Source organism: Tenrec ecaudatus, chromosome 4 (assembly GCF_050624435.1).
Source record: "Tenrec ecaudatus isolate mTenEca1 chromosome 4, mTenEca1.hap1, whole genome shotgun sequence".
In the NCBI taxonomy this organism is placed as follows: Eukaryota; Metazoa; Chordata; class Mammalia; order Afrosoricida; family Tenrecidae; genus Tenrec; species Tenrec ecaudatus.
In genome coordinates, this window is record NC_134533.1 from 37135852 (window position 1) to 37424209 (window position 288358).

The window sequence follows — 288358 nt, forward strand, 5'->3', positions numbered from 1 at the left end:
GCCATTTCTCCTGCTCCGCTGACCTCTCAGTGGGTGCCAACGCTGCCCCTACTAAGCCCTGCTGTGTAGAAGGGACAGGAGGGCCCAGGGAGGCCAAGAGGGGAAGAATAGATAGGTTTGGGAGTCAAGGGCAGGGAAGAGTTAGTGCAAGAATCTAGCGCCTGCCTTCTATTTCCCACGGAACCGCAGGGTTCTAACCGCGGACTTGGCGGGGTTCCGCCGAACACCGGGGCCACCGCGCCACTCGGGCTCCTTAGAGACACCTGGGACGTAAAGCTTTAGATATGACTTGGCAGTAGAGGCCAGGCGGGGTACGGCTGGACACCTTTAGGGTGCGGGACGATCCGACAGCTCGGAGGGTCGCGATGGACCGGCGAGGACAGGCGACGGAGGCCCGGCGGCAACGCGGAGCCGGGCTCAGGCGCCCGCGGGCCCAGGTGACGCGGCCGCCCGGCCCCGGCGCCGCGGGCAGAGCCTGCCCGGGACCCGCCCCCGCGGCCGGTGCGGGCGCCGAGGCGGGCCCGGCGGTTACATAACCAACCTGAGTCGGAGGCCCCGAGCGGCGGGCGGCGGGCGGCGGGCGGCGGCGCGGGGCGGGGCGGGCCGGGGCGGGGCCGGGGCGGGACCGGGCCTGCAGGGGCCAGGAAAGATGGCGGCCATGGAGACCGAGGGCGCACCGCTGACTCTGGAATCGCTGCCCACGGACCCGCTGCTGCTCATCCTCTCCTTCCTGGACTACCGCGATCTAATCAAGTAATGCAACGGCACGACGGCCGGGTGGGAACGCGGGGGGCGAAGCCGGCGAGGCTGCAGGGAAGGAGGCCCGCACTGCCCTCGGGCTCCCGACGCCTGCGGCAGCCGAAAGGTGACACCTGGGCTGGCCTGATCCTGCAGCGCCACCCGGGGCCCCGGCGAGACGGGGCTGCAAAGGGCCTCGCCGCGAGCTCTTCCTCTCGCTCGGGGCCTGCGCTTCAGGAAGCTGCGCGATCGCTCGCTACCAGGCCTCGGCGAGGCCTAGTTGCAAGGAGGGCAGTGCAGCCCCGCCACCCCGCGCCTCGCGGACCCCAGCGCCCGCCGCCCCCCCCCCCCTTCCCCGGGCCCAGCCGGGTCGTTTTGCAAGAGCCTCTGGCTGCGCCGTGCTCTGGGTTGCACGGAGGTCCCTGGCCTGCGGGAGGGTGATGCTGGCTTGGGCAGGTGGGGCTCCAGGGGAGGGGCTCGGCCGCCCCCTAATCCCCTGGCCCCTAGTCGCGACGTTCCTCCGCACGGTCATTTGCAGGCTAAGCCCGCATTCGGACTTTTGCTTACAGCCGCCCCCCCCCCCCCCCCCCGTTACATTTGGATGTTGGAGCTTATTTTTTGTTGTTGTCCACCCCCCTCCCCCAACCTCCCCGCTACTGACTTCCGGTGGTGAGACATGGCCCTTCTCTCCCGTGCATTTTGGGTTTCCCACATTGCGGACGTTTGGTCCAAAAATAAAACACCGGTTGCTAGCGAGGGTGGTGAAATACCCAATTGCTTCTGACTTTGGAATTGTCCGTGATGGATGCAGAAATGACGCCTCCCCACCCCACCCCCACCCTTGGTGTCCGGACTATTTACACCCTTGGCTGTTGGTATTACGACGCCGAGTTTCCTGTGCTACCTGCATGCTATTTGTAGCGGAGGAAAAATCTTAGGATGGGTAGGAGAGATGGAGGAGGTGGTTTTAAATGGCAATTGGTTTCTAGCCACTTGAGGATCATAGACTGTGGATTACAATTCCTTTTGGAAGCACAGGCTTCTTGGAGCTACAGGTAGCTCGGCCTAAGCAAAAACAGGAATAATCCGAGTTTCTGGTGGCTACGTGTATATTTATGTCTTGTGCAGGTTTTTCCTAAAGCAGAGAGCTAGCCTATGGTTTTTCTTTGTGAAGGGTTGCCTAAGCTGCCCAGTGTTCATCAGAAATTTTCTGTTGCTAGAGGTTTTTCACAAATCCCACCATCCCCACTTTGGATTCATGAGCTACCTTCCATCAGAGTGATTTTTCACAAAACAGGCTAGCTCATTCTCCAGTTTAAAAACCTATGTTACCTGTTTGTTTACATTACAACCCCTTTAAAAATTCTTGGGGGGCACTTGAAACCTTTGTTTCAGGCCTAATTTCTCTTCCACTGCTGTATTTATACAGTTTCCTCATGCAGGTCAGACCTGTGCCAGCATTCCACACGCTTCCAGTCATTAGTTCTGTAGTTGAAGCTCCTAACCCGGTCTGGAATTCACGCCTGCCTCTTCTCAAGCTGGCAAGACGGAATTCCTCTTAGCCCTCCTCTCCTGACTTTCCCCACCACCATCTTTCCTCTGCAGAATGTATTTGCCATGCTGGATTGATTGTGGACTTGAATGCAAGGCCTGTCCTGCTCCTGTTTATCTTTGCATCCATTATTTGTTCAATGGCTTTTCTTTCTTTTTTTGCCTGTTGCCTGGCGGCTTGTTAAATGTTAGGGAACCAAAAGTGAACAGGATAGCAAGGTCCCTTGCATGGAACTTATGGTTTAGGGAGCCAGGTGAACAAGCAAGTAAACAAGTGCATAATTATAAGAGGTAGCTGGAGGTGCTATGAAGGAAATTAATGGATTGCTCCGCTAAGAAATGGGAAAGGGAAGCACAGACAAATTGGGAGGAGGGGCCATATTGGAGCTGTCCTGGCAGGAAGTACTGTGCGCTCCGAGGCGGCTTGATAGTGGCATGGTCTTTTGGAGGAACAAGAAGTCTTGTGTGGCACAAGGTAGGGGGTGACTCACAGGCTGAGTGACTTGCAGTGAGAATGCTGGGATCATGCAGGAAGGAGCTTGTGAGCCAAGGTGAGAACAGATTTCATTTTAAATGCTTAAGGGAGGAATTAACGTTTTAAACAGAAATGGCATGATTCCTTCTCACATTTATTATGGGGTTAAATTGTTTTTCATCCATAGAAAAGTTTCCAGTTTACTGCCACTACTCTGCACCGACAGCTGGACTTTGTCAAGTGTCTAGCCTGTTGCTAATCCTGGCATTTTCACTGCATATGCCCTGAACTGGATGGGATTAGCCCATTGTGTCGCTGTATATCACACACACACACACACAATCTGCTCCACAGTTGGATTTAAAAAAAAAAAACAGTTCTATTGGCATATTCACATATCATACAGTGTAATCATTCAATCATATTAAGAAGAGTTGTGCAATCATGACCACAGGCAATTTCAGATCCACGGTTGGATTTTGAAATTGCATGATGCCTTCTCCTTGCCAGGGTGATTTATTAGCTGGCACTTTCCAGGATCACCTGTGGCACGTTCAAAATACTCATATGCCTAGATCGCATTTCAAGCCCATGGAATCAGGATCTAGAACCCTGCTCCTCATCTCTCAGTTTGTGCCTCAGAACTGCCTTGTGCATGTTCCAGGGATTCTTTTATGTTGTCTAACTGCCAGAGGCGGGGTGGGAAGTGAAATCTTGAAGAGGGGATGGAACCTGAGTTCACAAAACAGAAGCATTCCTTTTCACAAAAGGTAGTTTGGGCACCAGCAGAAAAGAATGAGGGTGCTGGGTCCCTGTAAACGGTGCAAATGGACAGTCTGCTCTGCCATCGAGTTACTTCTGACTCTACCATCCTCAGGCAGAGTAGGACTGAACCGGTGGGTCTCCAAGACTAAATCTCTACAGCAGTCGTAACCCTTACCCCCTCCTGTGAGTTTGAACTGCCGACTTTGTGGGTAGCAGCCCAGCACAGAACCCACTACACACCAGGGTTCCTTTGCCCTGCTCATAGGCTTGACAAATCCCAGGTAATTTAAGATCCTGTGAATTAATTAACTAATGAATTAGGTATTGCCCAAGTGTGATCTTTGAGGACTTTTATCTGTTAATGGGTGATTTTGAAAGCCTACGTCTTTGGATAAATTCCTAATCTTTGCTTCTTTCTTGCCAAATGAATGGGAAGGGGGTGAATAACATTTACAAGATGGAGGCACTGTTGTGTTAAGTGTGCTAAGTTTCTCTATATAGTAAGAAATTCTTTGCCTCTTAAATTCTATGCCTTTGAGCAATTTCTATTAACGGGCATAGCCCTGAGCATTGAACCCAGACTTCACGATCTAACACTTTATAGGTCGACTCTAGTAGCTGTTTAATTAAAATGTTTTGGTGACAATATTTCTTTACTTGTTTATGGAAAAATTAAGGCAAAACAAAGCACCTGTGAATGTAGTAGTCCCACAGAACTTTGAAAAACAAGTCACTTTGTTTACATTTGAATACCATTTCTTCCAAGATGTAGAAATGACTCCGTAACAATGCAGGAGCACCAGCCCCTTGAGTTCAGGTGAACCCAGAGGTTTTATGTAATGTAGACTTCCCTTCTTATTTGTCTAATTCTAATTTTATAAAGTTTCATTGGCATAAAACTCACATATACAGTTCAATGGTCATATTGAAAGGAGTTGTACAATCACCACGCCAGTTAATTTTAGAACATTGTCTTCTGTCTTGAGCTCATTGTTGCTGAACACCGTGCTCTCCAGTATAGTCTTTCCCATGAAAGCTAGTCACAGAGGTTTCAGGGCTTATTTGTGAACTCACATAGCGATGTCCTTACTCACAGAGTAACACTAGCTACCATGCTAAGCAGTTTCTTAAAAATACTGTTTGGCTATTTTAAGGGCAGAAAATGGGTAGTATAGAAAAGCGAAAACGAACCAAGTCAAGCTTTCAGTTTAATGTTTAATCTTTATTAAAGGTTTTTTCCCCCTTCTTTCATGTGCATCATCCAACCACCAGCTGCTGCTATGTCAGTCGAAGGCTTAGCCAGCTATCGAATCATGACCCGCTGTGGAGAAGACATTGCAAAAAGTACTGGCTGATATCTGAGTGAGTATGCTGGGGAGTGTGGTTTTTGGTAGTTGGCCCTTGGCATCTTAATCCTAGTCTGTCCAAATTTTCCTAACGGTAGCCCTTCCCTCTCAATCTCCTTTTTGGCTCTTCTTGAGCCTGCCAGTAAGCGTTGAATGCTTTCCTCACTCTCTGGACTCGGCTGCGGTGACTCTTGGAAACACTGGCCCTGCTATCTCTGCTGAACTTTGCTCAGGGTTTTCTGGACCTTTCCGTTGGATACCCTAAAAGGGCTCACCGAAGTCAGTAAATGTTAACAAATTGGGCAGAATAAAGAGCTGGGAGCTGGGAAAGGTTGTTTGTAGTTGCTGTTTGGTTAACTCTGCTTCCTGGTGACCCCATATGTACGGATTAGAATCGATCCATGGGAAGTCCAAGGCTGTGACCTTGCAGAAGTAGATCACCAATCCTATCTTTGGAAGCACCTCTGGGTGGGTTTAAAGTGCCAACCTTTCAGCTAGTGGCAAGTGCTTAGCTGTTTGTGCCATCTAGGGAGCCATAAGAAAGAGTTGGAATGCTCAGAATGTATTTCTCTGCTTGAGCAGAGTCAAAGTAGCGACTAGGAGCAGAGTCAAAGAGTTGGTGAAACAAGAAGTAGAGGTTTAAATATGTTACAGAACAGCCAGTAAGAGACAGAATCATGGAGTTGCCAAACAGTGGCATGATGGAAGAGCAAGGGGAGGGAATTTTAAGTATTACTATATCCACATTTTCACTTTGAGTGGCAGCAGGGGCAGATGATCCAGGAAACAAGGTAAGCATGGATTTACTAGCGCTTACTTACTGTTCACTCGTGCTTACTTACTAATGTTTACTTATGTCTACTACTACGTAGGGCACAGAATAGTTAGTAAGCACAAGTAAGTCCCTGCTTACCTTGCTTAATACTGGGTGCTCTCTTGTTGTCAGGGGATATAAATTTGAACAGAGGTTTTGATATTCTGTATGAAGGTGCTGTGGGTTTAGGGGAGAGACAGTTGCTAGCTGTGCCTGGAAGAAGAATCTTTGATGTGAAAATATTTACTACAGAACAGTAAGTAAGCAGAAGTAAGCCTGCGCTTACCTCTCTTGTTGGGTACTCTGACACTGGGTACTGTAGGTACAATTGATTTCTCATAAAATCGCTGTGAGCTCTACAGGAGTGAAACTGTATCACCTAAGGGAAATACAGAGGTCCTGCAAGCCTCTGGTCACAATGGGTTTGGTTTGTCAACTAGTCAATGGCTCTTGTTTCTCCTGATTCTCTTTAAAAGAACCTGTATTTAATATATTTTGTTGATTTATTAACATTGAATTAATCCCCATAAAGCTCATCTTAGTTACACATTTTGTCCACAGGACAAATCACAGCTTTCTTATGCTGGGGAACACTAGATACTTCTGCACATTGCTTGGGAGGTGCATTTTAAATGGCAAAACCTTCAATAAGCACAAAAATGTGGGGAAACATTTTTAATTGTTGTTTTTTCTTAATTGCCATCAAGTCAGGTCTAACTCCTGGCCACTCAGAGAACAACTGCTCCTTAGAGCTTTCAAGGCCATGACCTTTCTAAAGCAGATTCACCAGCCAGTCTCCCAAGGCTCCTCTGGTTGGATTGGAATTACCAATCTTTCACCTCATAGTCAAGCACTTAACTGTTGATGCCCCCTACAGTCTACCCTGGCAACCAGTAGAGCCTAGTAAGCCTACAAAAGGACAGTTGTTTACATACAGCATAAGAGCCCTATTCGACTTAAGCTGGAAATGCGTGCATTGATTGACTCAAAATTTTTGTTGCTCTGCAAATGTATATACATAGCTGTGAAAACAGCATGAATATTGCCTTTGTTTTGTGAGAAGGTGAATTTACAATTTTGGAATCCATAAATAATGAGAACCCATGAATGAATACCATGTAAAACTGACAAATCAAGAACTAGAGGGATAAAGCATTTAGAAGTATATGGATACATTCTTGCAAGAACGGAAGTTTCCTTTGAGGAGGTGCACGGAGAAGAGGAGACCAGTTTTTCATCATGAGTTCTTTGGTACAGTTAGGCTTTGATAACATATTTGTATATTATTTGAATTAACAATAAGGTGCTCCCCTTCCTGTGTCCCCAGACCCCAACAAAAACAACCTTGAGTTAGAGTTGTTTTCCTCATCCCTAAAACTGATCCCTCTGAATTCCGCTGGTGACAGCATCTCCTGAGACTCCCCAGCCAGGCCCTAGGGCTCCTCTTTTTCTCTTCCTACATTCTTTCAGTTAACAAGCTTTTTGGAATTTATTTTCTACGTGTTTTTTAAATCTCCCTGTTCATATCACTACAGCGATCACATTTTAAAATGATTTTTAAGCTCAGTTCATCCTCTTCCATTGGAACTACTCAAACCCCTTATTTCTAGCTCTGTATCTCTAGATATCTCAAACCATTATTGAGCTGCCATATCTCTAGGTATCTCAAACCAAAACCATCGTTGAGCTGATTCCAACTCATAGCTTCTCTACAGAACAGAGTAGAAGTGGCCCAGTCACCTTTTTTGTCCCATGGGGTGGCTGGAAGGTTCAAACCACCGACTTTTTGGTTCGCTTACAACCCTTCAGTTTACTCTTCCCAAACCGCAACTACACATCTACCCCTTTAATTCTTCTGTTAAACCCTTCTGCGGTCTTCATTTCCCACAGAATAAAGTCCCAAGTTCATCAAGTCCCAGACCCTAAGGGTTTCTGTGTCTGCTTCATTCTCTATTTCTTGAGATTCTTAGATTGGCCTCCCGGTAACACTGGAATACTTAGCAGTTGGCTGTAGACCCTTCAAAGTCCCCGAATGGTAAGAGCAGTTTGTGCTTAACTGCTATCTAAAGATTGGCACTTTGTACCCATCCAGCGGCCCAGCAGAAGAAAGGCCTGGTGATCCATATCCGTAAAGAGGACAGCCAAGAAAGCCCTCTGGGGCAACGCTGCCCTGATACTCGGGGGGCAGGAGTCGGAAAGGACTGGTCAGCAACAGCTTTGGGTTTTATTTCAACATCTGGCTTTTGCTTAGGCAGTGCCAGCCGCTTGAGCAGGAACTTACCCATCTGTGTGTTTAACTCTGTAATTCTTACTTCTTGTTTGCAACTCCAGGGAAGCCTTCTGAGTACTTTTGGCTCAGCCTTTAACATGATATTGGAGTGGTCTGTGTAACTCCCCCTGAGATGGCGATTATTTTGAAAACAATAAGATGTGCTTTAGTTTTTGTTCTCATTGGCTAAGTAGACCCTCAATATGTTTGTGGAATTGTGCCAAATATAAATGTTGCCTCCTGTAATTCCTTTGGAGCTTTATGATTCTCTGGCTAGCACTATGCAATGTAAATTCAAGTTCATGGAAAGAAATGGAATTGGAAGATAGTGAAATTGTTCCATGAACTTGTTGAAGCTGCCCTCATATATTAAATTACTATCATCTTATTAGAATCTAAGTATCCTCTAAAATGGAAAAAATACATGTACTTTATAATTGGTATATATTGTATTCTTCATATTATGTTGTATTAAGGAGTGACAAACTTCTTGAAAAATTAAGATGCTGGTAATTCTTCCGTGGCAGCTATAACTGCTTTGAATTTTTTTGATGTGTTACATTTTGCTCTAGTGTCTGCATATGTGGTTTAAATAAATGAAAGGCAAAAATCACCACAAATCCCCAAGAAAATATGCTGGTAATTGTCTCAATTATTTGCTAATGTCATATCAGAAGATATGACTTTTTACCTCTTTGTGTCTTTTAAAAATCTATTTAGGGAAGAGAGAACTCAGAAGAATCAGTGTTGGAAATCTCTGTTCATAGACACTTACTCTGACGTTGGAAGATACATTGACCATTACGCCGCAATTAAAAGGGCCTGGGATGAGCTCAAGAAATACTTGGAGCCCAGGTGCCCTCGGATGGTGTTATCCCTGAAAGGTACTGAGCATCAGAGCCTCCCTACCTCATTTTAGTGACTCATGTCAATGACTCTTGTGAATACTCTAAAGAGCTTTGGGTCTCCCGTGTCTGTGCTCATTTGTGCGTCTGTGCTAACCCAACAGTGTCAGGCATTTCAAATTCACATTTGGTCAAGGAAATAGAACCCCAATATTGCGAGAGGACTAAGGATCCTCTAGTGCTTGCCCTGTTTCTGCCTATGTGGGCCCACTGGGTTATTTATCGGAAAAGCAGACTGATGGAACGTTTTTTATCCTGCTCTTTACTTTCAGTGAAGAAACTAACAACGCGATGATTGCTTGAGGATGACAACTGTGACGTCTTGATTTTTTAATTGGGAAAACTTTGCGACTTTCTCCTGCTTTTAGACTGTGTAGGAGGAAAAGTGTTCATTTGACTGCCTAATATTGTGGAGACCCCGGGTCCTTACAGGGGCCATTGAGAGGGGAAATGTCCCTATTCTGGCATTTGTAGAGCAGGGAAACTTTAAAGCGAGGTGGATTTTAACTCCAGAATCTCTGCTCTTTTGCCTTCACTCTTACTGTCCAATTTGGGCAAGACATGTCAACAAGCTATTTTTTTATACATTGTATTTGCAAATTTACAGCTCTGAAAGTGCAGAGAGGTTTCCAAGCGTTTGTGGGAAAGTAGACTGAAAAGATAATGGAATTTTCCCTCAAATTTCTTGGAGATCCCTCCTGTTGTTGCTCACCCTTCATTAGCTCCAGTCATTTCTCATGTGTTACGGAGAGGCATGACACCTGTTTTGTTTTTGCTAAGCTGCGATTGGAGCCAGTCCCTCTCAAATGCTTGCTTTCCTTGAGATTCTGCAGTTTAGACAGTGGTTCTCAACTTTCCTAATGCCGCGACCCCTTAATACAGTTCCTCATGTTGTGGTGACCGCAACCATAAAATTATTTCGTTGCTACTTCATAACCGTAATTTTGCTACTGTTATGAATTGTAATGTAAATCAATGTGTTTTCCATGGTCTTAGGTGACGCCTGTGAAAGGGTCGTTTGACCCCCAAAGGGGTCTCGACCTACAGGTTGAGAACCGCTGGTTTAGCAGGAAGCTCTCTTTTGAAATGGCCTTCCTTCGATACTTCCCATAAGGAGTCTGATTGCATGACCAGGTGCTTAAGATTGAATTGCTAGGAGTTAGAAGAAAGAATGAGTTGGTAGTGAGTGAAAAGATTGGAAATGCCTTTGATTAAAGTTTTTAATAGCCTCTTAGAAGAAATGAACATTTTTATTCACTCAGTATGGGGTTAAATAATCTCAAGTGGGAAATAATTCTGAAGATAATTACTTGGTAGTGATGAGTGAAAATGGGGGGAGTGCTTACAGTAGGTATCATTTATTAAGCACATAGCTAAATACACAGCCAAGTATTTCAGGAATGTTAGTGCATTCAGTTTGCAAAAAATCCCATTAGGTAGGTCATTACCATTCTAATCTTAATAGGCAAACTAACTGAGGATACAAAACTGCTTACCATCATGAAGCAAAAGAAGAAGCAGGATTTGAACGTGGGGCTGAGTCCAGAGCTGTAGTCTAAACCAGCGATTCTTAACCTTCCTAATGCTGCAGCCCTTGTTGTGGTGACCCCCAGCCATAAACTTATTTTCGTTGCTACTTCATAACTGTAATTTTGCTACTGTCACGAATCGGGCAACACCCACGAAAGGGTCGTTTGACCCTCAAAGGGGTCACAACCCTCAGGTTGAGAACCGCTGGGACTCTAAACCATTGGCTGACAAGAGAACCAAGAATGTCGTTTTAAAAACTTCTGCTTGATGGACTTTGGGCCTCTACTTAAATCATGCTTCCGTACAAAAATGGCTTGTTCTAATAATATGAATACCATATGATACTCACCTTCCCAACATGATTGCTAAAGACAAAATAGATGCATTTCTTTACAAATGTGCCAAAGAAAGCTGATGGTACTCGGCTAGTAAAAGTTAGGGTCTTAAAGGCTTGAAGTTAAAACAAATGGCCATCTAGCAGGGAAGCAACAAAGCCCACATGGAAGAAGCACAGCAGCCTGTGTGATCATGCAGTATCAACTGGAAGAGGTATCAGAAGTTTAAAAACAAGTAATCAAAGTGATGTGAAGGAGCGTGGATGAAGTGGGAACCAAAACCCACTTGTAACATAATTGGACAGTCCCTCACAGAAGGGATGAGAAATCTAAGGAGTAATGTAGCTCTGACGAAACACATAACTGTCCTCTAGTTCTTTAGTATTTCCTCCCCTTACTATTATGGTCTTTGTTGTACCTCCTTAATCTTGTTAGACCTGCCTAGAGCACTGGATGCATGAAAGCCAAGCTAGATAACCCTTCTGAAGCAGTATTGGGAGCAATGATTCCCTGAGGGTATCGGTAGGGGGTGGGGTGGGAGGGGGAGCTGATAGCAATGATGAGTCTAGGGGAACAAATAACCAAATTGCAGTGAATAGATACACTGGATGGTGTAAGATACCTCCTCCACCCCACAGGGTTCCTTGGGAAGGGAGGGGAGAAAGGGAGTTGATATCAAAGAGTTCAAGAAGAAAGGTAATGTTTTGAAACTGATGGTGGTAGCAATTGTATAATTATACTTGATCTAATTGAATTATGGATTATTATATCTGTTAAGAGCTTCCAATAAAATGATTAAAAATAACCCCTCAAAATGAAGATGATCAACCCGATTTTTAAAAAATGGTCAAAGTGATCTGAACATACTTCACCCAAGAAGATTGGTGACTGGTAAGTACGCATGTGAAAGTTGGCGGAGTTCTGTGTATATGTGGTCTAGCAACTCCATTCCTAGCTATATACTCAGGATAAATGATTGGTGCTGTTTATAATAAGACATGTATGCAAATTCTTTTTTTTCTTTTAAAAATCATTTTATTGGAGGCTCGTACAACTCTTATCACAATCCATACATAGTATGAAAATTCTTATATCAGCTTTACATGTACTTGACTAAAGCTGAAAACAACCCACCTGCCCTTCAGTCAGTGAATGGGTAATTCATATAATACTACTCTGCCATAAAAATAGAGAAAATTTCACTTACAAAACAAACAAACAAACAAAAACCCTGTTTCTTGGCGACTGGACCTGTAGAACAGAGTGGAACTGTCACCATGTGGTTTCCGGGCTTTTAACAAGTCACCTGCCACAGCTTCCCCTGGAGTTGGCTGGTGAGTTCAGACACCTGTCCATTACTTCACTGCCGTCTCGTTGAATCCAACTTTTAGCAAACCTCTTGAGGGTTTTCTCTGCAGGAGAAATAGCCTCGCCTTTCCCCTGCGGAGCAGCTTGTTGCTGTGCATTACGGACCTGCAGCAGTTACAGCTCAGTGCTTATCCAGTAGCACCACAGGGGCACCTGTGAACTCTTAGCCACTGTGTTTCCAGGGCTCCTTTGAGAGCTCTTTGTTGCTGTTGTTACTGTTTGGTGCTGAGTCCACTGCAACCCCATGCACAACAGAGCAAAACACTGCACAGTCCTGTGCCATCCTCACAATGGTTCCTAGACCTGGGCCCACTGATGCAGCCACTGTGGCAGTCCATCTCATTGGGGGGCTTACTCTTTTTCACTGACCCTCTGTTTTACCACACACGATGTCCCTTTCCGAGACAGACCTCTCCTGACAGCAGGTCTAAAGCTTGAGATGAAGTCTCGCTATCCTTGCCTCTAGGGAGCATTCTGGCTGTACCTTTTTCAAGATCTGTTCTTCTGGCAGTCCATGGTACTTTATTCTTCACCAACACCACAATTCAAATGCATCCATTTTCTGTGATTCCTCCTTATTCAGGAAGGGCATGGCACCTTTAAATAGCTAATGCAGCATTAGAGTGTATAGAATATGAGACTGTAGACATGAGCCACCTGTAGCCGCCTCGGGAAGCAGAAACAAAGGAAATGGGGCAGACTTGCCTTTCTTTCTTGTCTTTGTGTTCAATTGGCATTCCAGGCTCCCTGCCCCACTGGTTTGTACCTAGAGGTTGGAGGTCAGGTTGTCAGAAAATTCCTTGACCTCCCTTTTGAAATACTCTCAAGTGTTGGAGTGTAGCATAAAGACTCTTTGTCCTACGATAATCATGGGACCTGAAGCCCCTGAAATCTTTAAGGCAGACAATAGTTTAGCTTAACTGGTTAAAAAAAAAAAAAAGAAGGGATCTGCCTGGAGCAGATCTTTTAAGAACTATCTAGATGGGACCAAACTGGCAATAGCAACTGGAAAGATTAAGTAGGAACCTGAGAGGAGAGTGCGCTTCGCTAGCGAAGGAGAGGGACAGTTCAGAAAAGTTGCGGATGAGAATGGAAATGGTAATCGTGTCACTGAGTGGTACAAGTAAAATCTGTTGAATTGGTAAGGGTTTTGCTGTATAGATTCTCAACAACAAATAAATTTTGGGGAAGGCGCACACCCAAAAGCAGTAAGCTGGCCCTAGCCTGCAGGCTGGAGTTTGCACATCCTTGATTGATACCAGAACGTTCATTTTGCAGATGGAGAAGGCACAGGCCTAGAGAGGTCCGGTGACTCCAGCAAGGCCCCATAACTAGTAAGCAGCGGGTCGAGGGGTTTGGATAGTTACTTTTTCACTGTTTCTTCTGCAAATAGATAAGGAGCAGTGAATAAAAGAACATTTATTGACTGCCACGAGAACACTTTAGTAAACACTTCTACAAATGCTGATTCTCAATGCAGCTCTTGCAGATAGGTGGCATTAACCATCGTGTTACAGATGAGGAAAGGGGTGAAATTACTCCCTAGTGAGCACAGTCATTAAGCAAGATTTGCACCCTGCCCTGAGGTGATAGCTCAGATTCTATTATATAAAGGTGCCTCTTAAACCTTTGATTTTCTTGTATTGAAAAGGTGGGTTTTCTTAGTTTTGGGTTATTTAGCATGTTTGTGGCTTTGTTATTGGCTTTAGAACTTCTTTTTTCTGTCTAATTTTCCATCTCCCTCAAGAAATTTCTTAATGTTACCTATCAGATGTCCAACAAATAGCCTCTAGCATACAAAATCTCAGCTCTTTTCCTCTTCGCACTTACTGGCAGCTGGTCAGCTGGTGTGTTAGTCGGGTTGACTAGAGAAGCAAATTCATAGGCACTCATGTGCATAAGAAAGAGCCTTATATAAAGTGTAATTACATATGAAGAAAACATCCAAGCCCAGTCCAGATCAAGTCCATAAGTCCGATATTAGCCCATATGTCCGAAACCAGTCTATATCCTCTTCAGACTCATGCAGCACATGCAATGATGCCAAATGCAGGAAGATCACAGGCCAGTGGGTAAAAAGTCTTGTGGATCCAGTGGTGGTGGAAGCATCTCTGCACCGGCGTGGGTTTCCATGTAGCTCCTCCAGCTCCAGGGCTCTGGCTTCTTCAGTGTACATGGAGATGTAGCTTGTCAACAGGAATATGAAGCAGAGAGAGTGTGTCCTGCTTCCAGGGAGGAAGAACAGGACTTTCCAGAATCCTCAGGAGAAGGCTGTGACCTGATAGACAGGCTAGATTCTCATCACATATCTGGAAGCAGGCACAAGATGGCCACTTGGCATCACTGATGATGTCAGCTAGCACACAGAAATGTACACGAATTCCAAGTATACACGTCAGTGAATTTATCGCACAGTGAACATGCCAGCTAATATCTTCCAGTTCAAAAAAGGATATCATTGTGCCCAAATTGGATCCACTCCCTTTTCCAAAAAGGTTATCATGATCTTGCCATCAAGTAGTTTTCTTTGTTTTTGAACTTAATACAATTTGCAAGATTGAGTATGTATATTGTGTGAGTTATTTCTGTGGTCTGTAAGATTCAGCCATGTTGTGTGTTTGTAGTTTTTTTTTTCTTTTTATGCAGTGTAGCACACTATTATATTAGTTGACCACCATGTCTATATTCATTTTGGCATGGATAGATATTTAAATGATTTTGGTTTGGGCTATTACGAATAATGCTATAATTTGTATTTTCTGTGTATATGTAAACCTTTCTACTGGGTAAATAAGTATCTAGGATTGTAGTGTCTGAAAAGATACTGTCAATTTTCCAAAATGGTTTTACCAATTTACATTCCTACCAGCTCTTTCCTGTTGTCATTCTGTTTTATTTTAGTCTGTCTGGTGGGTGTATAGCAGTGATTTTAATATGCATTTTCTGGAGAATGTAGAATGACAGATTTGTTTCTAGCTTTCCAGCCCTTATATAATTTTTTAAAAACTTGCTTTATTGCACTGGCTTTGTCCTTCAGATCCAGTGTTGACGAAGCATGCTGATGTGGGCATCTTTACCTTCCTGATCACGAGGAAGCTTACAACATTTCATCTTCAATACGATGCTTGCTGTGTTTGTTTAAGATAGTCTTTATTAGATTGAAAACATTCCCTTTGATTCCTCAATTGGAAAGTGGGATCTTGTTTTTTTCTAATGGAAATTAGGAGGAGAAAAATCATGAGGTAATTTATCATTTGTTTCCATTTTGACCAGAGAACATACTCTATATGAGGTTAATCATTTGATGTGAGCTTTATTATGAGGTCCAGCATATTATCTATTTTGGTAAATATTTCATCTAGACCTGAAAATAATAAATATTCTCTGTTGTGGGAGTGAGTAAAATATGCCACAATTATGTAAATTTTATTTAAGATATGCAAATCTATGTTGATTTTATCATTAATTTTTGTCTGATTATTAGTGAGAGCAGTATTAAAATCTCTCACTGTAGTTAGCAGAATTCTAAGATAGCCTCCCAAGCTCCCTGCTTGCTGGTATACATATGACCCAGCAATCCCCTCCCCTTGAGTGCGGACAGAACTGTGAATATAATGTTTACTTCCATGACTAGGTTCTGTTATGTGATGATGATGGAATATTGCAGATGTAATCAAGGTTCGAAATGAATTTAAGGTCATCAAAAGGAAGATTATTTTGAGTGGGCCTGACGTAATTGAGGTGAGTTTATAAAGGGACTGGGCCCTCCAGGAACCATGAGAGGTTTCAAGCACCAGTACATTCCCTGCCGTCTTGAAGAAACAAATCAGACCATGTGGTAGAGCAGACCCGTGGTAGGGCTTAGCCAGCTGCCATTTAGGAACCGAGGCCCTCAGTCCTATAATAGCACAGAACGAAGTTCTGCAGCCACCAGAACAAGCACATCCTAGTGGGCACGGTGACTTCAGGCTTCTGAGATCCTAGCAGAGGATCCAGTGGTCATGCCCAGACCTGCCAGTTTTACAAATGGTGGAGTAATGAATGGGTGTTGCTTGAAGTGGCTTCGACTGTGGTCATTGTTATGCAGCAGTAGAAAATGAATATGCCCACTATACTTGTGGCTTTATTTCCCCCCATTTTAGTTCTGTAGTACTTTGAAATGTACTTTGAAGATGTATTATTAGGAAAATACATTTTAGAATTACATGTCAGCCTAGTGAATTTCATCTTTTCTTCACTAAGAAAGTCTTCCATTAGCTCTAATCATATTCACTGTAAAATCTACTTTGTCTGGTCTTAGTAAAGCTATTCTGGCTCTGTTCTATGTCTACATTTTTTGGATGTATCTCTTGTAAGTAGATAATTGTGTTTTATTTTTTATCTAGTCTGTCAATCTTAATTGTTTTGTCTATTTATATTTAATATAATAACCAATGTCATTGAGTTTAAGTATACCGTGTGTCTATTTAAGTCAACTACGTGTCTGTCTTACCTTTTATTCTTTATTTTCAGTTTTCTTTCGTTTTATTCTCCCCCTCTCTTATACCTTCTTTTTGTGATTGCTCTAAAGATTGTAGCATATGTGTGATTTATTAAAATCTAATGTGAATTAGTATTTCTATTGCTTTTTGGACATTGAGAAACCTTTGAATACGTTCACTCTACTTCTCTCCTTCCTGCTGTCCCTTGTGTTAAAATTGTTTTTATTTTAATTTCTGTATATTTTAACCCCCTAAAAGTGTTATTTCATGTAGTCAGTGTGATTCAGATTTGTCTACCTCGTTGCTGCTTCTGTCATTCTTTGCTCCATCCCGCATCTTTACACTTCTCTGAGATAGTTGTCCTTCTGCCGGAACAATTCCTTTTAGTATTTCTTTTAGTTAGGGAACTGCTGTTGATGAGATTCTTAGATTTATTTACCAGAAAAATGAATTTCATCTTCCCTTTGAAAGGTGTATTCACTGGATATAAAATTCTGGTTAGCAATGATTTTTTTCTAGTGCTCTGAAAATAACATTTTCCTAGCTTCTGTTGTTTCTCTTGAGAATTTAGTTGGCAATCTTGTTTTTGCTCCTTTGAAGATAAGTCGGTGTTTTTTCCCCTCCTCTGGATTCTTTTAAGATTTCTCTTTATCTTTGATTTTCCATTTTCCAGATGATGTATCTAAATATTACTTTCTTTGTAATTGTTCTCTATGAGGTTTATAGTGCTTGAACCTGTGTCTTGATGTGTTCATCAATTTTGGGAAATCTTCTGTATTTCTGTAGTCCTGAGGTATTGTTGAGAGCTCTGCTCAGCTCCTCAGTTCGCATTTGCTTTCAGAGTGCATAGTTACCTCAGTGACAGGGACAGGAAAGTACCAGACTAGGGGCTACCTTTTCTGAGTTTTCTACTTCTAGATTGGGCCAGACACTTCAAACCGAGTTTTTTTGGTGGCTGTTATTACTGTCTAATATTTCATATTCCAAGACTACCCAGTAGGACTCCTGAGCACCGTCAATGTAGAGAACTTCTGGGAGCCATTGGTTTGTGTCAATAAACAAGATTATGTGTGTGTGGGTTAGATTTAGGAAAAGAAGACGTGGAAAGTTTTGTGTTGTGGGAGGACATGGAACTCCTTGGAGCCCATCTTCCATACTTTGCTTACTCCTGGTGTGTTCCCTGTGGAGGGGAAACTAAGGAATTTGCTTGCTCAGGACTTCCAATGGCTAAAAGATACAATGTTTATCGGAATTTCCAATTCATTGCCTTTGTTTCAGCAGTTCATTTTGGACAGAATTCACTTGACTCTAAGATTGTTACATTGTTATGAGAGAGATGGTATTTCTTCTTAGACTTAATACTTACTGTTGGTTTATACATCTTTTTAAACGTGTATTTGCAGAGGGCGCTCGCGAGGAAGATCTAGATGCTGTGGAAGCTCAGATCGGCTGCAAGCTTCCCGATGACTACCGCTGTTCCTATCGTATTCACAATGGGCAGAAGTTGGTGGTTCCTGGGTAAGCTGGCAGCCTGTGGTTATTTTAATGCTGCAAGTTCATTTCTCGAATGAAAGGAAATAAATTGTGTTTGTAGTTATCTTTAACCAATTGCAGGAATATGAGACTTCCTATTCTTTTTTATAGCCATCTATAAGACAGTATATATATATATATGTGTGTGTGTAGTTCTTCCTTGTCCTGTAGGGTCACTGTGAGTCCAATTGATTTGCTTGCAGTAAGAATTTGGGGAGAACTCGGCACTGCTCCTGACATCTTAGGAGTGGTAAGATCAGAGTTGAGTAAGTTCAGAGAATTCTAGAGGTGATCACATTGAGGCTATAAGGTAGCATTCAAAAATCAACTATTGGGCATCATTAGAACTAGAAGTTAGTTCTAGGTAGGCATTAAGTTATTCATGTTTACCCCCTAGTCTATTTTCCTGTGTAACTAAAACTAAACAAGGTTGAAGAATTATCTTTCAGGAGTAAATAGCAAACTTGTTAAAAGAGTGGCTCAGAAATAGCCTAAAAAAGAGGTTGTGAATTTCAACATGTATTTTTTTTTTAATATATATGCATAGCCCAGACAGTGAGACTTAGGATAAGAATCTTGTCAAGGGCCAGGTAGACCTTGAGACCTGTGTCACTATCATGTATTATTCCATTATCTTTTTAATTCTATTTTTTTCCACAAAGTTTTTGAAGCCGCCTTGTATGTACAGTAAAATTCATTGAAATCCCAGGCACTCCGAGTTTGTGAAAATTTGGACAAAGTTTTGACTGATTTACATACTACCTGATAGAGATCATGCAAGCCAAAGGTTGTATCAAAATAAAAGTGTCAGAGAGCGTTTATCCTTTTCAATAGTAAATCAACTTAAAAAAAACTCACTGCCATCGAGTTGATTCCGACACTTAGTGAGCCTATAAGACAGGTTAGAACTGCCCTGTGCGTTTCCAAAACGAATTCTCTGTGGCAGCAGAGAGCCTTGCCTTTCACTGGTGGAGAGGCTGGTAGTTTCGCACTGCTGACCTTGTGGTTAGCAGCCAGCCCAGTGGGTAACCCCTCCACCACCAAGGCTTCCTAGTATTAAATCAGTTACACTTACTTATTGGCATAATGGTTACAAGTCGAGCAAGTTCAGCAGTTCGAAATCACTAGCTACTCTGCAGGAGAAACATGAAACTTTCTACTCCCATAGGAGTTATAGTCTCTAAAAGCCAAAGGAGCAGTTCTGTCCTGTCCTATAGGATCGCTGGGCATCGAAATTGCCTCGATGGCAGTGAGTTCAAGTGAGTTACAACATAACCTGGCAAGCCAGATTCTGTAATATGTCGAAAGTTACATTTCTCCTTTTAAGGCTAATATCTAGACATTTAAATTTAAATCATCTTCCCTTCACTTAGCAGAGTTTGGGTTAACATCTAGACATTGTAGTATCCGTAGTGTTCCTGGTTTAGAATGGCCAGGTGGGTCCCTACCTGTAAAGCTGACCGTGTGAAATGATAGCTCGTCCAAACAATAAGGTGGTTCTTCTTCAGAAGCAGGTGTTCGGTTGGCGCTGCAGTTAAATTCAGTGTTTGAGTCTGCTTCTTTCCAGGTTGTTGGGAAGCATGGCACTGTCTAACCACTATCGTTCTGAGGATTTGTTAGACGTCGATACAGCTGCCGGAGGATTTCAGCAGAGGCAGGGCCTGAAGTATTGTCTCCCTCTCACTTTCTGCATACACACCGGTTTGAGTCAGTACATAGCCGTAGAAGCTGCAGAGGGCCGAAACAAAAATGAAGTTTTCTACCAGTGCCCAGTAAGTAGGAAGTGTGTTCAACTGTGACTCTAAGATGTGTTCCGTGAATTGGATAAAAATGGGTGTGCTAGATATTTTTTCAGGGTATAGAATGGGTGGCATAGAGAATTATGCAACTTATCACAAACCTTTCTTATTCTGACATGGCATAAACTGCCAACAGAAAGTGTTACCAATGGACAAACAATGAGAAACACACACGCAACGAAAAACTATGTTTTGTGTTGTTTAAAAAACAACAACTAAGGTTACTACTGAATTATATGATATGTGGCTTATGCTCCAATAAAGCTATTTTTTTTAAAGTGGTCCTGTCCAAATAAAATGTGTCTTTAAATTGAAAAGGAAAAATAACAATTAAGGTTAAGGAAAAATAATGAGCCTTTTGTTGACGTAATTAATTGTAATGTAGTTTTCTAATTTTTGAAAATTTAGTTTGAATATCCTTTGATTCAAGCTCTGAGTACAGTGAAAATGTTCAAAACACTCTACAAGAAGAACTTGAATTGTCTAAAACTAGTTTTTTTTAATAGGAGCTTGTTAACATTTTTAATATAATAATAGAAAATATGGTCTTTGGTTCCATCCTTTTTTCTTCAGTTGTTCTCAGTAATCCTTTAGTTATCTAACCTCTGCCTTTATTTTTGCCTATGATGCAAAGGCTTATAGGATAGAAAATGTTTTTTATAGAGATATGTGACACCATATAATTTTTAAATATTTAGAGTTCCTACATAGCTTTCCTGCCCACCCCCACCCAAGTATTTCGCATCTTTTATATCATTGTTGACTTGATAGTCCTTAAGATGGACATCGTAGTGGCCGGCTCTTTGTTTACTAGGAAATGTTGAGGTCTCTTGATTCTGAATCCCCTTCTTCCCTGATTGCTTTCATGAAGGATCTTCAGTTCATTATCATGGTCAATAACTCGTTGGGCACCTTAACTGTTATTCCAAGGGCTGTATTAGTGAGAGCTCAAATCAAGAAATCATAAGAATAAGATCTGAGAAGTGTCTGAGTGTTGGTTGGAGTCTCTTAAGCTATTGTTATTTTTGTCTCTTTTGCGTCATCTAGAGATAAGAGATAAGGTACATCGAAAAGTCCAGTGAAAGCTTTTATTAATTACACATTGTTATTCTCACCTAGGACCAGATAGCTCGGAATCCAGCAGCTATTGACATGTTTATCATAGGTAAGAGAAAGCAGTCTTCCTGTGTTTGCCTCCTGCTTAAAAAAAAAAAAAAGGAACGGTTAAAAAATGTTTCTAGTTCATTTGTAAGCCAGCACTTTAGTTCTTGTGCTCCGTAAGGCTTGTTGTTGATAAGGTAATACATCTGGGCTGTCACTAGAATAGCACTCCTATATTTGTTTGGATTTAGTTTCTTATTTGGGCAAAAACGCCATGCCCTATGCAATGTTATACTTCTTGGGGTGTAGCAGAGTGACTATGAAGGCCCACCATCAACAGGTACATATGTTCCTTTGACCATTTTCTATCGTATTTGCATAATCTAGAGCTACAGACCGGTGCAAAACAACCTTTTACTTTCTCTTCTGAGGTCAGTGGCTTCCGAAGCAGCGATGTTCAGAGACCATGCTCAGTGCTTCATGAGCACCCTGACACATCTCATTTTCTTGACCTTAAACAAGTCCTTCTTACAGGTTTTTAAGAACCCTTGAATTTGTGTGCAGTGTAACTCACTCCTTCGGTTTTCCGTCAGTCAGGTTTTCCTTAGAATTTGCTCACTTACGAGAAGCTTCCGGATGTCTCATTCTGCCTTTTAAAGACAGTGCTGGCACACACTATGCATCCCCATGTGTTGATGGTAAAGGTTCCATGAAGAAACCTTGAACAGAATATTAATTTTTCACACACAAAAAAGAATATTAATTATTCATTTGTTCTCTCCTCTGGCTTGTTCCAGCTTTGTGGTTTTCTGTAAAGAGACCTCCCCCTAGCTAGCAATTTATAAAAAGTTTTTAAGCTACCTACCTGTTCAGCTCTTGGAGCTGAACCTGGTGGTGTAGTGAGTCCGCAGGGTCAGCAGTTCTCAAACAGCAGTCACCCTCAGAAGAAAGGGGAGGCTTGGAGACACAGCGGGGCAGTTCTACCCTGTACTATAGAATTGCTGAGTGGCAATGAACTCAACAACGGTGAGCTTGGGTTTGTTTCATGGGATCTCCATCTCCTCCTCCTCCATTTCCCCTCAAGTTAATTCGCACTCATGGTGACACCGAGTGTGTCCCTGACAATGTGCTCCATCGAGATTTCAGGGCTGATTTTTCAGAAGCAGATTGCCAGGCCTTTCTTCCAGTGTACCTCAGGATGGATTCAAACCTCTAAGTTTTTGTTTAGCAGCAGACTCTCAGGGAATGATGTAGATAGAACCGACAAAGGAAATTGACCTGATAAAGGACTAGTAGGATTTAGATCCAAAATGTTTCCATGTTTGATATCACACCTTTTATTTCAAAGTGAAATATTATATTATATTGGAATGACACTGGATATTTAGATGAATAAAATTTGCTCTTTTAACAAAAGCACATTTTGTCTTCTTATTACAAGAAGAGATTTATTTTCATTTATTCAAGTTTCTTTTATATAATCAAATTAAAGTTTTTAGATTTATATATATGTAAATATACACACACACAAACTTTCACATATTATTACCCTTATCTAGGCAATTAATGTTTATTATATTCTTAAATTGAATTAACATTAATGCATCTCCTTTAATTTTTATAAATTCTAATCAATAATATTATAATTAATATGTTTCTTATAATGTATCTCCTTTCTCTAGTATCATTAAAATACACACAGTGATTTTGTGTTACTAATACTAAATTTTCATCTTTCTAATACTACACATCTTATTTACTTCTCTTCTGCAAGTGCACTGGCTAATACTTCCAGAATATTCTATAAATAGTGCAAGATTTCATTTTTGCTGGTCTTGTTCTTGGCGGTTGTGTATTGTCAGAGTTGAATTTGGAATCGTATCAACACCATGTGACAAATGAGAATTTCTCTAGGTGGCTTTCTAGACTGTTACTCGTTTTTTGGTGGGGGGTATGATATCACACCTTACGTTGAGAAAAGTTATAAATGTTTCTGGTATCTTACAATACATTTCTTGTATTTCTTTTTCCTTCCTGGTTTACCAGGTGCTACTTTTACTGACTGGTTTACCTCTTATGTCAGCAATGTTGTATCAGGCGGCTTTCCTATCATCAGAGACCAAATTTTCAGGTATTTCATTTGGGGCTTTTAAAACATGTTGAAGCTAAATGTCCAAACTCTTGAGCAGCCAGTATTTTTCTTATCTTGAGAAAAGCAAAGAAATTTTTATGCAAATGCTTATGGCTTTATAATTGACAAATAATACTTGGGCAAAGCAGGTTGTTTGGAAGTGAGTAGATTTACTGTGAGTAGCAAGTTAGGAACTACTAACTCCCGGTAAAAAATATTATCTTGAAATAGAACACTTAGGTATTATAGTCTTAAAGGTAAAATAGATTCACAGTGGCCGAGTTTTCAGGAATGATAGATAATGTATACATTTTAGTTCTCCTCGGAGCAATATGGGAGCTAGTGGTTATGGGTTGGGCTACTAACCACAAGGTTAGCAGTTCAAAATCACCAGCCGCTCCATGGGATAAAAGTGAGATTTTCTACTCCCATAAAGAGTTGCAGTCTCCAAAACCCATAGGGCAGTTCTAACCTGCCCTATAGGGTTTCTGTGAATCAGAATTGACAGTGAGTTTAAGTGGAGCAATATACTAACCCTTTTCATTTATTTCTATCATACCCATAATTTATTGGGTGTAATTGGGTTTTCAGATAACACAAAAGTTTCCCTAACTCTGAAGACTATTCTAGTTTCCAAACTACTCACTAATCCAATATTTGACAATTGCTCATTGGATCTCAGACTATACTTGTCATTAGTGATCCAGAGTTGCCAAAGTTTCTGGTTAGTTTAAAAGGGCTGGTTGGCTTCTATGCTCCATAGGACTCTACCTTAAAGGTCCCAAACATAACCAAATGTGATTTAATTTTTTTTATCATGAAGTGTAAGCTAATTTTTATTGGTCGTATCTTTAAATCTTTTATGGAATGAAAATTAATTGATTAAAAATATTTTAAAATTACCTAGGTATGTTCATGATCCAGAATGTGTAGCAACAACTGGGGACATTACAGTTTCAGTTTCCACATCGTTTCTGCCAGAACTTAGCTCTGTACATCCTCCCCACTATTTCTTCACGTACCGAATCAGGTGAGGATTCTACATGGGGTCACATTTCAAATGCTAATGGGATATAGCCTATTGGTGTGTTTATTTTGTTTCATTTCACATGATATAAGAAACATATTTTGAAAGGTAGTTTCTGGCCAAAATTTGGAGGAAAGAGGCTGAAGAATTTTTAACAGCAAGTATACCTTAAGTTTACATTCATCTCTAAGTTATTTAAGTTATCTATTGTTATTTATTATTATTTACAAATATCCTGCATACAAAGTATTGTGCCTGGTACAATATACAGGGATGGGTAAAGCCATGTATTAGAGTTTGAAAAAGCTATCAAGTTGGCTCAACATAAAACCATGCATTCAAATTTCATGCCTATTTCCAAATAAAAGTCTAATGAATATTTACTAAATGCTTCCTCTATGTTATACTAGGATTTAAGCATTGGATCTGGTTTAAAAACCAATAAATTATTTCATATTATCTTAATTAGAATTTCTCTGGGCTATGACACAAAAACAACTCAATCTAAAGGATTAAGGATACTTTTGTGTAATATATTTTATGTATATATACAAGGATGCTTTGAAAGAAATTCATCTTTTAAAATATATTTTATTCACAAACTTTTTGAAGTCCCCTCATATTATAAAATATGCATATTACACTTAACAAGAAGTATTGAAAGATTTTAGTATTAACTAAGAAGCTTCCTGCTCTTGTCAAGAGTTACAGTCTTAAAAACCCACAGTGGGCAGTTTAACTTCGTGGCACTGAGTTTGAGATAGTTATCATGAAACGGCCTAGAAATATCTTTGATCTATCATGTTCACATACATGTACAGATGCTTTTTAATTGTGTAATTGAGATCCTGCTCAAGACCGAGATCACAGTTGTAGTGACATGATGGTCATGTACTTGCCTACTAACTGAAAGGTCAGCAGTTCGAACTTACCAGCCTCTCTATGTAAAAAATTTGACAATATGCTATCATAAAGGTTACAGCCTTAAAAACCTAGTGGGGGTAATTCTTTCTTGTATGTGTTAGAATTGACTCAATGGCAATAGGCTTTAGTTTTTGTTTTATTAGTACTGATATGTTACAAATAAAATCACTTACATGTGCTTATATGTGATTATTAAAAATTCTGATTCATAATAACTTTATATAAAGTGTCTGAGAGCAGATTTATCCCATGAAGTGCTAGTAACTCTGTTTCACCGAACATGCAATTAGCAATCCAACACATACCTAATAGCACTGCCAGAGTTTCTCAAAATCCTTCTTGGGGTTCCACTGGATCCCAGGACCTTCTGCGTGTAAAAGAAATGTGAAAACTGCTGCAGTATGAAACCTTAGCCACTGGCTTTTATAGGATTCATACAGATAAGAGATCCTTAGAGGAAGGGGGAAAATAAAAATGCAGTAACCCCTTGATTAACTGCCACCCTTCATGTAGTCGAAAATCTACATAAAACTTTTCACTCCCCCAAAACTGAACTACTAATAGTATACTGTTGACTAGAAACTGTAAACTTAACATCAAACAGTTGATTAACACATATTTTGTGTAGATAGTAGATTTCCCACCTGCTGACACAGCTTCAGCAATGACCCTTACACTGGAGTCATTTACCTTGAATGTCATTTCTCAGCATCAGGCTTTAAAAAAAAATTTTTTTTTATTGGGGGCTCGTACAACTCTTATCACGATCCATACATCCATCCATTGTGTCAAGCACATTTGTACATCTATTGCCATCATCGTTCTCAAAACATTTTCCTTCCACTTGCGCCCTTAGTATCCGCTCCACATTTCCCCGCCCTCCTTGCCCCCCCATGACCCTTGATAATGTATAAATTATTATTATTTGTCATATTTTACACTGTCCGATGCAGGCATTTCTTATTCTTGTCCTGTCATGACTTCCCTGTGCTTCTTTGGAGTTCGTCCAGCATCACCAGTGGCACTTTGCATTGGTCTATGGTATGATTCAAAATATGGGATTGTACCCAACACGATAGAAACTATACAAGAATCCCAGGAAATGACCCTTTATTGGAATTTGAAATTTATTAGAGATAAACTACAACGTGATTAGCATTACCCAGTGTTTTTAAAACGCACAGTTTAAACCTGTGTTGTTCAAGGGTTACCTCTGTTAAAAACAGTCAAGGTGCAACCCCAGTAGCTAGTGCGGGCATTTTGTTCTGAACTTTCTAGAAACTAATGGAAAAATGGGAAATGGGTTACAAAGAAACCTTGCAAAGAAAGGAAGACTAACTATTCATTGTTCAGAAGGTTTTTCTAGTATTCTAGAAAAAGTTTGTCAGTGTTTGTAAATTTTTATGTGGCCCTTTCAGTTGTTGATCCTGTTGTTGAGTGTACAAAATTAAGTGAATACATTCTCTGGTGGATCAAGCTGGTTAGTCAATGACTTTGAGGCCTTCATGAGCTTTGATGGTTAACATAGGAGTCGAGTTTGTTCATTTCCTTTGGAAATGCCCCTCGTTATTCACCTGAATACCATAACGCTTAAAAAGGTCAGATACATGTTTCCATTATCCCTCTCTCCTCAGAATTGAAATGTCAAAGGATGCCCTTCCTGAGAAGGCCTGTCAGTTGGACAGTCGCTATTGGAGAATAACCAATGCTAAAGGTGATGTAGAAGAAGTTCAAGGACCCGGAGTAGTTGGTATGTAACCCTAGATTTAGTCATTTTAGAGAGTACATGGGTGACACTTGGCCTGGAGAATGTGTGATGCCGTTAATGGAAAATGGATGACTGTACCTTTTTGGTAGTTGAGTTCCACAGTGTGAAAGTTACAGACCTGGGTGTCTCCTAATTAAGATAAATACTGTTTAATAGATACCAGTGGTCATTATCCTACCAGTTTACTACCTTAACCCTATAACACCGAGCACGACGTTTACGTAACATTCAATTAAATGTATATATTAATATATATATTGATAACTATGAAAGTAAAGAATAAAAGCAAAATCTTTTCTGAAATTAAAAATTCAGGCATTACAGGGCTAAAACATTAGCTTTTCTAAAATTAGAATAGTACACGTTATTGACCACCTAGGTTTCTTGTTTTTCTTATGTACTTTATTTTCTTACTTGGTTAATTACTCAGTATCATTTTCTATAGAGTTAGAAGGCATAGGACAGAAAGAGAAAATGAATTTCATTTGGTCACCTTTATGAAGCTTGGAGTAAAATGTTAAACTCAATAGTATAGGTTTTTATTGCTTGCAGATTTTAATCTTTAGCTCTAGTTACCACGGACATTTAGTTTTTTTAAATTAAGATTGTCATAGATTCTGGAATCTTTGTATTTTTTCAGTTTTTTAATATATGCTTCAGGAAAGAAATATAATATTTAATTACATACTTGCATACACAAAATTCAATTTAATGAAAGTTTCTCTAATTCAGTGCTGCCAGTAGATACATGTTTTACATATTTACGTAGTAATTTAGTGCTAAGTAATTTTATTAAAGCTTAATTCTTTTTCTGTGATTTGGTCTGTTGGATGCCCTCTTGTAATTTTTTGTTTTGAGGTGCATGTTCAGAATGTGTCTTAATCTCTTGCTACTTTTAAAGACTTCAGAACTCAAACTTACTTCTACTAAGTCAGTGCTGACTCATAGTGACCATAGGACAGGATAGAACTGCCCAGTGAGTTTCTGAGCCCGTAAGAGAAAAAAAATGAATTTTATACTTTGGTTTAATATTACTCTTGTCTCAACAGGTGAATTTCCGATTATCAGCCCAGGTCGGGTATACGAATACACAAGTTGCACCACATTCTCTACAACATCAGGGTATATGGAAGGGTACTACACCTTCCATTTCCTTTACTTCAAAGACAAGATCTTTAATGTCGCCATTCCCCGATTCCATATGGCATGTCCAACATTCAGGGTGTCTATAGCCCGATTGGTGAGTTAAGTTTCCCTCTGGAAGCTAATTTGCATGACTGTAGGGATTGACTCTACAGAGTGTCTTTGTTGACAAGTGATTTATAAGTGATGCTCCGTGAAGCTGAAGCATCCAGCGATGCTGAGGAATTGGAGGACCCTGTGAATTTGTTCCGGGAGGTGGGAAAATATGTTTGGCTCCAAAATCTTCAATCGGAGAAACTCCATGGCTATTGACTTATTGAAAGGATTGGCTTCTTTCCCACCATTTCAAAAACTGTTCTGCGATCTAAGAACCTCACTAGATCAATTGGAATCGGATCTATTTTATTTCATTAAGAAAATAATTTCCGAGGAGCTGATACCAATGGCTCAAGCAGAAAGCAAATGTTTTGAGAATGATGATGGCAACAAATGTACAAATGTGCTTGACACAATGGATGTATGTATGGATTGTGATAAGAGTTGTATGAGCCCCCAATAAAATGACTTTTTAAAAAAAGAAAATAATTTCTTACAGTGTCTTTACTTGCTAAAACTCCCAATTTAGTTAAATAATACAAATATCCTCTTTAAAAAGGTGACTTACAAAAAAGGGTGATGTTAATTCACAGACTTGCACTTTCTGCTGTATGATTCTGAGCTCATTTCTTAAAAAGGTATACTTGAAATCCTAATTACGAGCCCATATCCACCTCTCTAACTTTGTTGGTTTAAACCAAGGTTCAATAAACGGTGTCCCATTGGCCAAATCTGGCCTCTTGGCTGCGTTTGTCAGTAAAATTGTGTTGGAGCACACCATGATCACTTGTTTCTGTGTTGCCAGTGGTTGTGACAGAGACTATAGCTGAACAGTTGTAATAGATACTGTAGTTATTCACCAAGCCAAAAGCATTTACTGTGTACTCACTCACAGAACTACTTGGCCAGCTCCTGGTTTAGATGATTGTGCTACTCCTGCAGAATAAGCATAGTCCCACTCACGTGACTGCCTTTTCATTTTTTAAGCTCAATACCAAGCATGCTGCCTCTTCCTTTCCATCCACTTCTCAGCTGCAACTAATTACCTAAGGACTTCACATGCGCCTGGACGCTAGACTTGCTTTATCTTATTATCCGTGTCCCTCTCATCCATATTGCTCAGACATGATCATGATGCCATGGATAAGGTCTGACTAGTACAGAATCCAAGGGAATGTTTTCGTTGAAATTTCTGCATGGTTTTTGTTTTTACCTTCCTATAATATGCAATTTCCAGGAGCTTTTCTGAAGACGCATGCCCCCGCCTCCAATGTTATTAGGAGGCAGAAATGAAAGCGTTGCCACTACTCGTCTACACTGAGAGGCTACCAGTAGTAGTGAAATTGAGATGAGGCACTTTAGAGTGGGTGCGCACACATCTGCCAGCCTCTTGCTGACACATTTGATAAATGTGTCCACATTTGATAAATATTTCCATGATAAATATTTACCACAAAGTGTCTGCTGTTAGCAACCCAGTGCTTATACCACCATGCCACCACATAGATTGCTGAAGAATTGGGACTTAATAGATTAATATACATTTAGTATACCTCTGTTGAATAGGAATAGTCTGATTGCTACCTCATTTGGATTATCAGCTGCTGTATAAAAAAATAAACATTAATGCAACACATTTACCATTAAGATCATGCTGGCAATTTGGTTACATAATGTATTCAAGGCTCTTACATCAATAAGCATGTACATTATGAAAATATGTTCAAGTTTATGAAAATGTGTATTTTTTGTGCATGTGTTTAAATTCTAAATAAATGTGAATTTACATGAAATACCAAGGACAGATAACTAAAATTGAAATTGTTTTTATCAAAAGATTGTTTTTTCTTCTAAGGAAATGGGTCCTGATGAGTATGAGGAGATGGAGGAGGAGGAGGAGGAGGAAGAGGAAGAAGAAGACGAGTCAGCAGATATGGATGAATCAGATGAAGAAGATGAGGAAGAGAGGCGGAGGAGAGTCTTTGACGTGCCCATCCGCCGTCGCCGCTGCTCACGCCTCTTTTAGCAAGGCTTCTGCTGATGGAAGCGCTGGGATGAATCCCGTCTGTTAAATAGATTTCTCAATAATGTAAATAAATAAATTGTTCTCAGCATCTAGCAGGAAAACCAGCATGAAATATTGTTTCAGGCCCTGAGTTCTATGCGACAGTACATTAGAAGTTGGGTTGTTTTAGTTTGCTTTGTGTTTTTGACGTATGGGAGGAAATGGAATCTTTTTTTTTTTCCTTTCTCTTTTAGCAGTCCATGGAAGAATAGTTCTCTAGCTAAGGAACAGACATTTTTTTGTTTTAAAATATTTTATACTTATGAAACTATAGAAATGGAGGAAATTGTTTTGAGTAAGGATTTAAAATATAGCAGAAATACTATACATGGGTAGAGAGAAACTATGTGACTGAATAATTCTGTGAAAAGACTTCTTGCAGTTGTGAATTATTTAGAAACGAACAAAATTTGTAATTAGGCTAATTCATTTAGTGATACCTATATATTTTGTACTCACAAGGAATTAATTGACTAAATAACTTGAATGCTAGTGGTCTGTCCTTTCTTAGACAATCTGTCCTTGAATTTAAACTCTTTATCACTAAGACCTTGAATTTAAAGTCTTCATCACTACAACCTTGACCTTGACTTTAAAGCCTTCAATGCTACCAACCTTGATCATATGCATATGCATATTTGCATATGCATCACTTTTGAAATGTAGTGTGTAAAAGTATGTAGTGCATTATTCACTAACAAAAGATTCTTCACAATGTCTCATGTAGTCTATAAAGTTGTAAATACTCTTGGTTTTGTTTCTCCTTTATAAACTACTATCTAACTTTGTGATAAGTGACATGAGTTTATGTTAAGATTACGTATGTTCCCCTGAAACATTTTTTTGTAATTATATAATTGAGAATCTGGAATGAAATCCTGTAAGTGTCAAAAGTTCACATTTTAAAAACAATTTTGGTTCTGGTGATTATTTTGTGCAATCGCCTGTGTTTCACAAACTATTACTCATTAGCCCTTACTCTTAAGACAAACGATGGATGGATGTAAAAGTACACTTTGAAAAGTTCATGGCAAATACCATCTTTTCCATTTTTCTATGAACTTTGGTCTGCTGCACAAGGGTAGCAGGCTGATGCAAAGTCATTTCTAGACATTGTTTCCTGTCATGTGTTCCATCACCTATTTTCCCTAACATTGTTATTTTTATCACTGACTTCTAACAGCACCTTCCTGGAGTTAGGCCAACCCCTTACATGTGAAGGGCAGTCTTGTGCAAGAGTCCTCTCACTTCAAAGACCATTCACTGGCTTGAGTTTCCCCAGGCCATCTTCCCTGTCTACCAGCAGGCTACAAATTAACAGATTCGTGCTACCACCTGAGATTTGATCATCAGAAGAACTCAGAGAAGGAAAGTACTGTGCTTCTAGTGAGGATTTACTATAGCACAAGGATACACATTGGAACCAGCTGAAGGGAATGACCGGGTGAAGTACAGGAGCGAAACTGAAGCTTCTGATGGCCTCTGCCTGCCATTGAGTCAAGACACCTTCCTTTGAGCATATCCATGTGTGAGAAGATGCAAAATATTGTTCCTAGAACCTTGATGTCTAAGGTTTTTATTGGAGCTGCAACACATAGGCACCACCTTGGAATTGAGCTCAGACTCCACTCCCTCTCCCTTTCCAGAGAGACTGGTATCACCTGGTTCAGAGCTCCATGCCCCTATTCATGTGTTTTTCCAATTAGGCTAGTCCTCATCCTGAATCATCTCTTTAACAAACTCAGATTTGTCTGCGACAGTGGTTCTCAACCTTCCTGATCCCGCGACCCTTTAATACAGTTCAGTACAGTTCCTCATGTTACGGTGACCCCCCCAACCATAAAATTATTTTCGTTGCTACTTCATCACTGTCATTTTGCTACTGTTAAGAATTGGGAGACCCCTGCGAAAGGGTCATTCGACCCCCAAAGGAGTCTCAGTCTCAACCCACAGGTTGAGAACCGCTGGTCGACGAAGTAATTTTTCCTGAATCCACCCATAACACCCATGGAAGCAGCAGTAAGAAAATCAAAAGGATATATATATATACACACACATACATACTTCATTGTGCAATTCTGTGGCAAAAGACCTTTTTAAAAAATGTTCAGGAAAGACCCTTAGGATCAAGTGTGCCTGACCAAAGCCATGGTAGGTCAGTCACCTTAAAAGCATGTGAAAGCTGAACAATTAATATAGCAGATTGGAAAAGGTGGATTTGAATTATGGTGTTAGCAAAAAATATTAATATAAATGAGGTGAAGCTTTATGGGTGTAATGGTTACACATGGGGCTGCAATCTGAATGGTCTGCAACTCCATGGGAGAAAGACTAGGTTTTTTACTCCTGTAAACAATTTCAGTCTCAGAAACCCACAGAGTCACTATGAGTCAGCACTGACTCATGGCAGTGAGTTTATAATAATTGAGCGAGTTTCTGGCTCAATTATTCCATTGTGATTCCCTCAGTATATCATTGTTTATCCTACTGCCTCTCCCTGTTGCCTGTTTCCATTTCTCCTTTCCTAATCCTCAGAGTTTTGTCCTTGGGTAAATGCTACCTTTTAAAGAATCTGAAATGGCAATTTTTTCTAACATGGAGGCGAGTTCAATCCCAGGCATGAAAGGTTAGGGCCATCGTCAGGGGTCCCAACAGTAAAGCATGTCCCTAATGATTTCAAATTTAGTTTACATTTTTCTCCTATTCAGTACCTTCTATAGAGCCTTCTCAGAGTAGTTGATAGTGGTCGTGGAGAACCATCAAGTTCTGGTCTGGGAAAGAATACTGACTATACCACGGACTGCCGGAAAGAAATCCGGCTTGGAAGATGTCTAGCCAAAACGCTCCTTAGACGTAAGGATAGCATGACTTCCACATTCTAAAGGACATGTTATTAGGAGGGACAAGTTCCTAGAGGAGGATATCATGTTTGGAAAAGAGGAACAGCAAAAAAGAGGAAAGCCTCTGATTGAAACAGATCGACAGCGGCTGCAATACCTTCAAAGTGGAATGATTCTGAGGATGTCACAGGACCTGACAGTCTGGCTCTGTTGTGCGTAGGGTCGCTGTTATCTGGGTTGACCAGAGAAACAAATCCGGAACACTCATATGTGTAAGAGATAATTTTATGTCAAGAAGTAATTATGACCGATTACAGGGATCTACATATAATCTCTCTGGGGGATGGACAACAGAAAAGTGGGTGAAGGGAGACGTAGGACAGTGTAAGTAAGATATGACAAAATAATTTTTAAATCATCAAGAGTTCACGAGGGAGGAAGGAGCAGGGAGGGAGGGGAAAAATGAGGAGCTGATGAGAGGGGTTTGGGTGGAGAGCAAATGTTTTGAGAATGATGAGGGCAATGAATATACAATTGTGCTTTACACATTTGATGTATGTATGGATTGTGATGAGTTGTATGAGCCCCCAAGAAAATGATTAAAAACAAACCAAAAAAGGAGTAATTATGAATCAATAAAACAGCCCAGCCCAGATCAAGTTCATAAATTCAACATTAGCCCATAAGTCTAATATTAGCCCATGCATTCCCCTTCAGACTCATGAAGCACATGAACTGATGCCAAATGTAGGAAGATCACAGGTGGCAAGTCCTGCGGGTTCAGTGGCGGTGGAAGCATCTCCAGGGCTCTGGCTGTTATCAGTGTTGCTTCATGTGGCTTGTCATTAGAAATGTCAAGCAGAAAGAGTGTGTCTCCTGCCTCCAGGGAGGAAGACAGGAGTTCCTAGAATCCTCAGGAGAAAGCCATGTCCACACAAAGGCATCATTGGCTAGGACCTAATTGACAGGCTAGACTCCACCCCTTCACCAAGTTGACAGGAGATTATGTAACTGCCACTGTCCTTTTGAGTTGTACCCAATACCCTGGGACCCACCAACAACAGATTGTAAACAAAAGTGTCAGGGTGCAACAGGGGTGAATAATCCAACAGGCAGGCAGCAGTTAAAAGTACAAAATATGTGCATACAAAAAAAGTTTTTAAATGTGTACTTTTTTAGCACAGAAGGGAAAATCCCTGTGGTTGGATTTCCTCACACTTCAGACTTGGGTTGTTATTTTTTTTAAATTTTCAATAATAAATTGGAAAAAACTCAAAACCCAACTGACTGTCATCAACCCAATTCTGACTCATAGCGAACCCGTAGGACAGGGCAGGACTGTTCCTGCTAAGCCCTGCCCAGTACTTTTGAACTATGGACCTTGCGGGTAATGGCCCAAGGACTCCACCCAAGCTCCTTCCTGCTGGTGAATTGGAAAAGACCCCTATACAAGTTTAGTCCCCTGTACCCTAAACGTCTTTTTTTTTTAAACTGGACCTTTGTCACCGTGCGCCCTGTGACTTCTGGGGTTGGTGGCGGATGACATGCGAGAGCCGGGATTCCAAGCGGGACTTGGGCCACACTTACAAATGCAAAGGGAAAGCGGCTCTAATTTCGGAGCAGGGGGGTGGCGGGGGGTGGGGGGCGGATGGCTGACGGAAGGGGGCGGGGCCTGCGGAGGCGCGCGGGTCGGAGGCGGGGCCTGGAGCGGAGGTATTTAAGCGCGCTGCTGCGTTTCCGCGCCTCCGCCAGCGGCTCAGCAGTTACCGGTGCCGTCAGGTAAGGGCTCCGGCCGAGGTCCTGAGCCAAAACGCGCTTCTGGGCAGCGACGCCCCTGGGCGGCCGAGGCCCGCGAACCGAGGCCTGCTGCCCAGATGACGACGGACGCCGGGGAGGAGAAGGGTTCGCGCTGACCCGGGAGAGACCGTGCCCTTCTCCGCGTCCCCAGTGCCCTCACGCCGCCCCCTGTCCCCCCACTCCCCGGGCAGCGTGTCGCGGTGGCGACGGGCTTTGGGGCGCCCCAGCCCGCCCGGAGCCTGCGGTCGACGCCGCTAGACGCCCCTCAGCCGCGTCGCCGGCCGGCCGCGCCGCTCCTCTTGGGGTTGCGGGGACCCCGCCTACGATGCCTTGAGCTCGTACAAAGCAAGTAACACGCCAGACGCGCCGCCGGCCAGTGGATTCGGACTCGCGGCGACCCCCTAGGACAGGGCCCCGCGGGGTTCCGAGACGGGAACGGGACCCGAAGGCCCCACCTTTCCCCGCACACCCCTGCTTCTCCCCCCGGCGACTGGGCGCCTCGGACGTGGGGCGCGTGCGCCCCGGGCCCGCTGACGGGCGCTCTGGAAAATGCGGGCAGAGCCCTGGGGCTCGGAGACACGGGGTGCGCGCTGCGGGCGTCTGCCCCGCCGACCTTCGCCCTCACCAGCCCCCAAACTCCACAGTGCAAGTGCCCACGACCGAATCTCTTCACAGAAGCAGACACCTGGGCCCCGAGGAGCCGCTGAGAATCCACCGCCAAGCCTGTGCTCGGCGGCCCGGTGCCCCACCCGCCGCTGCCAAAGAGCGCCTGCGGGCTTTGCCTTTGAAGGAGCCGGCCGAACGCTGGCGTGTTAGGTCGTGCCCTGCGTGCGAGTGCTTGGTTTGCGTAGGGCGGGGAAGTCGGGGTAGCTCATTTGGTCATCACCCTATCAACACGCAACCTGTGGACGTCGATTTATTGCTATTACTTTTCAAAACTGGGGAAGAACTTCAAGCCTGAATTGAGTGCTGTTTCGGTTCTGTTTGCTTTTTTAGTTGTGAACTAGTTTTACCAAAAGATTACCGAGATGATAAATTGCACCTAAAACGGGAACAGGTGCAATCTATGGATTCTTTTGATTCTTCTGATTATACGAATCCTGCTCAGTTAATTATAGAGTATTTGAGGAAAGGAAGTCAAAAAGTAGAGGAGAGGGAAGAAAATGAAAAAGTCATACACAGTCCCACTGTATCATATTAACTACTGTTAATAGTTTGGGGCACTTATAAAATAGCTTAAAACAATAAGCTCTTTCTTACCTCCCACTCAATATTCCATGACAGACAGCTCTTGGAAATGCAAATTGGTTCTAAACAAAAACGTCTAATTTCTAGTCAGGCAGTATGTGAAATTTCATCTCATTGCATCTTATAACAACAAGATAAGCAGGGTTGCAAGGCAAGGACATTAGGAATGTGTGGTATTACTGATAAAGCCTCCCAGCTGTTTGCCTCCATGGACTGTATTGATTAACAGCAGCAGCAAGAAACTGCTTTTTCTTGAGTTCTTGGAAATCCTTGTTGCTGCCAAACCTTGGTATCACATATGTGCCACTTCTTCCTTTTGCCATCTTTGCCTCTTTCAGCCATGTTGTTGAAGCCAAGTAAGACTTGACTCCTTATTTCAGTCTAGAAAGGTGAGGACTACCTTGGCTTTGGGGCCCCATATGTCCCCTGCTTAGAGTATTTATGTTTTTCTCAGCTAATGCTAACCCCTGTCCTTCTACCCCACCCCAAAACTCCTGCTCACGTGGTCCCTTCACCTTCACCTTGATCAATTTCTTCTTCCAGATAACCTCATTAATTCTCAATAATACGAATAGTTACTGCTTTCTGAATGCCTTCTATGTCTGGGCACTGTGCTACACAGTGCTACCCCCATGCTTACTAGATGAATGGGGACTCAGGTTGACTGACTCAGGGCAAATAAGTGACAGAACCAAAACTTGAACAAGACCTCCAGGCTGACTGGAAAGCCTGTCCGTTAAACCCATTTATTGTGTTGTCCCTTGCTGCTTTTGTAATAGATGAACTTTTCTTAGGTCAATTCTTAATAATGTACTTCATCAGAAACAATTTTCTGAAAGAGACCATGTTTGTTTTAATGGGGTTATTTGTGTCAGAAACATCTATGCTCGAAGTTCACACTGAGGTAAACTGAGGCATGCAGAAAAACAAACAGAAAAAAAGTTAAGAGGCTGTAACAGGTCTGTATCAGAAAAGAAGCTACCAGATGAGGTTCCATGGCCTAGCAAGGAGCCCAGGGAAGTCACGCCCAGTGAGGAGAGTGGTGGGTTTTTAAAGGAGGGACCGAGGAGGGTCCCTTTGAGAAGGTGTTGGGGCTGCAGCTGCTGGGGATTTTCCACTGCCGTCTTGTTTTTTCCTTAGTTTAATTGTCCAGCTATTGCAGGTGGGAAGGAAAGATGGTTATTCTTGGAGTCTGTCCTGAGAATTGTCCGTCAGCTTCCTTTCCTGGTACATGCAGGGAGAAGGGTTAAGGCTCTGGCAGCCTGTCCCTGACTCGACACATACAAGCCAGACTCCTTTCTAGCACATAACCCAGCCCACAAATCAGGAGGGTTTACCCCCCGCCCCACTTCTTTCATGGGGAAACTTGAAGCATGAGAGAGATTTGTAACTTTTAGGAAATGTCTTAAGCGTCATTGTTTGGAAACCTCAGCTCAGTAGTTTCTTTTCCATGTTTACTTGTGGGAGATAGGAAGTAGTTCTTGGCATACATGAGCCTCGTCACACGAGTTTGTGAATCACACTTCCTATCCAGAAATCCTTGAGCATAGGGACCCTGCTAGCTTGTGTGTGCTCGATCAAGGGTGGGTCGTAGGGAGAGTGAGTGAAGAGCTGCAGTGGATCTACTTGTCTCATCCGGCTCCACGCAGAGGCATTGCAGGGTAGTCAGGCGCCAGCAGGAGCTGTATGGAGCTTCTTCCTGGTCTGTTAGGGTAGATACCTCAGGGCCTCCATCGCTTAAGATCAGGGAATAATAAGTTGCCTGGAGAACCAGATGCTCACATGGAAAGGACATGCTTGTCTGATTTGTGGCAGGAAATCTGTATACAGTGGTGGTGGTAATATTGTGGTGGTGGGGTTGTTGGGTGAGAGGGAAAGAGGTAACATCTATCCAACACTGACCATACCAAGCACGTGTTATTATTTGTTCAGCTTGTATTATCTCACTTAATTTTCATAATAACTCACTGCCATCAAAATTTCATAGTGTTGGGAAACATTCAACACTGGGTTGTTATGGCAGAGCAAGGTCTTTGGCATACTAGTTCTGAACAGCTGCCCTTCGTTGTTGTTGTTGGGTGCTGTTGACTCTTAATGGCCCTAGGTGCAACGGAACAAAACACTGCTTGGTTCTGCGCCATTCTCACCCATGTTCTTATAGCTGAGCCCATTATTGCAGCCACTGTGTCAATCCATATCCTTAAGGTTCTTCCTCTTTTTGCTGACCCTCTACTAAGCATGATGTCCTTTTCCAGGGACTGGTTTCGCCTGATTACATGCCTGTGGTAGTTAGATGATTTTATGTCAACCTGAAACTGTATGAAATCATAGGGGTAGAATCCAACCTGTCAATCAGGTCACAGCCTGATGATGCCTCTTTGGGACCTTCTTATAAGTGGGAAAACTGGGAACTTCCCTTTCTTTCTCTGTCACTTCACCTTCCTGCCTGCTGGCTATTTGCCTGCCTCCAGGAGCAGCCCCAAGTAGGTTTCCCGACCCTGAGATCTGTCACAGCCCCGCCTGTCATGTTTCCTGTTGATCTTGGATCTATGTGACTCTGCACCCACTGGCCTGTGATCTTCCAGATTACCGGTTCACCTTTCTGCATTACTGGCCAGAAGCTGTGTGAGTCTGAGGAGGGAGTATGGACTAGCATCAGACTTAGGGGCATGAATCGGACTGGACTGGGATGCCTTCTTGATATATAATTCTTCTTGGTATAAAGCTCTTTCTTATACATAGATGAGTGTCAGTGGATTTGTTTCTCTAGACAACCTGGCCTAGTACAGTGTCTAAAGTATATGAGTTGAATTTTCATCATTCTTGTTTACAAGGAGCATCTGTCCTGCACTTCTTCTAAGACAGACTTGTTCTTTTGGCAGTCCATAGTATTTTTCAAAGTTCTTTGCCACCACCATAATTCAACCGCATCTCTGGCCTGCCTTATTCATTGTCCAGCTTTCACATGCATAGGAGACGAGTTTTCAATCATCTCATGGCGTGGGTCAGGCGAGGCGCACCTTAGTTCTTAAAGTGGTATCTTTCCTCATTAACACTTTAGAGAGGTCTTGTACAGCAAATTTGCCCAATGCATATGTCATTTGATTTCTTTTTAAAAATCATTTTATTAGGGGGTCATACATCTTCTATCACAATCCATACATGCATCAATTGTGTAAAGCACATTTGTACATTCATTGCCCTCATCATTCTCAAAACATTTGCTCTCCACCCAAGCCCCTGGCATCAGGTCCTCATCCCCCCCCCCTCCTGTCATTTGATTTCTTGACTACTGTTTCCATGAGTGTTGATTATGGAACCAAGTAAAATGAAATACTCGTCAACTTCAATCTTATCACCATTTATCGTGACGTCGTCTATTGGTCTAGTTGTGAGATTTTAGTTTCCTTTACATTGGGTTTTAATCCATACTGAAAACCAGAGTCTGATTTTATTCAGCAAGTGCTTCAAGTTTCACTTGCTTTTAGCAAGCAAGGTGGTGTCAGCTGCATATAAGCTTTCCTCCAATCCTGATACCTCATTCTTCTTCACATAGTGCAGCTTCTCGGATTATTTGCTCAGCATACACGTTGAATAAGGATGGTGAAAGCATAAAATCTTGACATATCTCTCCTGATTGTAAACCATGGGATATGCCATTGTTCTAGTCAAATGATTGCCTCCTGAGGTCGAAATACTGATAGTTAGGTCTCTCTCGTGGGAGAGATACCTCCGTCCTTGGCTTCCATCGAGGAAGACTTCACACCGATGCCTGCTTTGTTATTCAAGTGAGTTGATGGAGGATAGAAGCAGCACAACTGTGTGTCAGCGAGAGAAACTTCTGGCTTTTCAGCCCCCCACTCCCCCCCTTCACACCCCCTACCCCACCCCTGTTGGGAGACATGGTTAACCGTACTGGTTGATCCCATTGGCTGAATTAAGCCCACCTGGCATGGATGGGGTCCCACCCAGGTTTACCAGCTTCCTGTCTCACAGACCTGAATGGGTGCTTTAATCAGCTTTCAACTTCCTGTAATGAGGGAGGGAGGCTTTGGCATGTAGAAGAGAGACAACCCTCCTTAGTTCTGCCTTTAGCTACCTAACAATACCTCATGAGCACACAAAGTGTTCTGGAATTTCCAAATTTTGCAGTGTTTAGGCAGTTTCAGATCCTTACGGGGCAGAATTTCTGTAGGTACCTAAGCCTGAGAGGGTCATAGTGAGAGGTGTTGGCCAGCAAGTTTGACTTCAGGTTGACTGCAGGTTTTGAAGAGGCCAGAGAGAAGTACTAGGTACTCAGATTCAAACGATGAGCCAGACCCAGTTAGATTTCCTTCCTTGTTCCTTGTTCCACACACATTAGAACTTGTCCTGTCCCTCTCATAGGGATTGGTTTACTCAATATTTTTCCTTTGAACATGATTTTGTTTAGATAGTGCCAGACCCTGGCCTTTCCACTTCTAATTCTCTGGCTGCCACAAGCCAATTCCTAAGCAGCAGATGACCCTCAAACATCTGGGAGATGATGAGTGGATAGTCACAAGGTACTCTGCTTTCTGTATCTAGAAGAATATGCAGGGCTCACCCCACGGTGTACCTAATTTATCTGTCAACCTTAAGTCCTGGGCTGTGGGGCTCAGTAAAATAGAATGTTTAGCAGCTTGACTTACAGGAACTGTTGTCTCCTTATTCTGAGATGTGGCTTTAAGGAAGTATATGCCCTTTAAAGAACCAGGGAGGAAGGAGACTTCGAGACTTCTTGGATCTGACACAAAGGTTTAGATTTAAACAAGATGAAGATCTCCCCAGTTTTGCCTCCTTATTTGATGAAAGAAGAGTTTGAAGTCTTTAAAACTGCTTTTCTCTCCAGATGCTTATTGCTCCACATTTAGACATTGATGTATTGAGGACGAGTTTTCCAGGTTAACCCAGAACCCTCTTTACTTCTTCAGAATTAACAGAGTTATACCCATATCTGGGCTCCCTTGGCTTGATGACTTTACTGTTGTGAGAAGGAGAAATGTTGTTACTGGGCTGTGGCTCAGCTAGCAGCCTGGATTGGGGCCAGAAGTAGGAATTGCAGTTGCTGTAGTGAGTACTTACTTGTATTGTCATTTGACAGACCACCCTTAGAAAGAAGACTGCTATTCCTATGCAGGGAGTGAAGCCTGGAGGGGCTGATTTTATTCAGGGGTTTGTGGGTACGGAGGAGCCAAGGTCCAGGTATTCTTGACTCTGTTACCAGAGGACTGTGTCTCCCCAAAGCTGCCCCTTTCCACCAAGATTAGTCGGGTTTTCTTCTGTAAACCAAGCTCTTAGGGCAGGAGAAAGAGTAAACTGCTGCCCCGCCCAAGAGTTTGGTTCAAGAGGTCCTCATCACTCTTGGTGTTTCTCCATCTCATTTTCTGAAGTCTTGCAACTCTTAGTCTGAGACAGTTAGTAGTCATTGTTGGTTCGTGACAACTCTCGTGTTTCTTTCTTCTAGGTTCTGAAGACAGCCATAATGGGACACAGAGGGATTACCCTGCTCGGCCCCCTGCTCATCCTGGCTACCTTCTGCCATTTTGGTGAGTGTTCTGGAATCCTTGGACGTGAATCTGGACCATCCAATTTGTTTCTGTCATTGTCTTCCCTCTTCTTGGGCCTCAGGAAGACTGTGAGGAAGCCATTGGCTTCAGTTTCATCTACAATTCAGATGTTAGGCCTGACTTTGGTTCTTTTGCCCTCCATTATGACCAGTCTTGGGTTATTATGGATTACATCATGGCCTCCCAAAGTACGTGTTGTAAATCCTAATCCATATGCCTGTGGTTAGTATCCCATTTGGGAATATGTTGTTTGTATGTATGTATGTTTGTATTTATTTATTTACTTAATATGTTGTATTTATTATATCATGAAGCAGGATTAGTGTAGGGTGCATGTTGAGTTAATCCCTTTAGAATGCTATGCAAGTATACTGCTTGTCTGTCTGTCATTCTGTGGTGGCCTGTGTGTAGCTGTGATACTGGGAACTGTGCCACGGGTGTTTCAAATGCTAGCAGGGTCAGCCACAGTAAACAGGTTTCTTCAGAGCTTCTAGACTACTAACAGACTGTAAAGAAGGAGCGGACTGTCTACTTCTGAGGGAACAGTCACTGAAAACTATGAGTAGCAGTGGGACATGGTTAATTATAGTTCCAGAAGATGAGCCTTACACTCGGGAAAGTACTCAAAGTACGACGGAGGAAGAACTGCCTCTCCAAAGTAAAGTTGGCTCTCATGACATGGATGGAGTAAGCATTCGGGGCTTTCATTTGCTGGTGGGACATGACTCAAAATGACAAGAAACATTTGAAAACATCCACTAATAATCAGAGTATGGAATATACAAAGTATGAATCTAGAAAAATTAGAGTTCATTAAAAATGAAATGAAAAGCATAAATACTGACATCCTAGGCATTAGTGAGGTAAAATAAACTGGCATTGATCATTTTGAATCAGACAATTGTATGGTTTAATGTTCCAGAAATGACAACTCCAAGAGGATTAGTATCGTAACTCATCATCACAAAAAACATTTCAAGATCTATCTTGAAGTTCAGTGCTGTCATAGGATATCCATACACTCACAACGAAGTCTAGTTAATACAACTGTTATACACCACAGCTAACGCCAGTGATGTAGATATTTCAGAACTCTGCCTACTTCTTCAGTGTGAAATTGAACCAACATGTAATCAAGATGCATTCATGGATAATTATTGGCAACTGGAATGCAAAGTTGGAAATAAAGTAGAAAGAATAGCAATTGGAAAACATGGCTTTGGTGATTGAAAGGAAGTTAGAGATTACCTGATAGAATTTTTTGCAAGACCAACAACATCTTCATTACAGATACCTTTTGTTTTTGTTTGAAACAAACTTGTATGTCACTGAAGAATCCAACTCTGATTCCATTTTACTTTTCCTCCTTTGATAGTTAGAGCAATGTTTAAGAGTGGATGGTTAAGGGTTCTGGAAGATTCAAGGCTATGACCCTTCTCGCACTCTTTTTAAAAAAATCATTTTATTAGGGGCTCATACAACTCTTATCACAATCCATACATACATCCATTGTGTCAAGCACATTTGCACATTTATTGCCATCATCATTCTCAAAACATCTCTCTACTTGAGCCTCTGGTAACAGCTCATTTTTCCCCTCCCTCCCCACCCTCCTCCCTCATGAACCCTTGATAATTTATAAATTATTATTTTGTCATGTCTTACTCTGTCTGATGTCTCCCTTTACTCACTTTTCTGTTGTCCATCCCCCAGGGAGGAGGTTATATGTAGATCCTTGTGATCAGTTCCTCCTTTCTACCCCACCTTCCCTGCACCCTCCCGGTATCGCCACTCTCACCACTTGTCCTGAAGGGATTACCCATCCTGGATTCCCTGTTTCCAGTTCTTTTCTGTACCAGTGGACATCCTTTGGTCTAGCTGGATTTGTAAGACAGAAGTGGGATCATGCTAGTGGGGGGAGGAAGCATTAAAGAACTAGAGCAGGGGTGTCGAACTCAAAACGCGGGCCATTGGGTGCAACAGGCAAGATTCATGTGGGCCACATCACATTTACAAATTTTGTTAAATTTATATTTTGAAGTGAGGATTCAGGAATATGGATAAGATAATTAAAACACTATATAATTGCTTTTATTTAAACATTAATTTTATTTAATGTATTTATAAAACTAAAATTATTCTTTTTTACCCGAAACATGTCAGCGTTTTCTTCCTACTAGTTTTCCAATATCTGGATTCAAAGACTGAGAACAGACAATCTTCATTAAGGCAGATAGATGTTTCTCCTTTAATCTTGATCTATATGCCATTTTATTTAATTTCATGGACGAAAATAATTGCTCACACAATGGCTTCCCTCTAAAAATGTGAACTAGCGCTGCTGCTAGGTATAACTCATATCAGCACAACTCAGAGTGTTCTTTTTAACCTTTTTGCTATTGGGATCTGTTTGCATTAGGTGACACTGAGAGTGGCAGACTTATCACTTCCAAATGTCGCCGGAACTGGGTTATAGAGTGTCTATTCACATCCACAGGTCCCCAGGAAAGGCACTGGGCCACGTGCACACTCGTCTTCAATAGTTGAAGGGATAACGAGGGAATTATGTGTACGGTATTGCCTCGATTCCCCCTAAGCGCTATTTTCTTCATAACATTTTTTAATATTTTCATTTTATTTCAGAGCATCATGGGCCACAAAATGTTACCTTGGTGGCAGCATGGGGCCCGGGGCCGCCAGTTTGACACCCGTGAACTAGGGGAAAGTTGTATGTTTCATCGTTGCTACAACGCACCCTTACTAGCTCATCTCTTTCCCGCGACCCTTCTTTAAGGAGATGTCCAGTTGCCTACAGATGGGCTTTGGGTCCCCACTCCACACTCTCCCTAATTCACTATGATATGATTTTTTGTTCTTTGATACCTGATCCTCGTGATCATATAGGCTGGTGTGCTTCCTTCATGTGGGCCTTGTTGCTTCTCAGCGAGATGGCCGCTTGTTTACATTCAAGCCTTTAAGACCCCTGATGGTATATCTTTTCACAGCTGGATACCATTGCTTTCTTCACCACATTTGCTTATGCACCCGCTTTGTCTTCATTGATTGTGTTGGGAAGGTGGGCATCATGGAATGCCAGTTTAATAGAACAAAGTGTTCTTGTATTGAGGGAGTCCTTAAGTGGAGACCCAATGTCCATCTGCTACCTTAATACTAAACCTATAAATATATGCACATAAATCTACTTCTCCATCATCATATATAAATATATTTACATATGTACATGCCTGTATTTAGACTTTTATAAATGCCCTTTGCCTCCTAGCTCTTTCCTCTATTTCCTTTTACTTTCCTCTTGTCCCACTATCATGCTCAGCCATCATTTGGGTTTCAGTAATTCCTCTTCATTACATTACCCTTGATCAAGCCCTACCAGGCCTCTTACACCCTCCTCACCACTGATTTTGGATCACTTGTTGTTCCCTTGTCCCTGGGTTTGTTAACACCACTTCCTTTCCCCCACCGCCCCTTCTCCCATCTTCCCTTGGAACTATCAGTCCCATTGTTTTCTCCTCCAGATTGTTTATCCAGCCTATCTTATCTAGATAGACCTGCAGAGATAATAATATGCACAAAAACAAGACAGAGCAAAACAAAGCAACAAAACAATAACAACAAAAAAAAAACAAATACAAAAAAAGAAAAGCCTGTAAATAATTTAAGGTCTGTTTGTTGACCTTTAGGAGTGTTTTCCACTGGGGTCTGATGGAATGCCATGCCCTGATCCCAAAGTCTATTTTTGGTATTCCCTCAGGACTTCCTTGCCTTGCTGTTCTGTTGCACACCCTTAGTGTTTTGCCTCGGTGTGGTGGGATCAGATCGGGTGCAATTCCCACACTGTGTCTCTAGTGTTGTCCCCTGTAGGGCTATGGGTCAGTGAGGGATGTTGTGTCTCATAGTGAGGCCAGCCATATGGTACTCTCTGCATTGGCTGCTCTGAGCATAATATCGTCTTCAAGGCCTGGTGGGCCAGGGTGTGCACCACTCTCTCTTCCTCCCGCTTCATTTGCTCCATGTGCCCTGATCAGACATGTCCCTCTCCCTCAGCTGTTGCCTCAGTGCTGTCCTCTGAAGTAAATTCTTCTGTGGGGAGGGGTGGCTGTCCACGTAGTTGGGATTGGGGCTGGCCCCTCAGACCTCTTTACTGGTTCCCTGCTTCATGCCGTATGTTGCATTCACATCTTGGAGCACCAGGTTGAAGTCTGGTCCCTCTTTCCCTGTGGAGATATAAACAATACCCTCCACTTGGGTGGGTTAGTGCCTTCTTCCCTCGCTACCCACTTCTTTTTTTTTCCCCTCCTCCTTTTTAGTTAACTGCCATATGTATCCCTGGATTTGGTCTGGCCCCTGCCATACTACCTGGACCTCACCCCAGGAATGTTTGTATACAGTACCTTTTTCCCTATGCCTCTTTTGCATTTTTTTGGTAAGTTTACCTCAGCAGACTCATGTTTTACTTGTCCTTTTGTGCTTGGCTTACTTTGCTTAGCATAATTTCCTCCAGTTCTTCCCATGCGGCAATGTGCTTCCTGCATTCATCACTGCTTTTTAGCAATGCGTAGTACTGGTATGTACCAGTTTTTTAATCCCCTCGTCAGTTGATGGAAATTTGGGTTCTTTCCAACTTCTTGCAATTGTGAACTGTGCCGCAATGAACATTGGAGCACACATGTCTGGCCATGGTTTGTTTCTTGCCTCTTCTGGGTATATGCCCAGTAGGGGGATTGCTGGGTCATATGGTAGCTCAATCTCCATCTCTTTTAGATTTCACCATATTGATTTCCACAGTGGCTGTACATACCTGTAGGCCCACCAGCAGTGGATGAGAGTTCCTTTCTCCCCACAGCCCCTCCAACACTTGTTGCTTTCTGATTTTTTGACTTGGACTATCTTTGAAGCTGTTAGGTGTTGTCGTTTTAATTTAATTCTCTTGGGACTAATGATCAGGAACATTTTCTCGTATGTTTATTGGCTACTCGGATTTCTGCCCCTGTGAAACATTGGTTCAGATCCTTTGTCCACCTCCTCAGTGGGCAATTTGTTTTTTTTGTTTTTGGAAACTAGCAGAGTATTGTAGATTTTAGTAATAAGGCCGTTGTCTGATGTGTCATTGCTAAAGATGTTTTCCCAGTCCTTGGGCGCTCGTATTACTCTCTTGGTGAATTCTTTGAATGTACACAGGTGTTTTATTTTCAATATATCCCACTTGTCAATTTGTGACCCATCTGTATTTGTGTTCTTCCCTGTTTCTGATAGCCTGTATAGTCCCTGCGCCAAAGTTTTCAGGTTTGTCACAATTCCCTCATTGATGGCCCTAATAGTTTGGGGTTTTACCTTCAGGTCTGTGATCCACCTTGAGTTCATTCTTGTGCATGGAGCGAGATAAGGGTCTTACTTCATTTTTCTGCAGGTAAATATCCATTTTTTTCCAGCACCACTTGTTGAAAAGGGTATTTTTGATATTTTTTGGCTCTTATCAAAGATCGGTTATCTGTATGCTGATGATTTTATTTCTGGGTTTTCAGTTCTTTTCCATTGGTCTGAGTATCTGTCATTGTACCAATAACATGTGGTTTTGACCACTGTGGCTATATAATATGTACTAAAATCAGGTAAAGCAAGCAGCTTCTCCCACTGTGTCCTTCTTGAGGCGTTCTCTGCTAATTCTGGGCTTCTTCCCTCTCCATATGACATTGGTAATCAGATTTCCCATTTCTTTGAAGAAAGATGAGGGTAATTGTATTGGGATTGCACTAAGCTTATATAGTTCCTTGGGCAGAACTGACATTTTTACTTTATTGAGTCTTCCAATCCACGAGCCTGGGATATTCTTTCATTTGTTATGCTCACGCTTGGTTTCTTGTAATAGTGTTCTGTAGTTCTCCCCATATAGATCTTTTGTCTTTTTAGTCAGGTATATCCCTACATATTTCAATTTGTACTTGGCTATTGTGAAGAGTACCACCTTTTTGATCTCCTCTTCTGTGGTCTTATCTGATGTGGATAGCAGTCTGATAGACAGAAGTTTGTTGATCTTGTATCCTGCCATTCTGCCAAACTGCTTTATTGCTTCCAGCACTCTCCTTGTGGGGCTTTTGGGATTTTCCACATATAAAATCATATCATCTGCAAATAGCGATAGTTTCACTTCTTCCTTCCCCAGGCAAATACCTTTGATGTCTTTTCTTTGCCTTATAATGTTAGCTAAAACTTCCAGTACAATGCTAAATAAAAGTGGGGATAAGGGGTATCCTTGTCTGGTCCACTTTGTCAGTGGGATTGTGTCTGTCTTTTCTCCATTGACTACCACGTTGGCTGTTGGTTTTTCATATATAGCTTGTATTATCTTGAGGAATTTTTCTTCCATTCCTGTCTTCTCAAGTGTCTTAAACAGGAATTGGTGTTGGATGTTGTCTAATGCTTTTTCTGCATTTATCAATATTATCATGTGGTTCTTGTAGTTTTTCATGTCAATGTGGTGAATGATACTAATTGTCTTTCGTATGCTGAACCATCCCTGCATCCCTGGTATGAATCACACTTGATGGTGAATTATTTGTTTTATATACTTTTATATTCTGTTGGCAAGGATTTTGTTAAGGATTTTTTTCATCAATGTTCATTAGGGATATTGATCTGTAGTTCTTGATTCTTGTGGGATCCCTGCCCGGTTTCGGAATCAGAGTTCTATTAGCTTCATAGAAGGAGTTTGCCATCTGTTTCTATGTTCTGGAAGAGTTTGCATAGGATTTGTGTCAGTTCTTCCCTTAATGCTTGGTAGAATTCTCCTGTGACGCCATCTGATCCAGGGGATTTTTTTGTTGGTAATCCCTTGATAACTGCCTATTTCTTCTATTGTTATGGGTCTTTTGCGATTTTGACGTCCATAGGGAGGGATTGTTTTCCAAGAATTTGTCCATGCCTTCCAAGTTGTTGAATTCATTGGAATACAGTCCTTCATAGTACTGTATAATTAGCCTTTTGATTTCATTAGGGTCCGTTGTAATGTCTCCTCTTTCATCCCTCACCCTTTATTGAAATTTGTTCCCTCCTTTCTTTGGTTAGGTTTGCCAGCCATCTGTTGATTCTGTTTATCCCTTCAAAGAACCAACTTTTAGCAGCATTAATTTTTCCATAGTTTTCTTATTTTCTCTCTCCTGAATCTCAGCCCTGATTTTTATTATTTTCTTTCTTTTACTATTAGTAGAATTGTCCTGTGTACTCTGCTCTAGTTGTAAATTTTGTGCCAGCATATCAATCATGAGTCTCTCTTCCTTTTTCATGTGTGCACGTATTACTATGAAACTTCCTTTGATACCTGCCTTTGCTGTGTCCCATAGGTTTTGGTACGTCATGCTCTCATTCTCCTCGGTTCTAGAAATTTCCTAATTTCATCTCTGATCTAGGCCAGTGCGCAGCCCTTTTGCAATGCAGTTATTCATCCTCCAATTGTTTGCCACCGTGTTGAGATAAAGCCCCTGCGCTGGCTCCAAATGGTCCCGACTCTGGCCAATACAGTGGCAGGGCTAAGGTCAAACCCTAGCCAGCCTCCACTGTGGTAAGCCAGAAGCCCCCAGTTCCTCAAAACCTAGTGGGTCTGTGTCTTCTTATCTTTATGATGCTCCTCCTGCAACCTGGCAGTGTGGAATTGCCCTCTTAGGAACTCCTGCGCTGATTTCTGTGGAGTCCCTCTGGTCTGTTACTCATCGCCATCTTCCTGGAAGTTCTCTCTCACTCTTTTAAAGCTTAACTTTGACTATTTATTTTGGGTTTTATTTATATAGATACATGTTTTCCCTCTCTTGTGTGTGGAATATAGTTACAAGGAGAAGCATATTCTTTGAGCTTCACAGCCCATCTCATCAAGTCAGTAACGGAGTTCCAGTAAGTCAGCTCCATCCCCCAGTATGTGGGTCCTTTTCATTCCTGCCTTTCTCCATCGTTTCTTGCCCCTTCCTTTTCCCAGCCTTGTCCTCCTCATAGTCTTTAAAAGTTATCTTTTGGTGTGAAAAGCATTTTTCTTTTCTTTATAAGAATGGTGTCATAAAATATTTATCTTTATGAGATTAGCTGTGGTGAGCATACTATTCTAATTTTGTCCATGTCTTAAGCTGTTTAACAGATGGATCATTTTGTAATGGTTCATAATATTCCATTGTATGACTATACCGTGTTTCTCCATTCTTCTCTAATTAGAGTTTTTTATTGCTTCCATCTCTTTAGTATTATAGAAATTGCTACAATAACTGTAGGTGTCTGTTGGTGTTTTGGCTTTCTTTAGAGCATTTACCAAGTCGAGAGATTGCAGGGCCATAAGGTATTTGTATTTATGTTTGTTTATGGAAGTTCCATACTGGTTTCCATAGTGGTTTTACAGTTCTGTAAACCCACCAGCAGTGTATGAGCATTCTAATCTCTCCACACCCACTTTAGCATTTATTATTTTCTGGTTTTTTTAGGTATCTTGTTTTAGTTTATCTATTTTGCTAATGTTTATTGGCTACCCAGAGGTCATCTTAGTAAAGTATTCATGTTTTATGCCAATTTTTATTGGATTATTTGCATTGATAAGATGTTACAGTTTTCTTTTTTTAATTAATAAATCTTTTTATTGGGGCTCATACAACTCTTATCACAATCCATATATACATCAGTTGAGTAAAGCACCCTTATACATTGCCCTCGTTGCCCTCATCATGCTCAAAATTCGTCTTCCACTTGGGTTCCTGGAATTGGCTCGGTTTCCTTTTTTTTCCCCCTGCCCCTCCCTCCCTGCTTCCCCCTTCCCCCTGCTCCCTTAATAGTTTATAAATAATTTTATCTTATCTTACACTGCCCGGCATCTCCCCTCACCCACCCTCCCATTGCCCATCTCCCAGAGATGAGGTCACACATAGATCTCCAAGATCGGTTCTCCCTTTCTACACCCCCTTCCCTCCCGGTGTCGCCACTCCCACCGCTGGTGTTGAGGGGTTTGTCTGTCCTAGATTCCCTGTGTTTCCAGGTCCCCACTGCACCACTGTACATCCTCTGGTCTAACGAGGTCCGCAAGGTAGAATTGGGGTCATGATAATTGGGAGGGTGTTAGAGTTTTCTGTAGATTTTTGAAATTAGCCCTTTGTCTGATATATCATTGCAAAATATATTTTCCCAATCTTTGGGTTGACATTTAACTATTTTGATGAAGTCTCCTAATATGCATGTCATATTTTTAGGTGTCCGTCTTCTCTGTTGCATGGATTGCTCATCATGTTCTCCAGTGTGTTTACGCCTGTGTATTAGAGCCCATAAGTTGGCCCTATTTCCCATCGGTGGTCTTCATGGTTCTGGGACTTACATGTAGCAGGTCTTTAATCCATTGTGAGTTCATTTTTGTACATGGTGAGAGGTATGGGTCTGATTTTCTACCATCATTTGTTGAAAGGCGATCTCTTCCCTACTTGATGTGTTTTAGTCCTTTATCAAAGGTATCTGTAGGTACTTTGGTTGTGTTACTGGGTTCTCGATTCTAATACATTGAACTTTATATCTGTTATTGTACCAGTATGTTTGATTAACATGGCTGTATAATAGGTTTTAAAGTCTTGGAGTAAAAGACTTTCTACTTTTTCACTTTTTAATAGTGTTTTATTTACCTTAATTTTCTTTTTGTTCTCTATAAAGTTTGTGATTCGTTTTTCCAATTCTCCATTTCTTTTAAGAATTGTGCAGGATTTTGGATTAAAATTGCACTGAATTTATGAAGTGTTTTTGGTAATATGGACATTTTCACTATATTTAGTCTTCCTCGCCAGGAGCACAAGGACATTGTTCCATTTGTGTATGTCTCTATGGTTTCTGATAGAAGAGTGATATAGTTTTCTTTGTATAAATCTGTTACTGTTTCTCTGTTAGGATGTATTCTTTGATATATTACCTTTTGGGTTATTGTAAATGATAGTCTTTTAATTTCCTTTGCAGTCTCATCAACTTTAATGTACAAGACTCTAACTGATTTCTCTATGTTGGTCTTAAGCCTGCTATTTTACCAAATTTTTCAATTGGTGCCAGCAATTTTTTAATTGGATCTTTTGGTTTTTCTATATATAGGATTGTATCCTCTGCAAATAGAGTTTTGTTTCTTTTGTGTCAATGTGGATGCCTTTACTATATTTTTTGATGTTTTATAGTTCTTACTAAAATCACTAGAACTTATTAAATAAGAGTGGTAATAAAGGGCAACCCTGCCTACTTCCTGTTTGAAGTGGGGAATGTTTTCAGTTTCTCTCCATTAAGTGAGATGCCGTTGGTTTTGCATATCTGACCTTAATTATATTGTGAATTATTTTTCAATTCCTATTTTACTGAGTGTTTTTTTCTAGAATGGATGTTGAATTTTATAAAATGCCTTGTCTACATTGATTGATATAATCATATGGTTTTTATTCTTTATTTTGCTTATGTGGTGAATTACATTGATTATTGTCCTAATATCAAACCATCCTTGTACATTGGATATTAATCTCACTTGATTTGATTGTAATGTCTTTTTTTGAAGTTTCATTTAATTTTTTTGGCTAGAATTTTGTTGAAAATTTTGATAACTATATTCATCAGAGATAGTGGTCTATAATTTCAATGTCTCATGATGCCTGTGTCTGGCTTAGGTATCAGGGTTATACTTGCTTGAATAAAATGAGTTTGGTAATATAATATCATCTGTATATTGTGAAATAATTCATGTAGGATTGGTGTTAACTCTTCTCTAAATGCTTGGTAGAATTCTCTGGTAAAACCATCTGGTCTTGGGCTTGATGTTGGAGTTTTTTATGACCAGATCTATTTATTCTCTTGTTTTAGGCTTGTTGAGATTTTTTACATCAATCTGTGGAATTAAGGTAGATAATGCATTTCTAGATTGGATCCATTTTTCTTGGATGTTCAAACCTCTGGAGTGTGGTTTTTTATAGTGTGTATTTTTAAATATCTCAGTTCTCTTCTAATGTCATCTGTTTCATTTCTTATTTGTAATATTTGCCTTTTTCTTTTCCTTTGTTAGATTTTCTAGTGGTGTATTAATTTTGCTAATCTTTCAAAGAGCTAACTTCTGGTCTTGTTAATTTTTTCTATAGTTCTTTTATTTTCTAATTTATTTATCTCTAATCTTTATTATTTCTTCTTTTCTAGTGTTTGAGATCTTATTTTGTTTGTCATTTTTCAATTGATTCAGTTGAGTGGTCAGGTGTTTATTTTAATTCTTCTTGCCTTTTTAATATGTGTGCTTATTGGTTTAAAGTGCCCTCTGAATACGGCTTTTGCTGTGCACCAGAAATTTTGATATGTTATATTTTGTTTTCATTTGTTTCAAGGGACTTTTATTGTGTTTATTATTACTTCAATTACCCAGTGATTTTTTTTCCTTCAAACCGTTTTATTAGGACATAGTCTAGACAGCATACCATTCAGTAGTTCAGTTATTATCAAGCAGTGCTGTACAATTGCTACCACAGTCAGTTTCAAAACATTTTATTTTCTTATACTCCTTGATATCAGCTCCCTATTACCCACTCCTTATCCTCCCTTACCTGTAATGTCCAGGAACTCTTATTCTGGTTATGATCCCTATAGATTTATCCATCCTGGGTTTCCTGTACTGAAAAAGGTAGAAAAATACATATCAGAGAGTCAAGAAGGCTACCAACAATCACAAAACACAACAGAGATTAGCCCCAATTTGAGGGGAAAAAAGTCAACAACACAGGAAATAGTGAATAAACAGATCAATCTCAAAGTGTATCAAAAGGGAGACCAATGTGGGGAAGAGATGAGCCAGTCAGGGTGCAGTGTAGCACCAGTGAAACATACAACTTTCCTCTAGTTCCTAAAAGCTTCCTTCCCCCCACTATCCTGATCCCATTTCTACCTTACAAATCCAGCTGGACCAGAGGATGTACACTGGTACAGATAGGAACTGGAAACACAGGGACTCTAGGACAGATGAACCCCTCAGGCACAGTGATGAGAGTGGCGATACTGGGAGGGTGGAGCGAAGGTGGGGTAGAAAGGAGGAACTGATCACAAGGATCTACATTTAACCCCCTCCCTGGGAGATGGACAACAGAAAAGTGGGTGAAGGGAGACATTGGACAGTGTAAGACATGACAAAATAATAATAATTTATAAATTATCATGAGTTCATGGGTGGGTGGGGAGGGAGGGGGAAAATGAGGAGCTGCTACCAGGGGCTCAAGTAGAAAGCAAATGTTTTGAGATTGATGATGGCAACACATGTACAAATGTGCTTGGTTGTGATCAAAGTTGTATGAGACTCCAATAAACTGATTTTTTAAAAATGGAGACCAAATGACAATGTTTTAACCGTTTATGTCATATTTGTCATTTTCATCTAAAACCATCTCTATAATACTCTTTGTCTGGTAACCAGGTTATTCCCATTCCTCAGTTATGGTCAGAGGGAAATCACTGAAGGCTTATTCCATGTGTAGCTCCTGTTCATGGTCATTTGGGCTTCCACTCTTATCCATAGCCTTCTGCAAATCAGAGTTTCACAATGTATGTTCTGATCCAAACCCCTCCTTCGGACAGCTGCGTACCATCTAATTTCTTCACCACACTTTACTATAGCACCCATATCTCCTGTGTTTTCTTCATGAGGGTGAGTATCAAGCAGGGCCATGTTGTTAGAACTAATTGTGCTTAGGTTAGAGCTAGGATTAAGTGCGAGCCCCAAATTCATTCCTGAATCTATGTTTCCTATCTGTCTCTGCTTCCCCTTTAGAGACATATTTGTTATTTTATGGTAGACAGTTATCTTCCAGGAACACAAGCACTTTCTGTTTATAATGTCATTGATTTAGCCCATGGTAAAAAGATCAAAGGATATGTTGCATTAGGTAAGTGTGCTTCACAAGACCTCTGTAGAGTATTAAAAAGCATCAATGTTATTTCTAGGACTAAGGTGTGCCTGACCCATGCCATGGTAATTTCCATTGCCTCATATGCATGTGCAATAAGGAAGACTGAAGTTGAATCAGTGCATTTGAATTCTGGTGTAGGCAAAATATAAGGAAAACATCATGGACTGCTAAAAGGACAAACTGCTAAAAGGACAGGCTGGCAAGGCTTCTTGTTACATGCTTTGGACATGTTTCAGGAGAGACTAGTCCCTGGAGAAGGACCTCATGCTTGGTAAAGCAGAAGAGCAGCCAAAAAGATGTAGGCCCTCAAGGAGATAAATTGGCACAGTGGCTGCAACCATGGGCTCAGGCATAGGAACAATTGTGAGGCTGGTACAGGAACAGGCAGTGTTTAGTTCTGTTGTGCACAGGGTCGCTGTGGGTCAGAACTAATTCGATGACACTACAAACAAATATAAGTTGATAATTTTGTATGGCCCATGAGTGATGCTATAAATTAACAAATGGTCCTTGGCAGGAAAAAAGGTTCGCCACCCCTGTCCTAACAGGTCCTAACAGCTTTCCTCTTGATTCTAGGTTCTAGTCTGGAGTGCTTCAGCTGTATTTCAGTAGGTTCTACCTGCAGTGAACGCACCAACTGTTCATTTCCTTTTAATGCATGTCTCTATGCCAAAGCTGGTAAGCACCTCCTCTTCTCACCTTCCCCGAGTTTATTGGGATTATAAGAGCGTGTGTGTGTGTGTGTGTGTGTGTGTGTGTAATTTTGTTAAGTTAATTCTCATTAAACTTATACTCAACAATTGATAGCAATCATTTATTAACATTGTGTCGTGGGCACTGTGCATTCCCTATGCATGTTTTCTTTCATTATTTCCACCGTCCTCTCTGTGATCTGATCTTTTATTTCCGTTTTATAAAGAAACTGTGGCTCAGATTACGTGAGAGGCATAGGTCAAGTCATCAAACCGGTATCTCAATTTGGAAGTTCATGTGGCTGTAAAGTTTGTGCTCTTAACTACTACATTATGCTGCTTCACAAATTTTTGGTACCTTACTGTGTTCCAGAATGTGAGCTAAGTGTTAAGTATGTAAAGATGAAAGAGACAAATGGACAATTACAGTTATGACAGAGCCTATTCACCTGTCCCAAATTACTGTAGATCTCTGGACTGGACACTGCAGTGTATCAAGTGTCTACAGAGTCCCGAGGGCACTCCAGCTGAGCTCATTTAGTGTATAAGATAAAACCCTCAGACTTAAATTTCTAAGAGGTCAAAGTAAAAACATCTCACAAAAGCTATTTTTACTCCTACATTCTCTACTCCAAACCCTATCTAATACCAACATCAATGAGTGGTACACAGAGAAGGAGACCTGACAGAAGACTTAGAGCCACAAGTTAAGCAAACGTAATTGAAGATTAAATTCCCCAGAAAGGGGAAATCTTTCAATAAGTAAGGACAAATTAGAATCCCCCTTAGTGACCTGCTCCCATAAATATCACACCTTAGAAAACCCTATGGACCAGTTATAATCTCTCACCTGGGGTTTCTCTGAGCCCCAAATTGCCTCGATGTCACCTAACAAGAAAAATATCACCAGAAATATCTGACAATTTTGATATAAATTCTTGGAATGGAACTAAAATTCCAAGTCCTCTATTTGAGGTACTTGGTTCTGAAGGAGGACAGTCTGCTGCCTCAGTTGGAGGACAGTTAATTTCTTTTAAAAATACGAAGCAGAGAAAAGCTGTAGATCTAAGAGAAGATAGTCATTCATTTCACAAATATTTGGACACCAAATATTATGTACCAGCATAGACCACCTGGTTCTTGAGCTTGGCCTGTTTCTCTTGAACCCCTACTAGAGAAAATATTATGTCTAAATGAGAGGCTATAGACAATATTATGTGTTCATAGTATAATGGATTCGAGGTTAGGATTTCTCACCTCTGTCTTGCCACCAGCTCCTTCTCTGCATCCTGGCCAGGCTTTGCAAGCGTATTTAATGTTCTGAAAGTCTGGTGGAGCCCTTTGATGACAGTGCCAATTGATTAGTGCTGTCATGCTATTCTGAGTAAAGGGAACACAGGACTGCCAAAGAGAACTGAGGATTCCCATTCGCTGAAGGTGGGCTGGAGCTGGCTCTTCAAAGAGAGTGAGAAGGACATTCCAAGCGAAGAAAAGCTCAACACTCCAGCATCTCACAGAATCCTTTTTCTTCATGTATTACTCCTATTTTGATAGAGTTTGCAGTTGTTTGTTTATTTGGGTGATTTCCACTGCTGTCTTTGGTGAGGTGATACCATCATGCATTCCCCTTTCTCATTGTCTCATAAGGGTATTATGCATCATAATACATGTAAAGTGCTTGATATACTGCAGAACATATAATAAATTATAACTGATAGCAATTCTTTTAAAAAAAATCATTTTATTGGGCGCTCTTACAGCTCTTCTCACAGTGCATACATACATCTATTTTGTCAAGCACATTTGTACATGTTATTCATTTTCTTACTGTCACTAAGAATATAATGATTTGGAAACCATTATTGTTTAGTGAACTTTAATGAATTAATGGCTTCATTACCAGATAACTGGCAGTCATAAGTTCATACTGCATCATTGATTTTTCTGTCCATGGGTTTAGGATTCTGAATCAAAAATGAGTTCGGTGTGCTCCTGTACAGTAGTTTAGAAATAACTTAAGCTAATAAGAGACAGTTATCAGATATTTTTTATTATCATAGAAGATCAAGCAAAGTGTATGAAATAACAATAACAATATGTAATTGAGCAAGAGAGGGTGGGGGAATGAGGGGAAAAAAGAGCTTATACCAAGGGCTCAAGTAGAAAATGTTTTGGAAATGATGATGGCAACATATGTTTTAAGAGCTGTAAGAGCCCCCAGTAAAATGAATTTCTTAAAAAAGAACACTAGGAAAGGAATACTAAGCTATAAGTACCAAGAAGTTGTATAGATTGGGGAAAAGGGAAGATTTCCTTGAAGTTACAAATTTTGTTACTTTGGTGGCAATTACTGATAAAATATTAATACCTCTTCCAAGACCGTCAGGCTTCCTTTAGTTAAAATTCTGGTAGCTGCAATGCTTTACAAATTCCAATACTTACTGTATATACTCAAGTATCAGCCCACCTGAAATTTTCAAACTAAAATTTTGAAATTTTTAGTTTGAAAATTTCGAGTTGGTGTATAGTCAAATATATTATTATTTAAAGCAGTAACTTGTCCCGTTCAATAGCAGTCTCTAGTACAGTATTAGAAGCTTTCACTTAAATATTTAAACATTAGATAATGCCATTTCTGAAACTATCGGGACTCTACCACTTGTGCAAACTTTAACTAAAACATAATACAAAAACTCATTCCTCCGATGGAATATGATGGGACAGTAATACTTGGACTTACAGACTTAGAACTGTTTTGTTTTGAATTAGAATGGATTTGAGTAAGTTTGTTACTATCGTTAACCTAGGCAATAAGCATCTATACATATTTTCCTTCTGGCATAGAGATATAAGAAAATGATTCTAGGACAAGGACCATACCTTTTTTAATGCTATATTCCTAGCATCTAAAACACATATTTTTTGTGGAAATGTCTGTTCAAATCCTCTGCCTAGTTTTTAACGGAGTTGATAGTATAGTGTATTATGAGTTGGGCTGTAACTGCAAGCTCAGCAATTCAAGTTCACCAGGAGAAGGGTGAGCAGTCTGCTCACATACAGATTGAGAGCCTGGTCCTATAGAGTCACTATAAGTTAGAATCAACTCAATGCTTTTTTTTGTTTGTATTGTTGAGTGGTAAGAATTCTTTACATATTCTGCATAGACGTCTGTGCATATATATGATTCCCAAGTATTTTCTCCCATCTGATGTGGGTGTTTAACTTTCCTTTCTTAGTGTCTTTTCAAGCACAAACATTTTAAAATTTAATGAAGTTCAACTTACCTGTTACAGCTGCATTTTTTAAAAGCAAAATTTCTCAAAGTTCTTTCCAGTCAGACACTGCAGCATGTGCCGGTCTTTATCTGTGGAGAACTTTGAAAAATGACTCGAGGCCAAGGATCCTGCTTTCTGTATCTCTGGAGCCCTAGCATCTAGCACAGATTTTTTAAAATAATTTTACTGGGGGCTGTACAACTCTTATCACAAACACACCCACCCACACACATCCATTGTGTCAAGCCACATCTGTACATTTTAGCACAGAATATTTTAGAAATGTCTGTTCAGATCCTTTGGCTATTTTTAAATTGGGTGGATGGTGTAGAGTCGGGTGGGAGTGGGGCTGCTGACTGCATGACCTGGAATTCTATCATTTCTTTAAACTGGTTTTAAAAATCAAGGGCTGGTTTTCCAATTTCTTTCTGTTACAGATAGCACCACAATGATCATTTTACCTCCTTCACAAGTAACTTCATAGGGTAAATTCTTTTGTTTTATTTTGATTTTATTTTTTATTAATCATTTTATTGAGGGACTTTTACAAATCTTATGACAACCCATCATTCAATGATACCATCAACATTTCCAAAACATTTTCTTTTTAATCATTTTATTGGGGGCTCATACAATTCTTATCACAATCCATATACACATCCATTGTGTCAAGCACATTTGTTCATTTGTTGCCACCATCATTCTCAAAACATTTGCTTTCTACTTGAGCCCTTGGTATCAGCTCCTCTTTTTTTCCCTTCCCTCCCACACCCTCACACCCTTGTGAATCCATGATCAAGTATATATTGTTATTTTGTATCTTACACTGTCCTTTGTCTCCCTTCACCCACATTTCTGTTATTTGTCCCTTCTCCCCCGCTCCCCACCTCCACCATCCACCTGCCCGCATGATATTGCTATTCCCACTACTGTGCCTGAGTATTTTATCTGTCCTGAATTCCATGTGTCTTGAGCTTTTATCTGTATCAATGTACATACTCCAGTCTAGCCAGATATGTAAGGTAGAGCTGGGTCATGGTAGTGGAGGGGAGGAAACATTCAGGATCTAGAGGAATGTTGTGTGTTTTGTCAGTGCTAGACTGCACCCTGGTTGAATCATCCCTTCCTTTGAACCCCTCTGTGTGGTGATGTCCAATTTTCTACAGATAAGCTTTGAGTCTCCACTCCAACACTGCCTGTCTTTATAATTGCTTGTTTTTGGATCATTTGATACCTGATCTCATCAACATCTCATGATCACACAGGTTGGTGTGTTGCTTACACATGAGCTTATTTGCTTCCCTGTTAGATGGCTCCTTATTTAACATCAAGCCTTTAAGACCCCAGGTGCTATCTTTTGGTAGCCAGGCACCATTCACTCTTAACCACATTTGCTTATGTACCCATTTTGTCTTCAGTGATCTTGTTGGAAAGGTGAGTATCACAGAGTGCCAGGTTATTAGAACAAAGTGTTCTTGTGTTTAGGGAGGCCTTGAGTTGAGGCCTAAAGTCTGGCTGCTATCTTAATACTTAACATATCAATATATGTACATTGGCCTCTATCACTTTCATTATAAATGAACATATTCACATTAGCTTTTGCTTCCTACTTCTTTCCTCTATTTCCTTTCCCCTTTCTTCTGTCCCACCATAGGGTAAGCTCTTGAATGGAATTGTTGGATCAAAATGTGTGTATATGTATAAAATCTTTGTAGGTAATTACCAACTTCCCCCTAAAACAGCAGTATAAATGGCTCGGGCTTCTCACACCCTGACTGTGATCAGACTGTGGTTTTAGAGCTGTCTCATCACCATTTAGCATAAACTTTTACTTTTACAACCAATCAGGACCAACATTCTTGTGTAGAAGTCTCTACTTCCATTGGTTAAATTCTAAGAAATAGAACTGAATTTGGTTCAAAGACCGCTATAGAATGTTACTTATTTTTTAAACCTTGTTTGTGTGTCTCCTCACAGATTCAAGAAACTATTACCATTGCTGGAAGATGACAGATTGCACATACCAGTTCATCTCAGTAGCCTTAGGGGAGCCAAATTTAACGTACAACTGCTGCCAGAAACATCTGTGCAATGGCCATCCTGGGCCAGCGCTCCTAGGCAAACCAGTTCTGCTAGTGGCCGCATTGCTGGTGACTGCCTGGCATCTCTGTCTCTAACCCCACACCAGAAGGACTTCTCCCAAGTGCTTTACTTTGGCATATTCCCCATTTCCTTGCCACTGTGTTTTAAAGGCTTTAGTCTTTCCAAGCAGATCCTAATGAAGAATAAAATTCGCTCGAGAGCATTTGGCAAAGAAAGAGGGCCCTGAGAGAGTGACATTGGAGAACCAGCACTGTTCAGAAGGGGAGGCCCTGTCTGGAGAAAGTCGTTTAGGCATGAAGTACTTGTGACAGAGGGAGTGAGGGTACCAGCTTCTTCCTCTGCTCTTTGGAGGATTAACTTAGGAAGCTCCTCTACCATCCTCCATCCTCAGTTCCCTCTGGTTCCTTGGATGTAGTCAAACGGTATGACCCTATGACCAGAGCTCTTTGGGGAAGAGGGAGGGACCTATTTTAGCATTCTCTTTCAAATGGAATGCCTCAATGCTTTTGCTTCATGGCCTCTGTGTTGCCAGGTAGGTGTCTTGAATGTTCCTATGATGGGCTGTCACAGGGCAGGCAGATTCTTAATTCAGATTGATTGGGGTGGCTGTATTTCAACCAGAAGGTGTCTGGTAGTAAGAGGGGAGCTTAGGCTTTCCAGATGGAAGGAATTGGAAACACAGGGTTTGTCTTTTAAAAGGTAGCTGTGGCTGAACTGAGCTATGGCTGAAAAACGTTCTCATTAATTTTTATATGGGCTTTGCTATTTTTCATAAAAAAACTATTACTATGAATTAACAGTGTTTAAGATACTTTCCTCCCTACCCCATCCCTGCCCCCAGAATGCTGTGATATCTTGGCTTTGATTCAGTTGAATAATAAACATTTTGTGGCATGTGTTGAGTGTGCTTATATTAAATGTTACCGGTAGGAAGACTCATGGTTTGTATGTATATACTATACAAGCAACAGAACAGCCGTTGAGGTTGCAGTTTGGAACCTCAAAATGTCACCATCAACAGCCCCAGATCTGCCTTTTCCCTGCCCATTCAGGCTGTGGGCTTTTAACTGGCTTAGCATACATTGTAAGGGATTCTAGCATAATCTCAAATGTTGAGACTTTCTAGAAAGCTTTACTGGTTTCTTGCAAAATGATACATCTTTTTAAACAGTGAAAGTGTCCCCTTTTCTGTGAGTACTGGTAACAACAACAACAATAACAAACAAGCCTCAAAATGGTCCACTGAGAGTTTTAAGTTGTCTTAAACTGGGTTGAACCTGCTCTATCTTTTCATTGCTGATGGGCTTCCTGGAATCTTCAGGAATAGTCTGGAGGCTTTGGTTTTTGGTTACCTACTACCATAGTTTGTCATTACCACAACTGGACTTGCCTCCCGTGTTCATCGTAGCGCCGGAGTTTTCTCATTATGTAGTGTCAGGGTAACACGACCTACGTAAGCAGAATCCACTCAGCGAACCATGTGCTCTGAGGAGTTACAAGTGTGGAAAGGGGAATAAGACTGACTCCAGACTTAAATTTTACCAAAAGAGATTTTTAGTTAAATGAACAAAGAATCATTTCAGAGTCTCATCAGCCTGCACATGCCATTAGCAGAACCCTGAGATCACAGGTGGAAACACAGAAGGCAGTGAAGTTGAGAAAAATTCTGATTGGTTATTCAGTGATACATCATTGTCAAAGACAGTGTAACTTAAGTAGGGAAGGGACCGTGATGGGGATAGGTACATACAGGTTTAAAAAGGTTATAGGATTGGTTGTAGGGTATTAATTACCTGAGTCCAGGTTGGCTAGAGTCAACTCATGATTACGGCCCAGAGTCATAGTAACAAAGTGGTTATAAAATAATACCGGGACCCCAACTTTTAACTTAAATCAGGTAACATGCATCGCAGAACATTGCCTCCTTTGCTTTCCCTAGGTACACTTACATTACACGTATTTGCATAACTAGGACTTTATCCTAGCGTTCTCTAAGGCCAAGCACCTATATAAATCGGACAGGTGGGAGGGCCCTTCATAGTAAGAGAATAACAAGGTAGATGGGTAAGTGGGCACACTACTGTCAGAAAAGTCAGCTTTAAAACTCAACATGGATTTCAGACTTACCTAAGACTTCAATGGAACTAAGGCTGCTTTTTAAAATCATTTTATTGGGGCTCATATAGCTCTTATCATCATCCATCCATCCATTGTGTCAAGGATATTTGTACATTTGTTGCCATCATTTTCAAAAACATTTTCTACTTGAGCCCTTGGTATCAGCTTTTTTTCACCTCCCAACCCCACTCTCCCTCACAAACCCTTAATAATTTATACATTATTTTTCATGTCTTGCACTGATCAATGTCCCCCTTCACCCACTTGTCTGTTGTCCGTTCCCTAGGGAGGGGGCTATATGTTGATCATTGTGATTGGTTCCCCCTTTCATCCCTCTTCCTTCTCTTTACTCTCCTGGCATCATTACTCTCATTGGACCCAAGGGGTTTATCTTTCCTGGATTCCCTGTATTTCCAGCTCTTATCTGTACCCATGTGTGTACATGCTCTGGTCTAGCCCGATTTGTAATGTAGAATTGGGATCATGATAGTGTGGGGGAGGAAGCATTAAAGAATTAGAGGAAAGTTGTATATTTCATTGATGCTATACTGCACCCTAACTGGCTGGTCTCCTGTGACCCTTCTGTAAGGGGATGTCCAATTGTCTACAGATGGGCTTTGGGTCTCCACATTCCCCCTCATTCACATTGATACGATTTTTTGTTCTGGGTTTTTGATTCCTGATCCCATTGACACCTCGTGATCACACAGGCTGGTGTGCTTCTTCCATGTGGACTTTGCCTCTCAACTAGATGGCCGCTTGTTTATCTTTTAGCCTTTAAGACCCCAGATGCTTTATCTTTTGATAGCCGGGCACCATTAGTTTTCTTCACCACATTTGCTTATTGTGCCCATTTTGTCTTCAGCAATCCTGTAGGGAAGGTGAGCATCATGGAATGCCAGGTTATTAGAGCAAAGTATTCTTGTGTTGAGGGAGTGCTTGAGTAGAGGCCCAATAAGACTGCTTTCAAGCTGTTCTATTTGCATCCACCCTGTGCCACAGATTTTAGATTCTCCTATCATAGATGTTAACCAAAAATCAACTCCCTGCTGTCACCTTAATTCTGCCTCAGGCAACTCCGTGTATTATAGAGAACTCCTCCCTGGGGTTTTCCTGGCTATAATCTTTAAAGCAGCCCACTGCCAGGCCTTTCTTCTGTAGCACTGCTGGGCAAGTTTGCACTGCCAACCTTTAGGCTAATAAAGGAGTATACATTATTTGTGCTACTCAGGGATTTATGGTTAACAAACCAAAAACCAAACTCGCTGCCATTGAGTCAATACTGATTCATAGCGACCCTGTACGACAGGATAGAACTACCCCTATGAGTTTCTTACACTGTACTGGTTTATGGGACTATTTTTATCCCCCATTATATGTGGATAGTACGAGAAAATCCATAGAGCAGTTCTATGACCTATAGGGTTGATCTGAATTGATATCAACTTGCTGGCAGCAAGCGTTTGGTGTACTAGGTCAGCTCACCATTTGACACTTTGCTGTACTGTGATGGATGGCGCGTGTTGCCCTGATGCTGGAAGCTGTGCTGCCTGCACCACAAGCAGTAGGAGAGCCAGCCATGGTGGACAAGCCTTGGCAGAACTTCTAGACCAGGGGGGGAACCATTTTTTTCTGCCATTTGGATATAACATCATTTGTAGGCCATACTGGTCAAACATTTGATGGCTGGAACTGCTTCTCTTTGGAGAGATGAGTGGTGTCAGCTGTTCTTGATGATTTTGTGGGCTTTATATGCCCCACAGGCCAGAAGATCCCCACTATGTTAGAGCTCTCTAGAGAAACAGAACCCGGACACTTATGATTTTATATGCTTATACACACACATGAAATAAACAGCTAATTAGTCGATAGAGCAGTACAAATGGCTCAGTGCAACTCACTTCCATGAGACAGCTAGTACACTGGCAGTCCTTCAAGTCTTGATGGCCACCAGGTGCAAGTCAAGGAAGCAACAGCTGAGTCCTCTGTAGAGCAATTCAGGCAATCCAGCCACAGGCAGCAAACAGCAAGGTAGGTCACCAACAGTCAGCCAGATGACAGGGTCCAACAGCCCACAGCTCAAGCAATGTGTATTTCAGTAGCGTGGGGAAGCAGGTCTGGAAGGACCCTCAAACTACAGCGACACAGTCCATGGGTTGGGTGTCCCACAGGGAGTGTAGGTTGCAAGTTGAGGCAGAGAACCAGCTAAGGCAGCCGCACACAGGTCCGATCATCAAAGAGCAAGAGACAAGAAATGCGCCCTTCAATTAATCCCACATGTGTTCATTGGCCAGATTGGCACAATAAACCTATCACACCCATCAATGTTCTAGACTAAGACAGACTAAAAGAAAGGTATAACTCTGAAAGTGAGTGAATGAAACCCCTAGGGAAGACAACAGAATATTGTCCAAGGCTTTACTTCCTGACTGCATGCATTGTCAGGAGGGACTAATTGTGGAGAAGGCCAGCATGTTTGGGAACGGGAAGGGCCAGCAGGGAGGAAGAAAATCCTCAGTGAAATAGATGGACCCAACCGATGCCGCAATGACCTCAAAACATACCAACCACCGTCAAGATAATGCAGGACCAAGCAGCATTTCCTCCTCTTTGCATAAGGTTGCCATGTGTTAGAACTGACCCCGTGGCTCCTCACAACACCATGTGGTGAGCGTACCAGAATCCTGTGGTTGGATCCCACCTTTGAGGATCTAGCCATGTGGGAAGAGAAGCGTCCAGCTTCAGATAAGCCACTGGCAATGGCAGCCCCCTAGTTTTGGATGGATCTGCTAAGTTTACAGAGTGCTTCAGACACACCCATCCTCTGTGTGCATCACAAACAGCTCTCCAAGGCAACCTGGTTCCTCACTTCTGTTCCATAGAAAATCTCCCTAGAGGTCCGACAATTTATCCAGGGTTACTCAGCTTGTACAGCCAACTCTGATTTGCTGCTTGTGTACATACATACATAAACACCCATGGCTTTAGAACGCTCGTGGGAAATTACCTTTATAATCCATTTCTCCACAAACTTTGAATTCCTCTCGTATAACATTCCATTCTGCAGTCGGTACGGACTCCATTCTTAAATGGCCACAGCCCACTCCCCCGGCCCCCCATTCTTATTTGTTTCCACCAAGGATTTAGGTAGGCTGAGCTTCATGGAAATGTACTTCTGTCTGTCTGGGGCAGAAAGGCCAGGCTAATGTCGAATTTAAATATGGAGCCCTGGGTGGTATCCTGGAGAGAACACTTGGTTGTTAACTGAAAAGTTGTCTGTTGCAAGAGAAAGAGGCAGCAGCTTGCTTTTGTAGACGACAGCTTTGGAACCCAGTGGGGCAGTTCTACTCTGTCCTCTAGGATGGAGAGGAGTGTTGACTGCAGGGCAGTGGATGTGGCTTGGTTTGGAATTGTATCATGAGCTGGACATGTTCTTTGGATAGAACATTCCGGTGGCATTAACAATGTTCAAGCTAACTCAGCTAGGTCCCATGGGATTTCCTTGTGCTTTTTAGTGTGTGGCTTGTGAACTTATGACAACGTCTTGCTTGAAAAAAACTAAATGGCATTTCATTGAAAATACTCTCCTTCTGAGCTATTAGAAATCCAGGGATGGTCCTGTTTCCTGGAATCTGCCACAGTGCTAGTAACATTGGCAGAAACATGGATGACTCTGTCATCTCCACTCAACTCCCCTCTCTTTTGCCAGCCTTAGACTGCAAAGAACCCTCATTTCCCGAGGCTTCTTTGCAGTGAGGGGGTTCAAGGTGATAGAAATCTGCTGTGGGATGGTGGAGGTGGATGGGAAGGTTTCTAGAAAATGTTTTCTCTCCTTGATTAAAAAGAGAGGGAACTTGAAGAAAGCTTTCATTCTCTGTGCTGAGCACTGTGGCTCTGGATAAGGTTAGACTGGAATGTGAGGATAGAGCTCTGGCAGCTGTCTGTGCCACAGGGAGGTAAATCCTAGAGACCCCAAGCCCTGCCCTAAATCTGTGGGCCCACTGGATGCACAATGAGACTTCTTTCTCTAATCATCTAACCATTTGGTATACGTCCAGAGCCCCGATGGCATGATGGCAATAGCATAAGATAACTACAAGGTCAGCAGTGGGAAGCCTCGGGCCTTTCTTCTCCCATCGTCTCAGAAACACACAGGGACAGTTCCACCCTGTCCTATTTGTCCTGTGAGTTAGCATACTCTTAATGGCAGTGAGTTATTTTATTTTATAGTATAATCCAGGCACCAACAAGCCTTTTAAAAAAAATCATTTTACTGGGGGAGAATACCACATTTATCACAATCCATTCATTCATCCATGTGTCAGGCACATTTGTATATAAGTTGCCATCATCATTTTCAAAACATTTTCTTTCTACTTGAGCCCTTGCTATCAGCTCATTTTTCCTTCCCTCCCTCATGAACCCTTGATAATTTATAAATTATTATTTTTTCATGTCTTACACTGACCAATGTCTCCCTTCACCCACTTTTCTGTTGTCCACCCCCCTGGGAGGAGGTTATAGGTAAGTCATTGTGATCAGTTCCCCTTTCTCCCCCTACCTTCCCTTTACCCTCCTGGTATCACTACTCTCATTATTGGACCTGAGGGGTTTATCAATCCTGGATTCCCTGTGTTTCCAGCTCTTATCTGTACCCATGTACATGCTCTGGTCTAGACAGATTTGTAAGGTAGATTTGGGATCATGATAGTGGGGGAGGAAGTATTAAAGAATTAGAAGAAAATTGTATATTTCATTGTAGTATATGCTATACCGCACCCTAACTGGCTGGTCTCCTCCTGTGGCCCTTCTGTAAGGGGATGTCCAATTGTCTACAGATGGGCTTTGGGTCTCCACACTCCCCCTCATTCACATTGATATGATTTTTTTTGTTCTGGGTTTTTGATACCTGATCCCATTGACACCTCATGATCACTCAGGCTGGTGTGCTTCTTCCATGTGGTCTTTGCCTCTCAGCTAGATGGCCGCTTGTTTATCTTTTAGCATTTAAGACCCCAGATGCTTTATCTTTTGATAGTCGGGCACCATCAGCTTTCTTTACCAAAATTGCTTAAGCACCTATTTGTCTTCAGTGATCATATTGGGGAGCACACAATTATATGATTTTTTGTTCTTTGATGCCTAATAACCGATCCCTTCGGCACCTCGTGATCACGCAGGCTGAAGTGCTTCTTCCATGTGGGCTTTGTTGCTTCTGAGCTCGATGGCCACTTGTTTCTTCACAATTATTATGTGGAGCCCATTGTTACAGCTACTGTGTCACTCTATCTTGTCCAGGGTCGTCGTCTTTTTTGCTGCCTTTCTGCTTTGTGATATTTTTCTCTAGGGACCAGCCTCTCCTGACAACACAGCCAAAGGAAGCGAGACAAAGTCTTCCTTGCCTCTAAGGAACACTCTGGTTGTACTTCCTCCAGAACAGCTGTTTGTTCTTTTGGCAGTCCATGGTACTTTCAGTATTCTTCACCAACACTATAATTCAAATGCATCCATTCTTTGGTCTTCTTTACTCAATGTCCAATTTTCACATGCATATGAGGTGATGGAAAAGATCTTGGATTGGGTCAGGTGGATTTTAGCCTTCAAAGTAATATCCTGGCTTTTCAACACTCTAAAGAGGTCTGTGCACAGAGCTACCTAATGCACTGTATCCTTTGATCTCTGCTGCTTTCATGAACATTGATTGTGGATCCAAGCAAGATGAAATCTTTGACAACTTCAATCTTTTCTCCATTTAAAAAGGATATTTCAAGATCTCTAAGTACAATGCTGTGTTAGAATATCTATCCACATGCAAAGAAATCCTGTGAATATAACTATTATTCAAATTTATGCACCAACCACTCAAGCTAGTGATGCAGAAGTTGAAGGATTTACCAATGTCTTCAGCCAGTCTATTAGGGTACCTTTTATGTTATTTTCCCAGCCCGCATCTTGTACTTCTAAAAATCTCTCCCCATGTTTGTGGTGCATTAACACTCCCATGGGCATTAATATTGCAGCCGGATCCAGGTTAGCTGTATTAGCGCATGTTATGGATTGCAATCACCTCGATGGCAGTGAGCTTGGTTTTTTGGTTTGAGTTGCTCTAATAACCCCAGAACTGAATGGCTAAACCCAAAGTGTTTATTGCCCACACCACAGTCCAAATTATTGTTAAAAAGCATCAAAACTCACCAGATTTTGAACAAAAGGTTTATTCTTATAGGGAGACCATTTTCATTCCTGAAAAAGCAAAGTTTGCAGAAGCTACATGTAATACCCTCTACTGTCTGTGAGTCTCTTCTGTCTCATTGTGACCCCATAGAATAGAGTAGAACTTCTCCATAAGGTTTCTGAGATTAAATCCTTATAGGAGCAAGCAGCCTTATCTATTTTCCTTGGAGCAGCTCTTTGGCTTTGAACCACCAAATTTGTGGTCAGCAGCCAAATGTTTAACACATCACACTACCAGGGTTTCTGAGGTACAAAAAGGCACAGAAGAAGAAAAAGAGGAAGTATCATAGATGCACCATTGGCTGGTCTTAACCTGATTGAACCGTGCCTGCCACCTTACACTAAGAAAAAGGACTATCGGCTCACCGGAGAGAGATGCCTCCACCCAGCCATCTCTCTCGAGAGTCAAAGATCATCAGAAAACACATAAATATTTCACAATATATGGTTACATACTGTTTTGTGATTAATCACTATGCTTTAATTATGTTTAATTATTTTCAATTTGTAACAATGAAAATACATCCTGCATATCAGATATTTACATCACGATTCATTATAGTAGCAAAATGACAATTATGAAGTAGCAACGAAAATAATGTTATGGTTGGGGATCACCATAACACGAGGAACTGTATTAAAGGGTTGTGGCATTAGGGAGGTTGAGAACCACTGCTTTAAAGGAACCTTTTTAACTGCAGCAAGAGTGAAACAAAATATAAAGGTAAAAATGCAAAGGATTTTATGGTGTCAAAAACCTAAATTTCTTTTATGGTGTCAAAAACCAAAATTTCTTAGAGAAACACCCTAAATTAATGTTACAGACTATGCTGTTTCATCAAGCCTTGCTGAATGTTGCTCACTTTGGTTCTCAGCCTCGTGATCCTGTTGGAATTTATGATAGGTGAGCATGCCTTTCCTGTTTCCCTGTAGAAGTTAGAGATTAACCAAGCTCCCTCTTCAGGAATCTGTTAAAACACAACTCACTAACGATACTGGCAGCTGAAATGTGGACAAGCCTCTCCAATCTGAGAAAACAGCCTGAGAACGAGACAACCCACAACTCGTGAGTTTGACCACGCCAACACACCACGCCAACACACCACCTTGCTCACCGTCCAAGAACAGCCCTCTCTCTTGATCCTGCAGGAGGATAAAGTCATGATTTTGGGGCCATGTCCTTGGATACTGATATACAATCCAGCTCTCTCCTCTTTCCATGGCACCTGTCTTGTGATTTGGTAGGTAGCTCAAACTGTCAAGTTGGTGAACTTGATTGTGAGTAGATACGATTTGAATTGGACACCACCACCTGAACTTGTCAGGCAACCACTCCTAGAATGTGGGTTATAACTGCCATTATTATGTTAATTTTAGAAGATGCTCTCAAAAGCAGGGTTTCAGGGTTTCTTTACTCCTGTAGAGAGTTACCATCTTAGAAAGACACGGGGCAATTCTACTCTGCTATGAGTCATAGGGTTTCTGTGAGTCCTGACTGACTCAATGGCAGTGAGTTCATTTTTTCAGTTTGGCGATGGAAATAGGATCAAGGGCACAACATGCATCCTAGAACACAGCTCCTAGTCAGACCCTGGAGTTTCTGCTTCTGGAAGCTGGCTGTAAATAGGCAATGTTCCAAAAGAATCCAATGCCACAGGCAAAACACTCCCAATACCAAGCTATTGTGTGACTTGCAGGTGACTCCAGGGGAGAAGTTCCTATATATAAGGTTCCAAAGGACACTTCGAGGTAGATAGCCTGGTCTGTGTGGGTACCCCAATTCCACGAACCTGTAGGCAAGGAAAATCACAATGATATTTGCTAACAGGCCTGCAAGTGGTCACATTACATTGACCAGAAGGCAGTCACAACACATAACTGAATAGCAAGGAGAGTATTAGGAATGCAGTCTTCCTGGGTGTCAGGTAAGAAAGCGCTTCCATGAGTACCTAGCAGGCATGGTCTCTGCACCAAACAGCGACAAAAGGCTCAAGAATAATGTCTGAACACAGGAAGCTGAATTTTATTAATAGATGAGAAGTTAAAAACCTTTGGGGTCAGGGATGGTACCTCTAGTCCCACAATTAATTGTGTTTTAGGATTTTGTGGGTTGTTTTTTTTAATTAAGCTAGTTTAGAGAATATTTCAATTACTCAGAGAAAGAGTGGTTGAGGGAAGCTTGTGTAGGACATTTACACATTTCTGGTCCTGTAGTTCCTCATGGCCTTGTTCTCAGAGATGAGGGTGGGCAAAAGACTAGAGAGTTGAAATTGCTTATAGCATTTATTAACAAATAAAGACCTACAGGGAAGACATGTCATACACAACTGTGTCTCTGAGCTTGTAAATTGATGAGTTTTGGGAGAGTTATTAGACAAGGTTTTTTGTTTGAGCAGTTTGTGTGCAGTCCTGCAGTTTTACAAGCTCTTTCTTGGTCCCCGTTCCTGATGGCTGTGTGCGTAGAGCTGGACCAAGAAGAATCCCCAAAGTCAAAATAGAGTCTGTGGCTAGGGTGTCTGGGAGACTTAGCACAACTAGTTGGGCATGCACACAACTGCTGTATTCTTAGTTCAAATCCGGGGTTAGTGCTGGAACCACCATTTTAGGTCACCTCGCTGTTGGAGACAGTCTACAGAGACAGCGGCTGAAAAGAATGACTGAAACTCAATTCACCAACAAAGGCAAGCACAGATGGCGGAACTGCAGGCTGCAGGGACAGTGCCTGGAGGGAGCATGAGCGACATCCCAAGACCAAGCTCCCTGCCCTTGAGTCAATGCTGACTCAGCAGCCCTGGAACTGTTGATAGGAGTAGAAAGCTCAGTCCTCCCTCAGAGCTGCAGATGGCTTCAAACTGTCGAACATGCGGATGGCAGCCCCACCATCACCACTACACCACCAGGGCTCCTAGTGAGAGACAAGATGACACTGTAAAATAACTTAAGAAATATATAAAGCCTAGACTTCAGTTTTTCTTCAGATCACAAGCTTCCTTCTGAAAGACCAGGTCAACTGACTTCAGAAACATGCACAGCCAGGATAAGCGGGACTCGGAGGTGACCCAAGCAGCAGTTCCTGCACTAACCTGGGATTCGAACCAAGAAGAAAGGGTGTGTGTGCCTGCCCAACTAGTTGTGCTCAGTCTCCCAGACACCCTTGCCATAGACTCCATTTTGAATTTTTGTATGCCATCTTGGCCCACTGCTGCATGAACACCCACTGCACAAAGGAACCAAGAAAGAGCTTGCGACACTGCCTGACTGCACAAATTGCTTAAGCAAGAAGCCTTGCCCCAAGAAGCACATCCTGATTCTTGACTAAGTTACCAGCCCTATACAAACCCTTTCGTTTGTAAGCTTGGAGAGAGACCGTTGTCTCCCCAGTAGATGTCTCCTGCAGGGTCGTATTCTCTAATAAATGCCTTAATACCAACTTGGATGTTCTAATCTTTGTTGAGCACAAAGGGGTCACAGATGACCTTGCTGTGCGTGTCTCTTGAGTCAGTCCAACCAAGCCTTTCAGAAGAAGGAAGTTTGTGATCTGAAAAAGCAACTGAGGCATTTCACCATGTCACACGGTCACGTTGCTGCTAGTGTTCCCAATTCCCTCCTCTAGACCTGGTTTCTGCAACCTGTGGTTAGCCTATATATGGCTTGCTTCCTTGGTTAATTTCACGGCCATTATTTTCAGCTGGAGTCCTCCATGCACTACTTTCAAGAGCCATTTCTGAGCTTTTTGGGTGATTTGGGATCTGAGCACCAAAGAACTCTGAAATTCATCCCGGAGGAGTGATATTCATTTCTGACGTGAGTCCCAACGGTGTTGTGAGCACTGTTCTTCACTATATTCCCAGCCCCTACCTCCATCAGCCCAGGTCACATGCAGATGTTGGGTTCTAAAAGGGGATGGGGAAATTCCATGATCTTTTCATCTGATTTTCCCAGGAAGTTAAGAGTCAGGGTTTCAAAGAGTTTACAGTCTGTTGGAGACTGGAAGGCAAATGACCTACTCTGATAGCAGGAGAGATTGCAGCGAGGGAGGTTTCCCCAGAGGGAGTGGGAAAGCAAGAAGTGAGGCTGAGTGTTTGAGGTTGGGATGGGGAGAGGTGAGGAGAGAGGGCTGCGACGGCATTCCTGCCAAGGGACTAGGCTGACACACACAGTCCTGGCTTGTCAGAATTAAGACCTACCTCTGACAATACCTGAGGTCCATAGGAGCAATTGTACAGCGGTAATATATAAATTTAGTAAAGTCATAGAAAATAGGAGCGATAGAAAAGAGGATAAAATAAAGGAGTCAGACACATTTCATAGTAGCATGCTCACCTCCTGGATGGCCATGATCCTAGCAGCCAGGTCCATACAGAGAGCGGGAGGAGGAGAGGGCAGGGGGTGGGGGGCAGGGGGGGGCATCTTTAGTGTTTTGGGGGTTTTATAGGTAGCCAGTAGTCGTGCGTATTCAGGAGTTACATATGTCACAAGGTGGGTGGTAATCACAGTATAGTCCCTGAGCTCACAGGTGAGGAAACCTAATACCTGCATTGGGGAAAGGCATGAGGGGAGGATGGGGTGCCTTGGCCAGAGTTGATAATCAAAGAAAGTCTGCTTCTACAGGGAGACAGAATCAACCATGTGCTCAATTTAAGACAGCATAGCTGTTAGGGGAGAGTCTGTGGAAATGACATTTAAAGCAGGATAATGTGCTTGGACTTTATCTCTAATTTAGCTTTCCAAATTCCCTCTGTTAGGGACTGTAGTCCTGGTCATATTTCCCTCAGTGTTAGTTTACTGCACTGGCTGGGATGTTTCACCTCCGTAACCCATGGCTTTCCTCCAGCTCCGGGGGTAGGGAGTGGGGTGGGGGTGGGTGTTTGCAAGGCTCCCAGGCAGAGAACCTGTCTGTCCAGAACTGAGAACTCTGGTCGCCTACAGGGCCTCAGTGCCCAGGGCCAGGACAACACAGGGAGGTGGTTTGTGGGATTTAGAGACAGAAGGGGAAGCAAATAGCGAGACAAGGCTGGGAGCCTGCCGCTTCGGACTCATGGCGAGCCTATAGGGCAGGGAGTAGGAAGCCTCATCTTTCTCGCACGGAGCAGCTGGTGGTTTGGAACTGCCGACCTGTGGTTAGCAGCCAAACGTGTAACCCACTATAGCACGGCTCCTGACAGGTAGTGTGCAAATTCACTACCCCATGTGCCCTCCGGGCGGTCAGAGAGGAAACTCAAGGCCTGGAATCACTGCAGCTGTCCGAATCCTGCCACTGGCCTGGGGTCCCGGCCTTTCGCCAATGGGCGGGGCCACATTCTGGGGCGGGGCTTGCCCGCCTAGAATGCTGTTCAGGGCGGGGCCGGCGCTAAAGGGCGGGGCCGGGCTCCCTTTGGGCGTGGCTTGTGGAACCTCAGAACCCCGCCGACTCGGGGCCCCAGCGCGAGTCTCCCGGCGCGGGGTTCCTCCCACGCAGCCTCCCATTCAAACGATGCCGAAGGGGCGGCGCGGCAGCCAGAGCCCCACGATGAGCCAGCGGCCGGCCCCGCCCCTCTACTTCCCGTCCCTCTACGACCGGGGCATCTCCTCGTCCCCGCTCAGCGACTTCAACATCTGGAAGAAGCTCTTCGTGCCGCTGAAGGCGGGCGGGACGCCGGCTGGTGGGGCGGTGGGGGGCCGGCCCCTGCCCCAGACGGTCCCGGCGCCCCCGCCCCCGCCGCCGCCCGGCTTGGGGCCCCGCTGTGAGCGCCCCTGTCCCCCTCCCTGGCCCTCTGGCCTGGCCCCCATCCCCTATGAGCCTCTGCGCTTCTTCTACTCGCCGCCGCCGGGGCCCGAGGCAGCCGCCTCACCCCTGGTGCCTGACCCCCCGACCCCCCGGCTCGCCTCTGCCTCTCACCCCGAGGAGCTGTGCGAGCTGGAGATCCGGATCAAGGAGCTGGAGCTGCTCACCATCACGGGGGACGGCTTCGACTCCCAGCGCTGTGGGTGACCTCCGGGCCCCGCCCCGCCACCCTCGGCTCCACCCCCTGGCTCCCTGCCCCGCCCCAGAATGTGGCCCGGGGCTCAGAGTCCAGCCCCTAAGAGTCCCAGATGTCAAATCCAGCCCCCAGAAACCAGCCTCCTCCAGTCTAGATTTCAACCGACCCCTCCCCAGCCATAGATCGGGACCTCGGAAACCCTCGGTCTCTAGGGACTCTTTCCCCCCACACTCTCAGTAAATCAGGACCCGGCGCCCCTACACCTGGAATTCCAGCCACCACCACCCCATCCTGAACTGTCAGCCTCCAGCCCTGTAGTCCCCCCACCTCAGTGGGCTGGAGTATGTCCCACACACCACCAGCCGCCCCTGTGGCCAGAGGCTAGAGCTTTGCCATCTTAATCTGGGGCCCTTAGTAGAGGATATGGACGCAGATGAGGTCAGTTTGAGGGTCCTGTAGGGGAAAGTAGGGACAGTACAAAGCCCACGGGCACTCACTGTCTCCCTATGGGACGCCGGCTTTGGAGCTAGAGGCTGGCTTCCTGTGACCCTGAGAGCTTGGCCCTGGAAGACCGCTGGCTGGGGTCTTGGATGCCACCATCTGACCATAGGCCTAAAGTCTTAGGGCTCTGGCGCAGGGCAGACTGTGGCGTAGGGACGTGGGCAGGACTTCTTTGACACAGGGTGACGGGTCCCTTCATATTGGAAGGCAAAGTTGTTAAATCCACTTCTGGCTCCAGAAGGACCAAGCTGCACAGTACCCAGAGGCTGCCTAGCAGGCTTTGTCATTCCATCAGCTCCCTGGAAAACACTTGTTTTTACTTGACCACTGGAGAAGTGTGGATGGTTCTAGAAAGACCACTCTCACGATTGTATAAAACAGTTGGTCCCCTTGCCACCAGAGGTGTCCCTAAGCTACAGCAAGTATGACATGTCTTCTGGGCACCACTAGAGGTGGACACCAGTGAACAGTTTCTATTGGCCATCAATTGCAGTTTGGTGAGAGAGCGCTCATTCAGCAATGTAAAACTCATTGCCATAGGCTGCCTGCTACACTGTGGGGTGGGACTGGACTGTCCCACAAGCTTCCCTCCGCGTGGCTCTTCATTCCTTATCTACGCAGCCATGGAAAGAAATCAGTCCCTAGAAATCTTTCCTAAGGCCTGGATTTCTTAATTCTGTATTCTCCAACTGAATGTATTTGGCTGTTTTGTTTTTGTTTTTCCTTCTTCCAACTTGACTACACATGGGTTTGGGCCTCACATAGCGATCACAGTCAAATCTCACAAGTCTTGCTTTGGACGTATAAGGAAAAAGGCTCAACAGCTGGCTTTGTTTTGCTCTCCTGCAGATAAATTCTTGAAGGCGCTAAAAGATGAGAAGTTACAAGGACTGAAGACCAGGCAGCCTGGGAAGAAGTCGGCCTCTCTCTCCTGAGGAGCTGCCCAAAAGAGCCTGGGCAGCGGCCTCCTTAGGTGTTAGTGCTTTAGATAATGTGTCCCGTTTGTTGTCATTTCAAAGCTCATTATTTTTTGTTCTGTATTTACTGCGGTTCCTGTTGCTCCCAGCACCTCCTGCACCTGCATACAGTGCTCATCAGTGCGTGGTAAACCTCCTGGTCTCCTGTCTGTGCTGCTGCGGCTCGGCTGGTGGGGTCGCCTACTCCTGCGGTCTGGAAGTCCGGCCCTCAGAGGCTCCTGAGCCACGGGGAGAAATCTGTGGGCCCTCCTGGGAGGTGGCCCCAACACTGCCACCATCAGGCTGAAGCAGAAGGATGGGTAGGGCCAGTGGGAACTGAAAGAAGCCAAGGGCAAATGCATTTGGTTCTGTTACTGTGTGTCTGCCCAGAAAGACTCTCTGAAGCCTGAAACAGTGGGGTTTTCAATGAAATTTCACCCTTGGAAATTTTCTTTCTTTTTCTGATGGTTTTGGGACCACACAACTCTGTAAAAACGGATCATAGCCATGGCTTTCCCTAGACTTTTCTATACTCAAGACATCTGAGTGTTTCTAGAAATTTAGGGGGAGAGAGATCATAAATAGAAATCAGTAAAGTGGTATTCTTAGAAACATTCTTAGTATTAAAAAATAGAAATAAGTAGGATATTCTGAGCAGGCGATATGCTGAAGGAGGAAACAGGAGGGTGGGCCGGAGGAAGACAGGGTAGGCTTTCTGGAATAGACTTTCTTGAAGAAAGAACATTGAAATCACCGCTTGAAGTAGGTGGAGAGTGACAGCTATGTGGCTCCTTAGGAATACTCCAGGCAGAAGGGCCTGAACCGAGGCCTCAAGATGGGAGCGTGGTTGAGCTTCTGCACAAAGCCCAGCAGGAGTGAGGGCAGGGATGAGTGAGGGGAGAGTGGAGGGATGAGGGCAGAGACAGGCAGCCACGGTCAGGACTGCAGTGTTCACACCTGACTGCAGGGGGTGCTGATACCCAGTTCTAGTTGCTTGTTACCAAAGCAAGGCATCAGGTGAAAGCTCCTGGTTTACGAAGCTCAGCATCTAATTAAACTGCGCCCCAACATGTTGCAGGTTTAGTAGTCTTGGTGGCGCAACAGTCAGGTGCTCAGCTGGAGGTTCAGGTCCACCCAGTGGCTCTGAAGGAAAACAACTTAGCATTCTGCTCTGGTAAAGAAGATAGCCCAGAAAACCCTGAGGACCGTACTACTGGGCTACATGGAGTCCCTATGGGCCCACATTGACTCCCGGGCACCTCACAACAACGGCAGGGGTGCCAACAGCTGCAAAAATGGACTCGAATATCCCAGCTTCATGAAGATGGCATGTTTTGTTCCACGGGGCATGAAGTGGTATGTGTCGGGGTGCACTGGAAGGGAACTGACACAGGGGCCAGACAAGCCCTTGGAATATGCACGCTCTGTTCGACCTGAGGGAGCCCTCACGCACAGGACAGGAGTTCTCAGCGGTCTCCCTCCCCCAGCAAGGAGCCAGCTTCCCGCTGCCCCAGGCCAGCTGTCTCTAGTGCCCCACCTTTTGTTCTCCCAGGAAACCGCAGTGAGGGGGCCTGGGGAATCTTCTGAGGGATTACAAGGAGCCAGGCACCAGGAAAACTCCATGCAGGGCTCAGGGTGGAGGCAGCTGGGCTTCCAATCTGCGTTCAGAGTTCCAACAGCCCTTTCCAGGCCTCACAGAAGGCCTCCTGAGAGCCGGCCGCTCAGTGGGCAGTGCACCCGGCGGGTCTGCCTAAGGGAGCCACAGACCCATGTCACATACTCTTACACCATCACCTTGTGGAGTAGGTACAATGAAGGGTGTGTTTGGACGGATAGAAGTGGAAGCTCACAGAGGTCAAGTAACGTCCCCCCACACACAGAGTCAGGTTTGGAACTCTGTTCTTGTAAGTCATCTTCCTACTCTGCTTCCCCAATGAGGCACAGATCCAGGAGGGGCCTGGGTGAGCGCTCAGTCCTCGCAGCCCTGGCAGAGTCAGACTGCCAAGGTCAGGGACACTGGCACTTTCTCTGTCCTGACCCTTTGGCACCCACCCACAGAACCACAGTGGCCCTTGAAGTAGAAGGGCTCCCCGTTTTAGATTCCATGTGGCGCTCTTGAACCCATTGCTCCCCAATGGCGGTGTCAGGCAGTCACCAGGAGAGGAGTTGGAGCATTTGAAGTGGGGATAAAGGTTAAAGGAAGCTCCGCAGTCCCCTGGTTTGATCTATCCACCCAGTTTCAGGGTGGAAGAGGTAGGAAGGATGAACCAGGTGGGTGGCCTGCCCTACAAAAGCAGGTTCTTTTTCTCAGGTATCAGGCACCAAAAAACAACAAAAAAAAATCATATCATTGTGAGCTCACCTTCCCGATACGATTGCTGAAGACAAATGGGTACATAAGCAAATGTGGTAAAGAAAGCGGATGGTGCCCAGTTATCAAAAGATATAACATCTGGGGTCTTAAATGCTTGAATGCAAACAAGCGGCCATCTACCTCAGAAACAACAAAGCCCACATGGAAGATGCACACCAGCCTATGTGATCCAGATGTTGAAGGGATCAGGTATCAGGCACCAAAGAACAAAAAATCAAATCACTGAATGACGGGGAGTGCAGATTGGGGACCCAAGACCCATCTGTAGGCAACTGGACATGCCCATACAGAAGGGTCACAGGGAGAAGAGGAGCCAATCAGGGTGCAGTGTAGCAACAATGAAACATACAACTTTCCTCTAGTTCCTAAATGCTTCCTCCCCCCACCCCCTATCATGATCCCAATTCTACTTTATAAATCTGGCTAGACCAGAGGATGTATACTGGTACAGATAGAAACTGGAAACACAGGGAATCCAGGGTGGTGACCCCTTCAGGACTAGTGGTGATACTGGGAGGGTGGGGTGGAAAGGGGGAACCGATTACAAGGATCCACATGTGACTTCCTCCCTGGGTAATGGACAACAGAAAAGTGGGTGAAGGGAGACGTCGGACAGTGTAAGATATGACAAAATAATAATTTTTAAATTGTCAAGGTTTCATGAGGGAGGGGGAAGTGAGGAGGGAGGGGGAAAGTGAGAAGCTGATACCAAGGGCTCAGGTAGAGGGCGAATGTTTTGAGAATGATGATGACAACAAATGTACAACTGTGCTTGACACAATGGATGGATACATGGACTGTTGTGATAAGAGTTGTCTGCACCCTCAATAAAATGATTTTTAAAAAAGCAGGTTCTTTCTTGATCTGCCTGTGACATCAGCTCAGAGAGCAGAAGTAAAGCATACTACATCTGCCGAAAGGCGTGTTTTTATTGTGATAAAAATACCTACTACAAAAGTTGGCCTGCCTTGTTCTAAGAGTTTTGTGGTTTGGGGCGCTAGTATTTAGGTCACTGATCTCTCTTGAGGTAGTTTTGTCTAGGATGAGATGTGGGGTCCAGTTTGATTCTCTGGCATATGGAAAGCCAGTTTTCCTAGTTTCCTCCATTGAATCTGGGCTTACTACACTGGCCCGACTTTAAAGATATAGTGAACCTCACATGCATGTGAAAGTTGAACATCGAATAAGGAAGAGAGAAGTCTGATCAATGCATTTGAATTCTAGTGCAGGACCACCAACTGCCAAAAGAACAAACAGATCTGTTTGGGAGGCAGTACAACCAGAGTGCTCCTTCGAGGCAACGATGGCCAGACTTGGTCTCAGGAACTTTGGTTATGTTGTCAGGAGAGGCCAGTCCCTGGAGCAGGACAGCATAAAGTAGAGGGCAGCAAAGGGAGGAAGAGCCTGGACGAGATGGACGGACGCAGCAGCTGCCACAATGGGCTCACACAGCAGAACAGTTGTGAGGACGACGCGGGACCAGCATTTCATTCTGTTGTGCACAGCATCGCTGTGTGAGTCCAGGCTGACTAGAGAAACAAATTCATCGACCCTCATATGTGTATAGAAAGAGCTTTATAAAAAATAACAGTTCGATATCGAGAAACCATCGCAGTCCAGATCAAGTCCACGAGTCCGATATTAGCCCATATGTCCAATACCAAGCTATAACGTCCTCTTCAGACTCCTGAAACACATGCAGTGACGCCGAATGCAGGAAGACCACAGGCCAGTGGGTGGAAAGGCTTGTGGATCCAGTGGCGGTGGAAGCATCTCAGCACTGGCAGGGGTGTCTACGTGGCTTCTCCAGTGTCATGAGCCGCGTGATCAATAATTACTTAACGCTCTTAGACATTTTCGAATGCTTGGTTTATTCACTGCAAACACATCAAACAATCTAAAAATAACTCAGACTACTAAGGATAAAGGTATTGAAGCAAATATGAGCTTGGGAGTCTATGACAGCACTCTTCACACACATCATTCCAGCATCCAAGTCCCAACAAGCATTGCCTTCATCCGTGTGCTCACCCCGGGCAGAGTGGGAGGGAGCAGGAGTTGATGTCCTTGGTTCCTCGTTCTCTGAAAAGTCAGGGTCTTTACCCAGGTTCAAATGGACAGCTTGGCTGGCTCTCTGATGTCTTCACTGTCCCGGTCAAGTCTTACCGGGTTTCTCCACACTTTAGCTGACCTGGCTGGCTTTTAGGCATTAGTCAGGTCTCAGGCAAGCCTTATCAGTGTTCCCACACTTCTGCATTGGCTCCTTGGACAAGCTGTTGATTCTTGGTGATGGTCCAACTTCTTGGCTGGGCCCTAAACTCACACTTTATTTCTTCTCTAAAGTGGAGTTTCTGTGTTTGTTTCTTTAGAGGGGGATCAAGGTTTTGCACAGTAGTTCAATGTCTTGCCAGGAAGTTCTGTGGGGCTCTGATCATTCAGCTCCAGGGCTCTAGGGTAGCTCCATGTGTCTTGTCAGCAGGAATGTCTCCCAGGGTGTGTGTGTGTGTGTGTGTCCTGCCTCCAGTGAGCTACTTATCTCCTTAGTACCTCCAAATGAGGTCATCAAGCTGTGACCTGATTGACAGGCTAAACTCCACCCCTTCACTCTTAAGAGTTTCAAATTGACAACAGATCCTGTAACAACCACAGTCTTTATGAGTCAACTGATTCAATGGCCCCCAAGAGTAACAAGACACTAGCCCAATGTTAAGCGAAGCCTAAGGAATGGCCTGGCCTTGATCAATTAATCCGCTTAGCAATTTGTCGTCCTGCACTAGAGTAGAAGGAGAGTAGATGGAAGGTGGGGCTGAAGCCCCCCTCTTCTGCAGGTTAACTATTCTGAGTGAGACAAGGCAGGGAGCCTCAGAGAACATGAGACCAATTAAGTCATGGTTCTGTTCATCACAGGTCTATCTAGAGAGAAAGACAGATTTCAACAGTGCTACAGAGTAAAGATGTCACTTTGAGACTAAGGTGTGCCCGTCTCACCAGGTATTTTTCAATCACCTCATCTACATGTGAAATCTGGACAGTAAATAAGGAGGGCCAAAGGACTAGCATCTTTGAATTATGGTGTTGACAAATAATATTGACTATACCACGGACTATCGGAGGAGTGAACAACCCTGTCTCAAAAGTACAGGCAAACACACCGGCTTCTCAGACTGACAGTGACCCCCGAGGGCAGAGCAGCGTTGCCCCACAGGGTCTCCAAACCTGCTTCGGTGTGGAAGCTGACTGCCACTTCGTCCAGCTTCGTGAGCTCAAACGGCAGACTTTTTCTTTTTAGTTAGTCTAGCACTGTAACCACTGTGCCTGCTTTTTCAACCCAAGCTCCCCTTGCTGGTGACCACCACTAGGTGTCAGCCTGGGACTTAGAAGTGGGCTGAAGCAGCCTTCCAAGGAATGGTCCCTTGATTATTGTCTAAAAGAGAACCAGCTTGGGCATCTTTTGAGGAAGGAGAAGACAGCGCAGTCCTGAAGGCATTCCCTACCCCATGAAGCACCAGTGCGGCCCAGAGCTGCGTTTCCCTTGCACAGGGAGGATTTTCCAGAACTGGTTTCAAGTGGAAAAGTGCAGTTCTCAGCGCCGCTAGCACCTCACCTGGAGCTTTGGTGGCATCCTGGGACCTACGTGGGGTAGCTAACTAACTGCAAGGTCAGCGTCCCAAGTCAACCGCTCTGCGGGAGGAAGATGATGTTTTCTACTCTTGTAAAGATTTACAGTCTTCAGTTTTCCCCTGCGATGTAGCAACGGTTAAAAATACAATTTTCCCCTAGTTCCTAAATGTCCAACCCCATCCTCCCCCGCCCCCATCCTCATCCCAATTCTACCTTGCAAGTCTGGCTAGACCAGAGCATGTACACTGGTACAGATAGGAACTGGAAACACAGGGAATCCAGGGCGGATGATCCCTTCAGAACCAGTGGTGTGAGTGGCGATACTGGGAGCGTAGAGGGAGAGTGGGTTGGAAAGGGGGAACTGATTATAAGGATCTACATGTGACCTCCTCCCTGGGGGACAGTCAACTGAAAAGTCGGTGAAGGGAGACGTCGGACATGGCAAGATATGACAAAATAATAATTTATAAATTATCAATGGTTCATGAGGGAGGGGGGAGGGGCAGAGGGGAAAAATGAGGAGCTGATGCCAGGGGCTTCAGTGGAGAGCAAATGTTTTGAGAATGATGAGGGCAATGAATGTACAAATGTGCTTTACACAATTGATGTATGTATTGATTGTGATAAGAGTTGTATGAGTCTCTAATAAAACAATTTTTTTAAAAAAGAAAATGATTTACAGTCTTGAAAACTCACCAGGGCAGTTCTATGTTGTCCTGTAGGACCAGATAGGAATCAGAACTGGCTGGATGGCAGTGAGGTTTTGTTTTTTTTGGGGGGGGGGCGGTGATGCGGGGTGGGGTGGGTTGAAGGTAGGGAGAGAGGGGGCTGATTGAATCCTTCAGCACTTATCTACAGTGTATTAAATAGTTAAGCTCTCAGCTAGTTACTGAAAAGGCAGTTGTTTAAATCCGCCCAGTGACTCAGCAGGAGAAAGACTGGGTGTCTACCCCCATCGGCATCCTTCTCTGGGGTCAAATGCCTGCCCAGTGGTGGCATCCATTCTCTCCTATTGCTTGATTTCTGTCCAGTGTCCCTGACCTTTTTTGCTCAGTCCATCGAAGGTCGGTCCATCAATACCATTCTTTTGGATTCTCTATCAGGTAGTCCGAATGCCATCTCTTCCTTACCCCGGTTTCTTGGTTCTGCCTTTGGGTCCCTTGTGCGAGCCCCTCTAGGTTGCTTCTTTGTGAAAACTGAGGTTTTCTGGTGTCTCTGAGACAGTCTAGGCTTTTAAAATGATTTAATTGATGACTGTTTATTGGCGTATATTTAGGTGCTCACCACGGAGCTCCTGGGGGTATGATAAGAGGACGAGAAACTGTGCTGTTCATATAGTGAAGTAGAGGGTGGATTTGGCTGGTATTGCCGCTTTTCATCATTGATCAGATGGTACAGGCGTGGCTTGTGGCTCTCACCCAGTGGGTGGGGGCTTCAGGAGGCATGGGTGTGGCTGGGCTGTGTGAGTATGCCTGCTGTCTCCTACTGGGGGGGACAAGGAGGAAAGAAAAAAAAGAAAGCAAAATCACCAGAAAAACAAAATTAGGGAGGGGAGGAAATAAAGAGTGAAAAGGAAGTAGCAAAGGAAAAACTCAGAGAAAGAAACAGAAGAAAGAAAAAGAAAGCAGAGGAAGCACAAAGGAAGAGATCAAAAAGAAAAGGCAAACTCAAACAGAGGGAAGCAGGGGAAGGAGTCAGAGAGCAGAGAACTGTAGAGGACTTGGCGCCCTCTGCCAGCCCAGGAGCTGGGCCGGTGGACGGGTGGGACACATGGTCCTACAAGGAGCTTCTGCCAGCTGAGGGACGGGGTGCCTGGGGCCAGGGTACCTGATCTGGGGGTGGTGTCAGTGGCAGCTGGCTATGCAAGAGTTAGTTGTTGCCCACCCGGAGTGGCCGAGGGCCGGCTGCCCATCCAGCACTGCATATCCTACTGGTCAATGACGTGGAATTGAGGAGACTCTGAATGTGGAGGTGGGGCACTTGGTTCCCCGAACCAGATCCATAAACACCTCCTTCCATTTCAGGTGGAGCAGGGCTTGTGCAGCAGGGGCTGTCACCAGCCAGTGGGTGAGAGTCGGGGCTGGCCATGCTTCTATTCAGGAGGGTGAGGGGAGCTTGGGGGGGGGGGGCGAATCCCACCTTTCTGGTCACCAGCTCCTGGTGCAGGCCCTGGTGCTATCAGGCCGCTGTCTCCATTGAGCACCGCTTGCAATTGTCCAAAGTGGCTGCGCAGTGCTGGGTCAGTTGGCAATCGGCCTGTCTTCCCTGGCTTCCCCGGCTTCCCCGGCTTCCCTGGCTTCCCTGGCTTCCCTGGCTTCCCTGGCTTCCCTGGCTTCCCTGGCTCAGCTCCTTCTGCTGGCCGATATTCCTTTACTCACGTCTCTCTCCGTCCCTCTGGAACGCAGGGTTCCAGGATTATCACACCAACTTCCTTGGGTCCCCTTTGTCTTTGCTGCAGAGTCTGGGTAGCATATCTGCCCAGTCTACCATTTTCCAGAAGTTTATACATGCAAATGTTAGCACCAGGGTGTTGTTAAGCAAAATGCCCCATTGTGCAAAGCAGAATCCGCCATAACCACATCTCAAAGAGGTCCTAGAGAGATTCAAAGCCACGTGCTTCCTTCGAGTGCTCTGTGAACACGTCAACATCGCTGTCTCGAATGTTTCATTAGGGCTCCTGGTGGCACAACAGGAAACCCCTTGGTTGTAAACCCCAAGGCTGGCGGTTTGAACCCGTCCAGTGGCGGTGTGGAAGAAAGGCCTGGCGATCTACTCTGTAAAGAGTTCAGCCAAGAGAACCCCGTGGAGTAGTTCTACTCTGTCACACGGGCTTGCTGTGAATTCCCTCCTTGGCACGCCCAAACAACAATGTCCCTGTACCTTGACCAGCAAAGCACATAAGATGGAGGCAAGATGGGAAATCAAGAGTCTTGGGTAAGCTGTGTCTCCCGCTTGTGACGTGGACTGAGTTTGTGTGCCGCTACCCCTGCTCCCTGGCTCTGTCTCTGCCTGTCATCCCCGAGCTTGAAGTGAGCACCCCTTCTTCCCCCTTGCTTCTTTCGTTTGTCCTGAAAGCTAAGAGCAGCCCAGCTCCAAGAGGAGTGGGAGCCACTTCATGTCCTGGGACCACAAGTTTGTTCTCTGCACTGGCCTCCACTCCACGGTGAGCCCACACTGGCTCCGGGTGTTTCTTCATCACCGAAGCAGTTTCTGTGCACAGGTGAGCCCCGATGAGAGAGGCGCCGAGGCACAAGGCACACATCCCTCCCAGGCTCTCTGTGCCCTCACAGTGTAGGCAGAGAACTTGAGCACGTTAGGCCCCAGCGACAAGCACCCTGCCTTGCGGCCCCAGCCTTGCCCCGCCCCCCAGAGCCCCAGGACTCCTCAGAAGAGTCAGAGTGCATTTTTGTTGCAGGCCACAGGCTTTCTCTCCTCAGCTCTAAACGCACCCCCTCTCCCCCCCCCCCCACCTCAAAGCTCCTCCTCTCTCAGTATCTTGCTTTCTCAGGCTTTGCACTGAACACAGGCCATCATGGCCGCACTACGGTCACCATCACCATCCTCAACATCCACTGCTAACAGAACCTGTTGCGTGGGATTCTCTAGAGAGAGAATCCAATGGGCCCCACCCACGGGCTGAGCCACATCCTAGTGGCTAGTAAGTCACCCCCCACTATGACTCCTGGGCTGGATGCCTCTGCAGGAACAGCCTAGGCCAGAGGGCCGAGCAGGCACAGTGGCACGCAGGGACAGGCAATGTGGTTGCCAGGACTAGCACAGGGCAGCTGCTCACCTACAAGGGCTTTGTTCCTGAAGAGGTGTTGGATAGGTACTGGCTTCTTCTGCCCTGGGCACTGCCAGGCCCAGGGATTCTTCTTCCTAGAGGACTTGTCAAGTCCCGGATAGTGTGGCCCTGCTTAGTCAGGTGCCTGGGAAAGGCCGGGGAGTGAGTTGTTGTTTTGTTGTTGTTGTTAATGAATGAACTCATGCCCCAGGTGGGGCTGGCTTCTGGGCCCACACTAGGCCGACCAGGCTTGTGACCCTGTGCCGGTTCTGTCACAACCCCCAGCAGGACCCGCTACACCACTGGGTCACCAGCGGGCCTGCATCTCACCCTTGAGAGGAGGTACAATGAGAACCAGGCAGGTTTGGGGGTATGAACGCCTTTGTCATTTTTATTTTACAATAAAAGATGCTAACAGCATACGAATGCTCACTCGGTTCCCGGCAGAGGTTAAGGGCGCACGACGTTAATTAGAAAGCAAAACATTACAATGACAACAGCTACATTCAAAGCTCCCGTTCAGGACTGGGCTGCGCTCCACGTGTCTCACGTGGGCTCTTTCTCCCCAGGTGAAAGCACGTCCCAAGGACTTACACGCCCGCCGAACCACAGGCAACAGCAGTCACCGGGGAATGCCACTCTGATGGGGCTGGCCTCGGCCGGCCCTTCCTCGTTATTTCTCTGCACCAGAGAGCTGTGTCATGGGCCTCATGAACATGCAAGATAATTCTGCGGAGGGGAGGAGCTGGAAGATTTTGGACTGCGAAGCACATCATTTAGTAGGCGGACCTTCGACACACGCGTTAAAGCATTTCTTTCTGCTGCCTTCTGCAGGAGCTGTGCACGCCAACCATGGGAAGTGGGTTGGTGACAGCCACCTGACACACGAGCAATCTGAGACTGGCTCGAGGCCTAGACTACAGAACACCCATTCCAGACACCTCTAGTCCAGGGATGCTCCTCGGGTTTGATTCACTACCAACCTATTTGGTTTGTGTGGAGGGTGGGTGTAGGAATCTATAGAGGAATGCAAGACAAAGTCACGGCCATCGAGCCGATTCCAACTCACAGTGACCCTACGGGATGGGGTAGAGCTGCCCCTGTGGGTTTCTGAGCCGGTAACACTTGTTTTACGGCGAGGGCAGCCTCAGCTAGCTCCAGGATGGAAGACAAGGCCGCTGTTCATATCTGTAAAACTCTCTCACGGCCTCACTTCATAATTTACCAAAGTCTCTTCAAGGTCAGAGGATGAGACCCAGCACTGGCGATTTCACTGTGTAATAGGCCTCACTAAAATATGGGCTTGACTTATGATCCGTTCTGCCCCGTCACACACTTCCCTATTTTTCAAACCCGCAGCATCAAAGCCACGTTCTGTCTTTGCAAAGACTCTGGCTCCGGCACCGTTCAATCTATTTCCTAAAGAGCCCTCTTCTGAAACACCCTACATTTTAGCACGCGTGACAGTCCCCCTCAATCCAGAGTGTGCTCAAGTCTCAGGACACAGACTTATTATATTTGCAAGGCCAGAGTCACAATACCATTTTACTTGAAACCAGTTCTTTTGAAAAGACCTCACTACGAGCCTCCTGGGTTTTCTCACCCCTGCAACTTGGGGGCCATGCGCCACACGAACAGCGCCCGAACTAAGATCATGCGATTCCATTGATACATATTTATTGTCTACTGAGCAAGGCACTGTGCCAACTGGGCTGCGTTCAGGACTCCCTTCCTGGACCCAACAGCAGTACTGATAGGGTGCTGGGGCTGAAGGGCGAGGGGGCGGTCAGGAGAAGGTGGTGAGTGGTCGGGGCAGCTCCAGACTAGCCAGGGCCCGAAAGCACGCATTCTCACCTTGGGCTCCCCTGCAGGACGCGCGGCCTCCCTGGGGCAGGACCCTTGTGTCGAATCACGCAGTCCTCGCTACTGGCCTGCATCCTAGTTCTGCTCAGTTCAGACTGTAGGGGGTTCCTTTTGAAGGCCCTGCAGAGCGCATGCTCCCTCCTTGGCTTATTGGACTCCTCTCTAAAGCCTCTGAAGGGCCAGTCCAGGTGGTCACGCTCATATTACATGACCCCGCCTAGGCATGGAGAGCTCTTTCAGGTGCTTTTGGCTGGGCACCTGACTTAAGAGTGGCGCACCTGAAGCAGATGAAGCAGATTAGCCAAGTCCTTCAGAATCTGTCCTCGGGGCTGGAGACGGTAGTCAGAGCGGTGGGAACGGAAAAGGAAACAAGATCTGGAGTGGGTCCGAGGGTGGACTTTTCAGCTACAGACCTCCAGTGAGAAAGCAGAAAAAGCTGGCTGGCCGGGGAAGCAGGAGAATGAGTGGATGTGCGGAGAAAACTAGTCACGACACCGTGTGGAGAGAGCATGAGTGTGGGGTGGCCTGGGGGTGGTCGTGCTGACTCAGTCCCTTTCCTGTGATGCGAGCGGTGTCTGTTTCTACGAAATGTCCCTGGATTCTTTCAGTCAACCTGTATGCGTGCGCAAGTTCCTGGCTAGGAGAACATCTTCAAGGTGGGACTAGATGGCAGAATTTAATCTCCAGCACTTAGACCGGAGGTAGTCGCTGCCCCAGGCTTGGTCTCCTTTCTGACGGGCCCTTGGATGCGGTTACCAGGGAGTCCAGGTTACTTCCTGGTGTGTCGTGCAGGATACAAGGAATGAGTTATGTTCACATCCTGTCCTCAAACTTTCAAAATAACATCTGTGGGTTGATTTATTAAACATGGAGGCAAGCGTAGCTCATGTATATGTAATTAATATTTAATTCTTTGGATCCATTATGCTCATTGAGAGAAACATTGCTTTTTACCAGGTCTTTGAATTCCTCACCTCCTCCTATCAGCATCCTCACAGGAGGGTTTTTTGTTTTTGAAATCATTGATCTAATAATTACTCACCTGCATGTTTAAAAAAAAACCCCAAAAAACAAACAACACTCACTGCCACTGAGTGGATTCCGGCTCATAGGAACCCTCTAGGACAGGGTCGAACTGTTCCTGTGGGCACAGTTTCAGAGACTGTAACTCTGGGGGTAACCAACTGGTGGTTTCTAACTGTTCACCTTTGGAACACAGCCCAACTCGTAATCCACTATGCAGTCAGGTTCTACAGCCTGAGGCAGAAGGACTAAACAGGCTGTCCACTTGAGAGGAGCTAGCCATGGGAAACCCTATGGCTAGCATCAACACACTGCCAGTTACTGAAAGCCTCACGGGCAGAAGCATTGTCAGAGAGCACGCTGCAAAAGGAGCCGCTCGGGTCTCGCAAGGCACTCAACATACGACGGAGGAAGAGCTGCCTCTGAGGAGAGGCAACCGGTGACGTGGACGGAGGGAAGCCTCTGGGACCTGCATGGGCTGTTGGGGCAAGATTCAAAATGAGAAGAAACGGCTATAAACATCAATTAATAATCAGAATTTGGAATGTATAAAGTATGGATCTAGGAAAATTACAAGCCATTAAAATGAAGTGGAACTCATAAAGAAGAATGTTCTTGGTGTTAGTGAACAGAAATGGACAGGTATTGGCCATTTTGAATCAGAAAATCATATGATTTACTATGCTGGGAATGACACAATCAAGAGGAACAGTGTTGCATTCATCATCAAAAAGGTATTTCAAAATCTACCTTGAAGTATCATGCTGTCTGTGATAGGATAATATCTATCCCCAATCAATACCATCAAATCCAATCAATACAACTATTATTCAAATTTATGCACCAACCACTAAAGCTAGTGATGATGCCCCTGAAGAATTCTACCAACATCTTCAGTCGGAAATGGATTCAACACGCAGTGAGGATGCATTGATAATTTGCCACTGGAATGCAAAAGTTGGAAACAAAGAGGACTAGGAACAGTAGTTGGAAAATATGGTCTTGGTGAGAGAAATGAAACTGGCAACCGAATGATAGAATTTTGGAAGGCCAATGACTTCATCACAACTATCCTTTTTAAAACAACACAAAAGGTGATTATACACAGAGACTTCTTCAAATAGAACAACAGAAATCAAATAGACTACATTGGGCTTCTAATCTCAAGGTCAGATGTTCAAAACCGCCAGGGGCTCCAAGGGAGAAAGACAAAGCTTTTGACTTGAATGGAGTTGTAGTCTTGGAAACCCACAGAGGCTGTTTCACCCTGTCCTACAGGGTTGCTACGAGCCAGCATAGACTCGATGGTAGTGAGTTTGATTTTTGGTTTGGTGGGAAGAGATGATGGAGAAGGTCGCTATCAGCAGCTAACATAAGGCCAACGGCTGACTGTGGACCAGACCATCAATTACTCATACGTAAATTCAGGTTGAAGCTGCAGAAGACTTAAACAGGTCCACAAGAGCCAAATCACAACCTTGAGTATGTCCCACCTGAATTCTGAGAATATCTGAAGAACATATTTGATTAAAAAGTAATGACAGAAAGTCTTACGAGATCAAGAGCATCATATGTGAAGAATGCAAAAAAGGTCTTTAAAAAGACAGGAAAGAAAAGATCAAAATGGATGTCAGAAGAGACTCTAAAAGCGGCTCTTAATCATAGAGTGCTAAAGCAAATGGAAGCAACCATGACGTCAAAGAGCTGAATAGAACATTTAGAGGGCGGCTGGAGAAAACAGCAAAATATTACAATAAAATATGAAAAGGCTTAGAGTTAGAAAACCACAAGGGAAAACATACTCAGCATATCTTATTCTGAAAGAACTCAAGACAAATTCAAACCTTGAGCTATAATATTGGAAGAGTCTAAGGGCAAAATATTGACTGCTGCAGGAAGCATCCAAAGAAGATAGATAGAGCACAGTCATTGAACCAAAAGAACTAGTGGCCAGCCCATCAATTCACGAGGTAGCAGATGAGCAAGAACCAGTGGTGCTGACTGAAGGCCTCCAAGCTACACTGAAAGCATTTGCCCAAAACAAGGCTCCAGGAATCGATGGAATTCCAAATGAAATGCTTCCACAAGCTGATAAAGCACCGGAAGCACTGCAGGTATTGTATTTTCAATCACTTCCTATGTATGTGAAAGCCTATGTAGTGAATAAAGAAGACAGAAAAAAAATCAATTATTTTAACTATGGTGTTGGTGAAGAATATGGCCCAAAGGACACACAAATCTATCTTCGAAGAAGTCCAACCAGAATGCTCCTTAGAGGCAAGGATGGTGAGACTTGGTCTCCTGAACCAGTCCCCTGAGAAGGACATCGTGTTTGGTAGCATGGCCGGGCAGTGAGCAAAGAGGAAGGCCGTGGACAGGACAGATTGCCACTGTGGCTGCAACAATGGGCTCCGGCGGAAGAACAATTGGGAGGATGGCACGGGACTGGGCAGTGTTTCATTCTGTTGTACACAGTGTCACTATGACTCGGAACCGACTCGGCAGCGCCTAGCAACAACGTGCCGGAGGTTATAAGCCTATTTAGGAATGGGATGTCTCTGTTATGTTAGTGAGGCAGGGTTAGTGTGGGGACATGTCTGGAGTTGATTTCTTTTGAGATATAAGAGTTTAAACAGACAAGGGTACTAGCAGAGATGGAGGCTCATAGGAACCTCCCCATATGACGATCACCCAGGAGCAGAAGCTCAAAAGGGACAAGGCCCGTCCTTCGGAGCTGACAGAGAGAAAGTCTGCTCCCAGCGCCAGCACCCTGACTTGGACTTCCAGCCTCTTCCCCTGTTTGCGGAAGATGCCCACTAGTAGTATCTGGGCTCTAGCAACACCAGAGAAAGAAGATCCCATTTGCCCATCAAGGGTGCTCAGAAATGATGGGTCCCTCTGCTCTGTCAGCCAACCAGCAAACACACGGTCTAATGTGTCCGGGGAACAGAGACTTGGTTCTTCTTACAGTGCTTCTCAACCTGTGGGTCTCGACCCCTTTGGGGTTCCAATGACCCTTTCACAGGGGTCATCCAATTCGTAACAGTAGTAAAATAACAGTTACGAAGTATCATTGAAAATAATGTTATGGTTGGGGGTCACCACAACATGAGGAACTGGATGGAAGGGTCGTGGCATGAGAAGGTTGAGACCCGCTGTTCCATAACCATCCGAAGGAGGTAACTCCCTCCTAGGGCAACCATTTCCCTCTCATTGTTGCACAAGTCTCAGATCATACTACCAGGGCACGAGACAGACCTTGGCACTCTTGCCCCCACGGGCACTGCTCCCCGCTCCCCCTCCCCCCACTCCCCACCTCCGATGCAGAGCATGGCGACTGCTACCTCACTGTTACAGGCTGTTATAACCTCCTTGTTTGTCAGGCTCCATGGCTCCGACAAGAGACAGCAACCCACGCCCATGTCATGCGGAGCAGTTGAGAACACCATTTCTTTGATGGTCCTCTGGGGAAGAAATCACTTTTGTAGAATGCATTTCTTTTCCATTGATGCAGAAAAATCATATCCAGACCACTGCCAACAAGTGTTTATTATGCCACACATTATTTGTACGCTACACACTTTCTCGGAAGTCCCTTACATAGTCAATCATCTAGTCTCTTCTCATGAACATAGGAGTCCCTTGTATACATTAAAAAAAGAAAAAGATAACCCAGTGAAAGAAGTGTACCACCGAGCAGCGTGGAGGCAGCATGGTGAAATGGCAAGCAAGTTGGATGAACAATCAGCAGGCTGGGGCTGCAGGCCGAGGGCAGCTCACAGCACGTCTCTGAGCATCAGCTTTTCCCTCGAGGTGGTCACGGCTCTTCCTCTATGGCTTCCTTGACCGTGGGAAGTCGTGTCAGGGAGTTACTGCCTCCGTTAGGCTCTGAGAACTCCATTATCACGAGGCACCTTTTATTGATTTATTTTTAACCATGTACCTTTCTCCGAGTAAGCGGTCCAGGTATCTACCACCTCCAGGAGGCTAGGCGATGCTTCACAGAATGGCCACATCTCAGTCAGTGACACCAAACGGCGGCTGACTGACTCCCCATTAGCAGGAAAATAGACACACGGATATCTTTGCTGCTTACGGTTTTCTTCCCATAGACCTGTCCTACACTTGCGGATTTCACGTGTTCCACATTTAGTCATCTCAGTTGACCAACTCAATGATTTCCTTGAGTCCTGTGATTGGTGGCTCCACATTCTTGGCAAGCTGGAGCGGAACCCCTGGGGACCGTGGACTCGCTCTCTGGGAGTCACTGCAACATCTGAGCCGACACGTGCTTGTGAAGCCCATGCACGGTATTTCTATTATCCTAAGTTCTCACCACTTCACTATCCCATACAGTACCTCCAGGCGTTTACCAAGCAGACAAAGTCCTGGACGGGCATCATTGCTCTGATGAAATCTCATATTCCTGGTAAATGGGACGATGTCATTGACTCTGTCAGACGCCTATCACTTGCGTGAAAAGGCTGAGTTTCTGTGGCTCTTTGTTCATTCAAGTGCATGGCATGCCTGCTTGGATAGACTTAGGCATTGGGTTCATCTGTCAATCACATCTTGCACTGTCCACAGTGTTTTGCAAGCTGATTTGAGTTTTGGACTAAAACAATTGGTCATTGGTAGAAATATACCATATGTACACATGGAAATTACAAAAATACATTTTATTTATAGCTGATTTTTTTTTAAGTAACAAAAACTAACACTATGAAAGATCAACCAGCATACCAAAAGGACACTACCTAATATCATCTGAACAAGAGACTCGGTTGGGATTTTCATGACACATCATCGCCAGTACTTTCCAAAAGGGGCAGTTTGCCACCGGAAAAGACGAAAGAGCTCAGAAGTCTGGGCGTTGACAGTTCGAGTCTCCCATTCAAATCAGTTCCATCTCTACTCTTCTCTCTGTGTGAAGTTCCCACCTTCTTCTCTCAGTAAAGACCAAAGTAACTCAGGAGGAGAGTGGAGAGATGAGCGCAGAAGGTGATGGGCCCAGCAGAAGCTAAAATGGATTATGGGGTGAAGGTAGGGCAGGACCTTATTCTCCAGCAGACACCAAGGAAGCCCCAACACAGTCCACGGCCCCCAAACTTCCTTCTCTCTCTGCCACCAAAGCGGCTGGTGGTTTGCTTTGCCTTGCTGGGTGGTGAACCATGTTCCATGGCTAACTCCGCTGCCTGGTGCTCTGGAAGCCCATTCCTAGGCCAGGGAGGATGGCTTTCAAGCTCCTGGTTGCAAGGTTGGCTACCCGCTTATCTCAGCAAGTGTCTTCCGCACCCAGTTACTATGGAGTCTGGCTAGATCCATAGACTGGAAAATGCTATTTACATTTAGACCGAAGCCAAGAGACTTTTCTAGCTTCCTAACCTCTGTGCACACTGGCTTCCGCCTGGGGAGAAGCAGACCCCATCCCACTGCGGTCGCCAACCAGCCTCACTGCTTCCTTCCAGAGCACCTGGCAGCACAGAGCTGGGCAGTCCTGCTGAAGAGAGCAATTTCCTTGTCCAAGTTGATGTGTCCATCGTTCCAGAGAAGAGCGCTGCGCGGATCCCAGGCCACCTTCAATGCAGGGCAAAGACGGGCGTCCACACTCGGCTGCTCTTTCTTTTGTCGGAACCTAAAAGCTCTTAGCACCGATTCCCTTTCCAAAATGACACCTTTCAAGAGCCCGTCCACACAAAGCCACTAGCCCTCCTCGTCTTCTCTCTTCCTTGGCCTTTGCTCAAGAAGGGGGGGGGGGCTATGTGTAGGCACAGCCCCCGAGAGCACTGGTTTTCATCCAATTCATTTGACTTTGAGGCTGAACTTTTAAAAGAAAAAGACTCGGGTGTCCTTGGCTGCAGTCAGCGCCTCTCTCACCGACTGGGGATGGTCGTGGCGGAGCGATAAAGTAGCCAGGTGCTTAGTCCACGCTCCCACATTGGCTCTGACACAGACACAGAATTAACATGCACAGGTCACCGAAGAGAGAGCCAGCGCCTCCCCCGCCCCCACCGGTGACTTATTAAAATGTGGCTTTGGGCAGGAAGCCGCAGACGAGGGCCTCTGGAGACCAAGGCTCCATAGGGAAACTCGGTTCCTGCATTTAACGTAACAGAATGTCATACACACGGCCCCACGCAGGGACCTCTGACCCACCATCAGCTGCGGGAGCCAAGGATCAACCCATCAAGAGTTTTGTCTCCCAGAGGTCCCACCGTTCACCTTCTCAGAGACAGCGGATGAGAAGGCCCATTGTCCACGCCTCCTTGAAAAGTCCCTCCGTGTTAGACTTGCGACCTCTCAGGGCTGCTTCCACGGAGGGTGGAGTCCAGAGTCCCCCGGGGGCAAGGCGCTAGACTTGGAACTCAAACATGTCTGTCTGCTTCTTGGCCAGCTTGGCCACCTCTTCCCGGATGGCCTTGACCAGGGCCGCTGTAGAGATGTTGGTCAAGGGCGTGTCGGACGGGTCGTTCTCGGCGAGGCTCTGCTGCGACGCTGCCGTCGAGGGCACTGGGGCCTGTTCCAGGCTCGGGTGCAGGTTGGATGGCTGGCTGTACTGGCGAGGCAGCCTTGAGGGCGAGTTCTGCTGATAGCGGGACCGGGGGTAAGCTTCGATGTATCCTGGGAGGGGAACCTGCAGAGGACATTGGGGGAGAAGGGCCTGGCGTTAGGTAGGTGTTCAAGTCTCAGGATGTGCTCGCCGAGTCTGGAATTGGGACAGAACCGGGGGCAAGGAAAGACACTTAGAAGCTGATGGAAGAGCCCAGTACCATCCATTACCCAGATCAGCACTCGTAATGAGTCTGTCGAGAAAATAGATATTTGGGATTCACTGGATATACTGGTTGAATGAATTAACTAGGTGTTTTCAACCCTTGCCGAGAAAAACAACAACAACAACGTTAAAGCAGTGGTTCTCAACCTGTGAGTCACGACCCCTTTGGGTCACAGGGGTCATCAGAGTAGCAACATGACAGTGATGAAGTAGCAATGAAAATACTCTTATGGTTGGGGGGTCACCACCACATGAGGAACTGCATTAAAGGGTCACAGCATTAGGAAGGTTGAGAAACACTGCTTTCTAAGATATCGGAGTTTATCTGTGTATCTTATTAAGAAGCATGATTCAGCCAACAGAACTAGCAGTTACAGGCCACGAAGGAACTCCGGGATGTATTATTAAGCACAATAGCGAACAGGCCTAGTGCTAAGGTCTTCGTCCCTATTGCTTCATTTAATTCTCAAAGCAACGGCCTATGAAGTAGGTATTGTTATCCTTACTTGACAGATGAAGGAACTGAAGAGAGGGTGACATCATGTCACAGTCCAAGGGACACTGGTCTGGCGACCTCCCGTGGGTCCCAGGAGAAGCCCTCCAGGGGGTTTTCAGTGGATGACTTTTGGAAGATCATCAGGTCTTTTTCTGAGGCATCTCTTGGACTCGAACTCCCAATCTTTTGGCAGCTTTTCCACTCTACCGTTGGCACCATTCATGGAGCCACCATGAGTCAGGGTCACTTGACTGCCTTTGGTACTAAGAAGCCCATGTAGCACCTGGCAGGTTCGCACTACTGACCTTGTACTTGGCAGTCTACGGCAGTGACTAACTCAACTGTTTAATTTTCAGGGCTCCTGGTTATCAGGTGCCATCAAGTCCATTTTGACTCATAGCAACCACCTGTGACAGACAGAACTGCCTCCTACGGCCTTCTGGGCTGTGATCTCTCTCCAGACCGCCAGGTCTGAGTCCTTCTGAGCCACTGGGTGGGCTTAAAAACCCAACCTGTGGCTCGCTTCGAGGGGCTTCACTGTGATCCCACCCAGGCTCCTTCCTCCTGAGGACACCCTGCCTCATCTCTTTGAAGACGCCTGACCTTAACCACCAGGTTAGTAGTAGGAGGTGGGGTCCAACCACACTTCCCCCCAGCCTCTCACCCCATTTCTTCCCTCAAGTATGAGAAGCAAGGGCCTCACCGAGTCGGCCCACTGGCCCGGGAGCTCGTTCTCCGCGGCATAGGACATCCAGGCCTGACTCCTGTAGGACGAGGGTGGCGTTGGGATGAAGTAGCCTGTGAAGCCGGGTCTGTTGGCAGCCGGGATGGCAAACACTGCCGGCACCGTATTACCTGGCATGGTGGAGAGGAGGGGGCAGTTTAGGAGAGGTGCGCCTCTGGGACCCAGCACTCAGAGGCTCCCAAATGTCTGCAGCATATAGTTGAAATCTTGTAAAACTGAGTCTGAGTGGAGAGGGACTTTGTTTGGGTTGAGGTCTGCGCTTATCCTTTAAAAGGGGAGCCTTTTCTCATTTCACAAAAATGGACTGGTACTATCAGGACTTCCCCCATCCTCCCACCCCCCTAAAGAGGAAGCTATTGGCTCAGCTAGCACCCCACCCACTGGGCCTACATCTCTATAAGGTGAAGCCAGGGAGAAAGGGGACGGGGGAGGAGGAGCAGCACGGGCCCCAGTTGGGGGGTGAGAGGGCAAAGATCTTGGGGTGGGCAGAGCTTTAGATGTGGCCCTCTGCCTGGAGCCCTGCCCTGCTCACCTGCCATTGGGTGGAGATGGCATCTGCAGTGGCTCAGGCCAGACTTGGGTTATCTAAGTCTGGCTTTCTAGAGAAGTGATGGCTCAGCTGCCTGAATCCCCCCAGCCCCTCACCCCAACATCCCTGACTTGCTGGGTGGAGGGAGTGGGGCGCTGCCCCAAGAGAACTAGGGAAAGAAAACGCCAAAGGAATGAACGCGAAGTCACGGTGGGCCTTCTGGACCTGGGGAATGCTTTCATCAGGTGGCCTGCTGGTGCTTGTCTGGACGGGATTGTGGTAGTTACATAATCTGGTGTCAATTTGGGACTTGAGAGGATTAAGGGTAAAGGGGTGGAGTCTAGTCTGTCAATTGGATCATAGCCAATGAGGCCTCTGTGTGGGCATGGCCTTCTCCTGACGATTCTGGCAATTCCTGTATTTCCTCCTTGGAGGAGAGACTTATCTCTCTCTGCTCACTTCCTGTGAGACATCCCTGAGGAGAAGCCACGTGGACCTAAACTGAAGCAGCCCTGGGTGCTGGAGAAACCACGTGGAGACCCCTGCCAGAGCTGAGATGCTTATAATGCCACTGGATCCAAAGACTTTGTACCCTTTATATATAAAACTCTCTCTTGTACACATGTGAGTTTCTATGGGTTTGTTTCTCTCGTCCACCCAGACACTCAAAAGCGAAGTAGGTCATCCAGACAAGGGAATCGAGTTTGAGTCAAAGAGGAAGGAGAGGTACTGACACATGCCGAGGCCCACAGGCTGTGAGAAAATGATGCTAAGTGAAAGCAGTCGGACATCCTAAGTCACAGATTGCACGTTTCTCTGGCTACGAAGCATTCAAAATGGAGCTATCCACAGAGACAGAGCAGGTGAGTGGTTACCATAGGGCGGGTGGGGGAGGGGTCAGGCAGGGGGCTGTGACTGGAGTGGGGAGCGACGGCTTAGTGGTGATGGGGTTTCTTTTTCTCACTCAACTCCCTGCCATCGCCAATTCTGACTCATAGCAACCCTGGAGGGCAGAGGAGAACTGCCCCTGTGGGTGTCTGAGGTTGTACGTCTTTCTGGGAGCAGAAAGCCTCATCTTTCTCGTTCAGAGTGGCTAATGCCCTTGTGGCTAGCAGTCCACCGTGTAATCCACCATCCCTGAATGCACTGCCTTTCATTAACTCTAACCAGGGTGCTGTCAAAGAGCCCTAGTGGCGCAGAGATTATGCGCTGGACTGCGATCTTCAAGGTCAACGGTGTGAAACCACCAACAGCTCTGTGGGCGAAAGACAGGGTCTTCTAGTCCTGTAGAGTTACTGTGTTGGACACTCACAGGGGCAGTTCCACCCTTTCCTGTGGAGTCACTTTGAGTCAGAATTGACTCGATGGCAGTGGGAAGGGGCCGTTGGTTGTAAAGCGCACTGACATGGGATAGATACTAAGAAAGACACGGCCAGCTGAACCCAGGACTCCCGGCTGGATGCTATGGATTAGACAGAGTATCGCAATGGCTGTGATAACTGATGAACTGGAATGAGTTAGGCTCGATTACAGATTTAACATTGTGTTAGCTTTCAAATCTTTTTAGAGAAATGACACCAGTAGCTTACTGGTCTCCGGGAGAGTGGGGGTTGTGGGGTGGAGTGTGGCATGTGTGGGGTGTCCTGGGGGTGGAAGGCAGGAGGGGCCCTCTGCAGAGTGGATTTGGGAGTAGGGGCCAGGCGGCAGGGCGCCTGGGGCCCTCTCAGGTTTGCCCAGCTTGAGTTTACCCACCTGAGTAATTTAAAGCCGACTGATCCAACTGCGCCACGGACACGGGGCCTCGGGACACGTGGGTGAAGGAGGCGCTGTCATGCAGGGGGGCCTGCTCAGGCCCGGCCGACTCGGCCATTCTGGTCTTGCTGCCGATGTCCGAGGTGGATCTGAGCAGGGCACAGGTACTGTGTCAGGCTCTTCCCAAAGCCCACCCTGTGGGGTGGCCGGGGAAGAAGCAGCAGGCTGGAAGCTCCTGCCAGTCCAAGAACAGCACCCCCTCCCAGCCCCACAGCCTTGGTGGGGGTCCTCACGGTTGGATTTGTCCCAAGTCACCAAAGCGCGGCAGGAGGCGCCCCAGACATTAGCAGCCCTCCTGGTGGCCCAGGGTGGAGTCATTTTTAGATATTCAAGGTCAGTCCTCCCCTCAGGGTGGCTCCAGTGTCTCTGAGTCGCAGAACATTTAATTTCCACATAAAAATAAGCAAAGCAATTAGTGCTGGGTATTAACTGGGGATGGGCGACTGAGGAGGTGATGACATCATCGGAAGCCAATGAGAAGAAAGCTGGCTCTGCCCCCATATTGGAATGAAAGACCCCGGGAAGCTGGGATCATAGGCCCTGCTTCTAGGGGCAGGAGGCATGAAGGCCAAGGCTCTGGGAACTTCAGACAGCTCCCGGGACCAGCTTTCTGGACCTCCAGAACCAGCATTCCCCCTCCTCACAGGCCGAGAACCAGGCCCAGTCAACACCTGGTGTTCGGTGCAGTGGATCTCTGGGAGAAAGTGGACGCGAAGCTTGGATGGCGGACCTCCGCAGTTCCGCACCTCCCAAATGGGAGCCGCAGGCTCTGTCTTCCCAGGCGGAACTCACCCTTTCCCTGACCGGATCTCACAGAGGGAGCTCAGGCTCCCCTAAAATTAAAATGGGAGGGAGGCAAAGGCTACGGAACTGGTGGGGCCGGCTGCCAGCCCTCAGGGCTACCCTCTGAGTGGAGAGTCGATTGCCTATGTTCCCAGACTCATCTGGCCTGTCACCCCCTTTTCAGAAGAAAAGCCTACTCAGTGCTCTTGGCAATGTAAAATGCTGGCGCTGTAGCCACACTGCGGGACAAGAGCAGGCATCTGTGTTTGCAGCCCTCCTGGATCAGTCTAGTGTCCCCCAGCGGGCGGCATCGCCCACTTTGGGAAACACTGGGCCTTGACTAGTCAGAGCCCCGTAGAGCCCCAGCTCGGGAGGCGGGTGGGAAGCAGGGGCTGGGTTCCAGTGACCTGCTCTCTTGGAGCCTTGTCTTATTTCCTAGACAAGGAAGTAGCGAGTGAGCCCCTCTCTAAGGGTGTCCTTGGTCTGATTCTCTGGGTTTCCAGGGAGGGCTGACTTGGGTGTGTGTTATGCTGCAAGCCGAGAGGTCAGTGGTTTGAAACCACCAGCTGCTTCTCAGAGAAAGACATGGCTTTCTATTCCCGTCAAGAGTGGCAGTCTCAGAAACTCACAGGGGCAGCTCTACCCTGTCCTATAGGGTTGCTATGAGTCGGCATCGACTCGAGGGCAGTGAGTGTGAAGCTTGGAACCCCAACCAGAAGCCAAAGCCACTGCCCTCATCCGGTCCCAGCTGACAGGGAGCCTCTCCAGGGTTCCAAGACTGTACATCGTGACGGGGTAGGCAGCCTCGTCTTGCTAGTGTCTAGCAGCTGGTGGGTTTGAACTGCAGGCTTCTTGTTGAACAGGACAATTCTTAACCCACAGTGTCACCAGGGATCCTTTAAACTGCGACCCGAGAGCCAGGCAGTGAGAAGCTATGTAAAGAGGGGGGTGGGGGGTGGGAGGTGGACAGCGGAAACACCATGCATGGCTGGTGTAAAGCTTTGGCATGGGCCCCCTTTCCTTTCTCCCTCCCTCCCTCTGCAGCCTGCCCGCTCCAGGAGCCCTGGCCTCGCCTATTCTGGTTCAGAAAAGCACTTCCAGAGGAATCCTGGGTTCTGGCTCTATACACTCGCTCCCCGCACCCCGCACCTCCGAGAAGTCCCAGAGCCTCTGTGATCGCCTTGTTTTCACAGATGAGAAAACCTGAAGTCCCACCGCAAGCTGCTGCCAGAGTGGGGACGGGAGGCCTGGTGGGCCGCAACAGTGGATGGCGTCTGCACGCAGTTCCGCAGCCTCAGCTGCTGGGGAGGAGGGCAGGCGCTTTTCTGTGAGGAACCCGCACGTTCCTCAATGGTCTCATAAAGTCCAGACCACGATGCCCATTGACTGGGACTCGGTACTGGAGGTGTTGCGGGGAGGCCGGGGTGGGCCGGTGGGCCTTGGCCCCTACAGGCTGCAGCGCACGGTTCTTCCTTCCCGCACCCTGCACACGACGACCATGACTCCAACCAGTGTCCGTGGCTTTTGGCATTTCTTTTCTAGTTTCAGAGAATGTGCGGCTTCCGTCCTGGGACAGAGCTAAGCATATGCTTCGTAATGGGCAGACCTGTGTCCTCTCAGCCTCGGGGGTCATGAGTTGGGGTGGGTGCGCAGACATGCTTCTCCCAGACCCCCTGGACACCACCCTGAAAGAACACAGTGGCCCATGACAGAGTCATTGCTTAGATGTCTAATGTCAGCATGTATGGTAATTGACCTTGGGCTTCATTCACTGTGGACCCTAAAGGGCTCTCTGTTTAAAAAGACGAGAAGGTGGTCACCCCTCTGTGACTCCCAGCCTCCTCGGCGTGCCCTGCATGGGGCTGTCTGGACAGCTGATGAGTCTGTGGCAGAAGGGCAGGAAGGAGCCTGGCTGGTGCCACGTCCAAAGGCTCCGAACCTTTCCAAATAGCCCAAAGGAAGCAAAGAAAGGACAGTGTTACCTACCGCCTGAGAGAAGCGACAGCCACAGGGCCGGTCCGGGGAGGGACGGGCGGAGGGGGAGAGCCCATGACCATTTCGGGCAGCTGGGAGAATCTGTAGGCCTGTCAGAGAAGAGCAGATGGTAGGGGACGTTACAACCCGGCTCCTGGTCACACGGGGGTTCCACTTTAAGGGGCAGCAGGCACCAGGGATCAGAGTTCCAGCCCCTCTTCAGCCGTTTCCTCCATGTGCTCTCCTGGGACTTCTTCATATCATCCCACACCACTCTCCCCTTTGTTCATGCACGAGGGTCCCCGGGGACAGCAGTCCCAAGCTCAAAGTCACAAAGCCCTTGCGCTGTGCTGGGCACGGGCTCGGTTCTCTGCTGCACGCAGATGCTTGCTCCCTCTCCTAGCTCCTCAGGCGGCTTCCTCCCTCCTTCCATCCGCCCAGTCACACAGTCCCCCGGCCCCTATTTTATTTATCTTCCATCATCACAACTGTCCCTCAAACATTATATTTCATTTATTACCTGCCTGCCGCCAACTACACTGTAATGAGGGCAGACGCTGGAGCAGATGCTCAATAAATATTAGATGACTGACTGACTGAGCCTTTGATTAGCAGGACGAGCAGAGAAAGAAATAGATTTGGAATGGAGATGTATGGGCTGAGGCCTCGGTCTACTGATGGACAGGCTGAAAGTGACCACGCTGGACCTCAGGGTCCTCTTTGGAGTTGGGGACATCACTACCTTCCTCAGGGAGGTGCTCAGAGACCAGGCAGTCAGTGAACATGTCAAGCATGCTGCAATCTCTAAAACTCTGTTCATAGGTAAGGGATAGGAACCACCACAAAAGTAAAGACTTTTTTATCAGCCTGCGAGGAAATGAAAGGAAATGGACAGAGATGGCAGGAGTAGAGAGCCAGGCCACAGCGCTGGTAGCAAGACAACATCTCGAAACACTCTCTGGGGGTGACAGAACTTTACTTGTGCTTCTCGTGGGTTTCTGTCTCCAGGCATCGTGCTGGCCAGATCTCTCATGGAGCAAGAGGGACTTCACGCAAGGGCTTTCAGCCCCATGGCAACAGAACAAAAAACAGCAGCACCAGGAATCCAAACATGGGATTTCTTAAACTGAAACTGGGTCTTTCCTTGAGCATTATGGCCAACCCACTGAATAACCAATGGATCCTGCCAAGAACACAGCCTTTAAATGCACCATGGGAAACACAAGATGGAAGGGCCTGCGCCAAGGAGCTTCTCCAGCCTCCCGCACAGACCTCAGCAACTGCAAACAAAACGATGAGCTGATGCCAGACGTGAGAGCAGGGAGTGGCAGGCGAATGTGAAAGGTGGGGCTGTCCGCATGCCAAATGCCATGTGGGCACCCAGTAGGTCAGGGCAAGGTGGGGAAGTTGAACGTTGGTTCCTGGTTGGTAGCATTCCCAGGCTCAGGCAGCCCCCATTGGAAGTCCCTTTGGAGGAGGGCACTTGAAACTAGGCTCTCTGGCTTCCCACAGATTAAGATGGAGCAAATTGGAGCTCATCATCCAAGACGTGTATGAGAGTCAGAAGAAAAAAAATGAACACGACCCAAAGCAGGAAAGTAGCCATGTAAGAAATGTTTGTAGAAACGAGAGAGGAACGATGGAACTGAGGAGCTACACTCAGGGATGGTCCTGCAGATTTGAAAAGAGATCCAATGGAACCTTCAGAAGTGAAATGTCACTACAGTAAAATACTCACTCTAAGGGAGATGAGCAATAGATCGGACTCAGATGAAGAGAGAGTCAATAAACTGCAGAGTGAAACTGAAGAAATCACCATGCAGGCGCTACTAACGGAACAAGGAGATCGGAAATAAGAAGAGCAGTCACAGATAGGAGCACAGGATTTGCACTTCTTAATCCTCCCGGCCCAAACCCAAACTCACGGCCATCGAGCCAGTGTTGACTCTCATGACCCCTGTGGGTATCTGACACTGTAACTGTTCACAGGCGTGGAAAGTCCAGCCTTTCTCCCAAGGAGCTGCTGGGAGTTTCAAACTGCCGACCACTCAGATTGGAGTTCCATGTGTAACCACGACCCCGCCAGGGCTCCAAATCCTCCCAGCATTGTGCAAACCCGTGAACTAGCCAGAGAGACTCAAGCTCTCATCTTGGTCCAACCATTCATTTTTGGTGGACAAGTCACTCAGCCCCTCCGAGTCTGTATCTTTCCTGTTCAAACAAGACACCAGACTAGCTCAAGTGTTTCCAGACATTTCTTTGGCCATGGAATAATTCTGATAGAACCCATATGTTGACAGAATACAGGGTACAGCAGAGCGCCCAGGTTGGAGTTTGTAGGGGTGACCTGGGTGAAGTTGGTCCTTCATTTACCATTGGCACGGCCCCCTGAGGCCCCATCACACCTGTGAACCATAGATTTTGCAGACTACTTAAAAAGTATTGTGTTAGGTGTCCTGGCCACATTGCCGTCCATGGTTGGCTTTAAGCACCTGTTCCTCAAAGAGAAAGGGGTTTACAGCGCCTCCGCTCTCTTCTGGCCTTTTTCGATATTCTGCAGAGGAGGCAGACAAGCTGTTTTATCACTGGTTCTTGGAAGGTTTACTCCTTGTCAACACGGTCTCCTCACCAAGAGAAGGTTTTCTATGTCCAGGCCTGTCCTGCAGCAGCTCAGCCAAAGAACTGATTAAAGCTCCGAGCTTCTGACAGGCGCCGGGGAGAATTCCCTTCTCTGGAGGGCTTTCCCAGATACAAAGTAAGACTGCAAAAGGCAGCAGGCAGTCCCCTTCAGGCTTTTTCCTTGGGTCCCCAGGCAGCCACAGAGGTCACATAGACCCAGAGACAGCCTGTGTCCTGTGCTTGCAGGCTGTGACTCTGGTCTGCAGGCTCCTGTGGGTCTCATGTCTGGGCAGCCTTTGCATTTTGGTGTCTTTCTTATATATTAAGGACCCCTGGTGGCACAATCTGGTAACTGTTGGACTGTGAGAGCAGTGGTTCAAGCCTACCAGCTGCTCTGTGGGAGAAAGATGAGGCTGTCTGGTTCCATGACGATTTTTCTAAGTCTCAGAAACCCTTTACTGGGTCGCTGCGGATCTATATTTGGAACCTGGCCCTTTGTTGGCTGCCTTTGCGACAGGGATCCTACAGGAAGCTAGTGCTTCCAACTTTTCCCAGGTTCCCAGAGACAGAGAAACACAGAAAGAGCAAGAGAGCTCTAGAGAATGGGGGCAGGGGAGGAAAAGAGGGCCCAGAGGGGACTTAGTGGCACCCTGGTGGAGGAGTGGTTACCATTGGGCTGCAATCTGCAAGATCTGCAGTTCAAAACCACTCGCTGCTCCTTGGGAGCAAGGCTTGGATTTCTACTCACGAAAACAGTCAGTCTGGGGCTTGTCCTGTAAGTTTGCTATGAGTCAGCATCAACTCCATGGCAGGGAGTTGTGTTTGTTTTTGTTTAGGGAGGACTTGCAACTTGCAAGTAGAAGGAAGATACGGCTGAGTTGTGTCAGGACGAACAGCTGGCGACTAACTGGGAACAAGGGCTTCTCAGGGAAAGCCGCTGGAGTGGTAGACGAGGTCAGATATGGACACATCCCCCCGCCGCCCCCCATCAAGCTTTGTGACAGAAAACAAACCTTACAGGGAGGGAGACCCTGAATTGACAGAAATAGAGGCTGAACTGGAGGAGAATACAGAGAAAAAATTTTTTTAAAAACAGGGACAATGTTTACCCCCTAGAGTTTGTAGTCCTCCTCTCTGTTTGTCTGCACACCCTGTCATTTTCACATACTGATGATTGGTGTCAGCTTAGAGGGGAAGTGTGGGCCGGACGCCAGACACTCGGCTGATTTCCAAAGGTAAGTAGCCTGCACTCTGTCTGGCCCAGCTCTGGTGGGGGGAGCTCCCTTCAAGGACCCCCGAGAATTGGGCACTGCACAGAGGAGCAGTGACTGGCGTGGACCATCTCCCGATGTTCTAAACTTCATCACTGCCAGGGACTGCTGTCCAACCGGAAGTGGCGGACACGCACTGGTGACTGACAGTGGATGTCTCACCCAGCTGGCCAGAGAGGAGTGCAGAACACACCCAGATTTGGCTTGGTGCAACAGGACAACAGAAGCGTTTTCTGGAGCCATGCGTTATGGAGAACGCACACTCAAGCTTGACACGCCCGCGTGTGTTCTCACTAGCAAACGTTTAGGGAAGGGCCTCTCTTTTAGCTTTGCTTGTGAGGAGGAAGCCTGCAAAGCCCTCAACTTCACCTGGAGGAGGGGCAATGCTAGGAACAGTCAGAATCCCCTCAAATTGGGTAAGTTTCTTAGGAGAGGGCCACACTCCAGGGTTTTGGAGACTCGACTTCCCATCAGAGGTGGAGGATGTCCCTCTGGCTCCCCTTGACCAGGTGACCAGTTTGGTACAAAGAGTGTGGCCTTTGAGTCAGGTGGCTAAGGTCCAATCCCATGTCTGTCACTCAACAGCACACACATGGCTTCTCTATGCGTACGTTTCCTCCCGCAGACAAGCCCAGAGCAGCCCACTCAGTTGCTGTGAGTCAATTTGGACTCCCAGTGACCTCATGGGCTTCAGAGTAGAACCACACTCCGTGGGATTTTCAATTGCTGCGCTCTGTCGGCAGTAGACTGCCAGATTTTTCTTGGGAAGTGCCTCTCAGTGGATTCGAACTGCCAACCTGTTGGTTAGTAGCTAAGTGCTTAAAAGTTTGTGCCACTCAGGGATGCCCCAATGAATACATGGAGCTAACATTATTGAGTTCCTCAGTGTGGCTGGTAGATCAGAAGAGCTATGGTCTACACAGCACTTAGCTCAGTGTCCAACTCGACAGTGGGCGGCGGCTGTTACTGTCATTATTACTTTACTCCCATCTGGGAAGCCTCAAACCGGGGCAGACGTTTCAGCCCTGCCGCCTTGGCCATCGACAGGAGGGCGGGGATGCCTTACTTCACTTGGCACAGACCCATGAGAGCTGATCGCAACACTGGATTGGTCATTAGGTGCCAATTATCCTCCCGCAGAGTGTGAGGCACTTCCTTTTGGGAAGACAGAAAGTGATCACGGCGATCATTCTAAACGGCCATGCTTCCGTTGATCTCCACATGACTGGAGTCAGACGAGCAAGGGCCCGAGCTGGGGTTCAGACTCATTCCTATGGTGAATGGTTGGCTATTTGCTCCTTCCCAGAAAGGAGAGACTACACGCATTGTTTGCACAAGAAGAAACCTTCTGAACAAAGGGACGGACTGTCTTGCAAGTTGTCCTGGTTTGACAACCCATCTCTTTCTTGTGCTTTTCCCAGTTTGGGTGGGCTCATTAAAACAAAAAAACAAACAAACAAACAATGATGCTCATGTTTGGCCTTGGACCTAAGTGTGCTAGGCATGGGAAAGGAAAGGGCACCGGGTCATGGGTGGAGGACATGATGACAGCCTAGCACAAGTTATCTCCAAAGCCCAGGGTGGCTTATCACTAGCTGTCTGCTGGGAGATCCCATCAGGAGGCTGGGGAGGGGCTGGCAGGAGGTGGGATGTGACTTACAGGTCGGGGGAGGCTGTACTGGTACATTTCCGGCCGGTAAGTTGGCACCCACTGCACCCCTGTCCTGGGTCGTGTCATGGTGCCGGGAGCGCTGGTCACCACCTCGGAGTAGGGCAGGTGCTGTGCAGAGCCGTAGGTCTCCTGGTGCCGGCTCTGGCCCCCGTGGCCAGCAGATGCCAGGCTGAAGGCCTCCTCCAGCAGCATGTGCATCTGCTGCCTGACCTCGTCGATGGAGGGCTGGGAGCTCAGCGTAGAGGTCTCCGAGTGACCTTTCACTTGCCGGGCGCGGCTGTAGCCCCGGGGCTCGTTAACCCTGTCAATATTGGTTTCCTCTATGATTTCTGGCTCCGTCTGTGGGATTGAACAGAAGCCCAGAGATTGGTTCATTCACTTTCCTTACCGTTAACGCCATTTGTAACACAGTCCGCACCGTTTGGCACACACTGGGTGATCTTTTTTTTAAAATTGCTTTAGTAACTTTATTTTTTAAAAAAATCCTTTTATTGGGGGCTCATATAACTCTGATCACAATCCATACATCCATCTATTGTGTCGAGCACATTTGTTGCCATCATCATTCTCAAAACATTTGCTTTCTAGTTGAGCCTTTGGTATCAGCTCTTCATTTTTCCCCTCCCTCCCTACTCCCCCTCCCTCATGATACCTTGATAATTTATAAATTATTATTTTTTCATATTTTACACTGTCCAACATCTCCCTTCACCCACTTTTTTTGTTGTTCATTCCCCAGGGAGGAGGTTATATGTAGATCCTTGTAATCGGTTCTCCCTTTCCATCCCACCCTCCTTCTACCCTCCCGGTATCACCACTCTCACCACTGGTCCTGAGGGGTTCATCTGTCCTGGATTCCCTGTGTTTCTAGTTCCTATCTGTACCAGTGTACATCCTCTGGACTAGCTGAATTTGTAAGGTAGAATTGGGATTATGATAGTGGGAGAGGAGGAAGCATTTAGAAACTCGAGGAAAGGTGTATGTTTCATCGTAGCTACACTGCCGTGACTGGTTCATCTCCTCCCCACGACCCTTCTTCCGGTCCTGGGGCAAGTTCTGCAGCCTCAGGACTTCATAAACAATCTAGCTTTTATCAGACAGCAAATGAAGGGGCAAGCCACTGAGCAGGAGAAAATGGTAGGATTTGTATCCAGAATTTATTAGGAATTCCTATAAATCATTAGTTCTCAACCTTCCTAATGCCGCGACCCTTTCATACAGTTCCTCACGTTGTGGTGACCCCACAGCCATAAAATTATTTTTGTTGCTACTTCATAACTGCAATTTTACTATTGTTATGAATCGGGCGACCCCTGTGAAAGGGTCGTTTGACCCCCAAAGGGGGTCGCAGTCCACAGGTTGAGAACTGCTGCTACAAATGAACAATAAACAGAAAGACATAACTGGAAAAAAATCTGGCTTGGACAGAAACCACAATAAAATAAGTTACATTAATTTTAATTTTTAATAAACAAATGAAGAGCTACTTAGCATTGTTAGTAATTAGAGAAATTACATCTCAATGGAGTAGCTAAAATTTAAAAAAGGATTAATAATAACAAGTGTTGATGAGGTTGAGCAACGGAGCTATTATTGTTGTTGTCGCTATTGTGAGATGCCATTCAGTTGGTTCCCACTCATAGCGACCCGAGGTTCACTGGCCAGTCCTGCTCCATCCTCATATTGTGCTTATATCTGAGCAGCCACTGTGTCACTCCATCAGGTCAACGCCCTTCCCCCTTTTCTCTGCCCACTATTTGACCAAGTGTGATGTCCTTCTCCAGGGAATGACCTCTCCTGATAACATTTTCAAAGTCAGTGAGAAGTTTCACCACCCTTGTGTCTATGGAACATCTTGGCTGTACTTCTTCCAAGACAGATTAGTTTGTTCTTTTGGCTGTCCATGGTATTTTCAATATTCTTCACCAACACCATAATTCAAATGCACCGACTCTTCTTCGGTCTACTTCATTCAATGTCCAACTCTCACGTGTATAAGAGCCAACAGAAAACATCATGGCCTGGGTCAGGAACACTTAGCCCTCAAAGTAACATCTTTGCTTTTCAAAACGTTAAAAATGACTCGCACGCAGAATTACCCGATGCAATGTGTTGCTTGAGCTCTTGGCAGTTGTGTCCATGAGCAGTGATTGTGCATCCAAGCACGATGAAATCCTTGACAGCTTCCATCTTTTCTCCTTTTATCATGATGTTACCTCTTGGTCCAGTTGTGAGGATTTGGCTTTCTTTATATTGAGCCGTCAACCATATTGAAGGCTGAAATCCTTCATCTTCACCAGTAAGTGCTCCAGGTCCTCCTCACTTCCAACATGCCAGCTGGTGTCATCTGGCTTCCTCCAATCCGAACTGCGCAAAGACATTCGACTGTGTGGATCATAACAAGCTACGAGTGACCTGGAGAAGACTGGAAATTCCAGAGCACGTAGTTGTGCTCCTACAGACCCTGTACACGGGTCAAGAAGCTGTCATGGGACTAGGATAAGGGAACACTGCATTATTTAAAATCAAGAAAGGTATGTATCAGGGTTGTAGCCTCTCACGATACTTATTCAATCTGTATGCTGAGCAAATCACTAAAGAAGCTGGGCTACAAGGAGAGAAAAACGTGACGTCAAGAATAGAACTCGAACTGTCAGGGACTGGTGGGAGTGAAAACAACTCACACAGCATTCAAAGCCATTTGCTGCTTCTTAAAAGTTTACGACACACCTACCCTCTGGCCCAGACAGTCTACACCAAGATGCTGGTTCAGGATAAATGAAAACACACGTCCAGAAAGATTTACATAAAAGTGTGCATACTAGTTTTATTCGCAATAGCTTCAAACTTTAAAAGCCGAAATGCCCAACAATATGGTTAGTTAGTAGTCTACGCACAACATAGGTGAATCTTGAAAACATGTTGACTGCAAGAGGTCAGACACGTGGAAAGATTCCATTTACAGGGAGCTCAAGAATTCCTAAAGCAATATGCAGATATCAGAAAAGCGATTGGCTTGATGAGGGTAAGAGCCGTGGTGCTGCAGTGTTTAATGTTGGCCTGTGAACCGCGACGTTGGCAGTTTGAAACCACCAGCAGCTGAGGGAGAAAGGCAAGGATTTCTACTCTTGTAAACAGTTACAGGCTCGGACGCTCACAGGAGCAGTTCTACCCTGTCCTATATGGTCACTATGAGCCCGTGTTGGCTTGAAGTGAGGGAGTTTGAGTTTGTTTATTTTCAGGATGAGTGTGGTTGAAGCCTGAAAGGAGGAATGAGGAACTTCTGGGGGTGATGAAAGTGTTGTATATATTTTTACTGGGCTAGATGTTACAAGGTTATTTACTGGTATATACATTTGCCAAAACTCATCGAAATGCACACTGAAGGTCGGTATGTCAGTGTTACCTTGAAAAAACAACTGGGTTGGTCAACATATCTGACTATATGGGTATGATCAGAGAAGGCCTGGCGTGTTTTCAAAGGACGATGGGAAACTCTTGAAGAATGTTAAACAGGATTGAAATGTAATTGGAATTTATGTTTCCAAAAGAATTCGCTTGCCCAGACCTGGCTTTAAAATGCCATTCTCCATGAAAGGGACCAGGGGCCCTTGAAGGAATGGCTAGTGCCAGGGCTGGGCCACGGAAAGTACAAAATGATCCTGGCCCATCTTGCTGGGCCAGAAAGAAAAGGAAATGATAACAACTGCTGGGGACAGATCAAACGCCAGAGCCTGCTTGAAGGGATTTCCACTTAGCTGAACTTGAGCCGCATGGGAAATAATAATAGTCACGGTAGCCTACAGAAGACAATAAAAGCACATGCATCTACATAGTAAATAAAAACAGATCAATAGATGATGGGTCTCACTCTCATTGTCATTGAGCTGACGGTGCCTCATACTGACCCTGGAGGAGCCTGAGTGGCGTAGTGGTTACGAGTTGGGCTGCAAACCGCAAGGTCAGCAGTTTGAAACCACCAGCTGTTCCGCAGGAGAAAGATGAAGCTTTCTACTCTCAGAAGCTCACAGGAGCAGTTCTACCCTGTCCGCAAGGGTCTCTTGGAGAAGATGGAGATAGACAGATGTATGATAGCGAGATGGATGGACAGGAACTGCTCTTCACAGGTGCCGGTGGGAGTGGAAACAGCTCACACGACCCACAAAGCCATTTGCTGGATTTGTGGGGCGATGGAATAAGAAAGCCACCACTCTGTAACCACGGTGGTAAAAATCAACTCAGGCAAGAATCCTCAATGGGTGTTAAAACTAGTGGATGAATGTTTGGGAGGGAGCTGAATAAACATAGTCATCTCCCCACAGACTGCTTACAATTATAGAGGGGAAACCATACTCCCTACAGCGGAGAAGCCTGGCCTTTCTCACCGTAACTGCATTTCTTAGTGGCCTGGGGCTGCTACGACAGGAATTCTACCAAGGAGGGCTTAACAAGCAGAGCAGGAGCTCTGGCGGCGTGGTGGTGATGTACTGGACTGCTAACCACAAGGTCAGCAGTTTGAAACCACTGGCCAATTCCTGGGAGAAAGATGAGGCTTTCCACCTCCGTAAAGAGTTAGTCTTGGAAACCCACACGATCGCTAGGAATTGAAATCAACTTGATGGCAGTGCGAACAGACAGAAATGTATTTTCTCAAGTTTAGGAGATTAGACAGATAGAAATGCAATTTCTCAAGTTTTAGGAGACCAGACAGACAGAAATGTAATTTCTCAAGTTTAGGAGACTAGAAGTATGAATTCTTTGCTGGCTCCGGGGAAAGGTCCTTGGTAAGGAGTCACCATGTCAGAAACCCCCAAGGGAAGTTCTACTTTGTTCTGTAGGGTGGCCATAAGTCAGAATTGACTCAATGGCAGTGAGGTATTTTTTAATATTGAAAAAGAAATTGAAAAAAAGAAAATTAATTGATTTCAAACACACCCTAAACTGACACTGTTGCATTAATAAAACGAAGACAACTCAGCCTCAGAAGTATAGGTATAGGAGGTAGGATTTACAACATGTAGTTTATAACACACAATTCAAACCATAACACAAAGTGATCAAAGTTAACGTAACCAGTAAGGGGACAGGTTAACTTCCTGCGCCCCCTGAGGAGAAGCCCTGAGTAGGGCCTCCCAGCACAACTGCAGTATTTGTATCAAATGCTTGTCTGTGTCAGGAGACATCAGACCAACCCAAACAAGACATTCTGTAACATACGTGGCCTGCACACGTCAATGGTATCAATGCCACAAGAGACGAAGAAAATTAGAGAAATGATGCCAGATTAAAGAGGTACAAAAATGAAAGGCAGTGCACGATCCCGGATTGTATCCTGAGACCAAAAGGGGGAAAAATCTTTTGGGGAAATGTGCAAAATTTAAATAAAGTACCAATGCTAGCTTTGGTGATGATATGTTTTTGTGCTTATACTGTGCCCTCCCTCTAAGGAAAGGCATGCAGGGGCATGGAAGAGCAACGGCCACGAGGTCTGGAACGTACCCTAAAGAATGTTTCAGAGAAGTAATACAGCCAGAGAGGATCATCATTTAAGGGGGCATAATTCGACCAAGAACACCAACTACAATTTCCTCGGGATCCTAATCTTTACACTTTCTTACACCCTGAATAGTGTCCTCAGACAGGTCTACTCTGGTCAACCTACTGAGAGCAGGTCCTGTTACTCTGTTATTCTCTGTCCCCCCATCCGACTACATTTCCTCCAGTGTACTTCCGACATGCTGTTGCCTCCCAATGTGCTTAGGGGCTCACTGCCTGTTCCTAGAATTTAAGCTCCGCGAGGCCAGGAATTTCATCACGCATCTTGCTGCGTCCTAGACTGACACATGGTTGTTCAGCTAGTTGAATGAAAGCGTGAATGGACATCCGTCTTTGAAGAGAGGCTGGAGAACTTCTGCTCAGAAAACTTCAAGGGCAAAACGCGTTTCCAGGTGTCATCACCCCCCGGTTGCAGAACAGAACCCCTCCAGATGTCTTCAGGACGGTGATCTTTTGAGAAGAGATCACTTGGCCTTTCTTCTGAAGGCCCAGCTTGGTGGGCTCAAACCACCAACCTTTAAGTTAGTAGTTGAGTGTGTAACTGTTTGCACCCTCCAGGGACACTGGAAGGATCCCCCAAACCAACCAAACTCACTCGCAAAGAGTCACCGCCGACTCATGGCGACCCCGTAGGACAGAGCCGAACTCCCCTGTGGGGCATCTGAAACTCTCTATGGGAGTGGACAACTGCCTCTTTCCTCCCAGGGAGCTAGCTGGTGGTTTCTAACTGCTGACCTTGCAGTTAGCAGCCCAATGCATAAGGACACTGTGTGATAGTGAGAAACCAAACCGCCGTCCCATCAAACCAGGCCTGGATTTAGTGACCTAATGCCTTCCCGTATTTTTGAGTTGGGGGATACTTTTAGCCACAGCATCTCAACTGACCCCTGTCACTCAGGCTGAGAGAAGCTTGGTGGTGCCGTGGTTCAGCCGCTCGCTACGACTGGACAGGTCAGCTGGGAGAAGGAGGAGACAATCTACTCCGTAAAGATCATGGCTTTAGAAATCTACAGGGCAGTTCTGTTCTGTCTTACAGGGTCTCCGTGGGGTGCCATGTGCTTGCTGACAATGTGTTTTATTCAGGCTGAACCCCAAGCAGTAAAGTACATCTGTCTATAATTTTGACAATCAAATTAAATGTGGCTCCTGCGTTTTCAAGTCTCAACTCAGAAGTCACTTTTTCTTATCGGCACATTTGGCTGTTCCCTTGCCCATGCATTGCATTTACTGTGTGCCAGTTGCTATTTCGAGTGCTGAGGTTTCGGGTGGGGCGGGGGAGGGCTATAATGTGATGTCTGTCTTTCAGAGTCCAATGGGGAAAGAGTACAAGTAAACTGACAGATGGAAGATGGGAAAGGGGATTAGGTGGGTACCAGGTACTGATATAACTACAACACCAGATGTCTAAGTCAGCCACATAGGTATGGAGTTTAGGGAAATTACTAGTTATCAACGGAGGCAGCGTTCTTCCAGGAACACCTGGCAATGTCTGGAGACATCTGGGGTGGTCACCGTTGGGGTGGGGGCGATGTTGACATCTAGTGAGTAGAGGCCAGAGAAGTGGCAAGACGCGGTTGGTGCACAGGAAAACCCTGCAGCTGTCCATGGTGCTTGTGCTGACAGCCGGGGTGCAGACGGAGCAGGTGAGAAGGGGTGTTCTGAGCTGAGGAATGAATCCATGCAAAGGAATGGCGCTGTGGACCACAAGACAGGTCTGAGAAGAGGCTGTAGGGCTGGAGCCCAGGAATGGGGTAAGGCGTAGCAAGCATCAGTTAGAAGGGCATGTCAGGGCCAGCCACAGCAGTTGCGTCATGAGCTTAAAGCTTCGGGTTTGAGTGTTTTCCCCAAAGCCGTGGAGAGCTGCCGAAGGTGTGTTTGAGGAGGAGGTCCCCAGCAGCTGTTGAGCACTCCAGCAGTGGAGAGTAACCGGGACTGGAAAGGCAGAGGCTGGAGACAGACAGGAAGGACAAGACCTTCTGCAGGACTAAGACTCCTGTCTCAGGCCGCCACCCTGTTCTCTCCCCTGCCACCACATGATGTGCATGACTATGCTACACTCACAGTCTCTTCCCCTTCTCGTGTCTGTAGAGACCGACGGGCAGGCTCTCTGCTCCATAGATCTCACACAGATAGGCCCAGCGGGAGCAGGGGAAAACCATGTATATTAAAACCCTGGAAAATCCCTCAAGTCATCCATGTACTACAGGATATGTGTGTGCACGGCCTCCCAGAATCAGCTCAGCAGATGAATAGATTAAGCATCGTGATGGGATACAACCCTGACACACACTTTTCCTGGTTGGAAGCCACACTATATTGAGAAGCACCCCTTGATTTATTGGGCAGGTTCTGCACAAGTACAACAAAGTGTTCTGGAATTCCCATTCTTGTACGGATCGTAATTCATTATGATCCAAAGAGATGAATGTCTTTGCATAGTCATTAAAATGCAAGAAAACATCTTGCTGGTCTTTGCTTTCAGCCAAGATCTTTCTGACAGTAACAATGGCATCCCTGTTCCATGTCCTCTTCTGAATCTGGCTTGAGTTTCTGGCAGCTCCCTGTTGATGGACTGCTGTAACCTTTTTATAATTATCTCCAGCCTGCGATATTAATGATACCAACACAACCCTACCCATTGCCAGTGAACCACTTCCAAGTTACAATAGTCCTACACAGTGTCTCAAAGCCTATCTCGTTACTGCAGCGCACAGCTTCCTTTTTCTCCCACGGAGTGGCTGGTAGATCTGACCTGGTAGCTGGCAGTGCAACCTGTTCTCAACAGCACTTCCAGGGATCCTGCTTTTAACGATACACCCAAGCTCGCTGCCCCCGAGTCAGCGTTGACTCACAGAGACCCTACGGAACAGAGTGTAATTGCTTCTGTGGGGTTCTGAGACGGTCATTCTTTATGGGAGTAGAAAGCCTTCGCTTTCTCTTGCTGAGCAGCTTGTGGTTTTAGACTGCTATCCTAGCAGCCCACTGCTCCTGTGTTATTCATGATAAAAAATACATTAATTTAAAAATCCCAACTCACTCTAAACTCCCAGTCATTAAGCAGATACTGTCTCATAGCAACCCTATAGAACAAGCTAGAACTGCCACTGTGGGGTTCTGAAACTGTCATTCTTTATGGAGGTACGGAAGTCTCATCTTTCTAACCCCAGGTCTTTTCACATCTTATTATAATGCCTTGCGCTCTTTGAAACCTTTTGTTCAGCTTTAACTTCATCATTTCTTCCCTTGGCTTTGGCGACTCTGTGGTCAAGAGGAAGCTTCCGCGTGTCTGCTGACGTCCAACTGGGTCTTTTCTGTCTTTTGATTTAATTGTCTATGAGAGCTTAGATATTGCCCAGCTACTCTTCTGAGCTTCTCCATGAGTGGTCAGTGCATCAATCTCTTCTTGAGATGGTTTCCAAATTCTGGTGGGAGATACGGAAGCTTGTATTTTGACTCTCAGGGCTTGTTTTCAATTTCATATGGTCTGTCCCACCTCGAGTCCCCAGGCTAATGATTCTGAGCTTCTCAAGTGTCTTTTTCCACAGACGAGAGTTTATTTGATTACTGTGCATTCCGTTTGGCAAGGCCCACGTGTATAGGCATATTTGCTGCTGTTGAAAAAGGAATTTCCAATCAACAGGTTGCTGTCTTGCAAAATTCTATCACGTGGCCTCTGGTAAAATATCTATCACCACGGCGATCGTGTCCAGCAGCTGCTCTTTCTTTGTTTCCAACTATCACATTCCAATCTCTAGTAATCGTCGATGAATCTTTACTTCATGTTTGAACGATCTCAGCCTGTAGAAGCTGGTAAACATCTTCACTTCATCATTTTTCGCACCAGTGTTTGGCACCGTTTAGGGGGGCATTTTAATGATAGTTGCATTAACTTGTCTTCCTTGTTGTTGTTAGGTAGCAGTGAGTTGGTTCTGACTCACAGTGACCTAACATACAATAGAACAAAACACTGACTAGTCCTTCCCCCAACCCCGTAATACCTGTAGATACAAGCATGCTGGTCTACCGCTGACAACCCTGAACTTCAGGATGGATCTTGCCATGTGCTTTCTGATGATGACTTTGATGTCAATCCTCTTCAATGTTTTATTCCTGGCAGAGTCGACCATATGTTTTAAAAAGCGTCTACATGTGCTCTGAAAACCGGCCTTTTTGGTGTTGAACAACGAGGTGGGTCTCTTTTCCGGCCCCCCTGACACACACACATGCGGATGCCAGGAGCTGCAGCCCATTCAGTGGTGACTGATAGGCTTCCGTCACAGGGGGGAATTAAATTCAGTGGTGAAGTTAGTGAACGATGATATCATCTAGCCTTAATGGTGAAGTTAGTGAATGATGATATCATCTAGCCTTTAAGGAGAGGTCAGTTCTGGGCATCTTTGCCATGTGCCGTGTTAGAGGGGGTGGCTCTTCCTTGAAAAGTACTAGCCAGCAGAGCCCCAGCTCTCCGGGAGGGTGCCGCCCCCCTCAGCTGTTAGGGTAGCCAAGCGGCTGAGAACGATTGCTATGCAACAGAGCGGTCCCCAGATCCCTTGGAACTAAGCGTCTCTCCATGCAGATCTATTAGGCAAACATGAAAAATTTATCACAAAATCCAGGCTGCTGTCCAGTCCTGGGGCCCAGGCTTTCCAGCATTGTGTGTGTGTTTGTCAAGTAATTAGTTTACTTACTTATTCTCATATAGAAGCTTTCCCCTTGTGCTAACTTTAGAAACATTCAAAATCAAACCATTTTCTAACCCCTTTGTCTCGATTGTATTCTGGGACAGGCCATCCTGGCAGAAGGGACTGCATATTTGGGCCCGGCACCAAGATCCCCAGACCCAGTAGGAAGAATAACATGTTTCCCACTGAATCCCAACCTGTTCTCTGCTGGGCTGCCGGATTCCTTTGCCAGGAGTGATTTGACAACTTTGGAAAATGACGGGATCAGAACATGAATGCATTGCTGAGAACTAGGAGTCTTCTCTCCCTTTCCACTCACTTCCTCTGCGGTTTGATTGTATTATTATTATTATTATTATTATGTGCCTGTGTGCTACCTGCGAAAGAGTCCTTGTGAAAGGTGATGTGTAACCTCCTTCAGAGGTGCAGAAGTGAATGATGCGCATGAAGGGACCCTGTAGTTCCTGACGGTATCGTGGCTACACGTTGGGCAGCTAAGCGCAAGGTCAGCCGGTTCAGCTGCTCCAGGGAGAAAGACGAAACTTCCGACTCCGCTCAAGAGCTACAGTCTCGGAAATCCATCGGGGGCAATGCTGCCCTGTCCTACAGGGTCACGGTGAGTCACAACTGACTCGATGGCAGTGAGTTAGTTTGGGTTGTAAGAGACTTCAAAACGCTCATGGAAAACATTCCATCATCTTTCAATTCCTCCTCCCCCATAGGCCCTTTGGCGCCCCCAGGGACTGAGGTGTGTGGGTACACACATCAAGCGAGGGGCTGCGCAGGGAAAGCTGTGCTGCAGGATGGCTGTGGAGCGGGCTCTCGAGCTCGGTGGACGAATGACCTAACTGCTTCCAGCCTCTGTTTCCTCGTCTCTACAGTGGGAATCACCATAGTTCCTACCTGACAGGTGATGGTACAAAGAAGTGGGTTGATCAATGTAAACAGACTAGAACAGGGCCTGGTCTAGAGCGAGCAGTCAGTACCGGTAACTTACTTTACATATGGTCACCGTGAGGAGACTGAGGGCTAATTTCATTTTTATCGTCAACAGTCGAAATTCCTAAAATTATTCCCTGGATGATTAGTTTCTCTCAAGGAGGCTGATATTTTTGAGATTATATGTGTTTCTGGTAGAAATCTGTATTTTTTTTAGAATGAAGTAATCCTCCTTTAAAATAAACTGTAACTGGGATGTTTTTATGTATTTATGAGGTGTCAGCATCTTCCCTTTAAAGTGTCAGTACTGACCTTTCTCCTATCGTTCTAGGCAATTATTACAGATTGAACTGTGTCCCCAGAAGAGACACCTTGCAAAAAATGTGACCTTGACTGAGGACATAGGGTCTTTGCTGATACTATCTGCTAACTATTACTGAAGAAGGGTGGGTCCTGGTTCTGATCTCTTCTCCGTGGTGTCTACAGTAGAGCTGAGGCACACACAGGGGACGATGCCATGAGAAGCCATGTCTCCAAGAAACAACTGCAATAAAAATGTCCAGAATGTCTCCCTCAGAGCTCCTTGAAAGAATAGACATGGCAGATACCAACGGGGACTTCTAGCTTGTGAGACAATCAAGGTCTGCTCGTTAAGGTCCACCACTCTGTGATGTCTTGGTATGGCAGACCTGAGCCATGATGAGGGCAGTCACTGACTGTCACACAGGACATTCCAAAATTGCCGAGTGAGAGCAGCAAGTTGTGGCACTGGGGTTCCAAAAAAAGTGATTTTCTGTTTTACCATTAATTGGAAAACTCCTCAGCTTTTCCTTTACAGCGACAAAAGTGTCTGCCTAGAGCAGTGGTTCCCAACCTTCCTCATGCCGTGGCCCTTTCACACAGTTCCTCATGTGGTGGTGACCCCCCAACCATAACATTATTTTCGTTGCTACCTCATCACTGTCATTTTGCTGCTGTTATGAATCGGGCGACCCTGTGAAAGGGTTGTTTGACCCCCCAAAGGGGTCACGACCCACAGGTTGAGGACCGCTGGCGTAGAGTTTCACATGAAATCTATGAATACCAGTCTGAAAATAAATGAAGAAGTCTCTCCTAGCTCAGGAGTCTTCAGAGAGGGACAATGGTCTCCAAACCGGCCAACCATCCCCGACAGGCACGATGTTCACTGTCTGGCAGCCACAAGCGCCCATTTTTAATTCTAGACTGATTATCAACTTAATAATTAACTTTGGAATAAGAAATATTTTTATGAGAAAATGTAACATTTAATAATTCAACCACGGGGTTGGGGAGGGTTTGATTTGCCAAGGTAGCTGGATTCCTATAAAATTAAACTTATTAAATGATTTTATATGAAAAGGAAAAAGAAAAATAGATAAGCGTTCTGCTACCAACACAATTACCAATTTGAGTGCAAAGTGATTAAATGTTCAAATCAGGTAAGAGAGTTGTTTATAATTGAACTATTTTTAAAAATGCCATTTTGAGCCGTTGTGGTAAAACAGTGATCCAACCTGAGGAGGAAAAGAAATCCTCTGTTTTATTCACATCATGATGTATTTAAGGAACAAGGTTGATTTTCAAATGATCACAACTATCATCGAGATGTATTTGAATTTTAACTTTTTTTAAAGAGGAGACATTTTATTCCTAAGTAGAGGAATGTTTTAGGAGAATGAATAAGAAACGGTTTTCACAAAATCTGAGTATACTGGGGACTATTTGGGATTGGGGGCAGGGTGACGCCTCTCTGACTATCTGTGTGCACCTGTGTTCACAGGAGCTCAGGTGTCAGGACACCACGGGAGGCACCGCCGTCTAACTATTCACCTGGGAGCACCTGGTGGGAGTAGAAGATCGTGGGCAGTTTGGAGACATTCCTGACCACAAGCACACGCTTCCCCATATGAAACCGCCTAACCGTCGAGGCACATCCCACTGCTCCCGTGGCGTATCGGGAGCGATGGGAGAAGGCCCGGAGGCTGGGCTCACATGGGTTCTACCCCACAGCCACGCTTCCTGCTGAGTTTCTAAACACAGACGGGAAGAAAGCGAAGGGCATCGAGATTATTTGTTGTGTTCCGCAGTCGACAATGTCCTGATCATAAAAGAGCAGAAGTTAGAGATGGAGAAGAGACCCCGTCAGCAGTCATTTGTTACTTGAATGCATCTCAAGCAGCCTGACTTTGCAAATTCCCAAATCTGCTGCCAACTACAGTGCCCAGAACCCCGGGACACACAGGACTATCTCCGAGGGCTCCCAAGGCTTCATCTCTGGGAGATCAGATGGCCTCTCCTTTCTCCCCCAAACAGTTAGCACAGGGTCGGTTCTCAGCCTGGGGGTCACAAGCCCTTTGGGGGGTCAAATGACCCTTTCACAGGGGCCACCGGATTCATCACAGTAGAAAAATGACAGTGGTGAAGTAGCAACGAGAACAATGTTATGGTTGGGGTCACCACCACATGAGGGACTGTATGAAACGGTTGCGGCGTGAGGGAGGTGGAGAAGCACTGAGTTCTTGGATTGGCTTTAAACCACTGACTGGCCTTGTTGGTGAGCAGTTGAGGGTTCAACCACTGGGCCCCCACGTCTGCTGACTGCCAAATAGGTAATAAAATGGGCAGTATGTCCATGCATTTACAAATTCCACAGAGAGATAAGAAACCGGACCAAACCCCCCCCCCCACACACAAAACCCCCTCCCCTGATAGAGTGATGTAAGAGAAAAGCAAAGGCTTTCCTTTCACCACAGTCCCCCACAAGACTCACGTCATAGCCGCTGTTGCGGATCCCACGCCGGGGTCGCTCCCGTGTCACCAGCAGGTCCATCTCGGTTTCCCCTGGGCTCGGGCTGTTCAGAGACTGCCGGCTTCGGTAGACTGAGCTCTTCGTCTGTTGCCTGAAGGAAATGCAGCCAGTTATGATGCGGCAAATGCCCTGACAGATGGGATTCTCCACTGGTCCCAGCAACCGGGAACCAAGGAAGGGCTTCGATTTGCCTCCCAAATCTCAGTCTGGGTGGTCTCTGTTCCCAGCCATAAGGGGCTGGAGAAAGAGGAGAACACCGATTTCACTCCCCTCCTGACCCCCACACCCCCCATCCTTCTAGATTCCGTAAACATTTGGCTGAACTGTAAATGGTGTGTTTTCTCCTGGAAACTAGGCAACCACAGGTGATTGCAACACTGCAAAGGGATCTCAGATTCTGCTGGTGAACAGAGGAGGCATCTCCCTTCACCTAGGAGCGCAGCACTGGAAGAACAAGCTGACCTTGGTGGGCTCTCCAGCCTCCGGCCCCTTTGAATTCATCACCTTCACTGGCAGGGCTCTTGGATGTGTTAATAAACCCTGCGGCTAATGGCAGCTTAATATGGCCACTATTGATAGACTTTCTCCTTACAGAGGTGTCCCTTCTGAGCTAAGGACCCAGAAACCACGTGAGGCTCCTGCCTTCCTCCCTCTAATATTTACTGAGTGCCCACTTCAAGGCCGCACTGTGGAAGACTGAGAATCACCATCGAACAAGACAGCAATGGTCCTGCCCTACTTGAGCTTACATTCTACTGGCGGAAGGCCATTAACACAGTAATTTTGGAGAGATAGAGTGTTACTAAGAACATTTAAAGACAACTAAAACCCAAACCAGCTGCCTTAGAGTTAATTTTGACTCATAACAACCGTATGGAATGGAGCAGAAGTGCCCGCAAAGGATTTCCCAGGCTGTAAACTTTACTGAACCAGGCTGTCACATCTATCTTCTTCGGGGCAGCTGGGGGTTTAAACAAGGGACCTTTTGATCAGCAGTACATAAGCTCTACGACACAGGACAAACGACCCACCCACATCATCGAGTGGATTCTGACTCATCGTGACTCCATGTAGGGTTTCTAAGACTGTAAATCTTTAGAAGAGTATCTTCAGAGGAGCAGACAGCCTCAACTTTCTCCTGAGGAGAGCTTGGTGGGTTTGAACCGCCAACCTTGCAATTAACAGACCAGTGCTTATTCTACAGTGCCACCAGGGCTTAAGGACACACTCAGTGGTCTAAAAAGAGAGCAAGAACTTGAAAAGATGTGTCTCCAAAGAAGATAACAAATAACCAATAACAGCATGGAAAAATGCTCAACATCATCAGTGACTCAAACCCAGAAAACCAAACTCACTACCACGAAGTCGATGCTGACTCACAGTGACTCTAAAGGACAGGGGAGACAGGGTTTCCTAGACTGGAATCCCTGATAGCAGTCAAAAGCCTCATTTTTCTCCAACAGTGCAGATGGTGGTTTAGAACTTCCGACTTCATGGTTAGCAGCCAACGCTTAACCACTACACCATCAGGGGTAGGGCAATGCTACAATGAGACTCCACTTTACATTCTCTGGGATGGCTATTATTCAAACAGAAAAAAATGGAAAACAACAAGTGTTGGTAATGATATAGAGAGACTGGAGCCTTTGTCCATGGCTGGAGAAAACGTAGAATGGTGTAGCATGATGGAAAACCCACTGGTGAGGCCTCCCAAAGTCAAACATTACATCACCATATATATATGTCCCAGATGAATGGATAGGGAAAATATGCTATGGAATAAACTGAAATATTATTTAGCCATGAAGAGAAGTGAAGTTCTGATACATACATCCTTGACACAGATGAACCTTGAAGCCGTTATGCTGAGTGACATACGTCAGACACAAAAGGTCAGATTTGTATGGCCTTGTTCCTATGGAATGTCTGGAACAGACACATGCATAGTGACAGAAAGCAGGCGATTGGGTCTCCTGAGCTGTGGAGGACAGAGAGTTAACGCTTACTGGGAACTGAGCTGCTCTGGGACGATGGCAACATCTTGGAAACAATTAGTGGTTACAATGGCATAGCACGCTGCGTGTGGCTCATTCTACTGGTTCATATATTCGAAAAATAGTTTACATGATAGATGTTGTGTACATTTTACTATAATTTAAAACAGGACAAACAAACACCCAGCCCCCATAAAAGCTAAGGCAGTTTGACAGAGGCTAACTAGGATGACTAAGATCTTCACAACTGGACCAACAGGTAACATCATGACAAAGGGAGGAAAGATTGAAGTTGTCAAGGATTTGGTCTTGCTTGGATATACAATGAATGTTCATGGAGCAGCAGTCAAGAGATCAAAGGATACATTGTGTTAGGTAAACCTGCTGCACAAGATCTCTTTCAAGTATGGAAAAGCAAGGCTATTACTCTGAGGACAAAGGTGCACCTGAGCTAAGCCTTGGTACTTTCAATGCATGTGAAAGAAGAATAAAGAAGACAGAAGAAGAATGGATGCATTTGAGCTGTGCTGCTGGAGAAGGCTATTGAAAGTACCATTGCTGGGAGGGGAAAAAAAGGAAAATGAGCTGATTCCAGGAACCCAAGTGGAAGGAGAATTTTGAGAATGATGAGGGCAATGAATGTATAAGGGTGCTTTACTCAACTGATGTATGTATGGATTGTGGTAAGAGTTGTATGAGCCCCAATAAAAAGATTTATTAAATTTAAAAAAAAAGAGAAAGAAAGTACTATTGCTAAAAGGCCAATCTGATCTGACTCAGAAGTACAGCCAGAGTGCTTCTTAGAGGCAAGGATGCTGAGACTTCCTCTTACATACTTTGGACACGCTGTCAGGAGAGACTAGTCCCGGTGAAGAAAAGTGTGTGGGGGGGGGCAGTGAAAACAAGGAGGGCTCTCTACAAGATGGGCTGGCACTGCAGTTACAACAACGGACTCAAGTAGAACGGTGTGAGGATGGTGCAGGACTGATACTTTGTTCTTCTGTGCAGAGGGTCGCTATGAGTCGGGGCTGACTAGATGACACCCAGCAACAACTAGGATGAGGAATGGCTTTAGATCGTGCGGTCAGAGAAGGTCTCTTGGGGAAGGTGATGTTTACATCCAGAATGCAATGAAGCTGGCCATGTCTGATGCAGACACAGCGCATTTCGGCTCCAGGGAGCGGTCCGTCCAGAGGCTCCACTCGGCTACGCTAGAAAAGTCATGTATTTGCACGGTTGTCTTCTTTTCACTTGTCATTAAAGCCAGTGACTCTGGAGTCCATGCCAACTCATGGTGATACCACACGTGTCAGGACAGAACTGTGCTCTTGGCTCAACTCTCGAGGGCTGCTTTGGGGAGAAGTCGATTGCTAGGCTTTCTTTTAAGGCCCTTTTGGGTGGTCTTGAACTTCCCACCTTAGCAGCTGAATGTGGTAACCATATGCTCCGTTAGGAACGCTATTTGTCATGAAACAAAGCAAAACAAAATAAAAACCAAACCCACTGTCCTTGAATTGATTCCAACTCATGGGAACGCTACTGATTTAGGGTTTCTGAGATGGTAAGTCTTTAGAGGATTTGAACTGCCAACCTTGAGGTTACCAACCCAATGTCTAGCCCATAGCACCACCAGGGCTTCTCCACTTATCTTCAGAGGGACCCTCTTAATGAGGGGGAAAGAAACAGGGCTATTGTGAGGGTTGTGACTCTTCTTCCACAAGAAGCACCAGGGATTGGTCTCTGTGCTTTCACCAGTGAGAAGCGAGGCCTAACTGGGACAGGTGATGTTCACATGATTCTGCAGAGTGACAAAGTCGAGAAGAAATCACTGGATCCTTGCCTCTCATCAACAATAAGTCTTCCTCTGTAAAGAAACAACTTGCATTTTCAGAGCAGCTCTCTTCAGAGAACTCGCCAGACACCACCTTTATTTTATGTCTTGGCTCTAAGACGCCACCCGTTCATGAGTCGAAGATATCAAGATATTTCCAGTGACTCCCTAGGAGCTTGGCAAGTGTGTATACCTTTGATGGTCACACCACAGATTAGACACAGCATCAAGAACAGACACTAGCACTCCCGAAGCAAAGGACTACCCTGGTGATTCATCTTAGGAATAAAACAGAAACCGGTAGATCAATTCCTTCCACGCAAAGCGCTTACCTACTTAGAGAATATCTGTGCTCTTTGCTTGCCTGGCATCCCTGACAAAGTTCTTTAGGTACGAGCATCCAGATGAACACCGAGGCCTAACCCTTCTTCCCAGGCTGGCAGGTGACTAACGCCGGGCCCATCACAGACAGCGGCACATGCCCTTGACCACAGGGATTGCGTGGGGGTGAGCACAGGGCCCCAAACGATCCAATGAGACCTGGTCTCCAGGCGTTTGGTAGGGCAGCCAAGAAAGAAATGTCCTCTTGCGTGTGGAGTTTATCTCAGATAGGATATAAGCCTGGGACTGTGCTGACAGCCAGTTTGCCACGGAGAGGCAAGAGCCTCTCCAAATCTACGGGGAAGCAAAGTGTGAAGAGAGGGCAAGGACAATAATGGGAGACATCGTTTGACCCCTAGATCCATCTACACCTTCAGACTTGGCGTCTCCACGATGTGCAACAAGAAACAACCCATCTGGGCTGGAAGCCCCTCAGCAGGAGAATCCTGACGACTGCAGAAGTTGTAAGTGACAGGCTATGTTTCCCTGCATCATGCTCAGGTCAGCAAAGGGGCAGTGAGAAGGCAAAGGCCTTCAATGAGATGGATTCACGCAGTGGCAGCTACAGTGGGTTCAAGTGTAAGAACAGCTGTGAAGACGGAGCAGACCGGGCAGAGCTTTGTTCTGTTGTGCACGGGGTCGCTATGGGTTGGAACCAACTCGATGGCAGGGAAAAGCAACGTGTTCACTTGCACCCAGCGGCTTTCATCAGCAAAGGCGCACCCCTCGGGCGTCTGTAGGAGAGGTGCGTCTGTTCTGATTAAATCATACTTTAAGGCAAACCCCCAAGAAGTCCCATCCTTGACTTGATTACATTCATTTAAAAAATAAGAACCAACTTCACAACAGGGTTGAGGGGGCCAATTAGCCCATTTAGAGAAGCTTTACTGATAAGGGAGGTGGAGAAATCAATACTAGGATTACCAAAGGACTTCGAATCAGTTATTTTGGAAATATTAGCAAGACAACAGTGAGGCTGGTGAAAGCCAAGCTCCTGGAGCTCACAGGGGTCCACTTTCCCTCAGCCCATGCTGTGCCACGGCCACAGGCAGACACAACTCTGGGGGCTCCCCACAGCTGAGAGAAACAGGAAAGGATCATCCCCTAGAGCCTTCTGGCCCTTTGACACCCGAATCCAGACAGCTAGCCTCCCAGAAAGAAGCCGTGGCAGCATGGGGCTACACCCGGGCTGCTAACCACAAGGTCTGCAGGCCGCGCAGGAGGAAGACGAGGCTTTCTCCTTCACCGAGATTTACAGACTCAGACACCCACACAGGGTAGTTCGATCAGGTCACTATGAGCCCAAACAGACTTGATGGCAGAGGGGGCCTCCACGTCATCTGAGATCTTCCACTGGGACTCCTCAGCCTGCCAGGTCCTGGCCGGGCTCCAAGCTCTCAGCGTTGTGGGGCTGGCATTAAATTCGCGTTGTTTAAGCTGCCCAGTTGTTCAGGCCCTTTGTTCAGGCAGCCCCAGGAAGCCAGGAAAGGGCATGGTAGGCGGTGCCTAGTGCTTGGAGAACAGGCGTTCAAACTCACTGGGGAAGGCTGCGAGGCAGTACAGCTCAGGGCTGAGGGCCTCCGCCCAGGGTGTTTCTCCACCGGTTCCCATCTGTCAGAGACGGGGCACACTGGAGCTCCTAGGCCCTTGTGGTCAGTGGATGCCAGGCAAAATCTTCAAAGTCATGATTCCAAGTGTCTCCACTGAGTAAGAAGCTGCTAACCGTTTGGGAGCAGGGACACAGGATGGAGGTGGGGGAGGGTGCTGACAATGTGTGGCTCGGTTCTAGCACATACCTTGTGCCTCTGGGTAAGTGTGTTCAGCACAATAACGACAGTAGCCTTCTGATTAAAACAAAGTTGGGAAAACTATTAAGAATGTTTAGTGATGAGTTGGAATTTGGAACTTTAACTATGATCTGCTTTGATTTGGCTCTAAGGGTCAAAGTCTGCTTCATCGTGCTACCTCTAGGGAACCCTGTGATGCAGTGGGTTACATGTTGGGTGACGAACAAGGTCACCAGTTTGAAACTACCAGTCGCCTCCTGGGAGAAAGGCGAGGCCTTCTACTCCTGTAAAGAGCTACAATCTTTGGAATCCACGGTGGCCCTTCTACCCTGTTCTAGGAGTCATTATGTGTCGGAATCAATTCGATGGCAGCAAGTTATTATTATTTTTTTAATGCTCCCCTACAACACCACCTGGCTTGCTGAAAGTGAGGAGTACTGAGGCACTTGCCGATGAAGATCAAGGATCACAGGCCTCAGTATGGACTTCAACTCAATGTAAAGAAGACCCAAATCCTCCCAAGTGGCCCAAGAGGTAATAGGAAGATAAATGGTGAAAAGATTGAAGTTGTCAAGGATTTCATCTTGTTTGGATGCACAATCAGTGCTCATGGAAGAAGCAGTCAGGTCAAACAACTCATAATATCGGGCAAATCTACGGCACAAGACCTCTTTCAAGTGTTGTACAGCAAGAATGCTGTTTTGAGAACTAAGGTGTGCCTGACCCAAGCCATGGTGTTTCCCATTGTCTAGATGCATGAGAAAGTTGAACGCTGAGTAAGGCAGACTGAAGAACACTCGATGTATTCATGGTGCTGGTGAAGAATACTCAAAGTGCCATGAACTACTAAAAGAACAGAAATATATGTCTTGGAAGAAGTACACCCAGAACGTTCCGTAGAGGCAAGGATGGTGAAACTTTGTCTCACATACTTTGGACATGTTGTCTGGAGAGACCAGTCACCGGAGAAGGACATCGTGCTTGGAAAAGTAGAGGGTCAGTGAAAGGAGGACCCCGGACAAGATGGATTGACACAGGGGCTGCGGCCACGGGCTCAAGCATAAGGACAATTGTGAGGATGGTGCAGGACTGGGTAGTATTTCATTCTGTTGTACATAGGGTTGCTATGGGTTGGAACCAGCTGGATGGCACCTAACAAGGGGCCTTGGTGATGCTGTTAGGTAAGCATTGGCCTGCTAGCTGCCAGGTTGGCAGTTCAAACTCACTAGCTGCCCTAGGAGAAGGTTGAAGGTGTCTGCTCCCAAAAAGCTTTGGAAACCCTATAGAGGGTCGCTGAGAGTTGAAATCAACTCAGGGGCAGTGGGCTTGGGTAGTGCTATTTCTAGACAAGAGAATAATTTGTTCACCTGAGCATAACCTTTAGATATTTGAACTGTGAACGTCAATGAACAAGTAGCTCATCTGTGATAAGCAACTGTTGGCGGTATGGCAAAAGCACGAAGTATATCATGAAAAACACCCGCGAGTTAACTGGTTCTGTCACTCTGTCTTCTTCTGTCCGTCTGTCTTTCCCTCTCTGTCCCCATTTCATGCTGATCCTTCCCACATATCAGTCCGATGGTGACGATCTACGATCTTCCTGCAAGTGGTCAAAACGGTTTCTTTCACATTGTTCTTAGTGTTTCAGAAACATTCCATTCTATTTTTACAGCAGATATTTACTGAGAAATAAGGTGACATTGGTTCCATGGTGAAATTCTGACCTTCTAAATGGAAGGCTTTGGCTCAGTTCATGAGGTGGGGATAAGACTTCTTCAATATAGTACCCCATGGGTGGCCACCACCCATTTGTCACTGTGTTGCTGTAATGCCCAACAGGTGGCAGTGTAGCTTCAAGACTAAGATGGGCTAGGAAGAGAGGCCAGGTGATGTACCATTGAACATCAACTGAGGCAAACCCAAGGGCAATACGAAGGGCCCTACAATCTGGCCTGACCCTCTGCAGTGGGGAGACACCACTACTGAAGACAGCGTGTTCGTCATTCTTTATAGGAAAGTCAAGTTCAATTTAGTCCTCAAAGAACTTCCAAATAAAGTCCCTCTTATTGGTACATCAGCTCTGATTTTCTTCCCCAAGTGCCAGGAGGAAGCCCACAGAAAACAACTCCTCACCGAAGTCTACCAAGGAAGTAAAAACTCCCACAATGCAAAGTAAAAGTGAACGAAGCCGCCCGCTTCCCTCAGAACCCCTCGCGTTTCTTTAACGCGTGGACCCAAGCATTCTGAACCCTGGCACTGTGCAATGGTATCTCAATGGCTTCTCGTGTGGCCGGGCCTAATCAGAAGCAGGGTGAATGGAGCACGGCCTGAGATGGTTCTCCTTTCTTTCTTAACAAAAATAAAGTGATGTGGATTCCATTCCTAAAACATAGCCTCAGCAGCGGTGTCGCGAGATTTGATGTCACCCAGTGTGGTAACTCACGGTGACACACACAAACACGCACATACATACACACACACATACATGCACACACACACACCTTGGGTGAAGGGGCTTGGCCCTTGCTCAACCCCTGTGACTCCTCCCAGTTGCCCTCTTCTTCTATTGGCCAAGACAGAGACCCTTCTGCCTGGCAAGTGATGGGGGCGGCGGTAACAAGTTACCACACTTGGTGACAGGGGACACCAACCCTAGTGATGCCCCTGCCTGAGTGGCCCCTCCTCCAGTAGCACTGGCCTAACTGCCACCACCACTGGTACCACAGACCCTGGGGCCATTCTGGTGCTGTCCCCTCTGGCAGCGTACGGTCTACTTCCCTCCCACCCCCCACTCTCTTCCCCAACGCTGCCCCCGTCTCCCAGCATGATATTGTGCCTGCTATCCAAGCTCGCCACATGGCCATTTTTGGCTTTCATAAACACAGGAACTAGCCTGCTGCCCCCGGACTGTGTAGGATGCGCCTGCCAAGGCTGCGTGCCAGGATGGAGCTGCTCAAAGCAGAGAGGCTGTCGCCAAGGAGGGGGTGTGTTTGAAAGAGGTGGTCTCCAACCATGAGAAAGCGTCTCAGGATGTGCTCCAGGTGGGGGAGCTCCAGGAAGAAAGGTGGGCACATTGGACTCTGTAAACCTACACCCTTCCCCTCACGAGGTCTCCCTCAGCTTAGTCAACAGCGAAGCCTGGAAGGAGGCCAACCGAACCACCTGGCCTAACCCTTCCTCATGAGACTAGCCCCCACTTCAAAAATATTATTGGGATAAGACATATATAACAAAGTATTTACCATTTTAAACTATTTTTAAATGTATAATTCAGTGACGCCAATTACATTCTCTGTGATGAGAGTCATCACTACTATTTCCACCTGGTTTTCATCACCCTCCAGGGAAAGTCAGTGCCCGTCCAGCAATACCGTCATTCCTTCCGCTCCTCAGCCCCGGGAACCACTAAGAAACTGTTGTGTCTGTGCACGAGCCTCTTCTAGTGTTCCACGTACGTAAGAGCATATGTGTCCTTTTGTGTCTCTGCACGTTGCTGAGGCTCAGTGATCCACAACATGCACTCAAACTTAATTTCTCTTTACGGCTAGGAAATACTCCTCTGTATGGGTAGACCACGATTTGTTTATGCATGCAACTGTTAGTAGACAGGTTTATGTCTTAATAAATCGTTCGGTTTATTGGGAATAGTGCTTTCAAACCTTTGGAGTTTTGGAACTGTTGAATCAATTGGTCATTCTAAGGAGCCCTGGTGGGTTACCCGTTAGACTGCTAACCATAAGGTTGGTAGTTCAAACCCACCAGACACTCCAAGGGAGAAAGATGAGGCTTTGTGCTCCAGCAAAGACTGATAGGCTTGGAAATGGAATTGTTTTGAGTCAGAATCAACTCAGTAGCAGAGGTTGGTGGGGGCCTGGTAATTTAGGGGGTCCCAGGGTGATATAAATGGTTAATTGCTTGACTGGCATACAAAAGATGGGCAGTATGAACTCCCCCGGAGGCGCTTCAGAAGACAAGCCTGGCAATCTGCTTCAGAGAGTTCGCAGCCTTGAACAGTTCCACGCTGCGCACTTGGGACGCCAGGAATCAGAAGTGAATCGATTTTCCGCCACTAACTACTACCAGCACAGCCTTCTATGTTTAACTTTTTGACGAACAGGTCTCCCGTTCAAGCTGTCATAGAAGGGCACACTTTCCATTAAACATCCACGGCCCTTGACATGAACAAACCCCGGGACTAATGATGATCCTTCTCTTCCACCGGACCGTACGCTCCACGGAGCACGTATGCTCCACGGGGCTGGCCTGCCCACAGTAACTGTGGAATGAACAAATGAACGAATGCATGGGAAAAGGCCCACGTGGCCATGACAGATTCAGCCCCTTGCGCGGTGCCTGATACACACCTGGTGGCAATGCCGAGGAAATGCCCAAATCTGTGAATAAAAGCAACGACCACGCATGGAGCTCTGAGTAGCTGCGCAGGAACTACTTAACCGAGGCTGCGTGGAAACTTTAAGCATAAGTTTGCTTTTCCTCTGTAAAGAGCCATGGAGACGAAAACAAAAACACCCCACAATGCCCTTCGACCTGGAATTTGAAAATAAGACAACTGACCCATCAAATAAACAAAACACAGGGTAAGTGATCATTACAGCTTCTCTAGGCTTAAACAGCGACTGGGCTTAAAAACAAAACCTAAAAACTCCGTGAAGCTGAACTACAATGATGGCTATTTGCAGGAGTATTTTTTCCCAATGGCTTCAGTGTGTTTCTCCCTGGTCTCGTGATGAGCACCTGCTTCCACAGAGAGGCAGCCTGCCAGGATCACTGCCCTTGAGAATCAACGGATCAAGGACCAGGCTGCCCTCGCCCAAGTCTTCCGCCCGCCTCCCACCAGCCACACACCACACCACACAGCGAGTCTCTTGGATACCCCACCTGTTTTTAGCCTCAGTGAACGGGGCGCAGAGTTCCGCATCTGGATCTACAACGTGGTCGGTTTCCTTCGGGGCTTTTTCATACATCGTTTTCCTTTCGGTCAGACCCTTGTTGGTCTCCACGGGCGGGAAGTCATAATACCCCTTCCGCTTAGCTTTGAGCCGCAGCTTGTTCCGATAGTGCTCGATGTCCGACTTCTGCTTCAGGGCTTTGTTCACCTGCAGAGAGAGACTGTCTCAAGTGCATAGCCCAGACCATGAACATCTTATTATTTGGGATCATTACGTGTGCACACCTCGCTCGGCAGGGCTGCCAGGTGTGAGGCTTTCCTCAGAGGGTTGCAGCCCGGGAAAAGCCATCTTAGCCTCTGGTCCTCTGAGTCCATCCAAGCCAACCCAGGAGACTGGTGCTCCCCAAGATACCGGGGATCTTCTATCTGGGCCCCTTTCTCCTCAGTCTGCCTGACCCTGCAAGGGCTAGACATGGCTCCAAGCCCTTAGCTTAGTGGCTGCCGTTGGCCTTAACCTTGCCTACGTCCTTTGGGTCCCTGCTTCTGTCCCTGTTTGGAAACCTCTGGTTTGCCATCTCAGCAAGCTCCTGATGCCCCTACTCTAAAGAACCCCAGGACCCTCCCTGGCCATTTAGCTGGTGCCTGGCTCGATAAAACAGCCTGCTCCCAAAAGGGTTGGGTAAGATGAATGGGGCCAGAGGGATAGCAGGCACTTGACCTGGAGGCCTCCCCTGACTATCCGCCTGCACTTGAGAGCTTCTTTGGTCCATTCAAGCCTCTATTGGGAGACAGGCCAGTTTAAACTCTTGCATGACCATCAACACCCTTCAGGTCCTGCTCAACAGGGCAAAGCTGGGTCTGGCCTTTCAGAGGAATATGGAAACGTACGCTACATGTCAAAGCTATACGTAGATTATTATGCCATTCCAATAGCAGATGATGAGAAAATTGCTCCCACAAATGGAACTGTGTGGCGAAATTTACCTGGTACCTACAGATGGCAGGGAGAACCGCTAGTGCTCTGTGCCTTCAGGCCCAACTTTGTTTGAACAAAATCATATACAGAGTAGAGAGCCTACACAGGGTGGACATCACTGAACAGTGTCAGGGTAAGGGGAAATCATCAAAAGTCTGGGAAGCATGGAAATTACTTCTACCTAACAGGTGAAGAAATGGAGCCCCCCAAAGGTTAGGCTAGTAAAAGGCAGGGTGGGCCACCCCCAGTTATCTGATGAAGACTACTAGGATATAGCAGTGTGCCAGGCACCATGTGCTTAATGTGTACAAACTCTCCTTAATCTTCACAACAACTCCAGCCACTAGTCACCAAAGTAAGACACAGAGCATTGTCTCCATGGACTGTCATGTCAACTGATGTCCAAGCATGAGGTAGTTAGTTTATTGTGCCAATCTGGCTGATAAACACATGTGGGGTTAATTGAAGGGCAGAGGGATAAATGGCTCGGTGAGCCTCGCCTTTCTAGTTCTCAGGTCTCTTGCTTTCTGATGGTCGGACCAGGGTGCAGCTGCCTTAGCCAGTTCCCTGCTTCAACTGCAAGGCTCACTTCCTGCAAGACATCTCTGAGGAGAAACCACATGGACCTACCCTGATGCAGCCCTGGGTGCTGGAGCAGCCAGGTGGAGACCCCTGTCAACGATGAGATGCTTACACATTCACTGATTCAGCTTTCCTCCTGAAGCTGGTCTCGAGTGTGTTTTGTGAGATGGAGGAGGACTTTGTGGATTGGTGTCGGACAGTATGGCAGTGAATTTGAGCAGACTGGAGAGGTGGCAAAAACACACATGCCCAGGCTTTATTGTGGACCTGCTGAATCACAATCTTCAGGCCTGGAGCCTGGGCATCTGTATTTCTAGAAAGTCCCAGAGCTGATTCTGACCCGCCACCTGGGTGAGGCGCCTGGTGGCATGCATGCATGACTCCACTCCCATAAAGCACCACACACTCACTATAATTTCTTGGCCCGCATCTGGTTCTCAAAAGTCCCCCAGCGTGGGTATACTCTTACCCTTCTGGTGGATGGGTGCCCTGCGCCTCCCTTTCTCTTCACGAAGCCAGACCGAGAAAGAAGGAAATTGGAATAATGCTTACAGGTGACAAGAAGGAACAGGGACAGTCTGAGACAACAGTCTTCAGTGCAGCCTGCTGCCTGTCCAGTTCCTTTGTGTGCCCTGCCCTGCCCTGTCCCACTCGCTGGGGCCCCTCCAGGGCTCTGCGCAGAGCTTCCCCATGGTGCCTCTCTCACGTCCCAAACCCTTCACGCTCTACGGGCTCACCCTGCTTGCTTTTCTTATCCTGGCAATCCACCTATCCTTTTGTTTTAACAGAAAAAACTCTGTCTTCTAGGCTATGGGGCCTCACTACTAGAAGGACTTTCATGTCCAATATATAAAGGTTAAGCCAACTGTATGTTCCTATTCCCAGCTCTGGGGGTCTTACACAGCTTCTTTTCTCCCATCACTGGCCTCAGAAGGGACCCCTCATCACCCCCTGTATGTCCCAGGCCCATAGTCCTGTCTCTGTTGCCTCCCACAGCTCAGTGTTGACTAACACTGGGCCCCGTGTGTCTGGTTCCCTAGAGCAGCGGACCTGACTCCTTCTCTCCCCCTTGTCTCTCCATCAAACAAGTCGTTTATGGAAGGCCCATGTGGACCATGGACGGGGCAGGGGCTGCTCAGGTTGCTGGGAGCCGGGGGCCGGCAGTGTGGCCTTATCTTCTTGCTGACCCCACATATCTGACTGCTGAGAAATCTCTTGGGCACGAGTTCTGAACCCAGATCCCGGGAGCGGCTAAAGGTGTATGGAAATTGTTGTGTATTGGCTTATGGGCTCAGGAGCAGCGATCTTCGTGAATCTGTAGGACACAGTTTGAAAACCAACGTGGCATTGTTCTTAAAGGTTCATGACCACTTTCAGCTTTCTGGCCACTCTGCTGGTGGAGGAAGAGCTGACCAGTTTTACCCACTTGGTCTCCCTCCAAATTCCTTACATGCTATCTATCTCTCTATCCGCCTACCTACTATATTTTCATGGATAGAATCATCACTCTGGTATATGCTATACATTTTCCCTAACTTGATTATCACCGTGCTATACAATCAAGTCCAGGAAGCAGGCAGTAGGTCATTTCACGTCTATTCCCAGGGGTGCAGGTTGTTTCTGTGCTTCTCCCTTGGGCCACACCCCAGACTGGATGACATTCTCTTCTCCAGCACCCTCTCAAGTCAAGCCTCTGCCATCCTCATGAGGAGACAGGGCTTTCTGTGTGAGGACGGTAGGGTCAATGGCAAATGTACCCACTTCCGAGTCACCGAAAGAGCAGAGTGGAGACAAACACACCCTCTGGGGAAGACAGAGACCACGTGAGGCTCCACAAGCCGAGGAAGGTCCAGGCCTGATCGACTCGCAACCCTGGAGGAATCGACACAACCTAGACCCGAGTGGGACTTGTGACCTCCAGAACTGTGAGAAAACAAAATTCCCGTTCTTTAATGTCACCTGTTTGCGTGATTACAGCACCAGGTACCTAGGATGGCAGCCCCAGCTTCCTGACTGTGGTAGAGGATATGCGGGCAAGCTCCAGTTCACACCACGCGGGCTGGCTGCAAAGGGAAGGTGTGAAAACCCGTCCCTGTGATCAGCACACTGCTGCAGACCAGTTCTCCGTCAAATGCGGGATATAGTGACTTGGGAGGGGATCTGCAGGGCCCATGAGATGTAAGGTTCAGGAGGGTGTGGCGACTGTTTTGTGAGATTCCCCAAGGTGTTGTCTTGATCTGTTTTCCTCAAAGGACAGAGGGACTTCATGGGTGCTTGTTAGGAAGAAAGTTTTAGAAAACTGCGAACGGCATTGGCGAGAAAAAGGCCAATGGTGCTGAGGCATGTTTTCATCACGGCAGTGAACTTGCTCCTGCATGGAGGCCAACAAGGGCTGTCCCCCAACAATTTCACTGGGAAGCCTCTCCCATCTACCAGGCAGCCCCGATATTCCCCCTCAGACTCCTTTCTGGTCGTGAAACACAACAAACATGGAGAAGAAACGTGATTCGAGGCCCTCCGGGATGCCCACACTATCGAGGAGCTCAGAATTCTTTAGGGAAGGTTTAGAGCAGGGGTTCTCGACCTGTGGGTCTCGACCCCTTTGGGGGGCAAACAACCTTTTCACAGGGCTCGCCCAATACATCCTGCAGATCAGATATTTATATGATGATTCATAACAGTAGCAAAATTACAGCAACAAAAATCATTTCGTGGTTGGGGCTCATAACATGAGGACCTGTATTAAAGGGTGGTGGCACGAGGGAGGTTGAGAGCCACTAAGGTTTAGAGAGACAGAAACACTGCTTCCAGGCCTGCAGCCACCTAGATGGAAAATACATCAAGAAACAGTGACTTCACATGTTGATGTATGTGTTTAAACCAAAGTTTCGTGGATATGTATGTAGCAGAATGCCTTCTGACTTACCCTCATACTCTGAAAACAACACCCAGCAAACATCTTGTAGGTGATCTGTGCCCTGGTCCATTCCCTGGAGGCCCAGAACCCACAAGGATGGATCCAATAGACGCTCTCCACCCAGCGACTCTGAGGTCTGGCTCCAAGGTCATCATCCCTGAGACGCTGCTGGACTCTGGGTGCCCTGGTCCTTACCTCGCCGTTGAGCACTGCTGGCTCCTGACTCCTGTCCGAGGCTGGCTGCACCACAGGGAGAGCAGTGCGCTTTATTGCAATGAGCTGCACGGAGCCAGAAGACGAGTCAAAGGGGTCGGCGGGCCCCTTGCCAGCACTGTCGAAAAGCGCGGCTCCCTCCTCTTCATCACTCGCTGTCACTGAAGCACAACACAGACACGTGGATTTTTAGGATTTCAGGGAGCTGCACGGTTGGGTGAAGAATTTGTGTGGCACTCACAGCTTAGGGCGTCACTCAAAGACGACCTCAGAACAACACGGGACCTGGGTCAATGTCAAGGGATCACACCGCCCATGCATTTCTTATAAATGTGAGACCAGGAGCCCTGAAGGCACAAAAGGCTCTGCTCTTGGCACAGGACAGCAGCTCGGAGCCACTCAGGGACTGTGTGAGGCAAGGGCGAGGTGATCTGCATCTATCAAGGTGACAGCCAAGGAACCCCCTGGGTTTACTGTGATGGGTGTCACAGTGAATTGAAATGGACGTGATAGCGCCCAACAAGAGACTATCTATTGTCTTGGAAGGAATGCTAAGCGTAGAAACCATTCTTTCAAAATGTCAGCAGTGTGCATAACAAAAAGGAAAGAGGAAGGGGAGGAAGGAAGGCAGGGAGCTTGGGAGAAAAAAAAGGTAAGGAAGAGCAGGAAGTTCTCTACGTTTGAGTCCGAGGAAGGAAACGTGCAGCTTGGTCCCATCAACCAATTAATTTCAAACAGGACAATCAGCACAGTATGACAGTCGGATCCCCTCTGCCACCAAAGCGACCGCTTCTAATGACATTAAGGCCGGAAGCGTGCCTTTGTTGGCCCACTGGTCACAGTGCTCGCTCAGGACACATGCTTCTCTTTCTAAAAGCCTAGTCTCCAGGGATTTGGTTTTGGTCCCTTTCATTTGTCTAAGACAAGAGAGCCAAGAAATAACCACCAGAGAAACGAATTTAAAGTTACAGACAACTCCCCTAATTAAGTAGATTTCTGCCTACGCTCTGTTAAATTAGTCCTCCCTTAGATACGTGTTGGGATTGCGGGCACGCCAGTCAGCCTTGCGCTCCAGTCGTCCCGCTGACAGGAGACGTTCCAGGCCCGTGGTATCTTGCTGGTTTCCTGTTCCCCAAGCGTAGGCCCATGGAGTGACTAAGAAAGACAGCTTACTGAGAATGGCTTGGGCAGAGAGAAATTAAGCCCACTCAAACAACTAAATGAGTAAACCATTTAGGAGCAAAATAGGTGCTATAGAAAACATGAATGCACTAGAAATGTATTTATCTTTCTTCCTGTCTGCTCAAGAGATTGGAATGTTATTTAAATTATTGAGAAATGCTTAGTTATATCATTTTGTCACTTACTATAATCACAGAAGATTTGTCAAATTACGTCAAGTAAATTGTTACTGGGGAATGTGAAAAAAACACCTCCCTGAGTCTAACAACGTGTTATACATGAAACATCTTTTTTTTTTTTTTGGTGGGGGTGGGCTTACTTGCAAATAGCAGGCCACCAAGTAGCCAACTGCACAGGAAAATCTCTATTCATACGTGTTGCCAGTGGCATCGATGTGTTTGGTACGTAGTTTTTCTGGGCCTCTTTTGCCTGGCCACCATCATCTCCCTCCTGGAAAGATGTTGTAGAAACTATCTTTGACAGCCTCCACAATGGCTTCTGCCTCCCGAGAGTCACCCCCACCCACAGTGAGTAGGAAAGACCCGTGTCCACGTGCAAAATGGCAGACGTGGCAATATGCTGCTTCAGAGCTAGGCAACACAAGATACTGTGGCTTCGATCGTGTTCTCTCTTGGATCATTTACTTGGGGGGAAAGCCAGCTGCCATGTGGCGTGGGCACGTGCACAGTTCTGTGCAGACGTCCGTGTGGAAAGGACTCGAGGCCTCCTGCCAACTGCCGATGTGAATGAGCCATTTTGGACGTGGCCCACCAAGCCCACCCTTTGGTGACTACAGTCCCCTGCAAAACATCTTAACTGAGACCTCATGAGAGACCCTGAGTCAGAACCACCTGGCTAAGCCATTTGTGAATCTCTGATCCACAGAGACTATGTGCAACAACATACATCTTGGCCTTAAAACAAAAGGTTGGTGGTTCAAACCTATCCACAGGCCAGCAGAAGAAAGACCTGGAGATCTGCTTCCAGGAAGATTACAACCCAGCAAACCTATGGGGCAGTTCCACCCGATCCCATGGGCCAAGAGGAGTTGGAATTGGCTCAGGGGCTCCTACAACATCAACATCCGTTAGGGTAACTTGTTGTACAGCAGTAGCTAACACTCCTGAGGAGCCTCCAATCCTGTCTCCTACTCACACAATAGTCCACCAGCAGCCAGCGTGGATCAGATTTTCCCAAAGTAGTCATGCCATGCTACTTTTCTGCCTCATAACCTTTTGAGGTTTCATCTCCCTCCAACAACCCCCCAGTGTCTTTACTCTGGCCTGCAAGGCATAGGGCTGGCTGCATCTCTCCCCTTTCCCCCAGTCACTCTCTTCCAGCCACGATGGTCTCCCTTCTTATTTCCAACATGGACCTTTTATGTCAACTGCTCTCTCGGCCTGGGATGCTCTCTCCCTCAAGCCTTCTATGTCCGACTCCAAAAAGAAGCCCCCAGGACCTTCCATCTACAGGAGCCCCTTTGGGAGATATAAAAAGACTGTTCCCAGCTTGTCTCCCCCAAATATAGGTCAGTCCTAGGACAATGCTAATGGTAAATGATTGGCAAGCTATTCTCCCTGAAGGCATTCAGCCATCCAGAGCAATCAGAGGATTGTCTGGTCCACGGTAGGTGGGGCTCACACCCTTTGCAAGGGATAGTGATTGTTTCCCTGGAGAGCTTACAGCAGCTCAAACCTGCTCAGTGACATCCAAAGTTAGGCTGCCATCCCAAATCTAGGATCCGCCCATCTTGTCACACCCCCAACCCCTTCCCTTCCTGTTGTGTGGATACCCCTAGATCAGTGGTTCCTAATGCTGTGGCCCTCTAACACAGTTCCTCACGTTGCGGTGACCCCCTCCCAACCATGAAATTATTTTCATTGCTACTTCATAACTGTAATTTTGCTACTGTTATGAATTGGGCAACCCCAGTGAAAGGGTTGTTCGACTCCACAAGGGGTGGCGACCCACAGGTTGAGAATCGCTGCCCTAGATCATTCCCCCTCCCATTACTGTATTACCTATAGTATAACCCCTTCCTGTGACATATGCCTTCACCTGTAATCACGGGGCTTGCACACACCCCAAATATACATAAGTCTTGGCTAGAAATAAATCCCTCTCTCTTCAACCCTCTCCTCCGCCCACACTGTGCGCAAACCTGGCTGGTGATATCATGCGATCCAGGAGGTGAGCATGCTACCATGAAATGTGTCTGACTCCTTCATTTTACTTTCTCTTCTATCTCTCTTATTCTCTATGACTTTACTATAATCTTTATATATCATAACCGTACAATTACGCCCACCGGACCCGTGATAGTGTGAGGGGCTGGTTTCCCCCACACCCTCTCACCACCCTGTTCTTTCTTCATAGCAGTTACCACTACTGATTTATTGTTATGATTTACAGCCTCCCTCCATCTCTGCTACTAGACTGGAAGCTCCATGCTTGCCCATCTTTTTAAAAGGCGGATGCCCACTGCTTGTAATAATAGCTCACACGTAGCTGACTTTCAACAAGAATTTGTTGACTGACTGAACGAGTCCACTTTCCTACACTGGAAAAGAAGACATTGCTAGAACCTGCAGATCAGGTAAAACATGTAGAAGTTGAAGTCATGCGATCGCTAAACTGTTTGAAGTGACATGTGCTTACTGCTCCGGGTCGCGGCTGCTGCATGAGCAGGGGTACAGTGGGCAGTAAAACAATGCACCGCCGGGAACGAGCCAAACTACAGCTCTTTTCTGTGCTCTCTTGCAAAAGTGCCATGAGCAGATTGGCACAACTCCTCTAGGCTATCCTCCCGCAGATAAAAAGGGTCTTAGAGTATGCTATATGGCAAACGCACATGAAAGGACATTACATTATCATTAATACATTCATATATAAAACATTGTGTGTGGACAGAAGGTTTGGGGTAATTTTAGTGCGTCATTAGCCTTGAAAGGCAAGGGCACTGGAGAACGCTGAAGGAAGCATCCTGGTTAAATGGAGGAAACATTCTACAACACCATCCATCAGCACAGCAAATGCAACCCAACCACCATCTCAGATCCAGTTATGCTCTCTGGGCATGGCTGGCTTTCACCAGTAAAGCAGGCTGAGAAGGTCAACTTCATTTCTTCCTGTCTGAATTGGCATGGACGGAGGCTTCCCACTTAAGACAGAAGGGTCTTAAACAACCCATGGTCTTTATTTCTGAATTTTTCATCCAAGCTCAAATATACATAATCTGGCACTGCTGACCGGGTAATAAGTGAGTCTGCACTTCTCTGGGGAAAAGGAAGAGGAGGAGGTGGAGGAGGTGGAGGAGGAGGAGGAGGAGGAGGAGGAGGAGGAGAAAAGAATAAACACTGGAATTGTTTTTGAGTTAAAATCTTTCACAAATCTTTCTTTCCCCCCCTACATTCTTGAGCTCCCTGAGGTCCCTGCAGAGAGAGTGGTACTCTGTCGTGTATTCTCGGTAACCCTTGTCGACCATCCCCTTGCTCTGTGTGAATCACGAGAAAGAGAAAGCAAGGCCTGGCTAGGTTCTGAGGGCGGCACTGGAGTCTCTCTGTAATGCAAGGACTGTTTGCTTCTAAATGACTGGAGATGCAAGTACAAGTTCCATGCCACACTCATGAATGCACTGTCCATTTTCTCTTGGAGAATAAGCCATGCTTTGATCTGTTGCATGTGTACATATATAGCGTTGCTAGGAGGCTGACATGACTGGACCACACGCACCAGCAACACCACCTCGAGAGGGGTTTCAGCTCCGAAGTTGCAGTGTCTTCTTTTGAATTGTTTTGCTTCCAAAAATTCCAACTCTCGGGCATCCTTCCCAGTTATAGTTAAACACCACCATGAAAAAAACTTTATAATGATAAGTTCTGATAGGCTTGAAGCTATGAGGACATTGAGTTTCTGGAAGGGATCATGCCCACGACGCGGCCAGCAGCATAGTGTCTTTTCACTTCAAAGTGCTGATTTTAATAAAAGGAGATCGGAGGCCACAGATAATCTTTTGGAAAATAGAACCAAGTTTAAAATGATGGCCTGGTAGATTAACACTAACCATAGGTATTAATGCTAAGAACGGATACTGTAACGGATAGAGCACCATAAGAAAACAACACCGAACATTCCAGAGTAATCTCTTCTTAGAAGCTGTAACACATAATAAAGTCTCCAGTACTTGTTGGAAGCCAACTGGGATAGTTAGGTTTTTGGTGCCAACATGGCACCTCTAAGAAGAAATGGGTGGAATCTAGATTGTCAATCAGGTCCAAACTTGATGACCTCATTTGAGAGTCATTGGTTCTCTGGAGGTGGGCCACTCTCCAGCCTTCACTTTCCTGTTGATGAGTCACCCTGAGACCTCTAAGAGCCCTGTGATGTGGCCACTGCCATTGGATCCACAAGACTTCACCCACTGGCCCGTGATCTCCCTTCATTTTGCATCATTGCTTGTGGCTGCATGAGTCTGAAGAGGGATTTATGGGCTAGTATCAGACTTATGGACTTGATATGGACTGGAAAACTGGGATATTTTCCTGACATATAACTCCTTGTTAGAAAGCTCTCTCTTACATATATATGAATGTCTCTGGACATTTGTTTTTCTAGTTAACCCAGCCTAACACACTAGGATACCTTGGGAGTGGGGTAATAGAGAAACAAATCATAGAGATGGAGAGCGGAGGCTGGTCCGACCTCAGTCTTGTCACAGAGTTTCTTCTTTGGCTAGCCGGAGGTCAGATATGGCTGTGCAGTTTACTGGGTTGTTTTCCAGAAAGGACAAGGGACGTGAAGGTTTTGATTCCAAGTAGTTGTTTTTGGTTAGTCCTGTCTAACCAAAACTAATGTGACAAAGGTGAATTTTGAGCTCTGAAATCGCCCTTTGAACTCCTCTGAGACCATACTGCTCAGTCCACATGGCTGACAGAAGGCCTGGCCCTGGCTTGATGCAGCCTGAGGCAAAAGGCAATGTTGCATATGAATGGGATAGTTTAGATAAGGAAGAATTAAATCTGTCAGTTTTAAGAATTGTGTTTAAGGATCTGGCTGTACTAGAATTATATTGATCTTTTCTTCTACTTATTGTTATTGATATTATGTGTAGTAGAGATGATTATTGGGAAATATGAAATAGTGAGTTTGTAAGTCTACTGGCTTCAGCCATTAAATTGGATCTTTAATAGGTATAGGACATGCCTGCTTAGAAAAGGCAAGCCCCGCCCAGTGCCTTGAGTGCTCAGGACATTTGCAGTTGAACAGACTTGCTAAAAAAGCTGTTGGCAGACTGAAGAAACAAAGAAGTCATTTTTTGACCATTTTGAATTTTGAACTGGAAGTTTGATCCTGATGTGTGAAAAATTTGGAGACATGGAAAAACTCTCCTCTCTAGGACTGAAAGTTAAAGGTAGTCTATAGGCAGCCCGAAATGCTTGACAGGTGATCACCTGGATCCATTTGTTGAAAAGGAGTGGGAGAAAAGCAACAACAGAGAGACAGGTTGAGTCTGGCCACTGACAGCCATGGAGCTGGTTCACAGGGACTAGAGAAGACGAGAGCGGGTTGGTTGGTCTGAAGTTTAAAGAGTTATGCTGAACCTGAGCCTATGGCATGACCTACCCCAAAGGGGCTAGGGTTGTTGAGAATTTGTGAAAGGTCCATGGTTGAAAGGCGAGGCAGCCAATGGGTACCCTGGTGAGGCTAAGTGAGGCCGCCCACACTGAGTTGACCAGAACCTGACCAGATGAAGACAAGATTTTTGAGCCTGTGAACTCACAAGGATGTGGGCTCACAAGGTTCCAACAGGAATGAAGGTTCTTCACATCAAAAACACACTTGTCTCCTCAGAGCACTGGGCTGATATAAGTGGGCAGTATAGAAATTGGATATCCAAAATGCAGGGGATAAAGGCAAGAAGTGGCTGGCTTACACATTTTCATGGGTTGGGGAATATTTTGATAGGACTACGGTGTAGGTGTTCACATAACTGCAATCGTTAGGCACATAATAGTTTCGCTGTGTTCACTTATAGAAAAGCATGTTTAAGTGGGGCTGGCACAGTTTTAGTTGAATGCATTTTAGTTTTATCCTCTTAGGCACATATGATTTTACTACTGTCTTGTTTTTAAAATTATATATGGCTAAAGAATTGTGTACAAGTTCCAAGTTGGCAAAGGGTGGACCGTGATAGTTTTTTTGTGTTCCAACATGGCACCTGTAAGAAGACCTGTATGGGTGGAGTTTAGACTGTCAATCAGGTCGCAACTTGGCCTCCTTTGGAAGTACCAACCGAGATAAATGGCTCTCTGGTGGCAGGCCACTCTCTCCCTGCCTTCACTTTCCTGTTGATGAGTCATGCTGAGACCTGTGGGAACCCAGAGATGCTTCCACTGCCATTGGATCCACAAGACTTTTCACTCACCAGCTGTGATCGTCCTGCATTTTGCATCATTGCTTGTGGCTGTGTGAGTCTGAAGAGGGATTTATGAACTAATATCAGACTTACGGACTAGAGTCAGACTTATGGACCTGACCTGGACTGGACTGGGATGTTTTCCTGATGGATTTGTTTTCCTAGTTAACCCAGCCTAACACACCAACAACATGATTTTAAAAAGAGCCTTCCTGTTTCCTCCAATGTTGGTTTTTTTCCTCCTTTCTTCCCTCCTTCCTCTGGTTCATCTTCCCATGCAATAAAAACCCACTGCCATTGGGTCAATTCTGACCCTACGGAGGGTGTCTGAGCCTGTCAATCTTTCTGGTAGCAGATGCGTCATCTTTCTCCCATGGAGTGGTTGGTGGGTTTGAACTATAACCTCATGTTCACAGCCCCATGCTTAAATCCAATAAAATACCTCACTAGTTCTCTTGGTTAGAGTCTAACCTCGTAGAAGGGAGCCCTTTGCTAAAATGGGCAGGTGCAGCCTCCCCTGAAAGCCTAGCCTCAAATTCAACACACGTCAGCAACCATCGTGTGGTACATTCAATGTCATTTCTGTTGGAAAATTCCAAAGCTCAAGTTCAGTGAATGGAAACCTGTGGTGAAACGGAAGCACCCGACTCTGATAATGCAGCAGTGTTCAATTTATGGCAAACATAAAATGCAACCAAGTACTCTCTACCCGGAGAAACGGGGGCTTTTAAACAAAACAAACACATAAAATCCTCCACGGGGGGAAGTATCAGCAATTTAGCTATCTACTCATCTGTTGTGATATCTGACTCTGATCCTTAAGTAAGCCAAGTGACCCCAGCAGAGGAAGGAGGCAGGCAGGAGGGGTGGACAACCAAGAAGGCAGCAGTCAGCACGCACACGGGGTGCTGAAGAGTGAGCAGTGAGCCAGGGGTGGGGAGCACTAGTGCCCACAACGGGCTCCGTGTCTGCTCCTCTGTGGGTGAGGCGCAGGGGCAGAGAGAGGCATCAGTGATGTGAACTGACTGGCAGAGGAGTCTGTCCATAGTGCATTTTTTAAGCACGGAGAAAGGGCAGGGAACAATACGCACAGTGACTGCATTTTAGAAAATCCAACAAAGCCACACAGCACGAGACAAAGAGACGCACGTGTTGTCAAACGCATAGAAGGCTGAGAGAGATACATCCTGAGTTATTCAAGGTCACTATCAGACTAGCCTTGGGTGAGGGGGGGCATCTGGGAAACAGTGCGTTTTGGCTTTATTTAGCTCTAAAATAAAAATCCATTGTCGTGCAGCAGATTTCAAATCATGGAGGCCGTATGTACCAGAGGAGGACTGAGCTTCTGCGGGTTCTCGACGGCTTATTTCTGGAAAGTTGATCACCACACCTTTCTTCCGAGGTGTTTGTCAATGGGTGGGCTTGCACCGCCAGCAGAGGGCGTTCACCACACGCACCCCTCGGGGACTTCTTTAACACTTTAATACTAGACAGCTATGAAGGAAGGGACGGAGGGATGGCGAGGGGATCCGAGGACAGTGGGTGGCAGGCACTAGCTAGGGAGGGTGACAACGGCAACAGGGAAAACTACAAACTACCCCCCACCCCCCGAGGCCTCAGTCACTTCTCATACTACCTGATCGTAGATAAAGGACTCATCCCCTCTCCACAAGCTCCAGGGCTCCTCTGACTGTGCCGCATGGCCAGAGAGGGTGGGGCAGGATCTCAAGTGATCCTCGGTAGGGCAGAGAGCCCAGGAAAACCCCCATGTTGTACCCTCATTCTGATGAGGGAAGCCCAGTGTCTCAGTCACAGGACACAAAGAATTGGGGCATAAAAAAATAAGAACTGAATCCACAAGACAGCTTAACTAAGCTCTTTAAATAGTAGCTGGAAGTGGGAACAGGGCACACGTTTCCCCTGCAGAATAGAAGACACTGTGCTATTCCCTCTTTTCTGTTGATTTCTTTCTTTCTCTGTCAGAAAAGGGGGTATTTAAAAACAAAACGCTCCCAATCGCTTCAAGAGAGAGTCCCTGAAGCACTCTTGCTCAAGTCCATTTTAAAAGGGAAGTACAGATCAACCCTGCTTTCAAAGGGTGCCGAGAGCTGGAAAGCAGGAAAAGAGGAAACAGGAATGACGGAGTGCAGTCACATGGGGAGGACTGTAGCCGAGGCCAGGTAACAGAGGCTGCATAAATGAATGAGTGGGAACATGATTTCCTCTGTAAGCTTTCACCCAGCACACAATTAAAGGAAAAACACAAACATACTAGTAAAGGTAAACAAAAAGAAAACAAAGCGTTGGTAACTGAGGGCCAGCTTCCTTGGCTTTTCACCCGGCATTTTTGAAAGTTCATCCACAACCTTTTGAAATCCTAAAGGAATGTGTCTGCTTTGAGTGGCAGACACTCACTCACTGACATTCAGTCAAATCTGACATTCAGTGACCCTAAGGGACAGGGTAGAATGGCCCCTGTGGGTTTCCGAGACTAATAATCCTTGGCAGGAGTAGAAAGCCCCACTTTTCTCCAGAGGAGTGGTTAGTGGCTTTGAACTGCTGACCTTGTGGTTAGCAGCCAGATGTGTAACCAATACACCACCAGGGCTCCTTGAGTGCCAGTCTTATGTACTTTAAAACGTGGGCTTCCATAGCCTCCTCATCTGGGATTCAGCATCACACACAGGAGACGGGCATGGGGAGGGGTCAGAACAAAGATGGGGCTTGGATGGAGGGGAAAGCCACACAGTGAGGCCCCAGTCACCCAGCCTTCAGAGGTCGTGAAAACGCATCTGTGATGACATGAGAGAACTGGAGCAAACAGGCAGAAGCATGGGACTGGTTTTTAGGGTGACAGACAGATTCCTTTGTGGTTCTGGTGGGGAGAGATGGATTTGCCACATCTGGGTTCACTGATGGCTACTGAACCCCTGAAACTGACCAGGGGAGAGACACAAACGAGGGGCGCCTCAGGGACAAGCAGTGCTCCAAAGACCTGCCACCTTAGTGCACCTGATGCTAGAAATGAAGAAAAATCTCTCTGCGATAACCAAGTTGTTTGGTATAGTTTTCCTCCCTCCCCTGGGGCATGGACAATTCTGTAAGAGCACACGGGGACGGGGGTGGGGGGTGGTGTGTGTGAGACAGAACAACCGGAGGAGGAGGAGAAGGAGGGGGGGGAGGAGGAGGAGATCAGAGGGAGGGATCATGTGTGTGCGTGTGTGCACGCGTGTGGCGTGGGTGGGATGGCGCCGGGGTGGTGCTTGGCAGGGCCGGCGTCTCAGGTCTCACCGTTTCTCTTCCTGGCCTCCTCCTTTGTCACTTTCTGCTGTGCCATTACATTCTGGGGCGAGTGCCTCCCGGAGCTGGCCTTCCCTGATTCGTTGCTGAGGACAGAGCCATTCTCACTGGGAGACCTGCTGGAGGTAACCATAGCAACAGGGGAGACAGTAAGTTTTGACTGGAGCAGCCTCCTCTCAAGGTTATTTTCTTTGCCCAGTTTACATCTATCTGTAGCCTTGCATTCCAGGTCCTATCCACAAAGAAGTGGCACTGAGGAAGAGGGTGGGGGTGGGGAGACAACCCCTCCGGGACCGCAGGGGTTAACGTCCTGGTTGTTCCCAAGCCAGTGTGCTGGTGTGGTCAGCTCTGCGGAGAAGTTCTGCGGCCACCTCTTTTTCCTTAACCCCGGTGACCATGGCAACGGTGGAGGGGGGCTGTTTGTGGAGCATTCCTTGCTTTGAAGGCACGGGACTCTGGATCGTGTTGCAGGACACGTGAAGAACCTGGGTGTCTTCATGCACAACGCATGGCTCTCTCTGCAGAACAGACACCGGGACTGACTGCCAACGCTCAGGTGCCCCCGGGCCGTTACTTCTCGCCTCTATCTCACCCACGAGCGCGGGCGCCCGCGCAGGCGCACCTACACCGTAGTGTGGCAGGCAGCGGTGCGTGGCCGCCGATATTTTGAGAGCACCCATGCGAACCAGCCATGGTCGGGAAATATGGTTTATGCGCCTACTCTCTCCCAGGCACAGCGCTGGGCACGCGGAGACAGAGCGATACTGACACCTCCTCAGCTCCCCGAATTCCCCTCAGGAACATTGATGCGTACCCAGGATCATGCGGAGAGCTTTCAAACCTGTGAATGAATCGTCAAGATCCTCCGGTTTGGGAATCTTCACCTTTGTTCAGCACGGGGGAAATCCCAAGCTGGAGATGGCAAAGTGGTTCGGCCAAGGTCAAACCAAGCCACACTCACTGCCATCGAGTCAATGCCGCTCACAGTGATCCCCTGTGGGTTTCCAAGATTGTGCTTCCGGGAGTAGAAAGCCCAGTTGTCTCCCACCTAGCTGCTGGTGGTTTCGAACTGCCGACCGTGCAGATCGCAGCCCAACGTGTAACCACCAAAGCAGTGCTGGGAAAATGGCAAGTTGAGCCTTTTCAGCATAGCCAGAGTGGCCGCCCTGCCAGTTTCCTACCATCTGATGAGGGAGGCCTTCCCTCACGGCAGGACATCACTTCCAGAACTTCTCTCTACTGACCTTCCTGTCAGCCCGTGGGTGGAAAATCAACCACCTTCCTCTCTGGAGAGGTCAGCAGGAGGCAGACATTAAGAGCCTTATCAAGCCTTTGGGAGCTCTAGTGGTATAGGAGATTAAACACTGGGCTACAAACCACAGGGTCATTAGTTCAAAACCATCACCCACGAAAGACAGATGCGGCTTCCCGTTCCCATAAACAGTTGTAGCCTTGGAAAACCACAGGGCGAGTAGTTCTACCCTGTCCTACAGGGTTGCTGTAACTTGGATTTAACTCAATGGCTGTGAGTTTTAGTGAGTTTTGAACAAACTTCTTGCTTTTCTATTGTCAACTGCCCAGATTCAGAAAATAAAGGCACATGGTCCCTAGCATGGAAAACTGCCTGGAATAAAATGTACTTGACTGGACAGTAAGCCGCTTCTTGTTCACAGCTCTTCCTTCTGTCCACTCCCTCCTCACACTCTGGGAATTTAGAAGTGTCGGTTCTATGCCCCTGAGTGCACGTGAGAGTGCTAAAGACCACAGACAATGAGAATTCACACCCACAACTTTGGATAAGGCCCCATCTTCCAAGATGATTCCATGGAATACTGGGGCCAAGTGAGAAATGCATCAGTCCACCCCAAAGCTCCACAGGTAAATTGATTCATATATTCCTTCATTGGAGACTATGAATGGCCATTCAAATGGCAAAGGCTCTTATCAATTCTCCAAAAGAGACCTATTTAATTTTGATTCATCCAGCATTTCCCAATCGATTAAGCTACAAACCTGGCTCTCTATAAAGCCCTTTTTGGAGTCCCTGAGCAGTACAAATAATTAATGTACTGGGTTGTTAACCGAAAGGGTGCTGGTTTGAATCCACCCAAAGGTGCCTTTGAGGAGAGTCCTGGTTATTTACCTCTTAAAAGTCAGCCCCTGAGAACCTTCTGGGCCAGTTCTACCCTGACACACCTGAGGTCGCCATGAGTCAGCACTGATTCATTTGAAACTGGCTTGGGCAGCACCCTAAAAAAAATCATTTCCTGAGGTGCTCTGATGTTTCTACTTAGTCTCTTTACCATCTATTTCCACATAGCAGCCAGAGTGCGGCTTTAAAACCACAAACCAGGCTCTGTGGGGCGCCTAGGGTAGACTTCTCTACACTACACGCCGGCAGACACGGCCTACGAGAAGAATGTCCAGTGACGTCTCATTGCCTGAAAAGTAAAGGTCAAGCCCCGGAGCCTTGCAGTTGAGACCCTCCACAATCATAACCTTCCCTAGATCCCCACCACTATGAACTCTCCAACCCAGGGCTGTTCGCCAGTTAGGTGGACGGGCCTCTCCCTGCCCTCCCCCAGCCGTCTCAGCTGGGCCTGCTTTTCTCCCTCCCCAGCTTCTGACAGGCCATCATCTTTCCTTCTCAAAGCCTGCTCTGAGCAGAAGGAAATTCTACCCGCTCACTTTCCCACCCAGCGCTTGGCTCATGCTTGGCTCATGCTTGGCTCATGCTGCAGGGGACCCCATCCTACCTCTTTCGGGTTTCTGTGGACTTGGCGGTCTTGATGGTGCTCCCGTCCGGAACGACATCTCTTTCCTGAGAGGCGGGGGTGTCTCTGATGGGGAGTGGGAGGACCACAGTTTCCTGAGTCACAGGGATGACCTCCTCATCGGCCCCTTGCTGGCCCAGGTGCTGCTTGGCATAATCAAAGCCTTGCACTGGCTGTAGGGAGGAAACCGATATGAACCAGATGTCTAGCAAGGTGACGGTACGGCAGGAAAGTGCATGCAATGGGGCCAGATCTGGTTCTCCAATAAATGAGAGTTAGCGCAAGACCCCGAGGTGAGTTCTGCCTTTTGGTATCAGAATGGCAATAGATAAACGTTGCTGGGAAATTACGAATCTTAAGAAAGTCGAGGAGCCCTGCTGGTGTAGTGGTTACACATTGGGCTGAGATCTGCAAGGTCAGCAAATACATGAGCAAGAGCAAACATATTTCAAGGATTTTAGAACATTTACTTTACGTCCACGGAGACTGCTAATTGGGAACCCTCTTCATGGATGTGCTAACGCAGGCCCTGTAGAATCTCCTGTCTAGAAGTACTGCAAGGTCCCTAAATTCAGCTCTCAGGGACCTGACAGGTGTGTGGTTTTCTCAAGACCCCGAAATGACTGTAAACGTCAATGTTCTCATCTGGGAAATGAGGATACATTTTTTCTGCTTTATCTCCTGATAATAAAAGGGGATTGCAGATCTGAAAACAGAGATGTGCTGCAAGATGTGAGGCAGCACAATCATTAATAATAAAATGGATGGAATTACTCTGTAATCCAGACTTCTCCCTTCAGCAGGCTGGCTCTCCAGTAACTCATTATAAAAAATTAGCAAGGCTTTTATGACACAGTGTTTAAAACCCCAAGTGAACAGGGCAGCTGTGAATAAAACCCAAGAGGCATCTATTAATGGGGTAATAAACCCAAGAGGCATGTTTGAGCAACTCCTGGCATGCCTCAGCTCCACTTTATATCCGAAGGAAGCACAAGAGAAAAACTGAGGAGGGGCAGTGCGGTGATTAAGAGCCACAGCTCCCCGAACCAGACTGCCTGGATTCAAATCCCGGCTCTCCATTTCCAAGCGGTGTGATTCTAAGTTACTGACATCCTCTGAGCTTCTGCTTCCCCATTTGTCAAATGGAGGGAGCAGCCGAGTGAACTCCATGAACCGTGCGTGTACGTGAGCGTGAGGTTCACCCACCCTCGGGGCTCCTTGGAGGATTCAACAAGTAAATTCATGCTCCATATTTCGCTCAGAGGAACGAAGTGAGAGTTCAATCAATAGCAGTTATTACTGCCATTCATACTACCACCAGTTCACAGTCTAGGTGACACGGACACGGGCGATTCTCTCCAAGGAAATGTAGGGATGAAACGCCACCAATCGAATTCGATCAGAACTGGTTGTGATCAGAAGCGCCTCCTTCCACAGCAAATGCAAGCGGGCTGCAGGTTTATGGAAGCTGGGGCCGCCCCATCACATCTTACCACTGTGCCTCAGGACTGGATGGAATTACGAAACCCGACAAAGTTGTCTCATTTTTTTAAAAAACAGTTTTATTGGGGTATATTTTTTATCCTGCTTGGATCCACAATCAATGGTCATGGCGGCAGCAGTCAGGAGATCAACAGCAGTCAGGAGATCAAGACAAGCTGTATTAGGTAAATCTGCTGCACAAGACCTCCTCAGAGTATTGAATTCAGAGCAAGAATGTTACTCTGAGGACTAAGGTGCGCCTGCCCTGAGCCATGGCATTCTCCATCTGCCTTGTATGGAGATGAAAATTGGACACTGAATGAGGAAGACTGAAGAAGAATCCCTGTAAGTGAAGTGTGGTGCTGGGGCAGAATATTGAAAGTACCATGGACTGCTAGAAAGACAGACTGATCTGTCTTGGAAAGAAATGCGCCTGGAGCTCTTCTTAGCGGCGGGTGGTGAGACTTCTTACATACTTCGCACATGCTTTCAGGAAAGAACTGTCCCTGGAGAAGGACATCGGCTTGGTCCACTGGAGGGGCAGTTAAAAAGAGGGGGGCCCTCAAGGAGGTGGGCTGACAATGCCTGCACCAATGGGCTCAAGCGGGAGAGCAACTGTGCTTTGTTCTGTTGCCCACAGAGGTGCTACGGGTTGAAGCTGGACTCAATGACACCTGACAACAACGTTGGCACACGATTCACGTATCACACAACTCAATAGTTCAGTCGCACCGATGCGTGTGCCAACAGCTCCTCAATCAATATTAGAACGTCTTCTTCATTCTTGTGCTCATCCTTAGTAGCTCCCCATTTCCCTCCGGACCTGCCCTGTCTCAGCCCCAAGGAACCATTCATCCAGTTCTGTCTCTACAGACTTAGCTATTCGGGATTTCTTGTACAGGAAACCATAAAATCAACACCAACAAGCACCTCACAACAACAACAATCCTCCACTTTCCAACTCATTCTGCATGAGAGCAAGGCTAGTCACATCCCTGGTCAACAGTCAGGGGGGCTCTGCGTGGGTCTTTGGGGGTTGCACATGATTACTGCTGCTAAGCTAAAGGTTGAGGCTCATTTCTACGCAGAAGTGCCTCGGAAGAAAGCTTGAAGACCTCCTTCCCCAAAATATCACTGTGGCCCACCCTGTGGAGCACAGTTCTTCTCTGCTCTGAAACCTTTGGGATTGCCAATAAGTTTGAACCAACCGGATGGTACCTGGTTTGGCACTTTGGTTTTATCTTGTTTTATTTTTGGTAGCTTTTCCATGGTGGATTCCTCCCATTCCCTAGGGAAACGTCCTCTGGGAAGCGTGATCACACTTAGAGAAATCCTATACAACAGACGTGCTATTATCCATGTGGAATGACTGGCATTCTCGGATGTTTCAGAAATAGTGCCTTGGGAACAGAAACCAAGATCTCTTCTTTTGTCTCCCCTATGTTGGTGCCTTTCAATGACTTGACAATGCTCCTAGAACACAGACTTGTCTGTTCTTCCCACACCAAGAGGTCACCGATTGATTCAACGTTAGAAATGTTTCTAGAAGTTGATTTTGTTCTCTTCAGCTTCACCTTTCCATTGGTTCCTGCCCTGGGGCGATGCTTCTAATTCATCTTTCCAGATCTGTGCTTGACAGGCCTCGCAAGGTATCAGCCTTACAACCATGTCTACTCCTGTTGCTCCCTCGTGAATCGTGTTTGACAGCACCCAACTGCATCTAGAAAGACATCTGAGGTCCTTCACAATCTGGCTGTGCCCACTTTCCCAGCCTCATCTCCTGTTGGCTTCTTTTCCGCTGTAGCCCCACACATTTTCTCATTCACTTCAGCTCCAACAACCATGATTGCGCCTTATATGTATTGCTGGAGATATAAAACTGAATAACAATGAATAACCAATGATTTCCTCAAGGGGCTCACAGTTTGGGCCTTGTTTGATATTACCAGTACAACCCTGAACATGGCATGGCGCATGCCAGTTAATCTTCACCATCGTTCCAGGAGGCTGGTATTGTGGCATTATTTCCACCTCAGCCGCACTTTTTACAACCCTGGTCTCACCACACCCTTGCCAGTAGTCAGTCAGTCTATCTATCTATCTATCTATCTATCTATCTATCTATCTATCTATCGAATGAATCCTTGTATTGTCAATAAAGAAACAGGTTTCTAGAGGCTGAGCAACTTATTTAGGCGTACACAGCTCCTCTGCTATGGAACTGGGTTTCAAACCCAGCTCTATATGATCCAGAGCTTGAACATCGAAACACAAAATTCTTCCCATGACCCCTCCCTCCTTTCCTTCTGCAGTCTGCCATCTTGGGCGGGCATCTCCTACGGAGACTGCTGGCTGGCAGCAAGGCGATGAACACCTCAAATGTCAGTAAGGCTTTCCAGGATGCAAGCTGGCTCTGGTCCTCCCTCCCCGTCACTCCCCATTCTCTCTGGATGGAGCCCCTCGCCCGTCACGCTGGGTTGAGGTTGTCTGCTTAGCGTACACTGCAGGTGTTGATGGGTAAGCAGCAAGTGAAATGCTGAGAAAGGGCCAGCCGAAAAGGCGGCTACTGTCATTAGGCTCATAATAACCAGCAATCACTGCCTGTCTTTGGTACTAAAAGCCTACAGAGCACTTACACCTTATTTCATCCTCACAAACCCCACGCCCCGCTTGCCCCGAGGTCAAACACCACCGCCTTCCTTGTGCAGATAAGACAACAGACACTCAGAGCGGTTCCGTGACTTGCCAGAGATCCCACAGCTAAGTGGGAACTAAAACCCTCTCAGTGTCCGGAGAGGTCACTAACTGTCAATGCTCAACTTGAAACTCACTGGAGATGAACCGGCGACGCAGCAACAGTCAAAAGTCACCATGAGGTCTGAATAACCACTTCAGTGGGATCTTACAAAACTAGCACATCAAAAATAATCTCCAATAATTGCCAGGGCAGACATGCCACCCCGACCTTTTACGGAAAAAAATGCATGTGCGCCGCGGTATGTGAATTCAGCACGTGCAGCCGGTTTTAAACAATGTCCAGTCACTAGCTCGATTGCACGGCAGCCTATATAAGTGAGTGCCGTGATCACGCCCATGGTACAGATGGGAAACCCGAGGCACAAAGAGGCTATATGACTTGCCCAAGGTCATCCAGAGACTGTTCCAGAGAGAAGGGACAGTTGGCTCTCCTGGGGTGGAGGGGCAGTGATTGTCCCAAGTGGGTTTTCATGCCAAACCTGGGGGGCTCTTCAAGCGCCATCCTAAGTCAGGCGGTGGTCCCACCGACGTTCTCCAAAGGCCGCCTGCTCCAGGTGCCACGTTCTTTAGTTATAGGAAGGACACGACTAGAGGCAGTCCGTCCAATGATAAAGAGCGCAGACACGTGAATGAGAAAGACAGGAGGCGGGCAAGGCATGAGCCCTGGTCCTCCAGCCTGTCTCCACATTCTCCCTGTAGAAGCCCAGCTGACAACCATGGGAACAGGGGTGGGTCTGTAGTACCTGGTCTCTGAAGAGGGTGCAGGCAGGCATCCACGCCCTGGCCTCAGCTCCCAGCAGGCACACTCACCGCCTCTGCTGAGCATGTTCAATTAATTACTGAGCCTCAGCGACAGCCCCAGGACCATCCTCTGTCACTGCCGCCTGCATTCTAAAGACGCAGTGATGTCCCTGGGATTCTTCGCCTAGCCTATGGATTGGGGGTGAAGGCTAACTTTCCCATTCAGCCTCGTCGCCCCCTGGCATTAATTGAATTCTGCTCACACACACGGATTGTGAGAAGTGATTGCCGGCAGCTCGCTCTCCTCCCTTCAACGCTGCAGTGTCCCTGGGTTCCAACAGCAGACGGACTGCGGTAAGAAAGAGGCAGTTCCACTCTGCTGCTTTCCCGGGGTAAAAGGGCTTTGGAAATCAGAGTGCGTAGCCCAGTTTCATTGAGGAAAAACACCAAGCACCGTCACCATGGCACTGCCTCCCCCCTGCTTCCCCCCCCCCCCCCCGCCCATCATCAACAGCAGAACACACAAGAGAAGGTTAAATATTCTGGCGGAATATAAATATGCTTGATGTCAACATCAGCCAGGAACCTCACAAAGCACAATGCACCGGAGAGGAACATCAAAGGACCCCTGACTCCAGTAGACAGAAACTGTTTTGGAAATGTTGATGGCAACTTATGTACCAGTGTGCTAGATACTATGAACTGATGGAATGTTCTAAGATTTCTAAAAGGCCCCTCAATAAAGTGATTAATGAAAAGACAAAACCAAACCAAAACAAGGCAGGAACCTTTATGCTAATGACAACACGCACGGCCCATCCCCCAAATTCATCTCCACCTCGAATCGTACCATCAGACCAATCACTAGGATAACGTCTCAATGATGTACCACGGCAACTGCTTTATAACTATTATCAGCAAGATTTTACCTACATGTGACATTAATGATACTGTTTGATAATCTATGCATTATATTGGGTTACCTTTCTTTGGAATGGGAAAAAAATAGAGATTTATTATTTATTATTAAGTAGGGGCGTTGCTGAGAGCCCCAGCCATGCCTGGGCTCCAGCCTCAGACAGCTCTCCCGCCGTTAGGTATGCTGCCACCGTGTGCTGTCCAACAGAGCTCGGCAAATTCAGAAAACCCCAGTTTCATCTGTGACCCAACAAGGCCATTGACAACCTCAGTGTGACGTGTTTTGCATTTCAAGATTCAGCTGCAATTAGATTCTGGTAATGACTGTCACGTCTGAAAGGCACACACTATAACTAAGCTCAGGGGGAAATAAAATGCCCCTTCTTGGAAAAACTTCCATTTCCCCCTGCCTGGGTCATCTCCAGCACACCCTCCTTACCAGCATCGTTCTGTACCTGAGACGCGGGTGCCTCGGTGGCGACAGGAACAGAGCTACGTTCCTTGGGGGTTGGCTATTTGGGGCACAGTGTCTGCTCGAGCCACAGCTTCAAAACCCTTTAGTTCCTGGAGTGAGCGATGAGCACCCAGAAAGAACGAGACACGGAGCGGAACCCCTTGCAGGAGCCACGTCCATGGCTGCTGTGCATGTCAAGGTGTGTGAAATGTGAAGTGCAGCCCCCTGTCTCAGTCCTGCACAGGTAGACCAAACTCTGAAGTTCAGAGCACAAGGGGGGTTCCCACCTGCCAAGCACACGGTTCTGGCAGGTGTGTGATGTAGCAAGAGTCCAGCTACTCAGATATGTGCCTGTCAGTCCCCTCTGTTGCTCATGCTATGACTCTGGACGAGACTGGTTCGTATTCGCTCTCTCTCTCTCTCATTGCTCGGCAGTAAAATGAGAACCATAAAAATTGCCCTGACAACGACCTACCTCACAGGCAGCTGTGATGAGCAAATGAGTGGATGAACCTGGAAAGGCCCAGTGAGTTGTAAGGCATTATTTAAAGATGGAGCACCACAGGCTATTATCGTTCCCTCAGGAGGTATCATGGAGGGAGAGGCGTGACTGGGAAATCAGCCTTCAGCGTCTCCTCAGCCCATTCCCCTCCCTCCTAGTTGTCAGGGGTGGACGGTACAGAGAGTGGGCTGCAGTGGGGAAGGCCAGGCTCCGGTCAGGCCACAGACCTGAAGTGTGATGGCTACTTGGCCACGGCTCTGCAGCTTGTCCACCATGACAGCCCTTGAAGGCAAGTCATTTCTGTCAATGGAAGGACTCTTCTGAGGCTCTAACAGCCCCAGAAAAAGCCTGCACTGGGAACCATGAGTCAGTGCTGCTACCCACTAACTGTGCAACCTTGAAGGAGTCACGTCTCCACGTCTGTAAGAGGAGGAGATGAGATTACATGCCTTAAGGGCCCTGTCAGAGGATATGGTGGTTCAGTGATAGAAAGCCCCCTTCCAGACAGGAGACCCTCTGTCACACCACCCTCTGTCAATATGGGCTTGCGCACTGCCAGGATGCTGAAGAGATTTCTACAGAGCTTCCCGGCGAAGATGGCCTAAGGAAGACAGGCTTGGAGGTCTATTTCTGAAAATCAGCTGATGAAAGCCAGGTGGGATCACAGTGATCTGCAAGTGATGAAAGAGGAGGGGCAGGACCAGGTGGTGTTTGGTTCCATTGTGTGGGGGGCCACCACGCATCTGGGGTGGGCTCAATTGCAGCCAAGAAAGACAACAGTAGCAACGCCTTTTCCCATGCTATCAAGTTCCTACATGTCTGTGCCTCAGTTTCCTCATCTGTAAAATCATGAGGCTTCCTCCGAGGGTTGCTTTGGAAATGGAGTTGCTACATGTCAAGCGCGTTAGCTATCATGTCCTGATTATGAAAGCAACGAGGGCTTGCAGCCCTTCCTCTTTCCGGGGCCCCACAACGGCATGCAGGACCGTCCTGGCGGATGCACTCAGGATAATCAGTAATGCCGAGAACAGAGGCAAATGCCCGGTTCCTATCAGGCTGTGCTCGAAAGCCATTATCTGGTTTCTGAGTGTGGCGACGAAGCATGGCTACATTTGATGTCTGATATCGTGGATGCTCACGGAGCTGGGAACATGGTTGTGAACCTCACGGGCAGCTTCAACAAGCGTGCAGTGACCAGCCCTAGATCCGATGTGCAGCTCCACGGTCTAGAAAAGTGGCGGAACAATCTGCTCCCATCCGCCAGTATGGTTTCACTGTGCTGAAGATCTCAGCGGACTTCATGGACCGCGAGGAAGCAAGGCGGAAGAAAACACACAGGAGAGCCAGCCCTGGGCTTCTTTTTCTAGGGCATGAGGTGTACAGACACCCACTGCCTGGAATCCGTTCTGAGTCACAGCCACTGGGTGGAACTGCCCCTGTGGGGTTCCAAGACCAGAACTCTTTAAGGGAGTCGAAAGCCTCACTGTGAGCCCTCGGAGCAGTCAGTGGATTCAAACTGCTGACCTTCCAGTGAGAAATCCAACATGTCCCTAACCACTACACCGCAGGGCTGCAACAATGGGCTCAGACGTGACAGCCACTGTGAGGACGGTGCTCGACTGGGCTGTGTTTCGTTCTACTGCACACGGGGTCACGGTGAGTCGGAACCAACCTATGGTACCTAACACCAACAACGCACAAAAACAAATAAATGTCGAATGGACAAATGGGTGGGGTGTGCTTGTAAGGATGCCTTTGAGGGCGCATGCAGTGGCCTCGGGAATCAGGGAAAATCCAGATATGGCTGTGCAGCCTGGGGTCCCTGTTCGTCTTCCCTCCCCACTCCCATACCTTTGCTCTCTGGGGCAGGTTCATCATGGTGTCTGGCTTGAAGTCGTTCTTGTTCTTCCTGCAGAGCACGGCAGTGATGATGATGATGATGACGGTAACCACGGCGATGGGCGCCAGCACCGCGGCAATGATCCACAGGTTGTTGGGTGGGTTCTTCACCACAGCTGCGGACGAAAGCAAGCAAGACCAGGTGATGAGGAGCTGAGAAAAAGAGGAGGAAGAAAGTGACCCAAGGATAAATCGCTCCCCCCCCCCCACCTCTTAGCTGAAATGAGAGGGCATGGAAGGTAAGAGGGATTGGGGTCAGGAAGACTCTGCTCGGACCTTGGCAGGCTACTCGAGCTCTCGAATGCCCAGTCTCCTCCTCTGGAAAAGAGGGTTATCACTTTGTACGCGTAAGTGAATCAGTGAGACACAGCTCATGAGGTACTTCAGCACAGGATGAGGGCCCTAGTGGGTGCTCAATACAGGCTAGTCTTCATTACTGGTAAGAGGAAGAGGAGAATGGGGGGCTCTATAGGTGAGGCCCAGAAGCTGAAGGAGGAGAGGAGACGTCTGAGGATTAGAAGTAGGTGATCGAGGCAGGCAGCAAAGGCAACAGAGAGAGAACCCTCAGAGTGAGCGACGGATGGGTCGCCCCCAGACTGGCTGGCAAGGATGGCAGAGGGATGTCTCAGTCTCATCAACAGAACCAGGCGGTCCTCAGAAGCAGCGTAAAGAACAGTGTAAGCAAAGTGAGCGTCAGCAGACAGGATGTGCCTTTAGGACAGTCGGTGCCTCTGGTCAGGGCACCGGGGTGGTACCTTATCTATTATTCCCACTCCTCTCCCTCACCATTAGAATGGATGTGCCAAGAAGGCAGAGGATTTTTGCCTCTTTTTCCTGCTGCGTCCCTAACACTTAGAACAGAGTAGCTACTCACTGGGTGCTATCAGGTGACTCATAGCGACCCTGTGGGTCGGATGGAGAATTGCCCCATGGAGTTTTCTTGACTGTAATATCCACTTAAGCAAATAGCTAGGTCTTTCTCCCGTGGGGGAGGGGGTTCCAAGGACCAACTGTTACTTGGGTTGGCAACCAAGCAGCCCTTAGAGACTCATTCTAACAATCCAAACTCACTGTCATGGAGTCACTTCTGACACACAGCCACCCTGTAAGAGAGAGTTGAAGTGCTCCTTTGGGTTTCTGAGACTTTAAATCTTTACGGAGGCAGGCAGACAGCCTCATCTTTTCCCACAGTGCGACCGCTAGGTTTGGACTAATGACCTTCTGGTTAGCAGCTCAAGGTGTAAACCACTCCACCCCCAGGGCTCCTGAGCTGCTCCTAGAACCTGCTCCAGGAAGCAGGAATAAAGCCATTGGAGAACTAGTTTTCCCTGGCGCAGCTTGGCTCCCCACACAGGCCGTCTTACAGGACAGACGGAGTTCTCTTCTCTCCTGGCAGCATTTGGGATTGAAGTCCTATTAGTACAAAACGACTTCTTTCCCACAGTTTTTTTTATCAATTGGTGATTAATCACATGATTATCTTCTGAAAACAGCTCATTAGAGAATGTGCTTCTGTTGACATTAGCACTTAATTGCCAGTCTTTTCAGTAATTCAGTATTTATACGGGGTTTTATACCATTAACATTTTTTTAAAGCTCAGAGTGAAAAGTACCAATGTGTGTCTATTTGGCTATGTGATTCTATCCTGACGGAGAGAAATGTATAGCATGTCAGAGCCAGATCCCTTGAGCATATACATTTTTCATTAGCCAGCAAGAAATATTTACATGCGGCTGACTCTGACTCAGCTGTATTGTTTTGGCAGCTGTATTTCATCTTGGTGCAGTATGTCACACCCTTCACCTCTATGGAGAGGGCGAGAGGACAGATTGATCTTATGCACGTTCATAAATTCATTTAGAACCCAAAATGCGAGCAAAGTTAGGTCAACAAAAGCCTTCCAAACCCGATATATTCATTGGCTTAATGACATCAAAGTGCAGCACCATGTGGGGAGGTGAAAGGGAACAAATGGTCATTTCAGGTGCAAGGACTGCAGGAGAGGAAGAGACAAAAAGGAGCAATAACAGTGCTCAGCCCTTGGCCCACAGCTGAGCCTGGGGAGGGCAGTGATTAGCCGTTTGGGGAGTCATTTCTCGGAAACACGCCACTTGCGCACAGGGAAGTACTTGACAGAGGAAGGAAGGCTAATCCAAACTCAGGGTGAATTGTTCTCCCACAGAGCACATGCTCAATGGACAAAGCACTCATTCGGAAAGGTTTCCAGCCTGCCCTTGGGCTGCCTGAGCTGCCTCCAATCTGAGCTCATGAACTTGGGGTGAGTCAGAGCCTGGTGTGTCTAGCCTGGCACCTGGTAGCCAAAGAGTGCTCTGTCCACTAACCCTTCCGGGGTTCCCCAGATCACTCTTCATCCTGCTTGGGGCACGGCCCACAAGCCCCAGTGGTTTGGGCCCCTGATCTGAACCCTGAACTCATCTCTCCTCGCTCAGTGCCCCTTGGCCGGGCCTCAAACCTTCCAGCCTCCAGCCCTGGCTCTTCCTCTGCCTGGAAGCTTGTGCCCAAGTATCCTCAGAAATGGTTCCTGTACTCCGCTCATTCCGAAGTTCACACAGAGGTCACTGCCTCAGCGAGTCCCTCGCTGACCTCCTGCCACTTGAAATGCAGCCATTACCTCTCTGCGGTCCCCTAGCTCTTTCCCTGCTGATGTCTTCTTTCTAGGACTCATCAGCACCATCTTTTTACCGAAATAATGCTGGCGCCATAAAACCCCCTTGCACATCTGTTTCCTGTGTGTGGTCTGTACGTATACACATCATTTAAGTGGGCGCACCAGATGTGGGGAAGCGTGCCTCTCATTTGTTTTGTTTATTTAATTTGCACACTCAGGAAGGTCCACTCCAAGAGGGCAAGGTTTTGTTGTACCCCCCATGCCTAGAGTAAGGTAGCACCCAGTGGTGGTGTTATTGTTAGGGGCTGACCCTATGCACAATAGAGCAAAACATTCTCACACTTGTTCTCATGTCTGAACCCATGTGGCAGCCATTGTGTCATGGTATCTTGCTGAAAGGACCCTTCCTTTTCACTGCCCCTCTGCTTTATTAAGCATGATGTCCTTTCTGGGGGACTAGTCCCTCCAGCACACAGTAGGTGCTCAAAAATACTCGATGAAAGGAAAGAATGGATGAGTTTGAGTTCCTTTTCCAAGGGGTGGCAGTCTACTGCTTTCTTTTAGCGAGTTAACAATTTTTTTTTTTGAGCTAAGTATCTGATGGTCACTTGAGGGAAAGCACTTCTGGTTTTTGTTGATCTTCCCTGGGGAGACTTCCTCCCACAAGCAGTTGGGTGACCACCCTGAAGGCTCTCCCACACAAGCCCCCACAAATAGAGCCCATGAAAACCTCCCTCGGAAACAGGTCGCTTCAAAGGAATCAAATCCTGCATCGCCACCTGGAGGTGGAAAGGCCAGCTGCCCACCCCCCTCCACTGTCGAACGAGCAAGTTAGAAGGCGCTGGAACACTGAATGATAACAATCTCCGTTCACAGGGACCAGTTGTTCATTCCACACTGTGGTTCTCTGTTCAAAGTGCTGACCTCAAAACTATTTGGATAAAATGGGATTGAAAAAAACTCTCCATTCCTCCTCTTTCTCATTCACTTGTCTCTTCTCATCTGCATCTGAAGACTGGGAACCCATGAAAAGAAGTTGCTGCAAAGCGGATTAAAACAAGAGTCGGCTGGGGAGGAGGGCAGAGGCCAAAGGTAGGGAAGGAGAAAACGCAAAACAAGAGAATCCTGATTTTAAAGAAATCACTTCAAAAATCAAGAATGCAGCGGGCAAATATTCCTAGGCTAACAAGGGAAAGCCACCCCCATATGTGGTCTGGGGCATCACCCAGAAAGAAGACCAGGATGGAAGGAAAACAGTGAACCGGATGCCAGGTTAGCAAAACTCACGCCAGGTTGGCAAAACTCACTCTCACCGCCATCATCTCATGGCGACCCTCTAAGATAGAGTAGAATGGCCCCTGTGGGATTCAGAGGCTGTAACTCTTTATGGGAGCAGAAAGCTACCTCTTTCTCCCATGGGACCAATTGGCTGATTTGAACCACTGACCTTGTGATTAGAAGTCCAATGCATAAGCTACACCACCACCTTGGTTCTCCTTCCAGGTTTTCAAGGAATGAGAAAAACAACTTGGAAACCTATTCAAGATGGTCTCCCATACTCTTTATGCTAAATTTGTTGCCAAGTATTAAAATTTCTATCACATAATTTCCCTACCCCTCTCCCTACTTACTGCCCACCTTGCGACTCCCAATCCTTGCGCCCTCATAGGGACCTTCCTTAATGGTTCCACCATCTCCTGTCTCCTTCCATCCTGACCCTTTCTAGACACTGCTACCAGATTACCTCCCTCGATAAGGGGTGGTTCCAATGATACTGCTCCGTTGTTCACAAATTTCCAACCGCGCCAGTCATACTGTGTTCACACTTGTTCCGTGGACATCCCAGGTCTGAGTGGCCCCACCAGGACACCTTTCTAATGCCATCTGCTCCGCCACGTGTGTCCCGCCCCAGGCAACCTGAACACCTTGTTTCCAAGCACCCTTAGTGCTTTTCACCTCCACTCTTTGGCTCATGCTATTTCCCCCTTCCAGAAAAGACAGCCCTGCTTGCTCTCTCTCTGCTGAGATCCCATAGTGTAACACAGCACAAGGTCAATCTACATGCACACCCTGGCTCCCGAAGTACCGGCAAATTACTTAACTTTATGGTGACTTGGGTTTCCACATTTGTGATTTAGAGCTGAATAAATCCTGTTCTAGTAAGAGTAGAAAACGAGATCATCTATATAAAGCGACCGGCAGAGTTTCTGCCACCAGGGAGGGTATTCAAACTGCCCCACTCAGTGCAGACTCTGTTGATTCCTGTTTCACCTTGCCTCCTGGCAGCATTGTCCCGCCTTACTTTCCTTCCAACTCCCCTTCCTCCTCCAGGTCCTGCTCCCTGATGCACATCTTCCAGCACCAGTGCAGCTCAGGTAGGACGCTATCTGCTTTTTAAGTCAAACAACCTTCCATTCCCCTGGTATACAAATATAATCTCAGCTAGAGATTTTCCCTAGCCGTGCACTAGATTATATTGAGGGGAGCGGATAGGACTTGGGGACAAAGCAGTATCACTACCATCATGCTAATATCCAAACTATCCCTTGCTTCAAACCAACAGTTTCAAACTACACAGCAAACACAGCAGGATGATGATAGAGTCTTCTGGAACAGAGTTCTGGTTTGGTGTAGGTCCATTAATCTGGCATTCAGGAACCACATTTAACAGTAGTGTTCCAGGGATAAATGAAAGGCTGTCCCCTTACGGTCAGCTTGCAGAAGGACAACGTGATGCAGGGTCAAAGCCATCCTCTGGGAGTCAATGGTGCTCAGGATCTTGGCTGCTGCGGTCCCCAGCAAAGGCTTCCCATTGTACAGGGTGTAGTAAGTCAGCTCCGCTGGGTCCTTCGGCCCTGGTACACGCTGCATCTTTACCATCTTTTGGAAAGAAAAGAAGCCACATTTACAGGACATCTGGCATCAACCTTGCATTTGACCCAGAACTCACCCCTGCCATCAGCGGGTCCTCTCTCCCAGGACCTGAAGTCACCAGTGACTACCTGGACCCAAACAGGTACTGGCGATGGAGGGAGAGACTGGGGGAGAAAAAAGGTGTTGAAATAGGAACATCTGGGAAGATAAGTTCAGTTTTGAGAAAAATCACTGGGAGGCTGATATTTTCCAACTTCCACACAGGTCTCTGCCCTCAATTAAAAATAGGCCATTACATTAAATCAGGACATGTACGGTTAGTCTCAACCATGATTTTTACTTTCAAATTCCTCTGACTGCCAGAAAGGAAAAAAAATTCATGTACATGTCTGAAATTCAAAAGATGTCTGATAAATGCAGTACTGGGGAACATGATGTCCTTTTTCTAAGTTGACATTTGTTATCTTTTCTCACCTTAGAAGTTGTACATATTTACGTCAGATAATTTTAAAATCCAGAAAGGTATAAAGAAATAAAATTTAAATAATCTGAAACCTCCCATCACAAACTAATTACCATTATCATTTTGGAGTATTTGCTTCTATTCATAGTTTTATCCCACTAAAATATTTTTTATTGCTTTATCGCAGGTTATCTAAGATCACATCTTGCTATTCTCACTTGCATCCTTAAATGACCTTAAATGTAATAAAAGCTGGTCTCTAAATGATGTTCTGATGTGGACCTCGTAAGCTTTTGTAACAAGTTCCTTTGGTGAATCTCTCCAATGGTCATTGAGTTCTACCCTGTCCTATACATGGGTCTGTGAGTTGGCATGGACTCTATGGCTTTGCTATTGAACTTAGATAATCAACTTTCCACTTTTATTATTATCAATTGATAAACATTATGGTGTAGCCTTTTCCAAAATATGTGCAACAGAATACAAGTAAGTGTGTCATGGATAGTCACACAATGCAATACAGAATAGCGATAATAAATGAGCTACTTTATTAATATCAACATGTGCAAACAAAAGTCTGATTGGAGCAAGAGATAAATTATAGAATATAAAACTCAAAAAGAAAAAACAGGGAAAACTGAATTATATACTATTTAGGGCTATACATGGGGATGTCAAAATCTACACAGTAAATACAGAAAATCTAATAAGAAATTCGGATTCACATGACAGTGTGGGCAGGGAAAGGGGTGCAGTTGGAGAAGGTACCCAAGAGGGTGCTTCGGGGGAAAATCAGGTAAGGGTGATGTCTTTACCCTTTCGGTTATTTACTTATTTGTAGATTAGTGCTCTTTAAGCTCACGCTTGCTTATACATGCTTCTGTGTGTGCTATATGTAACAATTAAAAATAGATATTACTACAACCCTATAAAAATTTGCGCAGTAGCTGGCCATAAATTCACACAGAAGATCTCATAATGGTCAACAAACACAGAAAAATGCTCAAAATCATCACTTTTCAAGAGCATTAAAATGAAAACCATGGTGAGACAACCCTCACCAGTGTGGCCACCAGTGCGACAGCAGCAAGTGTTGACAAGCATAGGGAGCAGCTGGAACCTCACAGCCAGCTGGGGATAGTGATCAATGGTGCGGCCACTGGGGAAAAGGGTCTGGCAGATTCTCACGGAATGCACTGGCAATGACTTTATGAATTAGCAATGCACTCCTATTTATGCAAGAGAAATGAAAACACATGGCCACAGAGAGACTTGCAGGAGAACATTCACAGCAACTTTATTTATAATAGCTAAAAGTTTGAGAAAGCCCAGGTGCTATTCAATAGAAGAGTGGATACACAAACCATAACGTCCTCATATAAGGAAAGGTTATCCAGCAATGTAAAGGAAATACTGAACCATGCAAAAGACCTATAATGAATCAAACAGATGTACATATGGTATGATTCCACTTATATGAAGCTCTAGAACAATCAAAACTAAGTTACAGTATGGAAACCATATAGGTTATCCCATATAAATTAGTAAAATACTATACAGGTATACCTTAGAGAGGTTGCAGGTTCAGTTCCAGACCAACACAAGAAAGTAAATGTTGCCAAAAAAGTGAGTCACACAAATTTTTAGGTGCCAACAAAAGTGATGTCTACACTATCCGGTAGTCTAGTAAGTGTGCCGACATTAGAAAAATTTGAAATCTTATGAGAGTTACCAAAATGTGCCACAGAGACTGTGGCATAAGAGGGCCTTCCAGGGAAAATCAGGTAGGGGGGATGTTTTTACCCTGGGGTTATATTTTTGGTTGTTTCCACAAACCTTCTATTTGTAAAAACAAAACAAAACATTGTCTGTAAAGTACGATGAGACACAGACGGCTGTGGTATTAAACATAAAGGCTAGATAGTCTATGGGTCACTGTATATCTACTTAAAAAAATTTTTTTTCTGTATGATTGAAAAAATTTTGAAAATGTTGAAAGTAGAATGTTGCTGTAAAAAAGAATCGTTGGCGCCATTACATTCATGAAGCAACATACTGAGTACAGTTAAGGCGCTTTCTTTTTGGAGTTTTGGGGCCGCAAATATGCTTTGGGATCTTGGAGAAAGGGATAGGTGGGCAGACATGCCTGGATCGATTTTCCCGGAGAACCCCTTGCTTCAGGGCTCCTCCTAAACCATCTGAGAAACGCCTTTGTTCATGTGTAGCTCCAGGAGATGAACCCCTAGCAGTAAGCTAGAGTAAGTATGACTCCAGTTTACCATGGAACCCTGCTCCATTTCCAGCTTCATCCAACCCTTCACCAGCCCTGTAGGAGGCTTTGCCCCCAGGCCATGTGTTTGACCTTGGATTGCTACAACTCCCTTAACCACCGAAGGCAGGGGCGCCTCACCCTCAGGGACTTGCCTGGATGAGCCCTAAGGGGAACTGGGGTGTCTGCACAAATCTGGTCAGAGAACCCCCAGGGCCCATCCTGTCAGCCCTTGTAATCTGCAGTACTATACACATCCCAATCTCCGTCCTTATCCCGTAGTCTGGCCTGTGACAGTAAAGAACGGATCTGCTATCCATCATGATTTTGTGACTAATTGATTTTCTGTCTTTAAATTTGGGCTCCTTTTTTGCCTAGAACCTCTCTCAAAGGCCCTTGAAGTCTAACTTACCCATTTCCCCCCGACCCCCCAGACAGTTGCATCAATGTACTGTATTTGGAAGTGCCTGCTTCACTGTACCCCTGCCAACGCCGGACCGTGCCATTTTACTCAGCTTTGGTAGGTGAAACTGACACTGTGTTTTCAAAATCAGCATTCCTTTGATTACAATTGGAGTTAATACTCCAGAATGTTCACTAGCCATGATTTTCTTCTCATTTCCTCTTCCCCTGAGTCGTCTTCACTGGAGACGCTAAACGCACTTCTCTCGGGTTGGTGCTGACTCCGTGTGGCCCTGCAGGGCAGAGTAGAACTGCCTCTTTGGGTTCCCAAACTGTAAATCTTTACATCTACATATTCCTGAAGATGACTCAGCTCTTAAAATTATCCGGAGTCAGAAGAAATGCTTCTGGGCAGAAGGAGGCTGAAAGCTAGGTCAAATGAACTCTATTTGGGAAGTCTGGGCATGCTCTTCCTTCTCCTGCCTCAGTGGTCCTCAGCCTTCCTCATGCCCAGGCCCTTTCATGCAGTTCATGTTGCAGTGGCCCCTCCCCACAACCATAAAATTATTTTCGTTGCTACTTCAGAGCTGTCATTTTGCTACTGTTGCGCAAGAGGCACCCCCTGTGAAAGGGTCGGTGGACCCCTAAAGGGGTCGCGACCCACAGGTTGAGAACGGCTGCTGGGAAAGGCGGTGGGAAGAGTTTGAAAACAACCAGGGAGAAAGTGAATGAGTTCAAATATCAAAGACGTCTGCTCTATCTTGATTTAGTAGCAAATGATTTGTACCACGATTTCTCCCAGGAGCACGTTCGAAGGTGTTTGTCAGCCTCTGTGAAGTAGGGATTTGTAGAATCCTCAGGTGGCGACAGGGACCAAGTGCAGGGAGTAAGCCGGCGAGGTGAGGGAAGGGATGTCCCTCTGGGTCTTTTACACAAAGAATGGGTGAGGCCTCTTAAGTTTACAGATAACGCCAGGATCGAAGGCGGTTCTTGTGCTCCCCCAGTGAGGCAAATCCCATGTCACGGTCCCCTGGGTGCTAACGACTCACTTTCTGCCATGTGCGAAATATAAGGTCACGTGTAGCCAGAGAGAAAACCACACGCCTGATATGCAAAATTAGCCATCTCATGACTTTACCTTAGAGAGGAGCCCTGGTGGCAGAGTGGTTATACATTGGGACGCTAACCACCAGCCCCTCCAAGGGAGAAAGATGAGGCTGTCTACTCCTATAAACAGTTAGTCTTGAAAATGCACAGAGGCAGATCTATCCTGTCTTGTACAGTCACCGTGAGTTGGAAATGACTGGATGGCAATGAGTTCGGGACAGTGCAGTGGGCTGCTAATTGCAAGGTCAGTGGTTCACACCCACCAGTCACTCCTCAGGTGCAAGCTCATGCTATCTGCCTGCGTAAAAAGAAGACAGCCTCAGAAAGACGTAACAGAAACACAGAACATTCTACTGTGTCCTCCAGGGTCACTGTGAGTCAGAATCATGTGGATGGCAGTGGGTTGGTTTGGGTCACCACAGCCCACTGGAAAATTTTAGATCCACAGCATCATCCAAGACGGCCAGGAGCCAAATCTTCCTACTGTGGACGAAGGGGCCTGGAGTCTCAGGCACATGGTGCTGACACACAGACAGAACTGGATTCAAGAAGTCCCCCTGCCCTGCCCCCCAAAGATTGCCGTAGGACATGACCTACCGGCCAATGGTGCTGATGTCTTTCATTTCCTTTACAATGATTCCTCACAGATAGAGTGAGACAATGCACACACTTCCGTTCTACCATAGATGTGCTCCGTTTTCAGTAAAGAGTTGACACCCCCAGGCTGGTCCTCTAGATAATAACTGGAAAACCCACACTCCAGAGGCAGCTATCAGGGAATTTTTCTTTTCTTTTTTTAACAATCATTTTATTGGGGGCTCATACAACTCTTATCACAATCCATACATACTTCCACTGTGTCAAGCACATTTTTACATGTATTGCCCTCATCATTCTCAGTATATTTGCTTTCTATTTGAGCCCTTGGTATCAGTTCCTCATTTTCCCCCTCCATCCCCACCCCCCTCCCTCATGAGCCCTTGATAATTTATAAATTATTATTATTTTGTCATGTCTTACACCGTCCTATGTCTTCTTTCATCCACTCTTCTGTTGTTCGTCCCCCAGGGAGGGGTTTATATGTAGATCCTTGTAATCAGTTCCCCCTTTCTAGCCCACCTTCCCTCCACCCTCCCAGGATTGCCACTCTCACCACTGGTTCTGAAGGGTTCTTCTGTCCTGGATTCCCTGTGTTTCCGGTTCCTATCTGTACCAGTGTACATCCTCCGGTCTAGCTGGATTTGTAAGGTAGAATTGGGATCATGATAGTGGGGGAGGGAACATTTAAGATCTAGGGCAAAGTTGTATGTTTCATCGTTGCTACACTGCACCCTGACTGGCTGTCTCCTCCCTGCGACCCTTCTGTAAGGGGGTGTCCAGTTGCCTACAGATGGGCTTTGGGTCCCCACTCTGCACTCCTCCCCATTCGCAAGGAACTTTTCTAATGAACATAGCACATGTTAGAAATGGGATCTCTCAAAAAATTAGTGGTATTCAAGATCTGTGGCTAGGTTAGAATATTCTAAAGATACCCTCGCGTTTGGATGAACTGCACGCAAGAAGCTAGAGAGCTTTGACACCCCCTCCTTGGAGACTAACTCTCTTGGTTGGGTTCCTTCCCAAGCAGACCGTGAGATGAGCTGCATGCTTGTAGCTTATTGGGGAGACTCGGGGAACTGACAAGCCAGTGAGGACGTGATATGTGGAAGGGAGCCCCCAAAGGTATGTTATTAAGCCAACTACCATAGCAGGTGCCTTGTTAGGTGCCGTCAAGTTGACTTCAACTCACAGAGACTCTTAAATGAGAAAAGCAGGTGGCTGAGGTCATCTCAATTCGCTGAGACTAATCCTGGTCCACTTAACATGTGCAGAAGTGCTAAGCGTGTCCTCGACCTAACCCTTTGAAACCAGCAGGCAAAACCACAACACCATCATAGGCTCAGACATGGCCAAGATGCTATCTTGGTGACACGAGACCCAGCACACTCATTCTGCTTGGCTAAGAAAGGATTCCCCCACAACCCCCCAAAAAAACTTTGACAGAGTTTAGTTTCTTGTTCTGAATCCTGCATCTGGTTTGCCTCCACCTGACCTCTGGTTCCTGAGATGGGACCCGGCAGCCTATCATCTGACACATTCACGTTCCACTGCAGCCTGTGAACCAACAGCTTGATTTGGTGCGAGGGAGGAGAATCCTCCAGACGGACGTCTGAGCTACAGGGTTGGGACTTGCCGAATTCCACAATGATGTGAGCCGTTTCCATGTCAGTCTGTGAGTTCTTGGGGACATCACAGTGAGTGGCAAACCCTGGGATATGAGTGCGTCCCAAGAGGAGGGGTGCTGGCTGGGGTTAGGGATGAAGGGGTGGTAAAGTAATTTGGAAAAGTTGGACATTTGGGATCTCTTTAACCTACATCTCATTTGGACCAGCCTTGAACTGATACTTCTCGAATCATTTTTTTTAAACAGAGTTCATTGAGCCTATGGAACAGATTGATTTGCTTTATATTTTTTTCTTCTGTAATTCATGTTTGCTTAGTAATAGCTTTTTGCTTGATGAACAATTGCATGTGCACAGACTCCGTTCTGAGACCTACTTTTCTGACCAGTTCTTGGTGAGGGGGTGGGATGAGGGCTAAAATCTCACCCTCCTTTATATTTCTGATGATCATGACCATCAACACTCCCACCCCTACCCCCCAACCGAAAAGCACCATGGACCAGAGGACGTGATTAGTTTGCAGCCCCAGTGCTCGCTGCACACTGCATGATTTCACCTCCTGAGAAAACCCACTCACCTGCACGGTGTAGCTTCCCAGGGTGGTAGCCCGTCTAAAACGCCGGCCCTGTTGCTGGGACATCATGAACAGCTGGGCCAGGCGCTGCTCCATGACGCGGGCAAAGCTCTGGTTGTGCAGGCCCACCAGGGAGTTCTCCACGCCCTGCAGCACTGTGGAGGCAGAAGGCAGAGGGGAGGCTCAGAGCGCTGACTGCCTGCTGTCTCAGGAGCCACCACCATCACCGGCTCTGGACTGGCCACTAAAGCCACTGTGTCCTGCCCCATGCTCGGACATGCCCATCCTTATCTCATGTTGACCCTCCAAACAACCCCAGCAGTTAGAAATCATTATCCAGGTGCCAACGATGTAGGAGAAAGCTCAGTGGCTTGTCTAAGGCCACACGGCCAGTAGCAGAGGCAGCATTCAAGCCCAAGTCCCGACTCTTCCTTCATGAGCTGTGTTAGCCGCCATGCTGCTGAATGAAGCTCACATTTTATATAAGACAGTGTGGGTTGCTGAGGGTCCACATGAGAAGCAACATGGCAGATCTGGCTAACTGGCCTCTGGTCCTCACTCATAAGGCTTGACTCAAGGCTACTGTTGGTCTATTTTCCTCCTCCACAGCTTTGCCAAGAATAGGAGTCCTTTCCTACCACGGAGCCACTCCCACCTGGGCAGACCACTCCATCGGTGTGCTCAGCCCTTCCTCCCCTCTAGAGTGTTTGTTGGTGCTGTGGTGAAGTGAAAGCTCTTCTATGGCTCTTCTCTCCAGTTCTCCCACCAAATGATTGGGTGGGACCATGCAAATAAGGGGTAGAGGATTCAGTTTTTCTCTTTCTTTCTTTTTTAAAGAGTGTTGTTGCCACAAAATCCACATATCACACATGAGTTCAATAATATCAAGGAGAGTTGTTCATTGATGGCCACAGTCAATTTTAGAACATTTCCTTCTATTTTTTCTTTCTTTTTCTTTAACATTTTATTAGGGGCTCATACAACTCTTATCACAATCCATACATATACACACATCAATTGTATAAAGTACATCTGTACATTCTTTGCCCTAATTGTTTCAAAGCATTTGCTCTCCACTTAAGCCCTTTGCATCAAGTCCTCTTTTTTTCCCCTCCCTCCCCGCTCCCCCCTCCCTCATGAGCCCTTGATAATTTATAGATTGTTATTTTGTCATATCTTTCCCAATCTGGCATCTCCCTTCACCCCCTTCTCTGTTATCAATCCCCCAGGGAGGAGGTCACACGTAGATCCTTGTAATCAGTTCCCCCTTTCCAACCCACTCACCCTCCACTCTCCCAGCATCGCCCCTCATACCCCTGGTCCTGAAGGTATCATCTGCCCTGGATTCCCTGTGCCTCCAGCTCCTATCTGCACCAGTGTACATCCTCTGCTCTATCCAGTCTTGCGAGGTAGAATTAGGATCATGGTAGTTGGGGGGGGAGGGGGGGAGGAAGCATCCAAGATCTGGGATGCTTCTTTTTTAATGCTCATTTCTGCCCACTTACCCGCCCCAAGAAAGCATTCATCCAGTTACTGTCTCTGCAGAGTTGCCTATGGTAGATTTCCTATATGGAAAAACATGCCAAAACAACAACCCCAACCAATCACAACAAAATAGAGAAACCCTCAGTTGACAAGAAAAGAGAGAATATGAAAAACTAGAACAAATTTGACGGGGGTCAAAGGGGGCGATTAAATGGCAAAGTGCTCACTTGTGACCTAGCTGCAAGAACCTGCTTGCCAGAGCGCCCTGCACGGTAGCACGGCTGTTCACATCCCTGGGGTATGGTAGGGGGTTCACGGCAGCTTAGAGGGTTCACGTTCCCACTTCCCTGGCTATAAGAATGAGGTCCAGAATCCAGAAGAGACAGAGTTCTCGGGACCATCAAGGAAGACGAGTCACTAGCATGTTGAAATCCTGGCGTCGGGCAGGCAGGAGGGGTGAGTTAGTTTATTGTGCCAACCTGGCCAACAAACACATATGGGGTTAATTGAAGGGCGGAGGGATAAATGGCTCAGTGAGCCTCCCCTTTCGAGTTCTTGGGTCTCTTGCTTTGTGATGGTTAGACCAGGGTGCAGCTGACTTCTCCAGTTCCCTGCTTCAGCTGGCAAGGCTGACTTCCTGCAAGACATCCCCAAGGAGAAGCCACATGGACCTACCCTGATGCAGCCCTGGGTGCTGGAGCACCCGTGTGGAGACCCCTGCCAACGCTGAGATATTTACACGTTCACTTACTCGGTTTTCCTCCTGTAGTGGGCATCGTTGTGTCTGTTTTGTGAGATGGAGGAGGACTTTGTGGACTGGTGTTGGACATATGGGTTAATGCGGGACTTGTGGGCTTGGGCAGCACTGGGTTGGGATGTTCTCTTGATGCATGCTTAACCTTTATATAAAACTCTCTCGTATACATGAGTTTCTGTGGATTTGTTTCACTAAAGTACTCAGACTACTACAAGGGGCCACACCACACTGAGACCAGAGGCCATATGACAGAGCAGAAGGGCACTGCTGAGATTCTGGGACTGTGAGGCAGAGAGACGTGTGGGCTTCCTGACCCACAGACTGAGGCCGAGGCTGAGAGGCTGAGGACCAGAGAGAGAGAGAGACTTGGTTGCGGGATAAGGGGGGGCCCTGCCGTGAACCAAAGGCTGTATCCTTAATGTTTTCTGACCTTGGCTTTTCATTCTCATCTCAGCCCTTCATTTTCCTTATAAACTTCCATGATTGTGAGGAGAGTCTATAAGCTCCGTGAAACCAGTGCAGATTAGGGAACCCAGCAGAGAGGCAGTGTCGTGGAGGGAGAGTTGGTGTGAGACCACAGTAAAAGAAGGAAAGAGGATGGATGCCTGTCTAACCTCTGCCTTGTGGCAACTGGCGTTGGGCTGGTGTGGAGACAGACAGCTTCTCCTTTGTGTGGCCCGAGGAGCTCATATGTGATAGCCACGTCCCAAAGATACCCAGAACCCCCTCTGAGAAGCAGGGTGGCCTCCCGGACAGACTGGGCTCGCTCTTACTTTGATCCCTTGCTAACACTGGAGCCACTAGAACTTCTCGGTAAAGGGGGCACTGGAACGCCTGCATCACCGAGAACACAGTCCTGCTAGGCTTGGCGGGGTCAGTGAGACGGGGTGCAGAGAGGTGCTCCGCATACAGAAGGTTGGGTGCACACAAGACAAATGGCAGTCTTTTCTTTCCCATCCTTCCTCCCATCCCACTCAGTCCCCACAAAATCCGCTACAGTGCATCATCGATTCCCAGAGGTATCCGTACTCAACAGGCAAGGCCCTAATGATGAAATTCCAGGGAATGGCAAGTGGGAGTACCAGTAACCAGCTGCCACGGTGGATTCCGACTCTTGGGGACCCCATTTCTGTCAGAGTACACTGTGCTCCGCAGGGCTTTCAGTGGTCAAAGGAAAGGGTGAAGAAGAAGGGATGCTTTTGAATTGTCTTAGAATACATCCATCCACCGGGTTCCTCAGAACTGAGAGTGGTGAGGCTTTCTCTCCTGGGCTTTGGGCACAATAACGGGAGGGACCAGTCCTGGAGCAAGGCATCAGGCTTGAGAAGGTAGAGGGTCAATGGAAAGAGGAAGACCTTCTATGCGATGGGCTGGCACTGGCTACTACGATGGGTTAAAACAAGTGTGAGGATGATGTAGGACAAGACAGTGCTTTGCTCTGTCTGTCCCTGGGGTCACTGTGAGTCCGAACTGACTGCACCGCACTTAGTAACAACAAAAACTTGAAGGTGATAACAAGGACTTTCTTCCTAGTGGCCTGTGGGTAGACTCGAGACCAATCCCTTACTGAGTCGCCTTTAATGAATACGAAAGCCTTCCCAGGATTGCTGGGGCTCCTTACTTTTTCCCACCTGTCCTGCAAGTCCAGCCATCACGCCATGTCCCCTGAGAAGCATACGACACAGATGCACACACATTGCCTCCAAGGACAATCATCCTGCAATCACAGATGCTAACCACAATTCCCATCCCTCTAAAGAGAGCATGCTTAGTCTGGGAACAAAATACAAAGATTCGTCACGTAAGGGAATTTGTTCGACGACAGGCCAGCAGAGAAGCATGACTGCCACCCGTCCGCTGGCTGTCAAGAAGGTGCTCTTGTTCTGGCATCCTGGGCAATGAGGTGCCACCAGGAGCCTCCACTAAGGATCGCACTTTCTACAGGCCCACACTAAGCCCCGGTGACAAGGGACTCCAGAGAAGGATGCTTAAAATCAACCAGGAGAGAAATCAAACCCGCAGCAGGGTCTCGGAAACGGCTTCTTTGCCAAATGCCCAATAATCCCACGGAGGGCCTAAAGCAGCCCTCTTTCTGGGGCCCTGTGAGGGACTCCCGGTTCATTGGTCAACGGAATCCCTGCAAACGAAGAGAAAACACTCCTGCTGTGTCGGGTCCCAGGGAGGCTCCTCCGGAGGTCTCCTCAGAGTTATCAGCTCCAGGAAGAGCCAGGCTATCTCCTGGCACCCAAGAGGAAGCCTGTGTGCATACTGGTTCACAGACTCCCCGCCAAGTCAGAACAGATTGCTCAAGGACTGCTACTGAGTTCGCACCGCCATTCCTGACCACCGGGTGGGAGCCAGAGAGGTACGACAGGGCTGTGAAGACGCACCATCCCGGCTTATATTAAGGGAAAGTCGCCCTGCAGACTGAAGGCACAGTCACAACAAAAAGACTCTAGTCTAGAGAATGTCACTAGGGGAAGGTAAACCCAAATCACAAAGAGGTACCACTTTACCCCCCGTAAACCCAAACCAATCCCAATGCAAGCAAGTCGCCTCTGACTCACAGTGACCCTATAGGATTGCGCATAATGCTGCAAATCTTGCACACGCCACATTTGTCTTCCAGAGCAGCCACGTGGGTCTGAGCTACCAACCTTTTGACTAGTAGCTGAGCACTTACCTACTGTACCAGGGATCCTTCATACCCACTGCAACCCAACCCACTGCCAATGAATCGGTCCTGAATCACAGCGACCCACAGGACAGAATAGAATTGCCCCTGTGGATTTCTACGGCTACTAAACTCTATGGGAGCAAAAGGCCTGCTGACTCAATGTGTAAGCCACGAGGCCACTAGGAGGGCCAGAATCCAAAGACAAAAGCACTAATCAGCCGTCTGGAAAGGGCATGAGGCTGTGGGTGCCTCCCACGTGGAACCAACACATCTCATTGTCCCTCTTTGCAAAAAAGAATGTGTGCATCCTAGGAGGCGTCTGGAGAAGAGGGCCTCAAGTTCAAGTCCTGACACCTCCTTACTGTGTGTTCCTGGGGGGAGGAAATCGTGACATCTCGCAGGGCCTCAGTCCCTCATCCAACCTCAATCTCCTCCTGATTGTGTCATGTGAAGGGGAGATCACTCGTGTAGAATGCTTATGACACAGTGCTAGGGCCCAGATCCCCGGGGGCTGCTGCTGTTAAAGCATGCCCACATCTTTGTTAGACTCCTCTTGATAGAGGAGAAACGCCTGTAAAGAACGGGAAGGTGTTCCAGGATGGGGCTCCTCTCTCCTCAGCAAAGGCTTGCTGGCCTCGGGCTCCCTGTCCCTCTTGGCCTGCAGAGAAGGGAGCAGGGACCCAGCAGCTGCAGGCCAGCTGGAGGCCTGGGCTGGTCTCTCAGGAAGACAGCAGGCTTTCCCCACTATGGGCTGAGGTTGGAGCGGGGGCAAGGCTTCTGGTGTGTTCGGAGGAACTTTGTCGGGAAGATTCATGGACTCTCACCCCACGAGTCAACAGCAATGTTGCTGTTAGCTGCCGCAGGGTCTGTTCCGACTCACAGTGACCTGATGGATAACCCCACCCAGCCCTGTGCCATTCCCATCACTGTGCTGGTGCTTGAGCCCATGGGTGCAGTCGTTGTGTCAACCCCTCTCATTAAGGGGCGTCCTCTTTTCTTGCCTGCCCTTCTACTTTGCCAAGCAGAAGCGAGTCCAGAAGAAATCCTTCCGTTCCTGGGAATGAGCTATTTTGACTCCCACGAGGAAGATAAGGCCAGTTGATCAACCTAAAATGGGCTCTCGCCTCTGCCAGGTAGCAACATGAACCCTGATACCTTTCCATCTTGCCTCTGTCATATCCCACCAGGAGCCCTGGCAATCAAGCTGCTAACCACAAGTTCGGCAGTTCAAATCAGCCAGCCGTACTGTGGGAGAGAGCACGAGGTCGGCCACGTAAAGGTTCACAGCCTCAGAAATGCCGGCCAGGAGCACTAGACGTGAGGGTGTTAGGCTGGGGTGTGGGTTGGCAGGAGTAGTCACTATAAAGAGGGGGGTGCAGGATGCACCCCAAAGCAATCATTTTGAACCAAAGGGGGGCCCACACTCTAGGAGGGAAATGTATAGTGTGGAAATCAGAGTTAGTGGAAGCTTGGTTGCTAAACAAAGTGTTTTATGAGAGTGGATTTGGACTGGCCAACCCTGTAGGACCTCCTGTGGACGTAATTGATGACAGACATCTTCAAAGGCCCTATTTCCACACAAGATCACATTGACAGGAACCAGGGGGTAAGGTTTCAGCACATCTTTTGAGGGGACACCATTCGATCCATATATTATTCAACTAAATCTAAGTCTGGAAATAAACTACAGGAAGTTACTCCTAACCACTTTAACATAAGTTACCAATGAGAGGACAGACTGGACGCAGTGACGGTCAGGTTGTGCAGGGCTGCAGGTCTGACTAGGTCCAACAACACAGCTCACGGCTGTCTTCATCTCTCAGTCCCTCCCAAACTCTCTCACTTGGTGTATGAGTCGTGCGGCGGGTTAGAAATGCTGCCCACAGGTTCCGAAAGCAGTCGCAGGCCTAAGGGACAGCAGGTGAGTCATCCTAAGATGTGGTGACAGCCACTGCACTCCCCTCCTGGGCACCAAGTAACCAACCAACTGATCCAACTAGACCCAAACAAGGCAATGAAAATCCTGGTGTCAACAGTGAAGGTTACATGAGGGAGTGGGCAAGGGCTAAGGCCCAGAAGAACCCTGAAAACAAGACCGTGTGTGGGGGCTTCTTATGAAGACACGTCATCAGTAGAGAGACGGGAGAAGGCAGGGGCAGGGGTGGTTGTGGTGGTGGGAAAGGTTGTCCAGGACACGCATCCTACATGGAGGTGGAGGCGTTATTTAGCGGCAGCATTTCCCTAAAGCGAATAGAAGGTGTGTGTCGGGGAGTCTCTGCAGGTTAGAAAGCGCACACCTTGCACAGGAACTGTGATTTTGTAAATGTTACATAATCTGCTGGCTTCCAAACGTGATGCTGGGTTAGCACTGTCTCTCTCTTGGGCATACCCTCCTTTTTTAATTTCCCCCTTAACACATGTACTTGGAGTCTGCCTTCTCGGCAGGTAGAATAATCTCCCTGTGTCTACGGCTCTCGCTGCAGGGAGGAGAGCAATGCGATGCTCTGCGCTCAGGACGAGGTCCTGAGCCAGCTTCATCAAGCACAAGAGCTTGTCTGGGGCTTCAAATGAGGGGGAAGACGGAGCCTTCCTTCCATGACACACGGATTGTTCTCCTTCCTCTGGCTGCTGTTTGCTTCTGAGGCTGCTCTCTTTTGCCTCCTACACACGTCTTCCCTCTCCCTCGTGTTCCCAATGCTTGTTTGTCCAATTTTTTTCCCAGAGGTACTGTCTGGCTTTTGACAACAAGCAGAAAACTTGCTTGCTGTATCATAAAGCAAAATGTCAAGGGGAAAGAAAAAACAAGAAAATGCCACCAAATACTGCATCACCCTGCACTGTCCGGGCACGCCTGGGCTCCACCAGAGTTCCTGTGGGAGTGGGACTGGTGCCAGGGCCAGGGAGAAAAGTGCCCGCCCAGCAGTGTTCTTAATGGAGGGCGAGTTGTTCAGGACAGCGCAGAAAGTCTTGACATCTTTAAAGATTGGTATGGATTGATGGATGTCTCCATTACATAGTGACTATACATTGTCTCTCATATATGTTGAATTCCTAGTCTCCGGAATCTGTACATGTGTTTAGAAATAGGGTCTCTGAGCATATTAACATGAGGTTCACACAAGGTCATACTGAAACGTGGCAGATTCTGACCCAATCTTATAAAAGATACAGAGATACAAACAGGAGGAAGAAGGTTAAGCCAAAGACCACCAAGATGTCTGGTGCTACCAGATGTGAGCCAGATACAGGAAAGGGTCTTTTAAGGTGAGTAACAAGATCAACACCAACAACATTCTGAATTTGGGCTCTCAGCCTCTAGAACTCTGAGATAATAAGGCATCTTGTCATGGCAGCCCCGACAAACTTACACCCCAGCAGCCATTTATATAGACGATTCCTAGACATCTGCAGGTTAATGATGTAAGAGGAGGCCACTTGATGGGGTTTAAAAGTAGCTGTTTTGAAATTGTTGATCTTATATGCATGCTCTGTGTGATGTCTTCGTAAAAAGACCTCTCTCAGCTTACCCCTTCTTGCTTTCGGTCCCACGGAATGTTAAGGCTTTGTGTCAACTTGGCTGGGCCAGGATTCTCAATGGTGTGACAGTTAAGACCTACTGAGATTTCCCATGAGGATTTTTCCTCAAGGGGGTGGCCTGCTTCTAACATAAGAAAATGCCATGGAAAAGCTGGCTTGCTTTTTCGCTGGGTCTGGGTTTGTATCTGGTATGTCAATCTCTAGTTCTGTGGACTCAAGCCAATGGCTTACTGTAATCCCTGCCAATTTTGGGCATCCTCAGTGGCCTTCCCTCTGACTTGCTGACCTTGGATTCATTTGCCTCTGCAACCACACGCGTCAGCTCCCTGCCATTCTGAGTTCATCAGCCCCCACAGCTATGAGTCTGGAGAAGCCTCCGGCTTAATATTTGCTACAAGTTAGTTATATATGCAACTAATAATGTGACCATCTGGATGCATGAATGTAGACATGTGTGTATACCTATATACAGATAGAGGTATATATACATATACATATATACATACATATACATATACACATGTGTATACACCCACACATATATAAGCTTCACTGCTTTTGCTTCTCTTGCGAACCTACCTAAGACACTCCCTGACTTATAAGACATGACCAAAGAAAAGATGCCCATCCTATCACTTGATGGTGTGCATTCTTGATTTTGAATTTTATTGTGGTACAAACAGATAACAGAGTATTTGCATAAGTATATTATGCACCGACATTTATGACCTTCACCATGGAGTACAGGTATCAGCATGCTCTATTTACAACAGAATCCTAACAGAAACTCCCTGCCCTTACACAGTAACACCTTCTTTTTCCCTCCTCCTTAGCAACCCTGCTGCTGGTAACCAGTAACAAGCTTGGGTCTCCTATCACTTGCCTAGATATACTACTTGTGCTTTTGTGTCTCACTTATTTCTCGCAGAGTAACATTTTCAAAGTTTATCCCTGTCATAGCATGTATCAAAAGTTCATTTCTCTTTAAAGCTGAATAATATTCCATTATGAGCTAACCACGTTTTGTTTTCCACTCATCTGCCGATGGACACTTGGGTTGTTGCCACCTGTTGTGATTAAGACTGCAGTGAACTAAGTGTTTAGCATGTAGTTTTAAAAAATAAACCAACCCGAGAGCATGAAGTGGGGCGTGGGGAGGGAATAGTGCAAGAGATTACCTGTAATCACCCAATAGTCTCTGGTTGTTTCTGATATATCAAGGTTGGGGTATTCCAGAGCTAGAAAAAACAAGAAAGGCATCACATGTGAACATTCTCAAATAGGCACAGGAGTCAAAATATCAAGTAGCTAAACACGATTTTACCATTTTTGGAAACTTTCGGATATGCAGGCCAAAAATATCCTGCTGTAAAGAAGGGGGTGGGGGGAGCATACACACCAACAAACCAGACTGAAACTTTCAGACAAAGACTTTACCAAAGTTTGTTGACTGTTATTTCATGTATTTTGATCCAAACCTTCTTAAATCATGAGCCTTCATTAGCTCTGGCTTGACCTTGAAATGTCTCCAACCATAACTAACATTTTTAGGAATTATTATCCTTTGCCTAGACTTATCCAATGCCAAGAACTAAGTTCAGTAGTCAAAAAATAAATATTCTCACATTAAAAAAAACAAGTTTAGTGGCAATTAGATCTAAAACTTGTAAAGGGCTTCACCCAGTCCAGAACCTAAGACAGTAAATGTGCAACAAATATTCGTTATTATTTTCAAAGAATCAAGGTCTTTAAACCAAATAACTTCTTCCCTTGCTGGCAGGCGACACAATGGTGTGTTTTATGACATGATCATTTCACTAAAACTCAGGGGTATCTTTCCTTACTCTATGGAAGTTCACAAATGCTTATCATTAAACCAGAGCTTCCCAAACGTATTTGGCTTACCACCCCCTTTCGCAAAAGATATAAAATAAAATGGCTCAGCATCCCCTTGGCAATTTAGAAACCTTTGTCCGATAGCCCATAACCTAGGAAAAGTGTAGGTATCTGCATTTATGGCTCCGGATAGTTGTAGTGAGCCCCAGAGGGTGGGAAATGCTGCATCATGCAAACACTCACACGCATGCAAAAAGAAAAAAATCAGAGAAGCTGCTAGGTGCTAATCAGTCCATTGACACATGAGCTCACTTATTTATCATATGAAAAACAACCGCAGAAGGAAACGATGATGGTGGTATGATATTTTTGAACAAGTATTCTTTAAAAAAAAAACCCCAAAAAACCTTGCCCAATGACCTTGAGCAATGTACCGATGATGACAATGAAGAGCAATCCTTTTTCTTCTTTGGCTACCAAGTGAGTGTTTGGGTACAAAATGTAGGTTGCATCGTCTTCGAAGCCTATGCCGGCTGCATGGTAATGAGGTTTATGTAACTGAAGCATTAGAGGAAGACAAGGCCACAAGACGATGGGGACTTCATCAAGGGAAGTCACGACGCTAATTGCAAATGAGCTGCTCTGGATCTCCGCCAGGGCAGGGGCGAAAGGCCCCCTGAAAATCTGCTGAGGACAGAAGTGCGGCAAACCAAAGCAGCCCCAATTGCAGTGAGGACAGAGGCCCTGCCAGGCAGGGCTGTGAACTCAGCCGACACTGGGCTGGGTTCAAACCGCAGGCTCCACCGCTCACTCGCCCTGTGAGAGTGGGTGCCCTGCTCACCCTCTGGGGGTTTTCATGTTGTCGTCTGCTCAATGGGGCGAATGTTGCACCGGGAAGTGTTTGTGAGGACAGCACGATGTAACAGCTGCGTGAAGGGGAAGGCACCCAGGGAGCACTCAGGAAATCTTCTTATGTTTCAGCGTGTGCTGAACTTTGTATCCATCCAATCCCAAGTCGCCATCTACTCCAGTGGTGGCTTTGTGACAAGACGGCAAACATCTGGCACACAGTAGGATTTCAACAGATGTTTGTTTGCCGGACAGAGACAAGTCCCCCCCCCCGCCCCCCGCTATGGAATCCATACTGATTCTGGCCCCCCATCCGCAGGGGGACCTGCGCTCCACGGGGTTTCTTGGCTGTAATCTTGATAGAGGCAGGTGGGGTAGAACTGCCCCTCTGGGTTTACAAGACGGTAACTCTTTCTGGCAGTAGAAATCCCTGTCTCTCACCCGAGGAGCGGCTGGTGGTTTCAAACTGCTGACCTTGTGGTTAGCAGCCCCACCCATGGCCACTGTGCCACCCTGGGAGTCCTCCAATGGAGGCAGAGCCCAAGAAACAAAGAAGAGTCCATGTCGGACAAGGATGCGGCATACTCACGTTCGGCAATGGTGAGCGGCGGGTAGGTGAGGTAGAATCCCACCAGCTCAGCTGAGAGCTGGCCGAGGAGGCTGCTGGCCACGGTGCCGTTGAGGAGTGTGCTCTGATTGCCCACCACGTACACCAAGGAGACTGTCTGGGAGGCGCTGGACGTGCTCACAATCTGAATGGATACAGGAGGAAGGGGGAGGGAGACATGCCAAATCAGATGAGGGTCTGCTCCATGGAGGCAGTCCAGCCGAAGTTGAGGGTGGGAATGAAGGGGGAGGGGAAAGAGACAAGAATCACCACGGCCATCATTCACAACACGCCGGCTTGCTGCAAAGGGAGGGCACATTCAACCCGCACCCCAGCCTGAGGAGGTGTGTACAAGTTGTCACCCCCGCCCTTCGGATAGAGGAGGAAACTGTGGCCCCGGCTGCAGAAGGGGCTTGCCCCAGGGCTTGCTATTAATAAGGGGCTGAATTGTCTCAGGTTACATTTAGGAGTCTAACATGCCCACGAGGGTCCAAACTGACAGGGGCTAGAAAGGAGATTCCCAGGTATGGCGGCCCCTGTGTGTGAGAGAAAAACTGTGCTCTGCAGCGTTTTCCATGGCTGATTCCTCTGAAGCAGATCTCCAGACCTTTCTTTCAAGGGGCCTCTGGATGGACGTGAACCTTCCACCCTTTGCCTTGCAGTCAAGCATGGCAATCATTGTACTCAAACCCATTGCCATCGGGTTGATTCTCACAGAGACCCTATGCCGGGGTCTCAGAGCCTACCCGTCTTTCCAGGAGCAAACGGTCTTCTCTTGCTCCTGCAGAGCAGCTGGCGAGTTTGAACTGCAAACCTAGTGGTTAATAGCCCAGCACCTAGGCCACAACGCCACCAGGGGTCCCTGACAACCACTGTGGAAACAGGACATTTAAGAAGGGCTCAAACTGCTCCGACTCAAACTTGCAGGAAATTGAAATGTTGAAAAAATCAGGAGTGGCTGGTCACTCACAAAAGTGACTAAGATGACTGGCCCTGATGAGGACAGGAAGCCAGAAGCCCCAAACAGAAAACTGCCACGTCCCCTTGCAGCCTAGGAATTCCGCACGTCGTCACTGCTGCTGTCAGGTCGATTTTCAGCTCATAGGGACCCCCTATGTGCAGAGCAGAGCTGCTCCACCACCTGGGGTTCAAGCTCTGTCCAGTTTCCAGAAACAGATGGCCCACGTGTCTTTTGAGATGCCTCTGGGTGGGGGGTTCCAAGCACCAGCTTTTCAGCCAGTGGTCGAGCGCTTAACCATTTGCGCCTTTCAGAAACTCTGTGGACTCCTCCTACTGGTGCTGCGGTGGGCCATCAAGACGCTTGCTCACTGCCATCGAGTCGATTCCGATAGGGCAGAGCAGAACTGCCCCTGTGGGTTGCTGAAAGTGTAAATCCTTCCGGGAGTAGCTAGTCTCATCTTTCTCCCTCAGAGTGGCTGGAGGTTTTGAACTGCTGACCTTGGAGTTGGTAGTCTGACCCGTTACCCATCACACTACCAGGGCTCCACCATCCACAAAGAGCACACAAATATAACAATGAGACGGCATGGTTTCCCTCTCTCCGTTATTCAGTTGTTGGGAAACGAATTTTCTGGGTCAAAGCATGGACAGAAATAGCCCCTGGATGAGATCTGAAAAACAGATGCAGTAGGAAGTCATCCAACTTCTGGAGACGTCCCCTGCTCAGGGTCTACGCCCTTGCAGGCCTTCGCCACCCTGCTCTGTGACACCTTTGTTCTCTGGCTACAGTCAAAGGGAGCTGCAGAGGACAAGAAGGACAAGGAGGATCCGAGATCAGGGCACAGATATCTGGACCTGCTCCTTCAGGGCCATGGTTCTACCAGACAGCCCTGGTCTCTTGGTCTCAAGCTTCCAGTAACTGCTTCCTCCTCTCACCAGCCCCCCTCCTGGGTATGCACTGTCCTTTGTGGTTTCCCTAGAGCCTGCCCACACTCTGTAAATGGCCCCTTCTATCGAGCTTTCCTCAAATGACCTGAATTTCAATGTGCCATCTACTTCCTGCTGGGATCCTGACTGAGATCTATAGATTCATCTTTCCCATACCTCTGTGGGCTCGCACACAAATAGCCTGGCCACATTGCTTTAAAAACTCACTTTGAAGAAGACGGTCAGAAATAGCTTTGCGCTGGTATGCACCTTCACCACCAGTGACATTCTTTCAGCATTCTCTAACCCGGGGCCTGCATTTCCAGGGTTAGGGATAATGCCCAGTTAACATCTCCGGTCAATGCGCACTCTCCCCCCTGGAAGTACTTTGGAACCCAGTGTAGCCACAGGTTCAAGCGTCTTTCCTGGGGTACCAAAGAAGAGGGGGCACTTTGCTGAGCAATTCTAAGGACCCCACCATCTAAAACCAACTCAAACCAAACCCACTGCCGCCAAATCCACTCCCACTCATAGTGACCCTACAGGACAGAGTAGACCCGCTCCATGGGGCTATGACTCTTTGCAAAGTAGGTTGTCTCTCTGCGCCTCAGGGCTCAGGGCCATCATTTCAGGAGAAAAACTAGGTCAGCTGGCATAACACAAACCACAAAGACAGTGCTCTACATTAGCGGTTCTCAACCTGTGGGTTGCCACCCCTTTGGGGGTCAGACGACCCTTTCATAGGGGTTGCCCGATGCATAACAGTAGCAAAATTACAGTTATGAAGTAGCAACGAAAATACTTTTATGATTGACGGGGTGGGGTGGGGGGTGTCACCACAACATGAGGTGCTGTATTAAAGGGTCGCGGCATCAGGAAGGTTGAGAACCACTGCTCTTCATCCATTTGTGAGCTCTCCCTGTCTGGAGGAAAGAAAAGTGATGGAAAGTTAAGGCACAGGGAAGCAAAGAGTGAAATGGACTTATGGACCACATCAGTCTTCACAACCCAGAGACCAGTAGAACTAGATGGTGCCTGGCGACCACGGCCAACCGCCCTGAAAGAACACACTGGAAGGCCCTGAATAGAGTGGGAGAAACACAAGGCACACGACTCATAATCATATGAGAGACCAGAATGGCTATGGCCGTTAGTCACCTGGCTGGTCTGTTATTGAAACTTACTTTTGCAGAAGACGTCACAAGTCCTATAGAGGGCTGCTATGAGTCAGAATCAAGCCAATGGCAGTAGAATTGGTTTTTGGTTGGCTAGTACAAGAAAGGAACCCTAGTGGCACAGTGGATTAAAAATTGGACTATAAACCAAAAGGTTGGTGGTTTGAGCCCACTGGCTGATATCTAGGAGAGATACAGTCGTGGAAACCCAAGGGAACAGTTCTACTCTTAGAAATCACCCTGAGTTTGAATTGATTGATGGCAGTGGGTGTTTGGTTTGCTGCCAGAAAGCAGCCCTGGTGGTGCAGTCATTAAGCACTTGGCTGGTAACCAAAAGGTTGGCGGTTTGAAGCCACCAGCCACTCTGCGGGAGAAAGATGTGGCAACGTGCTTCCATACAGATTCCAGGCTTTGAAACCCTGTGGGGCAGTGCAAATCAGTCCGATACCCTTGCTGAGAGTCAGGATGGACTCCATGCTCGTGAGTCTGAACATAAGAAAAGGCTTGAGGCCGTTTTAAAATATATATTTAAAAGTCACCCGTGCAGCAAGTGAAGGTGATTGTGATGAGGAATTTGTTGCAAGCAGAGGCTAGGCTCAAAGTGAGGGAACCTTTAGACAACAATCAAGGGCAAGTAGGAGTTGTGGTAGCATAATAGGTTAGGCATTGTACTGTTAACCACAAGGCCAGGAGTTCAATCCCATCAGCTGCTCCTTGGGAGAAAGATGAGGCTTTCTGTTCCCATAAAGATTTACAGCCCCATAAATCTACAGGGCAATCAACTTTGTCCTATAAGGTCACCGGGAGTGAAAACGGGCTGATGGCAGGAAGCTGGGCTCTTTTGAGAAGAGTTGTTCGTGCATCAGATGTTGGAAACCTGGAGAGCCCGTACATTCACTCAGAGACCCAAATCTCTGCCATTGAGTCGATTCTGCCTCATAGCGACTCTCCACAGGGTTTCTGAGACTGTCGATCTTCATGAGAGCACACAGTCTCCCCCCAGGCAGCAAGTCGGTGGGTGCGGACCACTGCAGTTAGCAGTAAGTGGTACTTACTTCTTTCTGGCTGTTAGGTGCTTTATAAACGAAGACTAGGTCCACAGACCAAGGTCACATTCCCTGTTCTCTGAAAGTCATTCCTCTAGCCCCTAAGAGTAACACCTTGTTGGGGGAAGGGGTTCAGGGGTCACTTTCCCACCACCTGCTTACTCTCAGACTACAGACACTTCTGAGCTCCCTCTTGTCCTCCCACGCTTTCCCGCCAGGAGTCAGCAAGGCAACGTCTGAGGCTGATGGAGAGAAAGCTGTGGTATTTCCAACCCAGTGTCCATCACCCCTTCTTCCACCTCAGCACTACTCTTCCTCCTGCTGGCCTCTGCCCACGTGGTTTGGAGGGGGTGTCCCTCCCAAAGACCCAGGAGCAGGCGTGCAGCTAGCTGGCTGCATCCCAAGATTTTCACTCAAATGACATGAGACATGTTGCTTCCATGGGACTCTGAGCAAGCCTGGAGTTGCCAAGGGCCAGCCCATGGGACCTGAGGAGGACGCCACTCAAGAGTAGCCCCACAAACCAAACTCACTGCCACTGAGTCTATGAAGACTCAGAGGGACCCTAAGGGATGTGGTGGAACGGTCTCTGCGAGTTTCCGAGATGGTAACCCTTTACAGGAGTAGAAAGTCCTCCCTCCCCGCGACAGCAAAGCAAGATGAAAGAAAAGAAAACGAACTACACAAAGACCTCATTTAATCGCCAGCATCCAATTGTACCTGAAGAAAATGGACCATTTCGTTTCAGCCACACGAAACCAATAACTCCCTCTTGTTGGATTCCATTAGCTTTCCACCAAGAAAGTCCTAACTGACGACAGTCTGCTATGCCTGGGCTGCTAACCACAAGGCCAGCAGTTCAAGCCTTCCGGTCAATCTGCAGAAGAAAGACGGGGCTTTCTGCTGCTGTCGGGATTCACATCTTCAACAGGGAGAGTTCTGCTTTGTCCTCTGGGGCCACTAGGAGTCGGAATCTGCTTGATGGCAGTGGGTTGTTGTTGTTTGTACTCTAAAATGAATGCCATTCAACTTAAAAAATAAACCAAAAAACGTACACGAATCTTTTTTAACAAAGGCCGCAAGGTGTCTCATGAATTATATTTGATGCAATCGAAAGGAACGTTATTAATAACAAAACCTGATCCTGAAAAAAACCCTAAAACTAAAATGAAAGGCAACTGGAGGGCTTGCTACCATAGTGTTATCTACGTGTGATACACGGACCTGGAAGGTTATTAAATCCAGGCAACAAACTTGACCCTGGGCTTCCTGGCAGCCAAAGCAGAAAGCCAAAGCGAGGTTAGTAAAACCATCCACACATCTACCCATGCATTTCCAGAGGTGTCTGAATGGGCATAATAAAATAATCCATTTAGTTAGGTGCAAATGTTGACTCTCCGAGCTGCTCTTTTCCAGGGAGGCCCTGCTCCTTACTTTTCCACGTTTCATCTAACGGCCTGGGACTATGACACAGCAACACTAGAGCTTCTCGCGGCCCGGTGTAGGTTTATTTATCTTCCTGTCGCTCTCGGTGCCTGATAAACAGCAGGTGATGAACAAGACTGTGCTTCCTGAATGCTATGAGAGGGCGTGCGCTGCTGCCAAGCTCTACCGAGGCTCCAGACTGGTGCCGATCACAAATCCCATCAGGAAGAACAGCCCTCGCCGAGAGCTGAGTCATACGCCTTACATAAATCTTAAGTCTGTGGCACATTTTTAGATCTTAGTCTCACATGAACTGAACCATAAGGGGAAACTTCCGTCCCGAAAAGGACAACTGCACATTCAGAATAAGTCGCACTCTTTCTCCCTCACAACAGCTTTTCTGGCCAGTCACTCATGCTAAAGGTCCATTTCAGAACTCTTGGGTTTAATGGCAAGGGCTTGAGATCTAGAGTCAATCCAGATGCACCGATGGTTCCATTCATCAGAAGAACTAGGGTCTGGGTGAAGTTCATCCATTAGCCTGTATCTTTGGCGGGATAATGACACAATTGCAAAACCAAACAAAAATCAAGCCTGAGAATAGCTTTTGGTGGTGTGTACACTGTCAACCAGGAAGCAGAAATACGGAACGAGAGTTCGCTGGGAGTGGAATTTCCCTGGCAGAAAGTTTCTATGTCTGCCAAAAGTGCCATCAATTCGCTCAGTTCTACATCGCTCTGGTGGAGCGGAACAGCAAAGACTGCAGGGTGGGGCTTTTTCCATCGTTCCAAGCCCAAGCCAACTTCCAGTATTCCAAATACTTCCTCCATTCTTTATCAAGTACGTGATCTTTTGGAGGCTTCTTAACCTCTGCCTTGAGTCCCCTTTTGGAAAGATGTCGAGTATTCTGAGGCATAGCATTTGTAAAACACTTAGCACCCACACAAATAAGCCTTCAATATAAACAGAGAAAGTGTGTGTGTGTGTGTGTGTGTTTGTTTCCACTGAAGCGATCGTTCACATAGGGACTGGACTAGAACCCAATGCAAATCAGAGTCAAGGAAAATCTGAGTGCTCAAGTAGTTAAGAACCGATTCATTTTATATTAGATATTATATTCATTATATTATATTCATTTTATATTAGATATTACTCAGCATATGCCTTAAATATTATTTTTAAAATAGCATTCTTTTCAAAAATGATGATGGAAAAGAAGATCAACAGGAGTGGGAGAGAGGAGGCACCAGAGAAGGAAATGCATATAAAGCCCTGAAGTCACAGAGTCGCCCAGCACCCTAGCTGTGATGGCTACATCCCAGACATCCTCGTCCTCATCAGTGCCGTGATCAGCGCCATTCAGCGACATTAAAGTGGTACCCAATCCTGTCTACGTCACCGCCCCCCCTCCAGTACAAAGCTACATTCACAAAGGCAGCTTGGGAATGGGTGGGCTCAAGTCACTTCTCGCCAGCTGGGTCTTGGCACTGGCATATGTCACCCACTTCCTCACCTGAACTGCCAAATTACTTCTGGAATTCAGGACCTTCCGCTCAGCATCCTGGAAGGCCTTCTGCAGCCTCTGTTCCATTGTCTGGGCAAACTTGCAGGACTGAATGTTGTCCAGCTGACTCACAAACTGCAGAACTAGAAAGAGAGGAATAAATCATTAGACACGACAGCAAAGCCCCAGTCGCAGCCCCTTGGATTGAATGGTGGTCATGATATAAACAGTGGGCTTTTTGATGAGGAATATTAGAAAAATAAACATTCTGGGCAGGCCAGGTCTGGTTATAGTTTTGAAAGTGGCTCTTGAAATGATTGATAACATATAAGAATGGAAAAGGGGAACCGATGACAAGGATCTACATGTGACCTCCTCCCTGGGGGATGGATAACAGAAGAGTGGGTGAAGGGAGACAATGGACAGGGCAAGATATGACAAAATAATAATTTACAAATTATTAAGGGTTCGTGAGGGAGGGGGAGCGGGGAGGGAAGGGAAAATGAGGAGCTGATGCCAGGCGCTTAGGTAGAGAGCAAATATTTTGAGAATGATGAGGGCAATGAATGTACAAATGTGCTTTACGCAATTGATGTGTGTATGGATTATGATAAGCATTGTATGAACCCCTAATAAAATGATTTAAAAACAAAGCAACACCAAAAAAATGAATTAAAAGCATGACTGAATCTGAGACTCCCTCCAATGCAAGTGATTGGACTATGTAGACATCTTTTCAAAGTCTGAAAAAAAAAAAGTAACCCAAGAGGTTATGCCTTGTATTTCTTTGGAGGAGGGAAAAATCAATTGACCTCCATTACTAAATTGCTTGAGTCTTTCAATTTCAATGGTTCCCCACTCTTGTGGTTTACAAACTTTGCAGATCAAAATCACAAGGGAGCTTAAACAAAATTTATTCCAAGGCCTTAACCACATTAGAGATTCTGATCCAGTGTTATGTGGAACCCACGGCTGCAAACCACAGATTAGTATGGACACTCAACCCTTATCAATGCCCCCTGGGAATGCAATGGGAAAAGATGACACTTGATAGTCACAAATACTAATTACATAATTTGGAAAGAAAAGGTCCAGTGATGAGATATTTCTGATAAATACAGGGTTGGAAATGTTTCGACCGATGTGGAAGGAACTGGGACATTCGATGAGCAGGGAGCTCTGAGGAAGGTACACGGGAACTTTAACCATGGGATTTAAAACCGGAGTCCTCTTGGCACCTCTTTGAGCCTAGGATGATGGGAACCCTTTCTTTAGGAGGTCATCAGTTACCATCCAGTTTAACTGAACACCTGGAACCCCACATGTATAAGAGCAAAATCTATGTCGGAATTTTTCTGAAGTTGACCACTAGGCCTGTGGGTGGACTCAAGTCTTCGAGCTTCAGGTGAACAATGGGGCATGTTCCCCAGGGACTCCTTCCTTCCGAGTTACTTGCCTGTTTTTAGCTGGAAGTAGCCTGCAGGCTCCGGATTCCACGGGGAGGCAAGTACTGCCACAGACTGCAAGTTTGGGGTGTGTTGCTTCAGATCGGCAGTGACGTTGCTGATGCCATAAACCCCCAGCATTTCGACAACCACTGCAGGTAGGTACACCAGCCTCCCCTTGGTAACATAATAACCAACGGTGATGTTGTGAGAATGTTCCAGAATGTCCACCTACAAAGCAAATGCACCCATAGGACCCAGTGTTTATTCTCAAGATATTTCATGTTCCTTTCAGAGTTGCTCCGAATCACAACTGTTACTTAGTGTGGCTGGGGAATAGGGTGTTCTTAATCACCAAACACTCTAACAGTCCTATGAAGCATTCAGAGTATCAGGGAGCAACAAAATATTTCCTATATGGACTAGAATGCAATCTAGCGCAGCAAGACAGTCCTGTAAGCATCAGTTACCAAGAAAAAGGCAAGGCCTGGAAGGGATAGACAAAACATCATTCCAGAAAGTGGAATTCAGGTGTGCGGGGGGGAACTTTGTTTTGTTTCCCATCATTTATGAAGTGACCAGGCAGAAATGATGGATTCAATGGGGCACCCTCACGCCTGGGTCAGGAAGTTGTTGGCAGCGGTCCTTGAGTCAGTAACAACTCATGCCAACCTCATGAGCCAGAGTGGAAGTGCCTCTTAGGTTTTTCTAGACTGTATTTTTTGCAGAAGGGGCGCTGGTGTGTCTTGGTTGAGGGCTCAGCTGCCAACTGAAAGAGAGGTTGATGGTTCAAAGCCACCAGCTGGTTCGGGAGAAAACAATGTGACTCTGCTTCAGTAAAGATTATGGGGCAGTTCTACTCTGTCTACAGGGTCACAAAGAGGCGGAATCAACAGCTGAGGGTCCTAGAGGATCCTCACCATGTGAGCTCTTTTCTGGCTCCATGAAAAGATTTGTGGGTGTTGGGTTTTATTTTGATCTTATTCTGCTTCCTTTGTGTTTTCTATGAACACTTTATGGGGTTTGGAACAGCTGCCTTCCCCACTTAGTAGTGACATGGATCTTGCAGAGAAGCTAAGACAACAGATTCTGCGACCCAGGACAGGTGGGTCTCTGGTTCTTTGACGTTGTATGTCCCTCATCGGTTTATTCCTAAGATGGCTTCTGAGATGATTTTAGGTGGGACAAGAGAAACTTCTGGATGGTGCATGAACATGGTATGGGATCACACTAGATCACCTCCCCAAGCTAATTACTCCCTTCCTCACCATTCTAATTACCTCAAGGAGCAGGTCGCAGTTGGGCTTACTGCCCTTTAACCCACTCTACCAGTAAAGTCCACCCATAGCCATCCAGATGGCCCTTGCTTAGGGTGACCCTGTGTGTGTCAGAGAAAAGCTGGGCACCACCTGACTGGAAAACAAAATCAGCTTTTCACTGTGATTTGAAGAAAGTTTACAGGGAAAACTGGCTTTCCACAGGGTAGTTCATACACATTTTGTTCTGTGACATGACCTGTGATCCCCACGATGTAACAGCGCTCTCCCACGTCTCACTGTGTTTACGGTTGCCCTTCATCTTTCTTTCCCTTCCCTTCTTGCTTCCTGAGCTGTACCCCTGGGCCAGTGCTGCCCTTCTGCTCCTGCGCGGTTGCTTGTTCTCAGGAGCGTGGGCCAGGCCCATCTAGCATCACTGTGCACCTTATAGGCTGTCTATTGCTTGGCTGCCGGTTGATGCCTGGGGGTGAGTTCAGTCCCAGCTTCTAGAGGGGGAAAGGCCACAGTCTCCAGGGTTCTACTAGTCTATTCGATCAGTAATCAATATGATGTCGATCAGTAATCAATATGATGTTTAGAGTAGATTGTTTTAGAGTAGATTGCCAGACCTTTCTTCAAGGGGTTTTTGGCTGGACTCAAACCTCCAATCTTGGGACCAGCAGTCTAGTGATTGATCATTTTTGCCACTCAGAGACTCCTTAACACTACAGCGCTTGCTAATCCTTTTTTAAAAATTCATGAAACAAATTAGAAATGAAGAGCACTAGGCTTAGAGACTTCAGCATCAGCAGGCAACAATGTCTAGTTTGAATTTTTGCCTCCATTATTTTCATTTCTGTGGTAACCTTTTATTTGTGGCAAGTGATCGTGGTTTCCATTTATGGTGGTAATAGCAAATGCCCTTTCAAAAGACACGTGTTTGTTTCAAAATAGGTCTATTAAAAATTAGAAATGCATTTTGACCCACTTAAAAGTTGTTGCAGTTAAAACAAAATAAAGCGAAGGTGAAATAGATGTGGATTAAGCTTCGGGGATCCCCTCTGACCATAGAGCAGGGAGGGGAGTAGCCTGGCTTGCACACAGAGTGCCCGGGAATGTGGGTTATTGTAGGTGTAGCTAGTACCTTTTCAGTTGATCTCCCTTTTGACCCACTTTAAAGGTATTCTACTTTTTAAGAGTTTCTCTCTCCTTTTTTTTTTTTTGATTGAGGTCTTTCTCTGTTTTACTTTGTTATTGTTGTTTTTTTGTTGTTATTTTTGGATGTTTTTCTGTATATGCGATCTGGGATAGGTACATGTATAGAGACAGTGACTAGATTTGTGGTTTCTTGGGGGGCGGTGCCAATGGTTTCTTGGGGGAACCTGGGGAGAAATGAGGGGCTAATAATGAAAACAAGAAATAAGACAGAAGAAAATGTTCTAACATTGCTTGTGGTGATGACTGTACAACTCTTCTTGATATGATTGAACCATTGCATTGTGTGATATGTGGCCTAAGTGCCAATAAAACGGTTTATAAAAAATTATGAATGCCTATGAATCCTCGCAGTAGTCTGTGATGTGATGTAGCAGGGACCAAAATCTTTGAACGGAGTTTGTAAATGACTACAGCTTAGAGGAAATGGTTTCAGGCAACCCAACGATTTCATCTTTCCGACTTTCGAGTACAACTTCTGGTGTAGAAATCTTTCAGGGAGATGCATTTCATTTTTCTAGAATTCTATCAAAGAGACTGAGCATGATCCATAGACTAGTCCTTTGGGCTGGGGAGGACCACAGAACTGCCTGCAGCTGTGGACTGGGGCAGCTGAGGAGGACGCCTGAGCAATCACTTTAAGTGATGCAGAAGGGAGCCCTTGGACTGCCCGTGACTTTGACAGCTCTGAAGGCTGGACAACCCAAAGCGCACAAAGCATGGTTTCCATCACCTGGATGAGCCAACAAAACCAGCCAGCAGTTAGTGGTTAAACAACAGTTGGGATTAAAAGGAAACACAATGAAACAGAAACACAAAACCCTGTTTACTTCCCAGTCTGCTTCTGGCAATTTAAGCAAACTCAGCCACGATGTACAAGTCAGGATGATTTTTAAGTGCCCAGAAATAAACCACTGTTTGCAATGATGGGGAAAGCCATGAACTGGTTTCTGGAGAATTACACTCACAATATGAAATTCTTTCTCCAAACAACAAGGAGAATGAAATTATTTAACACAGAATTTAGAAAACAAAAACAGCCCGTTATCATCAGTTCTGACTCATACCCCCATACTCCCCCTCTGCCCCCTCCCCGCAAAAGGGGTTGCAGACCAGAGCTGAGTCCCACAGAGCTGCCAGGATTTGGAAACCTCTCACCAGAACTTTCTTCTAGGGCACCTCTGGGCGGGTCGAATCCCCAGCCTCGAAGTTTGCTGTCGAGTGTTTAACGGCTTGGGACACACACACACACACACACACACACACACACACACATATCTAGGTTTAAAGGGAAAAATCTAGACCAAAGTAGCCTCCCTTTTCCATCTTGAAATTGGACCTCTGTCACTTTTTCTGGCAAGCGTGGCTGTAGCACTCTGGGCCAAAGGGGGCAGGCACAGGGGGGCAGCGGGGGGGGGGGGGTTAGTTAACCTGACGCCAAAAGGCAGGGCTTACGTGAGCAGAGACGTCGCTCCGGTGGAAAGCCTTTCGCAAGGCCTGTGTGAGCCCTCTGGCCACACTGAGCTTCAGGAATTCACTGCTCTGCACTCTCCTTTGGGTCAGAAAGAGAACTGTGGGCAAAACAGAAGCATGGTCAGCTGGGTGAGGCAGTGGATGCCATCCTTACCGAGCCCTTCTCTCCTCCCCAGACACCACCTTCGGCCAGTTCTTAGCAAAGATGGAGCACAGGTCCAGCCCAAGAGAGGGTGGATCTGATCCCGTTTAGTCGATTCCAACTCATCGTGACCTTCTAGGACAGAGAAGCGGCCCCATCGTTATGGAAGTAGACTGCCACATCGGCCTGCTGCGGTCAGTAGGTTTGAACCCCTGCCGTTTGGTTAGTAGCCAAGCACTGAATCTGGTCAGCAGGGCTCCATGAGGGTAGGATGGATGGGGCCCCACTTTAGTCCTAAGGACAGGAGTCCCCGGCCATTGACATTGGACCGCATCAGCAGCGGCACTTCAGGAGGAAAATGAGGCTTTCTGCTTCGAGTAAAGATCTGCGGAGGAAAGGGAGCGCTAGAACTGATGGTGATTACACAACTCACTTTAAAAGTGATTTAACCAGTGGGGGCGGGGGGGGGGAAAGTGTTTCCCAATTGATTGTACAACTCTTCTTGATATGATTGAACTACTGAATTGTGTGATATGAGGATTAAGTACCAATAAAACGGTTTGAAAAATATTTTTAAACCTATGTAAGCCTTAGAAACCCGCAGGGGCAGTACTAACTAGTCTTTCTTACAGGGTTGCTCTGAATCAGATGTGATTCAATGGCTGTTGAGTTTGGTCTAGAGAAAGCAGCGCCACCAGGTAGTGCAGTCTCCAGCTTACAAGTGGGGATGAGCCGAGGGCATACGGGGGGTTGAGGTGCAGATGCCAAAGGAAAGGAAGGCCAGGTGCGGCCAGAGCTCCTGGGAGGAGCATCCAGCCCTGTGTTGGGAAGGGGCTTGGGATGCAGGAAGGTTTCCTGGGAGGAGTAACTGCTTCAGGAATAGCTGGGGTGTTCTAGGCCAAGAGTCTAGAGTGGGCCCTTCACTCACTCCTCCCAGAGAGGGCAGCGGGTGCAAAGGCGCAGTGGAGAGAGGTAGCCTTATTCCAGTATGGATGTTTCTAGGCTTTGTCCTGGGAGCAATGGGCGTAAAGGCGTTAAGTGAGGGAGTGCCTTTTAGATGGGTCTCCCAACTGCAGAGTGAGCAGACTGGAGAGGAGAGAAGTGTGGAGGCAGAGAGAGAAATCTAGCAGTCATCTTAGAAATTCAGATGAGTGAGGAGGACTGACTGAACCAGGGAAACGACAGTGGGACATGACTTCAGAGGCCGACCTGAAAGGACCTAGTGACTGAATGGAAGCGGTTGGGGTGCTGAGAGGCTGTGAAGGAGAGGAAGGGAGGGTGTTTGGGCTTCTGTATCGCAGTGGCTAGGGCCACCTGTCACTCAGAGGCGGTGGCCCAGGAGGGGAGGGGCATGAGAAACCAGATGGCATCAGCGTGAGAAGCAAAGCTTTGCCCTAGGCCTAGTTTCACAATTTCTCTTTTAGAATTGGACGCATTTCAAGCTAGAATGGTGCTGAATTCTTTGTAGGGTGAGGAGAAAGGCGGGACGTGAGCATTCAGCATTGGCAATGCTCTTCCGAATAATTTGTCTAATGCTTTTTTATAGCAAACACTACCACACTATTAAAAACACTCCATGCATTCTAGCTTTGCTGCAATTGACTGAGACGGGGGTGGGGGGGTGGGCGGGACAGTGTGTGTGTGTGTGTGTGTTGAGGGTAGCAGAAACACAGCATTCAAGCTCTGCTTGCAGATGCTACCCACCACATTTCTTCCAAGAAGATCTCCTTTTAACATCAAAAGAAATGCCAGGCTCCCAAAAGTCTACTGAAAAAGTACATGTCCCCAAAGACACCCCCCCCGAATTCTTTTGCCAATTGCATCATGCATTCATGGGGATCGCATGTATTCACTCTTCAGGAAAACCATGGTGCCTGCTTGCCTTGTGAGACCCGCTGGCTGAACTGTGGTTCCCAGGGAGCCTGATCCCTGGCCTGGGACCACAACTGCAGTCCATCTGCAGCACGTGACACCCCTCCTCTCCTCAGTCGCTTCGCTTGAAGAAAACAACTGTTCCTCAACCGTGGCACGATTGGCATTATTGGCTGGAGGAATCTCTGCTCTGGGGAAATGCCCTGTGCATTGTGGGACATGTAGTAGCATCTTTAACTTCTACCCACTAGATGCCAATAGGAAGTGCCCACCCCCACTACCACCAGCAAGCTGTGGCAATCGCAAAGGACTTGAGATATGGCTAAATGCCCCGTCAGTGTCAAAGTCATTCGTGGTTGGGAACCATCGAACTACAAGAAAAGGGCAGGGAGTTACCACTTCTGAGGCCGGAAGGCGCTCGCTGCTGCCGTGGAGGCTTACCTGACTTCACCAGGAGCTTACTAGACATCTGACACTCCAGGTTGGACACCACTTTACCAATTGTGACCACTTCAGTGGACCCCGCGGGAAAGACAGCGTCTGTGTTTCCTGCCGGCAGAGGTGGGAGCCGGGTTGCCTTTACTGAAGCAGTGACGGATGCCAAGGCTGCGGTGATTGTCAGCGGGCGAAGGGTGGACGTTCTGGGCATCTCTGGGTTGGTGGCGTTTGGAAGTTCCGTGTGCATGGCTTGTGGTTTCCTGGGGAGGTGCGTTGTGGACAACAGGCCATCGGCAGTGCCTGTGTTCCCGTGCATGGCTGTATGTGTGCTCGTGGCGTGTGCTGTCCTTGCAAACATGTAGGTCGGCGTGAAGGGGAAGGCCGTGTGGATGGCTCCTGGGGTCGCCCTTGGGCCAGATGCCGCCTTACTTGTGACATTTTTTGCTAGAGGAGTGGTCAAACTGCCCTTGACCAATCCTGCGGCCACGGCCGAAGGGCTGTTCCTGGTGCTCTTAGCAACCAGGGCTGCAGACAGAGCCGATGGGCTGGATTTCCTCAGAAACACTGTGGCTGCTGATGTTGCTATTGGTTCTGCCTCGGATGCCACCGAGAAACCCCCTGAAATGAGAGACAGAGCAAAGCTTGTTACCAACCTGCTGTGCACATGTCACTTATTCTGGTGACGAATGGTGTAACTTACGGGTTTCCTAGAGTGAAAGTCTCTGAGCGCTGACCTTGTGGTGGGTGTCTTTAGGCAAAACAGCTCTGTGTTCATTAAGGAGATTAACCATCATGAGAATGCCATGTATGGCAAAGCTATGTTTGATCATAAAGACACTTAAATTCTGAAAACTTTCTGGAAATCAAATAGGCAAAGGATCAATGACAGGACTAGTTGGAGCATTCCCTCATTGCTCAAAAGGGGTGTGTGCTCCTTCAGAGTCAAGCTAGTCCTTCGTGGTGACCTTGAAGATGCTTTGGCCATGGAAGGAATCATACCTGTTGGCGGGGTACCGGGAAAGAAACTACCTGCATTAATGACTGCACCTGTCCACTTCTTGGGGCGCTGAGAAGCCAGCAGCACTTTGGAGGGTGTCCGAGATAAGGCACTGGTTGAAACAGGAGTAGACTGAGCCGTCGAGCGATATCTCAGGATGCTCCGGTGTGATGTGAAAGTATTCATCTCAGGTGATGGAGCAATGCCACTGGAAGCGGGGGAGTTTCCATCTATTCCATCTGAAAGCACTTCCTGCAGATTTGCTGGAGAAGTTAGACTTAGTGGAACTGGGAAAAGAGGAAGCGTTGGATGGACGGACAGCTGTAAGTGGGGATGAAGTCCAGCACGCGGGCTTGTAGATGGGTAATCTTCAAGCTCAGTTGTTTCAAAGTCTCTGGTACGGTTGTTACTATGGGTGGACCAGAAATGTGTGTCATTTCCCACCATGGTCATGTTTGGCGGGTGTACAGGCTGGTTTATGCTTGTACCAAGGTCTGACTCCTGAACACTGAAGCCTTCTGCAGTCGCTGAGTGCCCAGCAGCATCCTGGACATCCTGAGAGTTCAGTGCACCAGCAGCTGACTTCAAACCACGGGGCGTTGCAGTTGAGGATGAGCGAGTTCCCCAGCTCGTGGAGTTCATTGTGTGTCCACTGAAATCATCATTTGCTTGTTGCAGCAAGCCAGATACCATTGGTTCCGTGGCAGGGGATCCGATTTCTGCTGAAAACGAACTCCAGGAAACATCTGCGCCAGCAGGCTTTTTCATGCGGCCCATGGTGGAAGAGTCATAAAGGCCGGCGGAAGAGGCCAATGTTGCCACCTGCTTGGAGGCTGAAGCTGGGAATCCAGAAGCATCTACAGCAGCTGCGGAAGCCTCTGACTTGGTGTTGGAGATGTGAGCAGATGGGGACCGGGCGCGGGTGGTTCGTATGGGTGGGACGGAAGGTGGAAGTGATTCTAAAGGAGTGCGATTCGTTCTTGGGGTTGAGATGGCAGTAGATGAAATGGGGCCAGTGCCTGCAATGGAAGGGAATCTGTTGAGAGGTGGAGGACTGGAGATCTCGTTACTTGGAAGGGCCGGGAGAAGAGCCATCGTCTCTGCCTGTTCATTCCCCTTGACAGCAGCTGTCCCACTGTCCTCTCTCTGCAAGGGCGATGCCCACGTCATGGAGGGAAGATTAGGAGCATCGCGGGAGGGGAGGGAGTCCGTCGCTGCAGTGGGAGCCGACCCACCCTCACCCTCTTCTTGAAGAGCTGGCGTTGGGGGCACGCTGGATGGAGAGGCCTGACTGTGTGCTGGATGGCTGCGAGCGAACGTGGAGGGAGAGTCGGCCGGGCATTTGGATGGCGAGGCAGGAGCGAAAGGGCTGGCTTTCTCGTGACTGGTGGTGGAAGGCAGAGATAGCACCAGAGAGGAAGAGGCGCTCTCAGTTGAACGGGCTGGCTCTCCAAAATGCTCTGGAGCTGCTGACAAATGCGCCGGATGAGCAGAGTCATTGACAGGGGCAGGGGCAAGCTTTCTGCTGGCCCTTTCTACTGTCACTGAATCTGTGGTCTGGAAAAGCGATGGCTCAGCCACAAGGGCCGCTGCTGTGCTCTTAAAAGTCGGCAAAGGCACCTCACTGCGCGCTCCTTTAGCCACTCCAGCTTGGACCGACTGCGTGGATGCAGGACTCGAAGCTACTTCCAACTTTGCCAAAGAGGGGCTCCCGCCTGGATGCCAGAGAGGACTTCCACCAGGTGCGAGGGCAGAGGAAGACCGATGGGCCAGTTCTGCCGTGGGGCTCCCAAACCCAGGGATGGGTGAGCCTGCTGGGGGCGCACTCTCAGTTGGGGAGGACTCAGAATATTGCTCTGTTGAGGATTCAAAAACACCTAAAGGAGGGAGGCCTATCAAAGCCGGCGTGTGTCCGGATGGAGCATGCTTCCTTTCCTGAGCAGGCGGGCTAAGGGTGCTAGCTACACTCTGACTTGAGTGAGAGTCGGCTAGAGCTCTCTGGGGGGATAAAGGCACTTGGGTGGGTGGCTCTGCCGTCTTAGAAACAATGATGGAATGAGATGTGTCAGGAGCCAATGAAGAGGATGAGGGTGGGGGGAGAGATGGAATCATGCCTGGCTTTGCCATGGAGGAAGCCCCTACTGGTGCGGGCTGAGATGGAAGGATGGCACTCCAGGATGTCACAGATGGGACTATGGACAATGGGGAGAGCATGCTGGTGTGAGGCAAACCTGACTCCTCGGCTGCTTCTCTCCTCCCTTGAGGTCTTGGGTGGACCAGGGACTTGGTGAAATCCTTGGAAGGCTCGAAGGAGGCGCTATGTCCGCTCCCTGGGTACAGAGAAGAAGAGACATCCAGGGGAGCCCTAGTTCTGCGGGGAGCCTTGGGCAGAGGTGATTGGGCAAACTGGAACAAGCTTGTGTTGTCAGGGCTGGGTCCCAGTTCATCCTTGGTCCTGTCCACTGCCGAGGAAGACTTGACTTCTGAGAAAGGCCATGTTGGTGAAATCGATAACAACTTCGGGTGAGGCAATGGCTGTGGGGTTGGGGTGACATGTCTCTGGAGATCGTCGGTTGCTGTGAGACAAAACAGCAGGTCGTCAGAAACAAAGCATCAGGTGGTCATCAAGTGACCCCGATGGCCAGGAGCTGGAGGTCAGAAGTGGATAAGGCAGGTATAGACTGGACCTCACAGAACTTCTGCTCCAGCCCGGAAGACTCATCAACCCAATTCAAACGGTGGAGTCAGGACCCGCAAACATGCAAGTTGTCACAGGCTCCCTCACAGGGAGCATGGAGGAGGCGTGGCCGCTGATGTAGGCATACTCAAACAAAGGCTTGCAAGACAGTCACCGACTTGTTCCTTAAACTCCTGAAAGGGTAGGGTTGCGAAAAATCACCACCAAACAAATCAAAGCCACACGTGGCTGCCTCCTCCAAGGGCCCAAATGCCATGGGAAAGGAAATCGGTACCAGAGTGTGGAATGCTGCCCAAAGATCCTCGGGCATTTAAAGTAAAATGTTGCAGTTTGCTTATGCTTGGCAAGATTACATCCATGAGATAGCACTATCCTGGTAGACTTAGCTGCAGTATGCTTTTCCTGAAGCGAGTATTCATGTTCATGCCCAATAGGCAAGGGGGCTTCTTTCAGATGAGGCCCTCAAAGAGACACTATTTACAACCAACCAGTGACACCTCCCACTGGGTCTGGTGTCACTACACGCACCTGCAGAGACCAGAATTATCAGCACACACATGTCGTGTGAAAACACAGGCAGAAAGGCAAGGAAACACGCAGGGCACACAGCAGTGACAAGAATCTCAGAGTTGGGAATGTCACACCCTTGGGAAGAGAACTAACGGGCTTTCTCTGGTGCTCTTTTCCAGGATGCTGACCACTCCAGAAAGGATTACATGTTCTTCAATAATTAAAAAAAATTTTTAATGATGTGTTTTGTTGTTGCAGAGATCATACAGAGCAAAACATACACCCATCCAGCAGTTTCCACCCTATTATTCACACGTGCTATTTGGTGACACTCACGACACTCTGAGCTGTGCAAACCTGCTCACCCTCCTGTTCTTCATTAACCCCTCCCCCCCCATTAACATAAACTCACCGCTGCCTTTGGTTTCTACTAATCTTTTGAGTTGCTGCCGTCAACAGCTCCCCACGTCAACCCCAAACCCATCCACTGCCATTGAGTTGATTCCGACTCATTGTGAGCCCATATAAAGTTTTTGAGGTCACAAATTTTTATGGGAGCGGACAGCCTCATCTTTCTCCTTAAGAGCGTTGGGGGGGTTTGAATCACCAACCTTAGAGTTAGCCCTCCAACACTTACCGGACAGCGCCACTGCTCGTCCTTCCAAACCAAACCCAAACTCACAGGCATCAAGTTGATTCTGACTTCTAGAGACCCTCTCAAAGTACAATGGCTCCCGTGGGTTTCCAAGACCGCAGCTGTTTATGGGAGTCGAGAGCGTGGCCTTTCTCCGTGGGAGTGGCTGGTGGTTTCAAACTGCTAACCTTGTGGTTAGCAGCCCAACAAAGAACTGCTATGGCACCAGGGCTCCTTAGATAGTCCTTAAAAAGGCATAATCCCCCAAACAGATTTTTTTAAACTAGTTAAGCTAAACTATTGCATGGTTTTAAAAAGATTTCAAGGGATATTTTTGGTTTAAAGTCTAAAGATTACCTAAAAGCAATGGTTTCAGGAATTCATCCTGTCTTCATGGTTATAGAAAAGCCTGGAGTTCATGGGGATTTCACATTCTATTCTGCATTTCCTTGCCTTTGACAGTAACACTCTGTGGAATCCTTGATCAAAAGGCTCAGCAAGAGTACATCAGAACCAGTCAGTGCTTCTGGTCTCCAGAGAAAGGTTCATGGAGACGATGAGCCACACATTCAAGATCCTCCTTCTATTCCCGACTCTCCTGCTGCTTCTGCTGTTCCGGGCAAATACGGAGCAACTGCTGTCACTTGGTTGGCTGGCTGCTTGGAAGCTCGGAAGCTCCCAGGAACTATATAATCAACTAGAAGGTAGAACAGATGTGCGAGACACGGCATTAGCACATCAGCTGCGGTGTTCCAGGAAACCATGAGCCCGAGGTCTCCAAACAAAGTCCCAAGTTTCCCATTAGCTGGTCTTTTTTTCCCCCAGGGTGTGTGTGTGTGGGGGGTGTCATTGTTGCAATATATTTAAATAGTTCATTAAATTAAAAGTAAAAAGCTATATTTCTATGCTACTTGCTAAAAACATCAGCTCCACATAAGAGAAAAAAACACCCAAGGTCGGAAGTCAACAGATTTGTGTCTGCGTGCTTCCTCAACCAGTCCCTCTGAGCTGAGTGCCACCGGATCCCTGCTGGGTAAAGCAGAGGTAGTGAGCGCACCTGAACTGCCACGTGGAGACCCAGGGTCAAGTCCTGACCAATGAAACTCACGTACAGCCCCCACCTCTCTGTCAGCGGAGGCTTGCATGTTGCTAAACATGCTGCACAAGGTTTTCAGCTGGGCTCTGAGATGCAGACAGACCAGGACAAGAGGCCCGGCAAGTCCGCTAATGAAAATACTGTGGCGATCGCATGGATCACAACAGGTGCTTCTGCAGCGGGCCGTGGAGATGGTGCCGGTGCGGGCAGCTTTCCCTGCACTGTGCATCGGGTCACCAACTGCCCTGGATGCTGCGAAGAGTGAATGGGAGTAAAAATAAGGGAGTTGAAACAAATGTTAGCTGCCACTTTTGTTTTTAGTGTCTTTGTTTGTTTAACCACTGATGACATTTTGGCTCAGGGAGGGAACACCTATTTTCAGAAAAGCCACCGAACTGATGGCGGGGCAGAGGCAGGTCTTCAGAAGGGCTTGTTCCTCACAATGCAGGGCTTTCCCCACTGCCCCCCGACCCCTTTCTCTTCCTGCTGCCTTCCTTAACATGGCTCCTCCTCTTCACTGCCCCCCTCCCCACACCTCCCCACCCACTGGGTTCTGCGACACAACCACAACGACACAACCAACAAAAGACTCAGCCGAACATTGAAAAAGGTTGAAGTTTTAGAAGACTGAATCATGAGAGTCTGCTTCAGAGCGCTGTAGCCACAGAAGCTGCACCGTGATGATTTTCTGGAGTATTATTTCCCATTTCATTTTTCAAGAGTTGATGAGGGAGAGGGCCACAATCTCTTACACCCTGATGTAAGTCACACAAAAACATTTCCTATCTGACCCTTTGTTTTCTATTGTTTAAAATTTCTCATTCTTGAGGGAATCACGGGTCTGCCCAAGAAGTTGGCAGTAAACCATATTTAGAACCTGACAGGGTGTGGAAAATCCTTTTCCAAAGACTTAGCCAAAGACCTCCGGCCTGGGCCAGCACTCCTGGTCCAGGTACTCGTGTGTCCCCCAAAGCATTGGCAGCAGGAATGAAAGCAGAAACATCAAGGGTCACTGTGATCTTATTCACAAGAGCTAAAGGGTCCAAGCAACTGAAGTAGCTGTCAAGAAATAAACGGATCAACAAAGGTGGTGTAGCTCGTCAATGGAGTATTATTCAGCCATAAAGAGGAATGTCTGCCAGAAAGTCCTGATACAGGCGACAGCCTGCATGAAGCCTGAAGCGGGGATGCAGAGTAAAATATGTTAGTAAAGGGAGGACACATACGGCAAAATTCCATTGGTATAGAGCAGCGGTTCTCAGCCTGTGGGTCGCATCCCCTTTGGGGATCGAACGACCCTTTCACGGGGTTGCCCGATTCATAACAGTAGCAAAATGAGGATTATGAAGTAGCAACGAAAATAATGTTATGGTTGGGGGGTTACCACAACATGAGGAACTGTATGAAAGGGCCGCAGCATGAGGAAGGCGTAAAACCACTGGTCTAGAGTTTCCAGAACGGACCGACAGGGAGAGATCAAAGGTTGTCTGTGGTCATCAGCATGGGATCAAGGGTGGGGAAAGAGAAGTCATAGACGGATAGAGGTGACAGTTGCGCAACGTGATTGGCACAAGATTTTTTAATCAGTCTTCTAATTAATTAATTAATGTATTTTTAAAAATCATTTCTTGGGGTTGTACAATTCTTATCACTACCCATACATCCATCCATTGTGGCACATGTTCTCTTATAAGCGTATATTTTCACGGCAGTTGAAAACACACCTCTGCTTTGCTAGCAGACTCCTTCTAGAGGCGCTCCTTTCTGGCCTGACGAATTAAGTGACCACGCGGGGAAAACCCATGTGTCAGAGAACTTCAGGTGGCCTCTAGGAACTCAGGTGACTTCCAGGCAGCAGCCAGCAGGAAGCTGAGCCCACCCCCACCCCCCACCTCGGTTACAACTGCAAGGACATGAATTCTGCTAACAACCTGCATGCCTTGGAAATGGATGTTCCCCACCCCGTTTGCCTGCAGATGGAAACAGACCAGCTGACCTCTGGAGTACCCTGTGAGATCTTGTGCAGAGGACGCCCCTGTGCCCAACCGAATGCCCAACCCCTGGCCCTGAAAATCCTCCTGACAACAGATATGTGTGGTTTCACCCTTCAAAGCTTGCGCTACTCGTGTTTCATACCGATAGCAAACAAATACACACAAGATGTCAAGTGTTATAGAGTGTTGTATGGTGAAGCAGGGACAGAGTACAGGGTACCGGGACTGAGGAGTCGCAGAAAAGAAAGTAAGAACTTATGACCAAGGCGAAGCAATTCACGTTTCCTTGGAGGATCATGACGAATGAGTTGTGGAATGAAAATTCTCACCTAGGACCTAGACCTCTGAAAAACATGTTCACCAAGCACACCGAGCTCCCAGAGTAGAAACAAAGCCACGGGGGCCACGTCAAGGAGTTGGTAGGAAGCAGGCTATATCGTCTGGGTGTGGCAGCACGCCTCTGTGGGGTTTCCTCAGCAAACATTACTGAGCACAGCTCTGAATCACTGATCAGGCTTCGATTTTCAGAAGGTCAAAGATGGATGGAGAGTCGCCATTATGCTAAAGCAGTGGTTCTCAATCTTCCTAATGCCGCGACCCTTTAATACAGTTCCTCATGTTGTGCTGACACCCCCAAACATAAAATGATTTTTGTTGCTACTTTAGAACTGTAATTTTGTTACTGTTATGAATAGGGTGACCCTTGTGAAAGGGTCGTTCGGCTCCCAAAGGGGTCGGGACCCACAGGTTGAGAACCACTGTGCTAAAGCATCCACCACCACCCAAAACCCACCTATGATCCAAACGTGGACATGGTGCATACTGTCTGAAGTGCGGGACCTTTTGGGTTTTTTAAATTTTTTTTATTTTTATGAACACATATAATCCTTTTTCATTTTATTGGGGGCTCGAACAACTCTTGTCACAATCCATACATACATCCATTGTGTCAAGCACATTTGTACATTTGTTGCCATCATTCTCAAAACATTTTCTTTCTACTTGAGCCCTTGGTATCAGCTCCTCATTTCCCCCCTCCTTCTCCCTATAATCCTTGTTTTTTTTTTTTAATTTATTGGGGCTGATACAATTCTTTTCACAGTTCATACATATACATACATCAATTGTATAAAGCACATCTGTACAGTCTTTGCCCTAATCATTTTTTTTCTCTTTTCTTCTTTTACATTTTATTAGGGACTCATACAACTCTTACCACAATCCATACATATACATACATCAATTGTATAAAGCACATCCATACATTCCCTGCCCCAATCATTCTCAAGGCATTTGCTCTCCACTTAAGCCCCTTGCATCAGGTGCTCTTTTTTTCCCCCCTCCCTCCCCATTCCCCCCTCCCTCATATGCCCTTGGTAATTTATACATCGTTATTTTGTCATATCTTGCCCTATCCGGAGTCTCCCTTCCCCCCTTCTCTGCTGTCCCTCTCCCAGGGAAGAGGTCACATGTGGATCCTTGTAATCAGTTCCCCCCTTCCAACCCACTTACCCTCCACTCTCCCAGCATCGTCCCTCACACCCTTGGTCCTGAAGGTATCATCCACCCTGGATTCCCTGTACCTCCAGCCCTCATATGTACCAGTGTACAGCCTCTGTCCTATCCAGCCCTGCAAGGTAGAATTCGGATCATGGTAGTTGGGGGGAGGAAGCATCCAGGATCTGGGGGAAAGCTGTGTTCTTCATCGATACTACCTCACACCCTAATTAACCCATCTCCTCTCCTAAACCCCTCTATGAGGGGATCTCCATTGGCCGACACTTGGGCCTTGGGTCTCCACTCTGCACTTCCGCCTTCATTTGATATGATATATATACATATATACACGTACATATATACATATACACATACATACACACACTTATATCTTTTTTTTTTTTTTTGCATGATGCCTTATACCTGGTCCCTTGGGCACCTCGTGATCGCACTGGCCGGTGTGCTTCTTCCATGTGGGCTTATTTGGTTCTGAGCTAGATGGCCGCTTGTTCACCTTCAAGCCTTTAAGACCCCAGACACTATCTCTTTTGATAGCCGGGCACCATCAGCTTTCTTCACCACATTTGCTTATGCACCCATTTGTCTTCAGCGATCCTATCATGGAGGTGTGCAGTCAATGATATGATTTTTTGTTCTTTGATGCCTGGTAACTGATCCCTTTGGGACCACTCGATCACACAGGCTGGTGTGTTCTTCCATGTGGACTTTGTTGCTTCTGAGCTAGATGGCCGCTTGTTTATCTTCAAGCCTTTAAGACCCCAGTCACTATCTCTTTTGATAGCCGGGCACCATCAGCTTTCTTGGGTTTTTTTTAATAGAATAAAATTGCCATTCCTTGAAGTGAGGTCTGCAAATAGGAGATTCTGTTTACTGCATCAACAGAAATATTTTAACTTTCAAAACTGTTTCACAACTATTTAAAAAATATATATATATCGCAGTCAAATCCTTTGTGGAACAAGTTTAAACCTAAAGCTAATTTCCTCCCCATTAGTACATTAATGTAATTTCATTTCTATCTTAACATTTAACCTTAGTTTATATGATCATTACAGAAATTTTGGAAAAGTAAAAAAGAAAGAGAGAAAGAAAGAAATAGTACGCTCCTGCCTTCAATTTCACCACTCGTATGCCCAACTCTTCTGCAGAAAACCACGGCTTTGTTCCTGGGAAAACTCGTGCATGTTTGTTTTGCGGACAATGCATGTCCAACTTTGTACCTGCTTTTTCTCTTTTAATATTATTAGTACACTACATAATTTCCCATATTGTTATGAAGCCTGTATATTATTTCCACTGAGACCTGATACTATAACTTGCTTATCCCTCCCCTGACAGTTAACACACAAGTTGTTTCTAGACACCCATCTCTTCTCCAAGGCTGCCATCACAGCCTCTATGTGCCAGCGAGAGTAGATACAGGATCCTCATTTCAGGACTAGGGCATCGTGCACCCAGAAGCCCGCCCTTTTTCTGGAAGAGAAATCAGTCACACACATTGGTGTGTTTTCATTTGTTGTCCTCTCCCCCCTCGTATTTTTCCAGTAGGATCCTTCATAAGTTTGAAATATGCCACCATTCCATGGTCAGTGAAAAACAAGATCACACAGTTGCTGGCATCCAAAACTAGGACACTGCTATTAGCAAACCTATCTGAAGTTTCATATTAATTTTTCCTATTTCATTCTAATGGCCCTAAGGGGAGCTGAGGCTACTTAAATCCATTAGGCAAGAATGGCTTGGAGACTCTAGGAAATTCTATACCCAAAGAAAAGCAGTAAAAAAGTGCTCAGGGAATTGGGCAAAAGGACACAATATGTTACTGGGCTTTACATCATGCTGTAAAGATGTAAATGTAAACCTTGCCTGAGTGATAGTCCCATAGTGAAGAAGTCATTGCCCCCACGTCTCTTTATCGATAGTTCTATTATAGTACGTGTTGGGTGGCTAAGTACAGGGTCAGCAATTCAAAAACATCAGCAGTTCTGAGGGAGGAAGACTAGGCTTCTGGTTCCTGTAGTTACAGTCTCAAACTCACAGGGACAGTTCTACCCTGTCCCATAGGGCCACCAAGTAGGTTTAACCCGATGAAAGTGAATTTTTTTGGGTTGTTTCTATTATAATTTCCCCATTCTGCTTGGTATTATTGTCAGTTATCGTCCTCATTTCTCAAGCACTTAATCATGTATTCCACAAATATTACTGAATCCTTTCTATGATGCCATTCAGTTGCAGAGATTAACAGACATCTCCCTAACTGTATAGGTTGCCAAGTGTGACCCTTCAGGATGAAAGATCTGAACTGGAACTGACTGAGTTTGTAAGCCACCTGCCTTGTGCCAACTCTGCAAACATAGGTAAGTTATGGAACCTCTCTTGAACTGTCTCCTCCATTCTGAAATGAGGATAATGCTACCTATCTCACAAGGTTGTTTTGAGACTTAAAGGCATTGATCCATGCAAAATATTTGGAATACATCAGTGCTCAGTAATTAATGTCCATGAGTGTGATTATGATCAAGGTAACTGAAATCTAATCAAGAGGTTTCAGAATTTTACCATCCTCCTAAACTATGATGTCTCTACGAGTTGGAAGCAACTTAGTGGCAGTGAGAGAAACTATGACAGAAATAAAGGCTAATTCTTACATCCACATATATCCATATATATCCATATAAACCAAAATATACATATAAACCAAAGTATAACATTTTGGTTTAAAGGATTATTGCTAACACTCTCCCAAAATAGTTGGAACAGAAAAAATTTAAATCTCAAATGTCTGCCTTTTAAAAATGCTGAAAGAAGGAAGGAAGGAATTTACTTGATGGTTTTTGAACATTTAGAAAATAGATTTCATTTTCATTGGATCCATAATCAATGCCCATGGAAGCAGGAGTCAAGAGATCAAATGGAAGATTGCATTAGCCAACTCTGCTGCAAAATACCTCTTGAAAATGTTAAGAAGTCAGGTGTCACTCTGAGACTTAAGTATACTTGACCCAAGCCATGAGATTTTCTATTGCTTCATAGACGTGTAGAAGCTGAAAAGTGCATAAAGATGGCTGAAGAACAATTGATGACTGAATGACGGTGTTGGTGAAGAATACTGAGTATACAATAAACTGTGAGACTCAACAAATCTCTCTTAGAAGAAGTACAGCTATCATGCTCCTTAGAAGCAAGGATGGCAAGACTTAGCCTTACTTTGGACATATTATCAGGAAGGGAGAAGGGCATCTTAGATAGTGAAACAGAGGGTCAGTGAAAAACGGAGGTGGACTGACACAGAAGCTACAACATTGGGCTTCAACAGAGGGAAGACTGTGAGCAGGATGGATGTTTCCTTCTATTGAACGGAGGGATCTGAAGAGTCGATAACTTTGATGACCTAACAACAATAAATAAATAATAGAAGCAGGATAAAAAAGAAGCCATCCCACTTCTCTTGTTTTTGCAAAATAAACCAATACAGAAACCTAAACCAACCAACCAAACAAAAAAACCCCCTAGAAACAATAAGGGTGGGTGTTGCTGTATTAAATACAAGCAAATACAGAAAGGATACATTCATAAAGTTGGTTTTTTAAATCTCTGAAGAAAGAAAAAAAGGAGTAAAATAAATTAATCCTTCAACAACCTGATTGAAGGAGAAGAGAAAACAAAAAGGTTAAGAATAAGAGAGGAGACAAATCATATAAGAAGAAATTAAAATAGTTAATTTTAAGAGCCATTTTGTATGCCACTCTATGGCAAAATATTAAAAAACCTAGAGAAAATGAATAACCTTAATTTAATCACCAGAATTAATCAAGAAGAACATCCTAAAAAGACAAATTAACAAAAAGAAGAACCACTATTTTTAAAAGGCATCAGAACTAGATCTATTTAAGTGGGCTCTATTAACTTTAATATATGTATATATATTTGCAATGTTATTAAACTAATTCAAGTCTTGGAACTATATGGAAACATCCTTAATTTATTTTATGAAACCAAAATGGTTTTAATACCAAAATCCAATAAAGATGCATTAAAATGATAAAAAAGACTATACATTTAATGAATATAAGGCAGCCACGAAAAAAAACTACAATAAAATAGAGACCTATGTGTGCTGTTGGATCACATTTGTGCAATTATATAAAATTAAGTATGCATATGTGTAAGTAGGAAATTATTTAACAACATGAAGGTAAGTAAAAAGTATCACCGCAAAATCATTGAAAGCCTTATTAAGCAAAATATAAAAATGTGAACAACTGTTTCTTGTCATATCCTCCAACTAGGTCTACACAGTTCTAATGAGCACCCTTCCACCTCCTGGCCTTTCCCTTCAGAATTGTGCACTCTGCAATACACACCACGTCAAAGGGACCATTTGGCGTTCCCAATGGACTCGAATGGTGTTCCTTTGAAATATTCTTTGTTTGGGGAACAAAAGTGAGCCTGAAGGGGAGCTATCAGGGTTGGAGAGTGGATGGAATAGTTTCCCAACAAAATCCTCTTAGGACAGCCCGTCTTACTCTCCAGGCAGGTGCACCTTCATGATGCGGTGGGGGAGAGGGTTCTCAGCACAACTGTCCTGGTCTTCTTCTCACCAATGCAGTTTTCAATTTTCTTACAGCCTCTTCCTAATAAGCCCCTGTGACCTTTCTGTGTCCTACTAGAAAATGTATCAACAATATTCCTTTGACATCCCCCAGTCACTACAGCCTCTGAGCTGACAACCCCTTTGCCTTGAATTTAACTACCTCTATAGATGCCCTTGGAAGCCAGTTCAATTGGACCTTTCTGAAGGCACCCAAACAAGCCTGGGACAGTGCGTTCCTGAGAGAGCGTGCGTGCAACCTCCACTGATCAGAGAGACATGCTTTCCCGTGTTTTGTTTGAAATAAACCCACGCTTGTGAACAGGAACCATAGCAGCAACCCTTTTTTACTTACCTTTATGTATAAATTAATGATCAATTTAAATAAAACTGTCATGGAGTTCCTGGCAGTCAACATAAGCGCACACACATATGCATGCACAAACACAAAAGGACTTGCTTTTTTGAGTTCCGAGTTAAATAATATTATTTATTTATTTAAAATCATTTTATTGGGGGCTCATACAACTCTTATCACAATCCATCCATCCATCCATCCATTGTGTCGAGCATATTTGTACATTTCTTGCCAGCATCCTTCTTAAAACATTTTCTTTCTACTGGAGCCCTTGGTATCAGCTCCTCATTGCCCCCCTTCCTCCCCCCTCCTTCCCTCATGAATTCTTGATAATTCATAAATTATGATCATTTTTTTCATGTCTTAAACTGACTGATGTCTCCCTCACCCACTTTTCTGTTGTCTGTCCCCCAGGGAGGGTGTTATACATGGATAATTGTGATTGGTTCCCCTACAAAAGGACTCTTCACAGCATTTTTTACTCTATAAATAGGAATTATCTAAAGACTAAATAGTGTAAACCTAGCTTAAACCTGAGATTCTGAAGGTGTTCCATAAGTTATAATTCCCAACCCCAGCCTCACACCATTCGGCACTCCTGGATCATGACAGGTAGAAACCTCCTCATTCATGTTGTACTTCATACTGTATTGTTAGATTAGAAAGAAAAATACCCTTCCATAGTTTAGATATGCAAAGATAACCAGGTCTAAATATCTAATCCAGTAAGTGCTGGTCCTATGAGTTGAATTGAGAGATAACGGGGGTTCTGTAATCAAAATAGTTTCTCAGATTGTGGTAGCTTGCATGGTGTTATGTTGCTGGAGGTTGTGCCACTAGTATTTCCAATATCAGCAGGCTCACCCACGACGGACAGGGCTCAGTAGAGTTTCTAGATTAAGGTATACTAGGAAGAAAGGTCTGCAGATGTACTTATGAAATCCAGATGCTATAAACCCATAGATCACAAGAGAATGTTTTCAGACACAGTATGGTATGAAGGGCCCTGGAGGTTGGAAAACATTCAGAACGCACAACGGCTGCAACAATTGAAGGCAGCACCCAGTGATGGTGAAGATGGCCAGGACCCATCCAGTTCTGTGTGTTGGACGTGGGGCTGCCTTGAGGAGTCGCTGACTTGATGGAAGCTAACCCGACATTTTGGGTGAGGCCCCCCCCCCTTGGTCCTCAGGAGGATGTGCTTGGTTAATTTGGTTTGGTTTGTTTTTAACATTTTAACAAAGGTCTTTTACAACAGATTTTTTCCAGTGTAATACACTATTTGATTTCTTGACTGTTTACATGGGCATTGGTTGTGGATCCAAGTAAAAAAAAAAGTCCTTGACAAACTTCAGTACAAGGCAGAATATACACTGTCTATAATCCCTGTGGATACAACTTAATGATAATGAATGCTTCATGCCACTTGAGACAACATACGAGTAAGAACCAGGAAACTCGTAAAGCAGCAAAGGTAAGGTCCAGCATCACCAAATTGATTGGATCTATTGCCTTCTTGGACCACTAAGTCAATTTAGGTAAGTTGATAATATCAATAACATCCATTTCACCTCTGACTGGAGACCCGGAAGGAAAATGCTCAACTCCAAGGGGCTGTGTGATGACCCATGGGTATTGGTGGTTTTCTTCACAGCTAGATACAAATCTTCAGGCATCTAGTTTGGGGTCAAAGAAGCAGAATACGCAGCCAAGCAATAACAATTATTATTATTAGCTCTTAATTAATATTCATTGATGACTGATTTAAACTTCAGTTTTACTACAGAGGTTCAATTTCATTAATATGAATATTACTATTTCAATTTTTTCACTCTAATGTTTATAACAGTAAGAAATTATAGCCCGATTCTATAAAGACTGAATAATGATTGGACTGATTGATTTTAAGATAAAAAAGAAAACACTTATTTCAAGTAAATGAATCTGAAGCTGTTTAGAAGCACTTAAACTCAACGCAATAGCCAGTATACCCATATCCAATAATATGCGTGCTTGTTTATTCACCTTTTGAAGAGTTTACATAGTCATATCAAAATAGATTTTATTTTAAAATTCTACAATTTAGACATAAGTGAGCCTATAGTTTCTTGATTGATATAAAGCAGTAAGATCGCTCTATCTTACATTTGAGTTCACTATCTCACTCCTGTCGCCAGTGGCCTGCCCCACCCAGGCTATAAAATACCTAAGAAGCACACCTCTTTCTCAGAGGAGGTTTGGACAGTTCTGTGCAGAGCTCAGCATTGCATTGTTTTCAGTTTTTGCCTGTAGGATTTTCTCCACAAGAATACAAAGGGGAGCAAAAGGTTTAACTCTCCGCTTAAAACACTGCCCTACCCAGATTCCCTCACCGGCCTTTATTCGGTAAGTATGTCTGTCTTCTGACCCATTGTGGACTGATATTTCTACATCTGACTGGCAGCAGATTCCAGATCTTATCACACAATGTTGACTTTGTATGGCATCGGATTTGCTACTTTCGACTCTGTCTCGTATTATTTCTCTTCAGACCACTTCAGCTCACCGAGATTACGTGAATCCCCTTGTTCATGTATAGGGCAAACAATTTCAGCAATAGCTATTTGACTATCTATATTTCATCGGTACGCCTTTAACCCAAAGCAGAATGTTCTCTGTGGCTTCCAGTTTGCCTCAGAACTGATGATGACGGTCCATGGTGAGTGGAGATGGAGGCCCTACCAAGTTCACCACTGTCATCAACAGCATCATCGTCATCACCATCGCACCAGCCATACCAGTTGCCAATGAGCACTTTCAGGTTCACGGTCGTCCGTGTGTGTTGGAGTTGAACTGTGCTCTGTAGGGGAGGTGTGGAGAAGGAGGGCAGAAGATGCACTGTGATTTGCACTTGGTATTTCAAAATAGTGGGTGGTTCTTATGTTTATTGGCAAAGTGCTTTGATAGGAGTTTTAGAACCCACTTAACTCCTTGGAGTAGAAACCACCTGTGTCCACCCCCATTCTATGCTACTCTAGGCTCAATCTCTGGGGTTGTTGTTGTCAGGTGCCATCGAATTGACCCTGACTCACAGTGACCACAGGTACAGCAGAAGGAAACACTGCCAGTCCCGGGTCAGGCTCCCGACTGTTCTTATGTGTGAGCACATTGCTGCAGCCGCAGTGTCGAGCCATCTGGTCAAAGACCTTCTTTTCCGCTGTCCCTCTACTTCACCAAGCACGCTGTCCTTCCCCAGGGACTGGCCTCTCCCGAGAACATGTCGAAAGTACATGAGACAAAGTCTCACCACCCTTGTTCCTAAGGAGTATTCTGACTATACTTCTTCCAAGACAGATTTGTTTGTTCTTTTGGCTGTCCACAGCCCGTTCAACATTCTTCATCAGCACCGTAATCCAAACGCATTGAGTCTTCAGTCTTCCTTCTTCAATATCCATGTGCACGAGGTGATTGAAAATACCATGGCTAGGTCAAGGACGCCTTAGTCTTCGAAGTAACCTTGACTTTCAACCCTTTAAAGAGGTCCCGTGCAGCACATTTACCCAGCGCAATGCATCGTTTGATCCCTGGACTATGGCTTCCACTCACGTTGATTGTGGTTTCCAGCAAGGCGGACCCTTGGGATGGAACGGAATCGTATGAACCATGGGAACAACAAAAGTGAGGTTTCCCATGAGGCCCACCTTTTGAGGAAGAGAACAAGGACAAACGAAGTGGGTAACAGTGATGGTGGAACAGAATAAACGTAACGAATGCCACGGGATTGTATATGCAAAGGGTGTTAAAATGGCAAGTGTTTTGTTACCTTTACCACAATAAAACGAGAGTCCATCTTTTAGAGATACTAATTTTCTTATCGCTGACCTATGGACTACCAAATGCCATTCCCAATGGCAACCCAAGGCGACGTTTTCACTCACAACCAAGCAAGAGGAGCGATAATTGCGTGTTTTCATCAACTGCCTTTCTAGGCTTGAAGGGCGCTGCTCAGTTTCAGGGTCAAAATCCCCTTCTTTTCTGCTTGTAACCACTGTTTGCTTTTTCACGCCCATAACCGACAAGGTAAAAGTTGGCAAGTCTACACTGGGTGTTTTGCTGGTCGCTGAGCTCGCCATGTCTCAAATTTTATGGTCTATCTTCTCTGAAGATCTGCCATTTTCCTCTCTCAAGGTCAGTGCTTGCCTACAACTAACAGCACTGCCACCAGGTTGAGGAGGGAGGGAGAACATGTGGGGGGGGCGGGGGGGCTGACGCTGAAGCAGCATCCTTGATGGGACCGAGTGAAGGGCTGTAAAGGGTCACACGGGATGGCCAAGGAGAAACGGCAACCCTACAGAAGCTTTAGCAAACAGAAAACGATCTCTCCTTCGTGGGAGCCCCTGAAGAAAACCGAGTTCACTGGGGGTTAAGATTTTTCCTAGCTTGTAGTCTTCCACACCTCTAGCTTCCTCATCGTTGTACGTGCACTGCTTCTTGAAGCTAAAAACATAGACTGTTGCCCTGAAGATAAATAACATGCAATTCTGTCCTCTATCCTGAATTGCTAACACTGTTATTTTCACAGTAAATAATTGTTAGAGCCACTTACTGGTGAAATGGTGGCACGTTTTGTTGACTTCTTACAAATACCAAGAGAAATTATGTGTTTCTTATGGTGCACTGGTTGAGCCATTAATTACTTGTAATTAAATCTGAATCCTGACTTAAAAATTAGAAATAACGAATAACAAACATATGTCACTGTAGCATACAAAAATCAACATTTGAGGCTACTTTAAAAATCCACTTTTATTCCTCCTGGATTGAAATATTGGAAGGGCAGTAAAGGAGAGGAAGGTCCCTAGCGAGATGGGCTCACTCGGGCTGCACCGACGGGCTCCGGCGTAGGAACAATTGTGAGGATGACTGTCGGGAGCCATGAGGCCCGGCCATACCCTTGCCTGTCCGCAGCCATGAGGCCCGGCCATTATATTGATCGTTATTGCCTGAGCTCTGTAACTTTCCACAGGAACGCACAGTTGCTGTTTTTACTGCGGTCACTGTTCTCAGGGAAACACCTGCGGCTTGCTTCCCCCATTTATTCTCAGGGAAACTCCTGCGGCTTGTTTCCCTTTCCCTGGCCTATATAAGCTGTAGCCTTTTATTCAATAAACGAGACTTGATCAGGCTATTGTCTTGTCTCCATTTCTCGTGTCTCTTGTCCCCTCAATTCCCACTCCCTCCTCCAGGGTTCGCGTTGAAGTTCCCACGGGACGGGACAGATGACGGCACAGGACCTGGCAGTGTTGTTGTTCTGTTGCGCATAGGGCCCCTGTGGGTCAGAGGCAATTAGATGGCACCTAACAACAAGAACGTGTTTATTCTGGGGCCCTGGTGACACCATGGTTAAGTATCAGCTGCTAATCACAAGGTCCCCTGTTCAAGCCCACCAGCTGCTCCATCGGGGAAAGATGTGGCGGTCTGTTCCCAGAGAGGTTGCCTCAGAAACTTTCACTATGAATCAGAATTGACTTGGCAGCAACGAGTTTGCTTTGGTTTGGGGGCTGTTTGTATTTTCATCAAATGAACTTGCTTGCGGAGTCGAGATATGCACTTCTTTATGCAGAGGTTCAAGAATTTAACTGATTATTTATCATGCCAACTGACATTAAATACTGCACATTTTTCAAGAAGTCCAGTCAGTGTCATGGATTCCCCTCGGACAAAAACAGTGTTAAGTAATTTTAAAAAATAAAGAATTTTTTAAAGTTGTATTTTGAATTAGGTGAAGGTTTACAGAGAAACTCCATTTCCCATTCAATCATTCAAACACATTTTGTCTCGTGCAATCACCACAAGGTAACATCTCTCGTCCTGCTTCTCCTCTGTGTTCTGGGGTCTCCCCTGGGGGCCCCATTTTCATTCCTCCTTCTTTCCCAAACCCTGCTGGCCCTCTGGGTTTTGTTCTCGGCTCAGTGCCGCCCTTTGGACATGGCTGATTCGTCTAAGGAGGGTCTCTCTAACTGGAGTTCATTTTACCTGACAGGCTATTTGTCTAACAGAAAATGTAGCGGGGCGATGGAGGGAGAATTCGTTCCAGTTCCCGAAGGATGGCTCAGGGCCAAAGTCTTGGGAGCCCTCCCGGTGGTCTCTATAACATCCGTCAGCTGGGCTAGTTTTTGCTGACCTCCCCCTATTGCATATTGCCTCCCCTCAGCCAACTTAATATGTGCCTACTCTCTATTAGTGTTTAATGACAAAAGAATTACTGAGAAAAATGAAATTCCACAACAAAGGCAAAGATTCTATTAGAGTTTTAATTACATCTTTAGAGCATCTTAATAGTGCTGATTCATGAAACTGGCTGTACACTACTGAACACGTAGAAAGCAAAAGTCGAGGGTGTGATCTCAATCCCAGGGCTCACTGTCACTATAAATAGGTTGAAGCCAAGTTTGCTTGAAAAACAGAATGAATCAACACCAAGTAGTCTCCAAAATGTAGTCATCAGATCTGTAATTTTATTTGAGTCAGTGAGCTCAAAGCCAAAGTTGAATGTAGAAATAGGATCATAAAGGTAAGAAATGGTAAAAAAAAAAAAAAAAAAGTCACCTGGGGATCTGGATTCTGACCAGGATTCCCCACCTGCTCCCTTTGAGGCATGAAACAAATCCCTTTAGCTCAGCGGTTCTCAACCTGTGGGTCTCGACCCCTTTGGGGGTTGAATGACCCTTTCACAGTGTTTGCCTGGTTCATAACAGTAGCAAAATGACAGCTATGAAGTAGCCACGAAAATAATGTTATGGTTGGGGGGTCACCACCACATGAGAAACTGTCTTACAGGGTCGTGGCATTAGGAAGGTTGAGAAACCACTGCCCTAAGCATTGAGTTTCTCTTTATGTTACCTTTCTGCCTACCACCCACTCACACATTGCCATCAAGTCAATTCTGACTCATAGAGGCCCACAGAATAAAGTAGAAATGTCTCTTTGGGTATCTGGAGCTGTAACGCTTAATGGTAGCAGAATGCCCCATTTGTCTCCAGGTGGTTTTGAACTGCTGACCTTCTGGTTGGCAGTCCAGCTCTTAACTCACCACCATCAAGGCTCCTTCCACATACCTCTAGTAACCACTAGTAATCTTTAGTCTCTAAATACTTGCCGATTCTCTATATTCCATCTAAGGGAATCATGCAAGATCTGTCCTTTTGTGATTGGCTTCTTTCACTCTGAATAATGTCAAGGTCTGCCTATGAGAAAGAATATTTTTCAAAAGTTTTTGCCATTTTGGGTTCTTGGATGCTGTTCAGTTCATTCCAACTCACAATGTGGTATTAACCATATCTATCTCACTCCTCCTCATTCACCTACCACACTATACCCTTTACAAGGCAGATTATGATGTTATGGCCACATTTTCTACCAACACCAAGACACTGAGAATCAATTCTACCTTACAATTCTGGCTGGACCAGAGGACGTACACTGGTACAGATAGGAACTGGAAACACAGGGAATCCTGGTCAGATGAACCCCTTAGGACCAGTGGTGATACCAGGGGGGTGGAGGGAAGGTGGGATAGAAAGGGGGAACAGATTACAAGGATCTACATATAACCTTCTCCCTGGGGGACAGACAGTGGAGAAGTGGGTGAAGGGAGATGTCAGATGGTGTAAGATATGACAAAATAATAATAATTTATAAATTATCAAGGGTTCATGGTGGGGGTCAGTGGGGAAGGAGGGGGAAAAAGGAGGAGCTGATACCAAGGGCTCAAGTAGAAAGCAAATGTTTTGAGAATGATGATGGCATATGCTTGACACAATGGATGGATGGATGGATGGATGGATGGATGGATGGATGGATGGATGGATGGATTGTGGTAAGCTGTATGAGCCCCCAATAAAATGATTTTAAAAATTAAAATGTCAATCTGTGCTCTTGTGCATCAGGAATATAGACTTTATCCTGTCTAGTGCAGATGCTTCCTTTCATCTTTCTAGCTGCATCAGTCTCCTTCCTTCCCAGACTTTTCTAGATGCACAGTTCCCCAGCCCACAGTTACTCCTCCACACAGCCTGGCCACAACAAGGCTGCCATCTGCATCTATCCAGGAGGCAGTCTCATAGCAGGAACAATACAAGTGTGCATTCACCCCCCAAAACAAAACAAACCGACTGCCATCGAGTCAATTCCAACTCATAGCAACCCTGTAGGACGGGGTAGAACTGCCCTGGTGAGGTTCTGAGACTCTAGAAAGTCTGGCTCCATCCCTCACAGCGGCTGGGAGTTGCACACCGCTCACCTTTCGATTAGCAGCCCACTGTGGAACCACTGCACCACCAGGACTCCCTAAGCTGCCGTAGACATGTAAGTCCATTTCCTCCAGGGGAGGGAGATGGACGCTGGAAGGCTTTGTGGGAAACCGCATCCCACGGAAAAGTCAGAGAGATGCTTGCTAGCCTCGTTGACGTCGAGGAAACTCTTCTGCCACCAGCCGCGACAGCTGCCTTGTCTGCAGAAATGAGTATGTCGTAGGCGCAGCAGATGTTCCAGAGCAGTGTCATTTGTAAATATAGATGACAAATGGGAATTGGAGATGCGAACCTCACTCAATATCATATTTGGGGGTGACAGCAATTAAGTACATTGAGTATAATTTGAGCTGAGATGCAAGGATCTTTCTTCAGTCTAAATATAACTGCAAAAAAAACCCCAACATTTTCCAGAAAGCGACATAATCCTCCCGGATGCCTGCTGCCACACAATTGCAACGGGAGCCACTCAAACATCACAGGGGCTCCGACAAATGACAAACATGGTGGCAGATGCCACACCTTTGCTAAAAGAAGGGCCACCTCTCCAGTCAACAAGAGAAAGCTGACACTGCGCTGGCTGCAAGTCAGGAAGGAAGCAGGGAATGGGAGCAGGGGGAAGGGAGTGGAGCAGGGGAGCAAGGGGGAACTGATCGCAATGATTGACATGGAGTCACACACACCCTCCCTCAGGGGGATGAGCAACAGAAACCGCAGGGGAAGGGAGACAGCGGTCAGTGTAAGATATGAAAATAATAGTAATTCATAATTTATCAAGGGATCACGAGGAGGGGAAAGAGAGGTAAAAAGAGGAGCTGATACCAAGGGATCAACAGAAAGTAAATGTTTTGAAAACCATGAGGGCAACACATGCACAAATATGCTAGATACCATTTGTGGCAGTTACATAATCTCCTGTCAACCTATGAAGGGGCGGAGTCTAGCCTGTCAGTCAGGTCGCAGCTTGATGACCTCCTTTGGGAGGCACAAATGGAGATGAATAGCTGACGGGAGGCCAGCTGCATGCTTACTCTCTGCTTGACATTCCTGTTGACAAGCCACATGGAGCCCAAGAGCTGGAGGAGCCATGTGGAGACCGGCACCAGGCCTGAGATGCTTCCACCGCCACTGGATCCATAAGACTTTTCACCCACTGGCCGGTGATCTTTCTGCTTTCGGCATCATTGCATGTGCTGCGTGAGGCTCAAGAGGAATTCATGGGCTAATATTGGACTTAAGGGCCTATACTGAACTCATGGACCTGATCTGGACTGGGCTGGCCTGTTTTCTTTATGTATAATTGCTCTTTGATACAAAGCTCTTTCTTATAGCCATATGAGTGTCTATGAATTTGTTTCTCTAGTCTACCCTGACTAACACACAATTGATGTATGGATTGTTATAAGAGCTATAAGAGCCCCCAGTAAAAAGACACCTTAAAAATAAATAAATAAGAATGATCAGGAGTAAAGGGCAGAGGTTTTTTTCTCCTTTAAAATTTCATAGAATTAGGCATTAGAAAAGAGGCTCCGTATAGCCTTTCTCTCTGAAGGAGGCAAGAAGAAGTGAAGCTTGTAGATACCAGGCCTTTCCAGCTCAAGGCTATCTAATTAACCAAATCTCTAGGAGAAACTTCAAGAGATTGGTCGTGGTTGCCTAGGCTGTGGTGAAGAATTCTAAACACACTGGGGAGTGCTGGGATTGATCAGCAATGCCTACTCTGGACCGTGTTCCAAGTGGCGGCAGGAGTGGACACAGACTGAGCATCCCTTGGCAAGGTCATCTCTAGAGCGTCTCGGTGCATCCAATCCAGCACCGTTCCCTTTTATTGCTGGAGTGCAGGCTAAGGATGGCACCGTGACTTGCCCGCGGCCTCCCACCGGAACTTAGGGGCCAGGTGCCTGGCTCCCTATGACAAAGATCTTTCCATCCCCAGCTCTGTCCTATTTCTTCAATGTCGCATCCACTGAGTGAGTGGGGAGAACAATGAACTGAGAAGGAAGCCTAGGGAGGAGGTTCACGAATTAGGGAGCGACAAAAGGAAAAATGAGAGCAACACTAAAGCCAGGGAGAGATCCATTGGAGTCGCAGAGATGAGTTAGGAAGCGGACTTGAATTCCAAGCTGTAATTGCTGAGCCAAGAAGCTGCTTTCACACCTGTAGAACCAGGGATGGTGCTAGGTCCTCTACCAAAGATTCCATCCTCATCACCCACCCACCACTTACAGTCCCTTCCCAGCCCTCCACCGCCACTGCTTAGAGCCTTCTCTCACAGCCTCTACTGGCATGCAGGAGGCACAGAGCTATGGCCTCCTGGTCACAGATGCTTGAATCAGGCAGGAATACCAGGTCAAGATGAGCTAATTGGATCCCCCCTCGCTCCCCGACCCGGGGCTTGAAACTGGGACCTAGAGAGAAAATTGCTTTATAGCGGCTGCTTAACTAGGGAAATGACATAAAACAGGGTGTGACAAGTGTTCCTGTGCAGGCCCAAAGGTGGTTTGAAGAGAAGGGGGAAGCGCACTGGTTTAACGAGGAAGGGCTACAGAGGAAAGAGACCATTTCCTATCTCCCCTTGTGGCAGAATTTGGAGAAGATGGAGATCACCCCCAGGCTCTGTTAGGGAAATCCGCAGCATACAACACACAGGCCTCTGCCGACAGACGGGCAGTAGCTATGCACGAGATGCACAGGCCAGGAAGCAAACTCGGCTTCCATGTGGAAGGAGAGAATTCTAACGCAGAGCCACCAACTCTCCTAGGCATACGTGACTTTTGGTTGCATCAGCAGGGCCCCAGGTGGTTTCCATCGTCTCTAAATAGTGACACAGAGGGAGATTAAAACAGTGGCCCGTGGAAAGTCATATCCATGGCTAACTTCTTGCAATAGTGCCCTGCATTCCTTCTACTACATACGGCACTACAGGAGTCGATCAAACCAAAGTATCAGGCTGTGTAGGATCGAGTTTGATGATTCTCTTCGTAAACGATGGTGAGACAAGTTCGTGCTGTTACCATGCGTTTCATGCACAGCCACCCTATATTTTGGTCTGCGAGATCCTGAGAACACAGTATCCATTTGCTTTTCACAAGTTACTAAAAATCCCAGATGGCAAAGCCTTTAAAATCGACTGCAGGAAACATCAGTGTCTGTCTCCTGAGCAAGATTCTGAGGCTGTAAAATTGGCTGGTTGGTGTCTGAAGAGATCATAAAGCTGTGATTAAATAAAGACACTAGGAAGGGCTCAGGCAAAGGCTGATCAAAGACTGCTGCGTAGCCTTTTTGTATGAAAGCAGAATATAGGAAGTCGAGGCATGAACTCTTTCAAAGACGAATTGCTTTTGTCGGGATTGGCTTTTCAATGAAATCCTCTGCATCGGACACAGAATAAGAGGACCTTAGGAAAAGGCCTGTTGAGATGTCTCCCCGGTCACCACTGGGCAGTGGAGACTGCGAAAGTCACACGGCTAGCCAAGGGGTAACTGGTCTCATGGCTCCCACCGCACATCCTAGGAAATTAATTCCCTGTATTCTATATATCTTTTCACGGTTTCAGAGCTTTCCAAGGATTTTCATCATTGAGTGTCATTCTAGTTGGGTGCATTTAGTGTTCGTCCAGAACAAACACCTCTGTCTTGGAAGAACAAGTCACAGAGATCCTTAGCAGGAAGGGTGGTTCTGGGAACTGCCCCTCCTAGCCTGAAATCTATTTTGGGGGCTCCTCCGGGGCTTTCTGGCTTTTCTCTGCTCCTGTTGCTGATCTGTTATGTTCCCCTCTTGGTTCGCCCCACTGTGGGGGGAGTGGGGGAGTGAGTGGGGGAGGGTGTCCAGACTGTGTCCAGACTGGGCTTGCTTGCCACCATGTCTCCAGTATTGTCCCTTGTCACGGTGTGCTCCAGTGAGGGGACACCATATCTTGAGCGATTGTCAGTCCTACAGCCCTCTCTCTGCCTTAGCAGCTCCTTGCAGAGACATTGTCCTGAAGGCTTGATGTGCCAACATGGGGCCCAGACCCTCGCTCTCTCTTTTTCCTTCTTGTTTTGCTTCCCTGTGGGCCTGGCAGGCCAGTCCAGGCTGTAAACCTTTAAGTAGACCAAAAAGCCACAAAAGAGAGATCTGAAGTATAAATGCTTACACTGCCATGTGGGTCAACCTTTCTAAGCAAGATGTCCTTGCAACGAGCATCTTCTTTAGTCTGTTACCTGTCCAAATAGCAGAGATTGGAGCTATGAGCAATGTGATTTGCAGTAGTCCATGTAGTCCCATTTTAGATGGCCAGCAAACAGTCGCCATAGATTCAGCTGTACTATGAAAACACCATTTGGAGCATCTGCTCAGCACAGCACGTGGTCAACGGAAAGGCAACAAAAATCCTCACAACTGGAACAAGACAACATCATGATGAAAGGAGAAAAGATCTAAAGATTTCATTGTATTTTGATCCATATGTAATGTTTATGGAAGCAGCAGCTAAGAAATCAAACATCAACATTGCACTGGGTAGATCTTCACAAGACCTCTTTGACTTGTCCAAAGGCAAAGATGCCACTTTGAGGACTAAAGTATGTCTTCAATATGCATTTGACTCATTACCTTATATGCAGTTGAAAGCTGACAACAGAAGAACTTTGAATGCCTTTGAATTATGGTGTTTGTAAAGAATATGGAATATACCATGCACTATTAGAAGAACAAACAAATTTGTCTTGGAAGAAGTATAATCAAAAAGCTCCTTAGAAGCAATGATGGTAAGCCTTTATCTCACAAACTCTGGGCATGTTCTCAGACAAGCCTCTGCAGAAAGATTCATGCTTGGTGAAGTAGAGGGTCAGCAAAAAAGAAAAAAGAGGAAGACCCTCGGTGAGATACCGGGATGGTGAAGGTGGGAGTGGGCAGTGTTTTATTCTGTTGCACATAGGATTGTTATGAATCAGAACAGACTCGATGGCACCTAACAGAAAAATGTTTAAACTACAAATCTGAGCATTGTTAATAAAAATTTCTCATACATTAAGTGTCTATATAATGATCTACATAACATATAAACTGGTCACTAGAAGTTTACCTACCCATCTGCAGACCTACAATTTGAATAATCTGATATATATATGTATATATGTATAACAAGAGTCTTCAAGAGAAATACTTAACTATCTTTTCAAAAAGGGCGATTCCTCAAAAGACCTCTCGATAAATGATCATTCTCAACCTCATGAGCAAAAAAGAATAAAAGCTGCAGCCTTCCAGTTGATTCCCACTCCTGGAACCCCCAGGTGTGTCACAGCAGCACTGTGCTCCAAATCACTGATGTTTCAGACGGAGGTTGCCTGGTTTTTCTTCCAAGGCACCACTCAAGCATATGCAAACCTCCAACCTTTCAGTCTGCAGCCACGTGTGTTAACCATTAGTACTACCCTGGGACTCCCTAACCTAATCATAAGTAGTGTTTATCACAGAGGTGAAATATGCCATACTGGACTGAACCTTTCAGAGGTGTTACCGTAGTTAATCCTCAGAGGAATGTTCTAAGATGTGTACTCTTAAATATGCCTATTTCACAGGTAGAAAAGCTAAATCTCAGAGAGGTGAGCACACGAACCTAAATATGGTCGGATTGTAGAACCTATGTCCAGATACAATACCTTCTGTGCAGCAGCTGTACAGAGCCCTCCAACACCAGTGTGAAATTGGGGTTTTGATTTTATAGCCATCCAGCCTGGTGCCAGGGCTTTGCAGTCCATGGTATATCTGACTAGGGTGCTCAGCTTCATCCAAATAGCCGATCATTTCCATCTCCAGATGGACATGTGTACAGGTGTTCAGTATCGCTGTGTGACCAATATCCTGATTCACAGGAAATTCCCCCAAGGGCTCCCCTAATGTCTTCTAGTTGGAAATGTTTTTCCTCTGAAGAAATGTGAAAGAATATTGAAAGTAGCGTGGACCGCCAAAAGAACCAACAAATACGTCTTGGAGGAAGTGTAGCCAGAACGTTGCTTAGAGGCAAGGATGGAAAGACTTCGTTTCGTGTACTTTGGACATGTTGTCAGGAGAGACCAGTCCGTGGAGAAGGACATCATGCTTGGTAAAGTAGAGGGGCAGCAAAAAAGAGTAAGGTCCTGGGTGAGATGGATTGACACAATGGCTGCAGCCACGGGCCCAAACATAAAAATAATTATGGGGACGGCGCAGGACCAGGTGTGTGTCCTCCTGTTGACCATAAGGTCATCGTGAGTGGGCATCGACTCCCTGGCACCAATGTCAACAACAAATAAAATCTACTGAAGGCTACTATTTACAGATATGTGACATGTGATATGTTAATTTCCCTAATCATACTTTGAGCAAGACATCATGTCTGCCAGGATTCCACTGCAGAGAAGCCAGTATAAGTAAGAAGGGATTTATTAGGAATAATAAGTGGTTTGAAGAATTCATTAGGAGGCCCAAAGAAACAGACTCTAGAGGATTGGATGTCTAGAAGTACACCCAAGGTCACGGCAAAGAATCAGGTTACTGCACAAAAGAGGCAACACTGCTGTGCAGGAGGACAAGGGTGGCCGCTGGCTCCAGGCCATCATAAAAAAGCATCTGAACCGGGCAGGCCTGACTTGAATCCAGGATTCTAGCTGTACCAGAGCCAGGTCATGTTTAGCTCTCCGGTTTCTAAGGCCTAGGATCACTACCCACTTGTCAAGTCTGTTGTCCTGTGTTGCTGTGGTGCTGGGTGCTGGGTGCTATGCCACTGGGTCACCCAGCAAGGACATGTTTCTGTGGAGCTTCCTGAATATGGCAAAAAAGAAAGGCCGGGTGACCTATCTCTGAAAACTCGCCAATGGAAATCTTGCGGATCACAATAGAACATTGTTTGGCTTGTTGCTTCAGACACATCACCAGGAAGAATCTGTTGGAGGATAGCATCGTGTTTGCTGAACTAGAAGGCCAGTGTGGGGGCGGGGCAAGGGAGGCCTTCAGGGAAATGGACAGACACAATAACCACAGTGATGGACTCTCACAAGCTGGTGATTGTGAGGATGTTGCTGGACCAGGCAACATTTTGTTCTGTTGGACACGAGGACACTATTAGTTGAAGTTGACTCGATGGCAGTTTATCTATCTATCTATCTATCTATGGTCTAGGAAAGTGCACCTGGGAAGAGCACACTGGGTCTCCACTGGCGCCTTGCCTAATTGGAATTTGCATTCCGTCTGTGTGACTCCCAATCCCAAGCTCCTTCCACAGCCCCCTGCTGCTCACTTGTTGACCTGTCACTTTCTCAGTCTTGATGGTCGGAAACCTGGCTTCAAGTCAGGCCACAACCAAGCCCATTCTTCCTGAGTCAGACTCTTTAGGGCTTGAGATATCCATACTTGAGATAGCCAGTCTGGGGACCCCTGCATGGACTTCCTCCCCCTTCATCTTGCTTACCTTATACCAGGAGAGCTCACCATGGCCCTTCACCCTTGCACGTGCTAGGTGACTTCCATTAGTGTTTCACTAACCTTTCCTCCCTGCCTATGTCCACCTTTCTCCAGCCTCTGAACACCTTTGCTTTAGAGATGCCTGCCCCAGGTCTACGAACCCTCGGCTTTCTAGCAAGAAAAGGCTTGAATTCAGTGTTGGAAAGTCGGAACCCCGACAACCTGGTTGCTTTTGAGCCAAACAGTCCTGGGGTTCTAGAAGTAATCGCTATCTATTTCTGTACTATCTCGGGGCCAGTACCTACAGCACACACAACGAAGGCCCAGTCTGCAATTACTTGGCCCAAATGTGATCAATTTATTGTAAGTAGCCTATTTCTAAACCCTCCCTCAATATCCATCCCGGTTTAGGTGGATAGCCTTGGGCCACGCTGAACGCCTTGGAAAGTGGACTGCTGCAGACGCAGGTAGGTTAAAACGTAGCTCCTGTCATTTGAACTCTACAATGACCCATTTAAACTTGTTCTACTTTTTAATATTTGGGGGGTTTTCCATCTGTTTTACTTCGTTATTCTTGTGAGTTTTTCTGTATATGAAATCCAGGAGAGGCAAAGCTAAAGAGACAGTAACTGGATTAATGGTTCCTTGGGGGCATAGCAAGGAGGTTTGGGAGATAGGAGGAGCTAATAACTATGAGTGTAAGAATGAAGAACACATTCCCAGACTGATTGTACAACTCTTCGTGATGTGACTGAACTACTGAATTGTATGATATGTGAATTATATGCCAAGAAAATGGTTGAAACAAAAATCCACCCTGGTCTGAGGCTGCTTATAGCCCTCCCCCTCATATAGACATGGCAACAGCTGAGCAAGTCCTGGAGCAAAGAAACAAGTCCCCAAAGGTGCTAGGAGAAGACTAGGGCACGTGGCGGGGAGTCATTTCTCCTTGCCTCCGGTACGGGGCCGTTCTAGGTGACATTACTGAGGGCAGCCCAGACAGCAGAGGTGGCTACATTCATCCCCAGCACAAATCACACCGTGTCCACACTATAAATTCCATCAGCAGCAGCAGGTGTGTGCTCTGAAGGAATCGCTTTCTGCAATTAAAAAAGTGACATTTTAATGGATTATGCAGATCAACTAAGATTCTAAATCATAAACCCATCGCCTGCGATGGAATTGAGAACACAGGCCACGCTAGCGGAGGCAGCATAAACACTATGACAATTTTATGGCTCCCTGTGACCTGTTTATGCTTCACCGTGAAACCGAGCATTAACTTTCACGTTCAGAGCAGCTCCTTGCTGCTGCCGAGCACTAGCGATAGTTCATCCTTGTAACGGTGCATGAGCCGGCGTGACTCTGTGCTTCTTCAAGATCACAAAGGTGATCTGATGGGGTCCCCTTACCACAGAAAGCCAAATAAGCTGTTCTTTGGGATCATGGAGCAAGGAACGCAGAGGTGGCAGATGCATGGTTCTGCGGAGGTAGCATGCACAAGTAGAAACTAAAGCGGGCCTCCATGATGTCCCTAGTACTCTCAGTTTGCAAATCATGGGCTTTCCTTCCAGGCTTAACTCTAAATTGATAAGAAAGGAGTCCTTGCTTTTAAAGAATGTGGGAGAGGAGGATGTGCTAGCCAGCCAATCCTTACAAATATAATATGTTGAGTGCCCTACGTGGGAGGTGAGCCATGGAGCTCAAGTAGGTGAGGACTCAGTGATAGGGGGTGTGAGGCCAGGTTAGGGGACGTGGATTAGCCCAATGGTCTCAACTCAGAAAAAAAGGCATCCAGTTGATTGTCCTCCAGGAAGTGAAGTCTCCACCACCTGTCTGACATTATATTGCACTGTGGTTGTTTGTGTGTTGCTGTGATGTGGGAAACGATGTCACTGGTATTTAAAATACCAGAAGGGTCACTCAAAGTGAACAGGTTTCAGCAGACCTTCCAGATTAAGAATAACAATGAGGAATGGATAGGCTGTCCACTACGGAGGAATTAGCCACTGAAAACCTTATGGATAATATCAAACAGCATCAGATGATGAAGGTGTAATGAATGAACGCCTCATCAGAGACAGTGCCAGAAGATTAGTCTCTCATCTCAGAAGGCACTCAAAATATGACTGAGAAGGAGCTCCCTTCTCAAAGCAGAGTTGACTCCAACAATGTAAATGGAGGAAAGCATTTCAGAGGAAAGCCTTCCGGACCTTCATTTGCTGGTGGGGCAGAACTCAAATGAGAAGACACAGCTTCAAAACCTACCGATGATCGGAACTTGAAAAAGTATGAACCTAGGAAAATTGGAAGGCATCAAAAAGGAAATGGAAGCCATAAAGATCAATATCCTATATGTTTGTGAGCTGAAATGGACCGGCACTGGCCATTTTGAAACAGAAAATCATATGGTTTAGTACACTTGCTATGACATTATCAAGAGGAAAGGTCTTGCATTCATTAACAAGAAGAGCATTTCAAGATCTATATTGAAGTACAATGCTATCTATGATAGGATTCTATCTACCATTATTCAAGAAATCCAATTAATATAAATATTCAAATTTATGCACCAGTCACCTAGAGATGAAGAAATTTAAGAATTCTATCAATCTCTGCAGTCTGAAATTGATCAAACATGGATTCAGAATGCATGGATAATTATTGACAACTGGAATGCAAAAGTTGGAAAGAATAATATTGGGAAAAATGTGGTTTTGGTGATAGAAATGAAGCTGGCAACCACATGATAGAATTTTGCAAGTCCCATGACCTATTCACCGAAAATACCTTTATTGAACAACACAAACTATGACTATACACATCCACCCTTCCATATAGAACACAAAAACATCAAATCGACTACATATGTGGGAAGAGATGATGGAGAAGCTCAATGTCAGCAGCTAGAACCAAGTCAGAGGTTCACGGAGGGACAGACCACCAATTACTCATGTGTTGGTTCAGGTTGAAACTGAAGAAATCTAAAACAAGTCCACAAGAGCTAAACTATGACCGTGGGTTTATCCACTTAAATTTAGAGAACATCTCAGGAACAGATTTGACACATTGGACCTTAGTGGTAGAACTGATAGTGCTGAGCTGCGAGGTGACATCAAGAACATCATTCATGAAGAAAGCAAAAGGTCATTTAAAAAACAGGAAATAAAGAGAAGATCAGTGTGGATGTCAGAAGAGACTCTGAAATGTACTCTTAATCATAGATTAACTAAGGTACATGGAAGAAATGATGAAATAAAAGTGCTGAATAGAACATTTCAAAGGGCAGCTCAAGAAGGCAAAGCAAAACACCAGAATGAAATGTGCATGAGGAAGCCAAAGAGGAAGAACATGGTCAGCAAATCCTACACTGAAAGAACTGAAGAAAGACTTCAAGCCTTGAGTTTCAATATTGAAAGGTTCTATGGGGAAAACAGTGCCTAATGCAAGAAACATCAAAAGAGGATGGAAAGAATATGAAGAGTCACTGTACCAAAAAGAACTAATTGACATTCAACTCTTTGCAGAGGTAGCAATGTCAGGAACAAATGATACTAAAGGAAGAAGTCGAAGCTTCACTGAAAGCAGTAGCCCTCAAGAAGGCGCTACAAATTGATGGAATACCAACTGAAATGTTTCTACCAGCTGATGGACCACTGCAAGCACTCGCTCGTCTGTGCCAGAAAGATTGGAAGAACGCTACTGGTCAACTGACTGGAAGGGATCCCTTTTTGCACCCATTCCGAAGAAAGATGACCCAACAGAATGCACAAATTACAGAACAATGGCATTAATGTCACATGCAATTAAAATTTTGCTGAAGATCATGCAACAATGGCTGCAGCAGTACATTTTCAGGGAGCTGCCAGAGGTTCAGGTCAGATTCAGAAGAGGACATGGAACAAACAAGGCAGGGTAATGTCAGATGGCTCTTACCTGAAAGACGAGAATACAAAAGGATGCTTACTTGTGCTTTATCGACTCCCACAAGGCAGTCAACGGTGTGAATCATAACAACCTACAGATGACTTTGAGAAGAACGGGAAGTCCAGGACACTTCACTGTGCTCATCCAGAACTTGAACATGGGCCAAGAGGCAGATGTGCAAATAGATCAAGGGAATGCTGCATGGTCTAAAATCAAGAAAGGTGTGTGTGGGGATTACATCCCCTCATCATGCGTATTCCATCTGTATGCCGAGCAAATAGAAGCTGGTGATATGAAGGAGAATGTGGAAACAGGATCGGAAGAGGTTTGTTTGTTTTTTAAACCACCTTTGATATGCAGATGAGACAACCTTGCTTGCTGAAAGTGAAGAATTTAAGCACTTGATGAAGTTTAAGTATTGTAGCCTTCAGTATATATTACAACTCAAAGCAAAGAAGACCAAACCTCATAAGTGACCCAGTCGGTGACATCATGATATAAATGGAGAAAAGATTGAGCTTGTCAAGGTTTTCGCCTTGCTTGGATCCACGATCAATGTTAACGGGGGAGAAAATGAGAACTTATCACAAGGTTGGATATATAGCCCCCCCAAGGGGATGAATAACAGACATGTGGGTGAAGGGAGACAACAGACAGCATAATATATGAAATAATAATCACAATATATTATTGATCAAGGATTCATGAGAGTAGGAGGGTGGGAGAGGGAGGGGAAAAAAGAGGAGCTTATACCAAGGGCTGAAGCAGAAAGAAAATGTTTTAGAAATGATGATGGCAACATATGTACAAATATGTTTGATACAATTGATGTATGGAATGTTATAAGATCTGTAAGAGCCCCAATAAAATTGTTATTATTTTTATCCTTTTATTAGGGGCTCATACAACTCTTATCACAATCCATACATACATCAATTGTATAAAGCACATTTGTACACTCATTGCCCTCATCATTCTCAAAACATTTGCTCTCCACTTAAGCCCCTGGCATCAGGTCCTATTTTCCCCCTTCCTCCCTACTCCCCCTCCCTCATGAGCCCTTGATAATTTATAAATTATTATGTTGTCATATCTTACCCTGTCCGACGTCTCCCTTCACCCACTTTTCTGTTGTCCAGGGGAGAAGGTCACATGTAGATCTTTGTAATCGGGTCCCTCTTTCCAAACCACCCTCCATGTTCTCAGTATTGCCACTCACACCACTGGTCCTGAAGGGATCATTCACCCTGGATTCCCTGTGTTTCTGGTTCCTATCTGCACCCGTGTACATCTTCTGGTCTAGCCAGACTTGCACGGTAGAATTCAGATCATGATAGTGGGGGTGGGGTGGGGTGAGGAAGCATTTAGGAACTAGAGTAAAGTTGTATTTTTCATCATTGCTACATCACACCCTCTCTGGATCATCTCCTCCCCGAGACCCCTTTGCAAGGGGATCTCCAGTGGCCTACAAATGGGCTTTGGGTCTTCACTCTGCAACCCCCCCCCCCCTTTTACTATGGTAAGATTTTTTTGTTCTTTGATACCTGATCCCTTCAACACCTCGTGATTGCACAGGGTGGTGTGCTTTTTCCATGTGGGCTTTGTTGCTTCTGAGCTAGGTGACCGCGTGTTTGCCTTCAAGCCTTTAAGACCCCAGACGCTATATCTTTTGACAGCCTGGCACCATCAGCTTTCTTCACCACATTTGCTTATGCACCCATGTCTTTAGCAATCGTACCATGGAGGTGAGCACACAAGATATGATTTTTTTTGTTCTTTGATGCCTGATAACTGATCCCTTCGGCACCTCATGATCACGCAGGCTGGTGTGCTTTTTCCATGTGGGCTTTGTTGCTTCTGAGCTAGATGACCGCTTGTTTACCTTCAAGCCCTTAAGACCCCAGATGCTATACCTTTTGATAGCCGGGCACCATCAGCTTTCCTCACCACATTTGCTTATTTACCTGCTTTGTCTTCAGCGGTTGTGTCGGGAAGGTGAGCATCACAGAATGCCAATTTAATAGAAGAAAGTATTCTTGCATTGAGGGAGTACTTGAGTGGAGGCCCAGTGTCCTTCTGCTACCTTAATACTAAACCTATAAATATGTGAACATAGATCTATTTCCCCATCCTCATATATAAGTATATTTGCATATGTACATGTCTTTATCTAGACCTCTATAAATGCCCTTTACCTCCCAGCTCGTTCCTCTATTTCCCTTGACTTTTCTCCTGTCCCACTATCATGCTCAGTCCCCACTTGGGTTTCAACAATTCCTCTGGGTTACATTACTCTTGATCATGCCCTACCAGGCCTCCCACACCTACCTCACCACCAATTTGGATCACTTGTTGTTCCTTGTCCCTGGATTTGTTAACACCACGTCCATTCCCCCCACCTCCCCCATCCTATGTCCCGACGAAACTGTTGGTCCCATTGTTTTCTCCTCCAGGTTGTTCATCCAGCCTATCTTATTTAGACAGACCTGCGGAGATAATAACATGCACAAAAACAAGACAGAGAAAAACCAAGCAACAATATACAACAAAACAACAAACCACTGACAAAGAACAAAACAAAACACAACAAGAAAGAAAAGCTTGTAGCTAGTTCAAGGATCGTTTGTTGGCCTTTAGGAGTGTTTTCCAGTCCATTCGGTTGGAGCACCACGCCCTGGCCCCAAAGTCCACCTTCAGCATTCCTTGGGGACCTTACTGCTCCATTCCCTTGCTGTTCTGTTGCACCCCCTTAGTGTTTTGCCTCGGTGTGGCGGGATCGGGTGCAATTCCCACACTGTGTCTCTGGTGCTATCCTCTGTACAGCTATGGGTCAATGAGGGGCATCATGTTTCATAGTGGGGCTGGCCATGTAGTCCTCTCTGTGGACTGGCTGCTCTAATTGGGGTCATTGTCCTCAATGCTGGTGAGCCAGGATGTGCTCTACTCTCTCCTCTTCCCCCTTCATCTGCCCCCGTGTGCTCCGATCAGTTATGTCCCTCTCCCAGATCTGTAGATTCAATGCCGTCCTTTGAAATAAATTTTTCTGGGGGGAGGGGCATTATTTTAAAAATAAATAAATAACAAAAAGGAAGTGAAGCTGGAGGACAAATGCCTTGTCCAAGATTGCACAGCAAGGCTGGCCTCTGGCAAAACCCCGAGCACCTGCATTCCCCGAACACCACCCTTATCCTTCCTCTTGTAGAGATGGGTCTCAAAGGATTTACTGGGTGGCGGCAGTGGGAAATGCTTTATGTCCACTATAGATGTGCCCACTTCTTATGGCACTGTATGGCATGGCATGATTAATGAAGGATTAAGAGAAGGGGAGATGGGCACAGGTGTCGTGGAGGGGGAAGGGGCAAGGATGTGAGCCATATCTGGTCTATGGGAACAAGTGCTTGCCCAAAACCTGGGGGTGGGCAGAATGAGGACAGTGCACCTGACGAGACACTCAGTTGTGACCCTTCAACTCTGGCGCACTTTATGCATGATACTGGTAGCCATTAATCATGACCGTTTCTCTCTTATCTGCAAAGAACAAAGTAGGGCAATTGGTTTCTCCCGGCCTCCCTGCTTCTGCACCCGTTGAAAGTAAGCGTGTAGCGGGCAGTGAGACGATAAAGAAAGACAAGAGCAGAGGCAAGTGCCTGAGGCTCCTCACCTCCTGAGCCAGGAACCTTGGCAGTAAATTGTGGGGGACACGCGGTGGGTGGTGTCAGCTGGCTTGCTCCATACCCATTACAATGTGGAGGATGGAATACACCAAGGCAGACCTCCCAGATTCCCTGAAACTGGGGTTTGAGTGTGAATTGGGTTCCATTAGAAGGATGCATTACCCGAGAGTTTGCTCGGAGCTAAGTCACATTTGGAGAACGACAGGTTGCAGCACTTTGTGGCTGTGGGTCATGGTCATGGCACTGTGATTCCTGAGATGGGAGCAGCTTCATGACAGCACGGAGGCTGTCACTCCCTCAGTGGTCTAGCCCTTCAAGGTGGATTTTGGAAGTGATGATTTTTAGAAGACTCATGAAGAACATGAGTCTGTTCTCCAGCTACCCCAGTGATTTATTAAGCTAATTTTGTACTAACGCCGGCAATAAATCCCATTTCTGCATAAACCAGTTGTAGTGGATGCAATCGTTTGCCACTGAACCCTAATGGAGTAACTAATCAATCAACTGCACGTTGTTTGTGATGAGCCCTGGTGTATGCTAACAGGTGAAGAATAGGAGCTAACAGTTCAGTGTTTATTCTGTTCAAGCTATTTCCCACATATCCTACGGTGCAATCCTAAAAATATCGTGTACGGTAGGTATGGTTCTCTCCATTTTACACATAAGGACTGAGGTCATAAAGGTGGTAAGTTCGAGATCAGACTGAGGACTGGTCAGTACACCCACACTGCTTACTCACGTGACTCATTAGCTGACTTCACTAGCAGGACTTTACTATTCCATGGTCTCCAGCAACACGACTCTGTCTGTCCACAAAGCGCATGACCAGGAGGACTGAAGTTACAGATCACTGTATCATTCACTTCAGGAATGCCCCAAAAGCCTACACGAGGGCTCGAAGAGGTATGCGGGACATGGAATTAAAAGATAATGGGATTTTCCATGAACTTTTGAAACCTCCCATGTATTTCAATTAAGGCGCTCTGGTGGCGCCGTGGGATGACCTGTGAGGTCATCAGTTCAAACCTACCAGTCGCTCCTGGGGAGAACAATGAGGCTGTGTGCTCCCATAAAGATCTACAGTCTAGGACCCCTACTTGGGGTTACTATGAGTCAGGATCAACTGGATGGCAATGGAGTTTCTGTTAGTTTGGTTTTTTTGTTTTGCATTACTTAGCTCAACTGAAAGTCCTGATTTCCTGTGTCTGCTAATCCTAAACTATTATATCATGATCCTCACCTCACCATCATCAGAACCTTCTAAAGGTGCCAACCTTGCCCTCCGAGCTGAGACACAACAGCTCCAGCAAGGCAGCGCTCGCCCTGGCTGGGACCAGGCACCCACCCGATTCTCTTGGCAGTGGGTTATTTTGGTGGTACCTTGGTGAACCAGCATTGAACCAGAGTCAGATTTCCCTGTGTTCTTTCCATTACCCCAGGCTGCTTCTCATTTAAGGGGCTGTCACACCAGCAACCAGGTATTTTCCCAGGAAATCAAGTGGTTCTGGAGAATGGTACAAAAAAGTGGTTTGGGGAGGGAGAGGGGGCTCCTGCAACAGCCTGGATGTGGACAATGGTTTGTTTCAATGTCTTGATGAAAGCAGAACTCCAATATCCAGTGAGGTCTAATTCCCGAAAGCACTCAAGTACTTTTATGTTCTTCCAGAGTGCTACAATGTCAGTGTGCTCATATTTTGGGTACAGAGAAAAGTGCGAAGAAATAGCCTATCACGGCACAAAGTACCAGATGATCCCCCCCCCCCCACCTCACCCAGATTCCTGCAGCCCCTCAAGTGTTCAGGGCTTGATGCTCTGAGAGCTTATGTATACACACAGCTCACCAGAGGATCTTGTTCAAATGTAGAATCTGAGTTCATCTATCTAGGGTGAACTGAGAGAACGGATCGGAATACTCATGCAGCTCTCTCTAGCCGGTGCCAGTGTTTGATTGCCCAATAAGGAAAGTAAGCACAGGCTTTCCTGAGCTTACTCACCTGCAGTGAACAATGTTTTACCACATCAAAGATCCTGTTTGGCTGGCATCTGTTTCTCTTCCAACCTTCCTCCAGAATCAAAACCTATTTTAAATTTACAGTCACCGACAGGGGGCGGAGTACTCAGTAAGCAAGAGAAGCACCATTTACCACATCAAATAAATCCGGTGACACTATTTACTACAGATGAGTAAGTAAGCATACATATGCCCATGCTTACTTTAGAACACAAACCAAACTCACTCACTACCATAGAGTCAATGCCAACTTTATTGGACAGGGTAGAACTGCCCCTGTGAGTTTCCTAGATTATAACTCTTTATAGGAGTAGAAAGCCTCATCTTTCTCTGGAGGAGCAGCTGGTGGTTTCAAACTGCCGACTTTGCAGTTAGCAGACCAATGAGTAACCACTGCACTACCAGGCTTCTTACTCATTAATTAATCTGCTTCTGCTGGTGCTTTATGGCTAACAGACAACTTTAAAAATATCATTTTATTGGGAGCTCATACAACTCTTATTGCAATCCATACATACATCCATTGTGTCAAGCACATTGGTACATTTGTTGCCATCCTCCTCAAAATTTGCTTTCTACTTGAGTCCTTGGTATCAGTGCTTCATTTTCCCCTCCCCCCCAAAGTCCCTCCCTCATGAACCTTGATAATTTGTAAATTATTATTTTTTTCATGTCTTACACTGTCTGATGTCTCCCTTTACCTACTTTTCTGTTGTCCATTCCCCAGAGAGTAGGTTATATGTCGCTCCTTATAATCGGTCCCCCCTTTCTACTCCTTCTTCCCTCCACCCTCCAGATATCGCCACTATCACCACTGGTCCTCAAGGGATCATCTGTCCTGGATTCCTTGGGTTTCCAGTTCCTATCTGTACCAGTGTACATCCTATGGTCTAGCCAGATTTGTAAGGTAGAATTGGGATCATGATAGTGGGGAGGGGGGTGGTAGGGAGGAAGAAGCATTTAGGAACTAGAGGAAAATTGTATATTTCATCGTTGCTACAGTGCATCCTGACTAGCTCATCTTCCCCACCCCCTAACCCCCAATCCTTCTGTAATGGGATATCTGTAGGATTGCCTACAGATGGGCTTTGGGTCCCTAATCTGCACTCCCCCTCATTCACAATCATATGATTTTTTTTTTTGTTCTTTGATGCCTGATACCTTTAATACCTCCTGATCACACAGGCTAGTGTTCTTCTTCCATGTGGACTTTGTTGCTTCTCAGCTAGATGGCTGCTTGTTTATCTTAAAGCCTTTAAGACTGCAGATGCTATATCTTTTGATAGACGGGCACCATCAGATTTCTTCACCACATTCACTTATGCACCCATTTTGTCTTCAGCAATTGTGTCGGGAAGGTGAGCATCATGGAATGCCAATACAGAACAAAGTGTTCTTCCGTTAAGGGAGTACATGAGTGGAGGCCCAATGTCCATCTGCTACCTTAATACTAAACCTATAAATATATGCACACAGATCTATTTCCCCATCATCATATAAATATATTTACATATGTACATGCCTTTATTTAGACCTCTAGAAGTGCCCTTTGCCTCCTAGTTCTTTCCTCTATTTCCTTTTACTTTCCTCTTGTCCCACTATCATGCTCAACCTTCATTTGGGTTTCAGTAATTCCTCTCAGTTACATTGCCCTTGATCAATCCCTACCAGGCCTCTTATATCCTCCTCACTACTGATTTTGGATCACTTGTTGTTCCCTTGTCCCTGGGGTTGTTAACACCACATCCCTTCCCCCCTCTCCCATGCCCCCCACTAAACTGTCGATCTCATTGTTTTCTCCTTTGGATTGTTTATCCAGCCAATCTTATCTAGATAGACCTGTAGAGATAATAATATGCACAAAAACAAGACAGAGCAAAACAAAGCAACAAAATAAAACAACAATAACCTCACTCCACCCCCCAAAAAGAGACCAAAAAACATAAGAAAAGCCTGTAAATAGTTCAAGGTCTCTTTGTTGACCTTTAGGAGTGTTTTCCACTCAAGTGTGATGGGGTGTCGTGCCCTGGCTCCAAAGTCTATATTTGGTATTCCCTCAGGACTTCCTTGCTCTGCTCCCCTTGCTGTTCTCTTGCATGTCCTTAGTGGTTTCCTCAGTGTGGTGGGGTCAGATCAGGTGCAATTCCCACACTGGGTCTCCACTGTTGTCCCCTGTAGGGTTATGGGTCAGTGAGGGATGTTGTGTCTCATAGTGGGACCAGCCATATGGTCCTCTTTTTGCATTGGCTGCTCTGAGCAGGGAAATCATCCTCCAGGCCTGATGGACCAGGATGTGTTCCACTCTCTCTTCCTCCCCCTTCATTTGCTCCTGTGTGCTCTGATCAGACATGTCCCTCTCCCAGAGCTGCAGATTCAGTGCTGTCCTCTGAACTGAATTCTTCGGTGGGGGCACAGGGGAGGCGGTCCATGTAGTTAGGATTGGGGCCGGTCCCTCAGACCTCTCTACTGGTTCCTTGCTTCATGCCGGTATATTGCATTCACATCTTGGAGCAACAGATCACTTTGACATGCAAGAACTTTATTTGGTGTCATATCAGCCCAGATAGAACCCACATCACAAGGAAACCGAGCATCCCTCTCTCCATCTTAAATGGCCAACGAGTAAAGAGCAGAACCACGACCCATCTCACTTCATGCTTCAGAGCCTGCGCTGTATCCAGAAGCCAACACATTCGCCCAGTGTGTAAGGCAGCATAATGAGTACATGGGTTCCTTGAATTAGATGACCTGGGTTCAAGTCCTGCCTGCCCACTTGCTAGTTGACCCAAACCTACTTCCTTGGGCTGATTCTGACTCCTGGCGACCCTATGTCGGATTTCCCAGGCTGTAAATCTTTATGGAAGCAGCCTATCTTCTCTCTCCTCTATGCCTCAATGGCCTGCTCTGTGGAAAGGGGATCATAACAGAATCCAGGGTACAGTGGTGTTGATTAAATAATATCAGAGGGCTTCAAAGGGCTCATGGGAAAATGAAACTACAAGATGATGGAATCATGCAATGAACTTCTGAATATTGTGTTAACACATGGTAAGTACTCAATCAACATACACTAGTGTGGCTGTAGAATTAATTCACCTTGTTCCCGAAATATCCTGTGATCCTGGAATCATACTCCCAGATGCCAAAAATAAATAAATAAATCTGGCCATGCAAAAACAAGCCCAGAATTGGAGCCACAGGTAGGGAAAACCCGAAGTAAGGACTCTGTTGTCATTAATTGTTACACATATTGCTACATTAGCCTCCCAGAGAGCACAGATGGTGTGAGCAAAGAACTGTCTCCATGGCCTTGTTCTGGCCTGAAATAACAGAGCAGGCAGGCATAATAGGTGAAGGCTCAAATGCTCTCAGGATATGATACTCAGTGAGAAATGGGGGTGGGGACGCAGGCAGGAGGTGGGAATAGCTTGGGTTTCTCACACACAGAAAAGTTCCAATCGATTTGAAATCCAATGTGAATCAGGCATGGGGGTATCACGTAGCAGGGGCACAGGAGAAAGGTTGGGTTGGCGGCAGCATATGGAGCCGGTTGGCAAGGAGAGGCAGGGGCTCAGTGTTGGTGGTTTCTAGCAATCATTGACTAAAAGCACCGATAGCCGCCATCCACTGGAGATTCTCCTGACAACCAACTAATGGCCTTCAGTGAATAGAACATTCATATGTTAAGAGTCCCTTCAGAAAGTTTTGCACAGGGGTGTTGGGCTCTTGGTAATTGAAGTCCTTCTGCAAGAAGGCTTCAGAGATGTGAGAGTGTATGTTGGAGAGAAAACATCTCTGATTTCACAGTGCTGCAGGAGGCTGGGGCAGTGTACCCTGTTAACATAGCAGCAAGTGTACCTAAAGGCACCTTGGAAGAAAGGCTTGGCAATCTACTTTCCTAAAGTGTCAGCCCTTAAAAATCCTAGGGAGCACAGTTCTACTCTGACACGCAAGGGGACACCCTAAGTTGTAAGAAAATCAATGGCGACCACTTTGTGTGTTTGGGGCTTCAGAGTCAGGCCTGGTGGGAGTGAGAACCCCTGGCAAGGGCTGTGCCCTTGGGCAACCTGTTTAACTTCTCTGGGCTCGGCTCCCACCGTGCCTCCGTACAAGTGCCAGCTTGACTGGCTTGCTGTGGAAATGAACGTGCATAGATAGAGTGATTCTAGCAGTGTGCTCCGTCTGCAGGTCAGAGGTGACAGCGATAATGAAGATAGAGAAATAGCATAAAACTTCTCCAATCAGGGGCTGGCCCCAGTCCCAAATACTAAGTGAACACCTGCCCTTCCCCCCAGAAGAATTTATTTCAAAGGAAGGCATTGAATCTGCAGCTCCGGGTGAGGGACATATCTGATCGGAGCACATGGGGGCAGATGAAGGGGGAAGAGGAGAGAGTGGAGCACAGCCTGGCCCACTTGGCCTTGAGGATGGTGACCCCAATTAGAGCAGCCAGTCCACAGAGAGGACCACAAGGCCAGACCCACTATGAGACAAGATGCCCCTTACTGAACCATAGCTCTGCAGAGGACACCAGAGACAGTGTGGGAATTGCGACTGATCTGATCCCACCACACCGAGGCAAAGCACTGGGGGAGTGCAGCAGAACAGCAAGGGAATGGAGTGGCGAAGTCCACAAGGAATGCTGAAGGTGGACTTTGGGGCCAGGGTGTGGTGCCCCAACCTACTGGACTGGAAAACACTCCTAAAGGCCAACAAACGATCCTTGAACTAGCTACAAGCTTTTCTTTCTTGTTGTGTTTTGTTTTGTTCTTTGTCAGTGGTTTGTTGTTTTGTTGTATATTGTTGTTTGGTTTTGCTCTGTCTTGTTTTTGTGCATGTTATTATCTCCGCAGTTCTATCTAAATAAGATAGGCTAGATGAACAATCTGGAGGAGAAAATAGAACCGACAGTTCTGGGGGACATGGGAGAGGGGGAGGTGGGGGAAAGGAAGGGTTTTAACCAACCCAGGGACAAGGGAACATCAAGTGATCCAAATTGGTGGTGAGGTGAGTGTGGGAGGCCTGGTAGGGCATAATCAAGAGTAATATAACCCAGAGGAATTGTTGAAACCTTGGTGGGGACTGAGCATGATAGTGGGACAGGAGGAAAGTCAAGGGAAATAGAGGAAAAAACTGGGAGGCAAAGGGCATTCATAGAGGTCTAGATAAAGGCATGTACATATGCAAATATATTTTTATATGAGGATGGGGAAATAGATTTATGTCCCTATATTTATAGGTTTAGTATTAAGATAGCAGAAGGACAATGGGCCTCCACTCAAATATTCTCTCAATGCAAGAATACTTTCTTCTATTAAATTGGCATTCTATGATGCTCACCTTCCCAACACAACCACTGAAGACAAGGCGGGTGGATAAGCAAATGTGGTGAAGAAAGCTGATGGTGCCTGGCTATCAAAAGATATAGCATCTGGGGTCTTAAAAGCTTGAGGGTAAACAAACAGCCATCTAACTCAGAAGCAATAAAGCCTACATGGAAGAACACACCAGCCTGTGTGATCATGAGGTGCCAAAGGGATCACTTATCAGGCATCAAAGAACAAAAAATCATATCATTGGGTGCACACCTACATGATATGATCGCTGAAGACAAATGGGTGCATAAGCAAATATGGTGAAGAAAGCTGATGGTTCCCGGCTATCAAAAGGTATACTGTCTGGGGTCTTAAAGGCTTGAGGGTAAACAAGCAGCCATCTAGCTCAGAAGCAACAAAGCCCACATGGAAGAAGTACACCAGCCTGTGCGATCACGAGGTGTTGAAGGGATCAGGTATAAGGCATCATCAGAACAAAAATATCTTACCATAGTGAATGAGGTGGGGAGTGCGGAGTGGAGACCCAAAGACCATTTGTCGGCCACTGGACATCCCCTTACAGAAGGGCCTGGGGAGGAGACGAGCCAGTCAAGGTGCGATGTAGCATTGATGAAAAATACGTCTTTCCTCTAGTTCCTAAATGCTTCCTCCCACCACACTATCATGATCTGAATTCTACCTTGCAAGTCTGGCTAGATCAGAGGATGTACACTGGTACAGATAGGAACTGGAAACACACGGAATCCAGGGCGGATAACTCCTTCAGGACCAGTGGTGTGAGTGGCAATACTGGGAGGGTAGAGGGAGAGTGGGTTGGAAAGAGGGAACCGATTACAAGGATCTGCATGTGACCTTCTCCCCCAGACAATAGAAAAGTGGGTGAAGGGAGACATCGGACAGGGCAAGATATGACAACATAATAATTTATAAATTATCAAGGACTCAGGAGGGAGATGGAGTTTGGAGGAAGGGAGGGAAATGAGGACCTGATGACAGGGGCTTAAGTAGAGAGCAAATGTTTTTAGAATGATGAGGGCAATGAATGTACAGATGTGCTTTACACAATTGATGTATGCATGGATTATTGTAAGAGTTGTATGAGCCCCTAATTAAAAAACATTCTATTCTTATAAAAAACAAAAAAAATTTCCATTCTAAAAGGGAAAAGATGTATGGGGAGTGAGATTCCAAAAGAACATTTCTCAGGCCGCTCTGAAGGCAGACTTTTGGGAGTTTTGACTGAGTAGAATAATGGAAAGAGGGTGGACCCTGATGACTGCCCCATTGCACATTCACACCTCTCAAGACAGCCAAGACTCCATGAGAGCAAGTGGCTAATTGAAGGGTTACGTTCACAGAATTGGGAGGTGAGAAAATTTGCAATAAACACTGAAACCATAATTGGAAATGAGTCAGTGTGAGCCACACTGAAGCTGTCAAATGATTTTTGGTTTTTTGATAGCCAAGGGAGAGAAATTCCCAGGAAATGTAACTCTGAGGAAGACAGTTACAACACATTTCACTTGATATGATGGGAACAGTGCTGAAGGCGTGGGGATCCATAAAGCTTTGGCAAACAGACACATGATAAATGCATTAGCTGACTCACTTTAAAAACTCCTCCAGGTAACTCCTGTTAAAGGTCCCCCCCCCAAAAAAAATGGGGGTAGAGAGCATTTAGAAAACTTCTCAGTGGTGCCTGTGTAAGCTGATCCCACGTGCATTCAAGACGAGTTGATAATAACATGATGGAAATGTGAAAGTTGGGAACAAAGAGGAAGGATTAGAAGTGTGAAAACCTGGATGGCCTTGGTGATAGAAATAAGGCTGCTGATCCCGTAATAGAATGTTGTAGGGCCAGAGACTTATTCCTGAAAATACAATTTTTCGGCAACAATGTAAGCAGCTATACACGTGGGCCTAGTCAGAGGACTGTGCAGGAATCAAAGGAATTACATCTGTGGAAAGAGATGATGGGCAAGCTCAGTATCATCCATCAGAACAAGGTCAGGGGCCGACTGTGGAACAGACCATCAACGGCTCAGACGCAAGTTCACGAAGCAGCTGAGAAAAATGAAAACAAGTCCATGAGAGTCAAAGCATGACCTTGAGAGTATCCCAGCTGAACTTAGAGACCATATAAGGAGTCCATTTGACACAATGAACACTAATGATTCAAAACCAGATTAGTTTCAGGATGGAATCAAGAATGTCTTGTATGAATGAGATGAAAGTTAACTAAAATGACAAAAAAGGGGAGGGAGGCAAAAATTGGTGCCAGAATAAAAGAAAATCTGCTCTTGAACATGGAAAAGGTAAAGCAAATGAAAGTAATGATAGAGTAAAAGAGCTGAACAGAAAAAAATTTAAAGCAACTTGAGAAGACAAAGTAAAATATTACAGCAAAGGGTGCAAAGCCTGGGGTTTGAAAGCCAAAAAGGAAGGACACACCCAGTGTTTCTCAAGCTGAAAGAACCAGAGAAAAAAACTGAAGCCTCAAGTTAAAATATGAAAGGAGTCTTGACTGATGCATGAGGCATTAAAGAAAATATAAGGATCACCCCCAGCCAGGGGGACGAACAACAGAAACCAGAGGGGAAGGGAGACAGCAATCGGAGTGAGATTTAAAAATAATTAATAATCTACAATCTATTAGGGGCCATGAGGGTTGGGGAGGGTGAGAGAGGGAAAAAAAGAGGAGGTGATCCCATGGGCTCAATGGAAAGTAAATGCCTAGATGGAATAAATGTATGACTATGTCAGATACAAGTGATGTATGGTTTGTAACAAGAGTTGAAAGAGCCCCCGATAAAGTGATTTAAAAAACAAACAAACACCAAGGACAAGAGAACAACGAGTGATCCAAATCGGTGGTCAGGAGGGCATAGGAGGCCTGGTAAGGCATAATCAAGGGTAATGCAACCAAAATAAATTACTGAAACCCAAATGAAGATTGATCATGATAGTGGGACAAGAGGAAAGTCAAAGGAAATAGAGGAAAGAGCTAGGAGGCAAAGGGTATTTATAGAGGTCTAAATAAAGGCATGTACATATGAGGATGGGGAAATAGATCTATGTGCATATATTTATAGGTTAGTATTAAGGTAGCAGAAGGACATTGGACCTCCACTCAAGTACTCCTCAATGCAAGAATACTTTCTTCTATTAAATTGCATTCTATGATGATCACCTTCCTGTGTGATCACGAGGTGTCGAAGGGATCAGGTGAATGAGGGGGGAGTACAGACCCAAAGCCCATTTGTAGGCCACTGAACATCCCCTTACAAAAGGGTCTCAGGGAGGAGATGAGCCAGTCAGGGTGCGACATAGCAATGATGAAACATACAACTTTCCTCTAGTTCCTAAATGTTTCCTCCTACCCCACTATCATGATCCCAATTCTACCTTACAAATTTGGCAAGACCAGAGGATGTACACTGGTACAGATAGGAACTAGAAACGCAGGGAATCCAGGGCAGATGATCCCTTGAGGACCAGTGGTGTGAGTGGTGATAATGGGAGGCTGGAGTGGAAAGGGGGAACTGATTACAAGGATCTACATGTGACCTCCTCCCTGGGGGACGGACAAAAGAGAAGCGGATGAAGGGAGAAGTCGGACAGGGAAAGATATGACAAAACAATAATTTATAATTATCAAGGGTTCATGAGAGAGGGGGGAACGGGAAGGGAGGGGAAATATGAGGAGCTGATGCCAGGGGCTTAGGTGTAGAGCAAATGTTTTTAGAATGATGAGGGCAATGAATATACAAATATGTTTTACACAATTGATGCATGTATGGATTGTGATAAGAGTTGTACAAGCCCCTAACAAAACGATTAAAGAAAGAAAGAAAATATTAAAAAAAAACACACAAAGAGTCTCTTCACCAAAAAGGATTGCTTGGCATCCAACCACTTCAGGAGGAAGGCATGTAATCAAGAATCATTAAAAGAAGAAAAGACACGGGGTGGGAGGAAATGGGGAGGAGCAGGGCACTATGCCACCAAAGGGAGGGTATTGTTTATATCTCCACAGGGAAGGCTTCAACAGGATGCACCAAGACATGAAGAGTCATTATGGGGGTGAGGAAGCCTCAAAGAACCAGAAAAATACCGTGTGCTTCATCAATGCTACACTGCACCCTGGTTGACTCATTCCTTCCTTGTGACCCTTCTGTAAGGGGATGTCCTATTGTCTACAGATGGGTTTTTGGTCTCTGCTCCAAGCACCTTCGTTCTCAACAATATGGCTTTTATTTTTGGTTTTGGGTCTTCTGATGCCTGTTAACTGATCCCATTGACACCTCATGATCACACAGGCTGGAGTGCTTCTTCCATGTGGGTTTGTTGCTTTTCTGCTAGGTGGCCGCTTGTTTAACTTCAAACCTTTAAGACCACAGACATTATATCTTTTGATAGCCAGGCACCATCCGCTTTCTTCACCACCTTTGCTTAAGGGCCCATTTTGTCTTCAGTGATTGTGCTGGGAGGGTGAGCATCACAGATGTACATAGACCAATACCTCTATTTTTATGAATTAATATATTTACATATATACACACATATGTTTATACTTATATCCATAGCTTTGCTTCTTAGATCTTTCCTCTATTTCCTTTAACCCTCCTGCCTTACCATCACACTCGCCCTTCTTCCGCCTCTTACTAATTCCTCTCAGCTAGATTGCTGTTGCTCCAACACCATCAGGACCTCACCTCCCACTATCATGACCCCAGTCCTGTCTTTCAGTTCTCCCTAGATCAGAGCATGTACACTGTATAGGTAAGAGCTCATGACACACGGAATCCAGGTCCGATAAACCCCACAGGAACAGAATGGGAGTAGCGATCCTAGAAAGGTAGGGGAATGTAGGGGGAGGAGAGGAGGAAAGGGGCACTGATTGCAATGATCTATGCATACCACCCCTAGGGGGATAAACAACAGAAACACGGGTGAGGGGAGACTGGTTGGTGTACGAGATGAAAATAATAATTTATAGTTTATCAAGGGGTTATGAGAGTGGGAATGGGGCAGGGAGGGAAGGGGAAAGAGGAGTTGATACCAAGGGCTCAAATGGAAAGTAAATGTGTAGAAAATGATGATGGTCATATATGTACAAATATGCTTGCTACAATTGATGTACATATTGTTATAAGGGCTGTAAGAGCCCCCAGTAAAATGATCTTTAAAAAAAGAATCAATGATATTGAAGGTATAAGTCCAAGCTGCACTAAAGGCATTAGTGGGGGTGGGGCAGTGGGGTGGCACTCCAGGAATTGATGGGATACCACCAACTGTGGTGTTTGAACAAATGAACGCAATACTGGAAAATCTCACTTCTTTATGCAAAAACACTTGGAAGACAGGTACCTGGTCAACTGACTGAAACAGATCCAGATCTGTATCCAATCCAAAGAAAGATGCTGCAATCGAATGAGGAAAATATTGGACAGAACTGTTAATATCACAAATAATATTTGGGTGAAGATGATTCCAAACAGGTGCCGAAGTATAAAGAAATGGCCACAAATTCAAGTCAGACTCAGAGAAAGATGTAGAACAAGAGATACCATTGAGGATGTCAGATAGATTTTGGCTGAAAGTAGAGAACTCCAGAAAGATGTTTACTTCTGTTTTATTGACTACGCACAGACATTTGAGTGTGGATCATAACAAATTCTGAATACCACTTTTTTCACTGCTATCAAGTTGATCCCAACTCATAGTGACCCGACAGGGCACAGAAGAACTTCACCTGTGGGTTTCCAAGACTGTAAAGCCTCGTGGGAGTAGAAAGCCTCTTATTTCTCTCATGGAGCAGCCGGTGGTTTTAAACTGCTGACCTTGGGGTTAGCAGCCCAGCATATAACCCACTACACCACCAGGGCTCCCTAACATATTGAAGAATGGGAATTCCAGAACACTTCATTGTGTTCATTCAGAACCTGGACATAGAGCAAGAGGCGGCTGTTTGAACAGAACAAGAGGATACCGCACCGTTTAAAATCAGGAAAGGTGTGTGTCTAAATTGTACTCTTTCAGCATACTTATTCAATCTGTTTGCTGAGCAAATAATCAAAGAAACTGGACTACGTGGGAAAAAACGTGTCACCAGAAATGGAAGAGTACTGATAGGAAGATGAAACACCTTTGCTTAAATTGAAGAGGACTTGAAGCATTTATTGATGAAACTCAAAGAGGTATAGCCTTTAATAGGGATTATTACAACATAAAGAAAACAAAAATCACCATGACTGAATTAATAAGCAACATCATGATAAACAGAGAAACCTTGGAAGTTATCAAGGATTTCATTTTTCTTGGATCTACAATCAATAGCCATATAAGCTGCAGTCAAGAAATTAAACAACACGTTGCAATGGGAAAATGTGCTGCAAAAGACCTCTTTCAGGTTAGCAAACAAAAGATGTCACTTTGAGGACTAAGGTGTGGCTGACTTATGTGCTTGCAAAGGCTGGACAATGCCAAAGAAGAATTGATGCCTTTGTGTTATGGTGTCAGCGGAGAATGCTGACTACATCATGGGCTGCCATTAAAACAAACCAATCGATCTAGGAAGAAGTATTCCAGAATGCTCCTTCGCATGAAAATGGTGAAACTCGGAATCACTTTGGACTTGCTACCAGGAGGGTTCAGTCCTTGGAAAGGGCATGATATTTGGTGGAAGGTCAGTGAAAAAGAAGAGCCTTAGCAAGATGGCTTGATACAGGGGCCACAACAATGGGTTCAAACAGCAACAACTGTGAGTCGGGGCAGGGGCAGACAGTGTTCTTGCTGTTGCACAGAGAAGTGACACCAGACAGAACCAATTCACAGAACCTAACTCAAGCTCAACATACCCTTTTTATTAGTGCTACAATTTGTAACAACCTTGTATATAATAGAACGAAACATTTCCCAGTCCTGAACCATCTTGATAATCATGTTGGAGCCCAATCCATCTCACTGATGGTCTTTCTCTTCTTCGTTGACCTTCTGCTTTGAAGAAGCATGATATCCTTCTTTAGGGATTGGTCCCTCCTTAGCAAGGCTCTATGATGATGTTACTTAGCAATATGCCCAATAGAAATGAATTCATATACAATAGAAATGCCTACATAAGTTCATCAAAGGACACGTGTTAAAATGATAATTTGTAGCAAAATTCATAATATCCCCAAATGAAGCCACCGGTCCATTAAAGGTGGAACATATAAGTAGTGATATATTCAAACCATGGATGAGTATACAGAAATGAGGGATAATAAATCCCAAGTGCCCAAACCCGCATGGATAAGTCTCACAAACACGAAGTTGAGCCAGACACAAAAGAGAACATACGCTGTAATTCCATTTATATAAAAAATATCCCAACTTTATCTAAAATACGATGGGGCACTGATTGAAAGGAGGTGAGGGCATTTTTAGGCAAGTTGGTACGTGCTGTTTCTTGATCTAGGTACAAGTTTCACAGGTGCATTCATTTGCAAAAACTGATCAACTTGTACATTTATGGTTTGTGTGCTCTTGTATATTACACGTCATATCAACTTGACCTTAACCAAGGAGAGGTTGAAAAGCATGCACTATGCACAGTCGCTTATCTATGTAATCTCATTGGACTCTGACAGAAAACTACATGAAGCAAACATCATCCCCATCTCAAGACACAGGTGACAACAGCTCTAAGATGATGTGACTTTTTCCAGGTCACACATCTCACAAGGGGTGCATCTGGGGCTTAGGCCCAGAGCCCACAGTTTTGCAAGCTCATGCTCTTCCCACGAGGCCATCTTACATGTCATGAAGCATCTCTGGGTAATAAAAATAACTGTTTCTTTGACATATCAGCATGTAGGCTTTGCTCATTAAGTTTCTCTAACAGTTAAAGTGGGAGATCTCAGATTCTCATTAGATGCCATCTTGAATAAAATATTAAACCTCAATGGCAAATGGCACCCTTCCAAACAAGCTCCAGAGTCAACCCAAGAAACTAAGGCATGTGCCTGGGGAGAGACCAGGGAAAGTCTGCTTCAGGCCACAGTTTCTTCCACCCAGAGGCAAAAGGTACAAGCTAGAGAAGAAAACTGTTAAAAGCTCACGCAAGACTTTCCATGGGCCAAACTGGCACTCAGTCTTTTTTCCTTGTCGCTCTCATTTCTCTCCAAGAAGGAAAGTAGTGACATAAGATTCCCCGATGAAACCAGACTTCCCTTGAGGGCGGTGTGCTGCACGATCTGAAAGCTGGTGGAGCAGAGCCTCATTAGAAAGTCGGCCCCAGCAGTGGAATCACTGCTGTAGCAAGAGAGGAAAATGAAGATGGATTCGTGAAGGCGACGTTCTGCACAAGCGCGATGCAAAGTTCTGCATGAGTGTCTTTGAAGGCCTTTCCCCTGCAGAGGTTGCAAATGCCTGCGTGGTGTGTGCGCCGGGGAAGCGCTTTTTCTTTTTTACCTGATCATCGTCCGACTCACTCACCGCTGGCTTCTGGGGGTCTGTGATTATGGAGTGGGCTCTGAAGCCAGACTGTCTGGGCTGAAACCTCAGCTCGACTAATGGTTTACTATGTCACCTTGCATAAGGACTTAACCTTCTGGTGCCTCAGCCACCTCATATATAAAATGAGGTCAATAATAGCGGGCACCTCATTGGATTACTGTAATTATTAGTTAATACAGTTAAAATGCTCAGAATTGTGCCTGGAACATAACACTAAGTAAATGCTAGTCATGGTCAATATTATTTATTATTGACAATATTCTCCACATTAGCAATTAGTAAGAAGAAATATTGATTTTTCTTGGCAATTATTATTTTCTTCATAGTTTTTAAGACTAACTAAAATTATATATAATACTTACTCTCTCAAATTATGCATATATAGGAGCCCTGGTGGTAGAGAGGCTGCCAGCTAGGCTGCTAATCACAAAGTCAGCCGTTTGAAACCCCGTCACTCCACGGGAGAAAGACAAGGCTTTTTACTCCCGTGGTGGCACAGTGGTTCCCAGTTGAGATGCAATCCTCATGGTCAGCAATTCAAAACCACTATCAGGTCCATGGGAGAAATGCAGTGCTTTCTACTCCTGTAAACAGTTATCTTCTCAGAAACCCACAAGTGGTCACTGTGAGTCAGCATTGACTTGCTGGCAGTGAGTTTGATATTTTTGGTTACACACACATACACACACACAGAGGAAAGGGTCTATGGTAGCACAGTGGATTAAGCATTGGGCTGATAACCACAAGGTAAGTGTTTTGAACTCACCAGCTGCTTCATGGGTAAAAAATGAGGCTGTCTGCTCCCATAAAGTTTAGCAAGTCTCAGAAACCCAAAGCGGCAGTTCTCTTCTGTCCTAAAGTGTCAGTATGAGTTTAAATTTATTTGAGGACAGTGGGTAAATGAGAATGCTTCCAAAAGTTCAGGGAAAAAATAGAATGAATGGATAACAACAATGTGCCAGGAATTAACCCATAGCGCTATGGGGAACAACACTGGAGCTGCAGTGCGGGGATTGCACCCAATCTGACCCCACCACACTGAAGCCAAACACTAAGGGCGTGCAACAGAACAGTAAGGGGAACAGAGCAATGAAGTCCCCAGAGAATACCAAAAATAGATTTGGGGGCCAGCGCGTAGCACCCCATCAGACTTGACCAGAAAATACTCCTAAAGGTCAACAAATGGATCTTGAACTATTTACAGACGCTTTTTTTTGTCATTAGTTTTTGTTGTTTTATTTTCTTTTGTTCCTTTGTTTTTCTCTGTCTTTTTTGTGTGTATATTATTATCTCTGCATGTCTATCAAGATAAGATAGGTGGGATAAAAAATCTGGAGGAGTAAACAACAGGATGGACTGTTCCAGGGGGATATAGGAGATGGGGAGGTGGGGGAAAGGAAGTGGGTGGTAACAAACCCAGGGATAAGGAAACAAGTGATCCAAAATTGATGGCGAGGAGGGTGTAGGAGGCCTGCTAGGGTTTGATCAAGGGCAAAGTAACTGAGAGGAATTACTGAAAGCCAATTGAAGGCTGAACATGATAGTGGGATGAGAGGAAAGTAAAAGGAAACAGAGGAAAGAACTAGGAGGCAAAGATTATTCATAGAGGCCTAAATACAGGCATGCACATATGTAAATATATTTATATATGATGATGGGGAAATAGATCTATGTGCATATATTTATAGGTTTAGTATTAAGGTAGCAGATAGACATTGGGCCTCAACTCAAGTACTCCCTCAATGCAAGAACACTTTGTTCTATTAAACTAGCATTCCATGATGCTCACCTTCCCCACATAATCACTGAAGACAAATGGGTGCATAAGCAAATGTGGTGAAGAAAGCTGATGGTGCCCGACTATCAAAAGATATAGCATCTGCAGTCTTAAAGGCTTTAAGATAAATAAGCAGCCATCTAGCTGAGAAGCACCAAAGTCCACATGGAAGAAGCACACCAGCCTGTATGATCAGGAGGTGTTGAAGGGATCAGGTGTCAGGTATCAAAGAACAAAAAATCATATCATTGTGAATGAGGTGGAGCGCAGCGTGGGGACTCAGAGCCCACCTGTAGGCAACTGAACATCCCCTTACAGAAGGGTTGTGGGGAGGAGACAAGCCCAGTCAGGGTGCAGTATAGCACCGAGGAAACATACAACTTTCCTCTAGTTCTTTAATGCTTCCTCCCCACCACTATCATGATCCCGTTGCTACCTAACAAATCTGGCTAAATCAGAGGATGTACACTGGGACAGACAAGAGTGGGAAACACAGGGAATCCAGGACAGATAAACCCCTCAGGACAATAATGAGAGTAGTAATACCAGAAGGGGAAGGGAAGGTGGGGTAGAAAGGGGGAACTGATCACAATGACCTACATATAACCCCCTCCCTGGGGGATGAACAAAAGAAAAGTGGGTGATGGTAGAAATTGGACAGTATACGACATGAACAAATAACATTTTATAAATTATCAAGGGTGAGGGAGGGAGTGGGAAAATGAGGAGCTGATACCAAGGACTAAAGTAGAAAGCATATGTTTTGAGAATGATGATGGCAACAAATGTACAAATGTGCTTGACACAATGTATGGATGGATGGATTATGATAAGAGTTGTACAAGACCCAATAAAATGATTTTTAAAAGAGCAAAGAACCCAAATCGGAAAGGTTGAAAAATACTACTTAACAATGAAGAATCAAATAAAAATTAGGCTAACCGCATTATAATATTCTTGTACTGTATGTTTCATTGATGCTACACTGCACCCTGACTGGGCTTGTCTCCTCCCCACAACCCTTCTGTAAAGGATTTCCAGTTGCCTACAGATGGGCTTTGGGTCCTCAATCTGCACTCCACCTCATTCACAATGATATGATTTTTTGTTCTTTGATGCCTGATACCTGATCCCATTGACACCTTTTGATTCACGGGCCGTTGTGCTTCTTCCATGTGGGCTTTGTTGCTTCTCAGCTAGACGGCCGCTTGTTTATCTTCAAATCTTTAAGACCCCAGATGCTTTATTATGGCATGTATTAATCTGGTAGGTGTGAGTCTGCCACTGTCAATAAATATTATTGGAAGTTTTGCCCTATCACCAACCCTCATTCTTTCTGTAAATAGTGTTCTATTTAATCTGTACAAGTCAACAATTCATGTATCGCAGTTTGTAGTCAGTCTATACGTTCCTTTTATCAACTGTGTTTTAAATAATGAATCATTGGCTAAATTAATGACACTCTCAATGGAAATTACCTTATGCCACAGGTAAATGATTGATAATGTTCCCTAACAAAATAACAACATCTCTAAAGTGAACCAGAGATATACATAAACCATAGTCCTATGAATTGATTTTGGACTCACACTTAATTCTAGTCCCAACCGAAGAACAATTAGTTCTTATGACATGGCCCTATTTGATGAGGGATCGACCTAAGTGTGGTGAAGAAACTAGATGGTGCCCAGCTATCGAAAGGAATGGTGTTGGGGATCTGAAAGTCTTATCTTCAAATAAGCAGCCATGTGAAAGAGTTGTCAACTAAGTTCACGTGGAAAAAACATACCAACCTGTGTGATCCAAGAATAGTAAATCATATAATCCAAATCTGAATGAAGGAATGGTATCAGAGCTTAAATTGTGAATACCCGATTTGTAGAAGGCTATGGGTGACAGTGGAAGCTCAATGTCCATGTGCAGGGTCCATACATACATTATGCCTCCTATGAATCCCCTCTGACTGTAGTAGAGAAATGTAAATAGCCTTTTTATCAGAGTGAGAGCATTGTAAAGTCAATTATGGTAGGTCAAAATATAATATCTTAACATTCAAGTCCTCTTTTTACTCATTTAAATGTTGCTTCATTTTTCTTTTTTTTAAAGTGATGGGAAAATACATGTGGATGAAGCCTCTGGTGACTCCCCTGTGGCCAGAGACCAGCGATGTGAATAGTCTTGCAGAATGCCCGGGGAAAAGGATGACCGCAAACACAGTTAGGTTAAAATTTAACACCTTATCATTTGATCTCCCTTTTAACAAATTTTAAATTTGTTCTGGTTTTTAATATTTTCCTGCTTTTGTTTCTGTTGCGGTTTCTCTCCCTTTTACTTTGTTGTTGTTGTATTTGTATGTTAAATCTAGGATAGATAAATCTAGAGAGACAGTAACTGGATTAGTGGTTTCTTGGGGGCACAGCAGGGGAGGTTGGGGGAAGATGGGGAGCTGATAACAATGGGTACAAGAAAGAAGAAAATGTTCTAAAATTAATTGTGGTGTTTACTGTACAGCTCTTCTTAATATGACTGAACTATTGAATTGTATGTTACATGAATTATGTGGCAATAAAACGGTTTTGTTTTTAAAGAACAGCAAAAAAAAAAAAAGGACTCTGGAAGTTTCTGTAAGCAAGTAAGTCTTTCCAGTGCTTCAATCCACATGTCTCTGTTTCTGATCCGCTTTGGTATTTTGTGTTTGTGTTTGTTTTGTTTCAGTTTTTGCCTCTACTCCTTTTCCTGGCACTCTGGTCGGAATTGCCGGGAAAGACTGGACAGGAGCCATGCATATTTCAGAGTGGTTTCAGCACCAGGGACAGCGACACACCGCCCGCGGTGATTTCATTGACACTCTTGAGCCTAAAGAACCCATGTTAAAGGCAAGAATACAAGGAAAGAAGATTTTCAGAATTAAAGAAGACCCTATGTAAATTCTCTGCCCCCTTTTTCTTGCTATGGACGCACTGAGTTATACATAAGAAGAATTCATAGGTTTATTTTCCTTTTTTTATTAATTAGGAATGAACGTGACTACTCTATAAGGTAACAAATAATCTTGAGTGCGTTCCTATGCTGGGAATTGTGTTGGATGGGGACTTCACATACCTTTGATCTCCTTTAATTCTCAGTGAAACTCTGTCCGAGCGCTGGATTTAAAGTCAGACAGACCTAGATCAAAATCCCAACTCACCTAGTGTGTATCCTTGGGAACTAAACCCATCTGAGCATTGTTCCTAATCTAAAACGGAGAGGGTATCTCTTATCGACGTAGACTATCCACTCTCAAGCTCTTCGTTGTAAAAAATCCTTCTCTGTATTCTCTGTAAAACTGGGACAACAGCATCGTGCTGTCGGCTGAATGGCAGGTGGGAAGCAACATAGTGATAAGGTAAAGATGAATGTGCCAATTCTCTCAGGGAGGAAGAAGGTGAAACCCCACCCCTGTGAAGAGGCAGGGTGGGCTGCGGAAGGTGGACCAGGTGGATGGAGAGACCAAGAGGCAAATTACAGAAGGCCCCGAAAGCCTAAAGAATTTTAAATATTAAATTCAAATATATTAAATGCCTTGAAGGACTACTATCATAGCCAAAATCAAATTTTCCACTTATTTCTTTTCACCCACAAGAACTGCCATAGGGATGGCATCAAAACACACTTATCAAATGAATGGTTTACATAAAATTCAGAGAGCAGCTAATGCACAAGGCGGCATCCATCAAGATTTCAACCCGCTGCAAAGAAGATCTAGATCTCTTGAGAGAACGAGAATGGCGCTCATTCTGCCCTCCTATAAGCTGCTGTGAAAGCACTCCACAAAACCAAGAGGGGGCGAGGGGAGGTTCGCCTGGTTTGGGGGAAGAATAAGCCTCTGCATATACTACCCTCTTCGTTCACCCAATCAGTAAGCATTCCATGAGCACACATTGTCTGGCAGACTTTGTGCTAAGCTATGGAAGACACACACCCTGCCTTCAATAACGCTGCATCCCTGCATTGGATACAGATCCTCCCCACCTTACTTTCCCCACCCCAAGAACAATGCTCAGCGAAATAAATACACGATGTGCATCAATTACTACTGAAACCTACTCAATTCCTGAGTGTAGACACTAAGACTTTGGATATGAACCTGGGTAGTGAGGGGCACCATCATGTTCAAGCTTTTGAGTAAAGTGAGTTCAGGTTCATTATAAAAATAGCTATCTATGCACTTCCTGAATTTGGAAAAAGAGCCTGCCTGCTGAAATATGAACTGGGTGAGAATGATAGTCAAGAGGCTGGTAGGGGTCAGGGGGTGAGGAGGGAAAAAATGATTTCTTTTTATTCAGTAGAATATTAAAGATAATTTGGCTTTTTAATTGTCTGGTACAGTGGCCCAGGATGAAACACAAACATAAAACAGCACAAAAGGCTCGGTGGACTCATATTTCAGTTCAAAGAGCTAAGAGCTTTGGGGAAACCCACCTGCATTTCCTCCCAGGGCTCTCCAAGCCATCAAGGTGAAGCATCAGCCCCAATTCCTCACCCACCGTTGGTTAATGTAAGAATATGGGAGGTTGGTAGGAAATACACACTTTTGGGGAGCAATCTGTTCCCTCCATTCTCCCCACAGCAGGAAATGAATGGGTCCTTCTCACTGAGCTAGGCCATCTCCCAAAAGGGCTGTTAACAATTACGCTCCCCTTCTGGAATGCCCAACTTCCATCAGGACACGGAGTCTTTTCCCATCCTTTTGTGATCAGGTTGGCATTGAAACTGTTTAGACTGATAGAAAGTGGTGGAAGAAATGTTCCAGAATTTTTGAACCAGATTTTTAAAAGTCTTGGAAGCTTCTATTTTTCTCACCAGGAGGCAGCTAGTTTCTGTCTGAGAAGTCCAGCTACCCAAGGCCACTATGCTATGAGGAAGTGTATGCTAGTGATATAGAGACACCATGTAGAGGGGAACTGAAGAAGCCAGGTATATGATCCTCGTTGCCCTGTCCAAGGTGGTTCCAAGCTATTTAAGCCATCCCAGACAGGATGAAGCACGCACTAGCCATTTCCACTATGTCCCGAGAAATGGTACACAGCAGAAGTCTGGAAAGGACCCAGCCAGATTACGAGTCAGGCAAACTAAATGCTGTGTTCCAACTACAGCATAAGCTGCCATCGTCTGTGCAGATCAGTGCAATCATGAAGTTCAAAGTGTCTGATTGGAAAGAGGAAGGCGGGCAGCGTGTGTCTGATGTGGGCCCTGGGAAATGGTAGCAGAGACGGAGGCTGGAGGAAAGCTGTATGAAGTCCCTGGTTAATATCAATATGCTTATCAAAAAAACCAATTTCAATTACAATGACTCTTTATTGAGGACTTCCCAGAAGTCCAGAAAGGTGTGTAAAGATCTTTACATATACTATCTCAAAGAATCCTCTCATAGTAACTCTGTCTCATCAATGAAGAAAGCAAAGCTCCAAGAAATTCACGTTACTGATCCAAGATCAGACCGACAGCAAGCGACGTCTCTGAGATTTGCATCCAGGGCAGTCTGGCTCCATAGCGCTCACAAACATCAAAATATGCCCATGGCAATAGAACAGCAAGTACTAAAACTGTGTATTGCAATTTTAATGGACTTCTATTTTGTGTATATATAGCTATTCAATACAAGTTTCACTGGAATTTTAAAGAAAGGTTAAGTAATGATAATATGTTTGTGCAGATAGAATATGGCCTTGTTAGAGTGTCTTGTATATTATTTTTTTGGCAACATAAATGGAGAAAAAGGAAAGCAAAAATTAGTAGGTCACAATCCTCCAGCCTTGGAGATACTAAGAATAAGATGGAGAAATTAGACATTTAAAAGTTTTAACAGGGCTCTTGGATTTTTACTTCAGACTACAATAGAGATTCTACCTCTGTCTTCACTGTTTTCGGGGACAGAGTCAGGTGCCCTTGAAGTTAAATCATACTCAAATTGGCCCACAAGCCAATTGAGCTTTGTAGGGGCTACAATAGTGACTTTGTACTTTTCTCAAAGAGAATTCATTTGCTAATTTTAACAAGTTACATATTGAGGCATGGCACTCAATGTTAAATGTTGGCTTTACTTGTGAACCAATTGTCACCCACTCTGTGCTGGGCACTATTTTAAGCACTGGAGGCACATGATGAATCATCTTCTTTTAGAAAATCCTTTCATGGCATTAAGATTCTACTGGGGAGAGACATTTGAATAGAACACAAGTGTGATAAGTTGTATGAAGAAGAGAAAATAGAATGATGTGCTGGGTTCAGAGGTCAGGAAAAGTTCTCAGAAGAGGTAATGTTAGAGCTAAGAACTGAGGTAACAAGTAGTCATGGATGGCTTGGGGAAGAGATTCTAAGCAGAGGCAATGCCAATTACAAAGGCTTTGATGTAGGCGTGAGATCAAGAAACCTAGTGTGGTTGGAATCTGATGAGAAAAGGGAATTAGTAAATGAGGTGAACAAGAGTAGGGAGATCATTAGATCCTAGAGGCCCTGAAGGTCTCCAGAAGGAGTTGGGCTTCCATTTATAGGGAATGGGAAGCTTTCAAGAGATATTTAAATGAGTTGGCATCGAGTCAATTCTGGCTCATAATGACCTTGGTTACAACAGAACAAAACACTGCCCAGTCCTGTGCCATCCTCACAATTATTGTGATGTTTAAGTCCATTGTGACAGCCACTCTGTCAATGCATCTTCCCGAGTGCCTTTCTCTTTTCCATAGATCTTGTACATCACCAAAAATTATGTCCTTTGCCAAGGACTAGTCTCTCCCGATAACATGTCCCAAGTACTTGAGACAAAGTTTCAAAATCCTGACTTATAATAAGCCACTCTGATTTACTTCTTCCAAGACAGACTTACTCATTCTTCAGAATCCACAGTACTTTCAATATTTTTGGCCAGCACTTTGAAAGGCATCCATTCTTCTTCCTCATTGTCCCATTGGTAAGGGACAGTGTCCAAATTCCACATGCACACGAGGCAACTGAAAATACTAAAGCTTGAGTCAGGCGCATCTGAGTCCTCAAAGTGCCATCCTTGCTCTTCAACACTTTCAAGAGGTCTTGTGCAGTAGATTTGCACAATGCAGTATGCCCTTTGATTTCTTGCCTGCTGCTGGAAGGACATTTCTTAATATGGCTCTTCTACCCAAGTCTCTATAGCTCCCAACAAATGGCTGGGTGGTACTATGTCAGAAAGATGTGTATAATACTAGTAGAGGGGATTGGTCAGTGTTCATTCCCATACCCCTGGCTATAAGAATGAGCCAACTTTGAAGCAGCGGCAGAGAGAGAAAAACCCCAAGGTCCCTGGACGAGCACATCCAACCAAGATCTCTGTCTGAAGTGATGGTGGCTACCAGGACCAGACACACTGTGGCATGGAGACCTAGAGGAGCAGTACAGAGACTATGAGGTACCTTCTGCTCATCTGGCCTAAGACAGTGGGACTGTGAGACAGAGCGACAGGGGGCTGACCAATGGAAGCAAAGCCCAGGGGACCATGTGGCTGAGAAACTGAGGACCAGAGAGAGAGTTAGCTGCTGGCTGTGCTGCTGTTTACAAAGGACAGTATCCTTACTGTTTGCTGATCTTGACTTGTGGTAACCTTTTAATTTCCCTGATAACCCCTTTTAGTCAAGAGTACTGCCTGTGAATTCAGAGTGTCCACTGCAATGAATGATTGGGCCCAACATAGAAGCAGAGTGCTGTGGGAAGAGCAGGTGTCTGAATAGGTAAAGAAGGACGGAGCGTTAGGCATTTCTAATCCCTGACTTGTGACAATAAGGAAGCCAGCAGAGGTCAGATATTCTACCTCTATTGCTTTTTATCACAGCTTCCCTGGGCATTGATTGTCTGTCCAAGCAAAATGAAATACTTGAAAGCTTCAATCTTTCCTCCATATCATGTTATCTATTAGTCCAGTTGTTAGGATTTTTGCTTTCTTTCCAGTGAGCTGTAATTCATAGACTGTAGTCTTTGATTTTCATCAGCAAGTCTTCCTCACTTTAAGCAAGCATAGTAGAGTCAAATACATATCACAAGTTGTTAATAGGCCTTCCTCCAATTCTGATATCATATTCTCTAGCCTCTTGGATTATCTGCTCAGCATACAAATTTAATAAATACGGGGGAAAGATATAACCCTGATACACACCTTTCCTGATTTTAAAACATGCAATATTCCCTTGTTCTGTTAGGACAACTACCTCAGTTCTTGTACAGGTCCCACATGAGCCTTTGCAGAGTCAATAAAACACAAGTAAACATATTCTCTGCTTTCAGCCAAGATCCATCTAATATCAGCAAAGATATCCCTTGTTCCATGTCCTCTTCTGAATCTGGCTTACCTTTCTGGCAGCTCCCCCCCCCCCCCCATCGATATGTGGCTGCAACGGTTTTTGTTATCTCTGGTGTCCTTTCGATCACCAATGCCCAATTTTCCAATTTCCGGTCCTTTTTATGTTTCCAACTTTCCCATCCCAGACACCAATTATCATCAGGGCAAGGCCAACAACCTATTCATTATCAATATTGCTTACAACAAAATAAATGGTGACTATATTTGATTACCTCATGAGTTAGAGTACACAGGAATTAAATCCTCTACATTGGAAAGAGGTAACGGACAAGCTCAACATCATCATTCATAATAAGACCAGGGGTCAACTTCGAATAGACTATCAACTGCTCAAAAACAAGTTCAAGATGAATCTGAAGAAAATTAAACCAAGTCCACGAGAGGTACAACCTTGAGTATATCCCACCTGACTTTAGAGATCATCTCAATAATGGATTTGACATAATGAACGTTATTGACCGAAGACCAGATGAGTTGTGTAAAGACATCAAAAACATCCCACATGAAGAAATCAAAAGGTTAGAGGAGTCTCCAGGTAGTGCAATGGGTAAAATGTAAACTGTTAACACATTTTGCTGCTAACAAAAAGGTTGTAGGTTTGAGTTCACCAAGCAGTGCTCAGAAGAAAGGCTTGCCAACATTTTTCTGAAAATGCAGTCACTGAAAACTCTGCTAAGCACCATTCTACTCTGGTAAACGTGGGGTCTGCATGAGTCGGAATCAACACAATGGCGGCTGGTTTTACGGGGGGTTTTAAAAAGTCATTCCAGCTGTCTTGTGGGGAATAAATTGTAGTGTTCCAAGAAAAAGGCAGGAGTAGAAGCAAGAGAGCAACTTTGGAAGTTACTTATTACCTGGGCAAACAAGGACTGTACTGGATTGGACCTAAGACATGGTAGTGGTGAAGACACGGAGAAGATGATTTATTTGGAACCTATCCATCCTCAGATGGGAAGAGCAGGTCTCAGACAGAACTCAGGAGATGGCTTTTGCTCATGTTCGGCTTGAGGGGTGTACTGGGAAGAAAGGGCTGCAGGTGTCTTCCAGCACGATGCTCCCTCGTGTACTTCCAATGAAGAGATCCTCACTTTCCTCTCATTCTTTAATGTTTCCTCCCTCCCCCACTCACCAGCCCCACCCCCACTATCATGATCCCAATTCTACCTTACAAATCCGCCTAAACCAGAGTATGTACACTGGTACAGATAAGAGCTGGAAACATGGGGAATCCAGGACAGATAAACCCCTCAGGTCCAATAATGAGATAATAATGAGTGATACCTGGAGGGGAAGGGGAAGGTGGGAGAGAAAGGGGGAACTGATCACAATTATCTACATGTAACACCTTCCCAGGGGGACAGATAACAGAAAGTGGGTGAAGGGAGACAGCAGTCGGTATGAGACGTGAAAAAAAGAGAGTTATTTATAAATTATCAAGGGTTCGTGAAGGAGGGAGGGGAAATGAGGAGCTGATACCAAGGGTTCAAGTAGAAAGCAAATGTTTTGAGAATGATGATGGCAGCAAATGTGCTTGACATAATGGATGGATTGTGATAAGAGTTGTACGAGCCCCCAATAAAATGATTTTTTTAAAAGAACAAGAAAAGGAGACCCTGGGGTTTTACATCTCTAAGTCATAGACACCAGCAGGAAGTCTGGTGACCGCAGGGCTATGTGTCTGTGGTTGGACAGACACCTGACAGTTTTCAAGTGGCAATTGCCTTGCTCACTTCTGATCAACTTCTCAAAGTGGCCAACGGAGGCAACAATCCACTCGGCAGTCATCTCCCAGGACTGGATGCACAGGAACCTTCTTACCGCCAGGGTTAGTTCTCCTAACTTAGTGCTTAATAAAGGATGCAGTTGTTTCCTATCAAGATCACGCAGCTTCAATACCTGACAAGGATGAAACGCAAGACCGTGTGCATGTAAATCGATGATTCACAGGAAGGCGCGCCGAATTACAAATTCTTCCTTCTCCCATGAAAGTTACATGGGCGCCTCCACACCTCTCTTCGGAAACCCGACACTTAGTGGTGCCCCCTGTGGAGAAGCATCCAGCCAAAGGGACTCTTCTCTGGATCTGCCACACAACCAAAAAGAAGTCTGGCGTTTTGGAAATTGTCCGTTTTCACTGGCCACCTCTGGCCCTCATTCTCTGAAATACGGCTTCCTCTCCTACAAAACCAATTGGAAAATCCAGGGTACTCAGACATTCTTTAAAGGTCCAGAAAGCCCTCTGGTGCCAACTTTCCTTGAAAAATGCCTGTGGAGCGTGTGATTTCCACGTGTGCTGCCAGGAGCTGCGATTTGGCTACACGTTCATTTCTCTCCAGCAGGTCTAGAAAGGAAAAAGGAGTGTGTTGGTGCTTAGAAGATTGTTTTGCTTAAGCCTTCCAGGGAGTCTTCATTTTTGCCCCCTAATGCCATGCAAACCCCAGCCTCTGTGTTGGTGGAATAATGGGTTTATCTTCCATGAGTGGATTTGGTTTTTTCCTGTTGGGAAGGAAAGAATTTTCGTCGGCTGTAAGCTATCAAACCCATTCGTTCTGGTTTTATTGGCCAGGCAGCTTACTCTCCTTAGGTTCAGGGTAACGCGTCCATACAGCTGCTTTTTAATTTTCATTTCAGAGGAGTCATCTTTTAGGAAACAAATCCAACTTTGATGAATTTAAGTAAACTGGGGTTGAAGGAAGGTCTTCCAGCATTTGTGGTAACAGCGAGAAAGCTCGTGGGGTAGACAGGGCAACCAGGACAGGTTGGCAGGGAAGCAGCCTCCTGGGCAGAGGCCCTCACCCTGCTGCATACTGGGATCATTGGGATGGGTGTTAAAGCTCTTAAAGAATATTGCTGTCTTGGCCCAGAAGTCTAAGATTCTCAGCTAATTGTCCTGTGTTACAAATGAGTTGCACACAGCAACCTCCACGCCTCTTCCCTCTGGTACAAGTGAGCATGTTTCAGGAAGTCTGGACTTTCTTTACGATGTTATCAGTTTGATCACACTAAAGGAGGGTGCTCCTATGACTTTCGGAGTGGCACCTATTACCAAAGGAGGAAGCATCCGGGGAGGACGGGCATACGTGATTCGGAGGTAAAGCAGCAAAGAAGTGCCAAGATGGCTAGAAGCCACCGGAAACCAGGAGAGAGGCATGGAATGCTTCCTCTCTCAAAGACCCCAGAAACAATCAGCATGGCCCAGACAATGATTGGGGTTTTGGAACTGTTGCAAAACAGATTTCTGTTCTTGAAAGCTTTCTACTTCTTGGTATTTGGTTCTGGCCGCACTAGAAAACCAGACAGCCCAGGATGGGTCTACTCACGTTAGAAATGGACACTCTACAGCCATCTTTAGTCCCGTAGGCAGTTTGTTCATTGAAGATGTTAAAATTCCACAGAGGGAGTCACCAGACTGCCTCTTGGCTAGGGAAGGAGCGAGCACCGATTTATCGGCCCAGTGGACAGCAGCCTTGAGGAAGAGGTCACAACCCAGAAGGAGACCCGGTGCTGACAAGGTCAGGTGGATGTCAAACCCAGCACCCCAAACCCACTGCTGACCCCTCAACTCCAGCTCATCACGACCCTGCAGGATACAGCAGACCTGGCTCCCAGGGCTTCCAAGGGGATGCTCTTTATGGGAGAAGACACCATATCTTTCTCCCTGGGAGGAGCTGGGGACTTGTCACCGCTGACATTTCAGTTATCAGCCAAACTCCAACCACGGAGCCAGCAGTGCTCTGAAACGGATGGCTGGCAGCCGAAATGTCAAACTGACGGGTCTTTCAAGCTGACCCTTCAAAGGATTTATTTGTCTCTGATAAGGGCAACCATTTAATCACTTCACAAAACCTAGGCCAGTGTCCTGTCCTCCCCCACAACCCCCCTGCCCCACTCTCCACTTGAGAAAGGCCTCCCAGGATTCGGGAAGTGTTTGACTGGAATCGTCCTTTTTCCACAGAACAGGAGTTTTCCCAGACAGATTCGAGCTGGCCCCTAGCACTGCATGACTGTGCTCAATCCAGCTCACCATCCAAGCTACAACTCCCATGTCAAACTCACCACCCCTGCAAGCCGCCAAGCCCCAAGAGGGCGCGAGACTTCTGCCAGCACCTTCCCAGGCTGGAAGAGCAGCTCAGGCATCCAGGGATCTTGCTTCATTCTTGAAATTCGAAACCCTGGCAAGTGGGTGGTCTCGCACAGAAAGTCAATGGATGGGTGGATAGAAACTGCACCCTCTCCCCGCCCCCACTTCACGGGTGATTTTGTTTGCTTGTTTGTTTTCAACTGCAAATATGAGTGTGGCAAAGCCGACAGGAAATGTTCCTCCTAACAGCCCTGCACACTCCTCTCTATCAGAGTGATTCGGTATTCATCTGTTGACAGTGCTGCAGGCAGACAGAATAATGAATAGAGTATGTGGGCTTGCTTTCGATGGGGAACGTCGTACCCATGCCTGGGACAATAATAAATCTAATCTCGTTAAAGCAGCAGAACTAATGCAGCGACCCTACGCAGCACAATCATCATGGCGGCTGACATCTCTGCCGGTCTCTGATGATTGTCTCGGTGTTTGGAGAGGCGAAGAGGTTTGCTCTGAGGAACCTAAGTGGCATGTAAAGGAAGAAGTAAAACCAGGTCCATGACCATTACACATGTGAAATTTCATTTGGAGCCCAAGGGAAAGAAACAAAGGTAGACTCTAAATTCTGTCCCGTCGCACCTATACCCTAGCATTCACGTCTCAACTCCAAGACTTCCTGGATTGGGGACACCTTGAACTCACGGAAATCATAGACAAAAGGTTGCCAGTGTGTGCCTTCCTGGGAAGAAACATTACAGATTTGTAGCGGGAGTCACGGATCCTACAGATTTGTAGCGAGAGTCACGGATCCTACAGAAGTCTTAGCCCACAGCTCCATGGAGACTCCACCTTTCTCTCCTTGCCTGCTTTGACCTTCTCTCTATGAATCACCCTCTGCCAACAGGTCTTGCCTGCAAGTCATTTGAACCTCTAAAATACTTCTCTCTTCTAGGCGGCCATGGTCTCTTTATTCCTCACAGGGACCGGGTAGGTAGGTAGGTAGGTAGGTAGGTAGGTAGGTAGGTGGGTGGGTGGGTGGGTGGGTGGGTGGATGGATGGATGGATGGATGGATGGATGGATGGATGGATGGATAGATAAGATAGTTAGATAGATAGATAGATAGATAGATAGATAGATAGATAGATAGATAGATAGATAGATAGATGATAGATAGATAGATAGATAGCCCTGCGGACCGCCCACTGCTTGCTACGATGTGGGAGGATGACACCATCCTGTTTCCAGATGACTATGGCCTTCAGAGACTCTGATTCCTTGGAGAAAACAGAGGGGCTTTTGTAGAAAAATGAAAGTATGACATGGGTTTGGTTGGAAAAGAATGTGTGTTTTCCTGTTTTGTTTCGGGCTCTTTAGTTTGGGCTATAAAAAGTACTCACAGTTGAAAGACCTAGTACTCACAGGAGAAAGAGCCAAGGAGGAACTGGATTAGTCAGCCTTGGCTGGCATTTTGCAGCTCCTGCTTCCCAAAGTCACTTCAGCCGTGGGTTTTCCTAGGGATCCCTGAACCCTGTGGTCTTGCGTCCTGTTGTACTGCTGTGTATTCAATGAGGGATTCACGTACCACATGTGTGGTCAGCTCACAGCTTTCACGTAGAGAAGTAATGCCTTTGTCTAAAACGGGAGTCCTTGAGGCCACTCTCCATACTTGAATGTGAAGTCATTAGTCATTCATTTTAAAAATATGGAATTAGCAAATATTATTAATTGAGCACTATCTTATCTAGTGTTGTTATAACAGAAATGCCACAAGAACGTGACTTTAACAAACAGAAATTTATTCTCCTACAATTCAGGAGGCTGCAAGTCTGAAAGCTTTCTTTCTTTGTTGGATCTGGGGATTGTCCTTGTCTCTTCTCCACATCTGTGGGCCCAGCGCTCCTTGGAGATCACTTTGTGTCTTGCCATCAACCCTTCTCTGGGTCTTGGAGGTTCTTAGTGCAGGGGCCTCAAGACCAAAGATGTGCTTTATTCCTGGCTCTTCTTTCTTGGCAGTAGGTCAGTCTCTCTATCTCTGTTTGTTTAATTGCTTTTCTATCTCAAAAGAGGCTGACTCAAGATACAACCTAAAAAAAAAAAATGATACAACCTAGTCCTGTAGATTATTTACTGCCTCATGAACATACTCACTGCCATAAAGTTGATTCCGACTCCTAGCAACGCCATAGGACAGGGTAGAACTGTCACACTGAGTTTCTGAGACTCTAACTCCTTATGAGGAAGCCTCATCTGTCTCCCTTGGAGTCGCTGCTGGTTGTGAACTGAGGATCTTGTGGTTAGCAGCCCAACACAGAAACCAATACGTCACCAGAGCTCTTTCCTCGTTAACAAAACTGCCTCTAATCCTGCCTCATTAACATCGTAGCAAGAATAAAGCACATAGGATAATAGAATCAGATCACAGAATGGAGGGTAATTCTTTACTGCTGAGAACTGTGGCCTGATCAGGTTGATAAATATTGGGGACGGAACACAATTCAACCCATAATGAGCACTAAACTCACCACCGACTCATAAAAACCCTAGAGGGACAGAGCGGAATTGCCTTTTGGGTTTCTGAGACTTCTCGTTTTTTACAGGAACAGATCGTCTCATCCTTCCCCTGACAGTAGCTGGTGGATTCAAACCACTGACCTTGTGGCTCAAAGCATAGCCCACTACTCCAGAGAGCTCCTTATAATAGGCACACGCCAGATGTGATTATTTCAAGTATAAATGGTTTCGGTCCTCATGAAACTGGTCATCCTCTTGAGAATACTGACATTGTACATTAACTGCTTGTGGTGGTTAAATAATTTCGTGTCCACTTGAAACGTAGGGGTGGAGTCTAGCCTGTCAATCACGTCAGTCTGATGGCGCCTCCTTGTGGGTGTGACCTTCTCATAAGACGGGTCCTGGGAACCTCTCCCCTCCTCTCAGACTTCATCTTCCTGTTGATGCCACGTGGAGACCTGCGCAGCCCCGGCGATGGGTCCACCACCATTGGATTCATGGGACCGTACCCACCAAACGGTAATGATGTTTCCACCATCTGCGGCATTACATGTGGCTTCATCAGTCTGAAGAGGGACTTACGGACTAGTATTGGACATAGGGACTTGAGTTGGACTGGTCTGGGATGTTTTCTTGATATATAATGATTTCTTGATATAAAGCTTTCAAACCCATATATGAGTGTCACTGGGTTTGTTTCTTTAGTCAACCCGGCCTAACACACTGCTGTAGAATATAATGCATGAAATGACAGATATCAACTAAAGTGCTAAACTCGGCTAAGGGGGGAATAGGTTGATTTTAATTGTTATTCCGGGCCCAGGACCTTCCTACTCAACACACAGCAATATGCCAGAAGCTCAGGTCCCACCCCAGGCCTACTGAAGCCGAATCTGCATTTTAACAAGCTCCTAGGTGAGTCACTGATATGATCGAGCTTGGGAAACACTGCCGCCGTAACCATCAGTTAACAGGTGGGCACCCGCAACCCCTGCCAGCATACCCAACTACAGCTGCAGCTCACATGTGCCAGGAATAATCAGGGAAAGAACAGTTTACAAGTGTTTTAATATATCTGGATGCAGGATTTAGGGCAAATCTGACCAATTAGAGGTAAGTTAAGTAATTCTATCAACCCCCACACTAGACTTAACTTTCATGCTCTGGGCTTTGAACAAGAGAGGGGAGACGACCTATGCCCCCTGGCCATTTTAAACTAAACTAGATATTCAAGTCCTAGGGTGAACTACCAGCAGCAAAAGTGAGACTGGACCCCACTCTCCCAGCTTCCCCTGAGAGGATGCAAAACCTACTGAGTGATTATGAATACTGACTCCAGAGTCAGAAAGACCTGGGTTGGAATGAGAGCTTTGCTGCTTACTGCCTATTTATATGACCTGGAGCAAGCCCTTAATTTCTCTCAATGCCTCTCCATTTATACAATGATAAGAAATAATATATATTCAAAGAAAATAGTGAGAATGTATTGAGATAATGGTGAGAGTCTGCCACATAGCAATCTTCAATCATGCTTGATATTTTCATTATCATTATTGTGGGGGGAAATCTGGCCAAATGTTCACCAACCTCAAGTCCCTTCATTCCTCACCACAGAGCTGGACTAAATTCCCCAGGCTTTCATTCTGTTGGGAGTGGCCATGTAACGCCTCGCCCAGTGGTGGACGAAACATGCCCTACTTCCAGGCTTGGCCCATCAAAACCTCCTACATCATATGCTACTCTTTCTCCCTTGGACACTGGCTGTCCAGGCCCAGAGTGGCCTTGGAAATCATAGGATGGAGATGGCAACACTTCTCCCAGCCAAAGCCCTGCATGACTGTATGGAGGAAAGCCACATTACCACCACTATGTCTACAACCACCTTCATTACTAACCGGATGATACATGAGTGAAAAACTCCAATTGTGTTAAGTTGCTGAGATTTCAGAGTGGATATATAATTTTTCACAGTGTTTACAGTGGCTAGTGTTATTAATGTTGGCCAGTACAACATCCACAGTTTACTTTACAGGGTTGCTGTGTATTGTAAACTGTGAAGTGCAGTGAAAATGTTTGCAGAGTTAGAAAAGAGGGCCTTATCAAGAATCAGGACAAGTTCAAATGCTGGTAATGTAGCATATACACTGGGCAACCCTGGACAGATTATTCGAACTCTGAGCTGATCTGGAAAATGGAGGTTAGAATCAAGCTTACCCCCACAGGGTTCCTGAGTACTCAGATGGGTGCTAAGAATACCTCACAGAAGTAAATGCTAGTGCTCCAGAGGTGATATGTCTCCGAGCTTAGAAATCAATCTTTCTGAACAGAAGTGTGTCTCCTTCCTCTTGAGTACCCTTCCGTGGTTGTGAGGTGCCATTCTGCCACTTCCGACTCCCGTGCAATAGAGTGAAACACTGCTCAGTTCTATGCCATCCTCCCAAGTATTGCTTGTTACAGACAAATTAACATTTATGTGCTTCAATTTCCATATATAAAATTGGGATGATAATAGAAAATACCTCTTAAGGCTGTTGTGAGTATCGAATGGGTTAAGATATATGTAATTCCTACAACAGCATCTAAGACATGGTAACAAGCAATGAAGACAGCTTGGTAACGAGTAGTTCTAGGCAGGACATACGAATTACAAGCATCAAAATCACAAATTTCTTGCATTTTCCATTTTGATCTCCTTTACTATTAAAACACAATATTTGGCATAAATCCCTTTCACAAGTACAATGTTAGGTCAAACTGTTTTGGTATCCTTGGATATTCTCCACAGTAAATAAGTGGGGAAACCAGTAAGTTAACTCACATTCAGGTTCTAGACCGCTGTTGTTTGTTGTTCGGTGTCACTGCGTTGGTTCTGACTCAGAGTCACTCGATGCACAACAGCAGGAGGCGCTGCCTGTTCTACAGGCACAGGTGTTGTATTGGAACCCACTGGTGCAGCCGCTGTGTCAACTCATCTCTCTTCCTCTTTTACCAGCATGATATCTTTTTCCGGCAATGATCCCGTCTGATAACATGGCCAACGTATGTGAGACAAAATTTCACCACGCATGTGTCTAAGGAGCATGTTGGCCAAATATCTCTCAACACAAATGTGTTTGTTCTTCAGGAAGTCATTGGTCAATGGTCATTGGTCAATGGTCATTTCCATGTTCTTCACCAACAGCATAACTCAAATGCATCAGCACCTTATCAAGTTTTCACATGTTTATGAGGTGATTGAAAATTAAGGTTCACCTTAGTCCTCAGAGGATAATCTTAACCCTTTGACACTTTGCTGAGGTTTTCTGTGGCAGATTTGCCCAATGTGATACACAATTTGATTTCTTCACTGCTGCCTCCGTTAGCATTCATTAAAAAAAACAATCTGACAACTTCAATGTTGTCTTCATTTATCATAATGCTGCTCATTGGTCCAGTTGTGAGGACTTTGTTTTCTTTACATTGATCTGCAATCCATACTGAAAACGGAAAAGTCTTTCATCTTTGTACTGCAAGCTCTCTTTCATTTCAGCAAGCAGGGCTGCTTTGTCTGCATTTTGCAGGTGGCTAACGTGTCTTCCTCCAATTCTGATGCCAACTTCTCCTTCACATAGTCCAGAACCTCAAATTATTTGTGAAGCATACAAATCGAACAATCATAGTGAAAGGGTACAATTGAGATTCACACTTCTATTGATTTGAAGCTACTCAGTGTCCCCTTGTTCTTTCACAACTGCCTCTTGGTCTATGTACAGGCTCCATATGAGCACAATAAAGTGTTCTGAAAACCCCATTCTTCTCAGTGGTATCCGCAGTTTGTTGTGAACCACGCTCGCAAGTGCCTGTGCAGAGTCAATAGAACACAAGTGAACATCTTTCTGGTATTTTCTGCTTTCAGCAAAGATCCATCTGACATCAGCAATGATGTACTTCAGTCCACCTCTTCTGAATTTGGCTTGAATTGCTGGAAGCTCCCTATTGGTGTACTTCTGCAACTTTTTTTGAATTGTCTTCAGCAAAATTTTACTTGATATTAATTATATCATTTGATAATTTCTGTATTCCATATTTCTTTGTAATGGACACAAATGTGAACCTCTTCTAGTGGGTTGGCCAGGTAGCTGTCTTTCAAATTTCATTGTATAAATGAGTGCTTCCATGATCACATTAGTTTGTTGAAACATTTCAGTGATTAGTCCATCAATTTGGGGGGCCTTGTTTTTCACTAATGCTTTCATTGTAGTTTGGACTTCTTCCTTAAATATGATAGGCTCTGGACCATAAGCTACCTCGTGAAATGGCTGAATGTTGACTAGTCCTTTTTGGCAAAGTGACTCTGTGTACCCCTTTTTTGGTAGTTTGATGATTTTATATCAACTTGAATTTATATGACAGTATAAATTCCAATCTGTCAATCAGATTACAGCAGTATGATCATCCTTTAGGGTATAGCCTTCTTATCAGGGAGAAACTGGGAAATTACACCTCTCTGACCTTTCAGTTTCCTGCTTGCTGAGATTCTGTCTGTGCCTGTCTCCAGGGTGGGGGGGAGGGGCAAGGGAGCATATGTGGGCCACCTGACCCTGAGAGCTGTCAGTACCATCATGTTTTCACTGACCTTGGATCCATGCAGTTCTGCACTTCCTGGCCTGTGATCTTCCTGCATCCCATTTCACCTGTCTGAATCATCAACCTGCAGTTATGTGAGTCTGAAGAGAGCCCTGGCTTCGACCAGACATATGGACTTGAACTGGAGTGGGTGGAATGCCTTCTTGATATGGAAATACTTCTTGACATAAAGTTATTTCTTGTACATGAATGTCACTGATTTTGTTTCTCTAGACAAGCCAGTATAACACCTCCGTCCAATATCATTTTGTTTTTTTTAGATTAATGTTTATTTTGGGGGGAAAAACAACTATCAATAGACATTCCAGGTGCTTGCCTTCAATGTAAGTTTGTTCACTGGCTGACTAATGAAAAAAAAATAATTTTATTATCCTCAGTATACTATTTGGGTGTGATGCATTGAAAGAAGATGTTTAATACATTTGCTCTCTGCACTGTTCAATATTTTGCCCATAAAATCCTGCACTATTTCAACCTGAAGGTTTTTTCTTTCAACTTGAGAAATGACGAGCATGCTCTCCACTTTCAGTTTTCTAACCCCAGGTCTTTCACATTTCATGATAATGCTTTACTTTGTCTTCTTGAACTGCCTTTTGTGAAATTTCCTGTTTCCTTCTTGTGTCAGGCTGGGTTTACTACAGATAAAAATACAGAGACCTCGTATCTATATAAGAAAGAGCTTTATACCAAGAAGTAATTATATATCTCAAAAATGTCCCAGCCCAGTACAACTCAAGTGCATAAGTCCAATACTCATTCATACATTCCTCTTCAGACTCACGCAGTCACAAACAATGATGCAGAATGCAGGAAGATCACAGGCTGGTGGGTACAAAGTCACGTGGATCCAATGGCGGTGGCTCTTGACAGCAATCAGGAATAGCCAGTGGGAAAGGTAAAGGCAGAGAGGGGGAGGTTCCCAGAGGCCTTCTTATGAAAAGACCACGCCCATAAGGAGGCACCATCAGGCTGTGACTTGATTGGCAGGTTGAATGCCATCCCTACACCTTTAAATATCTTCAAGTTGACATGAAATTATGTAACTGCCACAGTTGATTTACTCCATCATTGCTTCCCTTTGCTTTAGTTTCCCTATGTACAAGAGCAAGTTTCAGGCATCCCCTTTAGTCTTTACTTCCTTTCTTGTATTTTTTTAATGAACTTTCACTTTCTTCCAATCTAATGTCCTTGTTGTCGCCTCACATTAGGTCTAGTATTCAGTCATTAATTATTCAATATGTCATATCTGTTCTTGAGAGGCCTCTAACACTAGGTGGGATACATTCAAGCTTGTATTTTGCCTCTCGTGGACTTGTTTTCATTTTCTTGAGCTTCAACATGAACTTGCATATGAGCAATTGATAGTCTATCTCACAGTTGGCCTCTGGCTTTTGTTTGGCAGATGATATTGAGCTTCTACATCATCTGGCAAGGTTCAAGGATAGAGTTGTATTTATGTTATTGAAAATGATTTTCTATGATAAGTTGTTGATCTTATAAAATTCTATCATGTGATCTCCAGTAACATTTCTCTCATCAGGGCCTTTTTTTTTTTTTCATGGATTCTTCCATTTTATTTTGAAATTTTCCGTTGCCATTGCCAGTTACTGTCAGGGCTTCTTTATTACATGCTTGCTCAATTTCAGATTGAAGAATTTGGTAGAATTCTTCCGTGTCTTCATCACTTCTGTTAGGGGTTGGTGCATACATGTGAATAATAGTCCTCCTTCCAGATGTTTGGATACTAGCCTATTACAGAGAGCATTGCAATTCAAAATTGATAATGAAATGATCTTTGTGGTGAGGAGTTTCATATCATTCCTCAGTTTGTCCTTCCTGGCACAGTAAACTACAATGGTCAGGTTCAAGATGGCCCACACTGGTACATTTCAGCTCACTAATGACTACAGTATCTTTATGATTCCATTTCAATTCTGATGATTTCTAATTTTTCTAGATTCATATTTTGTACATTCCACATTCTGATTGTTAATGGATTTTTCAGCTGTTCTTTCTTATTTTGATTGGTGACCTATCAGCAAGTAAAGGTCCCAAGGACTTTGCTCAATCCATGTACTAAGCTGTATCTACTTTTTTTCTCTAAAAGACAATACTGTATTGTGCTTTGGTAAAGGTTTACACGGCACTTTAGATTTCCATTAAAAAAATTTCTACACCAAAAAAAAAAAAAAAGAAAAAAAAATTTCTACACAAATTGTTCCGTGACATAGGTTACGTGCTTTAAAAAGCATAGGTGTTATACACATAGAAGTTGTGAAATTGTAGTGTTTTGTTGTGTACGTTTCTGACACAACTAGAAAAAATGTAATTACATGAACAACAATGAGTACAAGGGAGAAGAATATGTCCTAGAATTGAATGTGGTGATCATTGTACAACTCTTGATATGGTGGAATTATTGAATTGTATGTCATGTGGATGAAGTGCTAATAAAACTGGGTTTTTTAAAAGCATGGGCATTATTTCTATTCTGGTTGTTTCATTTCCATTAATCTAGTTTCCCTGGATCCTTATACAACCTCATCTTTGTTTTAAAATAATTGTTGACCCTTTGGTCTCATGTGGCTGTTTTGTTCTTTTTTGGGCATTAACAAACTGAAATTTATTCCCTTATAGTTTAGAAGCCGTAAAGTCTGAATTCAGGAGTCAGCTGTAGGACATGACTTTCTCTTTTAGCGCTGGGATAATAGCCTTGTCTCCTTTTAACATGTGTGTGCCCAACATTCCTTAGAGATCTCCATCAATGTCTTGGCATCAACCTTCAGCTAGATCTAGGAGGTTCTCAGAGCAGAGACCCCATGCCTAAAGGACATGCTTGACTCTTGGATCTTTTTTATTGGATGTTCATGTTCTAGCAGTATATGAATTCTGCTATTTTGAAGGTGTTCCATAGCTAATCACTCAGAAGTGGACTGCCTTTTCCTTTCTCCCAATCTGTCTTAGTTGGGATGCTCTGCTGAAAGCTGTCTACCATGTGTGACTTTTCTAGCATTTGAAATGCCAGTGGCATCGTGTCCAGCATCGCAGCATTATGCAAGCCACCACTGCATGACAAGCTGACAGATAAGTGGTCAGCCCCAACTCATTTTCTTTTCTTTTTTTATCATTTTATTGGGAGCTCTTATAGTTCTTTTCATAACCCATTCATCCACGTGTCAAACACATTTGCAACTCATTTTCTTAATTCTCCCTCAAGGTTGAGCACCACAAACATCATAGCTTCATTTGGGCAGGATTGGCACAAAAGGTGACATTTACCAGCAATATTTAAAACAAGAAAAGTTCTGAAACTCATAACCTTTGTTTCACCAATAAGAAAACGGAAGTCCCAAGGTGTTAGGCAGACAGGTTCAAATAAGAGGATGTATCGGAACTCAAATCTATCAATGCCCAGTACCTGGACTAGTCTATCGGTCTGTCTCCTAGGGATATCAAAAGGAATCAGGGAAGAAAAGGAGAAAAAGCGAGGAAAAACTTTGGAAACTGACTTAATTTCCACAATTTCAACCTCATGTAAGAAATAGTTTTTAAACATCAGCAGGTTCCCCAACCAACCTTAACCAACTGTAGATCCTAATACCCCTGGTCTTTGAGGGGGCCCTTATTAGCCCAGGAGCCCCAATCCCTGGTATGTATGAACACCACACTAGAAAGCTTCTAAAATATACTGATAGTTGGGGTTCCCTCTCTAGAGTAACCGAATCAGTCTGTCTCTCTCTCTCTCTCTCTCTCTGTCTCGTATATATACACATTTAACTCCCCTGAGGGATACTAGAATATATTCATAATTACAAACCATTGCTTTAGAGCATGATTTTTTGGAAGCAAGGGAAAAGTAATTGCTCTCAACATGGAAACACTAAAGCTGTTCTATAACATCCCAGTCCCAAAATTTCTTTAGCATTCAATATGTCTCCAAGGCCTGTATAGAAGGACTGTGGTAGGTGCTGAGGACACAAAGCAATAGACCAAGTCTCTGCCTCCAAGAGCTCATTGTCTAGCATACTGTCCCCACCCAGGTGGCTGTACTTCTCTGTCTAGAGATACCACTGCGACACCACCCAGGCATCAGTGCCAGAAGTCCACAGAGCCTCGCTGATGACCTACCTCTGGGCTGGGAAAAGGAATGGTTAATAACCTTCTCAAGTGAGAGACAGTCCTTTCTGGCACTGGCCCTCAAAAGTTTGGAATTCAGCAAAACAACCAGCCTTTTCATTACTAGATGTTATCGTTTTTCTGTCAGCAGGCCTGCTCAAGGACAAGGCAGAGTATTTGGTTGTGAATGAGTGACTAATCATTTGCTAGGGAAATCCTTGTAATACTGCTTGAGAGCCATCATGCATAGGCTCTGTGGAAAGTGCTGAAACCCAGTTGTGTACTTGGGTCCACAAAGCAGCTGATGGCAATGGGGTGGTTCCCATAAGTGAACGTGTTGAAATGTGTGGACTCAAGTAAATCTTGGCTGAAAAATACTTGCTCCATCATCACTAATCAAGTTTCTGTGACATATCTAATCACCATCAGAAATTGAGTTTTGCAGGGAGCTCCTTGGTTGAGTTATTCAAAGATTTTTTTTAATCTGTAAAGACCTTGACATTTGAAAGATGTTAAAAGAATTGTGAGACATAAGCAATGATTCAAAGGATGGTTTGTTCTTGGGGAGATGGCAGTGAAAAGCTTTTACGGTGTTCCTCCTACCAAGGCTCATTTATTAGCCTTTGGGAAAACATCGTTCAGAATATAACATCACTTATTAAAGAGATGTAATCAAATTAATTATGAAGAGTACCATTTTATAAATCAAATAGATGCATAAATGGTTAAATCCAAAAGCACAAAGAACCTGAGTCAAGCAATTGTGCAGTAATGTGCCCAGGGGATTTTCTTTGCACTGAATTTGCAGAAATAATCAACAGAAGCAACAATAAAACAAAGGGTAGTACAATTAAATCTTTAAAAATACAGATCCTTGCTGAGGAGGGTGTGAAAGGCCTCAAGGGTAACATAACCAAGAGGAAGTGCTGAAACCCACATGGGGACTGAGGATGATAGTGGGACCAGAGGAAAGTCAAAGGAAATAGAGGAAAGAGCTGGGAGGCAAAGGACATTTATAGAGGTCTAGATAAAGGCATGTACATATGCAAATATATTTATATATGAAGATGTAGAAATAGATCTATGTGCATATATTTATAAGCTGAGTATTAAGGTAGCAGAAGGACACTTGGCCTTCACTCAAGTACTCCCTCAATGAAAGAATACTTTTTTCTATTAAATTGGCATTCTATGATGCTCACCTTCCTGACACAACTGCTGAAGACAAAGCAAGTGAGTAAGTAAATGTGGTGAAGAAAGCTGATGGTGCCAAGCTATATCAAAAGATATAGCATCTGGGGTCTTAAAGGCTTGAAGGTAAACAAGCAGCCATCTAGCTCAAAAGCAACAAAGCCCACATGGAAGAAGCACACCAGCCTGTGTGATCATGAGATGTTGAAGGGATCAGGTATCAGGGATCATCAGAACAAAAAAAATCATCATAGTGAATGAGAGGGGAGTGCGGAGTGGAGACCCAAAGCCCATTTGTAGGCCACTAGACATCCCTACAGAAGGGTCTCGGGGAGGAGATGAGCCAGTCAGGGTGCGACGTAGCAATAATGAAACATATAACTTTCCTCTAGTTCCTAAATGCTTCCTCCCCACCCCCATCATGATCCCAATTCTACCTTGCAAATCTGGCTAGACCAGAGGATGTACACTGGTACAGATAGGAACTGGAAACGCAGGGAATCCAGGGCAGATGATCCCTTGAGGACCAGTGGTGTGAGTAGCGATACTGGGAGGGTAGAGGGAGGGTGGGGTGGAAAGGGGGAACCAATTACTACATGTGACCTCCTTTAGTAGAAAAGTGGGTGAAGGGAGACGTCGGACAGGGAAAAATATGACAAAACAATAATTTATAAATCATCAAGGGTTCATGAGAGAGAAGGGAGTGGGGAGGGAGGGGGGGAAATGAGGAGCTGATGCCAGGGGCTTAGATGGAGAGCAAATGTTCTGAGAATGATGAGGGCAATGAATGTACAAACGTGCTATACACAATTGATGTATGGATGGATTGTGATAAGAGTTGTACGAGCCCCTAATAAAACAATTTAAAACAATACAGATCCTCGAAATCTTTGTGGCTCCACAGGGCAACTTGGTAAAATGATCAACTGCTCCTCCCCTTGGTTCAGGCTTCCCCGGGGCATAGAACACGCACCCACAACTCCAGAGCAGCTCCTCTCTCTAAGTGAATGGACGCCACTCCTGGGTCTGCCCACCCACATCAGCGCACAAAGTCACTCTACTCGGGGTCGGCTTTCCAATCCCCCCAACAGTACTCAGAAGGTAGCATTCTCCTGTTCAGAAACTTCCACGGGCTTCCTCCCCACTTGCCCACGCTGCAAGTATGGTAACTTGGTTTCTACTGGACTCACAGGAGAATTCTGTAAACCACTGATTGTGTAAAGGGTGTCATATTCTAGAACAGGAGTGAGTCGGCAAACTTTTGAGATGGAAGAGCCGATTCTGTCCTTCACAACAATTTAAAACTATTTGAGAGCCATAAATACATCTTTACAAGCAAATGAAATCACCATTACCTGAATAACAGTCTTTAATTTTTTTTCAATTTTACTTCAGAGCCACACATGAACCAAAAGAGCCGCAGACAGGCAAAGACTGAAGTATGCCGACTCATATTCTAGAATGATGAGACTATTAACTCGTTAGCATACGAGGTAAACAAGGGCTTGATTCCCAACTTTTCAGCAACAACACCAGAAGGAAAGGGAAAGGGCAGAGACAAAGAGGGAAGGGAGGAGAAGAGCGGAGAACAAGAAAGGCTAGGCAGGAGGAGGGGAAAGAAATAGTAGGAGGGAAAAGAGAAAAGCTAGCTGGATAGTTATTTATTTCTCTTATAGAAAAAAGCCAGGGAAGACTCTAAACTCAAATTTAAAAGCCCTGTGAACTACATGCAATTATTAAATATGTACCAATGAACTCAGTGAAATTATTAATTTCTCATTAAATTTCCCCCCCAAAATTACATAGCATTTCTGTCTTAGCCTTGTGGATGAGTAAGCATACTTATTATGAAATCCTACTTTTATACTTAGTACTCAAAAAACTCAAATTCTCTGGCAATCACAGCGACCCATCGTGCAGGATAGAATCATCTCTGAGGATTTCTGAGACTGTGACTTTATGGGAGTAGAAAGCCTCACCTTTCTCACAAAAAAACAGCTGGTAGTCTCAAACTACTGACCTTCTGGTTAACCACCCAATGTGTAAACCCACTACACCACCAGGGCTCTCTAGTCTACAGTCCAGCAATAACACTTCTAGTTATTTACCTGTGAGAAACAAAATGGGACTCTATACAAAAACCTGAGCGCCAGTGTGTGTAGCAATGTTACTGACAAGAACCAAAAGGTGGAAACAACTCAAAAATTGAACAACGGATGCCTGGATAAACCAAATTTAGTATATCCACACACTGGACTAGACACCGAGAGAAATGAAATGCTAATATGTGCAACAACACGGAAAAGCCGTCAAAGTATTTTGTTAAGTGAAAGAATCCAATCACATTTCTATGAAATATCCAAAATAAATCCGTAGACAATAGAATGGTGGTAGCTTAAGGTTGGGAGGGCTAGTGGTGAGTGGTTGCTAATGGATTACAGGATTTATTCATAGGAGTGGTAAAAAAAAATGTTCTCAAAGAAATTGTAGTGGTTAACTGTACATCTCCTAAAAATCAAACAAACAAAAATCTTGGTATTGTACACTTCTAATGAGTGGGTTTTATGATATCTGAATGATATATATATATATAGCTGCTAAAATAAAAGTGCCACCACACCCATCACTAATATGGACCTCCCTCCCTGGTAAGTGGAGACTTGGAGCCAAGTTCAAGTTCAGTTTGACTTAGGAAAATCAGATAAGAGGTCATTTATTGTAGCTTAGTTTGTGTGTGTGTGAGAGAGAGAGAGAGAGAATCTTATAAGGAGATTCCAGATTGAACTCTGAGCCTCTCTCTCTCCTCCTGGCTGTTCCTAACTGTCCTAATTTTTTCTCTCTTATCTTTTTTCTTGTCTTTTAAAATTAGTTCAATTCTTTACCAAAATGCGACCAACACTGGTTCCTGTGTTTCCCTCCCAACAACTCTTCTAGTAAAAACACACACCTCAATTCAATATCTAGACCTGGGGTTATGCTCTTAACAGCAGGACAAAAGATTTAAGAATCACAAGATCCTTTTTTTTTTAATTCCCAAAGCCTCCTCTTTTCCTCCCCATGCTGCCCTCATTTCAGATTTTCTAATTCAACTCTGAAATTTCCTACTGATTTTCCATTCTATTCCTGGCACTGCTGCCCTTTCTTTCTGGCTTAGCCACTTCCAGGGCCATCTTGTCATCTCTGCGGCCTGGACCTCCTGCCCACTGCTGCCTTCGTTTCTGGTTGTGGATTCACGCTCACTCTCTTGCCAACCTCTCTCTGCCTGGATGTGCTCCCACTACATCCCTCAATGAGCCATTTGTGCATCCCACGTTCCAGTTTTCCTCCCTCGTGCTGGCCAGTCACGGCTGAGGAAAGACCAGGTGGCGGCTCCCAGGTGGTCGGTGTGTGGACTGAACGCCCTCTGGACTTCTATCAGAACCTCCCCAGTCGCCACAAGTGCAGCTGACTACCCCACAAGCCCATCCCCACCACTCCAATTGGCACATCCTCAGAAAGTGTCCAGTTCCATGATCATGATTTTGGCTGGGCCTCTTCTCCACTCGCACAAGGACGAAGAGGACAAACATATCCTAATGACCACTATTGCCAAAGAAAAGTCTGAAGATAAGCAGACTGGTATACAGCTTGCATATGCCTTTGAATATCGTGGGTTCAAAATCTGGCTCTGTCATTTACTTAAGTGGGTCACTTTGGAAAGCAATATGCTTAGCTTCTTTGGGTGCTAACCCCCCCATTGGTGACAGAGTACACCAGCACTGCTGTGTGCCCTGTAGGACCAGGTTGCACAGCCCTGGGAGTTTCTGAGACTGTAACTGTTAATGGACGTAGAAGGCCCTTTCTCCTGAGGAGTGGCTGGTGGTTTCAAACTGCTGCCCTTGTGGACTGCAGCCAACTTCCAACCACTAGGCCAGACAAGTGAGTGAGTGTGTGAGTGAGTGAGTGAGTGTGTGAGTGAGTGAGTGAGTGAGTGAGTGTTATTGCTGTTAGCATCTGTCATCAGTACCTGACTCATGGTGACCACATGGCAATGGAACAAAATGCTGCACAGCCCTACACCTACAGGACTGCTTACAGATCAACCATCATGGTCCACAGGATTTCCCTTAGCTGGTTCTTGGAAGCATATTGTCAGGCTGCTGTTCCTAGTCCATCTTAGTCAGTAAGCTCTGCTGAAACTTGTTCAGCATCAGAGAAGCACACAAGCTGCTACTGATGGATGGGAGGCAACAAAACAGGAGGGGCATTAACTGGGAGTCAATCAAACTCGAGTCTCCTGCATGGAGAACGAGAATTCTAGAACGGAACCACCGCTGCACTGCCCCAGGGATGACTCCCCAGGATAATCATTTTTAAAACCCACTGCCATCGAGTCGATTCTGACTCATCGCTAGCCCATATAGGGTGTCCAGGGCTGTAAATCTTTATAGGAGCAGACAGCCACAGTCACAACTTTCTCCTGAGGAGCGGTTGGTGGGATTGAACCATCAACCTTCCAGTTCACAGCCAAATGCCTAACCCATAGCACTATCTCTCAGTCACCCACTGCCAGGGAGTTGATGCCGACTATGTCATAAAGACCCCACAGTACAGGGCAGGACTGTCCCTGTGGGTTTGAGATGGTAGCTCTTCACAGGAGTAGAAAGCCCCATCTTTCTCCTGAGGAGCAGCTGGTGGTTCTCAACTGCTGACCTTGCAGTTAGCAACACAAGACATAACCACTATGCTACCAGGGCTCCTTAATAAAACCTGCTTCTTAGAGCTACTGAAGAATCCCTGGTGGCACTGGGCTGCCAACCTCAGGGCCAGAGGTTCAAGCCCATCAGCTTGGACTCCCAGGGAGAAAGAGGCGGCGGTCTGCTCCCATAAAGATTTACCGTCCCTGAGTCAGAATTGATTGGATGGCCGTGGCTTTTGATGGGGCTTTCTGTAGGGTTGAGTGGAAGGATCTGAGTAAAGGGCTTGGTGCTGTAGCCATTCCACATAAAGCACACTCAAGACTGCATTACACCTCACATAAAAGAAACATAAATCAGAAGGGGGAAATGCCATCTGTGACCAACAATATATGAAGACAGAAAGGGAGGGCTCCCTACCCACCCTCCCTTGTTGCTATGCAGCCTTCTGCACGTGGTGCCCATTAGCTCTGAAAGTCTGCTCCGTGTGGTTACACAGCTCTGCAAAGCCGGAGGGGCGGGGGGGGAAGCAAACCCTCTGTCTTTCTCTGTGTTCCTCCCCTCAACCAGTCCCCGCCAGTCTGTGCTTCTCCCAAGACACAGCTTGCAGAAGCCCCTGCCCTTCTGAGAAGCCAGTCGTGCTTCTCCGGCTGGAGCAAAACTCGCCTCTTTCAGAGCCCTGGCAGCATGGCTTCTGCTGGCTGCTGCAGCCATAGGGCTGCAGGTGGTGGCATGATGATACCGTGTCATCAGTGAGTTCAAGGTCAAGGGAGTCTGCAAGCCACTGAAGGCAATGACTCTAGTGTTGAGAGGTCCCCTGCACACCCCTCCCCCCCCCCCCCCCCCACACATGCTCTTTTTCTGTAGGGAGGTAAATCTTGGAGAAAAGCTCTATGTGATAAGCCAACACCTCCTTGGGAAGGACCTTTATCTTTCCATGCAAACCCCGAAGGCCCTGGGATCACAGGTCTCCATGGCACGCACTAGTTTAGTACAGCAGGGTCCCGGTGCCTCTGGACCTGTGCCTTGGCTGTATGAACAAAGCAGAAATCTGTTCTTCCTGTACCGTGTGTATGCGTGTATTTGTGGACCAGCAAGCAGTTATTCACCACTTATTGTAGGACAGACAAGGATCCCGGGTAGCACAGTGATTAAAGCACCAACTGCTCACCAAAAGGTTGGTGGTTCAAACCTGCCATCCACTCCTCAGGAGAAAGACGTGGAGATCCACGAGTTTTACAGCCTTGGGCATCCTGTGGGGCCAGTTTGACTCTGTTCTACAGTTTCGCTGGGAGTCCGAGTGGACTTGACGGCCAGGGCTTTGGTTTGGGGTGGACCAGGCACCGTGTGGGTCAACAAGGACAGAGAGACACTTAACAGTCCTCCGAGGACCTGCAGTTTGCGGGACAAGAAGGAGGCAGAAGAGATACCTGATAGCCACCGGAGGACAGGGTATGCTTGAGCAGAGAAAGCCAAAGGGATCTCAGTCAAGAGCACCGCAGCCAGCCCCAGCAGAGCCCAGGGAAGCCGGCGCTGACAGAAACCTGGGACATGAGGAGGAGTGAGCTGGTGAGGAGGACGTGTGCCCTCCACATGGGCATGCTCCACCACAAATTATTCATCTCCGTGCCTTCCAAAAGCCCCACATCAAACACCTTACATCTTGAAAGGATGCTGTTCCATCCCATTGGGCAGAAGGTCAGAGAGAACACTTCTGTGAGTCATACCTCGCTGGATTTCTACATCTGGTTAAATGCATGCTGGCTCTTTCTGAAGTGTCAGAAAAAGACTGTCTGGCTCCCCTTCCCAGGGCACCTAAAGTTAGGGTGGGGTAGGGTGATTTCTACCCAGGTGGGCACATTTTCCCCTTTGGCCTCAGGTCTCAGGAGGCGGGGCTGGCATGGCGCTCTTCCTGGCTGCCCCGGCTCTGTTAGGACCGGGTGACACCCTCCCACCTTCTGGGCTGTGCAGGTCTCCCTGCACTTGCTCTGCCGCGGCTCCCAAACTGCTGAGACTTCCGTTTGGAAGCCTAGCCCTCTCCGTTCAAGCTGCCCAGCCGAGCTCCACAACCTACCTTCGCTCATTCGCTCATTGACTCGTTGGGTCCCCACTCTGTGTCTAGCACTACTCTTCCAGGAGCCTGGAATATAAAACAGAATATGACCCACTGAGTCTGAATTCTAACAGAGGCAGGAGATAAACCACAGCAAGGTAATCAGTAGATAAGTACGTCAGGAAATGAGAGATCTCCATGCCACAAGCGGTTCTTGGAGAAACCATAGATAAAACGGATTTCTACCTTTCAGGGTGATTCTGGAAGGTGTTATTTTTGACCGGGTGCACAGGGAAGGCTTCACTGAGATAGTGTGGGAGCGAGGACCTGACCAATGGGAAGCTTGGAAGAGGGAACTGCAAAGTCCTGGGGTAAGAAGTCTGATGTGATCAAGGGAGCTGGGATTGTGCTCTAAGAACATTGGGAATCCATGGAGATTTTCAACAAAAGGATAACATGATCTCACTGATGTTTGTAAAAGATTCCCCAAACCCACTTCTGTGTAGACAATTCTGACTCAGCAACCCTTCAGGACAGAGTAGAACGGCCCCCATCGGGCTTCCAAGGCTGTATAGATATTTAAGGAAGCAGACGGCCGCATCTTTCCCCTTGGAGGGCCTGGAGGACTCAAACTGTCAACATTTCTGTTAGCATTTGAGTACTTTAACTGCTGTGCCATCAGGGTTCCTAATTTTTTTTTTAAGTCCCTGCTTTAAAGTGACACTGGGTTCTGGCTCTATAACGTTGACCTGTTCCTCCTTTTCTTGAAGAGCTTCTTTGAACTTGACCTTTGGCTTACTGACCTTGACGGTCCGCCTAATCAAACGCATGGTGTCCAGGAATAGGAAGCAGAGGTGACCGTTGACAATGAGCACCCACCCTGAATTCATTCATCTAATCGCCTCCTTCCCTAATCAAAGTGGCCTGTGTGCTCATTAGCCTGGTCCCTGATTGTGCAGTAAACATCCCCTTCACCAAAACGGCAAAATCCCATTTGGTCGTTCCCTTTAAAGCCACCCGTGTGGCAGCCGGCCAATTTCAGCACAGTAATAGATTTCCTGAGCAGCATTGAAACGTGCCATCCCCCTCACAGGCTGTCTGGCACCCGACAGTTGTGAGGGGTTTCCAGGGTTAAAAGATGGCTTGGATGATCTAGAACAAAGCTCCTCTACACTGGGGACAGGCAGATCTGGGGAGCTGTGGGAAGCTGCCAAGACCCAGGCCTATCGCACACCTCACAGACCCCCATCGGAGACCTGGCAGGGAGTCTGTACTTCTTAAAAGCTCTCACGCAATCCTGATCTGCACTGCGACTGAAGGGCAGTAGGTGATACTTACAAGTCCATCGTGGCAAATTCTATTTACAAATGAGGATAAGTTAAAAAATAAAGATGCATTCGTACACTGTCACAGAACCAGAAGAGGCAGAACCGTGTCCTGGCCCGTGTGGACCAGAGCTACAGAGAGAAGGGTGTTCGCGTGTGCAGTCTTGACCTTCTCTGCATGGAATATCGCTGCTGCAGGGGCATGAGAGGCGTCCACTGCTCCTCATCCGTGTCTTTCATCGTTCACAGCTCACAGCAGCCAACCCACACACCCAGGGCTTTCAGCACCACGTTCCTGAAGGTACATATTCTGCCAGGCTTTCAACTCCGTGGCATACTGCTGTGAAAATGCAAAATATTGCAACCTTCCTTAATTTAAAAAAGGAAAAAATTAGAATTTCTACACCATCCTTCACCTTTGGCTGGAAAAGGCAGGTCCAAAATAAACGGCTGCAACTGGGCCATAGCCTATTGAATTGGGGGTGCTTCCTGAGTACCTACTGTGTGTTCAGCAGGACACGTCACTCAGGTTATCGCATTCAACGGTCCTACTCACTCCCACTACCTCAATTTCACTAACGGAGATGTTGGGGGCCCAGGGAGGTTAAAGGATACCCCCCAGAGACGGCATTAAGGCCAGAGCTGAGAGTCAAACACCGACTGGAGACCACTGCAGGTGCTCCTTCCCTGCCAGGGGCGCTCTTAGCGAGAGGTAGTCGAGTCATACGGCTCTGCTAGCCCCAATTCGTTATGTGATGCGTGATGACCCTGCACTCCATGCCTGTAGCTATGATCACATTTTAGAGGGAGTTCTTGATGACAGGTTAGCTCTTGACCTTAATAGAGGGGATAAACCAAGTCACACTCTTGGTTTCTTTGGGGGCATTTTTAAGACTACTCTATTGGAAGTTTCGTTGGCCTCGGGGGGTGTCTGGCTAAAAGACAAAATCCACACCTCCGTCAAAGCCATTGCTTGGTGTAGAAGAGTCATCTGGGACACAGAGAGAAATCCTGAGACCATTGGCAGAGCATGTCCAAGATCGGTCAGAAGTGGGGGAAGCTGCCAAGATCAGCTGCACCAGCGACTGGCTTGGAGGCTCAGCGGCGCAGGGCCGAGACAATAGGGTACCTTGTCCTCATCTG

The 288358-nt window shown here is 45.9% G+C and overlaps 3 protein-coding genes and 1 long non-coding RNA gene across 5 annotated transcripts; 2 read left to right on the forward strand and 2 right to left on the reverse strand.

The window, feature by feature from the left end:
- The first annotated feature begins 625 nt into the window (after positions 1–625).
- On the forward strand, positions 626–31000 carry FBXO3 (F-box protein 3). 2 transcript variants are annotated; one of them, XM_075545916.1, is made up of 11 exons: positions 626–753; positions 4802–4891; positions 8679–8842; positions 17981–18095; positions 19678–19882; positions 21029–21074; positions 23057–23141; positions 24049–24171; positions 26727–26842; positions 27910–28100; positions 29937–31000. In XM_075545916.1, exons 1-11 carry the CDS (start codon positions 650–652, stop codon positions 30123–30125), a joined length of 1428 nt encoding a protein of 475 aa, XP_075402031.1. In that variant the 5' UTR covers positions 626–649; the 3' UTR covers positions 30126–31000. The 2 variants fall into 2 exon arrangements, with proteins under 2 accessions (XP_075402031.1, XP_075402032.1); XM_075545917.1 differs by having other exon boundaries at positions 29955–31000.
- Positions 31001–43252: 12252 nt separating this feature from the next.
- LOC142444728 (uncharacterized) lies at positions 43253–74974 on the reverse strand. Its single transcript, XR_012783926.1, has 3 exons — positions 74873–74974; positions 53220–53287; positions 43253–45872 (listed from the first exon to the last, which is right to left on the reverse strand). It is a non-coding gene; the product is annotated as an uncharacterized LOC142444728 (long non-coding RNA).
- On the forward strand, positions 74395–79408 carry C4H11orf91 (chromosome 4 C11orf91 homolog). The gene is made up of 2 exons (XM_075545918.1): positions 74395–74957; positions 76305–79408. The coding sequence occupies exons 1-2, from the start codon at positions 74468–74470 to the stop codon at positions 76388–76390; spliced, it is 576 nt and encodes a 191-aa protein (XP_075402033.1). The 5' UTR covers positions 74395–74467; the 3' UTR covers positions 76391–79408.
- Positions 79409–95428: 16020 nt separating this feature from the next.
- On the reverse strand, positions 95429–203194 carry KIAA1549L (KIAA1549 like). Its single transcript, XM_075547687.1, has 21 exons — positions 203164–203194; positions 202169–202513; positions 198944–199558; positions 196471–196586; positions 192556–192775; positions 191109–191242; positions 184045–184207; positions 181949–182008; positions 172318–172469; positions 165112–165283; positions 159726–159889; positions 151003–151193; positions 148238–148365; positions 137332–137510; positions 132652–132869; positions 121721–121850; positions 107741–108091; positions 102203–102300; positions 99374–99522; positions 97051–97202; positions 95429–95710 (listed from the first exon to the last, which is right to left on the reverse strand). The coding sequence occupies exons 1-21, from the start codon at positions 203192–203194 to the stop codon at positions 95429–95431; spliced, it is 4050 nt and encodes a 1349-aa protein (XP_075403802.1).
- Between the last annotated feature and the right edge of the window lie 85164 nt (positions 203195–288358).

Bases quoted from the DNA above. Each gene is read 5' to 3' on its own strand.
- KIAA1549L (XM_075547687.1), bottom strand. From the start codon at position 203,194: ATGTGTGTGCTGATAATTCTGGTCTCTGCAG. The intron at 202,514-203,163 runs GTGCGTGTAGTG...TTTGTCTCACAG, and splicing joins GATAATTCTGGTCTCTGCAG to CAACCGACGATCTCCAGAGA. The intron at 137,511-148,237 runs GTGAGACCTGAG...GTTGTGCTTCAG, and splicing joins GGAGGCCAGGAAGAGAAACG to TGACAGCGAGTGATGAAGAG.
- C4H11orf91 (XM_075545918.1), top strand. From the start codon at position 74,468: ATGCCGAAGGGGCGGCGCGGCAGCCAGAGCCCCACGATGAGCCAGCGG. The intron at 74,958-76,304 runs GTGGGTGACCTC...GCTCTCCTGCAG, and splicing joins CGGCTTCGACTCCCAGCGCT to ATAAATTCTTGAAGGCGCTA.
- FBXO3 (XM_075545916.1), top strand. From the start codon at position 650: ATGGCGGCCATGGAGACCGAGGGCGCACCGCTGACTCTGGAATCGCTG. The intron at 18,096-19,677 runs GTAAGCTGGCAG...GCTTCTTTCCAG, and splicing joins CAGAAGTTGGTGGTTCCTGG to GTTGTTGGGAAGCATGGCAC. The intron at 26,843-27,909 runs GTATGTAACCCT...TTGTCTCAACAG, and splicing joins TCAAGGACCCGGAGTAGTTG to GTGAATTTCCGATTATCAGC.